The sequence below is a fragment of the Vidua chalybeata genome, chromosome 23 (genome assembly GCF_026979565.1).
Source record: "Vidua chalybeata isolate OUT-0048 chromosome 23, bVidCha1 merged haplotype, whole genome shotgun sequence".
Lineage (NCBI taxonomy): Eukaryota > Metazoa > Chordata > Aves > Passeriformes > Viduidae > Vidua > Vidua chalybeata.
Window position 1 is genome coordinate 7,082,271 of NC_071552.1, and position 284,356 is coordinate 7,366,626.

At 45.2% G+C, this 284,356-nt stretch overlaps 6 protein-coding genes and 2 long non-coding RNA genes across 32 annotated transcripts; 7 read left to right on the forward strand and 1 right to left on the reverse strand.

Annotated features, from left to right (window-relative positions):
- The first annotated feature begins 44,940 nt into the window (after positions 1-44,940).
- TMEM45B (transmembrane protein 45B) lies at positions 44,941-53,254 on the forward strand. Its single transcript, XM_053963470.1, has 6 exons — positions 44,941-44,958; positions 49,261-49,462; positions 49,965-50,177; positions 51,188-51,372; positions 52,331-52,476; positions 53,137-53,254. Exons 2-6 carry the CDS (start codon positions 49,279-49,281, stop codon positions 53,252-53,254), a joined length of 846 nt encoding a protein of 281 aa, XP_053819445.1. The 5' UTR covers positions 44,941-44,958; positions 49,261-49,278.
- Positions 53,255-58,787: 5,533 nt separating this feature from the next.
- On the forward strand, positions 58,788-65,447 carry LOC128799206 (transmembrane protein 45B-like). Of its 3 annotated transcripts, none has more exons than XM_053963427.1 (6): positions 58,788-58,847; positions 62,403-62,601; positions 62,864-63,076; positions 63,715-63,899; positions 64,521-64,666; positions 64,911-65,447. In XM_053963427.1, the coding sequence occupies exons 1-6, from the start codon at positions 58,845-58,847 to the stop codon at positions 65,038-65,040; spliced, it is 876 nt and encodes a 291-aa protein (XP_053819402.1). In that variant the 5' UTR covers positions 58,788-58,844; the 3' UTR covers positions 65,041-65,447. The 3 variants fall into 3 exon arrangements, with proteins under 3 accessions (XP_053819402.1, XP_053819403.1, XP_053819404.1); XM_053963428.1 differs by lacking the exon at positions 58,788-58,847 and adding an exon at positions 58,848-58,934; XM_053963429.1 differs by lacking the exon at positions 58,788-58,847 and adding an exon at positions 61,579-61,664.
- A 12,622-nt stretch (positions 65,448-78,069) lies between these two features.
- On the reverse strand, positions 78,070-144,943 carry APLP2 (amyloid beta precursor like protein 2). Of its 8 annotated transcripts, XM_053963490.1 has the most exons (22): positions 144,857-144,943; positions 135,181-135,235; positions 130,968-132,591; positions 130,099-130,175; positions 129,391-129,507; positions 105,404-105,577; positions 104,061-104,190; positions 99,280-99,392; positions 97,690-97,859; positions 96,612-96,829; positions 94,842-95,009; positions 92,789-92,904; positions 91,792-91,866; positions 90,472-90,630; positions 89,894-90,022; positions 86,034-86,133; positions 85,322-85,492; positions 84,713-84,748; positions 81,908-81,990; positions 81,003-81,077; positions 80,369-80,524; positions 78,070-79,617 (listed from the first exon to the last, which is right to left on the reverse strand). In XM_053963490.1, the coding sequence occupies exons 6-22, from the start codon at positions 105,521-105,523 to the stop codon at positions 79,516-79,518; spliced, it is 2,121 nt and encodes a 706-aa protein (XP_053819465.1). In that variant the 5' UTR covers positions 105,524-105,577; positions 129,391-129,507; positions 130,099-130,175; positions 130,968-132,591; positions 135,181-135,235; positions 144,857-144,943; the 3' UTR covers positions 78,070-79,515. The 8 variants fall into 8 exon arrangements, with proteins under 8 accessions (XP_053819465.1, XP_053819467.1, XP_053819462.1 ...); XM_053963492.1 differs by lacking the exons at positions 129,391-129,507; positions 130,099-130,175; positions 130,968-132,591; positions 135,181-135,235; positions 144,857-144,943 and adding exons at positions 115,594-115,756; positions 127,192-127,245; XM_053963487.1 differs by lacking the exons at positions 129,391-129,507; positions 130,099-130,175; positions 130,968-132,591; positions 135,181-135,235; positions 144,857-144,943 and adding an exon at positions 127,192-127,332 and having other exon boundaries at positions 81,923-81,990.
- PRDM10 (PR/SET domain 10) lies at positions 144,502-194,717 on the forward strand. 7 transcript variants are annotated; one of them, XM_053963480.1, is made up of 24 exons: positions 144,502-144,722; positions 150,856-150,930; positions 154,243-154,434; positions 156,168-156,335; positions 157,935-157,994; positions 160,703-160,822; positions 161,798-162,005; positions 162,386-162,627; positions 163,692-163,895; positions 165,832-165,904; positions 166,527-166,644; positions 167,582-167,711; positions 169,790-170,014; positions 175,135-175,482; positions 185,476-185,631; positions 186,323-186,502; positions 187,384-187,494; positions 188,511-188,711; positions 189,258-189,401; positions 190,489-190,659; positions 191,870-192,010; positions 192,644-192,812; positions 193,435-193,547; positions 194,300-194,717. In XM_053963480.1, the coding sequence occupies exons 3-24, from the start codon at positions 154,342-154,344 to the stop codon at positions 194,534-194,536; spliced, it is 3,612 nt and encodes a 1,203-aa protein (XP_053819455.1). In that variant the 5' UTR covers positions 144,502-144,722; positions 150,856-150,930; positions 154,243-154,341; the 3' UTR covers positions 194,537-194,717. The 7 variants fall into 7 exon arrangements, with proteins under 7 accessions (XP_053819455.1, XP_053819454.1, XP_053819453.1 ...); XM_053963479.1 differs by lacking the exon at positions 144,502-144,722 and adding an exon at positions 144,881-144,965; XM_053963478.1 differs by lacking the exon at positions 144,502-144,722 and adding an exon at positions 145,021-145,103.
- Positions 194,718-198,593: 3,876 nt separating this feature from the next.
- Positions 198,594-216,843, forward strand: NFRKB (nuclear factor related to kappaB binding protein). Of its 5 annotated transcripts, none has more exons than XM_053963382.1 (26): positions 198,594-198,655; positions 199,354-199,494; positions 199,888-200,089; positions 200,181-200,308; positions 201,414-201,588; positions 201,751-201,852; positions 202,410-202,483; positions 202,896-202,980; positions 203,217-203,397; positions 203,589-203,697; positions 204,147-204,273; positions 205,270-205,335; positions 206,281-206,360; positions 206,441-206,481; positions 206,896-206,956; positions 207,786-207,960; positions 208,291-208,397; positions 208,853-208,976; positions 209,356-209,432; positions 210,059-210,279; positions 210,786-211,065; positions 211,728-211,946; positions 212,378-213,154; positions 214,022-214,128; positions 214,850-214,985; positions 215,720-216,843. In XM_053963382.1, exons 2-26 carry the CDS (start codon positions 199,372-199,374, stop codon positions 215,843-215,845), a joined length of 3,903 nt encoding a protein of 1,300 aa, XP_053819357.1. In that variant the 5' UTR covers positions 198,594-198,655; positions 199,354-199,371; the 3' UTR covers positions 215,846-216,843. The 5 variants fall into 5 exon arrangements, with proteins under 5 accessions (XP_053819357.1, XP_053819358.1, XP_053819359.1 ...); XM_053963383.1 differs by lacking the exon at positions 198,594-198,655 and adding an exon at positions 198,936-199,010; XM_053963384.1 differs by lacking the exon at positions 198,594-198,655 and adding an exon at positions 198,936-199,010 and having other exon boundaries at positions 206,899-206,956.
- Positions 216,844-221,241: 4,398 nt separating this feature from the next.
- Positions 221,242-228,732, forward strand: LOC128799189 (uncharacterized). The gene is made up of 3 exons (XR_008434659.1): positions 221,242-221,479; positions 221,795-223,574; positions 226,064-228,732. It is a non-coding gene; the product is annotated as an uncharacterized LOC128799189 (long non-coding RNA).
- A 1,054-nt stretch (positions 228,733-229,786) lies between these two features.
- Positions 229,787-251,239, forward strand: ST14 (ST14 transmembrane serine protease matriptase). 6 transcript variants are annotated; one of them, XM_053963400.1, is made up of 20 exons: positions 229,787-229,983; positions 230,170-230,338; positions 240,965-241,124; positions 241,346-241,473; positions 242,034-242,104; positions 242,517-242,677; positions 243,061-243,096; positions 243,372-243,609; positions 243,745-243,884; positions 244,287-244,384; positions 244,851-244,960; positions 245,764-245,894; positions 246,152-246,256; positions 246,623-246,730; positions 247,095-247,208; positions 247,396-247,521; positions 247,896-248,082; positions 248,731-249,005; positions 249,315-249,451; positions 249,988-251,239. In XM_053963400.1, exons 1-20 carry the CDS (start codon positions 229,907-229,909, stop codon positions 250,147-250,149), a joined length of 2,733 nt encoding a protein of 910 aa, XP_053819375.1. In that variant the 5' UTR covers positions 229,787-229,906; the 3' UTR covers positions 250,150-251,239. The 6 variants fall into 6 exon arrangements, with proteins under 6 accessions (XP_053819375.1, XP_053819374.1, XP_053819379.1 ...); XM_053963399.1 differs by having other exon boundaries at positions 229,788-229,983; positions 247,393-247,521; XM_053963401.1 differs by lacking the exons at positions 229,787-229,983; positions 230,170-230,338 and adding an exon at positions 232,453-232,529 and having other exon boundaries at positions 247,393-247,521.
- A 19,309-nt stretch (positions 251,240-270,548) lies between these two features.
- Positions 270,549-274,508, forward strand: LOC128799325 (uncharacterized). The gene is made up of 3 exons (XR_008434698.1): positions 270,549-270,636; positions 272,955-273,058; positions 274,426-274,508. It is a non-coding gene; the product is annotated as an uncharacterized LOC128799325 (long non-coding RNA).
- Positions 274,509-284,356: the final 9,848 nt, after the last annotated feature.

The window sequence follows — 284,356 nt, forward strand, 5'->3', positions numbered from 1 at the left end:
AACAGCTCTTTAGGAAAAGGATGGGATAACTCCCAGGAGCTGATGGATGCTCTCAGCTGGGTCTGTGGCTAGGCCCAAACCCCCAGCTGCATGTGGTAGGATATCCACAATTCCTTTTTCCTGCAGAATAGCCTGGAATTGCTGCAATGAGAGAGGCTTAATCCTGTCTTGGCATTGTGTTGTTTTGGGCATGCCTCCCTGGCAATCTTGCTTTATAAATAGAGGCAGCAGGATTGCCAAAATCACAGGCAAGGAGTATTTTGGGCCTGTGACATGGTGCCACCATATGTGAATCCGCCAAGGGTGAGGAATGGATGGCACAGAGCTCCTCTCACTTTCAGCCCCCAGCTTGGCACATCTCCATCAGGTTTTTGGGATGAACAGCAGGAGGAAAAGAGGGAATGGACAGACATTTGTTGGTAGGGCAGACTGGAATGATGGAAAATGCAGAGAAGGCAGCATCTATTATTATTGAGGTTTGTATCTCACCCCATATTGATGTTTCCAGAAAAAAAAACAGATTAATTTATAATTTCATTATCTTGCAACACCCAGTTTCTAGCATTCCCAGCACCCAAGGCCTGGAGTTTACAAGTGAAATACTGACAGGTTTATGAAATTAATTTGCCTAGCTGGTCAGAGTACGGTGCTAATAATGCCAAGGCTACAGGTTCAACCCCAGTATGGGCTTTTTGCTTAAGAGTCGGGATTTGATGATCCTTGTGGGCCTCCTTCCAACTCAGAATATTCTGTGGTTCAAATTTCTTCAGGAAGCAGGAATGTTGATCCAAGTGTAGATCTGATAGGGAATGTATATCTCGGGGTGGGGTTGTTGCTTTCTGGTTTGTTTGGGGTTTTTTTTAATTAACTTGGTAATCTGCATTCCATTGGGGCAGGAGAAGGGAACAGCCTCTCATTCTTTTCACCTGTAGTAGTAACTTAAAAGTTTTGCTTAGCTAGAATTCTTGGGTTCAAGAGCAGCACAGCGCAGGACTGTACAGGAACCAAGAGATGTGGTCAAGTTATTTTCAGTTGACATAAATCAGTGGGGAGACTTTTATACCTTCTGAGCATCTGGCTGGGGATTGCATGTCACCTTCTCTCCTCCCTGCAAAAGGCTCATTCCATGAACAAGGAATAGCTTTGACCTGAAGATGTTCCCAAGAAAGGTCAGGGTCACACAGAGCAGCTCCTGAAGAGCCACTGAGGGTGGGAATTTGCAGCTCTTGATGCCACATCCATGGGAAGTTCTTTATCTTTCTGTTTTGGAGAGGGAGGGGGATAAGAGAGTGCTCCAGCAGTGGAGGCAGTGATGCCGTGGGTTTCCCAGGCTGAGGGACAGGGCTGGGAGAATATAACCTACAAGAAAGTCTGGTGCTGGGGAACAATGAGACCTGTAATTGCAGATAAACACTGGGAAAATCCCATGAATCATGAGGCTGTGAATTGAATTTTTACAAATATTTTGGAGTGAATAAAGATGAGTCTTAACTGGTGAAGCATGGCCTTAGCAGAAGAAGCTGTTCCCATCTATTATCTTTTGAGGCAGCCACAGGGTGAAAGAAAAAGGGAAGAGAAGATAGAAACCACATATAAACATTAATTAATGCTCTCTAGGCTTCTTCTTCTTGGTCACGTTAAATCTTTAATCTCTGGGATTTAATAATACTGTGGCTTTTAATTAATCTCCAGATAATAAGTGTGTAAAGGGAGTGCTGGGGAAAGCCTTTGCACCCAACTCCTCCAGCATGAATGACAGTCTTCATCCCACTGGAATGTGGGTGCCCCGGAGTCCCTCCACTTAAGCTCACCTTCCCTGTGTTTAACCCCTTTCCTTTCCCATTGGCAACAGGTTAAGGGAGTGCCCACAGTTCATAACATCACCTCCTGGAAAGGTACTAACTTTGGGGAATATATGATATCCCCTTCAACCACACACAGAGAATCAGGGAATCATTAAGTTTGGAAAAGCTCATGGAGACCAACCATCCCGACACTCTTCCAACATCAGTGATACTCCAGAGGCAGCACAGCTACCCGAGGTAGGTGGCACAGGAGCCCTGGATGTGTCTCTGCCATGTGAGTGAAGCACTCGGTGGCTGCTGGCAGGGAGAGAGGGAATGGATTTCTTCTCCAGCGATTACTGCTGCTCCTTGGCAAAGGGAAGTGCTCCCTCGCTTGAACCCTTGAGGTTAAGCCACATCATTCCTGAGTGTCATCCAGTGCTTAAAGGTGCTGTCAAGAAGATGACACAAGAATTTGTTAAGAAACTAATGTTTCTCCTCATCCCCTGCTGTCCCTCAGGGCTTGCAGGCACCCAGGCTCAGGAAGTGGTAATGAGAAGGGAGGAATTAAATCACATTCCAATTGCCCCAGAGCCAGCACTGGGGAGGGACTGGCTCCCACCTCTACCTCAGCTATGTCTTCCATGGGGCAGAGGGGGAAGGCAAAAGCTGTGGGCCCTCTTTCTGACTGTATCAAAATTTTTAACGCCAATTATTGTAATTGAAGGGACTCCAAGAATCTCGAATGTTTATTCCTTAACTCCATTTTGCAGATGAGTGGCTGAGACTTGACCGCCCAGTGTTTCCCAACCTGACTCACTGTTGCAAGTGACAGATAGTATCAAGATAATAACAGTTTTAAGAGATAGAAAGTAGCACATTTCCATGGATATTTCTAAGAGCTGAGCAAGCAAGAAGTGTTCATCCCACCAACAAGTAGGAGAGAGCCCAGGGAGAACACTCAGCCTGAAAGGCTCTCCTCTTTCAGAAGCCTTGCTCTTTTTTTCATATGCAGAGCAAACCATTCATTTTCTCCAGCAAATAATGATAGTTTGGGGTTAAGATTTATGGCATGGTTGTTAATGTCTAGATGGTAGATATGCAAGGCTATTTAGCTATTGCCAAAGGTGGAAATTCATAAAGATGATGGAAGAGTTTCTCCCCAGACAGCACAAAATGTCATTTGTTTTTTTACTGAATATCTCGTCAAGCCAGAGATGCTGTCAATTTTTCTCTCCTCCCCTTTCCCTTGGCACATGTGGTGTACATGACTGTTTCTCTGGTTTTATGGGCTAACAAGGCTGCAGGAAAAGTACTTCTCTTTTTTTTTCTCTCCCTCTGTATTTTTATTTCTCCCCTGACATCTTTCATTCAAGTTCAAAGCCTCCAGCCTAAGCACCTTTGTACAACCTTGCTCCCAGCTCCTTCCCTGGGTCCTTCCCATCCAACTGCTTCACCCCACTCTGAAATTTTTAAGTGGTTTTTGCCCCATTGCCTGCTTAGTCCACAGGTTCTCCTCAAAAATAGACATAGTACTTCTGTTGGGAAAAAAAATTCCTGAAGTGGGTATTTCAGTACAAGATAACAACAGTATTAATAGAAGGAATATTAATACTAGTAGTAATTATAATAATGAAAATAAATGAATTTTGCAGGAAATTGAGTGTTTTGGCTGAATTTTCCCACCATCGGGGGTGTCAGGTGGAGCCTCGACAGGCAGTGCCACATCCTGCTTGTCGAGAACTCCCCACTCACAGAGCCTGTCCCCAGATGCTTGGGAGCACAGATAAACATGGGAATGAGCAATAAACAGAGGTGACCCAGCCAAGTAAAATGAAGGAAGAAAAATCCCTGATAATCATTTTTGGTTAGAAAAAACTATTTGAAAACACGTGCTGAAGAGCAAGAAAGTGGGATGGAGCTGATGGTTGGCAGCTCCTGGGGGCGGACACAGCCTCAGGACTGCGGCAAGGTCCCTGCATGTCAGGTGGAATTTTTCTGCTTATATCTTTCATTGCTGAGGATGCACATTGGCTTCCTAAAAAAATTATCTCCGGAACGATAGGTGGCCTTTAGGAAAGGGGCTTAGCCCCATGCCTCAACCAGACCCTGCATCCACTTTCAGGAAAAGTAAGACTCACAGCAGCAGAATCAAAAAATCAGAAGTTCCCCTCTTTCCAACCTTCTTCCACTCCAGCAGAAGATAAGTAGAGGGATGGCACAGCCAACCCTGGATGCTGGTGATGCCCCTCTGCCAAAACCTGACCCACCAAATACCTCCAGCTGTGAAGTGCTATCTCCTCTCCTTTCACAGGGGCTCCTTGTGGCTTTCAGGCTCATTTAATCCATTAAATAATTGGAATTGCTTCATGAATAGGCAAGAGAGTGCAAATTAGGGGTTTTTTAACCTTTCCCAACAGGCATTGGGTGTATATTGGCTTATCTGGGCAGAAACCACATCAGTTTGAGAGGGCTGGAAAGTGGGGCCACGTCAAATGTGTGCTCTGGCACAGAGCAGTTGGTGTTGGGCACTTGATCATGCCATCCCAAAACCCCTGGGGAGGTGAGCTGGGAGCAGTGGATGGATTCTTCTTGCACAGTTTCTTGGAAATTGCAGCCAGAATGTGCCGTGGAAGATGGGAGAGGCGGAGAAGACATGCATCAACCCAATAACACATTGTTATGTCAGGTTCTGGTCCCAGTGCTTCAAGTCTCATTTTAGAATGATCTTTAAAGAAAAATGGAAGAATTATGCACTTAGGGAGGAGGAAAAAAAATATTCATGGGTAAAACTTTATTTTGCTTCAGATCCATAAGCAACTGATTTGACCTCCCATAGAATATATTTCACAGAATTTTCTGTGCAGTGTCTGTGACAGAAGATGCCATGATGGCACTAACTTGGTACCAGGAGTGATGGACCACTGCAGGTTTCTTGTCCTAGGGAACTCATGGTCTTAGTGGATAAAGCAGGAGGAGAGAAGGAAGCATGGAAAAATGATTCCTGCAAAGTCATGCTCCAAAAGAAGGTTCCAAGAATGACCAGTCCCAGTTTTGGTCAGATGCCTGGAGCATGGGATCAGGAGGAGAGGACACAGCTATTTGCTGGGTAGGTGATCACCACATGGACAAGGAATAAGGTGAACACAGCATCAGCATGTTCTTCTTGATCACAGCTCTCCTGCCAAGGAGAAGGGATGGGAAGAAGCTCTTGAAGGATCTTTCCTTTACCTCACCACTTCCCTCTCTGGTGTGATGGACATTCATTTTCCTAACAAACTTTTGGGACAACCATATCTTTCTGTCTCGTTCTCCAGACCTGCACACCAAACCTCTGTTCTTCAGAAGACATGTGAGAGCCAGGAAGAGCTTCCCTGAGGCATGGAAACCCTGAGTGGAGCTCTAGCCCTGCCCACTCCCAGATGCTTTCTGATAACAATGTTTTAATAAAGGATCTGTCACTCAAATATTATCATTAAAGGAAAAAGGAATGAAAAGTAATTAGAATTCTGAGCCCAAAGGGGCAATGTAAAAGAAATCCCAAACCTACAACCTAACCAACAACACAGGGATTGAGAGACCCTAAGCTTGAAGCTGAGTTTTGGAATCCCTCTGGGAATTATTTTCTAGTCCAAAATCCAGAAGGGTCCATGATTAATAGCCTGATCCTTTTCTACAACAGCAGCTGGTAGGAGATTGATTCAGGTGTTAAATCCTTTCTCTGTCCTCCACCATCGGGTTTGAGCTGGGAATGGAGCAGTGGGAGGAGAGCCAGGAATGAGGAAAGCATCCCGAGTTGGAGCTGATCATAGCGCAGAGCTCTTGTTCCCACTTGGGCAATGGTCTCACACCATGAGACCTCTGCCAGCTCTGGGATTCTTTTTGCTGTATGTTGAGAATAGGTGTTCATCCAGAAATCCCTAACTCTAAGAGTCATGGGATCTCCCAAGAGCCTTGTTTCCTGGGAGAAATGAAGAAGTAAATAAATCAGAACATTTCTATCTCTTGCAGATGGTGGGAAAATCTGGAAAAGGTGTCGTCTATGAATGAAAAACCTAGGAGAGAACCTTTATTGTATTCAAGTTCTGATTGCTTTAAAGCTGATCTCATTCTCTGTGGCAATGAGTCACAGGGGGTTGAATTTGTGTGGGTGGCAATTTAAAAATTTCCTCTGAGTAAGGTGAGCAGGGTTTGGCAAGTGGGCTCTTGGTGCTTTCTCCTCTCCTCCTACACCAGGACAGCATTGCTCTCAGAGGTGGTGGAGTGAATAATTTCTCCTTTTAATGGCACTTCTGCATCTTCATAGTCCATCCCCAGCTAATTATTGCTTAAAACCCATTGGGCAGAACCCTTCAAAAATGATTTTTTGCAAAGCATTTTCAGGCTGGGGGGGCAAGGGGAGGGTTCTTTCTTACCTTCCCTCTTGGCTAGGAGCACCTCCTCCATCCAGTGCATGCAGTTAATTCAATGACAAGAGAAAGAAAATCCTACTGGGGTAATTAATCAAAACTCAGGGCTCATGTGGGCTCTGTATCTGCCCTCACTGCACCTTGGGCAGTTCCAGTGTCAATTCATAAGGCATCTTATCCTGCAAAATACAAACTTGGGTGGAGCTTCCCTTTTCACCCCTTTGATGGCTCATCTGGAATCCCAGGGGACTGGGAGTGAAATACATTGGCTTAAAGTGATGTTCCCCAGATCAGCAACTGGATCCTGGGAGGATCCCCTGGGGCGGTTTTCCACCAGGTGGGAAGAGCGATGTGCCTCTGCTGTGCTGACCCCTGTGAAGGCAAGCACATGCCTGAGTCACTCACCTCTATTTGTGTGATTTAATGCAATAAATCACGCTTGTCTTTCCCAGGCTCCCCCATGCAATCTGGACACATTTCCATCCCATTTTAAAGCCTGGAGCTGAGCTCCCATCAGCCTGCGCTGCCTAGGGACTCATTTTACCTGTTGATAGACATCTGCATTGGCAGCACTCACCCCTGACAGGTGAAGGTTCCACCTTCTGCCTTGCTGAAAGGTGCAAAAGGGAAAGGACTTGTCCTTTGAGAAAAAAATAGAGTCTACTCAGCTTCTTGGAAAGTAATTTCCATTGACAAATAGAAACATTAAAGCAGGTCATTTATTCCTTGAAGAAATCAGTGCATTGGGTAAAATTTCCACTGTTGGTAGGAAGGTGTTTATGGTCAAAATGTTTTGGATTTATCCTTCCAGCCCGTATCTGTGAAAGAGAATTCAAATTAATCACTTCCGTCTCATCCTCATAGATGTTATTTATGTTTCTGTCTGTCCCAGTTTGGTGGAAAACCACCATTTTAGGTGCTGTCTGGCAAAACAGTCAACAACATGCCTGGGAATCCCCAAAAATCATGAAACTCCATCCTTCCAGGACACAAAAGTTATCTGGTTTTGGTTATTTATCAGATTATTTATCAAATTATTCTGGAATAATTACTTCCCATGGTAGGAACATTTGCATTCTAAAAGAAGTGTCTTTTTCTCCTTTATCTTAACACAACCTGAAAGACAATTTCTCCATACCAGCATTGGGCAACTCCTCACCAAGGTAGTTACACACCATCATGCATAGTAATATTTCCTTCTGGGGCTGGGTCTTACGCTCTAAGATTTCCAGGTCTTTGAGAGTTCACAGCACCTTCAGTGACATGATTCAGTCTTGTTTACTCTCCTTCATAGAGAGAGGGAAAAATGGTGCAGCAGCCCAGCAGTTTGCTACAAGAGGACCCAAAAACATAGAATCATGGAATTATTTATTTGGAAAAATCTCTGGGATCATCAAGCTCAACCATTCCCCAGCACTGCCAATCCCACCACTAAATGATGTCCCCCAAATGTTGCATCCACACAGCTTTAATTCACTCCAAGGATGGTGAATCCACCAGTGCCCTGGGCAGCTCTGCCAGGGCAGGACAGTCCTTCTCGGAAAGAAATGTTTCCTAATATGCTACCAGAACCACTCCTGGCACAAGCTGAGGCTGTTTCCTCTTGTCCTAAACCATCATGTTTGGTTTCTGTGACAGCCATGCCACTCCATCTGTTCCTGCAGACGTGTCCACAGCCCGTTTGGGGTCTCAGGGTGGGGGGTGAGTGAAGAGCAATGATTTGCCCACCCCTCTGAGTTCCTCTGGGCTGTGCCAGGTGGTGTCTCGCCCGGTGCCACATGTAAATACAGGCACAGAACAGATGGAGGAGATTGCCTGCTCTGACTGAGTACAGAGCTCTGTTGTGGTGCCTGTTGCTATAAACACGCTGGTGATTTGCACAAGTATGTGACATTGTAAAAGCTCCTGAAAGATTTTATCTGATTGGTTTTGGCTCAAAGCCCTTTATTCACACAGAAATACCAGGTAGAAAGACAATATGTGTGTATCCATGTGTATATTTTCAACTTCCTAAAGGCCATAACATTAGAAAGGGAGTAGGTCTGCTTTACTCAAGAGTTGAAGAGAAGGTAACCCAGGAAAAGCCTTTCTTCTTAAAAAAACAAAAATTATAAATGTTACTTCTCCCTGTACAGGTTGTCTGAGAGATCTGTAACAATCCCTTGTATCTGTGAGTTATTTTGACTTTAAAATAACAAATCTTGAGTTGTCAGAACTAAAAGATTGTACAAAAATAGCTTCAAGATTACATAAACAGAGTAGCTGGGAAACAATTAGGCAACACGTATTCATCCAGACAGCTAAGATGTTTATTTTTTAAAGAATTTTTGCACCTGAATACTGATCCTCTTTGTTTTGGGAAATGTTGATTTAATGGGTTTGAAATACCTTGTGTCATGAAGAGGAGGGTAAATGGCAGAGGAGGGAAGAGAGTAGCTGGGGCAGCAATTGCCAAAGGTGTGTTTAAGGAGGTTTTTAATGAGAAGGAACTGGGGGTGGGTGGGAGCTGGGTAGGACAAGGGATATAAATTAGGGTGTGCTTGGACTGGGGTGAAATAATTGGGAAAAATCAAGCAGAGAAGGTAAGTGAGAGCCGCTAAAGGTAAAAGTAAGGTGAGGAGCTGGAAAGATCACCTAAAAGGAAAATCCAGGACAGATATGGGTCAAAAGAATGGAACATGAGAATAAATATGAGAGGGGCTGGGAATGGGTTCTGGACTTTGTGCTGGAGGGGGGAATGGATTAGTTCAGCACAGGGGTCCTTTGGAGAAAGTAGGTGGAGGAGTGACAAGGAAGAAAAGATTTATCTGCAGTGGTGAGGGGAACCCATTCCCTCTGTCCTGGCTGGATTTAGGACACAGTGCCTGTGTAAAAGAGGTACAGGGTATCCCTGCAGCTGGGTGCAGAAAGGACAGAGTTAGGAGGCTGATTGTGTCTGACGAGCTCCTAGGGCTCCCAGGGAAGAAAAGTGGTGGGTGAAAATCAGAAGGAGCAAATTGCTATTTGCAATGTGGGATGGCGGAGGCTACACTGGAAGGAGTAGCTGGAGTTTGGGGTGAGAGAGCTCTGCACTTAAAATTGCTGTGCTGGAACGGGGGGGCTGGACTGGAGGTGGAAATAGGAGCAGGAGAGAATATGAGTGTGAGAACACAGAGCCTGTGGTGGGGAAAGGGGGGAAAGGGACAAAGAGGAGGACTGTGATGGGACAAAGCTGCTAAGAGGACACCTGGCAATATTGCCCATCCTTCAAGGCCCTCTGCAATAACCTTCTCTTCCTGGAACAGGAAATCTTACTGCACCAGGGCATATGCCAGAGCGAGCTGCCCCTCTCCCCAAATGTGAATGTTATCCTGCTAAAGTGACTGGGATCAAAAACAGGAGGTGCCTCTCACAGTGCCCCTTCTCAGCCAAGGCTCCAGCTGCTTGTTTTCTTCATTATTTTTTGGGACATTATTTTCCCTAGCTGCAAATCTACATTCATTAAATCAATGTCAGCACAGCTTCCTAGATGCTTACAGGAGTTGTGTATTCACACTGACCCTAATTTAGCAAAACACTTAAGCACATGTCTGACTTTGAGCAACTGAACAAGGCTCTGTGTAATTAAAGCTAAACATAACTTTGTGTCTCGTTTATTGAGGGCCTACTCAACTAATTAGTTAAATCTTCCATGAAAAGTCACCAAGATCCTTAATGAAGCAATGTTCCACAAACAGCTGCCGTGGGACTCTGCCCAGGTCATATTATCTTGTTTGCAGTTTAGATGCCTGAAATATCTTTTTTTTTTTTTTTTTTTTTTTTCCTTTCATGTGTCTGGAGTTTAGTGCTCATGAGTGTTCCCTTCTTTCCCAGAGAGGTACACTAAAGCCACCAAATATTAATTGATTTAAATCCACATGGTACCCACCAGGTAGATGTGGTAAATCACAGTTGTCAGGTAATTAAACACAACCCATAAATCACATTGGAGCATGTGAACCAAGCATTCAGTGTCTATGATTTTTAATTAATGTTGTAAAGCAATATTTTGGGCTTAGATTGGGTGTACAGAGTGGGTAACGTATCAAATTATGGCTAATAAAGCATGAGCAGTAGGAATGGCACTAGGAACCAGTAGCCTCTGTGATCCCAAATACCCGAGCTGCACCCCAACAAGTGTCCCTGCCTTGGAAGGCAGAATGCAATGTTATTGCAGGGGGATTAAGACTGGGCATTAGACTCTCATTGCTCTTGTAACGCTGGATTAATTAAACAGAAAGCAGAATTATCTGCCCCAGATCCATCACCTGCTAAAACATACCAGCGGGTCATGAGAGATTAGTCTTGGGAGGGAGAGAGGAACAGAGGGAAGGAGGAAAGGAGGGAAGGAAGGAGGGAAGGGGTTCTGGCTCTGTCTTTCCTTGTAGTGTTGATGTCTGTGTTGGTGGTGGGTTTCCCAGCCCTGGGAGTGGCAGGAGAGGCAGCCTGGAAGAAAAAGGGTGATTTATAACATGTAAGGAAAGGGGCAGATTTTGAAAGCAACATGAAGGAGTGGGGTGTTGGTGAGAGACTTCATGTGACCCCGGAAATCTGACCATGGCTTGATCTCATCTCACAGCATGGGCAGCACATGAAGGGGGGATTCTGCCCATCTGCCCTGGGGAGACCCCTCCTGCAAAGCTGAATTCAGCTCTGCGACCCCAAACAGCAGGGGGATGTGGAGCTGCTGCAGCAAAGATTGTCCAGCCTGGAGAAGAGAAAGCTCCAGGGAAAACGTAGAGAGCCTCTTCCAGGGCCTGAAGGGGATCCAAGAGAGATGGAGACAGACTTTGGACAAGTGCCTGGAGGGACAGGACAAGGGGGAATGGATTCACACTGACAGAGGGCAGCGTTAGATGGGATACTGGGGGGAAATTCTTCCCTGTTAGGGTGGTGAGGCACAGGGTTCCCAGAGCAGATGGGGCTGCCCCATCCCTGGGACTGTCCAAGGCCAGGTTGGACAGGGCTTGGAGCAACCTGGGACAGTGCAAGGTGTCCCTGCCCATGGTAGGGGTGGGATTGGATGAGATTTAAGATCCCTTCCAGTACAAACTATTCCAGATTTTGAGCGTGATATCGTGTTCAGAATGCAAACTCTGGTGCTTTTGAAAATCCTGTGCTTATTTTCCTGCCAGTCTCAGATGGGTCAGTGGCTCAGAGCAACTTTCCTGCAGAATGATGGGGTGACCAACCAGGTTCAGTGGCACTGGAGATACTCCAGGCCCCAGATGGGTGCCTGGGATGCCAAGGGTGAAAGTCAAATGTTGAGTGGCACATCCCAAATCCTGCAAACTCCTTTATGATGTCCTGCCCGGGTTACAGTAAATCCCCTACTGTGCATAGGGACTTTGGGGTGGATTAACGAGTGGAAAACCTTTCCTTAGTGGGTGTTTGCTGGGCAAACAGCCTGTGATCATTTATGGTCTAGACATCCCACTTGGTACAGGAATGCTGGGAATCTGGGATAATGAATTATGTTGCATTTGAGAATTATTGAGCAATCAAGATGAAAAAATTTGAAATGTCCTTTTTAAAAAAATGAATGCTCAATGTTAACAGCCCTGATTTTTCACCAAAAGCTTCATTTTTCAAGCAGAAATCCTTGTAGATAAGTCAGTGCTTTCCTGATAAAGCCATTAGCTATAACTTTCTTAAAAGCCACTGATGTAGAAAAAGCTTCAAATGTTGAAAAAGGATCAATCTGAGCCCTTCAAAATGCTTAACTTTCATATTATGATCTTCTTGTTTTCCCCACAACAGGAAAAAATTAATCTCTAAGCCAGCTATTCGTTTCCTTCTGTCCACCTCCTAACTCTCCCATGCTTGAAAAACCTGTTCTCTTCCCACAGAGCATTTTAATTCCATCAGGCCAGTATTTCCCAAAATAATGAGCATTTCTAGGAGCTATTAAGCTGGTCTCCTATTTAAATTTGCATCTAATTGATTTCCTCATCTCTTCTTTCCTCTTCTCACTCAGCCATTTAGTTATTAGAAGTATCCAGATAGTCTTTATAACCCCTTACATACAAATTATCTGTAATTAAGGATTAAGGTTTACCTAAACCCCACTACTTTAGTCACATATCCATTACATCACTCTGAATTTGTCTTAGAAGTGCTTTTTGGCTTGCTGAGCTCCCCGTGGGAGGAAGCTTAAGTTCAGACCAAATTTATCGTGTCCCAAATGCCTGGTGGGAAAGAACCAATGTCGTCACTCAAGATTTCCTGCAGATCCCTGTGATTTAACAGTGCTTAAAGTCCACCACTAAAAATTCCCAGGAATTTGTTGTGCGAGTGAAATCCTGACCCAGCGATATTTGTAGGTAAATTTTAGTTGGCGGCTCAGGAGTTGGTTTTGAGGCAATGCAGGTCCTTTGGAGTCAGGAGGGATGCAATGCTGTTCCAAAACAGAATGGACTGTTTTGGAAGGGACATGTCCAGGAATCCTGGCTCTGGAACTCTCCTCTTCCCTCCCTTGTAGAGATTTGGCCCTCCTGCCCTGATCCTTACTCCTTTTCTCCCTTTAAATAGCAGCTCTGGGTAGCATTCCTCAGAGCTGCTCAACCAGTCCTCCCACTTGGGAGGCAAGTGGGAACAAAAAGGCTTTGTGTGTCTTCCAGAGGACTGTCAAAGTCCCACAGCATAAATATTATTTGCCTGAAAGGGAAAAGGACTCTAGAAAAAAAGGCAAATAAATATTTTCTCCTTCCTCTCTTACACTTTTTTTTTTTTTTTTTTTTTTTTTTTTTTTTTTGTTCCTTGATATGTTTGTTGTGCAAGCCTGGTGCTCACTTACTGCTTGGCTTACCAAGGGGTCTTGAACCATTTTCCTCTTCCTTTGACTTTTTTGTGTGCTTATTCTTTCAGTGTCCTTGGTTGAGGAAAAGGTGAACAATCCTCTGGCTTTTGAAATGCTTCTGCAGGCCAGGTTGGACAGGTCTTGGAGTAATCTGGTCTAGTAGAAGGTGTCCCTGCCCATGGCAGGGAGTGGAACTGGATGGGCTTTAAGGCCCATTTCAACCCAAACCACTCTCAGGGTTGCTTGGGGAGGTTGGCCAAGAGCATTTATGTTTGAAAAGCTTTTCTCTTAGGTTCACTGCTCACCTTGATTATGATGCTGCAGCTGGATGTTGTAATTAGGAGGTGTCGATTGAGACACATCCTAATATTGAGGAACAGACAATACAGGGTTTAGAGGAATAAGTTTCAGGTTGTTTCCTGCATTTCCACTGTTCCTTGTGCTGTTCCAGGCACATTTTCTATTGTATTTTTCTATGGGCCTGAAAGAGTGGAAAATAATTGTGAGGAATAGCTGCTTTTCTCCTTTCATTCTCTCTCCTTCTTGCACATGTGAAGGCTGTCTGCTCCCTCTGTGCTCCTCCTCTGAAGAGGGATTTGCTTGTTTGAGTTTGTGTTGTCTCAGTGCTTGGCACAGAGGGTCTGTAAAGCTTTATGGGTTCCACAAGAAATACCATAACTCATAGTGCTACTAATGCTCATGTAGCTCCAAGAACTGGGGTATGAGGAGAGCCCCTTTCTGCCACGAGCTGAGCAATGTTGTCACAAGTTATGGCAGCACCACTGCAGAAATGCAGGTGATTCTGCAGCAGAAATGTCATGCTGGAACCTTTAGTCTCATTTGTGTTTGCCTCCATTTTCCTGCTCTTTTCCTGTCTTTTTTTCTTGTCTGCTCCACATTCCCTGCCAGCAATGCAACAAAATCAATCAGACCTGGTGGCATTTCCTCTCTCATCAAGAAGGGATGTTAAACCTCCTGGAACTTACCAGTTCGACTCAAAGGCAGCAGGACTTGGGGTGTTGCATTTAAACTGCCAGAGGTCAGGGTTAGGTGGGATATAGGGGAGAAATTCTTCCCTGTGAGGGTCTGACACAGTCTGTCCAGAGAAGCTGTGGCTGCCCCATCCCTGGAAGTGTCCAAGGCCAGGTTGGAGAGGGCTTGGAGCAACCTGGGATAGTGCAAGGTGTCCCTGCCCAGGGGAGGGGATGAAACTGGATGGGCTTTAATTTTTCTTCCAACCCAAGCCATTCTACGATTCTATGTCATCCCTTGATTTAGGAAAATGCTCAGCTACAGGTTGGCACTAACCTCCTGTGCAAATCCTCAGGGTGGGTTCAATATCATGACAGATTTTTTTTTTTGTCCCATGAGTCAAAGCAGCAATTGGGGGCTGCTGGAGGTTGGGCATGACTCGTCCCCTGTGTGTGTCACAGCTCACCTGCACTTTCCAACTTCCATCTGCCATAGGGCTGGACTAAATACCTCACAGAGCTTAATTGTTCTTCCACAGGACTAAATAATTCACACCCCAGGGCTTCATTGTTCCTGTGCACCAATTTCCCCATTGCACTCCAGGGCTTCCTGTGGATTTTGTGGGCACTGTTCATGGAAACTGAGGAGTGGGGGCAGATAGGGCAAGAGGGAGTGACCTTCCCCCTCTCCCTTCCCACTTTCCAAGTCTTTCTCTCTCCAGGCACACATGTTGGGGCAGTTCACACTGATCTAGGCGAGGAGCTGGCAGAACAAAGTTCAAATCTCAATTACCTTCCTCCTTGTCCGTTTGCACAGGATCCTTATCTCCTGCTGTGTAACTCTCTGTATTTAATTATCCATAGTGATAATACTTCACACACTAAGTGCATTATTAAGCAATTCCTAAGATAAGTAGCTTTCTGGATCCCAAATTAAGATTAGATATTGGCAATCAAGCTGTCTTCCATTCTTCCTCCTGGGGCTGGCCTGCCAAAGACAGGATTCTTTGAGTAGGTGAGATACAAGACCTGTGTGAGAAGGAGAAATTTAGATAAGAGACTGCTCATGGGTAAAAGGTTTAGTTGGTCACACCGGGTTCCATGAAGATTGTTCAGACATGGATTTGGGGGTTGCCTTGCTCTTCCAGGCTGGCCAGGTGCAGCCAAGTGTCCTCCACAAGTGTTACGCATCCTAATCCATCATTTGAGTTGTGGCAGCCATGCAGCTCTTGCAGCTCTTAGGTTTTGTGGTTTCCCATGCAACCGTTGCCATGTTGGAGGGATGGGAGAGATTTCTGGCAGCCAGGTTGTGGTGTTGGGTTTGTTGCAGCTTCATGCTCTGAAACTGAGGATCAGTGGAAATCAGTTTCTTCCATTTCTTTGCATAGTTTTTGTTCTCTGGTCCTCTGACCATGTCAGCTGAGCTCCTCTGCTCCCTCCCAGTATATAGAATCCTAGAACAGTTTGGGTTAGAAGGGACCCTAAAGACCACCTTCCAAGCCCCCTGCCATGGGCAGGGACTCCTTCCTCTAGAGCAGATTGTTCCAAGCCTCATCTTACCAGTGCTGGGAAGATGAACTGAAGGTTTTACAGCTTGGTAAAGGCTTTGGCAGCACAGAATGCTTTAGTTTTTCTGGGGGAGGTTTGCCTTGCCTTCCTACTTTATCCTTCCCAAGTATAGCAGGGGAGGGATGAGGGCCAGCAGAGTTGATCAGGCTGACAGAGGAGCTCTCTGATATCCAGCAATGGGTTTTGACTGGGCTCCATGGTCAGCGCATCTCTTGCGTCAGTCTTCCCTCTTTTGGCAACAACATTTCTTGTGCCATCTCGAGTTATCTCTGTGCAGTTCCCTCATCCAAGTGATCCCCTACCCTGCATGGGCAAGGAATCGCTGTGCTGCAGTGGCTAAGGGATTATGGAGACTGGTTCTAATTCTGTGAAGGAAAATGCTGTTTGTAAGCGTAATTGAGAGGGTGGCTTTAGAGTTGATGACTCTAAGCTCATGCTTTAGATGTATAGTGTTTCACCTCTTTCAAGGCATTTAAGAGCTTACCAGAAAAACAAGTGTCATTGCTCAATCTGTGGAGTGTCTATAATGCAACTTGCTGTGTCAGTTCCTTCCCTCCAAGACACAGTGGAAACAGATTTATTTTGCTTTCCAGGCCCTCCAGAGGTCACAGCTGTCCCCACCTTCAGTGTTAATGCATATATGTGCATTTTTCTGAATGTGTGTAAGGTGCATTTGTCCATGTACCTGCTAAGAGCACTTTCATCCATTCTCCAGATATTTCTGGTGAAACAAGTATTTAGTCTTAGCCATTTGTGGGAAATCTTAAATCTTATCTTTGCTATATATGTGCCTCTATGATTTGCACAAGGACAGACTAGCTCCGTGCAGCTGAACAGTCTGTTGAGCAAGGTTTTCCCCTGATCTTGATATTCAGTCATTATTAGCTCAGTCCTGATGCTTGCACTTGAATGTGTGGGAGCAGCTTAGATAACCCCCAATGTCTGCCATTTATTGAACCATTGTCACATCTGACTGTAATAAAAAAGGGTAAGGGATTCTGAAAGAGGGTGGGTCTAGTTAGATATTGGGAAGAAATTCTTCCCTGTGAGGCAGGGAGAAGCCCTGGCACAGAGAAACTGTGGCTTCCCCATCCCTGGAAGTGTCCAAGACCAGGCTGGACTTGGAGCAACCTGGGATAGTGGAACGTGTCTCTGCCCATGACAGGGAGTGGAACTGGATAATAAGCTTTAAGATCTCTTCCAACCCATACCACTCCAGGATTCTGTGTACTGAGGCTGTCCAAACTTTAGGGACCTATATAAATTACTCACAGTGCCTGCAGCTTCAAGTATTAAACAGGGATTCAGGGACAAAAGGGCCAAACCCCTAAAATTTGATGCTGAATTTGCTGCTTGAAGATGATTTGCAGATTTGGAAGTGAAGACATCTCTGACAAAGATCAGTTATGTCCCTGGTAAGGCATTTCTTGCTCTCTTGAGGATTAATTTTAAAGTGGGAGAACCCTGGTCTGTCCACGTTTTTATCCTATAGTCAAGACTAGGTCCTGCCACACACCTGAGCTCTGTGCACTCCATGCCCCAGCTCCACCCTCTCTGCTCCATGTCCTGGTGCAGCTCCTCATTACCTCCCTTAATGAAGGAGTAGTTTGCTGGCAAGCAAGACAGGTTTCGAACCCCACTTCCCTTTGGGAGGATAACATTTGTGAAACAGCAGGGAAGGTGAGAAGACAGAGCTAAAAGAGCTGTGCTAATTCTCCCTGGAGTGCCAACAATAATACACTTTCTGCCTTAATACCTTGCATTTTGCAAGTGCATTTTGTTGTGCCTTTCACAGCATTCTGCAAACATTAATTAATTACAGTCTCATTACATCTTTGTTAGATCCATTTATTTATATATGAAGAACTTTCCATCCCCAAGCACTCTGGAATCTCCTTGAAGGCAAACAGCAGGCCTGGAGAGATGAGCTTTGCTGTGAAAATGCTGGGAATAAACACAAAGTTGTTCTTGTGAACAAGGCTTGGGGTTAGGAATTCAGTTGGGGCTTGATTCCTGCTTCTGCAAACCATGTCACTTGAATCCTGCCATGGTGTAAATGGACATGCTTTTTTGGATAGGATGATGATGGGATGGGTACCATCCTGTCCAAAGTGCTGTGATGTGCTCTCCTAATGTGCTGTGGCACAAATTAAGAGATTCATTTAAACCACACTGAGACAGCAACTTCCTGGACCACTGGTTCATGTCTGGCATGAAAGTCTGTGTGAAAACATCATTTTCCTCTCATCTCTTGTTTTGCTCTTTGCACTGAAAGGTCTTTGGGATGAGTAAAGGCCATTCCTTAATCTGTGCTTGCACAACATATAAAATAGTTTTGTGTTTGTTTCTCCATAGCACCATTTGCTACTTTAATCTTCCAGCTTTGAGCAATGAAGGTGGGGAATACCAGTTGGAGAAATTTTGGTTGATGGTGAGCAGTGAGGTAGGCAGAGGTAACAGCAGGATTACCTGGGCTGATTTCATGTCATCTCCTTGCCACGTGAGTTTTAATTTCCACGTCAGCAGGGTTTGTTGAGTTGCACAGCAGAGCTGCATCTGCAAAGTACCCCCCAGCTGTCAGGCTGGGCATCACTACTGAAGCTGGGAGCAGGTTTAGCACCCTTGGCTTTCCCACAGTACTCAGGTTGTGCTGGAAGTTAGCTGACCTGGTATTACCCTGATCCCCTCACTGCCCAAGAGGTTGGATCATTACATGGACATATTTCTCCAGGCTCTGGAGAAGTCCCTGGAGACAAAGCAAGGTGGGAGATGTTGGGATAAAGCCAGCAGCATACCTGGGAGCAGGTTTCCAGCCAGGCAGGGTGGTACCCAGGGCTGTCCCAAGGACTGGGCAGAGCTGAGGGTCTGGCCATGCCCTCACCACTCTCACATCCAGCCTGGTTCTTCTCTAGCACCAACAGGCCTCAATGCAGACATCCTGAGAGGCACCACAGAGGAGCAATTAGCTCCTGTGAAATTTTCCACCATTAGGAACAATGGCTGGCTTAGCTCTCATCTGATTGAATTAATGATATTCTAACAAGTGACGTTTTTTTCCTTTTAAATTCTCTCATTTGGAAGGAATTGCTTGTCGTAAATTACACTTATAAAAATTAGGCTGGTGTTTTGTATTGTTTACAACAATCACTTCAGGGTTATGGATGTTACTCATTGATTTATAATTTTTAATTCTTCTCCCTTTCTTCCCCCCTCCTTTGAGCTGTTCATAAATCAAGCAGCCCTGTCAAACCTGTGTCAACATTTTACTCAGCCTGCAAGTTGCAGGCAAGTTGGGACAGTGGATCTTAGAGAAAAGGTTGGCTCTTCTCCTTCACTGTCTCTCCCATTTTGATGAAACAATAAAAAGGTGAGGCTGGCACTTGTCAGTTATTTCTGAGTCATTTTCATTAGGCCTTTTTCAAACACTCCAGAGAACAATGTTGGAGGCAAGTGATCCAAACAACTCATGTTCCCGCTTGTGCACTTGTGGGTTTGGGAAGCAGCTGCCGTGGAATTACACTGGGAGGCTTAACAGGTGTCTGATGGTCCTGGACCAGATCCGGATGATGTCAGGCAGCCTTATCCTGGAAGCCTCTCTTCTCCACCAGCCTGGGCTCATAATTTCAAAAGCCTGGAGAGATGGTTGGATTTTTTTGAATGGTTCTCCATGAACTGATGGGACTTCCAGGAGTGTCCAAAGTTGGGTAGAGTCCCAATTTTGGGTAGAGCTGGTACCTGGGTAAACCCTGAGAGAAGGAGAATTTAAGAGGTTTCAGTGACAAACACAGAATCCTAGATTGCAGTGAGCTGGAAGGGACCTCAGAGAGAATCTAATTCCAACCCCAGTACTGCGGTTCCAGCATGAGGGTTTCAACATTGAGCAAGTGGTCTGTGGTGTAAGGGACTGACATTTGAAGGAAATTGATGGGAATTAAGTGCTGAAGATCCTTTAAGAGCCTCTGGCAGCAACTTGCTTAGTCATAGGATAAATTAGCTGCCTTGGAGAGCAGCTCCAAACAGAGAAGAAAAGAAAACCTTCTTTTCCCCAAACATGCTGCTAAGGAACAGCAGAGGTCTGGCAAAGAATATCCAAAGATGTAGCTGCATTGTAAAATTCCCTTCATCAGGTCAAAACTGAGCATTTTCAGCCCTCAGGTCAAATATCAGGGAGCTGCTGCGCCCTCAACACTGAACTGTCATTGTGAGAATTCCCAGTGGCTGACCTCCAAAGGTAGTGATGCTCCACAAAATTCATCCTACAGGATGAACACAGATGTTTCTACTGGGATTGAATGTAAAATGAACAACCACATCAGCAGGGATGGTTGTCCCCCATTTATCTCTTCTGTACTCACGTCATCATCCCTGCTTTGGGAGGAGCAAGGCGTCACATCAAGCCCTAAGTGCCTGCTGGATGCTGGTGTGTGTGTGTGTGGATACCTGGGATAATTCCTGCCCACACAATGCCTACACCAGGCGATTTTACCAGCCGGCTCCTTTGCTAAGCAGTGGGACTTGCCCAGTTGTAATAACAAAAGTAAATAAATACATTTTAATGACCCAGTGGTGGTAATTAACAATGCTGAAATACAGATGTCTCCCTGAAGAGCTCACGAGGCGGCCGATTGCATAAGCTGCCCCATTATGTGGGTATGAGTTGATTATTAAAAGAAAATATTTAGCTAATGCAGAACAGGATATTCATCTGCTATTACATAATGGTAATAAGCAACTGGATCCAAGCAGAAATAGTCTTCCAGCCCTTACTGAATGCCGAGTGAAGTGCATTTATTGCTTCCACTGTGAAATAGTCCTTCTTGTTTTTCCAAGAAGAAGAGAGATCTTTCAAGAGATAATAAATAAAGTAGACTCTAGTTGCTTTAACATGAAGCAAGATGAGTCCTCGGGATTAGTTTGGATTAGTCTGTTGCCAGTGGCATGGAGGTTTGGCACTCAGCCATGTATTCACCTAGAAGACGTACAGCTAATTGGAAAAGCACCTGTGAGGAGATGTAGCTCACCACCTGCACTTTGCTGAAATAAAATAAGCCTACATAATTGACTACATTACCTATTAATGTTATGAAATCACCCCGAGGCATTTTCAATATTATTATTATTATTATTATTATTATTATTATTATTAATCTCCTCCTTCTTCTTCCTGAAGGTTTTATGAGTCAAACTTTGGTCTCCTGCTGTTTCCTTGGAAGCCCCCGGATTGTGTCACTGTATCAAGACCAGGACTGCTCTGACTTAATTGCTTCTCTCTGCAGAGGAATCCTAGGAAATTAATTCTTCTTAATAGGGAGATGATATAGCCTGACATTTAATTCCCTTTTCTCATGGGACACAGCTTCCTCCTGGTCTCTACCTTTTTCCCCAAAAAAGAGTCTGGTTGCAGTTTTTTGAGTGTCCTACTAGTTGTGGGGATAACCCAGAGCCTCATGATGATAAAACAACTCCTTGTTGGCTTTTTTGTTGACCCTGGCCAACAGCACAGGGTGGACTTTGCCCACACACTGTTGGCAAAAGCTGTTGGGAGCTTGGTGTGGTTGGCTGGTTTGGGGGCAGGCAGGTGAGCGTATTGGAAAACAGATTGGTTATATGTAGGAGAACCTGGTGCTATAAATTGCAAAATCTGTGTGTAACAGAGGGTGACAGGCACGTGGTCACAGGGACTTCCAAGCTTAGGACAGCCCTGCTTCTGGCAGTGCATTTAAAAAACAAAAACCCACAAAAAACCAAACAAAACAAAACAAAAAACAAAAACAAAAACAAAACAAACAAACAAAAAAAACCAAAAACAAACAAACAAACAAAAAACCTCAAAGCATATGAAGAGTTTCAGGGCATTTCCTTGGCTTTTGCACATCCTGATTGGAGAGGAAGGAAAACTGAAGTTCCTGTGGTCAGAGACACCATGCCAAAATGTGGGCCTGGTTTCCAAAAATTCAGAAGCCATGTTGGTTCCCAAGTTAGCCAAAGTGTTTAGCTTTTAGCTTTGCTTCAATCATGAAACCTTCATCCTCATGGGCTTCAACTTGACTGAGCAAACCCAGCTGTTCTTTGCCATTTCACATCAGAGGGAGGAAAGTGCCTAATTATTGTCCCTGGTTGTTAATTACTGCAGTTCTGTACTGATAATAACTGATGTTATTGCACAAATTATTGTGTTACATTTGGCCAAAAATAATCAGTGTCAGTGGGAGGACTGGTTTAAGCCCTTTTAGGCAGTGAAAGAGAGTAAGACAGAGAAGCCTCCTGCTCATAGCATGGAGTGTATAGGCAGGCCTGAGGATGGTGTGCTTGGCACGTGAGAGATGCCACGTGAGAGAGGATGCAGGGTGGAATTTTAGTTTGAAAACCTAGCAAACGGGTCTCTGCAGACACCTGAGCTCTTTGAAGCACTGAGCTTGTTGAAGTGGCTACAGTGAGTGCCCAGAGAAGGAAATCTGAATTTTTTTCCTCACTTGCATTAGGAAAAGAAAAATGTTTTCTGCAAATAAATTATTTATCTATGATCAAATCAGCCCTGGCTGTGGAACCCACTTGACTTTTGTCCCATGGGAAAGGATTAAAGTCCCATCTGTTGACTCACTGGGTGGACTGAGAGGTGACCTTAAGTGCAGCTCTTGGAAGCTCAGAGAAGATCACCAGTGGGGAAGAGCCTCCAAATCCCCCAGGCACCTGGATAAAAGGGTTTTGCCACATAGCCTGAGAAGTCCTAATGTGTAAGGGCTCCTCTGGGATGAATGGTGCTTGGGTGTGCTTGCTGAGGGTCTGCAGGGGATTGCTGTTCACCTCAGTCTTGTGCCCAGCCACTGGCTTGGCTGTGCTGATCGCTCTCCTCTGGACAGGGCCATTCCTGGGAAATGCTTGGAGGCGCCCTTCTCCCCAGGCATGTGTGCACATGGCAAACTCCAGTTTGGACCTGCATAAAAACATATGCTGCTTCTCATGTCCCTCCGAGTTTACATTTTGTGGATTGCACCTAGATATAGTACACAAGGACACCAACAGGATCCTTGGGGGATCTGTCTCGCACAGCCAATTCTATCCCAGATATATGGGCAGGACTCAGAACCACAGAATGGTTTGGGTTGGAAGGGACCTTAAAGCCCATCTGTTCCACCCCCTCCCTTGGGCAGGAACACCTTCCATTATCCCAGGATGCTCCAATCCCTGTCCAGTCAGGCTTTGGACACTTCCAGGGATGGGGCAGCCACAGCTTCTCTGGGCAACTTGTGAACCATAGCACAAGGTGCTCAGCATAGGTCTGTAGAAGGTACCAGTGGCATCTCAAGGTACATCCAGGCAGGAAATCAGAGGTGGTTAAGCTTTAGCAGTGCTGAAGTACCAAGGTTCAGTCTGAAGAAGACTGCAGGGAGATCTTAGAGCCCTTTCCAGTGCCTGAAGGGGATCCAAAAGACCTGGAGAGGGACTTGGGATAGGGATGGAGTGTCAGAACAAGGGGGAATGGCTTCCCAGTGCCAGAGGGGAGGGATAGATGGGCTATTGGGAAGGAATTCTTCCCTGTGAGGGTGGGGAGGCCCTGGCACAGGTTGCCCAGAAAAGCTGTGGCTGTCCCATCCTTGGAAGTGTCCAAGGCCAGGTTGGATGGGGCTTGGAGCACCCTGGGATAGTGGAAGGGGTCCCTGACCATGACAGTGAGTTGAAACAAGACAATCTTTAAGGTCCCTTCCAACCCAAACCACTCTGGGATTCTGGGTTTACCAGCAGGACTGTGGCTGCAGCAAATCCATTTAATCCAGTGTTTGCATCCCATCTCTGGGACAATGAGGCGCTCATGGCCAGTGTCCACCACCTTGCAGCTGACCTGCTAAGTTGCCATGGCTCTTCTGCATCTCTGATACTTGAATCTCACCTGCATCTTGGGGCAGATCCACAGCTACCAGGACGTGACTTACACACACACAGGAGTTCAGCACTTCATACCAGGGAGACTAGAACCAAGCACCGTGAGCTAAATATTCCATAACTCAACCCCCTGCCATTATTGTGCTAGTTTTTTTCTTCCTGAGGCTCCTAAGTATTTTTGTTCTCATTATTTTAATTGACCTGTGAAAAAGAACAGTATCAAAACAGGAGCTCAGATTACTTAAGTTATTACCTTGTTATGTGCAATGAGTGATTATTTTATATGTAGAGAGATACAGGTATGTATAAAGTCTTTTTTTTTTTTTCTGTAAAGGGAGCAGTTCGATAAATAATTAATGTTTCCCAATCCTGTAGCTGTTTTTCTTGCTGTAAAAAATTAATTGGTTATCCATCATCTGTTTCCCTCTGACCTGGAGGTATCTGGCACGGCAGCAGTGCCCCTGCTTAAACATGCTCCTTGTAATCTTTGTCATGCCCATGGTGCAGAATCTGGGGGATAAACAAACTAATCAGAGATGTTCGAGGCACCTCCAGGAAGATTTAGTCATCGTAACACTTTGCGCTTATGCAGCATCCATCCGTCTGGGAATAATTAAGCCTCTCAACCCCTGGTGAGGTAAATGCTGTGCTCACTGCTGTGGCGGCTGGTAAACAGAGTCACAGAGAGGTTACATGGTTTGCCCCAGACCACACAGAAAGGCAAAATGGTTCTGAGGTAGAAAATTCTTTTGCACCACCAGTTTACAAAAAGTAACAGAAATATGGAGGTGGATGAGGTGAAATGATTAAGAGATCCCAGACAAGCCTGCAATGAATTAAGGGCTAGCTTCTGCTCTCTTGGCTGGTCATGCACCCATGACCTGACCCGCTGCCTCCTCTCCTTCACTGGGAAACAACCAGGGAGGACAAGGGGGCTCTGTGGGAGCGCAGGTCCTGACCCCCTCCCAGGGATTATCAGGGTCAGTGTGCTCATGCCACACAACAAATCCCCCTCACAAGCCCTTGCTTGAACCTGGGGCCTATTTAGGCTTCAAACTGGGAGCCCATTGCTGCTGAATTCTCCCACTCTTAGCCCCAGTCCTGCACCACAGCAACTCGTGCCAGACCCAGCAGCAGCGAGGAGCTCTGGCAGGAAGGTGACATTTACTTATCAATAAGCACATTTAGTTTATTTTTTTCGAGAAAAAAAAGTATTTTGGGAGGAAAAAGGACTTGTTCTCACTGCCTGTCAACATTTTTTCAAATGCTTCAGGGCTGCTTTGGTCCCAGTCTGCTCCCCAAAGCATCTCTGGTCCCTGTTCTTCCTTTGATTCTTCCACTGTCATCCTTTTGATCTTCTGTGTCCTTCAACTTTCTTTCTGTCCTTCAACCTTTTTAACGAACAATTTGCAGGTTGGTGAGGGAAATGGGAAGCCTTTAAGGTCTCTCAATGCTGTCTCTGACAGCCCTCAGGTGTTTGCTGCAGGATGACTTTGAGATGTGCTTTCTCTTACTTTTCCTCTTGGCTGTGGGCAGATGCTGAGCATCTTCTTCATCAGGTGGCATTCATAAATCATCCCTGCCCCTCTCCCAGTAGCAATGCTTTGCTTGAAAGCCTTTACTTTCCCCTGGAGCATCCCCTGGATGCAAGTCCTGGGAAGGAGGAGGAGGACAGCTTGCTGTAGTAATGAGCTACTGCCCCCATTTAACAGGGAAAACCATGGAACTGCAGGGAGAAACTTAAGTGCTGGAAAGCTGGAAAATATGACATTTGCACCTAATAGTTCCTGTCCTGGCTGCTTTCCATCAGCTGTAGACAGTTAGTCTTGGGGTCCAGTGTCTCCGATGTCATAGCCATCTCCATCTCCTGAGTCTTTAAGTGGTGACTGAAGTTGCCGTCTCTACTGTTGCTTTACCAGTGTCATGGATCTTAAAGATGGGATGAAAGGTGCTGTTTCAGGCTCCTGTGGTTTTGCATTAGCTGGTGCTGTCACTCCCATTTCTAGTGGGAGACTGGAGGGCTGAGCTTGCTGTGGTGCCTGGGCTGAGGAAAGCAGCTCGCTGTGCTTTGCCAGGGGGATTCACTGGTTGTGCATGGATTGAGCCTGAAAGAGTTAATTGATGGGGAAAAAGAGCCAGTTCAGCCTAGGGGCGCTAGCAAGTACAAGCATTTTCCTAATAGGAAGCTTTGTTTAATTGCATTTGATGAAGGTTTTGGTGGGAGCCACGGCTGCCACTGCGTTTTCTGGAGCAAATTCCTTCCCTTTGATTTGTAATCTGCTCATATCCCTACCAGCCAATCTTGTACAAACAGCCCCGTGGGCTGTAAAATCAAATGGAAAATGTGGGCTCACATGGCACAGCTCAAGTCTAAGCTGAAGGAGCAAGACAGGGAGGGCAGGGAGGTTACAAGGTAAAGATTCATGCTCCAAGTTGTCTCTGCATGTGTCCAGACTGAATCCTCACTGATGTCTGGAGATCAGGTCCAAAGCCCATCACCCCTGAGACCCACAAATTCATCCAGATGGTCCCAGTGTCCCCCAGCCCCACAGGAATCAGAATGGCCCAGCACAGGCACTAGGCATTGGAGATGCTTTGTGTCACCCCACACAGCAAACTTTCATCAGTCTCATCCCTAAAGCAGAGCTTCAGCCTGAAAGATCTCTGTAAAGCTGAATCAGGAGGGGCTGAGGCTGGTTCAGAGCACAGATATGGTGGCAGAAACACAAACCATTTTGGGTTGGAAGGGATCTTAAAGCTCATCACATTCCAACACTGCCATGGGCAGGGACACCTTCCATTAGCTCAGGTTGCTCCAAGCCCCATCCAGTCTGGCCTTAGACACTCCCAGGGATCCAGGGGCAGCCACAGCTTCTCTGGGCACCCTGTGCCAGGGCCTCAGCACCCTCACAGGGAAGAATTCCTTCCCAATATCCCATGCATCCCTGCCCTCTGGCACTGGGAAGCCATTCCCCCTTGTCCTGGCACTCCAGGCCCTTGTCCCAAGTCCATCTTCAGCTCTCTTGATCCCTTTCAGACACTGGAAAGGGCTCTAAGATCTCCCTGCAGCCTTCTCTTCTCCAGGTGAACACCTCCAGCTCTCCCAGTCTGGCTCCAGAACAGAGGGGCTCCAGCCCCTTGGAGCATCTCCATGGCCTCCTCTGGACTCTCTCCAGCAGGTCAAGGTCCTTTCCTTGCTGGGACCCCAGAGCTGGAGGCAGCTCTGCAGGTTGGGTCTCATAAGGGCAGCAGAGTAGGGAGGGAGCCTCTATCTCACAGGATGAATTCAAGGACAGGAATGTCAGGGAGATGGATGCCCTTTTCTGGAGCAAAGAGGAGAAGAGCAGTAATAGCACCAGGCACCTGAGGTGGACCACTCCCCTCCTACAAACAGGGCACTCAGACAACAGAGAAGCAGGTTTGGGCCAGCAGGTTATAAACAGTGGAGTTGCTTGGACCACCAGTTTATAGGTATTTCTTGGCCAGCACAAGTCAGACAAGCTGAAAGTGTTTAATTCAAAAGTGCCCAGATTACTTTTCCCTAAGTACATCAACCCTCCCCAAATCACAGATGACTTTGCAATCCAGCAAGCAGGAAGTGGTTAATATGGTCACACTGGTTTTACAGCCAGAAGCTGTACAAAGCTGAGCAATGCAGAGTCCCCAGGCAGGTGCAAAGGAGAGCCCCTTTATTGCAAAAACCAGGCCTTTTTAAGCAGTTAGCCCATTATCAGTTACATTCCATTTAGGTATAACAAATGAAATTCAACCAACCACCATAAACCATGATGTGAGCACATAATGGTTATATAACTTGTTTTTCTACCTCCAATTCAGCAGAGTCACTTTCCCACAGTCCTTTTCTACTTAGCCGAAGTAGCAGACCTGAGCCATGATTTTACAAGGGTAACAAGGCCCTTATTTTATAAGGTTTTACCTATATGCAAAAAGAAGCAAATGTGATTGGCATCAAGATCAGCTTCTTGCTTAGCTCAGACCAGCCAGAAATAATATTAATTCCCACATTACACCAAAAGCTTTGAATTAATCTACATTTTTCTGGAAACTGGCAGAAGTACCTTGTGCTACATGAACTCTTGATTACTGAATTACTTTGTCTTTTACCACTTACATCTTACTGCTACTCCTGCTTCAGTTTTTTTTCCTCAAGAGACTCAGATCATGATCCTGTATGTCATATAGCATGAAAATAGCAGCGTTTGCTAGTAGGAGCTGAGATCACACCATCATTCCCCATGGGAAAACATATCTAGGGAACTTTACCCAGACACAGAATTCATAGGATCATCCCAGATATATTTATATGTTAAAATATAGCAGAAATGACAGATGCTCACACAAATAACTCTCATTCTCTCATTATTCATACTTTGCCTTTGGATTTTTTCACCTTTTATTGCTGTTTTACAATAGTAGCAGAGTAGTAGCAGTAAATCTACAGTGCCTCTTTCTAGTTACATCTCAATTTAATTATTGTCCTTCTTTGTGTCTCCATCCTAATGAGATCTTCAGGTTGGGACAGTTGATGATGAAGTGGCTAGAGAGGTGTTATCTGCTCTTCACCTGAACAAGAGCCATCCGAGCCAGAGACCAGAGAGGACCCTTGACAGAGCACGGCCTCGCTCTCTCTGCCTTGCACACACAAAACAATCCACATTGTGAACCGCCTGTTGGAAAGGCAGATAAAAAATTTAAACAGCCACAGGGCACTCAGGTTGGTGGATGGGTTCCAGAAACATTAGGTCACAGAGTAATTTTTTTTCCCCCCTCTCTCCCAAAATACACTCCAGCACTTTTCCAGCAATTATCAGAAGTCACTTTTAATAGCAAGGCTGTCTTCTACAGCACAGTCCTCCAGATTCTCTTCCATTTGCTTTGTTCTCATCAGATTTCAAAGCTTTTCTTTATTTATTTTTCTTTAAGGTGGAATGGCTCTAGATACAGGGTCACTTATTTCCCTCCAGACCCCCAGCCTAAGCCCAAATGAATACCCCTAAGATCAGTACATTTCTACCAGAACAAATTGTCCTTTTTGGAAGTGGGGTAGATACCTTGCTGTGCTTTCTTGGCTCATGCTTTGGCCTCTGCCACTTGGGACTTGTTTTCTGTTGACATCCCAAAAGCTAAATAGCAAGTGGGGAGGAACTTGCTCCATTTAAGTAATTATTCCCTTGGAAAAGCCCAGACTCAACTAATAGTTATTGCAACAAAACTGTGGAATTCACCCATGGTGCATTATCACACTGAGCAAAATCTGTTGCAAATGCAGAGCAATAAGATTCCTTTCAGCCCAAATGGTGTTGGTAAAGTGCTGCCTGAACCAGGACTTGTGCTGAGCTTTATAATGCACCTCCTGTCTGGAAAGTGGGAGAACTGAAGGGATTTGACAAGGACTATGGAAATCAGTGGCAGAATTCAGGGGAAATCTACCAGTAATAGAGCTGGCAATGATCTCAGAGTTCACTTTGGGTAGCACTGCAGAGTCAACAATCTTGTGCTGGTGTGTAGGAGCAACAGTCTCATTTGTGGCTGCTCATAACTTGTTCTGTCCCTAATGGTAGGGTGACATCATTCAGCTTGAGTAAGGAATCACATTCACAGACCAAATACATCACCGGGTGTTCAGTTTCAGAACAACTTCTAAAGTCCAGTGAAGATTTGGGGTCAGAGACAACATAACCGTCCTAGTTCTTATTTCTCAGCAATATTCCTTCTGTGTTTTCCTACTTTAATGACAGATAAAAGGAAAGAAGAGGGCTGCTTTTATAATATATGCTATTGACTTTAGCAGTGCAAGATCTGCAGACCAGTTAAGAACATGTCTACTTATAAATATTTACCTCAGTCCCAATATTGGCAGTGCTATGGCCAAATGATTTATTGCCAATTTATGAAGCAGAGATGGAGAGAAGCCTTGAAACCCCACCTAACCTACCTGCCCCATGTTTGACTCTTTTGTCTATCCTATCCTTAAAACCCATCAATTGTTCAAATTCCATATTTCTAAATATCTTCTGTTTCTTCATTATATTTAGAAGTTTCTCAAAGTTCAGTCTGAACCCCATTGTTCCATTTTCACTTTATTTCTTACTCAACTTATTAAAAGTCAGTAGAGGTTATTTCACTACCTCACTTAAATATTTTGCATGGCTTTAGTTAGCCCTCCCTCTCCAGCCTCCCTGTTCTCAGCTGAGCAACACCATCTTACTCATTCTTCAGATGTCAGTTTTTCTGACTGCTCATCAATACTCTGTTGCACAAAACACACAGATGATTGTCCTCAATCCACATGCTGAAATTCGTTTAAATCTAAGCAGATAATTGAGGCTTGTTGGATCAATATCAGGCAATGATCTAATATATTGACTAGAGATCTCTATCTGGGTAGTAATGGGTTAGTCATGAATACAGGTAGGAATGACAGGGCAGCTGTGGCCAGATCCAGCCTGGGCTTACACCATCTTATCCAGACCATCTGCATCCATGATTTGGGTTCTCTCTGAGCCCACAAGGACTTGCCCAGGGATGGGAGTAAAGCAAAACCTGGTAGCCACCAAAAAAAGACTGCTGATGTCAAAGATGATCAGGGCAGTTTGAATTACCTCCTGTCCATCTGCTGGCTACAAAGAGAGCCCAAGTCCTGAGGTTAAGCAGGGTTGCATGAACCTGGTGAGAATCATGAGATTTGGGAGTGCTTTCACACCTAGCAAAAATCTTCCCCAAAAGTCCCTGCTCCTTTCATCCTTAGTCTGGACTGAGCAAAGTTCATTAAGAACCTTTCCAGAAAAGTTGTGTTGCATGCTTAAAACATCAAATCCAAGCTCTCAAAAGCCACAGGGTATCTTCTGCCACCTTAAGTAGTTGGTGAGACATGGGAATCTGAACACGACCCAAATAGCCTGAGATATACATGATGTGGATTTAAGAGAAGGAAAAAGAAAGATATTAGCACATAAAATATTAAGTCATTCATACTTTCTGCAATTAATTTATCTGTCATCAATAGACTCATAAACTATTTGACTTTATGACAGCTTGGAAAGAGAAGGTGCCAACTTTTCCTGCAGGTGTGCATCTGTTTGGGAAGACACCAGCAATTGTACGTGCAGGGAGAGAGGATGATAGGAGAGAGACAGAGGGGTTGTGAAATAAGATGAGAGTGAAAGGCTTGGCAAAAATGCTTGCTTGCTGCATTTGACCTCCTTGGAGATGAGACGAAAGGGTTTGCAAAGCCCTGGCTTCAAGCTGTGATACCAAAAATAGGTTGAGACCCCTTTACTGTGCATTCTTATTGCTCTGGCTTCAGGAAATGAACACATAAAAAGAGCCCAGGGCACTACAGAAATGGTTCAGCACATTTCCTGTATTCAATGTGATGCTTCAAGTATTTGAGGGACAGATAGCAGGTGCTCACACACTGCTGTGATGGTAAATCTGACTAACTTCCTAGGATGTGAAACCTTTCTGGTTTTTGCATAATTGCTCTTCAGAGCTTCTCCCTTGGCACCTGTGGTGATATCTCCATGCTGTCCCTGTTTAATGGCCATGAACTACAAGGCTTTGTGGCTTGGGGGGTTGGGAAAATTATCCAAGTCAAGGCAGATTTGATGGGTCCTTTTAAAAGTCAAGCAGGGGTGGGTGAGAAGGGTGTTATAGAAACACTAGATAGTATTGTGACTGAACCCCCTGTCTCCTACTAGGCTGAAAATATGCAATAATCCCAGAATATCAGCTGTTTTAGCTGATTTCCAGGGTTTTCTCTGAGCCAGGGCAGCATGGTTTTGAGGGGATGGGAGATGAACATGATCAATGGCCTTGGTGTTTCCAAGTACCTCCAGGTGAAACTCCTCTCTGGCAGCAGCTACTAAAATGCAAGTCAGCTACAGGCTGCCTTTCCTGCAAGAGTTTAAAAAAAACCTGGTAGGCAGGCAGTTTTGTCCCTGTCCAGAGTGAAAATTCCCCAGACATGTGATGGAGGAGACCTGTGGGGCTGCTCCTTTCCCTGTTTGTGCTTAGCTGGAATTTGTGTTTTCCATATCTCAGTAAACTGAAAGTACATATAAAGGTAATTCAGTGGCTTTGTGGGATATCTTGGGCCAAAAGTTTCCTGACCTCCTTTTCTCTTTTTATTGAAGTTAATTAACTTTATTAATCAGAAAGGTTCTGGTCCCAACACTGAGTTCATGTACTTCCCTCATTCCCTGGAGGCAAATTGTTGGGTTTTGGCAATTTTTCCTCTCTGGCAATTTTGGTAACATAAAGTTCCAGATGAACACCTGCTGAATGTTTTTCATACTTTTTTTTTGTTTTTTAAGAAATGGTACTTGGATGAAGCTAATGCTCAAAAGATTAAAACAGCTCTGCTTTCAAATGGCGAAAAGCAGTTCTTTGCTCACTTGGTGCAAAAGGGGGAAAAAAGCTATTACAGACACAGAAAGGAATAACTGGGGTGGAAATGTGAAAAAGTCCTGATTTGAAAGCACTGTCAAGAAGAAAAGTGGATAATGATTCTCAAGGGCTGAGGAAAAAGTAGTAGTGAATAGTGCCCTGACTCTCTTTTGGCAGAAGATGAAGGGGGAAGGACAGAGGGGACACTGCTGGGGTTTGGGTACCAGAATGGGGAGACAGGAAAAATCCATAGTGAGAAACAAAGAAATTAAGATTTGGGCTTATGAACTAATGAGGATGCTTCATTTCTACTGAAGCTCAAGCAAGGTTAAGGGTGCTTAAAGTGAAACCTTCAAATTATTTCAGCCTGGTTGGTCTTTTGACAAGGGCCTGAATTGACTGGACAAGGCGAAATGGTTTCAAACCAGACAGTGTAAGTTTATGTTGAATATGAGAAAGAAATCCTTCCCTGTGAGGGTGGTGAGGCCCTGGCAGAGGTTGCCCAGAGAAGCTGTGGCCGCCCCACCCCTGGAAGTGTCCAAGGCCAGGTTGGATAGGGCTTGGAGCAACCTGGGCTAGTGGAAGGTGTCCCTGCCCATGGTCGCTTCCAACCTAAACCATTCCATGAACCTTTCCCATTTGTATCAGCCACAGAAATCTGCATGGAACCACTGCTTCCTTCAGCCCCCCCCCCAGCACTAGCAGCACATCCCACCTTCACAAAGGAATTCAATGAAAATGTTCCCCACATTTTCAAGGGGGAAAAGTGAGGAACCAACACAAGGAATTTTGCTCCACAAATAGGGAAAGATCTTGAACGTGCCACTGGCGTGTTGCTGCAGACAGCTTAAGCCGAGAGAAAATTCTTTGGCAGTGACATCAATTCAGCAGTAAGTAATGCATTTTCTAGGGCTGAGATTCAATTTAAGGTCTCTGCAGTGAATGGAATGATTGAATGGTACTTGAAAAAAAAATCAAACAAATGAGACTTATCATTAAGCTATTGTCAGCCCATAATTTAAAAGTGGAGGTTTTACCCTCTTTTTCCACTTGAACTGTGGTTTATGTACTGAAGTCTGCTAGAGCTGCCTTGAACTTCCTTGGCTTTCCCTAGAAATCACTCCCATTCACCAAACATAGAAGTTGACAAGAATGGGTTTAGTGCTGGGTGACATTCAAGGCTCTGAGGATCTTTAGCCCCTCCACACTCACCCCTTTGACTTACATGTTGAGACCCAGCAGAAACTGCAGATTCACTGAACACCAAGAAAAGGGACAATTTTGGGCTGTGCATCTTTGAGAAATATGGCACAGAATAATAACTTTTTTCCTTTTTCTGGTAAACTGTGCAGTTTTCAGCAGTGTTTTACAACCTCCCTAAACTGAAATCTGACTGCAGAGCTCTGGGTTTAATAATCCCCAGCAAATCTCTCCTCCAGAAATTGTCACATTTTTTCCCTCTACAATAAAAAAAAAAATTAGAAATTGATGTAATTTTACAGGGAGCTCTTACTGCCTATGAATTAAAAACTAGCCTGAATAATGCTCTGGTGAAAAGGCAGTAAAAAATAGTTTTGTACCAGCAAGGCACAGGCTTGAAAGTTTATTTTCTTGCTGAGTGACTGGAGTTAGGCAAAGCCAATCCCCAAAGGTTTCCTTGCTGGTGATGCAGCTCTGAGGACTGCCAAGTACATACCCAATAGAGGACTGCTTTTCTAAAAATAGTGCTTAGGTCATTAACTCTACCCCCATGTCTTGGTCCAAACTAGTCTGGAGTGGAGGGAAAGGATGAGGGGATGCCACTGAGAACTTCTCACAGTTCTGTCCTCTTGTCTCCTGCAGATAAGGGCTTGGAGGGAACCTGCTGTGACCTGTTGGCACCATCATATCCTCATCATTAAATATGGTGTGGTTTAGGCAAAGGGAGGAAATGGGGAGAACCTCAGATTTGGGTTGCTTTGGGGTGAATGCTTGTATATGATTTTGCCATTGGATTTGGAGAGTGTGCTGTGCCATGTGGGTGACCAGAGTCTGCCTCTGGCTGGGAAATGGGGTTTCATCTCATTGCTGTTTGAAAATGAGCTCTTTAATCACAATTGGTTGTCTTGAACTGCAGCAAAGGGGGAGAGACAGAGTTAAGCTAGCAGCACATCCTGGGTCTGTCTGGCCATGGTGAGCTCATCCTTGGTGATGCTCTGTGGGTTTCACTCCTCTGGGTGTCTGAGTGGATTGAGATTGCTTTGTAGTGGATTCAGATGTTTTGAGGTGGTCTGCAGATGGATTGAGAGTGGGCACAAGGTGCTGGAGGCTTTCCCTGGGCAATCCCCAACTGTACAGTAAAAACTCTGTCACTTGCCCTCTGAGCAATGTGAGACCTGGCTACTGAAGGCTTCTGACCTTGCAAACTGTGCCTGAAAAATCCATAATCTTGGTCCAAGTCAGAATCCGAAGTATTTCAGACAGGTTTAGGAGGGCCTGGTTCAGAGCCAATGAAGCCTCTGCCTTTGGAGAGGGTAATGTGAGGTACAGTTGGAATGATCTCTCCCAGACATGATCCTTCAGGTTGAGATTGGAGCACTCCGTGGGACAGGATGTAGAAGCAGTTTCCATAGCTGAGCTGCAACCCACTCCCAGTGTGCCTTATCTTCATCTCTCACTGTATCTATTCACATGCAATCAAAAGCAGAGGGGTTAGGGATTAAACCTGCTCTGACTTACCCTGGGGGAAGCAGCAGCTGGGTGTAGAGTGTTTGTTTTGGGTGTTTGTGCCATGGCAGAGAAAGAAGAGGCTTCAAGGTGAAGTGACTGCAAGGTAAAGCACAACCCAGCTTCACATTGGGGCTCAGCTTTGTTTGACAAATCATCTCTAATCCTTCCTCACTTTGCTGGTGACTGCTATGAACATTATAAGTGGAAATTCTGGGCAAAAATTATAGTGCTACTGCCAGGATTAGATCAAAACAAAATAGGAAAACTCCATTTAGGAATCAACTTATTAATTCATCTCGTCGCCATGGACCCCATTTTTCCTGCCTTGTGCTTCAACAACTTAAATGTCCTGGTTTGTGGAATAGTTTGGATAAAAAGGGGGTGGGATGAGGGAAGAAATTTGTGTAAAAAGTAAGTCAAAGGCTCCAACATGTGTTCTTGGCTGGTTAAATTCAAGATGAGGGTTTTAGGCTTCCCATGGGACCTCCCTTTCACAGCTCCCCTCTAATCCTCTGGAAATCGCCTGTTACCTACAGCTGTTGGGTCACCAGATGAACTATTTGTTCAATTATTCTTGGTCATGCTGGCCCAGGCTGCCTCAAAGCTGCCGGCTCCAGCCCTCAGCCCACTTCAATCGCATCCGGAGGAGCCCCAGCCTGTTTGAAGCCCTCCGTCCTGCTCACAGGAGCGTCTCCGCTCCCGCCCCCGCATCCCTTTTTATCTTGCCCTGCCATCCCCGAGAGCGGCCGGCGATGCTCCTGGCCTGCCGGGGCAGCCTGGAAGAGAAAATAATTACAAATGAAAGAAAGAAGATTAGCAGAGGCTGTTGTGACAAATGCTGCCGAAATGGTTTCTGGAGCGCTGGCGGTCCCTTCCAACAGGAGCAATTGGGGGCAGCTGCCATCCCTACGGTGATGCGGAGAAACGCGGGTCCCGCTGGGATCCCGGAATGAAAGCCTAAAACCTGGCAAACCACAGCTCAGGGGGATGAGATAACGGACCAGGGCAGCTTCACATCCTACAAATGGACTGGTAATTAACACAATTTTTTTTCCCACCTTTGTCTGCCCCCTCTGCCTCCATCCGCCAGTTAGAAGTGTTCAAACCCGCCTTATAAATGGATCACAGCTGTTGAAAGACGGCTCTTGCCTGGCTCTGGGAGTCCTCAGAGTTCACATTGCAGGGGATCTGAGTCTTCAGCCTGTCTGAGATGTCATGAAGTTCCCAAGTGGTTTGTCCTGGCTTCAGGAAAAGCCCCATTTCAGTTTGCCAAACTTCCGCCTATTTAACCAAATGGGTAGGACAGCACATCACAGTTATCCAGAAATTCTGGGTGTACAGGACATGCAGAAAAACCCTTGATGGTTTTTAGATGAGACCTGAAATAGTTGATCATTCATGAAAGGACAGGAGATGGCTTTGGGAAGCCATTCCTGGTGAGTGCAAGGCTGAATGCATCCCACACATCTGCCCATGCATGGAGTATTTGGAGACAAAAACAGCTGCTCTACATTAGGCTGTTCAGCTCCTGGGGTGGCTGACCTGGAGGGTAAATTCACCACGATGTCCAAGGCAGTGGTACCATATAGTAAATAGGAAGGTTACTGGGATGGATATGCTGTTGACGATCGCTGGAAAGCTAAATGTGGGAAGCATTCAGGCAATGGGCTTTAGTGGCTTGCAGAGAAGTCATGGAAAATAGGGAGCTGGGTGAGAGATCTGGAAGAGCTGCCCTAGCTGATCATTCCCTTTTCAGCAGGCTGATGCCCCATCCCTGGAAGCACCCAAGTTTGGATATGGCCTTGAGCAACCTGGTCTAGTGGAAGTTGTCTCTGTCCAGGGCAGGGGAGGGGAATTAGATGATCTTTAAGGCCTCTTCCAAACCAAACCAAGCCATTCTCTGGTTCTGTGATTGAGCTCTCAGTGACCATGCTGACCCTGGGAGTACAGTCCTGCTCACATGAAGGCAGAGCAGCAGAACAAGAAGAGGCCAAGATGACAACAGAATCCTTGTCTTCTCAGCCATCCAGCCCCTCGCTAACCAGAGAGAATGGCAGGTTGGGCCCTGATAATATTCTAATCATCAGCTCTTACATTAGAAGCAACATCAGTTTTATCTCTTCTCCTGGAGCTATGGGGAAGCTCTTCCTGGATGGCCATGGCATGGCCAAAGCTTGGTTATCCTGTGGGATTGTCAGTTGTTAGTGTTCCTCTTTTCTTCCAGACTCTGAGCTTTGCCCCAGTGAGCAAAGGTGTCACCTGTGTCACTGTCAGAAGTGGTACAGGACAAGGAGAAATGTTTTGATGAGATGTACTTCCCTTTGGGTTCTAGAATAGAATCCTAAAATAAATGGTTTGGGTTGGAAGGGACCTTAGAGATCATGTTCCAACTGCCTCCCCTGGGCAGGGACACCTTCCACTAGCAGGGACACCTGCATCCTTCCACCAGCATCCCAGGGTGCTCCAAGCCCTGTCCAACCTGGCTTTGGACACTTCCAGGGATGGAGTAGCCACAGCTCCTCTGGGCAAGCTGTGCCAGGGCCTTATCACCCTCACAGGGAAGAATTTCTTCCCAATAGCCAATCTGACCTTCTCTCTTTCAGTTTGAAGCCTGTATTTCTCTGTTTCCCCCATTTGGGACTTGCAGCACTGGAGCAGAGGTATTGCAGCACTCCCTGCTTTGCTTTCTCCCCACCCCAGTTTCTGAAGTCAAAAGAAATGTACAACCTCACCAGGTCTGCATCCCCCTACCAACCCCCCTCTTGCCTTCCCCACCTCCCACCCCTTCTCCCTCCATCACCCCCAGGTCTCTTCCAGCTGCCCCCACATCTCCCGAATCCCAGCAATTGCTCTTGAAACATGTCAAAACACCATTAGCCAGTCTCTGACCAGCCTGGCTCCTTTCCCCGGCCGGGTGGCCAGGACAGGCTGGCGCTGACACATCCCGCCTGGCACTTTGAAGTCCCCGCCCGCGCTCGGCGGGGACAGCTGGGCCGTGCCTCAATCCCCTCGGCCCTTTAGGCTAAGCCAGGCGTTTTAAAATAGTCCCCCCTCCCCTGCCCGGCGGTGACAACTGCACAATTATTTCAGACGCTGTTTATGGACCCGCGGCGTAACCGGAACCCGCGGAAGAGGAATGGAAGTGAAGGGGGAGAAGGCGGCAGCCCTAAGTGGGTTTCACCCTAATTAACAGCCCCCTTGTTTCTCACCAGGTGCTTGAAAACTCATCCATGCACGTAAAATCTGCAGCAGCAGAGAAATCCGTGATGAAAACTGGCATTTTGTCACAATCCTTATTTTTAAAGGATGGTTTGAACCCTTTACATTTGTTTCAGGGCTCCCTAAAAGGCAATTTTACCTCCTTCCTGGAAAAGAGATGCTGCCGGGTGGATTGGGAATCGCCTTGGGTAATGCCTCTCCTTTTGCCTCAGTTTTCCCAATGGCAAACCAGGGATGTGACGTTGGGTATAGCCCCAGGAAAGTGGGAGAAGGAACTGGAACAGAGCTGAAACCAGTGCAGCAGCCTAGCTGCTGACCAAGTGCCTTTGGAGAGGGAGGAATGTGAAAAAGTGACACAAGGAGCTTCTCACACCTGGAGCTGGGCTCCCAGCCAACCCCAAAACGGGGTTGCAGCGCCTGCCCCCTCCCCCCCTGCCCCGCTCAGGCCTTCACCCTCGCACCGCGGAGCATCCCTCTGCGATAGAATGGGATCCTTCCCGTGAGCCCTCAGCACCACCTAGTGTTCCCAAATATTCCCGGGGTCCCGTTCTGCACATCCAGAACATGTCTGGTCACCGTGCGGTAGCTGGACCCCAAGGCTGGGGCGGCATCCCACATCCCTACATCCACAAGGAACCCTTCCAACCCCCAGTTCCCACCTCTCTTCAGACGTTTCACAACACAGATCCCCAGTGCAAGCTCTCAGGTGTGAAGGCTGCTCCCAAAATCTTCAGCACCTGCTTCCCCAAGCATCCTCCTCTATGGGGATGAATTTACAGGGAAGGCTGGATTGCTTTGACATCCAAAGTTGCTTCTGCAGAGAATGAGGGAGATGCTGATTTGTAGCCTATCAGAGCTGTGTTTCCATTGCTTAAAGATCAATTAATGCCAGGTTTTGAACTTGCTCTTTTTCCCTGACCCTAAGTATGGTTTTTCATGGTATTTTTTAAAGGTAATTCAACTTTTAGGATTGAAAATTAAATGAAACATAGCAGAAATTATAAATGTTTACTTGGGAAATATAGTTGGAGCAGGAGTGCTGGAGAGGAGGATAAGAGGGGGGAAGATTGTAAAGATGATGACTACAAGGAGGAAAAACAATTAAATATCAGTATGGATGACACTTCCCAATTCTAATTTCAAAAGCAAAGAGCTCAGCATTAACATGTCAAGATGATGAACTGATTTTCTCTCTTTTCAGATGAAATTACCCACCACATCTGAATCTTCTGGCTCCTCACAGCTTTATGTCCCCAGTAATCTCACTGTCACTCAGAGACATTTCTTCCAGCTCCAGGTGTTGAAGATGAACAAATTCCTCCGCCCAAATTCCTCTTGCTTTAGTAGGTGATCTGGGTATGGGTAGCAAGGCCGAGCCTGGCTGGGGAGGTGATATTCTTCCCTCTGCCACCGAGATGTGCCCTTGCTCCATCATTGCTGAACTCCAGCTGGATGGAGGGGAGAATCCCCAAATCAAACCTCCCAGGATGTGAAGATTTAATTTTGCCTGGCTCCCAGGGACAATGTTGATGGCATAGCCCTGAGGACTGCCTAGCTCCCCCGCACCTCTCCTGGATGGGTCACTCTCCATCTGAGGTGTTTTAGGGGCGCATTTCCTTGTAGTCCCATTTATTTTTTTTTAACTGCTCATCAGCTGTGAGTTATTTTTTTATCCTGTTAAAATTTCCCACAGTTTGGCCACTTTGTGCTTCCTTTGAGGTGCTGTTGTTTTCATCTTTAACCTTCAGCACCTCTCCCTGAACCTACCTCTCTGTTGCCTGTCACTGTTTTCTCATGCTCTGCCTTCTCTTTCTCTTCCTCTCCTTTCATCTGGCTACACAAATTTCCTTTTCTGTCCCTTATTAATGCTTTTGCCATGTCCAAGAATGTGCTTCAGTTCTGACATCCAGCTGGGACTGATGCAGCTGGAGTCACATCAGGGCTGAGCCCTCCCTGCTTTTATTTAATTCTTGCCTGTTCTTACCTAGCTGGGGTCTCGAATCTTTTCAGAGGGCTGCAACAGAGACATTTCTGGGGATTGTCTATACTTATGTCACCTTTCCTTGCCCCATTCTGCCCCAAAGCAGTCCCTTTTCCTCCTGGCTGTGCACGGATGCTGTTTGCCCTCCACAGCTGCAGATGTGCCATATTGGATTTATTAATCTCCTCCTTTTGCCATCTAGCAAACTCCTTCCTCGACCTCTTTGTGTGGGAACGTGGCATTTGCAAGAATTAGGTCACATTTTGGGCAGAGTCTGGTGGGTCTCTTCTCATCTCCCCAGGGCACTTTGTACTCCACATCTTCCTGTATGTAGGGACTGAAGTGGCCCACGGAGAGGAATAAATTTAGGTGATGGTACTGTGGAGTAGCTGTAGGTCTCTACTCTTCCCCTGTTTCAAGGTACTTCAGAATCACTGGAAATCTGGGTTGCACACAATGGGTGAGCACTCAGGTGACAAATAACACTGAGATGGGAGGATGCTGTGAGGGATCATTCCCTGGGTACCAGGAAGGCTTAGGGAGGTACCACCAGGAGGTGACTCACTCAGAAATGGGAGCATCTCAGTACAAAACCTTTTGCCTGCATTACACAGGCAAGATTTATGGGTGCAGGAGGAGGGGAAGGAAAATGAGGTATCATCATTTTGGTTGGAAGATACATCGATATCCAGCAAGGGACCAGACAAATATCAGTGTCTGGCCAGTGTGCCAGCTTGCTTTCCTATTTTCCTGTCTCTTAAAATTGCAGGCAGCCTGTGCAGCTCCTCTCTCCGGATATGTGGCCACGTGGCAAATGACTCCTTCACCCGTCCCTTCTGCCAGCACAGGAAAATGCAGGAACTAATTTCCTGGCTCTGACACTCCATCATTTCCCTCATTTCCCTGAGCTGTTAGTTCTGAGCTCTCTCTGAGCATCAGTCCCACAGCATGCTCCAGTCTGCATCCCAAGCTGCATCCATGGAGACTGCAGGTATTGTCTAACCAGACAGCATACTGAGATGATTCCCAGAGAAGCAAACTCCTGTTTTCTTGGTCATTTTCAGCTTTGCATGTTGATGTGAAGAGACTACCAGGGTGTTCTTTGCTGCCAGATCTCCTGTGGATATGTTTAGGAGCCGCAGCTCTGTGTGAGATAAGCAGGGAGAAAATAGACATCAGGAGGTGGAAAATTAGAGATAGGCAGGATACAAAAGAGTTTTTTTGAGGTCTCAAAAAAAATCCTAGAATAGGAATTCTGATTTTTTTTCAGGACTGATTTAATGGGAAGGCAATAAGATTTAGAAAAGTTGCTGATCAGGACTGGTTTATTAGGCTGGATGTGCTGTGCTGACCAGAATTCCCACCTCCAGTGTTAGCCCAGTGCCTGTGGATGGTGAGAGACTGAACTGGACATATATCTGAAGAATTTACAGCCTTTATATGTGTTTTCAAGGATGTCTAAGGAACTGTGAAGGTTTTACGAGTGGTTGAGCTTTAGGAAGTTATGGATATAAGCTGGAAATGATGTCAGGTTTTGATGTGTCTTACCAGGAAATGACTGTTCAGGACCACTTGGAAATGAGACATTCTGCTGGATTTCTGCATAACCCCAGCTCAGGGAGGGTCTTTGCTACAATAAATACACTCAGAGAGGTTATTTGTTTCCTTAGAGTAAAATCCACCTCCCTACACACCCCGTGATTTTGTTCTGCAAATATTTGTAGGTTCAAATTTCCTGGTAGCCAAGAAACACCAACATGACTCAGCAGAGCTTTGGGTGGGAACAAGCTCCCATTTCAGTCATGTTTAACAAAAGGTTTTGATTTTAGCTAAACTCAGTCTTTCTTATGTGACAGCTACAGCAACTTCATCACTCATGACCAAGACTTTTCCATGGCATCTTTTTTGGGTCTCGTTTGCATTTTTGGACATTTCTTGACCTTTTTTTCATGAACTTGTAGCGACTCCCAGGCTAAATAATTCTTCATTTTTCCCAGGCCCTCCATCTCAACACTTGTTTTCCTTCCATTTATTCCTCAGCCTCAGTTTTGGGGGTAGTTTTCTGGGTAAAACTGGCAAATTTATAGTAAATCCTTCTATGTGCCTGAAGCCAAGTGAATGTAAACCCCTCAAATAATTCTGATTTATTCCAGGGTTTGTGGGACACAAAACGTCATCAGGCTCCTGGGACATTTGTGAAACAATTTAAGGAAGAGACAAGAAATACCTGCAGCATGGCTTTTGACTCTAGAAAATTTGAAATCTTCCACCTGACAAACATAGAGGGTTTGGGCATTCAATGCCACCACTGATAAAGGAGAGGATGACTGTGGGATGCTTCCTCCCTTCCAGCAGCACTTAGCTCTCTGGGAGGTGAGAAAGATGGCTTAATTGACAATTATTTTTATTTTTTTAATTTATTATTTATTTAAGAACTCATCTGTTTAAACAACATGGTGGGACAAGGAGAGGGAATAGATTTGATGTCAATAAATCAAAATAGTAATATAATAATAAAAGAAAAAGACAGGGTTGGCAGACAGCTCTTCTGAACTTCAAGTCATTTATAAATCAGGGTGAATATATTTAAAATATTAAAATCCAGCTTTCTTACTACAAATTCTCTGTGGCAGGTGTAGTTGCTCTCAGTGCTGTAAGTAGCTGCACTGCTCCCTAAAAGTGAGTAAAACCCAGGGCTGGAGCACAGAAGGCACTGTCAGAGCTTCCTTTACAAATAGCCATAATAACGCTTCTCTCCCTCCCAAGGGTGTCATGAGGGTTAATTATTTAACATTTGTAAAGCAGTTGCAGGACTGAAGATGAAAGTGGGAAGTATTATTAAGGATAAACTCAGCTTTATAGTAGGCCTGGTAAGAAAATTGCATTTGGAGTTGAAATATGGATTATGAGTGGGTATCCTAGGAGGGGCATCCATCAAACCTGGGAAGCATGGAAATTGGAAAACGAAGTGCTTTGAAGGAGTTAATCCAGTTAATAATTAATGCAGTGATTTGGAGATGAGGGGTGCAGGCACCTGGGAGTGGGGGGTAATGCCCCACACAGCTCCCCTGTATCCCACCCTGCATGAGGCTGGTGATGGGGAACTCTGATGGAAGGAAATTTAATCTTTGTACAAAATCTGAGAAAATTAAGATCTGGAGGAGAAAAGCTTTGAGACAGCGAGAATTCAGCAAATCATGGATTACTTTTGTGGGAGAAAACTGCAAATTAAAGCAGCTGGTGTGGCCAGGAGTGGGGGATTTCTGTGTCCAGGGTCACCTTTCCCTCCCAGCTGGGGTTTGGGAGGCAGGGAGGAGGCAGGTGAGGCGGGTGCCACAGGCAGGGGAGGAGCACAGATCACCTGGGAGCAGGTGCACCACCAGGATCACCAGGACAGGTAAGGCTCTGTTGCCAAGGGCTGGCATGGGGAGGGGGGAGGTCACCCCACACCATGGGACAGGAAGGGACCCCCTGCCTGCCCTTTATGGGCCCCTCAATTTGGCATCCAAACTCCATGGGGAGAGAAGAGAGAGGTCAGGGTGGGTGAACCATTGCTTCCCTTAGGAAAGCCAGTTTGGGAGAGATTTAAGTGTTCTCAGCCCCCCGGGGAGTTGCCCTGCTCTGAGGCCCCTGTGGAGGGGCTCACAGGGGATTGGCCGCTGTCCCTGCTGGGCTGGGAGGCGATGGGACAGCCCAGCAAACCCGCAGCTTTTTCCAAGGAGGAAGTTGAAAAATAAACATGATATGTGGGGCCCCAAAGCAGGCAGAGAGGTGAGAGCAGGGCAGCCTGGGGGCAGCAGGGCCCCAAAACCCTCTTGCCACTCTGCATGGAGCCCTTGCTGGCTCCCTGCTCCACTCCCAGCCAAATTAAATGCAAACTCTGCCTCACAGCCAAACTGAAATTGCTGCTGCATGCACTGAACCAAAAACTCTCTCCCCACTTTCCTCTACCCACAGCAATGTCTAGAAAAGTCACTTCTAGTGCCTAAAACCTCACAGTTTGGATTCATAGAGTTCCAGAATGGTTTGGGTTGGAAGAGACCTTAAAGCTCATCTCATGCCACCTTCCTTGCTGTGGGGAGGGCCACCTGTGCTGCAGGGGAAGGTTTTTTTCCTTCTTTTTTCCATTCTTCCTACCAGTTTATCATTAAAAAACGACCAACCCCTCACCTAGGCAGCACAGGGTGCAATGGCTGAGGCTCCAGGTGCTTGTGGAGGGAGATGTTGGGGACCACAGCTCTGGGGTACCTAGGGACAAACTGTGGTACTCAGCAGGCTTAGAGTTATCTGTTTTGTGGATATTTTAGGTATATATTGCAATTGAAATGGTTTTAATCCTTTGTCTTGGATAGTTTTCCTTGAGGGATGTTGAAGACACACTGTGCTTAACCTGTGTCACATTCTGGGGCAATTGGGACAATTTCAGGACAAGTATTCATCTCTTCTTTGGAAAATGCCCAGAGAAGTTGTAGAATCCAGCAAAATTCAGGCTTTCCCACGCCTGGAAGTGCTCAAGGCCAGGCTGGATGGGACTTGGAGCAACCTGATCTACTGGAAGGTGTCCCTGCCCATGGCAGGGGGTGGAACTGTATTATCTTGAAATTTCACCCAACCCAAACTATTCTGTGATTCTAGGATTCTATAAATATTGGGGTTTTTGTGGGATTTTTGATGGTGATAATCCTGGGTCTGAGTTTATTTTGGGTTGGTGCCTGGAGGGTTATTGGAGTCAGGGCTGCCCCATCGCACATCATGGAGCAAGGAAGGCAGTTCAGGGCACAGATGGCACCCACTCCTTTAGAAAGCACTTTAATCTCTTTACCATCATGTAGAGGCAAAGAAAAATGGCTTTTGAGATGGTAAAGTGCATTTCCCCCAACATGTAAATTGAAAGTCAGACCTCACTGTCTTAAAACCACAAATAAACAAATGCAGGTCACAAGAGAAGGAATTATGAAATGCCTGTTCTGAGCCCCTGTAATTAGGCTTTGGCTAATTTATTTTATTTCTCAGTTTTCTTTGATGGGATATAGCTTCTTGCTGCTTCCCTGATGACAGGGCTCAGAGCAAGGATAGGGGTGGAGAATCCAAACTAGGGGCCTATAAAACAGGAGACAAATGGAGGCAGCATGAGGAAGAGGAAGCAGAGAGCTGTATAAGCTCTCCATCACTACTTTTTGTATCTCTCTCCCTCAGTGTCTCTTTCCAGGTGGATCCATTGTGTCTATTAAATAGACCTTTAGTCCAGCATCCTGAATTCAAAGCTTTCATCCGTGTTTGAACTTTCACATTGAACTTTCCCATTTCAGGAGGATGGATTATCTCAGTTTCTGTTCTCTGTCTGCAGCCTCTGCATAAGCTCCTGCAGTACCTGATGGTCCTTCAGATGCTTCCTGGCAATTGAGCCTAATAGTGTCCAATGATGATGATAATTTTTTAACCTAAGTCCGAACCCCTTAAGGATCCTTTAGATGCAGAAATGTTGCTTTCCTGCTTTTGCAGCTGCAGATGAGCTTACCAGTGTGAGGAAGATGATTGCTCAGTGTCACTGTTAACACTCCCTGGTGCGGACAGAGACAGAGGGAAAAGAGAACCCGACGATAATGAGATGAAATGGTTCAGAGTGGGGTTTTAGCCTGACATTAATGCATTAGTGATCCAGCTCCTGTGGGAGCTAATGGAAGTGCTGCTATGATTATAAGTGCCCCTGCAGACAAATAAGAAAGTGCTGGTAATGAGTGAGGCAGCACAGGGTACAGGAGAGCTTATCATTGTCAGTGATGCCTCTCCTGATACCTTTTGGGTGTCTCCTGCCATCTCTCTGTCCTCAGAGGCAGAGATAGCTCACTCCTATGTCAGAGATAGCTCACTCACTGCCATCCCCTTTAGGTTTGGGCAGTGGGGTTATGTTGTATTTAAAGAGACACACAGAGGACATGCAGGATAGGGAAGGGGCTAACTGAGGATGGTTTTTTGAGCACAGCACCTCAGCTGCTGTCAGTCTCTAAGTCTGGATTTGATGTGCTCCTGCAGCTGCAGATTCAACACAAGAGCCACTCTGGAAGGCTGGAAATAGCTTCATTATTTCCAGATACACATCTCAGTGGCATTCCTCACCTCAGCCTGAGCTCAGCTTGGGTGTTTTTTTTCGCAAGTCAAGACATTTCTCCTCTTCCCTGAGTCAGCCTTTCCCTGGGGACCATCCCTGTCACCCACAGATGCTCTGAGAGCCAAGCACAGGTACAGTGAGCAAACCAGCTCTGGTGTGTCTGAACCACCTGATTCGCACAGGTTGAAGGACAAAGTTAATTGTAGGGGTGATGGCTGTTAGCTCTTCCCACTGGTGAACTTTAGACTGCAATTTCCTAGCTGGGGAAAATGGAAGTGATGCCTTGACTGAGACACTATCAATGGACTTGAAAAAAAAAAAATCAAACCAAACCAAAACAAAAAAAACTCCCTCAGGAAACCAAATGAAATATTTGGAATAGTGAAATGGCCCAGGTTGTGGCTAAAAAGTGAGTTTGTGGCTGCCAGAGTAGTGTGCGAAGAAGGAGGTGAAAGCCTAATCGGGCTCTCAGAATCTTTACTATCCTCCAGATGCCTCCCCTGCTGGTTTGGGTGCATTAGCTATAAACCAAGAAAAACCAGCTCCTCTGAGGTGATAAGAGCAGATGAAACAGTAAATCATTAAGCAGACACAGTGTAGGGCACCATAATAAACAGGGGGCAAAGAGCATGAATGACAAGCCAGCAGGGACACGGGGGTGTTGCCAAACATGGCTGGGTGATGAGGGAAGGGACAAAGTCACGTTCAGCAGGGATGCCCTGGGATGGTGGCTGTGGCCACCAACACCAGCACCCACTGGACCTTCAGCTTGTTCTTTTCCCTGCTGATTGTAAGCATGTCTCACTTCCTTTGGAGCTACAGGGATAAACAAGAGCTGTTTGCCTCAGGGCACAACATAACTGTGGTTGGTTTTTTCCCCTGTGCTTACCCATTGCGTGTTTTCAGAGGAGGAAGAGAAGCAGGAGAAATAGTTTTGCTGGTCACGTGTCCCAGCTAAGCTATGTGCTCCCTGCTATAAGGTAGGAATGGAGACCAGCAAACCCAAAAGAGTCCTCATGACCCCCTGAACTCAGCCCAGATCACATAAGCACTGTAAGGTGGCTGTGCATACCCCACTTAGCTGATCTTTTAGTTGTGATTGATCAGTGTATCATTCAGGTCGTCCCAGTTTGACTGCATCAATCTTAGCTGGAAAACCCTCAGGCCTCACTTTATATCAGCCTTTAATATGTAACTGCAAGAGCTATATCAGTTATATATTTGACTGTATATTGCTATGGTCATGTTATAATTGTAGCATTAATACAGCAGGATATGGCATCAATCCTTCTTGTTGTGGTATTCTGGGATGGGTTTGGTTCTGCTTCCAGTTATTATCCTGATATTTCACCATCCCTCCTTGTACCTGATCTAAATTTCCCATCTTTCAGTTTAAAGCCATCACCTCCTTTTCATGTATATGATGAGATTCTCTACTCACCCAGAAAATACAAGTTTTTTCAGCCCTCTCCATGGCTTGGGAATGCTGTTCCCTTAATCACAGGGAAACAGTTGGATGCTCCCATTCCCCAATTGCCCCTTTCAAAGGACTGCAGAAATGATTGTATTAACCCACTGGATTGTGCTAGCCCTGCTGGTAAACAGTGTCTTGCTTTGATTTTCTGTTTAATTACCCAATGCACCCTTTGTCAACAAATCTTTCCTTTTAAGTCATGAAATAAGGCAGAACCCTGCAGTGCTAATAGTGACCTGCAAAGCAGCCAGCTCATACCATGCCCTTTCCATGCACAGCTTTTCCACTCTTGGATTAAATCCCCCCTAAATTCATCTTCATGAACCCACTGGGTTAGCTCAGAAGTGCTTGGTGAAGACAGGATAGAAACCAGCCTGGTGGCACTGCAGGGGCATCGGCCCCGTGTGCTGCCCTGCGTGGCTGCATGTACTGGGTGGTGTTTGCACATGGAGCCAATGTTTGCTTGGCTCGAGCTGTTGGATTAGCTGTTTGGTTAAAGCAGCAGGTTGGTTGCAGGGATTTAGGAGATTAGTTTTAACCCTGTGGATTTTCCTGCTTGGGGACAGAGTCCTCTGGAAATGGTATCTGCACCAGCCATGGACTTCAAGGTGTCCCTGGGACAAACCAACCTGAAATCAGATCGTAATAAAGCCAAAGAAACAACTCCCTTTCTCCAAGGCTGACAGCAACAACTCATGTTTAACCCCACATGCAAATTATCCCTTGTGCAACAGCAGAATAAGAACATTTTTCGTTTGTATTTTCAGCAAGTGGTGACTGAAGACCAAAATGCTGCTGGGGAAGACAGTTTCAGGATAATCAGGATGTCTGGGATGGGGAGGTCAGATCCAGGTCCAAACCATGCAACTCCTGCTATGTGGAGGGACAGCATCCACTCCACAAGGGAGACCGTTTCTGCCCACGGTTAAGAGTGGATTGGCACAGAGAAGTTACTAAACAGAGAAAGAAGTCCTGGGCACCAACAGCATAGCCTTGTTATCAATTAAAACACTCCTAATTGCCCAGTCTGACACCACCTCACATCAAGGCAGCCCTCAAACATATGGTTGAGCCCACATGAAAGAGCTGATCAGTCCTCAACCTAATTAAGCAAACAGCAAACAGGAGCTGGCTGGGTTTAATTGCTGTAATTCTCCCAGGAAATGGGTCCCCCAGCATCCTGCAAACCATGCGTGTGTGCACTCCAGCACAGAGGCTCCAGCAGCTTGGTGCAAGTCCTGGTTTAGGGATGCTCAGGAGAGGGAAGAAGGAGTGTGAGCAGGTCAGGATGCAGGGAATGACTTGATTTGTTTGCCCAAACCCACAATGTTTTGTTTCCAGCAGCTTTTGGGGTATTTTTGAAGTTATATTTTTAACAAAATGCTTTGCTTTGTGGAATAGATGCAGGATTTTTTCACCTCTTCCATGGCCTGAAATAACTCCAGAGATTTTTAAAAATTTTGGACTTTGCACACCACTTCCATGGCTGTTCATGGAGCTAAAGAAACGCTCTTCTGTTTACTCCTAGATCTTGCTGTTTTCCCTGTGTATTATCTCTCCTACCTGGTCCTGAAAAACCCTGGTCAGCAGCACATCCTTATGTTAATACTTTCAGAAGAGCAAGAAAAGCAGGACCTACTGCTGAGAGAGATCCTTGGAATTAAAGGTTCAGGCTGAGATGTGTCAGACATTGCAGCAGATTTGCGGCTTTTTTTGAAACAACTGTGGCTTTTTTTTGCCATTTCCTAATCTTGGGGCAAGGACCTCAGAGAGGTCCCAGGAGTTCCCTGTGCTCCTTCCTATTCCCATGGGCTTGGTCAAGCCTACTCCAGTCCTCCCTGAAGGGGAAATCCTATTTTTTTTCCCCAGTGTTATGCCAAATAACTTGTGTAAATTGAATAATTACATTGTTTTTCTTTGCCTTGTAGTCAGAAGAAGTTGACAGGATGGCGAACTTTAAGGGTCACGCGCTTCCAGGCAGCTTCTTCCTGCTCTTTGGACTCTGGTGGTCAGTGAAATACCCACTGCAGTATCTCAGCCAGAAAGTAAATAAAAAATCCCACAGAGCTTACTGCTTCCAGCGTGTGGATGCCATTGAAGGGGGAATCAAAATCCTCTTTTCTCTAATAGGTAAGGGTTATATTTCACTTGCTATGGCAGTATTCACCTAGCCTGCACTGATGACTGTACAGAAGGCCTGACTCCATAGAAACTAGATGGTCTAGATGTGGAAGGATCAGAGAACCTTTAAGGCTGGAAAAGACCTCTTAGGTCATTGAGTCCAACCACTAACCACTGTCACGTCCACCATTAAACCATGAACCTGAGCACCATATCTACATAATTTTGAATCCTTCCAAGTATGGTGATTCCAGCACTCCCCTGGGCAGCCTGGATGCATCCTTGATGTCCATCTTGACTTGGTCTCTGGTATAGTTTGATGTGGAAAAGCAAGTCTCATACCCCTTCCCAAAGCTGAGCTGCCATTGAACACAGGCATGATTTTTCCATCCAGTCTTTTCTCCCTAATGCAAACTCACCAGCTCCTGCTTCAGAACCCCCAGCAGAAAGGAGTAGTCTCAACCATTGCAAATAAAACCCCAGAAACTCCATGCTCTTGGGTGTCCTGCAGGGATGCTGGCGGAGCAGTTTGTCCCTGATGGTCCCCACTTGTACCTGTACAGTGGGGAGAAGCACGACTGGGTGAAGCTGATGAACTGGCAGCACACCACCATGTACCTCTTCTACGGCCTCTCCGGGGTGGTAGATGTCCTCACCTACATGTCCCAGCTGGTGCCGCAGGGTCTGGATCGCCTTATGTTGGCTGTGGCCGTGTTCGTTGAAGGTTGGTAGAAGGTGCTGCTTAATTCGGGGAGGGATACTGGGGACCAAGTCAGAGAAGGGCTAAAATTTGCCTGACTGAGATATGGCTCCAGATGCCTCTGGAGATAGGACACAGGGCAGGCTGGGATGGAATGAGATGGGAAATACAGTGCTGGATATGTTCTGGTTTGGCATTTCTGAGGCTACTGCGGTGCAAAGCAGCAGAATGAAGTTCCTTGTTACGATAAATGGCTGGTGAACTCTGCATTCCTCTGCCATCCACAGGCTGTTCTCCTACCCCATGTTCCCCCTGAGAGCCATTAATTGCACTGCAGGCATCATTAGCCTCATCTCTTTGCATGGCACGTGGCAATTTGAAGTGATTTCTTTCGGCTTCAGCACTTCCCCAATATCATTCTGTCCTCAGGCTGCCTTGCAAGTCTCCAGCCAGGATTCCAGACCCCTTTTGGATCATAGAATCATATAAAGACTTAGCTTGGAAGGAAGCTTAAGGATCATCTGGTTCCAACATTCTCACATGGGAAAAGAAGGTCTTGTTTCTAGAGAACCCTCCTTAAAGAAGGCACAGCTCCTGTTACTTTTTCTTTCCCGTTCACAGCAGTTTTTGAGGCAGCAGCAGCAGGGGCAGCTGCACATGTACAGTTTGGCATGGAAGACCAGGAAATCTATCATTTACAGTTCCCAAAAAGTGGTGAAGTTTAGCAATAAGAAAGAAGGACACAGCAGGAGCCTGGCTAGAAGGGAAGGGTCATCTGAAGAGGTGACAGCACAGATGTGGGAAGAAAACGACCCTGTCCTTGGTCACTGTATTGCTCAGATCCTCCTGCACCAAGGTTGGGCATCTTCCAGGATGCTGGGATGCCAGGAGGGGACCTAGGGGATGGTGCTATGTGGAGTCCCCTCTTTCCATGTTGGCCTGTCTCAATTTGCCATCCAGGCAGGTGATTTACTCAACTTCGGTGGCCACGGCTGTTGTTAATGCTGCTCTAAGCAGGGCACGTGTTTTGGCAGGTTGTCTCTTCTATTACCACGTTCTTCACCGCCCCATGTTGGATCAGCACATCCACTCCCTGCTGCTCATCACCATCTTTGCTGGGGCTGGCAGCATCCTACTGGAGGTTTTCCTGCATGACAACATTGTCCTGGAGATGTTCCGAGCCCACATCACCATTGTCCAGGGAACGTGGTTCTGGCAGGTCTGTTCTGCCTTCCCAGAGCAACGATGCAAAGGGAAAAGAGGGGAACAAGTGATACATCATGTATCAATCACGCATCTCCCAAGGATTATCTTGCCAGGCTCACTTCATAAATAGCTCATAACCCAGAATGAAAATTTACTTATCACAGGTCATCTCTGATGGCTGCTCCTGCTGCAAGAGCTGTTTGTTTTGGCTTATTGCTTGTCCAGGGGGAAGAGCAAAAGCAAGTGAGCAACATTTTGCAGTACCTAACAACCAAATACTAATTGCTTAATGTGTCTAATGCTCCCTGCAGCCCTCCCTCTGGTTTAGTGGAAAGATACAAATCCCATCAGCAATAAAACAGCTGAGTTAAAATACAGCCAGCTGCTTGCTTTGGTAGGAGTTGGAAAAGCAAAGAAATTAGTTGGAGATAATTGCTCTCAAAACTAAGCTGTCAAAAAAACCCCCAAACAAACAAAAAAAGAAACAAAAGCAAACCAACCAACCAGCCAACCAAAAATAAACAAAAAAACCAACCAAAATTACCACCCCAAAACCAAACTACTTTCCCTTCTCTTTTTCAAGGCTGTACTAGGTCAAACCAGCCTTTATTCAGAGGTAAAAAACTGGGCTGAGCTTGTAAAATACTAAATCTGGAGTATTTAAAGGATGGCTAGGAGTTTAGAATGCTAAGGGACAATTGTGTCTGGATATTGAACAGAAAAAGAGATATCTTGGGCACAGATTTACTTTGTGTGGCCTTTCATTGCAAGGATGGACTTCACTCTCAGCAAAAACCTCTATCCTGGTCAGGGCTCAAGTTCCTCGGTCACCTCATGAATAAAGGTAACTCTTTGTGAGGGTGATGAGGCTCTGGCACAGGTTGTTTAAGGTCCATTCCAACCTAAACCATTCTGGGATTCTGTAATTTTTTCCCAACATAGTTGCTCCACCGACTTCTTGTTCTACCCAGATCGGTGTTGTGCTGTTCCAGCCATGGGGAGGTCCTGTGTGGGATGAGAATGACCACAGCAACATCATGTTCCTCACGATGTGCTTCTTCTGGCACTGGGCAGCTGCTGTGGCCATCCTAGCTGTGAACTACACCCTCGCTTACTGGTACGGCTGGGACAGGGGCTGGGATGGGAACTGGGGTAGGTCTGGGGTAGGCAGGCAGGGTAGGATGTCTGTAATGAGACAGATGCAACCCAGCCCTTCCTGGCAGTACAAAATCACACCTGAATAAGCAGTCCAGACTACTTCAGGTTTTAGGGCACGGTGTTTGTTGAGTGTACAGAATGAAAAACAGTGTCAGTGAGAGGCATGGGCATTAAATAGGAAGAAGTCATACAACTGAGTCCCTAGCGGTGCTCCTGGAAGTCACACTGCTTATTTTCCTCTGGAATGAGTGCTGAAGTCAAACTTTAGTTTGACAGAGACATCAAAGCATTACCAGGACCCCCTGACACTTCATCCCCTGCCTTGCAATGACTTCAAAGCAGTAGAAGGTCACTAAATTCTTAGAGGTACAAAAACTAAAACATTACCAGCCCCCAGCTTGGCTTTTCCAAGGGCATGGGAAGATTATCCCACTTTAAGGGATGCTGCGTAAGCTACAGAATGGATAGTTCAGTCCATGCCATCAAATAGACTTTATGCAGAATGAAAACCTTTCAATCCCCCATCAACAGCATTTTAGGGCCTCTGGAATGAGGGTTCTGGTGAGTGGCATTAGGTTGGGGTTTTTTCTAATAATGATTTCTTGCTCCTATGCTGCAGCTGTCTCCAGAGGCTCCGGAGAGGCATTGGAGAGCCCTACATCAGCCTGGGGGTCCGGCAGCAGAAGTGTGACAACAGCTCCCAAGCTGCCTTCTTGAATGGCTCCGATGAAGAGTGAAGAGGGGGCAAACTCCTACTCCAAATACATGAGCAGTCCCTTTTCCAGAAGAAACAAATAGAATGAAATATTTTTGTTTTGGAAGAGTGAGAGGTGCCCCTATGGTGCTGCTGGGGGGAAGGCTGAACACACAGGGGTGGCTGCCCTCCATCCATACCCAAATATCTCTGACTCAGACACAGGCGCAGCTTGAAGTGATTTTTAGCAGCAAAACAAAGCATGGAAATTCAAAGTGACAAGATTACTTCATTCTATGGGCTCTTCTGTATGTTCCCATAGGGATGGAGGGCATCCTTTGGCCAGCTGACTTTTCCAAGAGCCTGGAGGCTTTGACCTGCTGTGACTGAAGTCAGGGAAATCTCTGGGCTGAGGTCATGCACCTCTGGAGCAAGGCATCACCCCAAGGAGGACAAGTAAGAAAGTGCTGAATGTGAGATTATGGCGATTTTTGCAACACCAGGGCTTGATTGCACACAATACAAATGTTATTACTGAAGCTTTGAACTAAAGAGGGGTTTTATTAATCATTTTCATGTTCACTTAAAGGCTAAGAGAGTAAATAAATGTGAAATAAAAATCCTCACTGAGCTGATATCCTTAAATTTAAGACTGGTAAATTATAGAGCATGTAATAATAGCTTAGAAAAATCCATCCCTCAGACCTGCAGATCCTGAAGGACTGTAAGATACATGGCCATGCAGCAGGGATTCATGAAATGTCCCAGTTTTCCATTGAAAAAAAAAACAAACCTTCAGCTTGGAAAGCAAGATGAAACAAACACTGGTTTGTTTTAGGCTGCCTTTAATAGCTAATTTCTTGCAAAAAGTTACTGGAAATGTCACCTCCTAGACAGGAGGAAAATATGCTAGTACAGGGATTAAAAAAAATTATATATGTACATCTGTATATATAAATAAATAAAATAACCACAGCACAGTGTAAATTGCCATTTGTTCATGTCTCAAACTGCAGGGCCGAAAGGATGCTCTGCACTGAGAACTTCTCCCTTCTGTGTAGTGGGGGATGGATTGCAAGAGATTTTTGTGCTCATGTTCACGACTGCACAGGTCCAAGGGAAGGCAAAGCTTGTCCTTTAACCCTTTTCCCCTTGTGCAAAGAGCCTGTCACAGACTATAAAGACTGCAGCCTGAATTTTATTGCTTATTAACTCTGCTATAAAGAGTAGCTTTCCTTGAATGCCAGTTTTCCTGTATATCCACTGCTAAGCTGGTTTATTTTGCAGGGCTGGATACTGGGAGGTGCAAACAGACTGGGCATGATGAGAATGAAGCAGCAGAGCTGCATCTCCATAAATCCATCTCATAAATTCCTGACTGGGTCTCATGAGTCGTAACCACTGAACATGAGGAGCATTTTGTAGGTATCTTTTTTTCTGCCAAGGCAGACTAGTTTTTCCAAACATCACAAATTCCTTTGGCTGCTGTGGGGAGACACAAACCATTCTGCAGATGCCTCCTGCTAATGGCAGAGACCCCCTCCCCCCCATGAGGAAGAGGACAAATCAAGTTAATGGGATTGCTGCAGGACAGGGACGGGTTCATTGAAGAGCAAAAAGGCCTTGTGTAATGCTCTGAATTATTTCCAGTCTTGTGTGAATTATTTTCTTTTAGGAAACAGCCCAAGCATCACTATTCCCATTAAACAGCCAGGGGAGGGCAGCAGCTGCTGTTGGACTAGGAACAGATCCAAGCTGGATGCAGTCATCTTCCTCCTTCCCACCCTCGAAAGCCAGAGGTTTTTTCCATTCCAGGGCACAAATGAAAGCACAGGGCACAAATGAAAGCTGACTTTGGTTTTAAAAGCACTCTTTGCTTTTGGAATTGGGATGGGGTTTATTTAATTCTTCATAGCTCTTAATCGAGTTGCTGTCTCCTTTTCCCCCTCCTTTCTTTGGCTCCTGTCACTGTATGGCAACAAAACACCTTTTCCCTCCACAGCACCTAGTGTCTGGAATAGTTTCTGTTTGCCTCATTAACTCCCTGCTCCCACAAACATCCCAGGACTGTCAGCAAAGCACTCACTAATTTGTGTTCCAGCTCTGGAGCACATTCTTTTCCAAGGTATGAAGGTCAGGAAAGGAAGAGAGATCCAGCCTGTGATTAAGGAAGGAAATACAGTTTGGGTTCATTTCTGCATGACAATTAATGATTTTCATTTCAACTAAAAACAGTTTCTAAATAGTTTAGGTACCCAAACAAGGTATGAAGGTGTCTGGATCAGTGGTGCAGAGATGGCTTATTATATAGAGGTGCAACCTTAAGCCATCCTCACAATTATTTCTTGAGTAATGGATATTTTAGGACAGTCCTAGATGGAGACTTGCTTTTAATATAACATTAATATCAAATAGTTGTCCTGGATCATATTTTTCAGCATATAATATTTGGACTTGATAATCTTAGAAGTTTTCTCCAACCTAAACCATTCTGTGATTCTATACATTAAGTTAAAGTGTCTCCGTACTGGACCCATCAGCCATGCAGCTGGAGTGAGCTGGGAGTGTGCTTGTATCCATATCCACACTGATTTTAAGAACAGCAGGATCCCTAGGTGGTGTCTCAGGGATGTTTTTTTCTTGTGTAACTATAGGATGATGTTTGATTTTGTCACTCAGGTGTCCTGCTCATCCACGGCCAGAAGGAGTTGCTGATCCTGCCCTTCTTTTACAAAGGAGCCCAGACAACACCCCCAAAGCAGCTAAAGATCCTGGCAGCATTTTCTTCCTGCAGCTGGAAATACAAACCCTTCATCGGGAGCCAGCACAGCCCATCCACGAGCCACTCATTCCTGGGGCAGAGATAGGATCTCCTGCTGCCACCTGCACAACCACTTTTATGTGAGGCTGAAATTAAGGTGTAGCAGCAGAACAAGCCCTGCCTCTGCTTTTGCCACCTGTTGCCTGTTTATGAAAGCTGGTGTTATCATTCGTCATAATAATAATAATAATACTTTGCACTTCCCAAACAACCATCCATCTGCAGCACTCAAGCTGATGGCAAACCTTTAATTAGATTGTGCCTCCCACCACCCCCAGGAAGGAGACAAACATTATCACATTTTTTCATTAGCTCTGAGGCTGAAGATGAACCTTCAGGGAGAAGATGTTGCAGTTACAGCTGAGAGAAAAAGTAAAAACAAAAATATGAAATCAAATTCAGTTCAGGGTTTAGCTTGAGGAGCTGGAGGGAGTCGGACACAGGTCTGCCTCCCTCAGTCTTTTCCTAGGAGTAAGAAGGGGTTTATTCCTAAATAACTGAAATGGAATCACATCCATTTGTGGCCACAGTGATTTTAGCATGCATGGAGTTTCAGTGACCTGCTAGGGGATTTTGGGGGATTTGCTATCTTTTCTCCTAACCACCTGTCAGAGTTAAATCCTCATTTTTCTCATGGGAATGGTTTAAAAGAAACCTCCTTTTCTCAACTATTTAAGACACTGAAAACTTCCTTCACTGTCTGTAACTTAACTTGCCCTTTTCATAGAGCCTTTCTCTCTGGTCTTTACTGGCCCTTTATGGAAAAAGGCACATTGATCCTCTGTGTAGATACTTTACAGTTGGGCCTTGTTCCTCCCATCACTCTCCAGCTGCTGCACTCCCACTTCATCTTTCCCCGCTTTCTCCAAGGGCTTGACTCCTACTGCTTAGGAAGCAGCTTCTTGCCCTTTGGGGTAGTGGTTTGTAGAGGCAGGTGGTTGCATGAAGGAAAACTGGGCTGAAAGAGGTCCCCTTCAGCAGATGGTGCTGCTGCAAAAACGGTAGAGTTTCCGTCCTGCATTATTTTCAGGGGTAGGTCTGTAAGGAAGAACTCCCATGAGGGTTGTATTCCTCCCTATGCTTGGATTTAATGTTGTAACAAGTTCCTAAGCTTAAGCTTGGATGAAACTGCATTTGTGGAAACCCCTTTGCTACTGTGAGCTTCCCAGGACCCTTTTGCAGGTGTGCTCATCCCTGTTCCACTCATCCTGCTTCTCAGGCACTGTTGGAAGTGAGCAGTGATGGGTGTATGGCACAGCCTCTTGTTTTCCTTCCTTCCTTCCTTCCTTCCTTCCTTCCTTCCTTCCTTCCTTCCTTCCTTCCTTCCTTCCTTCCTTCCTTCCTTCCTTCCTTCCTTCCTTCCTTCCTTCCTTCCTTCCTTCCTTCCTTCCTTCCTTCCTTCCTTCCTTCCTTCCTTCCTTCCTTCCTTCCTTCCTTCCTTCCTTCCTTCCTTCCTTCCTTCCTTCCTTCCTTCCTTCCTTCCTTCCTTCCTTCCTTCCTTCCTTCCTTCCTTCCTTCCTTCCTTCCTTCCTTCCTTCCTTCCTTCCTTCCTTCCTTCCTTCCTTCCTTCCTTCCTTCCTTCCTTCCTTCCTTCCTTCCTCCTTCCTTCCTTCCTTCCTTCCTTCCTTCCTTCCTTCCTTCCTTCCTTCCTTCCTTCCTTCCTTCCTTCCTTCCTTCCTTCCTTCCTTCCTTCCTTCCTTCCTTCCTTCCTTCCTTCCTTCCTTCCTTCCTTCCTTCCTTCCTTCCTTCCTTCTTCCTTCCTTCCTTCCTTCCTTCCTCCTTCCTTCCTTCCTTCCTTCCTTCCTTCCTCCCTCCCTCCCTCCCTCCCACTTGATATGAAGATAATGCGAATAAAAGGCTCCTGGCTATGTCTTGGTGGCTTTTCTGGCTGTGCTGGACCACAGCCCTTCACCCTGGGGAAGCTGCTTTACTTCTGTCCTGCTCCAGCCTTGGGTTTCTGTGGGTCACTGGCTCTGGGCAGGGCTGGTCCTGCAAGCTTGCTTGGGGTGGGTTTGGCAACATGAGTGAGAGAAATATACAACTTCCTAGGAGAACTGCTGGTTTGAGAATGTGGCTGCACCAGGGTCAGGGGCTTGGGCAGGGCTCTGAGGTGATGCTGGGTGTTTCTGCACCATCACCTCAATGTTGTGGAAGGACACTCGGGTGGCCTGAGGTATTTATTTGCCTGAAGCACTTGCACTGCTCATCTCTGCAGCCATCAATGGAATGGGCAGCAGCTTCCAGGTGGCTTGTGTCTGTGGTTGCTTGGTGAAGGGCAGTGTTGTTGTATGAGAGAGGAAAAGGAGTGGAAACAGGCTGCTGTGTCCTGCCTGCCCATCTTCTGGGGGAGAGAGGGCCATGGCCCCCATTTCTCAGCTGCTGTGGGCTGGGAGGTGAAGTTCACAAAGGCTCTGCTTTTTGAACTGGTTTGTGAGCTCCTGGCCCAAAATCTCCTGTCCTCAGGCAACTTTTATAAGATTGGATCCCCTAAAAGGGTTATAATGTCCCTGGCAGCCCAGTTCACAGACTTCCAGCAGAGCCCTGTCAGGCCTTGCTGCCGCCTTCTCTCTGCTTGGCTCTTTCCCTAGTCATCCCCAGCCCCATCCTAACAACTGAATACACATGGTTGCCATGGGAACAGGAATTGGCTGCTTATTCTGATTTCTGTGGCAAACTCCAGGAGAGTTGTTGGCTGTTTTTTTAATTGCAGACAGGAGGTGGCCCAGGTTGTGAAAGGTGGTTGACTCAGGGTGCTTTGAACTGGCCCACGGGACGTTCAGCTGCAAACATCCTGTCTGAGGGGCACCTCCCCATGGTGGGTTCTCCCTTTATCTGCCTCTTCTGAGTAATAACCTCCTTGTTGACACATCTGGAGAGGGAGAAGGACAGGCAGGAGTCACAGGTAAACGGTAAACTCTTCCATCTGTACATTGGTGAGTAGCTGTGCCATGGACATGCTGGGACATGGCTGCTGGAACTTGGAAAGAAGGAGCATGGGGAGAACATCCATGAGAGACAAGGGTTCAGCGTGATGACAGCTGTGGGTGAGGCTGGTGGATGTGGTGCCAGAAATCTCTGGCTTTAGCCATTTTTTAGGGGGATTATTGTGTTTTGGAGCTGTGTGATAGCAGAGGATGGAAGTTGTTCAGCCTGAAGGGAGAAGGCTCTGGGGAGCCCTTAGAGCCCATTCCAGTGCCTAGAGGGGCCCCAAGAGAGCTGGAGAGGGACTCCTGGAGTGTCAGGACAAGGGGAATGACTTCCCACTGCCAGAGGGCAGGGATAGATGGGATATTAGGAGGAAATCCTTCCCTGTGAGGGTGGGGAGGCCCTGCATAGGGTGCCCAGAGAAGCTGTAGCTGCCCCATCCCTGGAAGTGTCCAAGGATGGAGGAGGAGCCACAAAGAAAAGACCCTCCCAAATGTCTGCAGCCAGGTGCTGAACTGTCCTCTGTACACAAGCTGGCTGTCCTGGAATGCTGATGGGTGCTTGTAGGGATTGCTGGCATATCCAGAGGGACAGCAGCAATCCTCTCCACTAGAACAGGTGGGGTCAAAAGCATGGATGTTGATTGATCTGGAGCTGCAATGGCTCCAGGGGAGAGCCTGGAAGTTGGGCAGGAATGCTGTCCTTCCCAAGCCAAGCCTGAGGAGGCTGTGAGCAGTCAGGCACGGCTCTGGAAGGACAGCAGGCAGCTCCCGAGGGCGACTGAGCAGGAGCCTCACAGCCTGGAAGCTGTGGAGGGAGAAGGGCAGCTCAGATAATAACTTCTGTCTGCAGCCATATTTCAAGTGCTCTGACAGACAGAGTAGCTCCCAGGAGGAATAAATAACCTGATGTCTCTGCTCTTCCCTGGCTGCCACTTCCTTGGAGCTAAATGAGCTTTTAAGTGAGTGTGGGCTCCAAAGCTGGAGTGGGGAAAGCCAGTGGGTCAGGGGTGTCGAGGTTGGGCATGTTGGGCTGGTCGAGGGGCTCTGTGAATGTGGGGGTTGTTTTTCTGTGCTTCAAATATGTGAGCTGTGCAAATGGACTGTTGCTTGGAAACGTCTGGTTTTGCTGAGAATAGTGGCTGTTTTATAAAAAGGAGGTGGGATTTTATTTATTTATTTATTTATGAGTAAGTGAGTTACATGAAAACTTCTGCTTGTTTGATGGTGGTTTGGGACATCTCTGCTACAAGAGGGATGCCTCAAGACATGGCTGGATTCTTAGAAGTGTTAAAAGTGTTCAAAGAACACTTTTGGAAGTTGGAAGGGGCTTGGAGCAACCTGGTCCAGTGGAACATATCCCTGCCCATGGCAAGGAGTTGTAAAGAGATGAACTCTAAGATCCTTTCCAGCCCAAACCATTCTGGCCCAAACCATTCTGAGATCTATGGTGGCTGTTGAAGGGCTGTTTCCAGTTGCTGGGAAGCAAAGGAGATTCGTGACAACTCCCCAAAGCCTTGCTGGCTTGGGCTGCAGAGGAGTTGCAAAGCAAAGGGGTCCCTGGTGCTGCAAGGAAGAGTGAGGCTGCTCTGCTGGAGAGAGGGATGGTCAGGGTAGGCGATTCCAGGGACAGCTCTGAAACAGTAGGTTGGGTCTGCTGGTAAAACAGGCCAAGGGGGACATGGCAGGTGGATGTGGGGTGACAGCTCCCCAGGTTTATCCTGGATGCTGGTGTGGCTTGAAGCAGCCTCTGGGACTGCAGGTGCAACACGTTTGTCATTTCTGGGCTCTGGGATGTCTCTGCTCTCCTTCTCTCCTCCATTTCATCCTGCCACATTAACGTTCCTGATATGTCTCTCAATCAGGGTGCGCTCCAACTTCAGGCTGTTACCCTTGCAGTCACAAGTAGGACAATGGTAAATTTTGGTTATGTATCATGCAGTTGTGCTGTGCTTAAATGTGCTTTATTGTTAGACACTTCAGATGTAGATGTCTGTGCAGGGAGGATAAGTGTCCTGGCTGGGGTGCCCAGGGTATGTATAATCAAGAAAGATATGGGCTCTCCTGGGGCATCAGCCACCTCACCCTAATGCAGGCACCCCAAATACAGCAGAGAGCCATCCCTGATCCCCAGCTCCTGGATGGGTCATTTCACACCTATCTGAAAAGCTGTTTAGTAATTTCCATCCTGAAAGGAAACCTTAGCATAGATTTGAGCCTTTCCCAGATTGCCTGTGTCCCAGAGATGCAAAGGATGACAGTGGTTTCTACATTCCAATCCTGTGTTTGCCACACAGAGCTGAGCCAGTCTGACCCAAGCCAGCTCTGCAGCCATAACCTGACCTGGAAGGTCTTGCAGAGCTCTCCCTCACCTCAGGCACTTGCCATGCCACATCCTACCCTTGTTTTGCAGTGCCTAATTACTTTCTAGTGTGGGAGGACTTGGAGAACGTGCTGGAGTTGTTCATCCAACCTTTGTGATTGGCTTTGGTATTTATAAACACAGTGAGGATGTGATCTGTGATGCAAGGGCAGGTCGGTGTGGAAGCTTTGGGATGAGTAATGCTTTCCTCTGTGCACATCCAAGCTGCAGAAAAAGACTGGAAAGCCCATGAGGAGGAGAAAAGTGACTCCTCCTTAGGTGGTAGAAGCTTGCAGAGAGAAAGGAGCTCTAGAGGTCTTTCTGGAGAGAACAAGACCATCCCCAGGTAAAACAATGCTAGAAAGACGTAGATCATTATTTATTCCTTTCTGTGCGTGCTACACTGGGATTTTTCTAAGGAATTTTGTTATGGCTGAAATACGTTGCAGGATATAAATTTGCTGTGACTTTGCTCCTCCCCATCCTTCTTGGTTGGTACTCTGGCATTGATCTGACTTAGTCAAGGCTTTTTTTATACTTCTTCCTATGGAGAGGAAATCTCTTGTGTCAAATCACCACTTGTGTGCCACACAAAAGTTGTGTGGAATATGCATAAGACTCTTTTTCCAAATGTTAATGGTTCCTGGGTTGCCTCCTCCTGCACAGCCCAGAAGAGCCTTCACTAGCTGGAGCTCCTAATCCAGCACTGGATACACACCCTGGTAATTGCCTAGTTTGGAGCAAGTTTATGGTCTATGGAAATAATTGTCATGTTGCTTTTTATTGGTAAAAACTTTGTTTTGCTTCCTCTTCTAATAGCTGTTACACTTTCTTGGGCACTACTGTGTTGTTTTCTGGCATGAAGTTCTGATGATTTTATATGCAGCCCCATAAATACATATATACACAGTGCTGCACAGTGGCAGTTTCCCTGTGCTGATATCCCACTTCTAGTATTCCCTGTTTGCACCTGAGCCATGTACACCTGCTCTGTCATGATGTGGATCCCTGGGGATGCTGAGCAGCCCAACAACTCCCTTGGGGATCCTTTAGGTTGATCCTCAGGCGCTGTTTGTCCTTGCAGGTCCAGAGAATGAGCCCAATGCCAACAACTTTTCTGGGCAGTGCCCTCCGGGGCACTTTCTTCTTTGCTTTTGGCCTGTGGTGGTCGGTGAGGTACCCCCTGAAGTACCTCAGGAGGAAAGGGGATGCTGACAGCCAGCCAGGCCGTGGGCGCACGGAGGTCTTCGAAGGCATGGTCAAAGCTTTCTTTGCTCTAGTAGGTAAGAGAGGGTGATGATGAGTCTGTGCCCTAATATCTACTAGCATGGCAGCAACTCCCCCACAACACTGGGCCTGTTTTAGTGAGAAACATCTGGTATGGGAGGGCTTAGGGACATGCTTGTGTCACACCCTGGGACGAGGAGCTTGCTGTCATTCTCCTGGGCAAACATCACTATGGCTCCACACCTGCAAAGGAACATTCCCTCAGGCTTGTCATTTCCCCATATATAAGGAAAAGTGACCTTTTCTCTCTTTGTCCAGGGATATTGGTGGAGCAATTTGTCCCCACTGGTCCCCACCTGCAGCTGTACAGCCCCAAGATGCACAGCTGGACTGACCTCACCCACTGGCACTACTCCACCATCTACCTCTTCTTCCTCCTCTCCGGCATCACAGACGTGGTCTCACACTCCCCACTCAAGCTGCCCCCTGGCTTGGACCGGCTCTCACTGTCCCTGGCTCTGCTTGTGGAAGGTGAATTGCACCTGGTGCTAGGGGAGGACACAGAATAAGGAATTGCTGCAGTGCTCATGGGTGTGACAGCTCCTGGGCTGTCTGGGGGCCACAAAGGCAAATCTGGAGGGTGTGTGGATGCACAATGATGCTGGTTTTGTGACAGTCACCCCCCTCTCTGCTCCTCCTAAATATGGATCCAACCATAGCTGGATGCCACAGGAGAGGCTTGAGGGATCTGTGCTTCTCCTGGTGGTCAGCAGCTCTCTCACTCTGAAAGTACAAAAAGGCGTCATCCCCTCAGCTTGGTTGGATCCAGAGGGGACAGATCCTGATACAAAGCTCCCCACCGTCTTTTGAGCTCAAGGTGCCCATCCCTGTGCTCCTCATGCAGCCCTGGCTGGAACATGGGGATTCCCCCGGGTAAAGGGGCTCAGAGACCTCCACAGGTACAGGGGTTCCTCAGGAGCAGAGCCGAGCCAGTGCTGGGGCTGCCTGGTTACTGCAGAGGGAAGGTGGTGACAGCAGCTGGTGGCTCTCTGGTTCTTCCCTTCAAGGCAGATCATAGCAAGGCCTGGAGCCTAAGAGTGAGTTTTCAGATGATTTTTAAGAGAAAAATCCCAGAGTGTCCTTTGCTAACACAGGGTGGATCTTGGCAGGTTTGCTCTTCTGTTTCCGTGACTACAGTGATGCTGTGCTGGACCAGCACCTCCACTCCCTGCTAGCCGTGGCTATCTTTGCCGGAGCCCTCTGTGCCCTCCTAGAGGTGTTCCTCCGAGACCATATCATCCTGGAGACCTTCAGGACCAGCTCCTTCCTTCTCCAGGGCTCTTGGCTTTGGCAGGTCAGTGTGTATCCAGCATTCTCCTCAGATCTTTGCACCCAGGAAGGCCAGGGGATGCCCCTGTAGACACATCTGTTGGGGTTAAACTTCTAGGCTGTTCAAATATCTTTGTAAATAAGAAGAGGAAATGAGGCTTAGTGCCAGAGCTGCCATCGTGAAGTGCATGTGCAATGTTGCAGCATAGACAGAGCTGGAAATGAATGGAAAATGGAAATCGGAGCCCACAAGGGAAGGAAACTGCAGTCATGAATTTTTATTAATTTTATTAGGTCCATTTCTTTCTCTGTTTGTTCCAAGTAACTGGAAACATCTGGAAATCTCTCATGTAATCTCCCAGCTTTTTGTCTAGGGGGAAATGCACAGACTGGCAATGTCACCTTTTGGATGTCACCCTTTTCCAAGATGCCAAGCTTGCACTGCAAGCCCTAAGGATTATCTGCAGAGAATCCATCTGCTCCTGACACCCTTGTGTCAGTGGTTGGGGAAGCCAAAGGCAGTGTCCCAGGTGTTATTTGGGTTACAGTGCCTCTATTCCACAGTCAGCTGCAGCAGGTGGGCTAAAATCAGGAGGAAAACAGGAGGGATATGCTAAAGCCTGACTTCTCTTTCATCTGTGACCAGATTGGGTTTGTGTTGTCTCCTCCGTGGGGAGGACCAGGCTGGGATCAGAGCGACTCCAGCAACCTCTTGTTCCTCACCATGTGCTTCTGCTGGCACTACGTGGGTGCTCTCGCCGTTGTGGCCGCCAACACTGCCGCATCCCGCTGGTATGATGGGGTCCTGGCACAGTGCATGGGCTGGGGTGGCCGAGAGCAATGCCCAGACCGAGCTGGGCTGGGAAATCCATGCACCAATGTGTCATGGGATAAGGAGTGGGGGTGTCCATGTGTACCCAAGCGCGGCTTGGCTGGAAGGGGTGGGCTCCGTGCCACCACAGAGCAGCCTTCCCAAAAAGGGTGGGGTGAGCCACTACCCACAAGTCCCTGACCATTGTCACTGTCTCTCCTGCAGCTGCAATGAGTCCTGCCAGCTGAAATTTGGGGACATCGACGTGGAGTTGGACTGTGGCTTGTGCCTCCACAGAGGGAAGAAGAGCTCCAGTGGCGCCTTGCTGCCGGAGAGCAGCTCAGATGACAAATGAGGCTGTGGTGGGCATGGAAATCTCTTCCCTGAGCTCTTGAGATGAGGTTTTTAATTAGTCTTGATAAACTACAGCAGCACTTGACAGTGGAGCATTAGAAGTAGGAGCCAGGACCCTGAGGCAGAGCGTGACAGGAGGTCCCAAGTCTTTCCTTGTGCATCCCTTTGGTAGCCACAAGTTCTTAATTCTCTGAGCTGCAGCTCAGGCTGCAGACTGCAGGACTGGTTTGCAGTTAGAGTCCAACTGGAGTGGCAAATCTGACTATTTTTTCTAACATTTTCCTTTCTGCTTCCTCAGAAGGGAGCCAAGCCAGCGTTCAAATCTCCTGGTGGCTGTCATTCACTCTGGTGTTAATGGTGAGGGTTTTGTACAAAGCTGAATGTACAGACTATCTGTGATCACTAATAAAGTGCTTTAACACATCTCCTCCATTGATCTCTTGAACACCATGCTGCAGGCTAAGGCAATTTGGCTTCAAAATGGTTTGGGCAGTGGATGAAATATCTGAGGGGTGGGACTGTGTATGATTTAATGTGGATAAATCTGCCCAGGAAAGGATGGGTGGCCAGTGGATGGAAAGGATGGAGGGTAGCTGCTCTCCTGCTTGTTTATCATTCAGAAGCTGAGTTAGGCATGTGAGCCAGGGGTTTGTGTTCCTGAGAGATGGGATGTTTGCTGGGCAGGGGGCTCGGCTGAGAAACCCTTGAAGCAAAATGCTGGTTTCAGCTGGCTGGGGGTGGGTGCATGGATGGTCTTGGGAAGTCTCTGAGAGCTCTGCAGTGATTTCAATTTTTCTCCAACACCTTTATTCCCTCCTTGGAGCTGGTCACTTCCAAACAAAACCTTCCAGTTAGGGGTGTCTGCCTTACTGCTGGAGTCTCCTTTTGTTTGCAGCAGAACAATGTGGGCAGGTCCTTCCTGCGGGGAGATGGAAAACAAAACCGAATTTAAAGGATAGCATTAGGAGGATTAGTGAAAGAACATCACTAATCACCATCCAGAAGTTCATTATCAGCAACTAAAATGTTTGTGCCATGCCCTTGGCTCAGGGCTGGGCTGGGTGAACAGGGGAGCATCAGCAGCATTGATTTTATTGTCTTCCAACACCTTTACTGTATTCCCCTAAGAAATGCAAGAGCCAGTTTAGTCTGAACACATCCCTGATGTGCTGCACAAGCTGGGAGAAAGAAAAATTCCTCCTACCTCAGACCAGTTGCAATTCCCAGCCCAATGGGAGCTCCCTGGAAGAGTGAGTACTGCCTATTTAATTTTTTATTTTTAATTTTATTTTTATTTTTGTATTTTATTTTTGCTTTTTGTTTTGGTTTTGGTGGTTTTTTGTTGGTTTTTGGGGTTTTTTTGTTTGTTTGTTTGTTTGTTTGTTGTTTTTTGGGTTTTTTTTGTTCTTATATTTTCTCCTTTTGGAGCGGGGCTGGAAGAAGACCAATGCTTTGTGTCCAGAAAAAAGCCCTGAGGAGCAGAGAAAACCAAGTAAGTGCAGTATTTTGGGCTCCCACGTTTGGCATCCACACACAGAGGATGAAGCAGGCTGCCCTCCTGAGCAATGGTTTCACCAGGACCTGGTTGCCTTTAAGTTGGGCTGATGTAGATCTCCAGTACTGGAGTGAGAGCTTGCATTGTGCTCCAAGGAGGTGATGTGCTCCCATTGTTAATAATCCTCCTGGGAACTACAAGTGGGGTCATTGTGTCAGGTTGTTATGGACTGACTGCCACTAATGGGAAGCTCAGTGCAGTGGTTACAACCTGGTGTACTGAGCTTGTATTGAAAAGAAGGGGATAAACAATCTCTTTCCCCTTTGAATAACTGATATTACTTTTTTCCTGTTTTTTTTCCTGCCCAAATGTTATCTTTGCAGTGCTGAATCTCTTACTGAGGGTTTTGCTGCATAAAATGTTGGGGTTTTTTGGTGATGTTCCTTCTTTCTTTGAATACATGTAAGTAAGAGCAAATAGTAATTATCATGCTGTGTGTTTGACAGGTTCAGTGGGATCATGCTCCAAGCCCAAGAAGGTTTCTTTGAGCAGGGCACCCAAAATTACCTGGTACCATGTTGGGTGATAGAGCTGCCCCATATTTGATACATGACTAATGTTCTTCATGTCAATAAAGTAGAAAGAAGACATGAGGTTGTTGAAGCTGTGGCTGTGTTTGTTGAACAGTTCCCAGCTAGCCTGGGTATGGGACTGATATTTCCTGTAACATCTTCTCTCCCAGTGAAGCCTGAAGGGAATAAAACTAATAATTGAGTAGAGAGTCAGCCCATGGCAGGGGTTAGAATGAGATGGTCTTTAAAATCCCTTTCAACCCAAACCATTCTGGGATTCCATGACTAGACACGATGCAAGTGATCAGTAAAGCCTCCACTGTCCACCCAAAAGCATTGCCGGTCATGTGCTGTAGACATAGGTGACCCTGAAATAGGTGGGAGGTGGGCACGTGTTTCATTGCAGTCCCTGCCTCTCTGAGTTAAATTTGGAGAATTGATTGAAGTATCCAGAACACATGTGCTGAAGTGTTTGGAAGGAACAGGGACCTTTGCACTTCCAGATTGGATTCACAAGTTTTCTCACAGCAAGGGTTAGGAGAATGTCATGGTAAGTTTTCCCATTTCCACAATTCCTCTGCTGCTGGTAAATGTCAGGAACAGGCTTTTAGCTGGAGGAACTGGCCATAGAAGCCTTTGGAGGATGGCTGAGTGTAATTTGGGTATCCTCTTGCCTCAACCAGAGGGAAGAGCGACTTCTTGAGACCATATGGAGAAGTGCTGCTGGAGGAGCTGAGGTGCTTTACAAACCCTCAGTACTCAGGTCCATATGCAAAACCTTTTATTGTCATTGCTGAGAGATTTGCTGGAAATTCATGGTTTTAAAAGGAGTTGAAATTAGCACTTTAAGCACCACCGAAATCTATTGTTTCAGCTTAATTATTAAACTTAGCTTCCAAACTTAATACAATTGCTGTTCAGAGGACAATCAGATTTTCTAGGTCACTCATCTCTTCCAGAACTTAAAATTTTCCATTACTTTTTTTTTTTTCTTTTTTTTTAGTCTTAATGTGTTTCTTGCCTATTAACTCAAGTGATTTAAGAAACAACAGTCAGCAATACATGGTTATTTTCCTCTGAGGATGCACAACCTGGATCTCATCCAAGGTTGTGGTGAGACTGCATTTCAAATAGTGTGCTCATGTTTGGGTCCCTCCCTACAAGGAGGACATTGTGGTGCTGGAGATTGTCCAGAGAAGGGAATAGAACTGGAGGAGTGGTGCCAAGGAGGGGGAAGTTTTCCAGCTCTGGCTGGAGTAGTTTTCTTGGGAGGCTGGAGGTTCCTGAATTTGCCTGGGTGGTAATCATGAAGTGTTAGGTGGAGAGGAGGCTGGTCCTGCTTCAAGGACGCTCTGGGTTCCAGCAAGAGTTACACAATGTAACAGGGGGGATAAACCCATTGTTAATTGTTAATATGTTTCCACTGTACTTCATGAAACTTCAGACCAGCAAACAGTTTGATGAATGCGTGTGTATAATGAGATGCTCAAATATAATGAATCTTAAGAGTTAGAGTGGCCTTATTGAAAAATATGCAGTTTTCCCCTTGTAGTGGAGTCTCGTAGTGCTCACATCCCTCACCTCTGTCCTGACATGCCTATGAATTCCTGGGAGGTGTTTCTTTTCCCAGCACTGCTTTGAAAATAGATACCAGTGACTGTGTTTTGTGGCGGGAAATAGAATTTAAAAATCCAGGTGTGCCAACGTGTTTCACCAAAAAAAACTGCCCTGTTTATTAACCTTAATAATTTTTATTTTCCCTGCAGGCTATGGGAAGGTTCATACATTGTTTGAGTACTGAGGCTGGTGGTAGGATGCCTTATTGTGCCCCATTTCTGCTGGTTCTGTGAGGTGTTTTGAATTCACTAGGAGCATCCTTTCCAGCACAGTGGAATCTGGTGAGGTGGTTATTACACATCCTACTGATTTCCAGAAAGCAACATGGAAACACCTTTGGTGCAACTATTTAAATCTGGTGAACCTTTTGTCCTCAGGACACCTCAGCAAACCTGAGCTCTTCTTTGGAGTCTCCAGCTGCAACAGCAGCCAGGCTTCTCTCTGCCTTCTTGCCTCAGCTTAAAGTTGTATGTAAAGATAAAGAAAGGTTTTTTTCTAATGCTTAGTATCATTATCCAGTACTTTCCTCTGGTTTGATTGTGTGTGCTGGGTAGAGATACCCACATATGGTGATATTGTGGTGGGGGCATGAGTTACCTGGATTCAAAGATGAGTTACCATGGATTTGAACCATGAGCTGCCAGCACTACTTGGAAGCCTAGCTGAAGCCATCAATAGTGCAGCAAAACCCAGAAAAGCTGCTCTCCAGAGCTGATGCTGGGATTCTGAAAGAACAACAGTTGCCTCTTTTTCACCTTCCTATACTGGTTAGTTCAACTGGCCCTTGTTTCTCAGGGTTATGCTGCTGGAAAATAAAGAATGTAGTTCTCACACTGATGTGTGAGTGTAGTAGAGAGGCTATTTGAATTGATCAAATAACATAATTTTTATTTGATTTGCAGCATATTTGTGATTCATCTGTTCTGCTGACCTGATGTGTTTCCCTACAATGTGTTACCAGTGCTCCATCAATTGCTCCATCACCTGCTGAGTGCTGCCACTGCCATGAAAAGGTGGAAAAAATGTCCTTTCTTGCTGTGTTTAGGTGGTTCTTTTTTTCCCCTCTGGGCTGCTGGCATCTGATGAACATGGTGCAGCTCTTGTTTCCTCCTTTGTTTCTTCCTCACTGGGAGACTCTAGTGGCACAATGGACAAAACCTACCTAATTCTGCAATTTATCAGAATAAAAATTCTACCTGGCCAAGCTGTGGTACAGCTCCTGTGAGGGCTGGATCTTAACTATACCTTGGGCCCCAGCAGTGTCACAGAGAAATTTTTATTCTTAAACTATATCAGTTTCACATTTATTTGTCCTGAAATTCAAAGTCTTTGCTTTAGATTGTGTAATGTTCTACACAGGGCCAGGAGTTTGAGTTTGTTTGGCTTTAAAAAGAGTTTTAGTTGGGTTTAAAAGAGGAGGTTTGGGGGTTAAAAGAGGGGGTTTGGGGTTTAAAAGAGAGAGTTTTGTAGGTTTAAATAGTTTTTGTATTGTGCTGTAGTTCTGCTTTAACCTAATGTTGTATCAAATATTTTTGTTACAGAAGCCTTTGGAAGGTGGGAACAGAAAAGAGGAGTTGGCCCAAAATCCTTGTCTTTCCTAGGGATCCAATAAAGAATGGAAGATGCTCAGCTGCTGGTTTTAATTATTGACTGAAGGAAAACTAAGTTACTGTGTACATCTGTGTAAAGTTTAAGTTTCCTGATGTTCTGTAGCAGATTCCAAGTAAAATTTGGATTTAAATGGCAAAATAAGAATGGATATGCTGGATATGCAGTTCCCAGCTTAACTCCTGGAGGCAGAGCTGTAGAGTTTAATTAACCAATTGATTAATTATCACTTGAGCACATGGATTACTTGACTGAGATTTTAGACCAGCTTTAACAGCAGAGCTGGAGTCTCTCAGACAGCACTGGATGTGTAAACATGACTGTAAAGCTGTTTTGTGGACAAAGAAATTCCTGCTCTTCTTTGGGTAGAGAACATTTGTTCTGTGTTTTGTGTTTAATTGGAAGAGGAGAAGCTTCACAATTAAAGATTATTTGGACCAAGTACATGGGATCTTTGTTCAAGCAAAATGCAACACCCTTAAAATAATTTTTTAAAATAACAGTAAAAATAAAGTAACTTTTGCTTTACTTTTAATTTTTGTTTTAAGCTTTGCATACATTTGTTTTCACTTATTGTTATTTACTTTAATTTTCACCTTTTTATTTTTGCTTTTATTTTCAGTTATTTTTATATTCACTTCTACTTTTTATTTTTATAATGAAAATATATTTAAATATTAAAGAAAAAATTCAAACACCACCAGGTTCCCCCCCCCCGACTTGTTCCACCCCAGCCAAAATCCAAACCACTGAGATAGATTTTGCCCTGATGTTTTCTATTGTAAAAATGAAAATCACAACTCCCCCACTCCTCTAGAGTTTATACATTAAAAAAAAAAAAAAGAAAGCCCCGCCCAGGAAAAGAAGTAACACACCAACTACCTGGAAGTGTGCTCCTCTGGCTTATTAGGCATCCAAAACCATGGGATATCAAAAATTCTTTCAAATGAGCCAAATTCTAAGTCCTTAATTGCAGAGACCCTGGGAGGGGTCACAAGGGAGATGCAAGAAGCTTCCCTCAAAAAGCTGTTAGACCCCACTGGCTCCTTCCCCTGTTCCTATGTCTCTGAGCCACTCCCTCCCTCTTCCCCCATGGGCCTTGTCTTTGTACTGCCCCCATGCCACTGTCCAGCCCCAGCCTCTGGGCACAGAGAAAGCTGGAGACTCCCCATGAGGGTGCCTGGGACTCTGAACATCTTACCAGGCAGCTGAATTAAACATCTGTGAATATTATGCAAAGGCCCTTTTTGCTTCCTTACCCTGGACTTTATTAGCAGCAATTCGGGCTGCAACACTTAATCAGAAAAAAATCACCATTATTTCCATGCTGAAGCTCCTTTTTTCAGCAAGATATTCCAAATATACCAGTAAAGTATTGTGGTGGATGGACACATCCCAGGCTGTAAATAGTTTATATATATACATATATGTAGTAAAGAACACTTGAACATCCTCAAATACCCAGTGTCTTGAAAAAATATAAACTGACAGCACAGGAATAAATGCACCACCTAAACCCAGAGTGTGATCCAGAGCACAGACTGGGCCATTGGAAAGTCAAGTGTTCTCTGCTTTTTTAAAAATAAACTTGAGCAAATAGGCCTGGAATTATATTACAAGGACTTTTCTCATCTGTGGCTTGTAGTTCTTGATGCATCATCCTGAAAAGCAAAGGTTGTTTCAAGTTCAACCCAAAAAGCTGGTTTTGGTATCAAAGGAGCAAGGAGAAAGCAATTAGCAAAAGGCAATATAGACAAGATTCCCAGAACTATGAGCAGAGAAAGGAACTAAACACATAATCTGTACAAAAAGGATTATTAATGAAGTAACATTAATAGCTGAAGGCTGGATCTATGACCAAGCCTTGGGATACTCCCAGTTTAGTTCTTGATTCTCAGTACCTGGAGTGAGCTCCAGTCGTTTACTTGTGTCACCAGCCAGGAGTAAACCCAAAATTCAGCTCTAAAAATATCTCAAACCACTGGGAATCCATCCCAGCAAAGAATGGCTGGATCATTACTTTACCTGCAGTTTATTTCTTTTCCAGTATCCAAATACTCACATGGCCATAAGGAGTGTTTCCTTCCTTGTGCCTGCTGAAAACTCATGTCCATAATTGCATCTTCACAGGATAACACAAAATCTAAAACAGGTGATCCTGTTGCATCCAAAAAAGTGACACCAAAAGGTGGCACAGCAAGGGCTGAGCCCTAGAAAAAGGGCTGCACACAAATAAGTTTGCTCAGAGGAGGAAAAAAGGATGATATTTCTTTGTGGCCTGCTCTCAATGTAAAGATCCCCCTTAAGACTTCCCTGACCTCAGATAATCACATAGTTTTTCCTGCCCCAAAACCCATGGATACGGGCAGGAGAGCTGCTGCTGAAAAAAGCAGCATTATATTTGAGCACCCAGAGACCTGCTCTGACCCAAGCTGGGAGTTCAGTGAGATGCCCTCCAGAAGTTCCTTCCAGCCTTCATTTCTTCATGAGCCTGCACCAGCTGCAGGACTATTCCCTGCTGGACCACCACACTGAGAAAACAATTATTCCTCACTCTGCATTTGGTGAGACAGTGCCAGCCCTGGGAGAACCAGCCCCACTCTGTTCTCCACACCAGGAAGCAGAGGCCCTGGTCAGCACACAGAACAGCCCATCCCCTCCCTTTCACACATACTCCCTGCAAACCCAGGCAGCAACACCAAAAGCCCAGTCTGTAAGACCTGTGTAAGATTGCTCTAAGAACAGGCCCTCTGCCAGATGTTCACAAACACACCCTGGAAGCACCAAGCCCAGCTCTGGGATGGCAGCTCTCTGCCAAGTCCCCATTCTAGCAGCCACCCAGGGAACAGCTGAGGGAGCCAATCCTTCTGCTCAGAAGCCTTCACACCACTTTCTCCCTGCAGGTGTTTTCTCTGAAGTGCCTGTGCTTTCAACTAAAAAAATAAATCCACCCTGGATTTATTTATTTATTCATCCAAGAGACCAGAGTTTCCCTCTTTTAGAGCTTGCCATAGACAGAGCCCTTCCTCTCAGAGACCTTGCAGGAGGATACACCAAACAGCTGCTATGATATAATCCAGAAGGGATATTAAATCCCAGTCAACCATCTGCATCTCCCTTACCCCTCACTGACACTGTCTGGAGTACCAGAACAGAAGCACCCTCAGCCTTTTCAACATCAGAGGAATATATTTTACAGGGAGAGATTCTTCACAGCCACACACACGGGATGAGCAGAAAGTTCAAAGCCAAGAGTGAACACATTCAAAGTCTTAGGTATTTCACTTCTTGCTACAGAGTCAGGCAGAGAAAAGCCCCTGGTGTGGTGCAGGCAGGGACTCAGAGGAGGGAATTGATGTTCTCCCTGCCAGGGAATGTTCACAGGGAGCAGGTGAGGAGGAGGAAGGAGATCCCTGCTCTCACATGGAACAGGTGAGATGCTCCTGAGAAGTTCCTGCCTCCAGAGTGACCTCCAGCCCAGGTCCAGAGGACGGATGTTGCTGTGGAGACTGCAAGGATGTTGAAGATGTCAGGAGGATCATTCGCAGGTAAACTGACTCCCTTTGCTCTTTCTGCTCTCACATTCAGGGATCATACCGGGATATCTAAGGTATGGAAACAGAACTTTGGCTACGGCTCCTACCTTCCTAGAGCACAGCCAGGCTGTGGGCCCCAGCGCTCCACGAAGCTCTAACATGGGAGGATGAGGAATCATTCAGAAAACTGGGATATCCCCAAGCTGTTTCAGTCAGACACAGCAATTCAGGTATTAAGTTCCACAGACTCCATCCCATCACTGTCGGAGAAGTGCCGCGGGAGACAAGACTCATGATATCATGATCATCAAGTCTCAGTTTATTGCAACAAATTACAAAGTTTATATATACGTGTTAATTAGTTCATGCATATTGCAAAAGCCAAGCTCATGATTGGTTGCTGTGTGATTTGCGCATCTGTCTTGTTTGGTTGCTCTTGCTGTTCTTGTGATTGATACTTTTTGGTTCTTCTCTATCTATTTCTACATACCAAGCAGTTTTTAGCATTCTGATTCTTGCAAACTCTGATTTCTACCTATCCTGATTTCTATACCCAGAGTCATGCTGACCGTTGCAGCAGTCACGTAGCCCCTCATATTTTGACTAATTTTACAGTTTCATGTCCCTTGCTGTTTAACCATTCTTCTGCCAAGCTCTCTACACATCACCTCATCCCCTTAAGGGTCTTTACCTCTGTCCCAGATTGAAAGGCAAGATGTATTCCATTTGCTATCTGTATGGCAGTTGTCTTCTGTTAGGTGGGCAGTTTTCCTTATGTCTTTCACAACCAATTCTCCCTCCAGGGAGACATCTGCTGATAATGAGCTATTGAATGTCATTGCATGACTGATAGAAGTTACAGCATCCCATTGTGAGATGCTCCATCCAGAGGGAGGAGCCAAGCATTCCTAACTGGATATAATCTGGGTTTTTGGGACACCAGATTCAGGCTTTTCCTCTGGATTTCCAGGAGGACTGCAGCCATTCCAATTTAGACAGCTACCAACACCCTGACCAAAAAGGGGTGTCAGGTTGTATTTTGACTCTGTCAGTGTTTTTTCTTTTGTATAATTGCATGTGTTTTTTTTTCTTTTTACTTTTCCGAATAAATTGTATTTCTGACTTGGAGTCTCTCACTGGTTTTGTTTTCAAACCAGAACAACCTCCTCCCACTGACACACATCATGGCAAGGTTTTGGGGAGATGGGACCACTTCTCTCAGGCCCAGCCCCTCCCACCACCTTCAGCCCCACACTCCAAACACCAGAGTCTGTTCAGACTCTGAACCTCCCTGATGCCATCCAGAGACTGATGGTATTAAACAACCAGCTTGTTCAGCCCACAGCCTCTTCTCAAATTGCTCTAAGGAACCTAGTGCTGCTGGAAATAAAATTTTTCATTAACCCATCCTGGCAGCACACACAGAAAGCCCAGGGTTAAGTGCTTCTGCTACAAAGCAGTCTCCACACACGTCACTGGTAAATACAGCAAAATGCTGCTGTGTTTAACCCACTTGCTCCTGCAGAACCACATATACATATATATAGGAATTACACATATATAGGAATTAAACCTTCATCTCTGTCAGGTGCAGTGCTCAGCAGAATCTTCTCCCTGCCCTTGCAGCAAAGCTACCAGTGCCTGCTGGGATCAAAATGTGAATTTATGGAGAGGCACCCAGAAGGTTAAGGATGCTCTGACTCCTGCACTGGAGAAACTTTTGAAAGCTTTTGAGCCTGCTGCTTTCCTGTTCCCTGAGATTTCCATCCCACCGTGTTGCTAAGGATCACAGCCAGGTGGTCTGCATGTGGTCCCACTGAGACCTGAAAGCAGGAGCAGCTCACTCACCCTTGCTTTCCCTACCTTACTCTACTATGTCCTATAAAAACTGTCTTTTTCTGGCTCATCACTATTGCCCCTTGCTGTGCATATCTGGCAGTTTTTTTCACCACAACAAAGGCACTGATGCCACTGACTCAGTTGCACCTGCTCTGGAGACCACCCAAATTCCTGTGTGGTGGCATCAACTTTAAGCACCACTGAGGCTGGATCAAAAGGACACCTCACCTTGAGACTTGCAGCTCTCAAACATCTACCTGAAACACCCCAGGTCAAAGGATTAGGAGAGTTTATGTGTTCCATCAGGTGAATGTCACTTTTTGATGGAGAAAGGCTCCAGGCACTGTATCACCACCTGCTTGAGCTCATCATGGACATCTTTAATCTCTTCTATGGGCCAGAGCTGAATGATCAAAACCACGCTTCATATGTGTTGCTCTGCACATCAGAGACAGGTAAGGCTGGTAAAATCAATCCACCCATGTTCCATCCACTTGTTCCTATGCACATCACAGTCGTGATGCACTGACATTCATCACTCTGCCCTTGCAGGAGGGCTACAAACAGCTTCAGAAGGGAGACAAACTGACCCAACACTTCCTCTGCTCAGCATTCCCGAAGACCCTTCTCAAACAACCTGTTTCCTCACCAGAGAGCTAGGCTACTCCTCTTGAAGCACTTTTTCTTTAAAATCAGTTTTTCTGTTGAAATACAGCTCTCTACATGCTGCAAGTCTTCCCCCAACCAACTGCTCCACTGTGCTCTGAATCATTTAATTTTAAGCATCTTATTGCCATGAAACTGCTGATATTTTCCCAAACTACCTCATTGCATCTTTGCTGGGATCAGCCCCTCTGCTTGCACAGCTGATACCAGGGACACTTGGGACATGCCTTAGCATCCATCTTCAAGCAGCTAAGTTTCAGCATGACTTTTCAGAAGCTGTGGTCAAAATCCATCCTAAAGAATCGATCCCAAGTGCTTGGCAGTCTGTGCCAAAACATGGAACTAATCGACTTTGATTCCAGCCTGATGCATTTATTTTGCAGGACTAATAGAATTTATCAAAGGAAAAATCTGATACCCAAATTCAGTTCTGGAGTTCAGTCTGCAGCCTCTATAATTTGTTTCACTTGCAGGTCACCCTACCTGAGGGTGCAGTTCAAGAATGGCATTGGGCTGCAGATATGCTTTGGCATCATTTAAATTTAGTTTAAAATCAAAACTCTTTCCCAAGTAGTTGTGACAAGCCAAAAGACGGCATTTTCTAGGACAGCATCTGCTCTTTCCTTGGAGTCTGAATAATTTAGCCAGAATATGGAGGTTCCAGTGGAACCAAGGAGCCCATGTTTAATGAGAAACAGGACACTCAAATGCTTCCTGTTCCAAATTGCTAAACCTTGTTTCCTCCTCTCCCTCTCTTCCTCCAGACCTATTGAGAACTGCACAGATCAATATAGAAGAAAATTAATTCTGTCTATTGACCTTTAAAATGACATTCAAGTGACAATGACTCTTAAGACACTTCACTGAGATGAGAGAGTAGGAATATGTGCTTGAGGTCACACCTCAAAGGAGAATAGAGAGGAATCCTGACACATGGGACCAGAAATAGCTTTGAGCTTTACAGGCTGTTTGGTTTAAGTCTCTCTTCCAGAACACCTAAAACTAACAGTTATTTCTCCTCATAAAACAGGAGCAGCAGCGATACAGTGAGCGCTAACATTAATTAGGTGATTCCTGCCCTGGGCTCTATGATTAATTATTTCAGATCTGGCCATCCACCAGAAGCAACCACAGAAACTGTGTCACTGTGAGGTCTTTTTCCATGCCCCTGCATCTAGGAATTCTAAGATTTCCTGCCGCCCCTCTGCCCAGCCCCATTCCTAAGGCCTGTGGATGTCACAGGCTTTGAGCACACAGCCAGCACAGGGTCCCTGTGGCTCTCAAGGAAGTGCAGGTGGAAGGCCAGGGACAGAACAGCTTGTCACTGCAAAGAGCCTTGGCTCTGCTTGCTCCCATAGGCTGTTCCAGCAGCCACCTGCATCCTGGGAATGAGGAGAACCATCTGCAGGATCTTCAACAAGCAGCCAGAGGCAGCCCCAGCCCCAGCTCTCCCTGACTTGCACTCCAGCAGCTGCTTTAACGCTGCTCAGGATCCAGACATTGGTTTAGCATCCTGCCTCCTCCTCTCCACAAAGGTCATCAGGATCTAGAAATACCACAAAATACTCCAGGCATGGTTATACATCAATACCTGTACAGTCTTTCTCACCATCAGGGAAAGGATTTGTGAGTTTGGCAGGACATGGTGGGAGGAGGGGGAATTAGAGTGAGCCCATGAATAAAGACAAGAAGCAGTCTGGAAGTTAAAGTGTTTATTGATGTGTTTAAACTTTGTACATTCCCCACAGACCACACTAAGGAGTTTGCAGGTAAATCTGTGCATAGTGGGAAGAAACACAGAAAGGGGAAGAAAAAATAAAGTCACAGGAAAAATAGAAAAAATACACCACAGGTTACCAGAACCCCCAGATTTAAAAAAGCCGTGAGCATTAACACCAACTATACAAGCATTACAAAGACATGATGATGGTGGAGTGGAACAATGCCCCTTTTGGTCTTCTTGGGGCCTATGCATCCTATTTCTCTTAAAGCAGGCAGCATCCCTTTCCCAAGATATCAGTCAGTCTCTTCCCTCCTCAGCTAAGAGACCTCTCTGTGTTTGTCAGCTCCCAAGGTCCCAGTTATCGCAGTGATTTGTCATTTCTGGCCCCACATCACCCAGGGAGATGCAAAGGCTCAAAAACCTGCAGCTCTTAAGTAGTTACCATGTTGGTAAGTCAGAAGAGCTGGGGAAATTAGAAAGTAGTAGCAAGAGAGGGCTGTTAATGCCAGGTGAGTACTGAAGGAAACTGGCTGAGAACAGAGGATTTCAATTCAATACCAGAACTTCCAACTCTAGAGCAGAACTGAATCTCGAAGGGGAATGTGCAGACCCAAGTATGCACAAACCATGTTCTAACATTCTACTAGAATAACTATAAACAGAGATACTAGAAGCCTTTTAACTCCTTGCCTCCAGGGAGTCTTGATTCCTAGAGCCCAAGCTGCTAAGCAGCAGAGTGCACACCACTGGCATTATGAAAATGGGATTTTTTTCCTTTTTTTTTCTCTTTTTCTTTTTTTGTCTCATTATAAGGAATTTTGTTAGATACCATTCCTAACTGCTTCCTTGCTTATGCTGTAATAGCTCCTATCCCTAAATTAATCTCTTTGCAACTCCCAGTGAAATTCACTTAAAAAAAAAAAAAAAAAAAAAAGGAAAAAAGAATAATGCTTTATATACAAAAGCCAAAATGACCAAAGAGCCACAACTGTCTCCTTTTTTGAAGATGGACTGGTACAAACGACCCTCAATATACAGGTGGTCTATCAGAAATAAAAATCAACATTTCCCATTTTATATATATAGAGCTTGTATCAGACAACAGTACAACAGAACTGGTATTTTTCAGATTATTAAAAAAAAAAGAAAACTACATCTCAGTCAAATATCTGCAATAGATCCATTTTTCCCATTTAAGGAGATTTATATATCATATTGTTATATTATAATTTCTTCACCCATTTTAAAGAATGGAAATTGCAACTCTACAGTAGTAATTATAGTCTTAATGATCCAGGAGTTCTGAATGTAAGATGAAGTCCTCTTGAACTGTTGGTCAGTAGTTGATCCAAAACACTGGACCACTTTGGCCCTCCACCCCGCACCTTTTCCCATCGGGGCTACTCCATCTTCATCTCTTTTATATCTGCATCTGCTCCAGGTATTTGTAAGTGGGATTCTCGTAGCCATGGTTTTGCATCTTGCTCAGATGCCGCTCCTCAGGGGTGAGCATCGGGTCAACCTTTGAAAAAAACACATGATACTGGTCAAGGAGACACTTCCAGGATTGATTCCACAGAACAAGAGGCAACAGACAAACACTGAATGAATACCATGGTGAGCAGTAAATGGACAAAAAGGTAAACTGCAAAAGGTAATTTTGATAGAATTGCTTGTTCAGGAGCTGATGCCTCCTGCCCACCCAATCCCCTGTGAGGATGTTCTCACAAATCTGTCACTGCTCAGCCAACACTGTAAATCAGGGACCCACTTCTCTCATTGAAGAGGCTGTTATGATCTCCTGCACAGGTGGGGCAAAGGGAAAAGTGGCTTTCTCTGGGTTCCATTAAGTTGTCATAGAAATGTGCAAGGAAGAAGGAGCTGCTCTTCAGCATTTCATCAATCACAAAGATTCTTAACTGTCAATTAGCCAGGAGGAAAAATTGCTATGGACTGACTGACTGCCCTGCTTAGGATATTGCCTGAAAAGCTCATTTACTGCTAAATCCTACCCTGAGCCAGCCAGGGAAGCCTAAGTGAATCCTAGTGATAAGCAAATGCAACTCTGGAGTGGCATGTGCCAGCACAGCACACCTGGGACTGGCACCTGCACACTGAGGAACAAGCAATGATGGTGTCAGCAGGGACAGAGTTAATTCCTACCCAGCCAGAAGCAGAAACTCTTCATGGCCTGGCAGCTCCTGCCATTCTCTACCCCCACACACATGTGATTCAACACTATTTTCATCCTCAGTTATGGAGCTGTTTCTCACCTCCACAATTCCATGGCTGATGGTCCCATACTGCCTCTTCCTCAGCATCACCAAGCTGATGACTATAACAGTAGCTATGGCAACAGCAATCACCAACAGCCCAATAAGGGCACTGCTACTGAAGCCAAAGTCATCACGGAGGGAGTTGTCATTATCCTGGAGGGAAGAAAACAGAGCAGGTTGAGGAAGAGCAATAAGGGAGATGCACTGCTGAACACAAACCTAAACCATGGCCACTAGTAAGGTCTTTGACCATCTGTGGTATCGAGATACGAGTGATTATACACTAGACAGTGTATATATATCATCCTTAAGTATTCCACCCCTAAACATTTCACCTCTAAATATTCCATCAAAAGGATAACCAATGCAAAAAATTTTCCCCACTTAGTAGCCCTGGACAGACACTGGCCCACATCCCTTCTCTATCCCACAAAACACTTTTGCAGTAGGAGTCAAGTTAATATCTAATGTGTGTTCACTGTTTACATTTTATGCAGAATGGCTCTACTGTGTTTCACTCTGCATAAGCCCCCAGGCATCCAGGCACCAAACCCTGAATTCAGTAAAAATGGTCATCAAAATCCAGCATTAGGAATTTGCCAGTCCCTGGATTCAGCAGCCAATAACGTACCGGCTCATCCACCAGCCCTCCAACACGCTCTGCGTTGAAAATCATCTCCTTCACATCAAGGGTTTCATCAATTACCTAAAAACGGCCACAAAAGTGTTTTATGGAAGGATCCACACAAAACAAGGAGGAGAAGGAAGACAGACAAGAGACCTTTAATGAACACTAGCAAAGGCTCAGGACCACTTACCATCTCCCCTCTACTCTCAACATGGAATGTTCTCCAACTCTTATACAGCCACCAGAGATAGTATTCCAGCTAGTTACCTCCAGACTATCTCAAAATAAAGCCCCCCACGCCCCCCCCCCCAAAAAAAAAAGTGCTAACTTTGGACCCAGTATTTGTGTTATGTCAGATTTAACCTGTGGCTTTAAAACAGTATTGAAAGGAAATTCAAAAGCTGTCTTTTTAATTTTTTAAACCCATGGAACTGAGGCAAAGTGGCTGTCACTAGAACCCAGAGAATTCTTAACACTGCGGATAGAGACAACTCTGCTGGGTTGCTCACCTTCAGAGGAAGGTGAGGCCTCCCTTGCCATGAAAAAAAAAAAGTGGGAACACAGGCAGAACGGAACACACCAGCATTCAGTGTGTTCAGACAAGTGAGCTACCTAGTGAAAATAAAGGGACATCAAAGGGACTCTGCTTGGGAAAAGCATTCCTAAATCAGAGAGTTCTCAGCATCAGACTGCCAAAGATCTGAAGCTCCTTTGCTTCCCCTCCCACCCTTCTGATGCTAATCAGTATTAAGAGCCTACAATAGTCATCAAACTGACTCCCCCACTCCATATGGATAATGAACACACTGACATTCTGTGAGCTGGAACGAGACATGGAAACAAGCCACTGATATTAATTAAGTGTCCACAGCAAGTTTAGCTTCACAAAATAAAGGTGGAGAGCTCACCACATTTTCATCCACCTTGTTCTTGCTGTTAATCACTTTTTCTTCAGCACCAATCAGCCCGTCCAGCTCAGTCATGCCAGAACCTGCACCAAAAGAGCAAGGAGAGCCCATCAGCCCTTAGGAACATTATGGAAGGGTCTACCTACTCTGTGTAGAGCTGCCATGGATCGTGTGTTTAACTGCACAGACCGCCGAGTATTAACTTGTCCTCATGCTGCTGTGTCAGATGGCAGCTCACAAGCTACAGTGACAAGTGATTAGGAGGGCTGTTAATGAGGGGAAATGAGGTGGCAATGAGAGAAGCAGATCATCACCAAAATCAGGTTGAGGTGTCAATTCAGACAAACTGCAGTTAAGCGCTTCTGTTAGATGGCCCCAGACAAAGCATAACACATAGTGAGTGCAGTAATGGCTGCAGGTGTCACCCCAGGTCACCAACACCCCTCTGGGATCCTAGACAGGAGTGGACACACATTTGTCTGCCAAGAGCCAGCAAACGGGGAATGCTTTCGGCATTGCCCATTCTGCTGGAATCAGGCACATCAGCAAGTTCCTCGGGAATGGGAATGAGAATTCCAAGGTCACCCAGCATGGCCCTGTATTGAGCTGCTGTTCCATGCCTGGCACAAGCCTAAAAACAATAAATCCCGGGACAAGGGAGAAGCAAAGAACCACACCAGCCTTTGTACCAGAACATCACTACCCCATTTCCAGGCTGGAACCAGCACTGGCTCAAGAGAAGAGTATCAATTTAACAGAAGGCTCTGTATAAACTGTTTTGATCCAAAGCATTTATAAATCGATCAGATCAGTAAGAGAGTCTGATGCAAACTGCCCTGACATAACATGGCATGTTAAGAGAACACCAGTGTTCCACTGGTGGTGGGAACAATGTAATGACCTGTGATGCACTTGTGCAAAAGCAGGACAGTGAAGCCTCAAACCTGCAGTGGATCTTTCCAGTAACAGAGGGAAATTCTACTATAGCACTTCAGGCTTTGTTGGTGACTGCAAACCCCCCCCACTCTGCTTAAACTGCTGAACTTGCAAGGTGCTCAAGAGACGTCAACTGCTGCTGGAATTGGCAGCATTTTCTTTGATGTTGCCAATCATCAACAACAAGGACAAGCTACTTGGCTTCAAGGCAAGTTTTTACAGTGACAAGTTTGTATTGCCTGAAAACGCCACAGAAATAACATTTCACTATGAAGCATCTCAGGTTTTAGTGCATCACGTTTTCCTTCGGAGGCAGTAAGGCCAAGACTGCCAGTCTGACTTCTCTCCACTGTCAAAGCAGGTTATGTTATTATGGAAGTCAATGATTGGGATTTTCAGGAGAAACCAGCCACAAATAGCTTGTACAGAACTACTGTATTAACTTTTGGCCTATGGTTGCTTTATTCCAGTCTCAGGAGCCAACCCAGTCTCCAGGGCTGAGAGTTCAGCTGCTGCACTGAGCTCTGCTATTTGTCTCAGTGTGCAGTACCAAGTAACAGACCCGGTCCTATGTAGCTCAAAGGCACAGTTTATATTATATACCTCACAGGGAAAAAAACCCAAAAACACACACCTGCACAAAATCCCCCCCTACCCCACCAACCCAATACTCCCTCAAAGCCCTTGAGCAATTCAATGAAAAGGGAAGGGAGAGGAGGAACACGTATAGGACAATTGCTGTCCCCAGGTCATCAGAGACTCTTGTATTTACACAGACAGGGAGAACTAGCACAAATTTATCACCTGCAAGGCAATATAACAGCTGTCCAAAAATTTAATAAATAAAATATCAAACTAAAGTCTATCCCAATTCTTGCCAGAGCAGTCAGCACACTGTACACTGTTCCACACCAGGGATGAAGGTGAATTACATTTGCAGAGAAATGTGGATAATGAGAGTAGTTTCAAGCTATTTGGCCTTCACTGTGTTACAAAACCATGTGTGATCACATTAAATGGTTATTAGAAAAATCTTTTGCTCTCCTTTGAGATCTACACAATATATTTGGAACGAAATGCAGATTAAAACACTGGGTTTACTCCACACACAGCTCATGCAGCACTACTGCAAGAGCCTCCTTTTTCTACTGATCTTTCCCCGATTCCGTATCACTAAGAGACATTATTTAAGTCTAATATTTCTATGATGCTCTTAAAGCTGCTTTTTAGCCAGGTACTGAGCTACTGCAGAATTAATCCTGAGTTAAGGGAGAAATGGAAAACCACACACACTTTGCTTGGTATGGAGAGATGCTACGTGTGGGAAGGTGATGCTGAGGAAAGCAGAAACATGGAGGAGGAATCTCCTGATTTATCTGTCCCATACTAGCTGCACTCCATAAGGACATTTAGATTGGAAACAGCCTGTGTCCTGAAGAACACTCATTTCTTGTTTAGTGGTGTCATGGGGCATCAAGGACAGGTTCCACAGGAGGCAGAAGAGCCTCTGGACTATTCCCCACCAGCACAGCAGGGTTTAATCTGAGAAGTGTCACAAATGGAGAGATGCAAAGCACCACTGCAGACAATGGCTAAGGCCACCTTCCCCAAGGGTTAAGAGCCACTCCAGGCACTCCGAGACCCTTGTGAGCCCATCAAGGAGGAACACACACATACACAATTGGATGCTCAGACTTGCTGGCTTCTTTAAACACTAGGCCTAAACAAGCAGAACTGAACATGACTGATCTAAGTGAAAGCAGGGAAATGAAAGTCAAGGTGAGTATGAAACTAAAATGAAGCTATCAGACACACTGAGTAGGTAGGAGAGCGATTAAAAGCACTGTGAGGGAGCAGCTTAGAACCAACCTTTTTTCATTGGATGGTACAAATCCGGCTGAGGATCTAGCAGGAGGGAAAACAAGAACAAAAATAGCAGAGAAAGGAGATTAAGAGAGAAAGAAAAAAAGGCTGGTGCATGATTTCTGACTCAGACCCTGAGAACAGCTTTTAGTCTACAGCTTTAGGCTCAGGACTCTGTTCAAGCGTTTTTAAAATAAATACACACACACACACCAGCTGTCAACATCCAATGATACAAAAAAATAGATATACATATTAAAAAAAAAAAAGGGAATTCCTTCAGCCCTTCAACAGGTCACAGCACAAAGATTTAACATTACATAAGAATGTTTTTGTTAAAGACTGAAAATTAATTCCAGAGTCAAGATGCACTGTAAAAACTTAACATTTGCTGCAAAATGAAAAGAGAGGACAATTTTGCAAAGAGAAGAATCAGAAAATCATTAGAACAGATCAGCAGACATTACTCACAGCACTGATTCTCCAGTGAGTGAGGGATCCTGTCAGGGTGACTGCTTTACTCTACATCACCCAAAGGGATGGAACTTTATCTGTTCCAGCTAGTCTACTGTCTAAGGAAAATCACCAGTGAACCCAGTGTTCAGCTCCACATACCTTCATTTTCAGGCAAGGCTGGGAAGGTTTTCACCTGGAACGGGTGGAAAGGTTTGCCATCCAAGGGAATTTCTTCACTCTCCTCAGAGCTCACTCTGACATCCACCTGAGACTCAGAAATGGAGGATGTGAACTGATCCATGTCTGCACGCTGCTCCTGAAGCAGCTCATCTGAAAGGAATAAAAGGAATTATTACACAGACTGCATGAAACCTGGCAGAGACAGAGAGGGGCAGATGGTTTGAACCAAGCTGAGGCAAGACTGCAGGAGAACACTGCTCTCAGGGCTGCCAGGTTATTTTATCTTGCGTATTTCATCTGGAATTCTCAGTAAAGGCGTTGGTTAGAAATGCATTCAAATAAGGGCCAAGAGGTTTGTTTGATGTGGCAAGAGGTTTTGGCAAGATGAGACTAACCTATAAGGGGAGAAAGCATCTGGGGTTTTTTTATGGATCTTTTTCATCTCCTTTAAGAGAGACAGCTTTGCTATTCTGAACATTGTTGACTTTATTTTAAACGGACAGTGAAAATTCTTGGAAGAAGCTATTCTGTCTGGCTGTTTTGTAACATCCAGACAGTATCTTCCTTGAGCCCAAGCCCAAGCACTTGTTGTCCACCCCCTCAAAGGAGAGAGCAATCTTTTGGGAGCTCATTGGATATAAAAACTTGGGAGTCTTAACACAGCAGCGTAGGGGCTGGCATACACACTCACCAATCTCATCCTGGATTTCTTCAGCCACATAGGGCACCTTGTAGAGCAGAGACAAGCTTTGATTCATCCGTTCCTCAATCACATGAAGATGTGTCATCACCTGGAGATGTAAAAGAGTGTGTTGGAGTAAGCAAAAACTGTCAGTCACTTCACAGTACCAGTTCTTTCCTTGCTCAATAAAATATCTATTACTGGTGGATCTGCCATGGCAGGCAATAGGGGACACAGATCCATCCAGTCCAATTCTCTGACAGATGCTCTCACACTTCACTGGAACTGGCCATCTTGTAGATGATGCTCTCAGGAGTTTGGAAAATGTTGGGAGTAAGAGAGGATTCAGCTGACTCTCACTATAATCAGCTCTCCACTGCAAACACTAAAATGCCATCAAAGCTGGTATTTCCCATATGCCCAACACAGTCATAATTAATCTCCGGTAGCAGCTTTATTAAATGGATTATCATTCCTGACTGCTAGAAAAGGTATAGGCAAAAGGAGCAATCAGGATATTTTATCAGCTCTGGTTTCAGAACAAAGGTGCCTTTCAAACCAACTGTGGCATTACATTTGTCCTACACCCACTCACTGGCAGCAGTGTTCTCCTTTCCTTTGAGAAATACATTCAAACTCTTAGCAAGCTCAAATCATTCCTCCTAAGCACATTAAATCCAGCAGTGAAGTCAGGCCTGACCTGAAGAGGGTGCTGCATAATCAGGGATCAAGGAGAGCAAGGAAAACATTTATATAGATGGCCAAACATTGTAAAAAGCTAAAGAGTCAGATAGACCTATTTCACAGTCTGATGCATGCCTGACGTGTAAGAGCAAGGTTGAAAACAATTTAATTTTGCATGTGGCAGCTTGTCAATCCAAGAAATCGACTGAGGAGCTTAAAAGTGCATGTGAAAAGTAAAGGGAATGGAAATTGAACTGTACCACCCACATCCCTCACATGTCGATCTGTTGACACTGCAGCCTTCAGAATGAATTAAGAACTGTTTAGGTTTAGCTTAAGAACACAATTCTCACACTCTCTCCTAGGCTGTGGCAGCAGCAGAACAAAGCGCTGGGCTGGGCTGTGCTTGACATGCCTCTGGAAATGTGACCACAAATTCCACATGGAGAGCCAAGCATCATCATAACCACCACAGTTGCCACCATTCCTTCTGGGGATGTGCAGCTTAACAAGAATCCCACAGGCAGTGGGAGACCAGGAGACACCCAAAAACAAGGTGGAACCCATGGAATCTGCCACCTCCCAGTGTGAGGTTTGCTTCTGGAGAATCACTGTGACACCACTCTGCTCCTCACCAGAAGTGACAGCAACAGGCTCCAGACCCTGTCCTACCCTTAACCCAGGATATTTCCACCTCCTGGTTATACAGTTTTTAATGCATTTTTTCCTCAGTGCCTATTTCTTCCTCTTGGCAGCACTAGATGTGTTCCACTGCACTGTCTCCCTGCAGCTCTCCATTCTTTCTTCTTCTTGCTTACCTTTTGTGCATTGCAGAAATCAAAGACACTCCAAAGCAGCACAATAGCCACAAACTGGGACTAGGAAAATATTCCTAAAGCTGCAAAAGGACAGTGAGTTCTCTCTGAACCTAAGAAAGGGCACATCCTTCCAAACAGATCTTTCAGTGTTAACAGACCATTCTTGATCGCAATTTTGAATCAGCTTTCCAACACATCTTTCACTATTTTAAAACAAGTGAAAACAAGTATCAGCATAATTCCAAAGACTTCCAGAGTATCTGCAAGTACTCATACAAATACAAAAGCCAGGTTTTAAGTAACATATTCACATACACTATCCAGCAGAAGGAAAAGGTTTTTCTGACTGTTCACAAATACAGTGTAATGGTGTAGTGGGCCTAGTGCTGGTCAAACACCAGCAAACCCACTAGACTTACTTTCAGCTTTGACAATAAGGACTAGGAGGAGAGCAAAGCAGGCTCAGAAGTTTTCTTTAAACTTTATTAACAGAATTAAAAGAAAAAATAATAAAAAATCAGAATAAACCTTCAGAACACTTCTCTGCCCCCCAACTTTTCTTTCTTTTTCCACTGACAATGTAAAGAGATAAATTTGATAATTTCAGTCAGTTTACCACTTTAAAATAATCTTTCTTTAGTCTACTTAGGGAGAGGAGTCTCTCCTGCCATGCCATGGAGACTTTTCCACAAGAAACAGTTCTCTTGTGGTTTTAATTTTCACTAATAGCACCTTCCCAGAAATCTGCAATCGTGAAGTCCCTCCCACATTTTGGTAGTTTTCCCACAACTACCACCATGGGTCATTTCAGCTTATTGGGGTGCAATTTTGAGGATGAGCTGTTCTAGAAACAAAAGTTCTCTTCTCCCTGGGAACAGAGGTTTTCTTCTTCCATCCCTGGGGCAAGGTTTTTCATCTCTCTCATTTCTCTCTGTTCAAGCTTCTCATTGGATCACAGCTACTTCAACATCTGCTTGTGTCAACACAGGTGCCTCTGCTCATAGTCGTGGTTAGAATGCTACCTAGATCCTCCAATGCATTCCATGAGTTACAGGGGGAAAAAAAAGTCTGATATATCAATTATATCTTCACCATAGCCTTACAAGAGAATTTCAGCCCAAGACTAAGGCATCTCCTCATTCTCCTCCCATCTGGGATTTGACCCTTTCTTCACTGACCTTGGTGTCTCCATGTTGCTTCCTTTACGTGTCTTCACCCTTTCCTTTTCTCTCACTCAAGAGAGGATTGATGTCTGCAAGTTTCATCTGTGCACTAAAAAGAGTTACTATCTCGTCCGGGCCTGCGGATGACCATGTGATCTCTGCCGGGCAGCGGCCACTCTGTTTTCTGGCCCCTGCCGCGGTCAGTTCCAGCCACGGGATGCTTTCTGTGCGGGGCTGCAGGGCTGCCTCTGCTCTCAACCCCATGATTTTCTGCAGTGCCAGCAGAACAGCTTGGCGGCTCACGGCTGGAGCGGGGCCCGGCTTTGCTCTGGCCAATGCCAAACGGAGCCGGCCTGGCCCATCAGCCGTGGCTGGAACTCAACATGGCAGAATCTCAGCCGAGTCACAGGCTGAGCTGGCCAGGCTGCGCTGCGGAGCGAGCCTGGCCAGTGTCCAGTTACCTGTTCAAAAGCAGAAGGAAGAGTGTTTTTTCTATGATTTGTTTTTAAGTGTGGTTTCACAGAGGCATGTTTAGTTTTCTTAAGTGGTTTAACAGGGTGTCAATATTCAAAACTAGGCAGCTGATTGGTTCTTTTGGGTCCGGAGGAAGCTGTTAGCAGTCCACACCGAGAATCGCTTCCGTAACTAATGGATTTTCTCTTATAAACTGTAGAACATAGACCTATCAAAACCAGACTTTCTGATAGAGCTAACAACACTGATCAAGTACTTGGAAAGGGTTACGATTTATGCTTTGGAAATCAGGCAATAACGCTGCAGAGGCATGAGAGAATTCCCACAAACACCAAACACAGGCACTATGAAGACCAAGCTTAAGGAAGGAAACAGGTAGACACTTGGAAGAAGTGAGAAAGCCTGTTCAAGAAAACCAAGTCCCCAGAAAATAAATATCAGGGGTTCTTGATAGAAGGAAACATAGAACTGATACTGACCTAGGTCTGAACCCCTCAATTGTCACTGTGACCAACAATGTATAAAACAGAACTTCAATTTTTAACACTGAGTCAGACACCAAGGAAAACCACACAGCGAGCATGTCTGGTGACAGGAAGTAAGCACAGGAGAGAGGGAGAGCTCCACAAGGATGAAGTTGCTGTAGTACCCAGCAACATACAGCTTCCAGAGCCTCCGACAGCCCCAGGGCTGGGCAACAATGGCTGCCTTGACAGAAACCCCTTCATACCTGGGATTTCATCTGCGCAGCCTTCTCCGGATCCACTGCCAGGACGTGCTGGTAGTGGTGGATGGTGTGCAGCCTGTCCTTGTTCTCGGCACGGACGTAGCGCTTCAGGGCCTGCAGGATGCGGTGGGGCTGCAGGACAGGAGCAGGGAAGAGGTCAAAACACTGGTGTCAACCCAAACCCACAGCTGAAAACAGCACTTCAGGTGTGAGCCTACTTTGGTGCTGGATAGATCTATCACCTGCACTCACACCCTAGATATTTTTTTTTTTTTAATTAAGTCTGTTTGATTCAGAACACTTAAATTTTAAGTCTGTATGACTCAGAACACCACATTTTATGAACTGTGCCTTATGGACACCAAACAAAGCAGAATTTTTTTTCCCCAGGCAGGAAGGAATGGGAGTCAATTACAGACCCACTGCTAAGTCTGCAGCACCAACTTCCACAATGAAGAAGCTTTCCTAGGAACCAATTCCCAGTTTCTCCAAGTCACAGGCAATCTTCTCACCAAGACATTCCCATTTGCCATCATACCCAATGCTATCCTACTGGAAAAATGTGTTGGGAAGAAACTCACACGTGGTGGGTCAGCCTGCAGGGCAGCCAGGTAGTTCTCCAGGGCGATGCGACGGCGATCGTTCAGCATGGCTTCCACACGAGCCAAGTGAGTCTCCACCAGCTGCTGCTTCTCACTCGCTGCTTCTTTCTCCAGAGATTTCACCATGGCCTGGAAGTGCTAGAACAAATAAAATAATCTGTGTGAAATGCACTGTGCGATCAACACCATCTGAAACTCCTCAGAACTAATAAAGACTGTAAAACTCCATATCCAACCCATTTACAGTTAGGAGAGAAAGGCATGGAAAAATGCTGATGCAGATTTCATTTCTGCAAATTCAGTAGTGATAAACTGCCTTCCAAACTTCCTTCACAAGCCATTTCAAAGGTCTGAAGAGTGAAAAGGACCTTGCATATAAACACCATGCCAGGGATGGGAGATCCAGGCCATGCTCAAGAACTGACACAATATTAATTCTTTCTTTCAGTCCTGCAATATGAGAACAGGATTGACCCCATCAGCCTGGATCCCTTAATTTGAATTTGCAGAAGTTTACAAAGGTATTGCATAGCAAATTTTCCATCAGCACGCTTTCAGATCAAATCTCTCTGTATTCTTTTAGAAAGGTCATAACCCTCATTTCCAAACCAACCAGAATAGTCCACTAAGTGTTATGTTTCAACAGAGATAATGACTAACTTTTACATTTGCACATAGTTCCAAACAGTAACTTATATTTAAAAATGCAGAGAGAAAACTGTGTCCAGGAAAAAATCCAAAGTGGGCTTAAAAGCTGGAGTCAATCACTTTGTTGCATATTGGTTTGAGAGAAATTCAGAGTTGTCACTGCCAGAAGAGCCTTCCCCTAACGATCCCACACTGCAATCTCTCATTAACTTCACAGTCCTACTGAACTCTCCTCATACGGCACAAGATTAGTATTTTGGCAGCAAATCAGCTTTATCTGCTGTCTAAGCTGTTTTCACTAAGTCTGGTCGAGCAGGAAATGTGTGCCAAGAGATCCAGAGCTGACTCTGAACCAGGCTCTGAGGTCAGTGTTAGTGCAAAAGAGGCCAAAGGTCTGAAATTACAATTTGGCTCCACTGCTGCTACGCTTGAGGAGCGAGATCACTTTCTACTAGTGTGTGTAGGAAAGGACCTGGCATAGTATCAGATCATCTCCAGTTTTAAGAACAAAGCAAACAATTGAATCAAATTTCCTCTAAAAGGCAGCTGCTGACAGAGCAGGAAGGCTGTTCTTGCATCTCAGTTGTCTTTTAGCTCTGAATATTGCCATCTCTCTCAGTAACTTTCCCCTTTAGGTTCTTCTACTCTTACCTGGATCAGAGTCTGCCTTTCTGCCTTGGGGAGATTAACAGCCTGGTGTTCTGCTTCCTCCCACTCTTTTTTCACCTGGACAGGAAAAGGACAGAACACATGAACAAGGTACAAATTTACATCTTATCTTTCTGAGCTGATTTGCCTTCACAGGCAGATCCTAGCATAGCCTGGTTGGGTTTTGAAGGCACAAAATAGCTGTTGTGGGGTTTAAGCCTAGCACTTAATCCCTCTGAGTAACAAGCCAAGCTTCACAGAATCCCAGAAGGTTTTAGGATGGAAGGGACATCCAAGATGAGCTGGAAGGCTCATCTTGTTCCAACCTCTGCCATGGGCAGGGATACCCTCTACTAGACCAGATGGCTCCAACCTGCCCAGCCTGGCCTTAAACACTTCCAGGTATGGGGAATCCACAACCTCTCCAGGCAACCTGTGCCAGGGCTTCAGCATCCTCTGAGTTGTTGCCCTGTACTTTTGAGAGTTTTAAAGTTCTTCTAAAAGTTTCTTATGCCTTCTGATGTTTACATATTTCTACTGAATTTTCTCACACTGTTCATGTAAATAATGATTGTTTTGCATTCTTCTTTGTGCACTGAGAGAACTGATGGACTGTTGGTTTGACCAGTGTAGTTGGAGAGGTGGCAATTTCACCCTCCAATCCACTGTCACTTTTGGTATTCTATATATAGTGGAGTCAGAAAATAAAGTTTGCTTTTTGGTTCTTTTCTTCCCTCTTTTGCATCTAACATCCATGTGTGAGTTATTTCATGTCATAGTGTGATACTGAGTAAAAAATTCTTCCCAGCGTCTAATGTAATTTCTCTCTCCCAACACTGGAGAAATAAAAATCTGACTCCCATGGTGTGGTCATACTGAAAGAAACACACAGAAGGCTGGAAACTGGAAAGCAAGTCACTTCAACAATTTTTCCAGTAAAACAGGGGCAGCAACCTGACACACAAACCACACAGCACAAAGTCTGAAGGATGATGCTCACCCGGTCCATGCGGTTGTGGTGCCTGACCTCCAGCTGCTCCTTGGCCTTCTGGAAGCGGGCATGCTCATTGTCATCAGCAGGGGTTTCAAAGTAGACATCCACATCATCAGTTGGCACTGCATGAAGAGGGAAGGGTAAGCAGAGAGTCAGAAACCCACAATCCCGGATTGCAGAGTGCAAGGGAGAGGAATCTCCATGCCTGCCTAATTAACAGTCTCGCAAGCTGAGCCTACTAAACTACCACCTTCCAGAGTCCTTTTTGGCATCTTTACGGTGCCAATTTTCTGTCCAACATCAGCTCCATCAGCCCAAATGGCAGTGACGACCACAGCTCCCAGCACTGTTTGGCCTACGCAGTGCTGAGGTGAACAGCACTCAGCTCCAGAAACACAGTGCCTAGCATGACAGGATAAAGAACTACTTTTCCCTTCCCTTCCACATTGGCTTTGGATGGTTTAAGTTTGAATGCACATTCTGTGCATTAGCTGTTTGCTGACAAGCTGGCTCAAGACATCATTAATATGATTAAGGAGTTTGACAATAAATCTACACAAAACCAGTATCTTATACTTCAAACCTACCTTCCCTACCAGATGCACCATGCAGGACTTACAGGCAATGATATTAGACGAGACAGCAACAGAAGGAGACTCAGTGTGACAAAGTGACTTGTCCAATACACTGGGTGGTTTGTAACTTCAAGACATTCAAATTGGACAAGGGGAAAAACAAAGTTTCAGAACGGATAAACTTCAAGCATCTGCAGAATCCATATCAGGGGCTCTGTAGTTCAGGAAGTGTTGAAAGTGCTCCTATGCTATGGGGTTTTAGGAACTACACATCCTAGAGCCTTACTGAAAGATCTGTGGCAAACATGATGCACTCCATTGTTACCCTTTGTCTGAGGGAAGGCACAAAGGGACAGTTAAGGCAACCTGTCATCCATATTAGTTATTTGGGTAGAAAAACCTCCAACATGTCATTAAAGACAGCATGCTTCAGAAAAAAATTACCTGGCACTTCAGCATGAACACTTGGGTAAGAGTTCAGCATGCACTGCACTCACCAACCTTCCCTCTAACTAGGGAGAAATAATGACAATATACAACACAGGCACTACTGTTGTGTGCAAGGGACAATGCCATATCCATCCCATATTCTGACCCTGCTCCTGGCATTTCTGAACCAGGCTTGGACACAGAGAACTCTTCCCAGCCACAAATCCTTCTGTAACAGGACAATCTTTTGTACAAAAAGCTCCTGACATCCGCATCTTTTCTTCCACCGCCTCAGTTAGATCAGCCCAATCTAAAGCACTTGCATGAAGCACATTTTGTAAACAGGATTATGGCTGCAAGCCCCAGATAACACAAAAAGCCTTTCAAAAGCTTTAATGGTAGCTGAAGTGGAAGTGCTGGAGTGCAACAATAAGATTAATAAGGAGGTTAAAATGTTTTTGGTAGTTTTATCATCTGACAAAAAAGCCAGTTGAAACTGGTGCCAAAAACCTTAAGCACTCAAAAACACAGGGATTGAGTTGTGATTTGTATTTGTATTTAATACCAAGCTGAACATGGGAATCTGAATTCTATGCTACTGGTCTGATATTTTCCAAAATTAAAATAGCAAGAAAATGCCTACTACCAGGAGAACAGCAGCCTGCTTTCCAGGACCTCCTGTCAAACGTATGCATGGTAACATGACTGGGGAAAGTAAGGGCTTCCTTACATATATTTTGATTAAAAAGCCAGTTAGGCAAGAGGTCAGAAACAAGCTCTGGTCCCTGTTATAGATCTGGAAGAGGACAGCTGAGCCCTCAGCAAGAGCTGCAAGTCACCAGGGAGCACAGACAGCATATGGTGAGGGGCACTTTCCCAAGGAACAATCACCCTATGGACCTAGGGAAGTGGAGACAGGAGGAGACTGCTGCAAAGGGACAGACACCAGAACCAAAGGAATAAACTACAGATGGGTCCTCTATTGCCCAAGGGAAGGAGGAGACACCAGACAGACAGTGGCCAGCTGCAAAAGGCCAGTGGGAGGCAGGACTTACTCATCTTTTTACACACAGCCATACAATACTCCTCTGACTCAAAATTGTTCCTGTTGCCTCCGCAGCCTCCATATATAAAGCGAATGCATTTTCTCTTGTTAGGATCGAAGTACCAACGAGGCATCACAGCCCGGCAGGGCCCTGTCATGGCCTCCTGGGAGCAGACAGCTGTGTGGAGATGGGTGAGAACATGAGCTGGTGAGGAGCACAGGCCTTGCCGAGCAATTTACATGATGCAGAGGTGGCTCTACTTCACTCCTTCCTCTGAGGCACCAGCCTCAGAATTGCTGCTGCACCAGCCCAAGGGCTTCTGTCAGTTTTGGGGGGTTTAATATTCCAATGCATCCATCACAAGCTGGTCAGGGAGATGCCTGCACATGGTGCTCTGGAGATAGCCACGCAGCTCACCCTATCTCTACATGGAGCTCTCATCCATGAGAGATTCCTCCAAAAGTCAGGGGCTGGGACAACAGGAATCTGTTCTGCTGAGGCCACAGCATTATGCCCCAGCTGCCCCAGTGGGAGACCCTCCACTCTATAAAACCAGCAGCATGAAAAGCCCATCAATTAGGGCTGCTTAAAGCATCAAAAGATGTCCAGTTCACTGCACTCTGCCTGGACCGACACTCCACATCTTACAGGGCAGGTGTAGGAGTAAGTGAAAAAGCAGGCTAAACAAAGGGATTGATCTCCATGCCAGCCTCAGACACTGAGGTTTTAAGGTTTGAAACATCTATGCACCAAATATTAAAACTCCATGTAGCCATGGCACGTAGAATGCTTCATAGTGAGCCAGCAATAGCAGCTGGGCTGTTCTGAGGCAAGGGAGCAGATATAGTGTATAAATTAGCAACTGTTCATGGTACTTCAGGGAAAAAAGACTGTGTACCCCCAAAACAGACACCCCGATCATATTCCTCCAAGCCTCTTACAAAACCTGCAGATCTGCAACAGCCCTCTACACATATGAGCTAAGCCTTGTTTCAGCAAGGAAAATTATCTGCAGCGTGCTGGCATTTTACCAAAAAGATGCAAGAACTGCTGGCAATGATTCAGTGATCTGTAGCTAATTGAATTTCATTCCCTCTCTGCTCCTCCCTCCTCTGCAGACACTTCTACATGCAAAGTGTAGGACATCACATAATGCTGAAGCATCACACCATGAGCCCTCTGCAGAGGCACCTACCACTCAACAAAAGCTGCCACTGGCACAGTAGATTAGACTACTGCAGAAAGTCTAGCTTAACATATAATAAAGTTGGGGCAGTTGTGCTGGCTGACTTTCTTTTGTGGAAGAGAAGTGTTTTGCAAAGGCAGCACCAAGGATGTTCCTCACCCTTAAATGACCAGATGGCACATCTGCAGAGTAAGGCCCACCACTTTCAGCTTCCTCATTTTAAGCTGGTATAAACCACCAGATTTTAAATTTACAGTGTACCCCAAATGTCCCTTTAAGATTTTCCAAAATTTGCAGATATGGCTTTTCTGACTCCTCACTGCACCTTCACGAGGTGCTTGTTTAACATGTCACACACTGGGCTTCCCGCCAGCAGAACTGCTGTTTATCTGGAAACATATGGCCCATGCTCTAGAGAGTTAATTTCAACACTTGAAACAAGCATCATCAGCTTTCCTCTGTTTGCTAACTTATCTGGCAAATAAAACTTCCAAGTGGCACTTATGGACTTGATCAAAACCCCATCACTAACTGACAACCAACAGGAATGATCTCAAGGGAGCAGGAAGCCTGTGGACTGGAATGTGTCTTACATTTCATGTCACTGCTCACTTCTTTTTCAGCCATAGCCTTGTCGCTGCTGGGCTCTGTGGGGGTCTCTTCATTGTAGTCGTCAACCTTGTAGCTGTCATAGTAGTAATCACGGTCTTCCACCACATCCTCCTCCTCTTCCCCTTCATCATCCTCATCCTCATCTTCCTCCACAGCTGTTCCTGTGAAGTCTTCTACACCTGCCTCTGTAGGGAACTCACTGGAGGGACACAGATAAATTAGAGAGTAAGGTTAAGGCTAATCACTTGTACGTACCAGAATAATGATTCTTTCCATCTGTTCTAGAAACATCAGAAATGGGAAAAGTAAGTGTACCAACTATTAATTAGCCCATCCCTCACAGCAAGGGGACATCCCTCATTACAGACACTCCTGCTGCTGCAGGCAGAGTTTCTCCATGGCTCTGGCTTCATGTGGCCTCTTTCCATTTTTCAGTAAGTGAAAGTCTAACCTTGAGTCAGGCTCCTACTGCAGAATCCCAGAATGGTTTGGGTTGGGAAGGACCTTTAAGTCCATCTTGTTCCACCCTGTCCCCTGGGCAGGGACACCTTCCACTATCCCAGGGTGCCCCAAGCCCCATCCAACCTGGCCTTGGACACTTCCAGGGATGGGGCAGCCACAGCTACTCTAGGCAGCCAGTGCAAGGGCCTCACCATTCTCACAGGGAAGAATTCCTTCCCAATATCCCATCTAACCCTCCCCTCTGGCAGGGTGAAACCATGCCCCCTTGTCCTGCCCCAGCAGGCCCTTGTCCAAAGACCCTCTCCAGCTCTCTTGGAACCTGTTTAGGCATTCGAAGGGGCTCTAAGGTCTCCCTGGAGCCTTCTCTTTTCAAGGCTGAATGACCTCAACTCTCTGCAGGTATGAAAGGAGAGGGGGTTTTTAGCTCCTCCAGTAAAAGGGGGACTGCAAAGTCATTTGTCCTCTTCAGGCTTAGGATACTTCTTTAGGAAACTCAGAAGCACAGAAATTTACTAAAAGGGAGTTGCTGTGTGAAATATTCCCAAGCAGCAGCTTCATGTGCAAAGCTGTCAACATCTACACCAGTAAGAACTGTACCTCTTGTAAAGGTCATAGTCTTCATCCTCTTCCTCTTCCTCTTTGGACAGAGCCTCATCCACAACCTTAGTCTGAGGACAGCACACATATTCTGTTCCGTGGAACTGGTCCACTCCACAGGGCAGCAGCATCCCATAGCTGTGCAGGATCATCCCTTCTGTCAGACAGGCCTGAAAGGGGAGCCCATTCATGTCAGTTCAGCATCATGCTCTTCCTTTGGATAAAGCTCAAGTTTGCCTATCAGAGACCTCAAGAATGGTTTAAGTTTTACAGCAAAAACAACAGCAACATATGACCTAAATCTGAACATCAAAGGAAAGTGGATTTGAAACTTGTAGTGTAAAAAAAACAAACAAAAAAAACAACAAAAAAAAAAACACAAAACTCCCAGATTCAGAAACACCCAGTACTTACTGGTGTTATCATTTCACATCCTGGCCCCAACAACTGCTGGTTGGTCAAGCTGGCAAAGTTCAGAAAAAAAACCCTAAACATTTTGTGCCAACTCAAAGGAGAACACTTGAAAGAACCAGAAAGGGTGTTTTTTTTCTTCTGGGCTGGCCATTTCATTAAACTTTATCTATTAAACTTTACATTGGAGCAAGTGAATAATTACTCAAATGGACTTTGTGTCAAGATTATTTTACCATTATTTTACCATGCTTTTTTTTTGATGAAAATCAATCAGATAATTCAAGAAAAAAGTCAAATGTAAACTATGCTCAGACATTATGTCTATCCACTTCTCTTAAGCAAAGGAAATACTTGGCTTAGAGTTGCCTGGGAAAGAATGAAGAAAAGTTTTATTATACTCATCAGAACCCTTTTGTGCTTTGCTTTGTTACAGTACTGATTTTAAATGAGCCAAATATTGCTGGAAAAGTTCTACAACTACAGCTAAAGTAAATGATTTTTCAATTTTCTAAACATTAACAAGTTTACCCTCAATTAAAAGACAATTCCTCTAGTACAGCTTTATTTAGATGGATTTTTTTCACATGATTTTAAGGAAAAAGGAATTCTAAGTGGAGCATCCTTAACCTCATCTGGTTAACAACTGGTCTTTGTGTTGTTGTTTCTACAATTGTTGCTTCTAGAAAATGGAAAATGTGCACATTCTGTCATCATCTTGTTTTTATTACCCCAGTTTCAAATGGGAGCGCAGAGCTTTTGCAACAATTTGGCTAGTCAGATTTAAAAAAACACAGATCCACCTCCCCTAAAACCAGGGGCTAGATTTATTCTGAGAATATAATTCATCTCTTATATAAAACCTCCACTAATCAGTCCCAACAAAACTCCGATTGCTCCCAGGCAAGCCGTATCCCAGACAGCTGACTTCAATTCCTACCTCTGTGATAGGGATAAGCTATTTAGGACAGCTTTTCATGAAGAATAACTCAATTGCTACATAGGTTTCTTAAGTCACTTGAGTACTTTTAAATTTTTATTTCCTTGCTGTCTGCCTCAGTTCGTTGACTGGAACATGGGAACAAGCAATACAGAGAAAAACACTGCTATGCTCCAACACTACAAATATCCAAGTGGACAGATCCAGAATAAACAGTCCCGTCCCAGTGGCTCCATTACCTCCTTTGCCACAGTGTGCCAGTGCTGGTGACTTTCACACACATCCATGCGCTCCTTGTGGAAGAACCGGCATTTCTCGGGCACCAGCAGGACGTCACTTACAAATTCACCCACTGAAAAACACAATGGCCACAGTTCACAATCGTCCAGCTTCATACAGCAAAAAAACCCTCCCAGAACTCCTCCAAAGGGCACTCTGGGCATGTGAACCAGGCAGAAATACCAATTTAAGTGTAGCCATTTTGGTTCACCGAGTTTCTCGGCCAACTCACCTAATATTGGGGTCTGCTGGGCCAAACCCCAGTGCACCCAACTAGAATGATTTATTCATTTTCTGCTTTGACAATAAGGACTAGGAGGAGAGCAAAGCAGGCTCAGAAGTTTTCTTTAAACTTTATTAACAGAATTAAAAGAAAAAATAATAAAAAATCAGAATAAACCTTCAGAACACTTCTCTGCCCCCCAACTTTTCTTTCTTTTTCCACTGACAATGTAAAGAGATAAATTTGATAATTTCAGTCAGTTTACCACTTTAAAATAATCTTTCTTTAGTCTACTTAGGGAGAGGAGTCTCTCCTGCCATGCCATGGAGACTTTTCCACAAGAAACAGTTCTCTTGTGGTTTTAATTTTCACTAATAGCACCTTCCCAGAAATCTGCAATCGTGAAGTCCCTCCCACATTTTGGTAGTTTTCCCACAACTACCACCATGGGTCATTTCAGCTTATTGGGGTGCAATTTTGAGGATGAGCTGTTCTAGAAACAAAAGTTCTCTTCTCCCTGGGAACAGAGGTTTTCTTCTTCCATCCCTGGGGCAAGGTTTTTCATCTCTCTCATTTCTCTCTGTTCAAGCTCCTCATTGGATCACAGCTACTTCAACATCTGCTTGTGTCAACACAGGTGCCTCTGCTCATAGTCGTGGTTAGAATGCTACCTAGATCCTCCAATGCATTCCATGAGTTACAGGGGGAAAAAAAAGTCTGATATATCAATTATATCTTCACCATAGCCTTACAAGAGAATTTCAGCCCAAGACTAAGGCATCTCCTCATTCTCCTCCCATCCTGGATTTGACCCTTTCTTCACTGACCTTGGTGTCTCCATGTTGCTTCCTTTACGTGTCTTCACCCTTTCCTTTTCTCTCACTCAAGAGAGGATTGATGTCTGCAAGTTTCACCTGTGCACTAAAAAGAGTTACTATCTCGTCCGGGCCTGCGGATGACCATGTGATCTCTGCCGGGCAGCGGCCACTCTGTTTTCTGGCCCCTGCCGCGGTCAGTTCCAGCCACGGGATGCTTTCTGTGCGGGGCTGCAGGGCCGCCTCTGCTCTCAACCCCGTGATTTTCTGCAGTGCCAGCAGAACAGCTCGGCGGCTCACGGCCGGAGCGGGGCCCGGCTTTGCTCTGGCCAACGCCAAACGGAGCCGGCCTGGCCCATCAGCCGTGGCTGGAACTCAACATGGCAGAATCTCAGCCGAGTCACAGGCTGAGCTGGGCCCAGCCTGGCCCTGTGGCAGAGTAAGTCCTGGCCCAGTGCGGGCCCAGTTGTCTCTTCAAAAGCCAGAAACAAGAGAGTTTTTCCATGGTTTGTTCCTTTTCAAATGTGATTTCACAGAGGCATGGTCAGCTCTCTTAAGTGGTTTAACAGAGTGTCAGTATTCAAAACTAGCCAGCTGATTGGTTTTGTCAGGTCCAAAGGAAGCTGCCAAGGTCCTTACAGGGAATCACTTCCGTAGCTCATGGATTTTTCCGTAACTAAAAACCAAACTACTTAAAACCACGACAGTGTGTTTTGAGGGTCTGGTATATTCCTAAAGGAGACAAGTCACACCAGTTCTAAAAATTATTTCTAAGAATCTAAATAAAAATAGGGTCTCAGAGAGTCCAAGGTAAAATGATGAGCATGGGGTGATCCTGCTGACCCCAAAAGCTGAACTGAATGAAGAGTTTACAGTGCAAGTTAATAAATAGTTGTTCTTCCATGAAAGGATTTACTGACGTGATTTCACCCAAATCTTTGAGAAGACTGCACAAAGAAGTTTCAAACTACTGTATCACCTATTTGGTATGATGCAGCTCATTTGAAAAGTTCCTTCATGTTGTCTGCTGCTGTAACAGCCTGGAAATTTTTATATGCTGAGAGTATTATCTTTGTTTTCGGTATTTGAGCAAGTCTTGTTTGGTTTTGTTTTGGTTTTTTTTTCCCAGATGGTTTAATTCAAGATCAACCACAGCAGATTCACTGCCCTAACCAAAACACAGAGAGCCGGAAAATAAAAACTATACAGCCTAAATATCAGAGTACAACCAGAGTCAGCAAATACACTATTTCACTAATTTCCAGTATCTAGATAACCACAACCTGACTAGCATGAGGAAGCTTTGGCACAATCCTTGTGCCAAACCCAGACTTTTGCTTTTGAGGAAGATGGGAGAATCTCTCTGCTCTACAGACTCTAGTTGGACTTAAAAGCTAGTTAGCCTAAATTTCCATTATCATTCAGCTTGGTACCAACACATATGAATTACAGATCAGAACTAAATGAGCATCACATCCTGTTCTTACCCAAGACGTCCCAGCAAACACTGCCACTGGAATCCAAACATGACATTTTCTCCAAGCTGATGTTTTTCTTTCTTTCTTGCAGATTCAAATGCTGCATTCAGTAATTTTAAAATAAGGAGCTAGATACTCTGAGAAGACCAGGAAAAGATCTTCAGCCCAAGTGTTTCAAAGCAGCATTCCCTGCACATATAACCAGTAGCTTTAGGAGTCATTTGTTAAAATTGGAGAAAAGCTTTTAAGTCAAAGACTTTTCCTCATAGAGTCTCCACAAAGCAGAATTATTTGTCAAACCAATCTTTCACACCATCTTTTCAAAATATATTTTAAATATTGTTTGCATGACCAATTTTTTTTGCAGCCCTTACTGCAGATCATGGATACATCTACAAAGTACAGAGAAGTTAAATAGTTTAGTGTTAGATTACCTGATAAATGAAGACAATGAAATCAAATTACCTTCATCATCCCTTTGCAATTACTTACATTTTAAACAAAAAGAGAGATTGTATTTTCCCCATTTTCTCACGTCAAAATAGGCCAGTTAAATTTTTGAGTTAATAATCTTTCATCCTATTCTATCAGGAACGGTTTAAATGCTTCTGATAAGAAAAGTAAAACTGAGCAAACTTTAAAACCAAGGGACTCTGCTTCTGGGGGATGAAGGCAGAAGATTCATGAGTTCTTCTCTTCACCTTTGAAATACAAAGGAATCTTCCTTGGTGGGGGAGGGGCAGGGAAGATTAAACAGGGTATGGTGACAGGATCCTACCTCAAGGTCTCCTGTGTATTAATGCATCAAGGAAAACACAACTCAGAAAGGGAACAAAATCCCACAGTTTGACTATAATCCCAGAGAAATGCATCATCCATTTACAACAAGCAATGTGCTGAAGACAGATTTATAGACATATGGACTCCAGACTTGCAACTCAGATCTGAAAACCAAAGCTGCCTCACAGGCTGGGGCCTGCAAGTCATGAAAACTGTGAAATACACTAACGAAAAACCTGAATAAATAGTTTAATGCTAATCAAATTTTAGGACAGTGTCAGTAAAATCAGCTTATTTTTCAGCTGGAAAACAGGGGGAATGATTATTTCTAAAAGAGATGACTCCTTACAAATCCAGGGATCTTGCTTTCATCCTTATTTCCATCAAAAGTTCTCTTTATGATCAGGAGATGATCATAAGGAGATCTTCATGATCCAGTTGGGCTTGGTTGTTTCCCAAACTTGAATTTCCACATCTATAAAGACAAGCACCTTTCTCCCAGGATGTGTCCACAATAAATTTTATGTTTAATGAAGTGCTTTATGATTGTCTCACAGAAGGCATTACATAAAGGACAAAGCACACACATGGTTCTGCTCCTTTGCTGGTATTAGCCCATGTCAAATCACATGGTAACCTGAGATAAAGACACAAATGACGAAAACTGGTTTCTACTGAATGCTTCCAGCAATCAGACTCTCCCCAAACCTCTTACAACTCTTTCCAGCAGATAACTGAAAAGAAAGTCAGCCAGCTGAGACTAAGCTCACTCCTAAGAAGATACAGTGCAGTGGGAAAGCACAGTGTCACCCACAACCCACAGGTCAAAAGTCACAAGTTAACCAGTTAAAACATGCTGCCTGATTCCAGCGAGTGGGGACATTCTGGAAAGCACCATGAAATCCATCACAGTTTATCTCATATTCTTTCACAATTCAAAATGGGGACAGGGGATACAGCTGCAAGAAAAAGAGCCTCTTTGAAACAGCAAAGTTTAAATATAGCCATTGAAATAAAATAGAGATCTCTTGCCAAGACCAAGCAGGAAGCCTGAGCACACAGAGCATTTAAGTCTCCAAGGCAACAAAATATTAAAGCTTCACAAAAATAGGATCAAAGTATTAAATCCTAGTGTCTTTGTGGTACTCAGATACAATAGCCTTCAGGTTTTTTTGGCATTTGCAGAGAGAATGGGGATTTGTTTTTCATGCCAGGCACCATTATTCTACCACAGCTGTTACCAAGCTGTTGATCTGCTCCAGAAAGACAGAGTTCCATCTTGTAAAAGAAAAACATTTCAGAAAGAGAAACAGTGGAAGTGGTGGAAATGACAACCTGATACAAGACAAGTCTAACAAACTGAGTTGCTCCCTCTGTAAGAATCCAGGAGGCAACTCCTTGCTTCTCCCACAGCAATGCACAGCACACCCAAAGCACACACTCACCCAGGCACTTGTACGGCACGACGATGTGAGTGTGGTCCTTGCACTGCTTCTTCCCACGCTTGCACCAGCTGTCAATGCTGACGGGCTGGTTGGCTTCTACCACGTTGGTGATCTGAAGGTCTGGGTACATCTGGGGAACAGCACAGACAGGTTTCTCTCCAGAAAGGACAGAAAATGTGCAGAGCAGTGAGGCTGATTCTCTACACAGGAACAAGTTGGAGTTTGCACATGGACACACACTCTGCTCTGGATCAAGCTCAGGACAGCTGGAGACATAAAAAAGCTCCAGCTGTCTGTCACACAGGGCTTCAGAAATAGATATGCCACTGCTTTGAGGCAGGAGAAAGCCAGGTCAGGGCAAGAGCCCCTACTGGCACTAAGCTGAGAGGTCTGGATTTGCACAGCAGTGGAGGAGGAGCATTTGGGTATTTGGGTTTGGAGGAGATGTAGCTGTTTAATTCTTTCTGGAGCAGCACAATACCCCCTGGAACAGCAATCATCAACAAATAGGGTTTAGTAACATCTTCAGCTTCTCTCATCACTTGTCAAGTTGTGCACCCACCTCCTCAGGTTTCCTCATGCCTGGTCCATTTATGATGTATTAATTCGATCCTTATGCCTTAGTCAAGTTCTCAAGTCCAGACACTGACTTATATATAGGCTTCTACCACATGAAAAAAATGCAGCCCCAATTATACCAGCCTTGTAAAAGAGTTTAAAAACCTTTCCCGTCCAGACATGGTACATTCTGTTGCTTTCCCATTAAAAAAAAATACATTCCTTGTGGTATTTTACGTGCCTGTCACCTCAGAGGAGCAATTAAAGACACTGGACAAGACCAGTATGTTACAGTGTATCTGGAACACACTAGAAGATGATTATATCTTTTTCAATAAAGTCTAAAGAGCTTAAAAATACTGACAAAATTTTATTAAAATATTTTTCTAACGTTCTGCCTGATCTGAACATGTCACTAAGAACAGCATAGTCACATTCTAACTAGAATAGGTGTCAGGTTTCATTTTATGCAACAGAGAGCAGACACTGGTTAACCAGCTCAGGGGCAGAACACTGGGGTAAAGCCCTGCAAACAGATAAAGATACCTCTGACTTATAGACCAAGGACCTTCTGTGGCAGTGTGAGCTGATCTGAGGTAGCTTCTAAATCCCACTGCAGTATCCTCCCTGTTCTTCCTGGACAATAACACAGCAGGACAGTGCAGAGAATTGGACTAGACAAAAGTAAGTGCATCTCCTGCAGGGTTTATTTGCTACTGAACAGCTAAATTGGAATCCGATTCCTTCACAGCAGTGAAGATTCAGGATTACACAGAAAATCTCACCTCCTGGCAGTATTGCAGAATCTCCTCCTTTCTTCCAAAGCAGCTCTTGGTCCCAGAAGTGTCAGGTTCCCATTTCCCAGTCTGGATGTTCACATGCATATTTAGCTTCCCGCAGAACATGGCAATTTGAGGTTCTGCCACTGCAAACCCAGTCCCAGCATTGGCTGCAAGGGCCTGTGAAGACAAACCAAAAAAGAAACACCTTGATTGCATTATCTGATCAAAGACTCAACAACTCAACCAGAAATCCTCTGGCATCTTCTCAGACAGCTCCTGCTTGATCCAGAATATCAGTGGAGTCTTGCAAACTATTTTGTAACAACATTCCTTGAGATGGTGAGCCCATCCCAAGTTTTGACCTGCAAGGCTTGTTTTCCCAAACCCTGTTTTTATAATTGAAACAACAGCTTACCAAAACCAAGAGTAATTCCCACTAAAAGGCTGCACCTACATGGACTAAAACAGATGTCTGAAAAACTTACCAAATAACTAATGCTAATAACTTCTGGCAGAAGGACCTCTGTGAGGTTACACACAAGCAGGTATTACTACTACTAATAAAATAACTGTGTCCCACTGCAAGAATTCTGCTTTTTTGATTTTTTGCTCAAACATACAAATAAAGATAATTTCTACTGAATCAGAAAAAAAACAGCTGCGACAACCAGCTTCTCAAAGCCTTGTGTCCCATTCAGTGCACTCTTATGGGGAGCTGTTTCAGATGTGTATTCTGTGCACTTCCCAGACTGCACCGACAGACAAGAACCTAACAGTCCAGGCCCACACTTGGGTCAAACTGCAGACTGATCAATGAAAACAAGGTCAGGGCCCCTTTCTGAAATCTTGCTGGCTGACTGAAAGAGGAAAAGAAGAGTAAATTAAATTGCAGACTTTTTTTTTTTTTTCTGAGAAGACCATGTGGATACTGGGAGCTGAACATGCTCTCCTTAATTACTAGCTGTTGCAAAACAGAAAGAGGCATAAGGCAAAAAACAAGATAAACTCCAAAGCTCTTTAAGGTGTTTAGGGGAATGGAATCCATTTCAACTTCTCCAGATAGAAACAGCAATGCACAGAGTCTGCTGGCCTTAAGCTGCTTTTCCTGGCAGGCAACACTACCCCAGGCTATCAGTCCTGCCTTCATATTTAACTTTTCGTGCACTGAAAAATGCATGAATTACTGTGGGCACTGTTCACTCCCTACCACCTGCAGACCCCCATCAACTCATATCAATAGCTGTATGCTTAAAGGAAATAAAGGAGTAAAGAGTAGAATTCAACCGGACAACTTCTTTGTGCAGCTCTTAGTTACAGGATATTAGAAAAAAGAATAACTCTTTTTATAACTATTACATTTAGCTCATTTTTCCCCCCTCCCTCTCTATCACTCCGCCTGGAGATAAGACATTTCAACACTCAGAAAGTCAAGGATTGTTTAGTGCTGAACAGAAGATTAGTGCTTGGGTGAGAAAACCAACCTGAGGCACAAAAGCATAAATTCAAGTATTAACTGCAGAAAAATGACCCCCTGAGCTTTAAGTACTATTCACCCTTGCATCATTTAAGAGAAACAGTCTTCTACAGTTTCTACTTACTCTGACCCTTCCAACCAACAGATGCTCATGACAGCATGTTTTAGCACAGACCACAAAGTAATGAAATACCAAACTACATGTAAGAAATAGCAGCACTGATGTCCCAGTATCAAAATGCTGCCAAATTCACACATATTTTTCAAGTTTACTGTGGTTATGTTTGTTGTACTCTCCGTCCCAAGGAAAAAAAGAGTCACGTAGTCCTGTACCTCCAGGTACAGGAGGAACTCTGAGGAATAGACTGAGGTTGGGAATACGCTGCAGTAACTTGGTTCTTGCAGAAATCAAGCCTTTAATAAACACCTAACAAGTGCACAGACCAGAACCTGTGACAGGTCTTGCACCACCCTCCTCCCGATGTCTTTTCAGAAGGAACAAGCAAATGTAGAATGATCCTTCAACTCCCTAAACACACACAAACTTTTTAAGAGGCCATTTTTATCTCTCTCCAAACACCACTTTGGTACCAACAATCATTTTCCAGAGAACACAGGACCTAACATGCAGGAAACAATCCCCAAAACAATTTTGTTTTGATGACAACATCGCAACCACATCCAAGTTCCACCCCTGGAAAAAAACTGGAAAGAAATGCAAGATCAAGAACCCAGGAAGCATTAACCCTTGTAAGAATACAAGGCATCAAAAGAGAATAAATGTACGTACTATGACAGCACTGCTGATGCCTGAAATCTGACTCCTTCAAACTTAACAAGTCTGCAGCACAATAAAGGGAGCAGGAGAGGTGCAGGATCTATTGAGAGGCAGAAACACCCATAAGTAATCTGTTCATCACACTTCTTGCATGAGCAAAACTCCTGTTCAAACACATACCAACCTCCAGAAATCATGACCACCCCCTATTTACATAATGATTCGAGCCAGTGTTTGTTTTTGCTGCCTCTCCAGCTAGCTCCCTGCAAAGGTATCATTCCTCCTTCTTGGATTGCTCACATAGCTTGCATCAGTCGAGTGCTGTTGCCGTAGCTACCAGAACATGCTAAGCCCCAATTCACAGCTGAACAAACGAGACTAATTACTTGCTTGATTTCATCACTTTTAATCAACCAGCAGAAATCTTCTCTTGAATTGTGCTGTTGGGTGAGTTAATGAAGTTTGAGATACATGAGTTGATTCTTTAACCCCAGGACCTGCAAGGCAAGATTTTTGAGCAATGGACTTCAATTTTTCCTCCACCAGCAATCCACTCCAGCCCTCCATCATATCAGTTATTTAATTTAGTACTTTAATCTCATTTTAGCTGTAACGAGACAACAGCACCTCAAGCTTCATGGAGGCCACACCTTTAACACTGACACTTAAACAGGGAAAAAGGTCACCTTTTGGGACCAAGTAACTGTCTGATGTTTCCTATAATTGCCTTCAGTGTATGAGAACTGGAAGCGGATCCCTCAGCTGCACTCAAGCATCACTCTGCAAAAGGAAGGCTGCAGAACATGTAAACAGGCATGAAGCTTGGGATAAAGCCATGTCCTTAGTTAAGCTCTTTAGTACTTCAGAGAATCCATCATTCCACATTGCAAAGGGATGAACAAATCGACAGCACATTTTTCTCTGGGAATTTCCCAGCCATAAATGGAAGCAGCTGCTTCTTTTAGTGCTGGGAAGCAACTATTCAATCCCTTAAATAAGGAGCCTGACAGATCAGGAGGGGCAACACACACACGATGGAAGAAAGTTCATCCAGTCGTGTACGTCCTTGCTGAGCATTATTTCAGTAGTTATTTTCCTATTAATACATACACGTAATATGAGAGCAACACAAATGTTATTTGGGAAAAGACTGTTCCATAAGCCATTACTTTTCTCACTGGAACTTGCATTTACAAGATGTTTTGGGAGAAACTGGGCTCTGCCTTTTGGCATAATTCTGTAATCCAGTTTGCTTTCCAAGACCAAAGATGTTTTTCATTCCATAAACACATAAATCTCTGGCCAGTTAATGTCAGTTAAATTCCTCACCCTGCCAGCCAGTGCCTGATTTATGGTCCCAAAACCCTGGAATTCAAGCTTCTAGATCTTCTTTTTCTCTGATGGAAGTGTCTGCCCAAGTATCCTGGCTTTTATTTACTAGTGGCCTCTTCAGCTTATGAAAAAGGATTTGATGTGTGAGCATTACCCACCTGGAGGCCTGGGCACCAAGTGTTAAAAAGGGTCATATCTGTTCTTCCTACAAAGAAGAACATCCCAAAGGGATGAGACACAAGGCTAGAGACTTTGGTAAGATAAAGAATGTTTTACATCTACCCCTGAAACACAAGCAGTACATTGCAGTTCTGGTTTATAAAAACATGAAAATGACACCCATGTCCCTTGCCTTTTATTGCCAGAATCTGTTAAACATCATCACAAAGTAACTTATTTCACATGCTGCCCATACAGCTCCCTATTGAATGCTATTCTGAAAATCTTCCAGCATGCTGATGGGGACTTGAGGATCGAAGGGTGATTGAAACTTTTCTCTTGTGAAGAGAAGCTGATAACTGTAATTCACAGAAATTAGTTCCTAAGAACTTAAGCTTCCCTTAACAGCACAAAGTTACCTGCAAAATGTCCTGTTTAACTGAATTCTGCATTTTCAGTGAGGTCAAACATGACGGAGCCTCATCCAGCTGATTAGAGCCTGGTCCATCTGATCAGATTAGCCAGAATGAGCCTTTATTCCAACAAAACCACAGAGGATGGGAACTTGAGAAGCATGGAGAGCCTGTGAAGAGAACCCACACCACCCATGCTTTCCATCAGGCTTCCTCTGCAGCAACACAAGAGTAGGTCTCTGCATAAAACCATGGAAGTCTAAGCTGTTTTAAGACTGACACTCCAGCCACTAGAATTTATGAGCTGCTGAAGAAAGCTCCAATAGAGAATCACATTGACTTGGTGGCCAGAGAATAGATTACTGGCTGCTGAGGGCATACCCTGCCTTAACTAACAAGGCAGGGCCTTCTGTAGAATTCTCTACAGGTCAGATCAGAATTACTGCTCTTGAGAGCTGCATGTATTCCACAACAATGTTGTTGCTACACCGACAAAAAAAAAACAACAAACACAAAACTTGTGCTGTTTGTTTTTAATTAAGTGAAGGCCCATGAAAGCAATACTGGTTATTAAATCACAGTCCACATGAACCACAACCTGAGGGACTTCAGAACTGCCTGTTCAGCACTGTCCTTATTCAGATAAATCATGCTGCCCACCTTAAATTGAAGGAAGAACTTTTTCTGTTGTTTTTTTTTTAATTACATTTCCTACTCTATCTGAGCAACTCTGCAAATCTCCCTCTGTCAGTGCAATACTCACAGATATGGAGGATATAAATCAAACACTTTTGAGACCACTGAGAAATTCTAACAGTTTCTTTGACACAAAAATGAGCCCTGTTACCTTACCAGCTTTCCTCTGAACATAACCCTCCATGGCTGCTGCTTTTGAATGTGTGAGGACTCTAATGTTTTGCCCTTTCTGGGCTGAAAAATTGGTGTGAATGTTTGTGCAGGGACTCAACTGCTTCAACTGCACCTCCCATATTAGTGCTGCCTCCAGCTAATGTCCATAGGCCTTTTTCCTTCCACAGGAAGGAGAGGCCAGCCCTTGGCAAAATGAAAATTAACAAGAGCCGCCGCAGTCACAAACTGAAGCTATTGGAAGGAGAACAGCTGAGCTGGCACTGTAAAGCCCAGTCTTCCTGGATCACAACGTGCCATAGAGCCCTTAAATCTAACATTCATTGCCATGAATCTCACCTGGAAATTAATGGTAAATCAGTATTGAGGAAATCTACACTTCAACTAAAAAGTGAGGGAAGTTGGCAGAAAAACTTTACACACAAGAACTTCTGGACAGAATACTTAAAATTCCCCTGTTTTGGATTCATAACTTGTAAATGCAAGCAGAGCTCTCAATTCATACTTCAAATGGTGTTTCATGCATTGTTTTCCTTAGCTCCTCTTCCTGCTTTTATTCAGCAGATAGGTGGCTTGAACCCAGGAAGGCTAATGAATGCCTGACACAGCAGGCAGTAAATCTACAGACTAGCAGCTCATCCTAGCTTTATTGCTTTATTTTTATTTAAATTGCTGATAATTACAATAATGCACATGGGCAGAGATCCAAGACAGGAAGAATTACTGTCTGCAGGCTGATCTGGTGTGAGCTGATAATACCAGCCTGGGTTTGCTTTTGAATTTAAATGGCAGAAATCTCACTAAAGCAGTCTTTGGCTTGCTTTAACTTGCTGGAAGGGGTGGAGTTCTCATCTGCTTATCCTTTATTGACCTTTGTGGTGGAGGAGTCTGCACCAGCAGAGAACTGGGAGCCAAGGCAAGAGCTGCAGTGGTAGCTGGGGTGCAGTTTATATTTAGATGCCGGTGTTTATGGCCAACATGAAGCCTTGAACACTCAGAAGTTCAGTGACAATAATCCATGTACTTCCACGTGTGCCAACCACAGCCGTAGGATTACAAAGACCTGCTGCAGCCTGAAGCATTCCTTACTGCTTTGCACATTCCACAAGGAAAAGATGAGATTTCCAAGTACCTTCGACTCACAGGCAGCCGTTTTGCCCTTGGAATTTGTGCTCAGGAGGTATCAGGTTATTTCCCCCTCCAGATGCTCGATAAGGGCCTACAGGAGTCAAAGAGCACATAATCCGCATGTGAGACATTTGCACTGTGAACTGCTGCATTCAATAGGGAATGCCACAGTGCAGACAGCGCTAGGCTGGGGGAGAGGTGATCAAATCCAGAAAAGCCATGACTCAGCACTGCCTCAGGTTCCTGAAGTTGCTTGTGTAACACGGTTGCCTTTGGCATCCTCTTTTCTATCCCTGGAGAGACAAAGTTCGTAACAACCCCACTGTAACATTCCCTGAACAAACATTACTGTACCCCGAACTGCATCCTTTGAAAAAGATCAATTTCAGGGCCTCAAGCTTTCAAAAGTACAGTTTGGGTGTAATGGCTGACTGGAACAGTTTAACACGAAGCCTCCTTAAAAATAAGGGCAAGGGAAGAGGAAAGAATAAACACTGATAATCCTCACACAACTCACAGGTAAGTCCAAATAGGTTTAATCAGCCAGGTCACCTTCCACGTGTCACAAGGATTTCAGGGACAATTTCCAAGCTGTGTCAGACAGACACACTCATGGCCACTTCCCTCCCCTTGCAGCAGAACACTGCCAGGGCACTATTTTGAAGTCCCCTTTTTACAGCGCCACCTTAAGCCCTATCCCAGCCCATTTATCACTGGGCTAAACTGAGGCACAAAGTCAAGTGACTTGCCTAAGGTCACCCAGCAGCAGGCTCGGCTCGGTTTAATGTTGTCTCCTTGCTCCAATCTGTGTCATCACTCCGTCTTGCATGGCCCGACTAATTACCACTGTCCCACATTAATTATTTGGGCATCTGAGGCACAGAGACCCAAGATGCCCTGTCAGTCAGCAAGTGAAAACTTGAGTGCAAGTTAATGTTTTCACATTCACTAATATTCTACCGAAAAAATGGCCACAGGACAGTTTTGTCTTCCTGGACTACCAGAACAGAGATCCAAACTGAAGCCTAAGGACAGCAGCTACGGCTTAATAATGTCTGAAAAGTTTAACTCTCAGGGTTTTCATTTCTGAGCTGATTGTTAATATGAACCATACTGTTGATACCACAAAGGCATCACTGAAAGCAGCACATGTGAAGAAGTACTGAGACATGCTATTTTGCAACTTCTCCATGGTTTGATAGGAGAGTTCAAGCCATCTTAAGGCACTTTAGCTACACAAGAGTTAGGGAATATAATCACTGTAGTTATCAGGATACACATTCCAAAATACACAGGAAAGTACATTCAGAAAATCTTTCATCACTTCAAAGCAATTTGTTCAAGGCAAAAGTAACTCTTGGATGAAAACTCATCACAAGTCACACACCCACATGAGTTGTCCACTAACTTCCCTAGTGGCAAAATCTGGCAGAAAGGAGACAGAATAATTTGTTAACATCAGGCACAGAAAAACAAACCCCTTACTACTGATTCAAAGTGATTTAGCATTCCAGGAGGGAACAAACTAAAATTCCTTCCTCAAAACAGCACAACCATCTGTTTCACAGATCTTGTGAAGCTCACTGGGAGTTGTGCAAAAGAGCCACTGCTGGAACCTGTGGTTCCTCACTCTGTCTATTTGTCTAACCACTCGGCTGACTACATATAAAAAGGCTGCACAGATTGCACTTCTATCTAAAACACAATGATCCAAAAGGCAAGCAGGAAACTGAATGGTGTATTTTAACAGAGAATTTGAAGTGGCAAGGAAAAATTCCTGAGACAAAAAAAAAGCAAGATAAAAGAAGGATAACAAGCAGGAATGTGGTTTGCAATGCAGTCTGAGCTTGGTTCAAGTATCCATCCCTTTTATAGCTGTTTTTCAGCATCACAGATTGATTATTTATGTGCACAGACTGCATGTGTTTTAAACATGATAAAATACTTGGAATTTTCAAGCCCTGCAATTAGGCTACAAAGCAACTTCCCGACAGCACGCAGGAATGATTCAACAGGTCGTGCTCTGACCACGCTGGAGCTCTAAGGGTCATGCCTATTGCTTTCCACCTCTAAATTCACTATCTTCTGTAAAAAAAACCCAAAAGTCAACCCAATTAATTGGTAATTCTGTCCTCCAAACAATTCAGATGAAACTTCAAATCGGCAGAGGAAACCATGAGGTTTTTAAGTCTTGGCTTTCCAAACCATGCTAATGACCACCTTTTAAAAACTGGAAACCACTAAAATACAGGGCTGCTTTTATCCTTGCTGCTGCTCCCCGAGGTCCGTCAAGCTTATGCTGATCCAGAACAAAAATTAACAAGTTACCAAAAAATTATGGAATAGCCTTGCTGTTTCCAGAATAAAAACTTAGGATACTTTTCTACTTTAAGTCCACCCAAAAGCACAGGTTACTTCTACAAATATCAAGTCTATGAAACAGTCAGCAGTAAGTATCTGTTACTGAGAACAGACAGCAATTCTGGCTCTTTGTAAGTATTTTTTAAAATAATGGAAATTGGGATTTTAAACCAAAACCATTTTCCCATACACCTCCTCCTGTTATTTAGTCAAAGTTGTTATGGAGCATCTTTCAGGCAGCAGCTTACATGACTGCTCACATATGAAACAAAATCTTTTAAGAACCTTTAATGTCTAGGTATGCAAAAATCAGTGCTTTAAAGATATTCCTATACTGGCACTGTAAGTTTGTTCAGCTCTGGTAAACAACATCTTTTTCCTTAAAGAAAACTTCAATGTGAACACTGTGCCAAGAAAGTTTAGTTTACAGTTGGCTGCTGATTAGGAAAAGTTCCTACCACTCACAGCAAAAACAAAAACTCAAATTGTCACCAAAAGAGTCTTTCATTTTCCTTACTGCAGCTATTTCTGATGCCAGCAATAAGAGTCGTGAAAAGGCTGCCAGCTGTCTTCCACTACTGCTAGCGAACTGAAGGTGAGGGAGCAAGCCCTCAAGCAAGGGCAGAATGAAGAATGCCAAGCACCACCCTGGTTAAGTACAGAAGAAGCTGGAGTGCTGGAAGAAGGCTCAGATCAACCCTTCTTACTTCCAAGAGTCTGAGGGCAAAAGCTTTATTTACTCATTTTTAAGCTTACACACACAGCCAACCAGTCCTCAAAAAAATCCTGTGACTATCAGCAGAATTCAGGCTCAGATCTCCCAATTTATCTTCTTCCAAAGCAGAGGACGAAAAGTAGACTTCTATCCATTCTCAAACACCTGGACTGAGCAGACTGACACATGAGAAGTCAAATGACAAAAAGCCTTTTGAAGTACACCCAAAATTTGTCAGCAGCAGGGTCACAGAAAGTAAAGTACCTCAGCAATGGCTTAATGTATTTCCATTTTTTCCACTCTTTAAAAGCAATCCTTAAGTAATTTAGCAGCATTTTATTTCTGAAGCATTAATTCATCAGCTGGGGTTTAACAGTCACAGCACCACCCCACAAGCTAGGCTTGCACACAAGCTCTAATGGACATATTAACCAGCTCCTTCACAGGAAGCAGCAGAGCTCTACTTAGAACAGCTGCCTAATGCTATTAGAAAATTAAGTGGTAATTTATAGAACAGACTCAAGCTGGCTGGGTTGAGATGCCCATTACTGATTTTGCTGATCCAAGAAGTAAAACTAGATTCACAGAAGCAAGCCTAGAACCTCCAATATTTGAGGGCCATCACTGCAGAATATTTGCCCGGCTTTGCATGTTGAACACCTGAATTTCTTATGCTGAATTTTATAGCTCTTCACTCTATTGAGCTGTATCAGATTGTTTATTTCCATGCAATGCTACACAAAATGGGAGAGGTGATTTTTATCTTTGGTAAAATGAGATTTTAACTTATTAATAGTCTCTCCTAGGTTTCAGTGGGAAGCATGACCCCTCTGTACACTGATAATTATTTCCGTGATGTTTCTTTATTCATTTTCTGAAAAATTTCAGGGTAGGGGAGAGAACATGATTCTTTTCTGTCGGCTTAGCTGAAATACAGTTGACCATAAGATTAGTAGAAGAACTTACATGCTGCAGCTGCACCCACTTGATGGGCAGGTTCTTGATGAGTTTTAAGTAATTTGACACTTCACTGAAGGCTTCTAAGCACAGAACAATCAGGTGCTGAAAGCTTTATTCCAAAGGTGGAAGCAAAAACTGCCTGTTCTGCAACTGCAAGGGAAATCACTCTCTGAAAAAGAGCAGGCAGAACAGTTTTAGATAATCTTGTTATGCCTTAAAGAGGCACTATCCACTGAGAATTTCCATTACTTCAACTGATATTCCTCTTCAAGGTCTCTGAATGTACTAGTATTTCTTAATTTGTTTTTTAAACCCTTTTCCCAGGCTGTCCATAATAGCAGCTTTTTTTTTTAATATAAAGACCAGCTGGAGGAACTGTAAAGAAAACTGTCAAGATACGTTATTTTGAACACAAGCATTCCAAACAATTCTTTATCTTCCTGCTTGGAAAAGACTATCAGGCAGGGAAAGAAGTCACTATTGACTTTTACTTAGAGATGCTTTTCTTTCTCGTGCTCAGATGATCTTGGGAGACATGCTTGAATGAGAAAGAAATAAATGGTCAGCCTTCCAAACGTGTTTTGCTCTCCTTGACCCCACAACCAGACAAGGACTGCAATGAAAATGCTGACTTAACATGCAAATCCGATCACTGGGACGATGGTTGGAGGGTAGATTGATCTGCCTACTGATGCAATTGGCCACTCACCATTTTCCTAGCCATGGGCTGAGTCATTTCAATTGTACCTTCTCAAAGTCAAAGGACAAAAATGTTGCATGAAGTTCTAACCCTGGCGAGTGGTGGTTTTATGTTTCACTAGTTGACTTCAGACATGGTCCACTAAGGTGTTTTTTTAATTCAGAAACCCAGCTATGCACACATCTCAGCTGCAAATACTTACTCTGCCAGAATCTGGCAAATACTTGATGTGGATTAACCCCACAGAATCTACTCAGATGTCTCAAATCATAAGAGCCATCACACAAGAAAGCTATGCTAAAATTATCACCTGCAATAGCATGAGACAGCCAGAAGCATACCTCATTCTAATATTATTACTTTGGACATCTTATGAAAGAAAATCACTGAGAGCACAAATAAGTTCCATGCTTTAATTATCCTCCCTGCACAATTCCCAGCCAGCCTGGACAGCAGTGGGACCAGTACTACATGGATTTGTGTTATGAGGCTAGGAACGTTCTGAGAATATTGCACTAAGATCTTTTGTATCTCATTGTAGTACCTATTGGAGGAGGAAAACAGGTTTGGTAACCAGCACAAAATGGATTTGTGGGTGTCAAGCCAGGACAACAAAGGCAAATGCATCAACTATTCAGTCACAGTCATACAACTGCATTAGAGGCTGTCCATATTTTCATAGTTATAACTGTCAATTAAAGGTTCTGGATGTTAACCCAGAGAGGTGGGAATAAGTAAGAACAGTCCTCTGTTTTGGGTTGTTCCCAAAGTTAATTCACTGCAGGAAGCATCCTAACAATAGTGCCAAGCACACCATTTTAAGTGGCACTCAGGAGTCAAGGTGGGGCAGACAGGACGAACTATCCACTTAAACATAGAAGAGAAAAATGAGAGCAAAAAAAATGTCTCTACAGACAGCACTAGGCCAAGCGTTTCCATACACAAACTAAACCGTGGTTTCATCTTTCTGTGATACAAGCATTTCAAGTCTGGCTCAAGCTAAAGATGTCCCCATCCTGATGCATTCCAACAGACTGCATCACTCCAGCATGTTCAGTCTCTATTTTGTACCTTACAGGACATTTGGTGTATTCAGCAGCTTAATGACTATTTTAATCCTCTTCATCAGTGAAGAGCATCATCCTGGACATGTTTTAAGCAGAGACTGTGATATGGATGCTGCTCAAAAGATCTACCTGAAGAGCCACTCCAAGGCACAGCAGTCATTCCAAGGCAAATACTAGAAAACAAAAAGAAATCTCTGCTTTGCTTGATCTGGTGTATCTAAAGCTTGCTGTTATAAACAGTAAAAATCAGCCCTCTTTTATGGCCTGAGACACAGCTTAGAGCAGGTCAGAAGCATCCTCTTAAAAAAAGACAAAAGACTCTCAGTGGCAATGCATCTCCAAGTCAACACCAAGGAAAGAGCTGCTGAAAGTTTAGCACATTAAACCTATCTTAGTTAATGTTGCTGCCAGCTGTGGCTAAATGTTTGTTATGCCCCCAGTTATAAGATAAAAATAAATGTAAGAATCACAGCCTAATAAAACAACAAAATTATGAGTAAAGCTATCAGCCACTTAGATAATCAGGAATAATGATTCAAATTTTTGCAAAAATCTTTAAAGACAGTGACATAAAGCTCAAAAAGCCAAACTGAAATCAAGGACAACAAAGCAAATGCAGTAAAATCATCTTTGCTTTTGCCTGGAGCAAAAGGCCATTCAGGGTCTTGGAAAGCAGTGCTCCTCATGTCTCTGCTACAGCACACATGAAGCTTGCAGCCCAAAATTTTCCTGGCTGTCTCCATAATATTCTTCCTTAGAGCACCCAGTTTAGCAGTTTGCACACACACCACTAAAAGTATGGCAGTGGCCATTTCAGAACAGCACTGCTCCTGAAATCCATCAGCATCTATTACAAAAGGACTACAATGCTGCATTCTGCTCAGGGCCCTGCAGTGAAAGAGGGAATTAACATGCTGTAGATGCTTGTAGATGCTCTGTGGAAAGCCTCTCATATAGTTATATTTTGAAAAGTATTCTCCTCCTCACGCTAAGTCCCGTGTGAAGTAAGTTGCAAAAGCTTGCTCAGTAGAATTGAGCGCAACAAATCCACCCAAACCCAGGAATTTCAGCCTCAACTTCAAAACGCCTTTTGTCTGTACTGTGGATTTTACATTTTCGCAAATTCAAAAGAAGATTTCCTGTCATTTAAAAGCCCAACTACGTGAGGAATCCAGCTCTTCTAGTTCCTCTTCCTGGCAGTCAGGATGCAAAGGGAAGGACCTGTTGTGCAGGGAGAGATCAGCTGGTTTATTTCTTTGACCCTTAACCTGAGAAACAAAGATACACTCTGCAGCAAGACACAAGGATTTGAAATTAAGAATTATTTAAAAACACTGCATAAAACACACCACTATGGATTCAAACACAGGTAATAGGTTTCAGCTCTTGTGATTAGTGCAAGTTCTTACTCACAAACTCAAATGTGTATACCATGAAAAAAAGACAAAAAGTGCATAAGCCCATAGGCAGGAGGAGAGGGATGGAACAGGTGACAAGCTGTGATCCAGCCCATAAAGACAGCTGTAGACAAGGCAGGCATACAGCAGTGCAAGCCCTTCCACCCCATCCAGCCTTTGCTCTGGCAGATCATTCATCTCTGCCTCAGCTATTGGGAAATTGCTTCTGAGAAAGCGGTTGTGCCCACATACTGGCTTTGTTGCAGGGCAAGTATTGATGCAATTTGAACAAGACAGCATTTATCAGGAGTGACAGGGGCAGGAACATGCTTTTTTTTCCCCCCTTCTTTCCCCAGTGTCTCCTGCAGTGACACAATGCTCTGTCCCAAGTCCAAACTTCACACATGCAAAGGAGCACCACAACTTTACTCTGTGACCCCCTCAAGAATTCCCTCAGCCACTCCTGGGATCTGGGTCTTGCCCAGGTAAGCCACAGCATCATGTCAATCCATGTCCAAAGGCTGAGCTCTAATACATCAATACACTGGAAATGCAAAATCTCCATTTTTTTGGCTGGTTACCAAGGGAAAACCTTCTCCACCGCCTGACATTTCCAGTACTGAGGCTCTACTTAAAGCCTCTGGAAATGAAGTGGTTATTGAAACCTTGCAACTCAAACTACTTGGAGGCACTTAAATCTTATCCCAAGTCCAAATGGGAGCTACAAGCATCCTGCTCCATTCAAGATTAATAATTGGTTTCCACGATAACATGCACCCTCAACAATTTCTCAGTCTCCTTTTTTCTGAGCAGGCAGCACATTTCAGTCCATGCACAAGCACTGCTGCATTTCAGAATTCATCTTCGACCAAGGCAGCTAAGGCAGGCTCTGTGCTCTGCTTGGATCCTGACACCATTTCATTCTTCTTTAGGGTTTCTAAACATGTTTGTGATCTTGCAGCATAAAACAAAACACCTATCAACTTCAATTTCTTCAGTGAGGGCTTTGATAAATTATGCAGGGAAAGACACATTCAAATGCCAATACACTCTCTGGGAACACCAACCACAGGTTTGAATCAACATTTTGCATTTAATCTTTGAGAAGAATACTTATGAGATTAAAGCAAATCTGCCCCTCTCTATTTCAGGCCACAATTACTGTAAGATGACCAGTGTAAGAAGTCAACCAATGGTATTAGTGAATTATCCTAATTTCCTAATTATCCTAATTCACACAGATTCCTCTAGGACCATTTTTGGCAAGTTACTAGGCCTGATATGAATGACAGAAGATTAAACACTGATTGAAAAACCAACTAAACTTAGACCTGGCAATGTGTCATGTCAAATCCAAAATCATATAGAGAATTTGGTGATTAAAAGCTTCATGCTGGAGGGTACTGTATGTCTAAGCAAAGACCAGCTTCTGTTGTAAATATGCAATCCAAATCCACTTGGAATCTAACAGGAGTACATAAGATTTATTGTAACAGATGGCATGGGTAAGATTTTTCTTTTTGTTGCTGTCATTTCACACTATGCAATGACATCATAACTAGTGAGATTCATCAACACAAAATCCAAAAGAAAAGGAACAAAGCTTTTGGCAGGGAGCTAGAGCTAAAAATAACATAAGAGCCTTTAAAGAAAACTCCAAAGATTAAAAATGCAAATGTCTGGCTTTTGATTTAAGCATCTCAGTACTGAAGTTAGCGTAAGACAAGTCCTGGAAAATACCAAGTAGTTTGCTAAACCTCTGTTTCATCTCTGCAACATCAGCACCAGATGAAGATCTTTGAGTTCACCTCACTGGCTCCATTTGGAGCTTTTGATGGGTTCAAGAACCCAAACACAACATCTTCATGAGAAAACACAAGCCCTGCTATAGTAGAGAATTAAAAGAAAAATAAAATTCTCACTAATGCAAGAATTGAAAGAAACCAACCCCCTGACCCTCACCTCAGAACAGCTCACACATTTGAAAATATAACATAACCAGAAAACATTTGTTGGAGGAAGAAACCTAAACGAGAACAGGAACTTTCAGTGTTAAACACTGCATTTATTTAAACATGAAGCCATCCATAAGGAGATGATAATTAGCTACTTTTAATAGAAACTTCATTGAGTATCAAACTGCTGTTAGAGTCAAGTAAAACATGGCCCCAGCCAGCTTGGTGTGCCTGTGTCTGCCTGTCCCTGTCCTTGACCTGGATCAAAATACACTTTTCACTACTATAATTTTGTTAGAGAGAAGCTTACTGTATGAAATTACCTAAATACATCCCTGTCACAGAGCCAGAGCCTGGTATCTGACTTCTGAGGCATGTTTATCATCTGCTGCACCTCAGCACGATGTCACAGGTTGCTGACACTGCCAACAGCTGTAACACATCAATGACTCAGTGCCTCACCCCAAAGCTTCTCCAGCGCAACTGGGAACCAAGGCAAAGCTCCCACCTTCTGTGGGTTTCGTTGGGGTTTTTTTTTTTCAGGCTGCGTGTAAGTTATACTGACAATTTTAATGCCCTTCATACTTGGTAGTTTGAAAAACTTGAGCTTAAAATCATCATTTGATAATGATTTTCCATTAGTCTCAAAGCACAGTGAAGCCATCCAAGCCAAACAGTTATTGACTTGTCTCTTCCATAAGCTTCTCTGAAGCTCACATACTGCATGAAATAACTTCAGACTCTGCTTCATCAACTGAAGGCCTTGTCTAGCCACAGCATTCTACCCCACAGCTCACCTGTGCAGGAAATCCTGGCACTAGAAATAACTGGTGAGACTTTTGAAGGTCCAGAGGAGGAATCCCCCAAGAAAGCACTGGCAAAGAAGATTAGACTAAGCTCTGTAAGCAGCCACTGATCTGCAGGTTGAGAACTAAGAATTCCCTCAAACCACTGCTAACAGATGTTACTGCACAGCCCAACAGAGTCATCTTGAGGAACAAACCACCAGGAAAAAAACAGCTCAAGTGAAGCCACTATCCTTGTAGTAAACACACCAACATCAGGATAGTCCAGCTGCACCAGTCTTCACAGACTACTGAGCCAGTCTTGCCAGGAGAAATCTCTAAATCAGATGAAATGTACATGAACCAGGCTTGCCTGTAGTAGAGAACAAAAGGCTTTCTGGACTATGCCTCACCCAGCAGTGAGCTTCCCTCAGGAAACAGTGCCAACATGTGATTTGACTTCCCACTGTCACCAGCAAAAATGGAAAGTGAAATAAATCACCAAATGCCACAGAGAGCAGCAGCATTTGACCGTGCGTACTAGTTAAGAGCGCCTAAGAGGCTACTGAAAATATACACTAAAATGAAAGTCTGCAATATATTCATTTGTACAAGAGCATTACCACAGCAGGCAAACACGACAACACAGAGTTAGAACTCAATTTAGTACATCTACAGATTGATCTTTCAAGAATAAGGAGTACATCCTTTTCCCCACTGGCTGTAGACAAAACATCCCTGTAATACCTCCAAATGAAAAGCTGGTAAGCAGCTTAGCCACATGTGCTCCTGATCAGGTGGACACCTGATTACATAAAGCCAAGCAGGCTGGGTTTGGCTGCTAGAGAGATTAGTTTAGCATCATTTGCAGAGCATTGGTGTTTTGATCATTCATCTCAGGTTGTAACTTAAAACTCTTGCAAATGCACATAAAGACAAAATTTTGTGTTTTAAACATCAATCCTGCAGAGCAAGCATTAGAACCTATGGACATTTAGAAGCCAGGCTAAAAGGTGGATTGCACTTCTGTATTCTTTGGTACGTAGGTTTTCCATGTTCTCACCTAAGGTAGCATAGCTTAGAGAACGCTCAATCACAAATACATATTTAACTCCAACTGAGAAGGCAGATGGAGGTGGAAGTAGTAAGTCTAGTGCTGAACAAGTAAAAAAGTGTCATTCACAAGCTAGATCTCCATGTGAAAAGTGCGTGTGTGTGCATGTGTATGTATCTCCCTGCTTACAGTTGCAGGAATTCATAAATTAAAAGAAATAAAATCTAATGTTAAGAAATTACTCTCAAAAAAAAATCCCAGCCAAATTATGTCTCCCAAAATGCACTTTTCCCTGTGCACTGCCCCTCAGGAGTAAGAGTGCTGTTCCTACAGCACCAATATAACAGCATTACGTGCCCTGTATAAATAACAGTATTAACAGGCTAAAGTTACATCTATTCTACTGTATCTGAGGAGGAGCCATCAACCTCTCCAAACCAGAAAAAACCACGTCATTTTGGTTAATCCAAATTTACTCAAATCTTCCTTCTTACTGCTTTGTAACTCACACCAGTAAGCATACAATAACTATATATCTACACATCGAAAAATTGTAAAAGTTTGCACAATGTTGTCAACCCATTTCTCCCCACAAACCTGAGACTTATTGGCACCTATAAGAAAAAGTTGAAAAGGAAAATACCCAAAAGCAAATTATAACATTAATATAGTTAATGCATAGTCAGAGCCCTAACTACCTCATTTAAGATACCCAGCAAGTAAAACCTGTGGTAGGAGATGCCATTTCACTGTGACAAATGCACTGCAAGTAGAGAACATTTGCATAATGCGTGCAGACAACAGTTTAGGAAAAAGAAAAAAAAGGGGGGGGGGGGGCAATCTTGCAATTTCAATTACAGTTCTGAATTAGGAGCCTCACCAGAAGGGTTTCTAGGCCATTGTGAGTATTCAAAGCCTTCCAATTAAGAGCAAGTAACTTAAATTAACACCACGTTTCAGAGGTGCTGACTGCCTGAACTTAATGACATCAAGTTTTACTGCACAGAAGAAGCACAAGAGTGAGAGTCTGAGGGATTGCATCAATTTCGAAAGCCTGAGGAGTTAAAGAGCAGAGAGTGAAATGCCCAAAGTGTAAAAAAAGAAAGGGAAAGGGTTTGCCTTCTAAAAAGAAATAGATGGGCATAGTGTATTTCTCTTCTATTTTCAGCTGAGGAACAAGGTTTTGGTTTAAGTACATGTGTAGAGGCAGAGGCTGCAGTCAGGTGACTTACGCTTCCAAGATAGAGCCCATACTCCTCCAAGACACACACACAGGGAAAAGCAATGGCAGAAGTTTTACAAGGCACATCTAGAGAGAAGCACAACTGGAGTAGAGCACAGGGAACTACACTAAACCTTCCCTGCACTCCCAGGTGCTGGAGGAGAAGCAGTGTGTAATTATAATACAACTAAAGCCACCTACAGAACAGCTTTTGAATAACTTGCAGGTGATGCAACGACCATATTAACAGAGAAGTAATTCAATCCCTGGTAGAGCTATTAATGCCTAAATAACATTTAATAGAGGTGATAATTATTTCACAGGTGAAACAAGGAGAGCTGAAGGCATCCTCCAAAAAGGAGCACTTACCATCACATGCCATCCTACAATGCAGCACAAAATCCAGAGCCTCCCCGCAGTATCAGATGTGCTTTATTTCCATATCTTTGCTTCAGAGGAGCTTTTATTGAAGCTTAGATGAGGTACTGCATATAATCACCTTCATAGGAAGCTGTATTTCCTAACACCAGGAAGCAAAGTTTTAGGAACTGAGAGCAAACAAAAGGCCACAGGCTCAAGACTGGAATTTTCCTGAGCTGTTTCTGCTCAGGACTCAAACACCAAAGTGGAAATTTCCCTAGGTGGAGTTCTTTGTTCAATGCCGCAGGCAATTAGAAGTCCCCAAGGTCTGCAGAAGTGGCACAAGGCTGATATTTTTGTCAGGGAGAATTTAAGCAATACAAGACAAAAATAATAGCATGAAATTCTGCTGCAAAACACACGGGTTTTTTTTCCCCCTCCCCCAAATCCTAGTGACTTGAGCAGGCAGGTAACAGATGTAAGCATCCAAGAGAGCTTTGGAAAAATACCAAACGTTATTAAAAAAAAGTCATATCAAGTCTGCATTGCCTTCGATTTGATTACACAAAAAGGTCAAGTAATAAAAAACCTTTGCACCTTCAAAGGTGTTGAAGGCATAGCAGAAGTAGTTTATCGTTGGAATACAGATCTAATTAGCATAGATTTATTTTCTTTTTCCAGTTGGCATCAGTGTCCTGTTTGAGGTTGTTCTGGACTTCACAAGCAAAACAAGCAAAATTCAGAAAGAAACACATTAATTGCTGGGATCCGTGATTTCTGTAAACTCTTGTATTCATATTCATTGGGAAGAGAGACTGTCAGAGGTTATCAGCTATCCCCACACTATGATCTGAAAGGGAGACTGGCTGTCACCAGCACCAACCCTTGGGAACGCCCTAGTCAAGAGTTCGGATGCAATAATTTACGAGAAAAAAAATAAACTGCCACTCCCCTTGCTCTGTGCAGGACAGAAAGAAAAACAGATTGCACTTGATAAGATTAACAGGTGTTCCAGAGACAGGGAATGGGAGCTAAGATAATCAAGACAGAAATTCCACCTAATGGGACCATGCCAATCCAGCTGAACTAATAACTGCAGATATTGTTACACATTTTCCATATCTTTCAAATGACATCTTGATTATTAAAAAAAAAAAAAAGCAACTGCTTGCATATTTTTCATCACATTATCTGATAAAATCCAGTAAGGACCACAGTATAAGACCCAGAACAAAACCATTTGCTTCCTAAGCTCTGCACTGAGAGCAGTTCTTGAGCAAATCTGACAGCAATAAAGACTTGAGAGCTGCAGTCCCCTCACCGACAAGACAATGGGAAAGGATGCACCAAAAATAAGGATTAAAATGCCACAGTTGACATTTTATGCCAGCAGATGAAGGTGGCTATCATGCCTTCAGAGGATGCAAATTGAATTGCAGGAACATTTTCATTTTAATCCTTCTCCAAAAGGTCAGTGACCCCCTCTCAGGGGCCGCTGGCCCCTCCTGGAGTGTCAACTTGTGACACAACTGCTCTCCCTCTACGCCAGTCCTGGGACGGGCAAAACTTGGGATCTGTTTCATCACACAGGCACCAGGCTTTGGAATAAAATGACAGCTAGATTTGTTTTCCAAGCTGATTTTTCATGGCACATGTCCTTAAGCAGCAGATTCCAGAAGGGATGTGCATAGCAGCCAAATTTGTCTCGGATGTAAGAGAGGAAGTGACTTACAGCTGGAAGAGTTGCCAAACAGGTGCAAGAGATTGGATGTAGCATCAGACAGTCCCCTGCCACCAAGATAATGCCAAGGAACCTGATTTAGGCATTAGCTCCGTGCCCTTAGAGCAGCTCCACCATCCTTCCTGAAAGATAACCTCCCCATGAGTTGTTCCATAAATAGTTATCAACCATGTTCCACTGATTTACATAAATTTAACAGAAGGATTGGTACAAGTACATGGAATACTGTTCCTCAATAGCAACCAAACAAGCAGAAATCATGAACTAGACCAACTCCATACAACACATATTAAAAATACCCAAGTTTACTACCAGTTAGGAAATACCACCAGCTTAGAGCTTTGGATTTTTGCATCACACTGAGGTAGATGTTCTGCTTAACCAAGCTTGCTAAAATTTACCGTAAACTTTCAAATCAAGCCATTCACAAACAGCCACAAGCCTTTTCTTTATCCAGCCCTAAATAACCCAGAACCGCCACAAGACCGATGCAGCTGTTTTGCATTTCCAAACAACATTCAGGTGTAGATTATTAAACTCTGTTTACCTGCCATTTCTCAAGCTCAGCACATACTTAGCTCCTTGTTTTGCTCCTTCCCTCTAATAAGACAAGTTATTGTATCATGGTTTTAAACTCACAAGATTTTCTCTTACTCATCTTGCTGTTTGAAGAGCTAGGTTACACCGAGCCTTTGGATTTAGAATAAAGCTGGAATTTCCTCTGTGCAGTTATTTTCATGTATGCAAATACAATACGTGTTTCGTACATACAAAAGTAATATATACTCGTTTATGTGCGCGTGTGTGTGTATTTATACGTACACACATATACACAGACTCCCACGGGCATCTAAGCCATTTCTATATGAAATGCATAGCCTTTACACTTGGCGGAAGCATCTTCCCCGCAAGCCGAGGTACCAGTTCCAACCAAAAGGTTTATTTTGGATCCATCAGCAACCAAATGGATTCGTTTAACCGAGGTTTTTCTCTAGGGAATGGCCCTCTAACAGTCTTCAATGCTTCTGGACCCATCGGAAGCTGGCCGCTCCTGTTCCCGTGCCAAGAATGCCGAGGTCACGTCCCCAGAAAAACAGCCCCAAGCATCCCGGTGAGACGGAGCTTCCCGTCCAGATGAGCGGCCTAAGGCATACCGCTTTCCCGGAAACACCGGTAAAACACGAACTCACCAACCGAGAAGGTCTCAAAGACGATGGACAATCTCCAAGGTGGCTCCAAACCAGCCGAGACACCCCGAATCCCGCTTACCTCCCACCTACGCACCGAGTACCCCGGGGGAGCCGCGGAGCACCCCTCACACACCTCGATGTATCCGGCGAGCGCGGCCGCGGGCCTGAGGAGCGCCAGGAGGAGGAGGAGCAGCAGCGCGGAGCCCATCGCCGCCGCCATCACCCGCCGCCGCCCGAGAGCAACTGCGGCCGCTGCGCCCCTGCGGGGACCCGCCTCGCCAGGCCACGCCCCCGCCTAGAGTGACAGCCTCGCGCGCCAACCGAGAGGCGGAAGGTAGTCGCACCCCCGCGACGATAGCAACCAATAGGAGGAGGCGCATTGCGGGCGGAGCCGCCCCCCAGCGGGAAATGGCTGCCGGGGATGACGGGAGCCGTGGGGGGACAGCCGGGGCCGGGGCGTGGTTGCTCCCGGCCGCTGCAGAAACCAGAGCCGAGGTGAAACTCCGCAGAGCGGGCACCGGAAAAGGTTGTGGCCTGTATGGCCATTTGTAGGCTAAATGCTTCACCTCGCTACTGCGGCGAGCGGGAACGTTCCGGGGTAATTAAAAGTCTAACGAGACGTTTTCCTCATGTAAAAATAAAACAATGATGTTTTGCACTCAAAAAACCATCTCGACATCTATCCCCGATTTCTCAAAGCTCTTAAGCCATGTGCAAGCATCAAGTTCCCAGCCATTTGGGTTTCATAATAAAACTCAACACATATGCCCTTCTTTATTTTTTTTTTCTTAAAATACAGCTGTTGCACGATAAGAATGATAATCGTTGATAGCTTCATCCTGCTGCCAACACTGGGTGCTCACCAGACACTACCTGGAAGACATCACATGTGCTGCCACACAAGCTGTTCTGTAAACACAGTACACCTCTCCATAAACTTTAAATAACATGCATGTATTTAATTAAAAAACAGACACATCACATCACCACCTTCAGTTTGTGTTTCTTTTCAACCAGAGCACAGCAGCAGTTCCTTCCAGTGCAGATGTTCTTCCACTGCTAGTGCTGCTATTTCAGGACACATTTCTGGCTTTAAAACCAAGTTTTTATGCCAAACTTGCATTGAGGGTATTTTAATTTCACCATGTTAGTTTAAAAGTGGAAATTTAAAATAATTATAATTTTAAAATAAGCAAACCCGTCAGGAACAAAGCAGGTCTACCAAGTGCAGTTGCTTATACCACAGACCTTCCACACCTGTGCAGAGCATTTATTTACTTTTTACTATTTTCCTTGGTTTTCCCAATGGAAATGTAAGTCAGTTTAGGGATGACAAATGCCCACCTTGAAGACTCAACTGCTAAAGATCCCACTGGTTTCAAGAACATGAGATCTTTAAAAATACCAATATATTTTAGACTTCTTGGACTTTTTTTTTCACACTGACATGCAGTGATCTTATTGGCATTAAGTTAGAAAAGCAGTATCATGGAATCACAGAATGGTTTGGGTTGGAAAAGCTCATCTTGTTCCACACCCCTGCCACGGGGCAGGGGCACCGTCCACTAGACAAGGATAGAATATCCTGTAGATTCTATATATTTGCTTTCACTTTTGTGTGAAGATATGTGAGGTGCTTAAATGGAAAAAGATCTTAGCACAAAATGTCACAGTTACAAAACCTTTCCATTCTAAACTTCCACATTCTCTACTGGCTCTTACAAGTGCTGTTTTCTAAAATAGGAACACTACTGAAATGTTGCAGATGGGGTGAATCTGTACAACAGATCAATAAGGAGCCCAGTTTTAATTAAAATTGCTGACTGGTCTACTGGCCACTTATTATAGTCTCTTTCTTACACCATTTGAAAACCCTTAAATCTCTTTTACTGCAGTCCTCTGGCATATATAATTCTCTTTTTAGCCTGGCCAAGTTCAGTTGAACAACAGAGTAACAAGTTGCTTTTGAAAACTGACACATTTTAATATAACTATTTTAATGTGCAATGTAAATACAGGAGTATAACAAGACATTCTGAGTTAAGCTTTAACCTTTACTTAAAAAGGAGGGATTTTTTTTCCTCCCCAGTCCAAAATGTACAAGTTCTTTATTAATCTTTGGGATGGGACTTTCATTCAAGGTTGAATTTATATAGTATTTAAAGTGCTATATAAATTAATTTACTTTTAATTTTTACATAGTACTTGGTGAGAATTTATGTTCACAGCACTGACTCCAACAGTGCTTGTTTTTCTGAAAAACTTTAAATCTGGTGACTCTTGGGGAAGTCTCTCCGATAAGTATGAGGTACAACCTTAGGTGCATTCTCACCTGCTCCTAGTCCTCCACTGTAGATACACCAGAGTGTAAGAGGTGAAGTCCTGCAGCAAGGCTGCAACACAGCATATTCCTCTTCAAAAGCAAGGCCATCAGTGCTCAGTTCACTACCTAAAAAGCAAGTGAGAAATCAAAGTTTGAAGAATAACACATTTCCCTTCATGCAGAGATCAGTCCTATCATGACAAAAAGTCCCCAGAAAAAAAGGTTTAATCTCCCAGACCTTGGTCATTCCTTGGTGATGATCAGGAGCTCTACATGCAACTAAATTATATGACTGCATGAAGGCAGGGAGAGAGATTGAGATAAGAGCCTCCAGCAAGATGTAAATGGAATTCCACCAGTTGGAAAATACCCAAAGGCTTTCAGCATGAAAGGCTTTGGGGGTGGCTTTTTTCAGGTGCCTCCTGTCCACACACGTCACTGCAGGCATGGTGACAAGACGGCTGTGTATAATTCAGTGCACAGGTCTATTTCAGGTGAGCACTGGTACTTGTCTGTTGCCTGTGACAACAGCACCAATTTCAATCAATGCTGCAAGGCTGCAGCACTCACTAGGACACCTCTCCTGCTGTTAAACATGTTAGGTAGGTGACAGCTTACATTTACTTCCAAGAATCCCATTTTACCCAAGTTCTGGAGCTCTTAGTGCCCTTTTCCAGGACATATGTGCTAATGAAGCACTGAGAATCTCATCCTCACCTTTGGTTGCCAATGTTTATTCTGTAAGAAATGTTTCAAGTGAACGTCTCTGCCCCTTTTCACTTGCAAGACCATGACTGTGTAAACAAAAAGCGCATATTTATGATTGCAAAAATGTGCTCTGAAAGAGTAATATTAAATTAATGATAAAAAGAGCAAACAAAAATCATCAAGGAATACATCTGCTACCATTAAAGTCTCTCATTAAAGCAGCAACTTTAGCAAACTGATACACTGAGATCCTTTCAGTACCCAGAGAATGAGTTCTGGATAAGTGAGGTAATGTTTGAAGATTCACACCATTTTCTTAAATTCCTGAAATTAAAGTGTAAAATTAGTACAATTAACCAGTGAATTGCAATCCTATACAGCTCAACTTGATTAAAGATTTAAATGGGGGATCGCATGATTCGTACTAGTTCTGTGTGACAGATATGTGCAAGGTAGAGCTTGCAGAGGTAGAATTAAGTCAATCTGGGTTTTAGGAGGTAGAATGCAAACTGAAGTTAGAAACAACTAAAGAATGTAGTGGGATTAAGTAAAGAACTCCCTATTGCTAATTATTGGAATATCATAATCATACTCCAATATTACTACTGCTGAACACAATTCAGCAATATAAAAAATAATAAGCAGTGCTTCTAGAAAAATACAGTGCACAAATGATGCCCACCTAACTGTCCCAACTCATCTGGAGCCATCCTGCCCTTCAGACAAGACCTCTACTTATCATCAAGGCTGTATAAGTGGCAGAAAGCAATGCAAAACTGTTATTAGCCAACTCAAACTTGATCCAACATCCAGCTATTTAAGTGCCTGGGGACGTATTATTTCTTCAGACTCATAAATAACATCAGAAGGTTGCCAACCTCGTCTGGAATTGGACATCTGTATTTGGCTGCAGCATTTCCGTGTGGAAGTCCAGGGTTCCTGCAGCCTTGCAGCTCAGCCTTCCATGTGTGACTCAAAATGACAACACACTGTGGACAAGATGAAGGAAGTCCAGCAGCAGTGAGATGAAGGAAACTGCTAAAGAAACTGGGCTTAAGATATACAGTGAGAAGATGCTCCATAGAAAGATGGTAACAAAAAATGCAGAAACCTTGAGAGGCAGACAGGAGTTTAAAAATAAAAAGGTGATTTCTAGGGGAATACAGTGAAGTTTAGAAGAGTGAAAGGATGGAGAATAACTAAGAACAGATGCATACCATAAAAACAGGGATAAATGGAATAACTGCAGACATGAGAAAAACAGCACAGAAATCTGTGAAAAGAAGTGACAGTAAATGGTGATGGACAGCAAGCCTTTGTTTCTGCTCAGAGACTTCTTTAAAAGGGATTTGCAGGGAAGGGAGAAAATCTACCCTTCATTATACCAATAAACCCTTAACTCTTGATGGCCATTTTCCCACAGCTCTGGTCCATGCCTGAAACAGTGCCATTCATCTGGCTTCCACTGAGATGTCTGAAGTGGGCAGATCTGCACAGCAGTTTGTGCTGTATTCACCTCAAACAGCACAATCCTTGCCTACAGCATGTAACAGACTGTTAAGGAAACAAGCCTGGCATTAACACTCCTGTAACTGAAAACTTCAAAATAACGCTTCTGTTAGGTTTGGAGATATTATGGCTTTGCTGAAGCACCAGCACAGTAAGGTTCAATTGCATTGGAAAATGAAAAATGCATCAATCCAGGATGCTTAAGGGCAGCACAAGAGAGTGGCTGCTAAAGAAAGCTGCTGCTCCTTCAACACTCTGCATATGAATCTCAGCATCCAGAAAATGTGCTAAATCTATGATCTCCTCTAATTTCTAGATGGGGGGCAAAACCAATGGTAAACTTAATCAGACAGTTTGTTTTTCTGAAGACTATCCAAGGCAAAAGCAACATCTGAGAGACACAAGGAATCCATTTTGGAACAGATTTGCGTATGTAGGACTCACTTCCCAGGAAAATAAATTACTTCTGATATATAATCCAATAGAATAATGAGCCCACACTCAGACTGAGGATCCCAAATGCAGAAATAGCAGACACTGACCACCGTTTTAGCTAATACACAAACTGGGAATTTATGCTGCTCATTTTCTCTCTCCAGATGGATCCGAGGCTTTGAGCACTGGCAGGATCTCAAGGCAGAGCAATGTCTGAAGCTTCTCCAAGGAACTGAACACAAACATTGAACCTGACACAGAGAACTCAAAAGATTGAGGGTACTAGAGGTCTACAAGTAAAGGCACAGTGAAGACATGGTGGGAAGAGAGGAAGGAGAGGCTGCTTTGCAGAAACTATTTAGTGAACTCTCATCCTCTTGCTTGGTGAGACGTCTTCCTGCAATGGCATCCTGTCTCCTTTATCTCTTCTACTCCACTGTGAAGGCTGAAGCGATGTTTAACCTCTGAAGATGGCAGAATCAGTCGTTCATGAATCAAGGCAACCAAACCATTCCAACTTAAATAAGCTGAGCCCCACAGCTGTGGTAGAGAAGCCATCTGAAAACGAAAAAGCCCACAATTAAAAAGAATCCATCAACAACTGATATTGGCTCATTATGGTGCTGAGATTTCTCCTGTTGTCCTTGGATGTTTCTTCCCTCACCCCTCCTCTGCTTGCCTGTCTCAGTCATTTCAGCAGTGTGAAAGGCTGTTCATTTTATAGAGGTCTTTAATGAAAGATGAAAATTCAAATATGTTATAATTAGCTGCAGTTCCACATAAGTCAGTATTATTGCAGCTTTTATATTAGATCCTAATTTGTCCCACAAATGATTGTGTCAAATATTACAGTAGAATGATTTATGACATCAGACATAATGGAAGGGTTAAGCATTGATACAGGAGACTTGCTTGAGAAGAATAATTTTAACTTCTTTTCACTCAGAATTTTTGTCCTCTACTGTAAAAGAAACCTGAAATTGAAAATAAAAATGGCTTGTGTTACTGGCAAGCAATGGAAGTGATCTGATTCATGATTTAATTCTTCATTCAGTATTCACTGGTAGATTAAAAGCCAAATCATCATAACAAATGGCACAGCAATGGAATGTAAAAACCTCAGGACTTGTCCTGCTGAATAAATGTGGAATCACTTGCATCTTTGAAGATAAGTCTAATTCAACAGCAAAAAATTGATTCCTCCCTGTGCAATCAGGTCTGATTCAGCATCTGTTCCATCAGGCATCATGGAATTGCCTGTGCTAACAAGCTGTCTCAAGGCACACCAAAGTCGCCTTTTATTTCACCCCCAATCACTTGTTTGAGCAGTTACTCAGTTTGCAAGAACAGGCTGTATGAGGAACTTATGACAGAGGAACAGGCAATAAGGAATTTTAAATGTCTAGGAGACACATCATGTCTGATAATACAAATTACAGGGAACTGTAGTTTTCCATCAGCTGCATGGTACCTTTAAGTGCTTTTTTTTTTTCCTGTTGCACTTAAAAGCAGAATAACTCCAAAAATGCCCTCCTTACTTTAATTTGGTATCAGCACAGAAAGCTGCAGTTTGCATCATTCTATTTAAACAAATATTAAGACATTTCCTGTTACAATCATCATTGGGGCCTCACAGTTCTCAAACACCGAGTCATCCTTCTTATTTCAACACAGGAATATTGACTTTAGGTGCTAGAAATGCACACCTGGAGACACAGGACCTGCAGCTTTGCCTGTGGCACTATCACCAGACCCGACATTGGGAAAGAGCTGTAGGATCTTTTCTGAGCAACAGCCTGGTCTTAGCAACTGAGAGTCGGAGGAAAATCACTGGGATACAGGAATCCCAGGCACAGGAATTCATATTTGCAGACCTTGCTCTACAAGTTTTTTATTTCAGTGCCCCAAATACACGCAGGGATCTACAGCGCTATTGACTTACAAACTCATTCAAGAGAGAGGCTTCGTATTGTGCTCCAGGGTTTTTATAACCTTTGAAGCAGGGTTCTTTGGAGGGCCACAAGAAGTGAGATGTAGCAGTGCCTTGGCAGGTTTTAAACTCCTAAGGCAGCAAGAAGTTTGAATATAGATTCTCTTGGTGATAAGAAATAAAGGAATACATGTATTTGAAATCAGTGTCAGTTGAATAAAGGCAAAGAGCAGGACACAGCTGAAAGGAACTAGGATATGTAAGTAGAAGCTGAATCCCAGTGTCTCTAAGGGAAGGAGGGAACCGCCTACAACTTCCACCCTAAACCCATGGCCTGAGGGGGAGAACAGCCTCTTTCTGAATCACATTTTCTCAGAAGATGAGTCAGCTCCTGGGAGATCTTTAACAAAATCCCTGTCCTGCAACTTTCCAATAGTTTTTTTTTCCCATATCTTGCAAAAGGCTTAATTTGAAGTAGCTCCTTTTATTTTACCATGATTCTCCCTCATAGGAAAAGAGAACAGTCTGTGTCTTTTGCCATCACAGCTTGCCAAGGCTTGAAGATCCCTTTTTTCCCCTCAACATTAAAAACATTTTGCCCCATAATAATGAAAACCACCATTTTGAAGGAGAGCTTCACACTGATATCAGTGTATTCAGCATTTTTGGAAGCAAATTACAAGGCTTCCTCCAACTCTAGGCTTTCCTGCTTTGTCCCAGTCACTTGGTTGACTCCCCAAGGTCTCCACCAAAATGTAGCTCATTGGCTAAGTTATAGAAAATGAGTCTTAAGTATAGCACTCTGTTGAGGTTTGAGTTTTCACTTTAAAATGCAAATGGCTGGTAGTTAATTCCCCTTTGGGATTTAAGAGCTGAATTTAAAATGGGAAATGATGGTACAAAAATATATATCAGAAAGCACTGCAGTGTGAGAATTAATCATTTGGCACATGAATGCAGATTCTTAGGGTCAGCAGACATCTTCATTTATCTGTATTTTAATAGTCTCCCTCAAAACTGATTTTGGCTAAATTCTTCCTCAGCGTACTACTTGGTACACTCTCAGTGGACAATAATAAGGGCAAAATTTGACCAGGTTTTCTATTTTCTAAAATCTCATAGATCAGCATATTTAAACACATCAATATTTTACTGGGTATGATAAGTAACACCCTCATTTCTGTTCAGATGTCTAACAAGACCTTTTCCATACTTACTGAAAATACAGCTGGATTACAGACCCATTTGCCAATTCTTTGTCAACTGGGAAGGCTAAAAAGCAACCAAAAAAAAAGCTGCTTAGCAAAGATGTTAAATCAATATTCACTAACCAATTGCAAAAGTCTCCCTTTCTTTTTCACAACTACCATTTTACTTCTAATGGGGGACGGGAATAAGCATATATAATTATGTCCTTAGATCAATTTATGCTTAAACACATATACACACAGAGATACACTTCTGCAACCTTACAGGGACCTGGGGATGCATGTGCTCTAATCTGTAGTTAAAATTCAGAGTTCTCCACTCCTTGCATGATCAGGCCCTAAGTAGCTCAACCAGATTCCTTCTATTTGTTCTGTCTTCTGGAACATATATCTTTACATAACCCTTCAAAAGAATCACTTCTATGCACACAGACACTGGCAAAAACACATCCATCAGTTTTCATAAACCTTATCTCAGCAAAGAATGGAACTGCATCAGCATGAGATAAAAACTACAGATCACAGCAAGCAACTGCGAAGTTCCTGGTCTGTGTTTAGAAGGGTGTAAACCTAGGATCAGGTTGATAAACTAGAAATTAATTGTATTTGGATACACTTCCTTTGGCACATGGGTGCAGAGCTGTGGCCAGGAAGCACATGTTGGGGGTAAAAGGGGAGCAGCCCTCAAGCCAGGCGTTCCCCCGGCCAACACCATGTGCTGATCCAGCTGATGCTGGATCATCTAGAAAAAGCACACAGGTAGATCTCTTGGCAGGGTCAGTAATTAAATATCTGTACCACCTCAAAAAACAATGACTTACACAAGCCTTATTTCAAGCTTTCCCTCTGTCTGTACAAGAATGTATCAAATAGTCACACTTTTCATTTTTGCCCTTCTTTTTGTTTCCATGTTTTTCTTGCACATTGCAAACTTTTGGTCCGAGTTCTCCAGGCCCTGTTCTCGTTTCTTTTTTTTTTTTTTTTTTAATTAGACTAACTTCAGTCAAACCCTAGATCTGAAAGTCCCCAAACAATCAACAAAGAATGTATTTCAGTGTGGTAAATTTGAGAAGTCACAATAAGGGCTGTGGTATGGTACTATGATATCACTCACAGAGGACTGGTACTTCATTGTGAATGGAAACAGCATCTGGCACAGGGCAGGAAATAATTTACCAAAGGAGCATCCAAGAAGTACAGCCATGAAAAATAAGATTCAAATGAGTTTATGGCTATGTAACTTGTTGTCTTCGTTGGGAAGATGTTTCTTTAAAGTCAGGTAAGTTAAAATATTGCACATTATGTCTTTTTTCCACCTTCAACTCCGGTGTTTGCCAATAGCTTTTTAACAATTGCATGATTCACTATTGCGTATTCCACACTGAGAGAAGCCAGCATTCTGTACAGCACAGGGCTCTTTCATTCCTTTTTATTTCATATTTCTCTTATCAACCAACATGTCAGCTGTGAAATAAAACCTGGAGAAAAACTTTGAAAGGAGATAAATTCCCAGCAGGTGTCACAGAAATACTGAATTGACATTTAGTCTTAATTAACACCTTCTGTGTGATTTTGCTGTGTTGCAGTTGCTCTATATTAAATGAAATATTATTTTAAAATACTTTTTTTCTACACTAAAGAGAAAGTGTACAGGTAAAACTAGGTAAGTGATGGGAAAAAAAGAGAAACCGGCGTCACCAGCACAGTTCCTAAAAGCTCTGCAGGGAATTAATGAAAAGATAGCAGAAAAGGGGAGCCAGGATGTGGAATTCAATGCTAAGATGAATACAGTAAATCACAGAATCCCAGAATGGTTTGGATTGGAAAGGACCTCAAAGCCCATCTCATTCCACCCCTTCCATAGGCAGGGACACCTTCCAGTAGACCAGGTTGCTCCAAGCCCCATCCAACATGGCTGTGAACACTTCCAGGGATGGGGCAGCCACAGATTCTCTCCTCTGCACATTTACAACCTTTTGAGGTTGAGGAGAACCACTAGGATGTGAAGCAGCTCATTCAACTTTTAGGGTGTCCTCGGGTGAAACAGAACTCTCCAGGGAAATGAATTCAGCCCATATCAAGCTGATTCAAGTAGTGAAAAATGACCTTGTCATATTAGGCCTATTCCTGTTCTTGGCCTTCCTGAATACCTCAGCAACTATAAGAATAACTTTCAAGATAATCTTATCACAGTGGCAAAGACATTTCAGTGTAAAAATCAGCTTCTGAGGGGCTGGGCCTGCAGCTGGCAAGTCTCTTGATTAAAAATACTCAGCATTTGCTTTGAGAAATGCCATTGCTATTACCATGCTCTATTATTCAGGCAAATTCACTAAGCAGCAGACTTTGGAAATCAGGGATCAAAATCTCAGCTCTTTTGATAAACGTGAAGATTCCCAATCCCACCTGAGCTCCCAGTGGGGTGTACTGGCTTTAGAGACAGTCTTCCCAAGCAAACAGATTTAAGAGCCCTGGGAAATACCAGTTGTACTCTAACAGCAAAACTCTGGAAACAAGTCTCCAGGGGGGTCCCTGCAAAATGAAGGCAGAGCAAACCCGACATGGTGCAGGACACACTAGCACTATCAGCTGGAACTGCAGCAAATCTTTTATTGTGAACTGCAGCCTCATGCTCAAGCAAGCAAATCTGGAATTTTTCCACTATGTGCAGGCTGGGGTTACAGAAGTTCAAAGCAACAGTTTAACAATTCCAAATAACAGAGAAATGCAAAATCCTGTCATAACTTAACCATGTAAATCTGCTGCTTTGAAAAAAAACACCTTTGTTTTGGGTCAGGCTTGCCAGGTGCCTGGGCACACCTGGAGTACATAACATTTGGGTGCACCTGGATAACATCACCTGAACTGTGACAATGAGAATTATTTCCTGAAAAAAAGACTGGCTCTGGCTCAAAAGGTTATGTTCTGTTCACTAAAAGATTCTGGGGAAGCAAATTTGTTATTTCTTCCCAGGCTACAGTATCTGCATCCTGCCTCCAGTGTTGTTTCACTGAAGAACAGCAGAAGCCCTGCCAGCATTCCCTGCTCTGGGCAGCTCTGTGCTTTTCCCCTGAACAGCACATTCTTATGTTTTTCCTGTCTGTGTGACTACAGAAGTTTCTTATTTGTAGCCATCTGCACCCAGGCAGAGGCTGCAGCTTCAATCTTAATGGCTGTCTGGAATGATATATTTGGTTTTTATCAGCTTCAGAGATAAGGCAGCATCCCTGCAAGATAAGGCAACTCCCTGAAAAATCCTGGCACTTGCTCCATTTGATTCCTCCTGTTCTCCTAAACCAGTTGTTTTCAAAGGCATTCATATATCTGTCTACAGTGTGGGTGGAGTATACTTAACTTCCAATTCAGTTAAGTTGGAAAACATTCCCTCCTTTTAAACTAATCACTCAGTAAACAAACATTTCTACCCAGACAACTACCCTCTTGAAGAACACATCCGACTGCAAAGAACCACACTGCAAAAATACTTTGAATGCAGTCCAAAGTGACACCAGTCCCAGGGTCTGCTCAGGCAGCACCTGCTGCAGCGTCAGGCCTCACACAGGAAACCCTATCCCCAAAGTGCTGACAAGCAACACAACCCCACCCACATGCCATAAGGCATGAAGAACTCCACTTAAAATCTCAGAATGCTGTAAGAAAATGTCAGCAGTGTTTTTCTTTCCAAAGACCTAATTTTTAAAATGTTATGATAAAAAATTAAAAACAACTTAAGACCATGGTAAGTAAAGGCTTGAAATTAAGGGAAAAAAATTCCAACCACAACTCTTTTTTGTGCACCAGTCTTACAAGCTCTTAACAAATAGGGTAATAATACAAATATTATATTTAAGACAGACTCGATTTATACCTTTATGAAAAAAAATCCAAACCAAAACCAACTTCTCCAAGAACCATGACTAAATGAGGACTAAGATCTACCTTTAGCACCTGAGCAGCAGTACACTACTAAGTGAGACTTCAGAGGCCACTAATAAATCCTCCTCCTGATCCTAAGCAGCTTCACTTGGGACTACCCCTGCCCCCCAACAAGCCCAGGAGTCCTATTTAAGCCGAGCTTAGGGCTATTGCTTCTTGTCTGAGTAATTCTAGAGGAGTATTGGGTTTTAGCTTAGTATGAACTGTAACTGCCTATGGATCTTAAATCTGCGCTATTGCTGTAGATTAGGTAAATTACTGATGGATTTTGTCTTACTTTCATTACCAGCCTACATCATGAAATGCAAATTTGATTCTAATTTTGGCCTCTGCTCTGCCTTGTCCTCTTGAACTTGCCTGCTGACCTGTACTTTTGAGTGCTCTCTGGATGTCATCTCTATATGAATCTTAGTTATCTTCTATAGGTGGTGAAGGATGGAATGGGAACTGGTGAGTATTTCCACAAGCTTGGACATCCAGACATTTAGATAAGAGCTGGAGCTATCCCAGGGGTTGTTTTTTGCCCTTAAAAATCAATCAATTTCTAAAACGGCATCATCTGTAATGAAATCTTCTCTGTAAAAGCCCTGTTGCCCCACTAGAGCAGAGGGGGGCTGGGTAGACAGCTGGGAATGAGGGATGTGCTAGAACAGGAGGAAACAAAAGAAACACAGTTTGTGTAGTCTGACATAACAAACCTCAGTGAGGATATGACTGCTGTCTATAAACACATCAGGAGAGTAAACACTGGGGGTAAGGATAAAGACACTACTTAAAAGGCATAAGTAGAAATAGACTTTAGAAATAAGTAGAAATAGACTTTAGAAAAAAGAACCAAGTTGTCTTCAATGATGTTTTTATTTTCTTGTTCAAAACTGCAGGAATAAAAGTCTCCATTTCTCATCAGGGAAAGCTGCTCAGGTTATATACTGAGGTGTCTGTGACGGAGAGAATTTGGTAGCTTGGAAACCCTCTGCCAGCTCCTACATCCATCAGAAGGTCAGACTTCTAATTTCTAACTTCTGCAGAAGGAGAAAGACTGACCATCTGACAGAAAAATATTTTTATCCTTATACATACTGAAAAAGGATACAGAGTTTTCCCAGCTAGGAGATTTACTTTTAGCTGCTCTATAAAAAGCCAAGATATACAGAGTATAGAGTTAGTACATGTACTAAATTAAATCTTCAAATAGAATTTTTTTTTAAAGAAAATGTGGCTGCTGTCTAAACATCTACCATAAGTTATCACTGAATGTGGTTTTATGTTGCCTCTTTTATTCATCTACCAAATGTATGCAGAAGCAGGAGGAAGATTCCTGAAGATCCCTTCTTTCCTGGCAGGTGGAGGAAAGCTGACTGTCACTTCATCACCACATTTTGAAAAAGGTTGTCAAAAGCTGTATCAAATCTTTTCCCAGTGCTGGAGACAAATCTTCTGGAAAAATTAGAAATCTTGTATAATGCCCTATAATTTTAAGAATTATTTCATAATTTTAAATAGAGTAATAATTTTAATAGAGAATATTAAACATTTATTTAACTTTCTAGTGAACTCAGAAATATCACAAAGCATGGAGAGTTTCCTGAGTCATTCTGGCCTGATTAATGGAAAGGAAACCAAACACCCTCTGTATTTACTTTGCAGTTGATGCACAAATTATTTCCTACTAATAGCAGTGCTTCTACACAACCAGGGCTGGGTTGTGGAGACATCTGAACTCCAGTGGGAAATCAGCTGGTAGCGTTGGGTGCTGGCAGTTTAGTGCTGTCAGGATCATGGTAGCTGAGATCCTTCCCAGAGAAAAAATGAGAGAACTAAATTAACAGTTATCCCAGCTAAAGAAGTAGCTGACCTGGATTTGAAGTTGAACTACATCTGTCCAGCATAGATTTCTGGGAAATGCTCCAAGAGTGAACAAGTCTGGCAATGCAGAGAAGAACTGGGTTGCACTGGAGTTACTGTACTTGCCTAATCTGGGCTGACTGGAACAACATGCTGCCTGCAGAAAGGCTGGGGCTCCACAGGAGCAGCTGAGCACAAGGAAAAATCCATTTCTAACCCTGCAGAATCTTGCAAAGAGACAATTTGCAGCAAAAGCTGCGAAATGCCAAACTCCCAGTTGATTTCTGTCTCCTTAAAACCATGGTTGTCTCCTTAAAACCATGGGATCATCAGGAGCAGCAGCTGCCTTTATAAATATTATTCTAACGGAGTCAGGGAGATATTGGTGTGTGAGTGGCAAAGTATTTTCCCTAAAGGCATTTTGGCATCAGGACTTACTTCTTCTATCCCAACACCCCAGCAGAGCTTTGCTAAATAGATTTTCAGTGAACTGAAAAGCTGCCTTTTCTTAAAACTTTTTTCTTTTACTGAATGACCAGAGAAATTTAGAGGGCTGGGGGGGGGGGGGGGAGGGGGTGATGATGCAAGTTGTTTATTGGCTTATTTTTGTGCCTCTAGTATTAACAATTGGAGGATAAATGGCACTTGGTTGGGGACAAATCAGACAAAAAGAGAGCCAATAGTGAATGCATGAGATGAAATGCTTCAGGTAATAGTATGTTTTTCATTTAAATTTTTGAGTTGATGTAGATACTATTACAACACCCTCAAACTTGTTTTAGTCAATTTTTTTCTTGCAGTTAAAGGGATTCATTCAGCATGTTTGAAAAAAACAGACTAATTTTTTGGGGGAGGAGTGATCCCGAGAATCAAAAGAAAAGAACTTTATTGTACTTGTATGTGCTTTACATGAGGCCACTTTAATTAAATTTATTGTGGCTTACACTAAACTAGTGAATTCATGTTTTGCATCCTCTGTGCAGGATGAAAAGTAATTACATTTCAGTTGCATTATAATATAGCAGGTTGTAACAGACACGGGGACAGAGCTGAAGTTTTTCCATCTTCTTGATTGGAGTTTTAAATCACAGCCAGCTGCTGACTTGCATGGGGGTGGGAAGTGGGTACCACAAAGCATAGCCCAATTCCATGTGCAGTTTAATTTGGAAATCTAGACCTAAGTACCTACTTGTCATGCACAGAATGAGACTGGGAGGTCACCAAGGCCAGGGAGGCAGTGGCTGCTTCTATAACTCAAATGAGTTTAGAGCACTTGAGCATTTTTCTTTGTCATATTTAATCTATATGTTCCTCAAAATGGGATTATGTCATGGAGAAAAATCCAATAACCCAAACAAAACCTGAAACATTCATATAGATGGGGAAAAAACAGGAAAAAAAAATCTTTCTAGGGGTCTGAGAGAGGGTTGGGGAGCAGCTTTAGGGATTAGGGTCCAGGTGTGGGAGGCTTGTTTTTATGGCAGAGACTTAGGAGTGGTTTTTCTAGGGGAAAGGAAGGGGTGAGGAGGCCCAAGAGAAAGAGGACAGAAAGATATTCATGAATAAATTAAATGGGGTGGAGTTCCAGTGTGTTCCAGGAGGATTTTCCACCTGGAATCTGAAAAGGGGGGAGAAACCAAATCTGAAAAGGGGGGAGAAACCAGTCAGAACACTTGCTTCCATCTGGGAACTAGTGGAAAAATTAATGTTGGAGTGACCAGAGGGAAGAGACAGAACAGGCAAAATGAGACAAATTGCTGCAGCAGCAGCATCCAAATGAGATGATACAGGGATGGAGACATGGATCTGACGGCCTGGGAGCTGAGCAGGGAAAGGAAGATTTTCAGGAGGGTTACAGCGCCTTCCAGGCTGGAGGTGAAGAGGGGTGTTTCATGTAGTTCATGTGAACTGTGCAGATTAGAAATAAATAAATTAACCTCGTGTGAAGGCCTCTCTCTCTGCCAGCACAAGGCTGTGGGGGAAACAAAGCCTGTGCTGGAGCATCAGAAACAACACATCAAATGTGGGAATTACAATAGGCATTACATCAGATGCCAGATACTGCAGGGGATGAATCAGACCAGCATTGGGCAGTTTTGGTGCATCCATGGCAAATTTGCACTGATTTGACTACAAAGGGAAAAAAAAATAACCTGTGGAACAACTTTCAATGTGAGCCCTGTTTCAGGAAAGGGTACTGTCCTATAGTCCACTGTGGGACTACATCTCTTGTGGTGGAGTCACCAAGCCTTCAAAAATGTTAGGGAGACTCTTGGAAAACGCAAATAAAAATGCACTTTGATTTTTTATTTTTTTAAGTAACACATGCAGGTTTAAAAAAATTATAAGAAATAAAGCAGTTTTGTTTGCTTTTATGTATTTCCTTGTAGTACTTGTTCTCCTGAAGTTTCAGCATGGTATAATGAAATTGAAGCTGGTTCTATGGGACAGAGAAATAAATTGGCTCCATGACTCCCATAATTTGAATTAAGAGAACTGCCCAGAGATGTAAAGAAGTATAGTTAAGGGGAAAAAAAAAACGAACAAACTTCTAAATTAAACTAATTGTGCTGACTTGAGGCTTAGAACTCATATCTAACAATTTTAATATCAAGTTCATAAACACAATCTATGGGCTGTTTTTGAAATTTTGATTGCTCATGGAAGGTGGTCGGTACAACAGGGGATGATTTCAATTTACAACAGCAGCTCTTAATTTAAAAGATTAATCCAGGATTTAAAAGGACAGACCTAATGGAGTTACACTTAATGGCACCAAGATCTGACTCTCTCGCTGTTCTCCCAGCACAGGGACTGAGCAAAACCAGTTCTGTAAAAGTAGTGATTAATATTTAACCCAAATTTCCCCCATCTGTCCTCCCGGGCTTTGGTCAGTTGCCCACAATGGCCCATTGCGGGATCTGCAGCTGCCCACACTGCAGTGAACAGCGGTTTACACACAGTCAATGAAGCCATTTAGAACAAAACTAAAAGGTCCTAAACACAGGGATTGTCTGGCTTAAATATCTACTGGCCTACTTGATTAAAGAGCTACCCGAGTGTGTGCTAATGGCAAACGAGTGATAAGAAAGGGATGTTTTTCCTTGCCACCATAATACAAATAGATAAATACTAAACACAAATATGGCACTAACCCCACTGGAATGTTACACTTTTGAATAGTAATTATTATCCTTCTTTGAGCAGACATTTAGGACTCAGACACTTGTACCATGAAAAAAAAAGTAAGTTATAGCACCATTTAGGGACGTTTTAGGCACAAGGAGCCCTTTAGTGGGCATTTTCTCATGGGTTGACCTTCAAGAGATATTAATAGCTCACATTTCAGCTTTTAGTTTATCAGCTTCAAGTAAAATTCCAGTGGAATCCACTGTTTTTGACACAATTTTAGGTAATTACGCTCCAGATAGCGCTGAAGGGGCTGCAGAGAATTGCGGACGGGATCTCACGAGAAGTTTGGGAGTCACCACCTTGCCCAGGAGGGAGTGGGGGATGGGCCCGGCCCTACCTGTCCTTGAAAATTCGGAGTGAGGGGTGTCGGAGGTGTCGCCGCCCTGCCCCTTCCCGCCACCAGGGGGCGCCCGGCGCCCCCCCACCCCACCCCCACAGCAGGGGGCACTGCCCGCGGCGCCCACACCGCCTCTCCCAGTGCGGGGGCGGAGCGCCGCGATGCAAAGCGCGCCCTGATTGGCGGAGATACCCAGGGCTGGGATGAGAGAGGGGCTCTGATTGGTCGCCAGCAGCTGAAGGTGAGAGTAAAAATGTGGCCGAGGACCACCCCCGCCCCCCCCCCCCCCCCCCCCGCGGATCGGGGTGTGTGTGTCGTCCGTTCCCCCCCCCCCCCCCCCCCCCCCCCCCCCACGCCGCGCCCCAGCCCCCTGACCTGGGCGCTCCCAGCCTTTCCTTGAGGAATTCTGTGCCCCATGGTGGCTGGCGGAGGCGTTTCAGCCAATCAGCGCGCGACGCCGCGGCTTGTTGCCAGGCAGATTATGGTAATGAGGCCCGGGCGGCCACCCCCCCCTCCCGCTCTGCAGCTACCATTGTGAGGTGAGGACAGGTGGGGGGGTTCGAGGCCGCCGCACGGCTGGCGGCAGCGGCCGGGGCGCGGCGCCCGCACGGGACCCCCTCAGGTAACGCGATGGGACGGTCCGGGAGGGTAGCGCGACCCGGGGATGCCGCGGGGACCCGCAGGGGGTTTTAGACTTGTTGTTTTAGTCGCACCCAAGATGGCGCCCGGAGCTGGCGGTGCGGGGCCGGGATAAACCGTTCGCTCCCGCCAGTGGGGGGGGAGGGGAGGAGGAGGAAGGGAAGGGGAAGTAGGGCGTACTCATTCCCTTCCCCCCACACCCCGCGGGAGAGGTACAGTCCGCTTCCCCCCCGCCCCAGCCGGGATCCCCCACCCGCCCCGGACACGGGGAGAAGGGGGTGCCCCCACCCTTGTTCCCCCCTCCCTCCGTGGTACGGTCCGGACCCCGGCACCTGAGCGGCGCGGGGGGGTGCCAGAGCCATGTTTTGCCTCCCCAGCTCTGTGGGGGGGGTCTCATCTCTCCACCATAATTCTAGGCCGCGCTCAGCCCAGCTACCCGGCCCTCGGCGACCGGCCCGTCCCGTCCGCTCAGCCGCTGCCCTGGTTGCCCGCCCGTGTCCCTCCTCGGCCCTCAGTGGTTGGGGCTGGCTGGCCGCCGGGCGCTCTCACGAGGGGCTGATGGCGCCGCTGCCCTCAGGCGGGGGCGGATGGGGGGGCGCGGCGGCGGGAAGCGGGCAGTGTGAGGGGGCGGGGGGGCACTCACGCCTGCTGATTGGCCGCGTGCCTCGCGCCCCTGCCGCCTATTGGCCTAGTTAGGGGAGGGGGCGTCTCACCCCGTCTTCGGATTGGCTGTTGGTGGCCGTGGAGACTATATCAGGGGTGTGGGTGGAGGTCCCCTAGTCTGCCCTGTGAGGGGCAGCGCTGCGGTATGTTCTGGGTGTTCTACCCTCATGAGATTCTCTTCCCCCAGGAGACCTGTTGGGCATCTATGTGGCCGCAACAGAGCAAGGCTCCTGCTGGGTGGCCCTGAGGCTTGGTGTTGAGGGAAGTTAGGCCCTTCCCCACTGCCCTGAGGGCGTTCCATTCATAAACGTCCTGATATTAGTTGCTGCAGGTGGTAGCTGTGGGGTTCACCGGTCTCCTGACAGTGGTCTTGGTGCCAAAGACCCTGTTCCTGTGGTCTTGGGTATGTTTGTAGCAAGTGGGTGCTTGATCTTGTGGCTCTCTTGATCTGTGGGTATTGGTGTTGAGTTGTCCTGTTTCCCCTCCTGTGAGTTGGAATGGAAGAACGCGGTCCTGATGCTGTGCCTTTCAGAGTTATTCATCCTAAAGGGATAATTCACCTTTTTTGGGTTATTTCTCTGTACAAGAGCTATGTATGCTCACCTTTTACCTTTGAGCTGTACATTACAGAGCTTCAGGAGGGCTCTTACAGGGTCCCTAAATTACAATTTAAACTTGGTTTAGGCTACTGACAGTAGTCATAGTCCTGACAGTTAAATGAAGGGTCAGTATTTGTGATGCACTTTTTGGTACCTCGGCATCAACTTGTCTAGTGTATCACTATATAGTTATATAGTTACGGTTCTTACAGGCCTTTAAAGAATGATCAAGTGCAAAGCTGGGTGTGTGAAATGCCAGTCAGTGTTTCCCTGGGAGTTTCAATGGGAATAGAGACTATACTGAACTGTTGCTTTCTTCTGTCAGATTTTTAATGATTTAGGTTTTTTTTTCTTGTAGTTCAGTTAGAAGATGAGATGCTAATGAATCACCAACTGATTTTACAAGAGGATTCTTTGCATCTTTTGTGGACACAATAAAATAATTGGCAGTCTTGAGCCTTCTAATGCCTTCATTTCTAGGAAAAGTAATACAGGAGTGTGTATTGCTCTAGTCTGCCCTTAAATGGAAGACTTTTCTCTGAAATTGTGATGGCTTTTGGCATTTTACTTCATGGATGCTTCTCTTGTACGAAAAGAGACTGCTTTATTATCTTGCTTATAGGATGAGATATCGGAGTAATTGTTATTAATTGATATTGGAGTAATTGTTATTATATAGAATAATTGACAATTTGATTTTAGAGAGAAGTTGGTCTGTAGTATTGTCTGCTCTCCTCTGGCACCCTTAGTACTATCCTTTGCAGAAAATTCTTGGATGAGCTCTCCTGGGGTAAATTGCTCTGCAGTGAGCAGCCACTTCCAGTGTGTTCCTGACCACCTGCAGCTGCTGGCAGCTGTGTACACTGAATTCTAATGGACTTCTAAGTGTATCTAATTAAGTGGGCTGTTTTTTTATGGTGAATTTTGTTTGGACTTGAACATTAGATTGGGTCTATTTACAACTTTTATCTCCTGCTAGTAAAACATGCAGTTGTTGTATCGTAGCCCTGAAATGCTCTATATGTCAGTCCCCACCTGTTTGAAGGTGCAGATAGTCCATTGGTTCTCTGGGGTAGTGCAGAGCAGCAGCTATTCTGAAGGAGCTATCTCAGGCATGTGTTTTTATGTGCAGAAACAAGGTAGTTTTATTTTTTTGAATTTTGACAGGTGATTTAAATTCAGAGGAGAGGTGCAGGAGGGTGGAAGAAGGAGAGAGGAAGCAGCACCACTCCCTTGTAGGAAGGGGAAGAATCCCCTCCAACTGACAGTTCTTTTGGAAAGAGTTTACTGAAGAAGGAGAAGGGATGGGAGACAAAAAATTGGCAGGAAGAAGCTGGAGGGGAATGGTTTGTTTTCTTTCAGTAATCCCTAATAGAGCCATCTTGAAGGTTGTGTGGGCAGAACCGTAGAAGACATTGATAGAGACATTTATTTTCCTTTTGTGTCATCCTATGGTTTAAATGCATGTATTCCCTGCTTCCTTGTTTTATCAGAGTTCTCTCTCTGAGATTTATCAACCAAATCCTTCAGGAAGGCATGGTCACTGCCTCGAGCAGTTGGAGCCCAAAAACTGCAGTATGTGTTTCAACAGCCATGATATCACAGGGACCTCAGAGGATGAAACATTGGAAAGATAAGAACATGAGGAACGTGTCCATAGATTCAGGAAGCTGAGGGTGGGAGGAAGAAATTGGTTGTTGGAGTGGATATGTAGATGTTGAGCAAATGGGAAGAGAGGTGACTAAAGAAGAGGTTTGCATATGTAGAAAGTAATGAAGTTGAGTCTTTGCCCACTGAGAGAGGGGACAGTGTGAGAAATACTTTATTATACAAGAATTAGGACTCAAGAGAGATGTCCTTGGAGCATCTCTTAGTAGGTGTCTATACACAGCCTAGGTAGTCCCCTGGAGGATGTTAACCTGTGCTCAGGCTGGATTCTCTCCTGTGTTCTGTGGTAGAAATGGATTTTCAGCTACTGACCTGATAAGTTGTGAGAGAATAGTTACATCAGACTGTTGTGCTGTCACCTTCAGTGCCTGGGCACCGTCCCTTTAGGAAAAGGACTGTAATGTGTGATGTCTAGCAGAGGACTGGCCTTGGTCTAAGAGATCTTTTCCAGTTCATTGTTGCTTTGATGGTGGATGTGCTGTAAGGAGATCGATTCATTATGTATGATGGCAGCAAAGAGTGAGTTGGTGTTTGGTTGAGTTCTTCTATTTATTATATGACAAAATAAATTGAAGCTAGTTTTCCCTTTGTGGAGATAAATAATTCTTGCTGTCCCAGCCCTAGTATGATTTCCATTTTTAACTCACCAGCAAAACATTAATAATGTAGTTTTACATTACCTGCTTGATAACATTCACGCAAAGTGCACCAGGGCCAGAGTTCCTTGAAACAGTATGTTCCTGTGATGGATGGGAATGCAGAAGAGGTGACAACAGTCCTGACTCAGTCAATGAGATTACAAACCTTCTTGCTGCAATGAAAGCATGTTCCTGCTAAAGGATCTCAGGAAATGCACTGACTCTGCCTTCTAGGCAAACTAGGATAATTAACTTTAAGTGTGGATGAAGCTTTTTGCAGGCAAATATGATGTTCCTTTTGAGCATAATAAATCATTTTCATATTAAAAGCTGGAGGAAGACTCAGAGTCGTAAAACCCCTTCTGTACCAATCTTGTTGCCCCTTCACATGGCTGGGGTGACACACAGTTGTCACTAAGCTCAGCTGTGGGAGGATTAAGCCAACAGTCCCTGCTGTTATTGCTGCAGGGAACCTCAGGCTATGGCAAGGCTCTTTTACACTGAGGAGTAAATCACATTAGCTGGTTTATGTACCATTATTTTAAAGTGGATTCTCATTTGAGATACTGAGTGGCTTTATTCCTCCCTGAGCAGGAAGGTGGTCTTTTCCCCTTGCTCTGTTTTAATATTCACCCTTTCTCATCCCAGAGAAGGGGTAAAAATGAGTGTTTGGCAGCCAGTGGCTTGGATTTTTCAGCAGAATGCCCTTAGTGAGCCTCACAGAGGTTGCTGCAGATGAAGTCCCCAGAGATTTTGTCTCTGTATATTCTTGTGTAGTCACAGCATTGAAAGAAATTGTCATTCTTTAATAGCAAGTTTGCCAGGAAAATATGGTTATTGTTGATTCTAATTTTTTTTGGTGGTGTTTTTTTCTGACTTTCAGAGCTTACCTTTGAAGCCCTGGGTGAGTTCACTGGGTTTAACTTGTGTTTAAAACACACTTCAAACACAAACAGCAGTGACTTTGCTGTTAGTGGTTTTCTCTTACAGCACTGTTCACTCTTGAGTGTTTTGCAGGGATCGTGGACGCACCTGTGAGGGGACACGTGGAGTTGTGGTGGCTCAGGGTGTCTAATGCTGCTGCAGCAAAGCTAAGAAGGAGATTGCTGTTGTATAGGCAATGAAGCACTTTGCCCCTTTGAGCAGTGCTTTCCCATCCTCTGGAGCTGAATGCAATTCACAGGGAAGCTGGTTTAATAATCACAGCTCCAGAGAAAACACCATCCCACAGGAACAGGAGGGAGGAGTTGGAAAAAAAATTAAGAACTGTCAGGCAATGACACTAAGATGCTTTTGAGGCATCAGGTGCAGCAGAGAAGTTTTGTCATTAATGACATTTTCTGGTTTGGATGTAAAATGCAAAAACTAAAGAGAGATGGTTGTAGGTCTGTGATAGCAGCAGGTCCCTGAAGGTGTTGAGAAAAGGAAGGTAAATGTGAATGGTGTTCTGAGACAAACCTGTGTTGTCCTGAAGGGATGGTTAATTTACTTGCACAGCTCAGAATGAGCTAATATTCCACTAGAGGAGATATTTCAAAGTCACAGGAGCCGTGCTGGTTCTTGGATCGTGTTGTGTTGCGATTCGCACAATATACAGTGACACAGGACTGTGAGTGCCTCACCACTGCCATACTGGAGTGGTACTGGACTATAGTTGTACTCTTTAGTTATGTCTGTTACTGTTCAGCTTGTGTCATCACCCAGCAGACAGGGTGAGGCATGCCTGTTATTTGGGGAGGAAAATGCTGTGTCTGCAGTTACTGTAAATGCTTTAACATCTCCCAGTGGCATTGCTTCTTGCTCATGTTTGTGATGCTCATTGGACTGTATGAAAGCATTGGGGTGCTGGTGGAATTTTGGGTGACTGTTGGGTGATGTGTCATAATTGACTCATCTTTCAACTTCCAGAAAAGTAAGAACTTAAAAAAAAAAATTAATTATATTTGAGCCGGGCCTCTTATATTTTATAGTGGAGAGAATATAGTTGTGACATACATAACATGTAAATTTAACAGGAGTTTAAGCAAGCTGTTTGGATTACTGTTTTACTAAACCTCTACATGGATTTCTATTATAAAATGTAGCCTACTTTATGGATACTGATAAAAAACCTGAGTTTATCCTATCACAATGCCTTTTATCTTTAATTATCTTTTTTTTCTTTTAGGATTTCTGCAATTGAGTTTCAATTTCTGCCACACGGATTCTTATTCCTTTGGACACAGCAGAGCTTCCTGTTGAGGTGCATGTCTTGGTGTTTATTTAGCTTGTCTGAAAATGTCTGATGTGTTCAAGACAGTGAGAAAAATCAACAATTGCAAAGGATAATCCAGGGGCAAACAGTGTGGAGAGCAAGCAGAGAGCACTCCCTGCATGCCAGTGATTTGGCAGTACTTATGTCCAAAGTTTCACATTTATTTCTCCTAAAAAGCTACCAAAGCTGAGAGAAGATCACAGGGAAATGGTTAAAATTTCAAAACACTGTGGCTGTCAATGTCAGGGCTGTAATGGGTATTGAGCAGGAGCTAGGGAAGGAAATAAGATTGTGCAGGATTAACGAGGACGAGCATCCTATGAAAGATCAATGAGCAAAGTTTGTTTGATCTTCTTGTCATCAGTATCAGAAAACTTGCTCAGGTGTCAGTGTTTTCTGGCAGTTCTATTGTCAGTGCCTTTGAGTAAGATTTTTCCAGCTCCTGGCCTTGACTGCAGGGCTTATTTCACAGCTGAATTTAACACTTGCTCCTGCCTCCTGCCCTCTGTATTGGCTGTCCCTGGGACCTCTCTGGGACATGGCCTGTCTCCTCCTGCATTGTCTTCTTTCTTTGCACATCCATGTTTCCAGGGAAATGTGCTTTTCAGTGTGTTTTCATGATTACAGACGTACTGAGGGAATGCATACCAGAGGTCAATCCTGGGATGAATTTGGAAGTACAGAAGTTGAAAGCATCAGCAAATCCTGCAGTTCCTACTATTGTCCCTTATTGCTGCACAACTGGCTGGGCTGAGAGGTTTATTATTTTCATTTCTGTCAAGAACAGCAACAACCAGACTGTTTATAGAATCTGCAGCACTGGGGCTCTGAATTTGGTTCAGCCTTGTTTTATTTTCCCCCAAGATTTTAAGTTAGTGCTAACTTTCAGAACCATGAAATGACTGTCTTCTGCTTTCCTTTCCAACTTTTTGGTACTTCTTTTTTTCAGAGATGAATCTTAGTTCCCAGTTTTGTCTTTTAAAGACCCTGCCTGAACCCTTCAGTCTCCTTTGTACTCAAGTTGTAAGTTATCTGTGCCAAAATGACTCTGCAGGAGTGAGTCAGCATCTTTCTTCAGACTTTCAGTGTCTGCTGGTAGGGAAGGTCAGCCAAAAATTCTGCTACTTGTTGCACCATGTGGAATTAGCCAGAACTGTGCCTTTCCCTTAATTCAATTAGTAGGTAATGTAATTGCTTTCCTTTTAACAGGATATTTTTTTTTTTAATCAAACCACTCCAAATTGAAACCTCTAATGTTTGTTTTTTAGTTTTCTAAGTAGTTAGGTAATTTATTAAATTATTGGCTACTGTTAGTGCAATTACCTGAATTGGCTCTTGATTAATACTGGCAGTCTAGGAAAAGAGCTGTTGTGGATAAACCAGCTGAAGAATATCAACAGGATAAGTGTTAAATTTTGCAAAGAAATTGTTCACAGTGTGTTACTGACATAAATGCTGTCACGTTTTGCATGGGTAGAGGTGATCATATACCTGATGTATGTATATATTCTGAATAAAGAACATACACCTGATAAAGTGAGTGAAGGAGGTCAGTGAATGAGGTAGGATTAGATATGAGAAAATCCCTAATTTAATCCTTAGTAACATAACAAGTAGCTAGGAGAAAGGTTCCGTGTAGAGATGGATGGTATTTATTTATAGATCAGAGCATGTGTGCACTTGGATATATAAATAAATAATATTTATCTGTAAATTGCCCTGACCTTCCACACTTTGAGAACAAGGCTGGTGTTTATCACTCATAGGTGTTTGCTGCAGTTAATTTGTTCATACTAAGCTCATTAATTGAGTGCTGGTACATGGATTTATTTTCATTTTTCTCCTTAGTGCTTTTTGGGGATGTTTTGTATCAAGCAATATTAATGGAGATGAGATTTCTGTCCCTGTATTCCCATAACTGGAGACATTTGGATATAAGAGAAAGTCAGAACAGTTCCTCAATGTCTGCTTTTGTGGGGCTCATGTGTGCTGGGTTGCTCAGTGTGAGACAGCAAGTGTTCACTCCATTCACCAGTAACAGCAAGACTTAGTGTCTAGCGATGCCCAGAAATATCTTTCCCACTGTTTTTCTTTGTCTATATGTAAGTAGTAGGATTTTTTTGCTCCACCGCACAGTTCAGTGACATTAGCCTGAGACTTCCCTGCCCTGATGATTTATCCATGATGGCCAGGCCCAGTGGAACAATCAGTGCTCAGGTCTGCACAGCTTAGTCCTTCCTGGCAAAATCAGGAAGATTCAGAAAGTGCCTGCTGCTTTCTTTATCTCTCCTTATCTATTTTTCAGTTTGTCAATGACAAGCCAAATGCTAGCATTTATAGGGATAAATTATGACTAAAATAATTTGCATTTAAAATGCAAATTAATGAAAACATCAGCAAAGAGCCTTTTGCTTCCTTCCTGGTGCACAGATGGGTACTGGTATTGGATCAGCCCAGCAAGGCACTGGATATAAAATAAAGTTAATTGGAGTAGTTGAGAAATGAAATGGGCTCAGCCTCATGCTAATTCCTAGCCTGTGATTTAATACAACATTAGAGATGAAGGATTGGGACGGTGTTGAACCACCAACTCAAACAATCACCAGAGCTGTAAATTACCCTTCTGGGATCGCAACGGCAGATTGAGAGGCCCCAGTAAAATTGCAAGAGGTGAATAAAACCAAGCTTGGAAGCAGTTTGTCAGGATCTTTGAGCGTTTAAGTTTCATTGTTCCTTTTTAGTAATTGGCTGTTGTAACACTGTACTAACCTGGGACTGGGGTTTTGTCCAAGGTCAAATCTGTCTGTACATGGAAAACCAGTTGGTGCTCAAACAGAACCTCATTCAGGCAAACTGAGGAACTGGTGATGCATCTCTGAACATAGTGTTTTCTTGTAGGAAGCCTCAGGTCCATTTTTTGCATTATTTATTTCTAGGCCTGTAGGTGCCAGAAGGACAGTGAGGAGAAGGTGGCGTGGATGGCCTGTGACCAAGGAAAGACATGCAGGAAGAATTCAGTGTAATCTGTCAGTGCAATTGGTGCAATAGTTGATTCGTTTCCTCCTTAATGGGATATGGAAAGTGGTGAACAGTAGGACTTGACCATGCTCAGTGAGATAAGAGTTCTGTTCCCTTGTTCCCTTAACTTAAGGTGTTTGGGTCTTGTAGGATGTGTTTGTAAAGCCAAACCTGCTTTACTCTATGTTACTGAAGTGTGGTAGTGGATAACAACAAATCCCTCATAGCTCCATGCCATGTGTCATGCTGGTTTTAATGTCTCTGTTCCCTGTTTTTTTACAGCCATGCTGCTGAAGATCACCTTGTCTTCTGGAAGGAGAAACACAATGAACAAATGAATCCCTTCACCCAGATATTACTCCAGTAGATCTCCTTCTCCTCATGGAGCACACAGGCAGGGAGGAGATGGACTTGAAAGAGGAAAGTCCTCAAGTGTGGACCGAGTCTGCAGGACAGGACCAGAACACTGCTCAGGTGATTAGCCAGAGCTCTGCCTCTGCTTGGGCTGGATTGGGATTGGTGGGGAGGGTTAGTTCCCATATGGCCCTGATTTAGAGTCTAGATTTCATTTGAGCAGAAATACAAACATTTCTGTGGTGATTTGAGGTTAAAGGTTCAGAAACTGAACTGTGCAAACCGCAGCAGTGGAGACACAGAGCTCTCAAATGAGCTGAACAAAACTAAGCAGTGGCTATGGAAGTTTCAGTGTCCAACTACATTTATTACCATGTGGGAGAGTAAAGGGTGTTCAGAGTAATGAACAAAATCTGTGCTCTGTGGCAGCCGCTTTTGATGGCATCATTTGAATCGGATGGAACTGTGGGTGGACCTTGGGGAAAGTAATACAAGTAATTTTTTCCAGCCAGACATCTGGGTAACAAGGAAGGGAGAAATATTAATTGTAAGTGACTAATGCAGTCAGGTTCTGCTGTATACAACTTGTCCCTCTGCCTCTGAGACAATACAGCTGGGAATTTCTAGAATTCTGTAAATTGATTTACTCTTTTAAGTATGGTAGGAGAAGGGTGCTGCATGGTATTTGACCCACAAGCTGAGAAATCCTGCCTCTCTTAGTAATTTCCAGCTTTGAAATTTGCAAAGAAAGGCATTTCTCAATGGCCTGTGTTCCCTTCTCTCTACAATGGGATAACCATGCTGCTGTTTGCACATGGCAGTTTTGAGGCTTAATGAGAATTTACAGATTGCTTTCCAAATTGAAATGGTAGTGTTTGTGAGAAGATTTACTGTACGCAATCAGCACTGAGCATCCACAGGGGGAGTACCGGGTGTCTTCTGAAGCATAAGCTAAAAAGTGAAACAAAATGTGTAGCTGTGGTATCATTTTATGTCAAAGAATTTTATGTGACTATGAATACTTGTATTCAAACTAGGTTTCCCGCTCACTGTCCAGTTTTTCCTATGCACTGAAAATGCTTTTCAGCATGTAAAGGATGGCAAAAGTTAAAGATATTATTGTTTTCACTGGAATCCAGTATTCTGGCTCATTTAATATAGGCCACTGATCATCAGTTATGATCATAATGTTCTGGTAAAATAGACTTGTTTAAAGTGCAGCCCTAGACATAACATGTTCCAGTAGTCCTTGGAATCTGTGCTTAATGTTTTTAGGTATAGGTTTGTTTGTTTAAATAGTTGAATTTTCTACTGATGCTGCACATACATACTATAGGGAAGCAGTCTAATATGCTCTACTGCTGCCTCTGAGAACTGCAATGCTATAACTTGAGAAGTATCAGAGTTAATAAATTCCGTTAACCTCTCATCAGACAGCAAAAAATACCTCCAACTACAGAACTAGTTGAATGAAGTAATTATCATAAATACTGAAAGGGATATAAGCATAAAGGGAAACCATATCCCAATACATTTAATAGATACATCAGTTCAAATATAAACTTGGTCCCTTACAAATTTTCAAAGCGTCATGCAAGAGCTAACTATGAGTGGGTGCCCTTTGTAGCAGTTACGTCTTGAGTGGCAATGCAGAGTAAAACCAGACACTGATGGGAGCTGTGTCCAGATTTCTATTGGTAGAATAATTGAGTGAGATTTGAAATATGTGTTTTTCACTGCATTCAGATTAGTTGGGACACAAGTTCTCTCTGCTTTCCAAGGCACCCTGTGACTCTGGTGTTGTGTCCCACTGGCCTGTGTTGGTGCGAGTCCAGGATCTGTTTGTTCCCCAGGTGCACTTTGTCCCCGAGGGGGGGGCAGTGGCCCAGATCATGTACAGTGACGAGCAGGAGCGCGGCCCTGCACAGCAGGTGGTTTACACGGCTGACGGCACCTCCTACACCTCTGTGGACACCTCGGAGCACACCCTCGTTTACATCCACCCCGTGGAAGCTACACAGGCACGTGTGGTTCTGAGCCCACCCTGGTTTTGGCACCTAGAAAACACAACAATCTTGTTTGGGATGAAGGCCAGTTACCAGCCAAGTGGTATGACTGGAAAATAGCAGGCAGTCGCTGCCAGCAGTTTTCTCTGCCCACTGCAGGGACTTCATGCTGTTCATTTGTCTGATGTGCAAATCTGCTTATCAAAGGATGGTGAGGCTATGAATTATGAAATGCTGGTTACTTCACTGAAGGTGGATGAGATTATAATTTACTAAAGGTATTTTCCAGAACAAGGATACTCTCACCAAAAGTTCTGCCTCTTGTATCCAGTAAAAAGCTAATGTTCCTTCTGGAACATTCTCTTCCTAAAAGAGCTGTGTTCCTTCTGGAAGCGTCTTTGCTTTCTGTAGTACAGTTGTCATAATTGATAGTTACAATAACAGTCGTGTCTTTTTGCAGAGCATCTCTGTTAATTCAATGTAATTTTGTGGTCTCTGCAGGGTTGCTGATTTTATAGACCTTATATATTCATTTTCTTCTGCATAATCACATGAAATAGCCTTTATGCCCTTGCAGCACGTGTTTATATGGGGTCAATATGCTATGCATCTCTGCCTCTGTGTGGACGGATTAAAAAGGAACAGGCTTGCTTTGTCCAGAGTGTTTTATAATATCTTTGCTGGCAGGGCAGATTAGCTGTGCTGCAAAGTGCATGTACCTGACACCCCCGTCATGCTGGCAGGGCCTCATGTGGCACAGTGTGTCTTGTGCAGCTCTCAGCTGTCCCAGAAAACCAGCTTCTATGTGAAGGGATGTCCTGAGGGGATATCTCCCAGGAAGTTGCTGGCCAACTAACTCCAAAACTATGAATGCTGTCATTGTGTCAAAAGATGGGTAGTATTCAGACACTCTTCTGCATCTAAGATGAAATTATCACAGTGCTAAAGGAATTTTTATTATACCATGCTTTATTTTATTGTAGCCAGGCTGCTGCAAGCTCAGATATTTCAAGTTTTGGCTAAGTAAAGCTGGCCTCAGTCAATCCTTAGCCTTGCTTTTCCTGGGATTCTGTCAGGGCTGTTCTTGCAGAATATTGAATTTGTCATGGCTTCTATGAAATTAAACAGCATCTTGGCCATATCAAAGTCCCATATAGGATGTGCATGATAGTTCCTCAAAAGTAAGCATGCAGCAGTCTAGTGAATTTTCAGGAAGAAAAAGCTCACAGTTACCTTCTATCCTGCTTTTAAGTGTTAAACATTAAGGGCATAGATGGTGCTATTGAATTTCATCCTGTAGATTTTATCAAATCAACAACTGACAAAGTGATTTAGGTAAATAAAAAAATAAAACCTGTGAAACACTTCAGCTGTACAGATGCAAAGTACTGCATAAATATATTATTAACTCTTAATGGAGCATTGTCTAAATTTTAATTTCTATGTATGTAGGTCTACTTGGGTAAGTTGAAGTAGTTTGCTGTGGTAACAGGAAGGTTAGAAGCTGACAAAGGCTCAAATGTGGGTTGTTTCATAGTGGCAGGGTAACTTTTGGGTGAGTTGGGAGTAAAAGCCCCCATGGCTGGTTTGATAAGCCTTTTTCACTTTGTCTAGACTCTGTTTACAGATCCGTCCCAAGTGGCTTATGTCCAACAGGATGCTACCACCCAGCAGGTAAGGAAGAGATATTATTCATTTTGGGCCTAAAATTATGAGGGAACAGTTAGGGAAGGTAAAGGGACATTCATGTGGTGCAGAAGGGTAATGAGCTGTGTCTGAAGTTATCCAGTGACAATCTTATTCTTGTGCTATCACCCTGATCGAGACCAATGACCACCTTGAGCATGAATGACAGTAACACTTAAGAATTATTTTGAGTTTGTTCTCTTTAATTAATATTCAACAAGAATTCTAATTTACTGCCCCAGACAGCAGGAAAAAATCTTTAAACAGTGTCCCTGCAGCAGATGTGGCTGATGTCATCTGAATGTGCCATTTTGGAAAGGCGGGGTTTTCAGTTGTCCTCATACACATTCTGATCCAAATGCCTTGGAGTCCACAGAAGGCTGTTGAGGGATAGAAAAATTGGAATAAATTCTAGGTTTACTAGAAATGTCACAGGAAATTAAATGTGAAACCTGAAGTTCAGTGACTGGCTCCCTTATCAGGTGTGCTGGGCTTGCCAGTGTGAGGTAGGCTGGGAAGAGAATAAAACTGCAGCCTGTGTTTATAAGGTTATAATGGTTTTTCCTTATTCTTTTTACATCCATCATGTATGGGGAAGTTTTGTTATTAACTCTTACTGGTATCTTTGGGGACTGTGCTGTGGTAATCAGCTGTAGACAGGTGCTTTCAGATCTGTGGTTGGAATTCTCTGCTTGTCGTAGACTTAAAATCATTACTGCTTGGTGGGTCTTTAATGATGTGTGTGAATGGATGTACTAGATCTGAATCATCACCAAAGCCATCATTAAAATGTGTGTTTATTGACAGTCTTGGGGCAGAGTGAGGGATTGAATCTGTGCTGAAAGCAAATTTTCTTGCTAAAAAACCTTCTAAATGGTTGAGGCACAGATGGGAAGCAATGACTGACACAATAAAGGTGTTACCTGTCTTCTCATTCTTTTCATTCTCTGGAGTTTTGTTCTGGAATTTTTTATTCCATCAATTTCCCTGCATTAAGAAGCCAGAAATTCCTATTTAATCGTCTTAAAGCTCATTTGACAAATATATGATTAATTAAAAATAGAGATTATTTATGCACAGTGCAGATGGCAGTTACAACAGAGGTGGTCTGCCGTTATTATTCCAGAAGCACTTGCCTGTGTGTCCTCAGCCTGTCTTCCATTCCAACACAGTCTGACAGCAGTCCTAACATATATATTAATTTTTTGGTGAATGGTTAATCCCTCACTATATCAACTCCTGCCTTTGCAGCTGATTTTACATTAGCATTTCATGTGGGACATCCCTGAACTAACAACTAATGATAAAATAATAATTAAAGCTCCTCTTGTCTTTCAGAAGAAACTGTATTGTAGAAAGAAAGTGAGAGGTTTACAAAAATAATGCCCATAATCCATGCAGGGCCTGAAATGGAAGTGCAAGTAAGGGTATGTTTGGTGTGATTAGTAGTAGGCAATGCTAATAGGGGGTACAAATAGATCCAAGTCTATGTGACCCTCTCCTTGCTGGCACACTGGAGGAATAATGATGCCTCTTTGTTGCCACTTGGCTTCAGATGTGTCAATACCAGACTGTCATGTGGTTTCCTCCTCACTGTGGCACCATTCCCTGAAGTCTTTTTGCTGTTGTTTTTCAGGAGTGTCATAAATTGCTCTTAGTAACTCTTTAAACAAAGCTGCTAGTTTGGAGTACTAAGACCGAGTGCTTACGTTACGGATTTTGTTGTCTGCTCCCTCGCTACTGGCCCAATTCACTGTTCTCAGTTTTATCTGCTATTTATTAAGCACTCTGCAAAGAGGCAAGAGCTTGGATTTTAGTATAAAAGCTGCTTAACAGTCAGAGACACAAACCAGAAGCCACACGATATCAGCTGTAGAGAAGGATGAAAAGTCACGCAAAATAATGATGCAAATTCCTGTATAGATAAGCAGGAAACAAAAGGCAGGAAAGGTGATTCCTAGGAGTCTTAGTTGTGCTTTGTTTTATTGCTGAATGGAAGAGAACAGTGTAATATGCATTAATTTGGTTGTTACAGCACAAAAAAAGGAGTATGTAAACAAAAATGAATAGTGACCAGGTGTAAAGAAAAATAATTGTTGGGATCCTCTTGTTTGAGAGCTTGATCTTCTCATGAGGTCAATTACACCGTCTTGGTTCTTTATGGATCCTGGATCATAGAATCTGTGATCATAGAATCACAGAATGATTTGGATTGGAAGAGACCTTAAAGTTTATCTAGTTCTAAACCCCTCAGTCATCAGCAGGGTTTGCTTGAGGAAAGAAAAAGTCAAAAAAAGAGGAAATGTTTTTTAGTCCTTCTTTATGCTTTCCCTTGAAAACGAAAGTAAATTTGGGCGTAGAGGAAAAGAGACCCCAAATCGCTGGTTTTACCAAGACCTAAAGAGCTCCTAACATCTGTTTTTAGTGCAATTGAACCCAGGACCTTAATTTAAAAATGTGCAATAGGTAATTCAGAATTTGTGAAGTCTATAGATTTGAAGTCTTTCCTTTTGTCCCAGGAGCTGCAGGTTCTGTCTAAGCCCATCAGCCCTATTTGAACCCCAAAAATCATGGGAATGCAGCAGTTTTTGAGTAGAGTGCAGGGCTCAAGGGAGCTGTGCATGCTGGGCCCTGCCCATGTGTTTAAGTGACTGATGGAAATGCTGCAGTGCTAAAATGAGTGCCTGTGATTTTAGGTAACTGTGCTCTTGCCTGCTGCTGCTCAGAGCATGAATCCCACCAACCTGTCCGTGCTCGGCAGCGTTGCTGACCCCCCCCAGCCAGTGGCTCTGGAGCAGGGGCCACAAGCAGATAGAGTAAGTTGCCAGGCACCCTTTCCTTTTTCATGTACAAGCGCACTGACTCCATCGCTCCGTCATCTCTGGGGATGAAATGTGGCTAAGTGATATGGGAGGAGATGTGAGAAAGCTGTAGTGCAGATTTGTACTGTCTTCCCTCGTCTCACAGTGGAATGTGGGATATCTCACCGTGGGGTTTAGTATATCATATATTTAATATACAGAGAAACCTGTTTCACAGATGGTTCTGTGAGCAGCCACCTTAAAATTTTGTCAGCGCTGAAAAGTGAAGTTAACAGAAGGTGTAGTGCTGACTGTCACAGCAACATCCACTGGGTTTCTTTGCCAATATTTTCAGGCAGCTCTGCTGCGTGTAATATTTCGTGTTCTCTACCTGAGAATCCTGCGTGGGTGATAGAATATGTGCCAAACTTCAAATGTTGCAGTTCTTTTAAGGAAGGAAAGGGCTAAACTTGAAAATTAGTGGAAGAATGCAACGCCCTCAACTATTCTTCATGTTCTGTAGTTTATATCTAGTCTCCACATTACCTCACCCTATATTGACCTCTACCTTTTTACTCTGGAGATTGGTTTTGTTGGATTGTAAAGAGAAGATTGTGTGCCAAAGTGCAGGATTCTCTCACTTGTACAAAAGAAATTAAAATACAGCTTTAGGCTCTAGGTAATATCCACAGAGCCTGGACTTGGTTTTAAACTTTCTGCAAGGGTTGAGAACTTCCTCTGAGTTCAGTTTCTTCTGAGAACTGAGTCCTTGGCAGGGTATAGCCAGGGAGTAATACAGGTGTTTTGAGTGAGGCCAGCAGCAGCAGCCAGCCATGCAAAACATCCCCTGGCAGTCTTTTAGCACCTTCCCTTGTCCTCCTCTCTATAACTAGAGGCAGCAGGAAGGGTAGACTAGCAAGGACCTTCATTGCTTGTCCATGTGGTTTTCATCATGAATCAGCTTGAATTGTTTGTGAATTCTCTCCTCAGGCATCATTACCGGTGCATAACCAGGTGTTACCTCCTATGGAGGCTGTGGATGGTTCTGATCCTTTAGCACCTCTACAGAATCAAATGGAAAGGATAGAAACAAAGGAGGAAGATGATGAGGATGAAGATGAGGATGAAGATGGGGAAGACACTGACATGGATGAGTGGGATCCAGATCCACCTCGACCCTTTGATCCCAATGATTTGTGTAAGCATGTGCAGTCATATGTAGTGTACTACCTGCTCCCCCTTTTTTTCTTCCCTCTCCATTAGACCTTTAGTAAAGAGAGGCAAAAACCATTCAGATTTTAGCAGTAATGAGTAAGTGTGAGTCTTGATTCCCAGAAACGTGAATTCAAATTGGGCTGCTTGACAAAAAAGACAAAATTTTGTCTTTAGTGAAGTCTCTGAGCTGATTTGTTCTTATTTTGCTGGACACTGGCCTTCTAATATTTTAAAATGTAGAATGACTATTGGCATAAGTGTTTTTCCACAGCTGAGCCAAAGGTGTTTAGAGAGAGATAAGGCTATCTCTGAGCTGGTGTGTGTCTGCCTAAAAGTCATGTCCTCTCTGCCTTTGTGTTGCAGGGTGTGAAGAGTGTAATAATGCACATCCCTCAGTGTGTCCGAAACACGGACCTTTGCATCCCATCCCAAACCGGCCTGTACTGACCAGGGCAAGGGCCAGCCTTCCCCTGGTGCTCTATATAGACAGGTTTTTGGGAGGTGTGTTCTCCAAAAGGCGCATCCCAAAGCGTACACAGTTTGGGCCTGTGGAAGGACCCCTGGTCAGACAGACTGAGCTCAAAGACTGCTATATCCATTTGAAGGTAAGAGTGAAAAAAGGGGAAATCAATTTTTGCCTAAGCTCCGATTTTCATTAATTTGTCACTCTACCTTCATTAATTCACTAGAGATATTTTGTTACTTCCATCTCTGACTGTAACTAAGAGATACCCAGATTGTTTTGGCTTCAAATCTGCTCTGTTATTCAGGGTGACACACTGATCCTGGTGAATGTTCTGGCATTATGGTGATAGGATATATATACACACATGTATGTGTGTGTATATATATATATACGTATATATAGAGTGCATAACATGGAAGGCTGTGAATCACTCTCACATGAGCTGAAGCAACATCTGGACATAAAAATAGCAGCCCCTTCTAAGGATGTTCTGCAGCCATTCTTTTATGCCATGTTGTAACCTCAGTTCAAAATATTTTTCTTACCTTCCTATTCATAAGATGTAGGGGAGAGGAGATATTTTTATGCCTTTCCTCTTGTGAAGTAATTGGTATGGGGTTAAATGGATTTGAGTGACTTTTATCCATTTATTTACTGGTTTCACTAGAAAAAATAGGTCCTTTATGTGTTGGAGTTTAGATCCACAGTCTTAGAAGGGCTCTGGACAGTGTCTGACAAGCAAGTTGTGACCCATAGTCAGATTCAGCAACCAAGAGAAGTTCAGCTAAAGAAATGCTGCTTCCTGCTTGAGGGAATGTCATGACTCAAGAAACGAAAGGAAAAGTGGGTCTGCCAATTAGAAACTTTCAACTGATGTTTCTGTACCCTACTAAAGCTACAGCTACTTGTATGTCATTTGTTATAGTCACTTGTTCATACTATGCCTGACTCCTTTAATGAATGATTCTTGGCCCTGAAAGCCTTGGAAGGATCCATTGTGCCTCCCTAGTTAATCTTTACCTGTTGCTAAATATTTTTCTGCCTGTTTCTGGATCCATGTTAGTAAAGAGAGAAAATTAGCTATGCCTTCATTGCTTCCCTAATGTAACAGTTGCATGGGCACAGTAGTTTTCTTAGTAACTCAAATTCTTTTGAATGTGCTGCCAGGCAGTTACAGTCACATGTAATTGGATTTTGCTACAGGTTTCTCTTGATAAGGGTGACAGAAAAGACAGAGACTTGCAAGAGGACTTGTGGTTTGAACTTTCCAGTGAGGCTCTGTGTAACTGGATGATGTTTGTGCGTCCAGCTCAAAACCACCTGGAGCAGAATCTGGTGGCCTATCAGTACGGCCACCACATTTATTACACCACCATTAAAAATGTGGAGCCCAAGCAGGAACTCAAGGTATGGCATTGCTTGTGTGTCAGGATTCTCTTTTTCTACTGATTAAATAGTACCTTAAAAGTTGATCCCTAATAAGTGCCAAAAACTACTGATGTGAAAAGTTTTAGAGATTTTTTCCTCTGAAAAACGCCTGGCCCGAATTGAATGTCACTGAAGTTAGTAAGTAGTTAGTCACCAACATATGCATTTTAATAAGCTTTGGCTCATGAGGAAGTTTAAAATAAAAATAGGTAAATTATTTGTCTTTCCCTGTCATGCTTTACACAGCATATATTTTGCTGATACAATCTAATTTTTATTGCAGCAATCATATTTTTTAAATTCTGGATGCCCTTTCCAGTTAGTCCTGTGTGTTCCTTGCTTGTTTTTTGATGCTTTAAGTGAATGTGGTCTCTCCTTTTACCTGGCTTTCCTGGAGCTTTTGAGACTTTGTATGTGAAAATTGATAGTGTGATTTCCCTGTGGTTTGCCTTTTGTTCCCTCGAAAAATTTACTGATTACGTTGAGCTCAAAGCAGCATGGCTGGCTGAGATGGCTTTAATTTTCAACATTTTTTGGGGTGCTGTGGGGGGACCAAAAAAATTTGATACCAGGAAATTTTGTTGTTTTTCAAATCTCTTATTGCATGTAGATTTCAACAATTTGTCTGGAAAAACAATTGTTTAGGAAGTGCACTTAGTAAATCAGGGCAAAAGCCTACTTATACCCTTTAAGAGCGGGACTATCTGAAATCAGTCCTTGATTTTTTTTAAGCTGAATTACTAGAAATCTTACAAATCCATTTAAAGTGTATCCAATCACCATTTTGTCAACAGTTTTTAAAACAGTTTGAAATCAGACTTTAAATCTGTACAGACCTCCTGGTGGGAGCATAATTTTTCTTGCTTTCTGTGTTAGTAGTGTCTTTTGGGGTAAAATGGCTTGCTAACTGAAAGGCTTGGTAACTTCATTTCTTCCCCAAGTGGATGTAGGGCATTCATGCACATTTTGTCCGGAGATGAAAGTAGCTGAAGCTGGGAAGTTTTGATTTGCCTGCCAGGTGTGTAGTCCAGGAGCTCCAGGCTTTCGTCTTTGTCCAGCTGGTGAGATTCCTTCAGAGTGACACACCTACTGAAGGGTCCTTGAAATCCTACTCACCTTTGCCTGTGGCCCACTGCAAGCTCAAATTTGTTTGAGTTTCTCGTGATAAAAATGTTAATGCCTTCTTTGAGAAATATTTTCTAAAATCCACTCTTTTTCATCAAACAAATGAAATGATGGAAGAATTCTCATCTAAATGTGAGCATCTGCTTTTAGGCTTTAATAAACTTTGTCTTCCTGCCTCTTGTGGTTGCCTTTGCTGAAGGCTTGAATTCCTTGTATGACAAAAGTGGGTCTGTCATGCTGGTGCCTGGCAGATCTTTGTTTTGGGAAGAAGAACCATATTGCTCCAATCCTTCAGAAGTTCAGAAGCATTTTAAATGAGTCTATGTGGATGGTGCTGCCTATTGTCTATGTAAGGAGAGCAGGAAAGAAATGGGAAATCCCCCAAATTAATAACATTTCCATTGCTCTTGGTACAACTATCAGTACTCCGATGACATCCTTCCTTTACAGTCATGTAGCTGGGTTTGAAGAGATTAATCTTATTTCCTTTAGAGCTACTGGAAGCCATGTGTGAGATAAACATTTGTGTTAGGAAGCTAGACCTTAAAATTAAATGGATGTACTTCCTGAACAAAGCTCTTTCATTCCTTAATGGGGCCACACTGATCTTACCAGACTTTGTTACTGAGGGATGGAAGGAGCAATAAGAGTTAGTGGTTGAGGCAAATGAATTAAATGTATTGCTTAGAGGCAAATGAATTAAATGTATTGCTTAAAACCCATTTTCAAATAAATTTCCGTTAGTTTTGGCTCCTCCTCAGTGTCCTGTTACCTTGTGCTCCTGTTGCAGGTGTGGTATGCTGCTTCCTATGCCGAGTTTGTGAACCAGAAGATCCATGACGTAACTGAGGAGGAGAGGAAGGGTAACTTGGGATCTTCTGCTTTCAGTGTGGTAGTGGTTGCAAGTTGCACTCCTTACTTTCAAGTATATGGCCTGTGTAGTGCTCCCAAATTTCTGCTAGGTTGGGAAAAGTTAAACCAGATCTAGACTGTGTTCTTGGGGCTTATTTCCAATAACTATTGTCATGAGACTATTACCTTAATTTAAGCCTTTGCTTCAGTTTCTGGGAAGCATTAGGTTCCTTCCTCCCAGGAAGAGGTCTGTTTCTGTACTCACTGTCTACTGTGTGACTGCTTTAGATTTAGAAATTTGCCTTGATCTCCCTTAACTTATGCCAGAAGCACAATCCTGTAGATGCTCTTCCATACAAGGGTGAATTTCAGAATCCATCTGAATTTCTAACAGAGTTGATACTCCATGGGAATTGTCCCCAGTGATCTTTCTGTGTCTCTGTGATGAGCTATGGTTATGGCACAGTGCAGAGGACATAAAAGCAAAGACCAGTGGAGCAGGGCTGGGTATTCTGCAGCCTGTCTAACCTTCAGGGGAGAAATCTGGACCAGAGAGGATAGAGAGGCTGGGGGCAAAAAAATCAGGTGTTTAATTGGTGATGAGTGAAATGGTGTTACTGACATTTCCGACAGTGCTCAGGGAGCAGGAAAAGAACTGGCCGTGTTATGAGTGCAATCGGCGTTTCATGAGCTCAGAGCAGCTCCAGCAGCACCTCAACTCCCATGACGAGAAGCTGGACTTCTTCAGCAGGTACTGACAGCCTTAGCTTTGCTCGTGGATCACTGTGGTGCTTCACCAAACATGCAGAAAGGAGGGGCTTTGTCCTGCAAATCTTAGTGACCAACTCACAGATCAGCTCAGCACCAAAAGGAAAAATCATGGCAGCAGGAGGCTGACTTGTATAAGAGACTCTATGAAACAAGTAGCTTGAGAGAAATAAATAGTCTGTTGAAATTAGTGAGTTGTTTTGTTTTGTTTTTCTTTTGACAATGACTTTAAATACTTGTAATGTTTGAGTATCACAGTATTGAAACACTATGTTTCTCAGAGATATGGAAGTACAGAGCTTGGAAAACAAGGCTTCTAAATTGCCTCATTGTGCCATTGGCAAGATAGTTTATCCTGACTTATTAAAAACTGAATCTACAAACACCTGTCACAGAGCAGAAGATATTAGTGCCTTCTTTCTCCTGAAATGTAGCAAGTGACTCTGTTTTGTTTTGCTTTTTTGACACAAAATTGTTCCCTTCTGTTTAGTGTCTGACATCAAGGGCTGAGTGCTTTTTGGGGACGAATGTTATGGCTTCAGATTTTAAATGGGTTTCCTTGTGCACTTGTTCTATCATGCTGAAAATGCTTCCAGTACAACATAAACTAGGGTGTTAGAAGAAGTCTGCCATGGCAGAGGGCTGGACAGAAGCAAGTAGTCTTCTTGGTCCCATGATTACTGATAGAAATTTTAGTGTGTTCTGAACCTTGGCTTCTCATAAAGCACAAAATAAATAGGTACCAGCCAGAAACCCATTGTTTTTGCTGCCAGAATTTATTCAGATTTTATTATTTACTGCATCATTGTTGCCGAGTTGAATGGGTAAGTAGGAATGCTGAGAAAGAAAGCATAAAATCAGTGGAGAATCCAAATTAGTATTTTTTTGTATCTAACCTGGAGCACTCCTGTATTCTGCAGAACCAGAGGCCGAGGTCGTGGGCGAGGAAAGAGGAGATTTGGACCAGGTAGACGCCCTGGCCGCCCTCCCAAATTCATGCGCATGGAAGTAACCAGTGAAAATGGTGAAAAGTGTGAAGAAGGAACACAGGTATATTTTTGGAGACTGGGGGGAAAAAATAGCACATGGAATGTAAACTCTTGACTAAAAGAATTTGGGGCATCAGTGCAAACTGAGGGTGTGCTTTGGACTTACATATGAGTAATTCTTGGTTTCTAGCTGGAATTCTCTGCCAGGAGAGCACACTACTTCCCTACTATAAAACCTGTAAAATCACTTGGATTTCTGCAGCAAGTTTCACTCCAAAGCACTTAGCAGTGAGGTAGGTTATTGCGACAGTTTAGCGGCCTCACAGAAGTAATTTAAACAGTAAAACTGTAATAGGAGTTTAGGTTCCTATTTGTCCTTTCTGGAATGCGAGATCAGCCTGCTCTTAGAACTGCTGCTGGTAGAATTAAATCAGTTTGAGATATCATTCTCTATGATGTTTTAATAATAACAGAAGGGCCTCCTGTAGGCAGGCTTATTGCAAAACGTTCTTTGCTTGTAGCTGTTGGTTATATTCTGCAGGGATGTAATACGATGCATTTAAGTAAAAAACTAAATTCTCTGATGCTGACCATGCTTAGGTTACCACTAAGTCCTTTTATGAGCAGTGACAGAAGGGATCAGTGCTCTGGTTTATGACTTAGCTGAAAGCTGATATCTGGAGTGGTAATTTTCCTCTGGCTCCTCACTGGGTCATGGCTCTGTGTTGACTCAGAGGGAGGAATGTACACTCTGCCTGTGAATTCCTGCTGCAATGCCCTAAATGCTGCATTAGGTGCAGACAGTTGCGAGCTCACCCTCTCTACAGGCTGACATAGCACATGCCAGCCTCATTTAGACAAATAAACCTAATGCTGGTCCCAAACCCTTCAGTCAGGGGAGATGGTGCTTGCTGGGCTCAGTCTCTGGAGTGGAGTCTCTGTGAGTGGTCTCTGGACTGGAGGTGGCTTGTGTCCTGCCAGCTTGGAGCATGGCCCAGAGCTGGCTCACGTGTGTCTGTGCAGTGGGATAGGATGATGCCCCAAGCCCTTGGAGGTCTGCTCACCTTGCTAAAGCAGGAATTCACGAGTTGGGCACGAGTTCTGCCTGGGAACTGGAGAGTCAGGATGCTGAGAGCACAGCTGAGTGTCAGAAAGGTGGAAACTTGTCACCCAGACCTGAGCTGGACACTGAGATAGTGTATTGTTTACTAAGGGTCTCTTTCTGGTAAGCACTCACAGTTTGTAATAAGGGCCTCATTCCTTGCTTTTCTTCTCCCACACCCGCTTTTCTGTTTTGACAGCACCAGACTTCAGCTGACATAATTCAAAATTAATTCTGGTGCTCTGTTTCCTAGCTTGTGCTTTTAAGTTTCTTCAGTTGCATTATGTGGTGTAAAATAAGGATCTGTGTGTGGGGTTTTTTTTGTAATAGAAGGTGATTCCATTCCAGAAGAGTTACTGGAACTCACAGGGAAAGAATGTAGACTTTTGGCATGTGCTTCGTGCTTACAACACCTCCCTTTTATGCTAATGTGAAAGGGGAGGAAAAACAGCTTTGTGTGATTTATGGAAGTGATGTGTGCAGAGCTGGAAACTGGATAAAAAAAAACACATAGTGCCCAGCATGATCACCTTGTTTGTCACTCTCCAGTTTGGCACTCTAGATAGTTTGTTAGAAAGGAGAAGACACTGCAAAATGACACACAGTGTTTCAAAGTGACAACAGTTTCCACGAGACAGAAACTCTCTCCTTTCCTGGGTTTGCACTAGTCGCTTTGTTTAAAGTGGAAATAGTCCTGAGTGCAGAAGAGCCTTGTTGGCTCTTATCTGGCTAATCAGCTGGATAATGCTGATTGTCTGTGGCTGATCAGAGAAAGGGATGGCCCATGGAGAGTCACCTACCTGCAGCACTGCCTCCCTGGTGCTCTGGGTGATGCTCCTGTAAGTGTAAGTGATGTGCCAAAAACAGCAGTGGACACAGTAGGAGAACTGTAGGAGTTAGTGTAGACACTACACTATGCTGTTTTGTTTATAGTTTGTGATTAAATATCTACAAATCTTGTTGTCTGCTGAGTGTTATCAAAGTGTTTTTCAGTGGGTGGGGGGAATAATCACTGGTTGTATGATTTGCGATTTCAGGACTTGCTGCATTTTTCCAGCAAGGGGCAGTTTGATGAGGCCGGACAAGCCCCACTGAATGGGCTGGAGCAGCAGGAACAGACTCCGGTGCCAACAGAGCCACAGGCAGCACTGGAGCAGCAGGAAAACCACGTGCTCCATGTACAGCCACAGCACGAGGGGAGCACGGTGCCCATGCAGAGCACCATGACAGCAGATGACATGAGGCGAGCAAAGCGCATCAGGGTAAGCCCAGAGGATGGGGGATCACATCCACTGTAACCCAGGGAATGCCAGGCCTGCCTGCCAGGGCCAGCTGGTCCTCCTTTCACTGTCATATCCATTTCCAAATCCCAAATAAAGCATCTCATTCCTAGCAGTTTTCTTTGCACTGAGAGGAAGACAAATCTCACATAAAGGACCAGTATCTCATAGGTGTTAGTGAGAACTGGTCAGGAGCTAGAGCTGACTGAATCCCATCACAGTAATTCTTGAATGGAAACACAGTCCATCCAAACTGGCAAGCAGGGGTGCTTCAAACAACTGGCAGAATCCTGGTGCTGTGGCACAGACTAATGACTTGCTCACAGCACCATCTGTGTCTCTCAGAACTCTCTTGCAAATAACTGCCAAAGAGGAACTGCAACTTCAGTTTGGACCCATTTAGATGATGATGATACTTAGTGATAAAGTCCTTTTTTGGGGTAGAAAACCCTGCCTTTGAGAGCAAAACCTGTGTTAAGAGCAAACACTTTGAGCCTGAGCTCCATGTCAGCTGGCTGAGCTGGTTTTTCTCTACTATGTGTGGGAGGGAAATGATTCAAGCAAATAATCCTTGAAGCTTTGTAACTGGGAGATCAGTTTATTTAGCTTAAAATCTTTTTCTTCCATGTGTTAACTTTGGATTAAGGAAAGAAGCAGTGGGGTAAGAGTTCAGTTTTAGGGGATGAGGAAGGATGAGAAAAGAGTTGAGTAACTATTCTGTATAGGAAGAAGTTGAGCCAAATTTTGCTTGAGGTTTACAGTAATATATATGCAAGACCAATGGTGGTGTTACCCCAAAAATGCTGTGGCATGTCTTGAAGAAAGAGTTCAGCTTGGGCACATTAAGACTGCACAGTTTTTAACCATACAAAATGCTTGCAGTCTCTGAATGATAAGTTTCTACCAGTGATTTCCTTTCCATATGTTTAAAGCTTGGGGGATTTTTTTATTGAATGTATTTTGAAGGGTGTATAATACAGTACAGAGAGAGATGCTGAAGTCTTGACAGAGCATGGGGACGGAAAGCATACAGTGTGTTTACAGCATCCTCAGTAAGAAAGAAAGCATTGGCCAATTCCCTGAACTTTTGAACCCAAGATGTGAATTTAGGATCCTCTGAAATAATTAATGTAAGAAGAAAAAGAAATTCTGAAGTTACTTCTTTGTCTTGTGACTTAGCTTTTGTTCTCTGAAAATTCATCACAAATGGATGACAGCTCAGAGGAGTGCAGTGGTGGTTCAGTGATATGTTTGTATCTCAAGTCTTCAGAACTTTTCATTTATCTGGCAGCTTGTGTTCAGGAGAGTCCTGGAGATGTTTCAAGCCAGAAGCACTGGCAGAATGGCAGATGGATGGTTGCACAGACCTTTCCATATTGCATCAGACTGTGAGCAATGAGCATTTGAGATAAGAGTAAACCAGCAAGCATCATTTTTTAAGCACTGAAAAATCACCCTCTGAACACTCACACAGCACCTGTCTACAATAACATGCACTTCATAATAAAAGCTAGCAAACATTTGGTTTTTAGATATGTGGTACATTATTCACTTCCAAAGAACAGGTAGAATTTCCTGACTCCTAGTTATGATTCTGAAACCTGTGTAGTTCTTATTCTTCCTTATTACTTAGATAGGATTTAGTTTTCAAAACCAGTCATTCTTTGTGAATTGCTTCAGCTTTTCTAAGGCTTAAGACAGTGGTGCTCTGAGACTGTTTTCATGCTAGCTGGAAGCACTGATTTGTCCTGCCCCAGGGTTCAAGTCCTGATACGATCAGTTCATTTTTCAGCCTCTGCTTTACAGTCTGTGGGGTTTCCTTGGAGATCAGACCTTAACTATGGCAGGTGGGGGGGTCCCTAGTATTGAAAAGATACACACACCCTTCAAGAACTCTTGTAGAAAATTAGAGGAACATTGTGGTCCACAGCCAAAATGAATATTTGTTTTTAGTTCAGTTCTGGGCAGTATGTAGGGTGTCTGTGTGCTAATGCCAGAAACAGGAGGCATAGGAATATGATTTGGAAAGCACAGTCATTTCCTTCATGGTGAAGGAAATGCAAGTGGTTGTGTAACAAGGAGCATAGCCAGTAAAATGAGGTTAGAAAAAGTCCCTTCTCCTTAACTTTTTTACTCTCCTTATCCCTACCCTGTTGTCATCCTGCCCTAATTATTCCCTTCTGCTGGAAGCATTCCGTTCTCACTATGGTTCTGCAGTGCACATTGCATCCCTGTTAATCAGCCCTAGGAAAACAGGAAAGGTCACAAAACACCTTCAAGATTATCTGTGGTTTTTATCTTTGCCCTTTTAACTCCCCTTGACCAGTTACTAACTACAGAGTAAACCTGGAAGATATGTTTAGTGTTTCCTGAGGCAAAAACCTCAAAGAAGTAAATTCTAGTTGGAAGAGTCCTTGTAGTGACCTGTAGAAGTCAAGGCTTCTGTTTTCTCAAGTCCATTGCATAACATAAGTATTTTTTTCTCTCTCAATGCTGCCTGCTCAGCTGGAGCTGCAGGTAGGTTTGAGTTTTTGTTTCATTGGGTTTTTACTGTATCTAATCCAAGGGTACGTATCAACACTGCCTTCCATGTTGTTTGGTCCAACTCCTGTTTAGTGTTTCCCTGATTGACCCTGCACCATAAATTGTCACATTCGTTCTTCTTTAGGTAACCAATGTCCAGAACTGTTACCTGAATAACAATTTGCATTTTAACAGTTCTTTTCATACCAGTTCTTTGTAGATTTAAGCTGGATTTTATAGGAGTAAATTGCTTGGATGAAGAGCTGTAATATCAGTCTTAAAGTTTTGGAGGATTTGTTTGCGCAATTGTTTGTGCCAGATCAATACTACAAATTAATGAGACAACACTTAGTTCTTTTGTTCTGTTTTTATAGTTGATAAATTACCTAGGCAAAGAGCAGTAAAACATTTCACCTTCTGTAGCCCTTGAGGGCTATGTTGAGTCTGGCCTGCTGTATTAGCAGTCAGCTCTCTGCTAAAGTACCAGTGATCAAAACTCAAATGAATAGTGCAGTTCAGGACTTGAAATACATCTTTTCACCTATGTTTTATTAGCATCTCCTTGTGGTTAAGGGGACAATTATGTCCTTTGAACTCCAAGCAGCACATGAGACTTTGCACAGCACATGGCTGTCTTTCCAGTTCCCAGTGTGACTTAGAGGAGATCCCTGTGTTTCCCATTGTCTCCACTTGTAAAATGGAGAATAATGATGATGACAGCTCCTGGGAAGCCCTATTTGGAGCTCCTGTATTAAAGTGTTCTTTTTTTTTTTTTTTTTTTTTTGGTAGCAAAACATTTGCTTTCTTGTTCTTTCCTGGAATGAGAGTCTAGGTTTCCCTCTGCAGTTCAGATGGTGAAAAAGGATCTTTGAGGTTCACAAATTTAATTCTTAAAACAGCATTTCACAGTATTCCCAAGCTGTTCCCTCATTCCAGTAGAAGAGCTCAACTTTACTTAATCAGTGTCAGCTGTTGGTGTGCACTTAAGAGACACAGCAAATGTCAGTTGTGTCAGGTGCCACATTCCCACAAGCAAAGGAGATAGGAAACCAGGGAAACTTGTTTGCAGAAGTCATGAATGGGTCTCATGAGGAAGTGGGACATATGGAACCCATGTGAGCAGAAGTGTCAGCAATATTCTAGTGGAATCTGAGTGGTTTGGGCTGGGGGGGACCTTAAAACTCATCCAGTTCCACCTCCCTGCTATGGGCAGGGACACCTTCCACTATTACAGGTTGATCCAAGCCCCATTCAATCTGGCCTTGAGTGCTTCCAGGGATGGGGCAGTCACAGCTTGTCTGGGCAGCCTGTGACAGGGCCTTGCCAGACTCACTGCTGAGAATTTCTTCCTAATTTGCAACTTAAACTTATGCTTTTCCACATTATTTCTCTAACTATCATGATGTAGATTCTGTTTGTAATGTGACAAAAGGCATCAATAAATAATGGTTTATAGAAGTATTTGAGAGAAGAGTGGATATTGCTTAGACTTCTTGCAGAGGAATGGAGCATTGCAGTGTACTTTGAGTGCAGGATGGGTGACATTGTGCTGGGGGATTTCATAGGATTCAATTCCAGCTTTGCAACTATCCAACATGAAAGTTCTCATCCAATATTGAAATGCAGGTGCAGGACCCCCTTCCCTCTTTCTATAGGCAGTGCATCCAGCAGCATCTGTTCCTCCAGCAGAGAGTGGGATGGCTCTACAACATTTATCTGAAGCATAAGGAGAGAAAACAAAGAGAACGATCATGAAATGTTACAGAAAAGGCAGAGTGAAGGCAAACACACACAAAAAAAAAAAGAAATAGGGGCTGAGAAGAGACATTGTGCACAGTACGAGTGGAGAATTGCTCACAAGTTCTTAGGTGCTGCTGATAAGGCTGCCATTCTGCCCTTGTCATCATGTTTTGAAATTCTGTTCTTCTTTGTGGCAATAGTAAAAAAGTTCAGACCAGCATTTCTTGAATATATGTTCCACTAGAAGTTCTTCAGGCAATGCTAAACCACTGCTGCACATCTCTGTGGTGATATTTGATGCAGAAGGTGATCTTGTAAAGGGCTGTTGAATTTCATAAGCCCTGTTCTTGAGGGAAACACACGGTGCTGGCTCACCATTCCTTTGTGTGGTGGCTGAACTTATGACATGATGCCCAATAATCAGCTGGAATTGCAGCTTTTCTCAGGCCCAGGTCTGTGCTTCAGAGAGGACTTAATTTATTTTACAGAAAAATGGCATGCTTAAAGAAAGTCAGCTAAATCAGAAGAAATCAGGGATGGAGAGGAAACTTCCATGTTGTTTGGTCCAACTCCTGTTTAATGTTTCCCTGATTGACCCTGCACCATAAATTGTCACATTAAACTTGTGTTCCGCTAACTCAGGTTGTAGCTGCAGGTGTTGCCCTGACTTCTGCCTGTTACAGCCTCCCCTACTGTAAATTGAAAGCCACATATGATGGAAAATAATTTCTTGAAGTTTAAGTTCACTAATCATCTGGTATATTTGATCCTGAATATATATGGATATGGAATCTATACGTGGTAATGAAAGCTAATGGTCTCTTGGATGCTTCTTTCAGAATGCAGCTCTGCAGCACCTGTTCATCCGGAAATCCTTCCGCCCATTCAAATGCCTGCAGTGTGGGAAGGCCTTCCGGGAGAAGGACAAGCTGGACCAGCACCTGCGGTTCCATGGGCGGGAAGGGAACTGCCCTTTGACCTGTGACATCTGCAACAAGGGCTTCATCAACAGTGGTGCCCTCGAGAGCCACATGAAGTTCCACATGGACCAGAAAACATACTCCTGCATTTTCTGCCCTGAGTCCTTTGACCGCTTGGATCTGCTTAAGGATCATGTGGCCATCCATGTCAATGATGGCTATTTCACCTGCCCCACCTGCAAGAAACGCTTCCCAGATTTTATCCAGGTGAGATGCTGTAATGATCTGTAGTTCTGCTTTGGGGGTCTCTCACAAGGCTGTGCTCTCCCTGTGTAACTGCACAGTAGTTCATTCTCACAAGGTGCAGGGGTCCACCTCAGTCAGAAATTGCAGAGGAAGAGTGGCCAATCTCTGCTAGATATTGTCTTATGACACTGAAGTGCTCTGTCCACTAAATCATCAGATGTGATGCTTCAATCTGTCATTAGAAGGTGTGGGAGGATGGATTGTAAGAGAACAGAGAAACTGCTGAAGGCAATCTTGCCCCTGAGGAGTTGCAGTTGTGCTAATTACTAAAGAGTAGGAACAGCCTTGCCCTTAATAGATCACAGCTGTGTCCAATAAGGATGAGTGTTATAAAAGAGTGGATTAGCAAGTCAAGAGGAGCATTAGAGTCAGTTGGCTGTGCTGTGAGGAGTAAGGGCCAGGTAGTCATGCAAGGGACAGGAAGAAGTCAGCTGGCTGTGTGGAAGAAAGAGAAAAGGAGTCAGTGTTGTGAGGAGCTGCCTGTGAGAACTCACTGAGAGAAGGTATGGAAGTTTTACAGTAGGATGATAAACTGATAGTGACAGTCAGTTCCCATCCACCGTTGACTAGTGCCAAGCACTGACACTGACAAGAAGGCACTGTAGTGCAGAAAGGTGAGTACCTTATTCCCAAAAAATTCCTGAAGCAGAGGTCCTGACCACTACGTTTCCGTGGCACAAAAACACACCTTGTTCTTCTTCATTAAAACTCTGGACAAAAAAATGAGGAGTTTTACATCTTTAATCCCTTGCTTTCTGTCAGGATAATTCATTTGAACAGCTCAAAGAAATGCCAGAACAGATCAGGATACTCTGCTTCCTGACTTCCTCCCTGAGCTTCAGCTGGGCACTTTATTCTCCTTCCCTGTACACTGCACTGGAGCAGTGAGTAATGTAGCTGCTCTGCACTATGCTGAGCACTTGGACAAGGTCATTAGTAGAACTTAAAGATTCTGTTTCCATGTCCAGTAAGAAAAAACTGAGATGGACTATGCACATATTCATTAGCCTTCCTAGGGATAAATCAATTGCTGTGTCTTACTGAGCTGCCTGACTGAAATGTAGAAATCTGGTTTAGATCAGTGATAGGAACAGATAGACTATCCACTAGACTAAAGAAGAAAGGATGGGGGAAAGTGATTTTGCTAATATAATTCCATCCCGGCAGAAGTCCTTTATCTTCTGTAAATGTCCAACAAGGAAGAACGTTGATGATTCAGAAATGCTGTACTGCAACTTAATTCCCTGTAAACTTTCCCATGCAAATGACTGAAAGTCCCATGGCTTTTTTTCCAACTATTCAGTTGTATTTTTGACATTTAACAATGAGTTTTTTTTTTCTCTTCTTGCTGTGTGGATAATTAAGACTAGTCACTGCTGCCTACTGAAATACTTCTATGTGGAACAGGTAGAGATGCCAAGTTGTTCCATGTATGATCATGTATTAGAAGATGGTAAGGATTTAATTAGAGATCCATTTCTTGAATAGTGCTTTCATTGCAGATGTCAAACTTCATTAGTCCTTTTATTAAGGGGAGGAAAAAAATACCCCTCTAGATGTCTGAAGAGGTGAAGGATAGTCCCAGAGTATGGAGAAGTAATTGCCATTCAGGAATGGTGTGCAAATGCTGTTCCGAATATTTTTTTTTTTTTCTTTGCCAATTATAATTGCAAGTTCATTGTGTCTGATTGAAAGGAATTAGTCCCCATGTTTTGCTTTCTTATAAATGAAAGGAAGATAATGAACCTCAGATGAATGTGTTAACTCAAGGAGGATTCTGTGCAAATGGTACATTGTGGACTTTTGCTGCCTGTCCTAGATTAGAGCAAACTTGGGAGAAGACCTCCGGAAGGAGCATCCAGAAAGCAAACCTCCCACGGCCCCTCCTCCACCTGGTTCGGGAAGAATTTCCTCAGAGAGAAGTGGGAAAAAAAAACTGTTTATTTAACAAGCAAAACACTCCCCAATACAAAAAAACAGTACCAAATGACAAAACTCTTTCACCGTTCTGAAGAGATGACAAATTCAGAAAGTCTCTCCTGGGAGTGGTTGCCCAGCTATCAGTCTCCGGCGCTGGGGATGGCTGCTGCAGGTCACAAAAATGCAGACTCTTGGTGTTTCTTGATGTTTCCCAGGTCCAGGTCCAGAGCAGGTTCAGATGATATTCAGGAAAGGGAAGGGAAAAAGAAATAGTCCAGGGTAAAAATTGGACTGCCTAGCTAAACTAGCTGTGATGATGTTGATGACATCCATAGGAATCTGACGCCGTCCATCTTGCCACTTCACTCCCAGGAACTGGATCTCTCGAGCAGGTCCCTTAACTTTACTCTTCTTGATGGCGAAACCAGCTTCCAGGAGGATTCGGATGATTGTCTCTCCTTTCTCAAACACTTCTGCTGCTGTCTTCCCCCACACAATGATATCATCAATATACTGTAAATGTTCTGGAGCCTCACCCTTTTCTAGTGCAGCCTGGATCAGTCCATGGCAGATGTTAGGACTGTGTTTCCACCCCTGGGGCAGTCAGTTCCAGGTATACTGCATTCCTCTCCACGTAAAGGCAAACTGAGGCCTGCATTCTGCTGCCAGAGGAATGGAGAAAAACGCGTTAGCAATGTCAATAGTGGCGTACCACTGTGCTGCCTTGGACTCCAGCTCGTACTGGAGTTCCAGCATGTCTGGCACAGCAGCGCTCAGTGGTGGAGTCATGCACAGTAGTCCTCAGTCAATCTCCATTCTCTGTCAGATTTGCACACAGGCCAGATCGGGCTGTTGAAGGTAGAGCGGGTTTTGCTGACCACCCCTTGGCTCTCCTGTTCTCCAGTCATAATATGGATGGGAACCACAGCATCTCGAGTTGTTCTTACTGTCGGCAATGCACTGTTGAAGTGGCAATTGGTACCTTTTGCTCTTCTCCCTCCAGAAGTCCTACTGTAGTTGGATTCTCGGACAGTCCAGGCAAGGTGTTCAATTGCTGGATGCCCTCTGTCACTGCAGCTGCTATCCCAAATGCCCACCTGAGTCCTTTTGGGTCTTTAAAATACCCCCTTGGAGGTAATCTATGCCCAGAATGCATGGGGCCTCTGGGCCAGTCACAATAGGGTGTTTTTTTCTACTCATTTCCAGTCAGGCTCACCACAGCTTCCACCAAGGTCAAGTCCTGTGATCCCCCTGTCACGCCAGCGATGGAGACAGGTTCTGCCCCCACATGTCTTGATGGTACCAATGCGCATGGTGCACCAGTATCAACCAAAGCCTTATATTTTTGTAGTTCTGATGTGCCAGGCCAATGGATCCACACAGTCCAGAAGACTCGGTTTTCCCTCACCTCTACCTGGCTAGAGGCAGGGCCCCTCTAAGCCTGGTTATCCTTCTTTCCTTGGGCATATGTCTTAGAGGTTCCTTCCAGGGGATCGGACATGTCATCATCATCATCATACCTGGAGCCTTGGCTACAGGCAATTGGGGCTGCTTTCCTTTTGGTGGAACTTCTTCTCTGAGTCTTGCCTTCCTTCAATTCACGCACCTGTTGTGCCAGAGCAGCAGTAGATTTTCTGTCCCATCTCCTCATGTTTTCTCCGCAATCACGCAAGAAGAACCAGAGCTCAGCTCGTGGGGTGTACCTTCTCTCCCCATCTGGGGAACATCTGTGTTGGATACCAGGGCCTGACGAGATTTGGAGAAGGTCCTCTTTAATCTCCTCCCTGAGTTTCTGGTGATTCTCCTCTAGCTTGTCTTCTAATTTCTGTAGACGTGTTTCCACTGCTGCAATTCTGGCATGTGTCGGGCCATGCACAGCATCTGCATATGCTTGGAGCTTCTTTGCCATATCGAGCACGGTCTCATCCCTGTCATCCCGCTTCATTATTGCTAAAGCAGAAGCGTATTCATGTGGCCCAAGCCGTACAAGTTTTCTCCACATCACAGATGTACATGGTACCATGTCTGGATTCCTAGTTGTTACTTCATCTGAGAAGATAATTTCTGCCACTGCCATTTCTCTCAGGCATTGGATCCCTTGTTCTATACTCTTCCACTGGGTCTGCTGCATATGAAGATCATCTGCACACAGGTATCTTTGTGCTACACTTTCCAGGACCCGTGCCCAGAAGCTGTGAGGGTTAGCTCCCCTCATCATTCCTTGGTCGATGACAGGATCATGTGACAGGGATCCCAAATGCCTCGCTTCAGTGCCATCCAGGATTGTGGATTCACCTGCAGCATCCCAAAGATGGACCAACCAACTAATTATAGACTCATCAGATCGTTGAGTGTAATCCTTTCTTAGGCCACAGAGGTCCTTTAGGGAAAAGGACTCAATATTGCCCTCTGATCTTGTACCAGTTGCTTTGACTCCTGATTTTATGTCAGGAGGCGTTGAGGGTCCTTCTCCTGCATCATAATCATCATCGCCATCCACTGGTCGATCGGTCTTGTCTGTGCACTTTCCACTTCTCGTGCTAGTAGCAACAGCCATTGGTTGAGGCTCACAGTCTGGTTTAGCTGCTGGCTTCAAGCCTGGGCTGTTGGCTGCAGCCTGAGTGACTGGGATAGCTGCTGGTTTATCTCCCTGCCCCCCTTCCTCTGTCTGCTGCCCTACAGTATCTAGCAGAGTGTGATAAGCATATGCCAGGGCCCAGCTCACTGCAATGATCTTTTTCTCTTTAGAGGTATCATGGCACTTCTCTTTCAGGTACTTTGCCACCTCAGCTGGGTTCTGAATTTGTTCACATGGAAAGTCCCAGACTATAGGGTCAGAAAACTCCTTTAAGATTTGGCCCATATCCTCCCATTTCCCCCACCACTCAGGATTTCTCACACCTGGGTCTACTTCTGGGTCAGGGGTCTCATCAGCCCTTCTAGAAATCTCAGCCCTCATTCTAGAGAAGCTGCAGACTCTATAGAGAAAGCTTACCAAATTGAATACCAGAAAGATGGTCTCTTTAACATTCAGGGAAAACTGAACATTCTCCAATAGGGATGTAACAGATTCAGAGGAGAAGAAGGAAAGCAAAGGCTGAAAAGCCTCATCTCCTGCTTCTCCTCTAACAAACTGGGTGCACAACCATAACCATGAACCATACATTCCTGGAACAGACTCCAGCACCTTTATAAACCTCCTGCAAGCCATTACAACCAAGCCCAGCCCGATGGATATTCTGGTCAGTGCCACTCTACTGCAAAAACTACGTCTTAGGGACAATACTGAAGCTATTTCTGGATAAGAAAATAAACCTAAGGACCATAGAGGTATTAAGACCTCAAAAAACCCTAGGGACCAGAAACACATGCAGGCCTGCACCCCAAGAGACATTATGAATTCAAACAACATAGCCAGTAACTGCTCTATACCAGCCCAGAGTAATTGCAACCAAAATATGATTAGAACAGGGTTTTTTCCACTCTCTCATGCCACGAGTTGGGCACCAAAATATTTGTCCTAGTTAAGGGCAAATTTGGGAGAAGACCTCCAGAAGGAGCCCCCAGAAAGCAAACCTCCCACGGCCCCTCCTCCACCTGGTTCGGGAAGGATTTCCTCAGAGAGAAGTGGGAAAAAAAACCTGTTTATTTAACAAGCAAAACACTCCCCAATACAAAAAAAACAACACCAGATGACAAAACTCTTTCACCGTTCTGAAGAGATGACAAATTCAGAAAGTCTCTCCTGGGAGTGGTTGCCCAGCTATCAGTCTCCGGCGCTGGGGATGGCTGCTGCAGGTCACAAAAATGCAGACTCTTGGTGTTTCTTGATGTTTCCCAGGTCCAGGTCCAGAGCAGGTTCAGATGATATTCAGGAAAGGGAAGGGAAAAAGAAATAGTCCAGGGTAAAAATTGGACTGCCTAGCTAAACTAGCTGTGATGATGTTGATGACATCCATAGGAATCTGACGCCGTCCATCTTGCCACTTCACTCCCAGGAACTGGATCTCTCGAGCAGGTCCCTTAACTTTACTCTTCTTGATGGCGAAACCAGCTTCCAGGAGGATTCGGATGATTGTCTCTCCTTTCTCAAACACTTCTGCTGCTGTCTTCCCCCACACAATGATATCATCAATATACTGTAAATGTTCTGGAGCCTCACCCTTTTCTAGTGCAGCCTGGATCAGTCCATGGCAGATGTTAGGACTGTGTTTCCACCCCTGGGGCAGTCAGTTCCAGGTATACTGCATTCCTCTCCACGTAAAGGCAAACTGAGGCCTGCATTCTGCTGCCAGAGGAATGGAGAAAAACGCGTTAGCAATGTCAATAGTGGCGTACCACTGTGCTGCCTTGGACTCCAGCTCGTACTGGAGTTCCAGCATGTCTGGCACAGCAGCGCTCAGTGGTGGAGTCATGCACAGTAGTCCTCAGTCAATCTCCATTCTCTGTCAGATTTGCACACAGGCCAGATCGGGCTGTTGAAGGTAGAGCGGGTTTTGCTGACCACCCCTTGGCTCTCCTGTTCTCCAGTCATAATATGGATGGGAACCACAGCATCTCGAGTTGTTCTTACTGTCGGCAATGCACTGTTGAAGTGGCAATTGGTACCTTTTGCTCTTCTCCCTCCAGAAGTCCTACTGTAGTTGGATTCTCGGACAGTCCAGGCAAGGTGTTCAATTGCTGGATGCCCTCTGTCACTGCAGCTGCTATCCCAAATGCCCACCTGAGTCCTTTTGGGTCTTTAAAATACCCCCTTGGAGGTAATCTATGCCCAGAATGCATGGGGCCTCTGGGCCAGTCACAATAGGGTGTTTTTTTCTACTCATTTCCAGTCAGGCTCACCACAGCTTCCACCAAGGTCAAGTCCTGTGATCCCCCTGTCACGCCAGCGATGGAGACAGGTTCTGCCCCCACATGTCTTGATGGTACCAATGCGCATGGTGCACCAGTATCAACCAAAGCCTTATATTTTTGTAGTTCTGATGTGCCAGGCCAATGGATCCACACAGTCCAGAAGACTCGGTTTTCCCTCACCTCTACCTGGCTAGAGGCAGGGCCCCTCTAAGCCTGGTTATCCTTCTTTCCTTGGGCATATGTCTTAGAGGTTCCTTCCAGGGGATCGGACATGTCATCATCATCATCATACCTGGAGCCTTGGCTACAGGCAATTGGGGCTGCTTTCCTTTTGGTGGAACTTCTTCTCTGAGTCTTGCCTTCCTTCAATTCACGCACCTGTTGTGCCAGAGCAGCAGTAGATTTTCTGTCCCATCTCCTCATGTTTTCTCCGCAATCACGCAAGAAGAACCAGAGCTCAGCTCGTGGGGTGTACCTTCTCTCCCCATCTGGGGAACATCTGTGTTGGATACCAGGGCCTGACGAGATTTGGAGAAGGTCCTCTTTAATCTCCTCCCTGAGTTTCTGGTGATTCTCCTCTAGCTTGTCTTCTAATTTCTGTAGACGTGTTTCCACTGCTGCAATTCTGGCATGTGTCGGGCCATGCACAGCATCTGCATATGCTTGGAGCTTCTTTGCCATATCGAGCACGGTCTCATCCCTGTCATCCCGCTTCATTATTGCTAAAGCAGAAGCGTATTCATGTGGCCCAAGCCGTACAAGTTTTCTCCACATCACAGATGTACATGGTACCATGTCTGGATTCCTAGTTGTTACTTCATCTGAGAAGATAATTTCTGCCACTGCCATTTCTCTCAGGCATTGGATCCCTTGTTCTATACTCTTCCACTGGGTCTGCTGCATATGAAGATCATCTGCACACAGGTATCTTTGTGCTACACTTTCCAGGACCCGTGCCCAGAAGCTGTGAGGGTTAGCTCCCCTCATCATTCCTTGGTCGATGACAGGATCATGTGACAGGGATCCCAAATGCCTCGCTTCAGTGCCATCCAGGATTGTGGATTCACCTGCAGCATCCCAAAGATGGACCAACCAACTAATTATAGACTCATCAGATCGTTGAGTGTAATCCTTTCTTAGGCCACAGAGGTCCTTTAGGGAAAAGGACTCAATATTGCCCTCTGATCTTGTACCAGTTGCTTTGACTCCTGATTTTATGTCAGGAGGCGTTGAGGGTCCTTCTCCTGCATCATAATCATCATCGCCATCCACTGGTCGATCGGTCTTGTCTGTGCACTTTCCACTTCTCGTGCTAGTAGCAACAGCCATTGGTTGAGGCTCACAGTCTGGTTTAGCTGCTGGCTTCAAGCCTGGGCTGTTGGCTGCAGCCTGAGTGACTGGGATAGCTGCTGGTTTATCTCCCTGCCCCCCTTCCTCTGTCTGCTGCCCTACAGTATCTAGCAGAGTGTGATAAGCATATGCCAGGGCCCAGCTCACTGCAATGATCTTTTTCTCTTTAGAGGTATCATGGCACTTCTCTTTCAGGTACTTTGCCACCTCAGCTGGGTTCTGAATTTGTTCACATGGAAAGTCCCAGACTATAGGGTCAGAAAACTCCTTTAAGATTTGGCCCATATCCTCCCATTTCCCCCACCACTCAGGATTTCTCACACCTGGGTCTACTTCTGGGTCAGGGGTCTCATCAGCCCTTCTAGAAATCTCAGCCCTCATTCTAGAGAAGCTGCAGACTCTATAGAGAAAGCTTACCAAATTGAATACCAGAAAGATGGTCTCTTTAACATTCAGGGAAAACTGAACATTCTCCAATAGGGATGTAACAGATTCAGAGGAGAAGAAGGAAAGCAAAGGCTGAAAAGCCTCATCTCCTGCTTCTCCTCTAACAAACTGGGTGCACAACCATAACCATGAACCATACATTCCTGGAACAGACTCCAGCACCTTTATAAACCTCCTGCAAGCCATTACAACCAAGCCCAGCCCGATGGATATTCTGGTCAGTGCCACTCTACTGCAAAAACTACGTCTTAGGGACAATACTGAAGCTATTTCTGGATAAGAAAATAAACCTAAGGACCATAGAGGTATTAAGACCTCAAAAAACCCTAGGGACCAGAAACACATGCAGGCCTGCACCCCAAGAGACATTATGAATTCAAACAACATAGCCAGTAACTGCTCTATACCAGCCCAGAGTAATTGCAACCAAAATATGATTAGAACAGGGTTTTTTCCACTCTCTCATGCCACGAGTTGGGCACCAAAATATTTGTCCTAGTTAAGGGCAAATTTGGGAGAAGACCTCCAGAAGGAGCCCCCAGAAAGCAAACCTCCCACGGCCCCTCCTCCACCTGGTTCGGGAAGGATTTCCTCAGAGAGAAGTGGGAAAAAAAACCTGTTTATTTAACAAGCAAAACACTCCCCAATACAAAAAAACAACACCAGATGACAAAACTCTTTCACCGTTCTGAAGAGATGACAAATTCAGAAAGTCTCTCCTGGGAGTGGTTGCCCAGCTATCAGTCTCCGGCGCTGGGGATGGCTGCTGCAGGTCACAAAAATGCAGACTCTTGGTGTTTCTTGATGTTTCCCAGGTCCAGGTCCAGAGCAGGTTCAGATGATATTCAGGAAAGGGAAGGGAAAAAGAAATAGTCCAGGGTAAAAATTGGACTGCCTAGCTAAACTAACTAATAAGCAAAAGCAAGCAAGTCAAGCCAGCCAAGCCTCTCCTAGACACAGACCATGGGGGGGGAGGTGAGCCAGCTGATAACAAGACAAAACAATCCTTCGCTTTCAGAGTCAGTCCTGAAGGCACAGAACATAATCTCAGGCATGAACAGAACACACGATTTGGGATACAAGCACCATACCGTCACCCTAGGACACTGCCCATTAAGTGCAGCTGTGCAATAGCTGATGCCTTCAAGAATCAGTCTTGAGGAAATCAAATCACCCGTCCAGATGAGTAATAAAGATGTAATGGCTTTATAGAAACTATTGCTGATATATCAACTGTTCTGATCAAATAGTTTTAAAACCAAAGTATATTAGACACCTCCAAACGTTTTCCTTTTCTTTCATATTGCAAAGAATTTCCTAGACTGTGTTACCACTCACTTCTCTTTTGAATAAACTTCATTTTTCTGTGATCTGCCATTTTAGGTCAAGAAACATGTGCGCAGTTTCCATTCTGAGAAGATTTACCAGTGTACAGAGTGTGACAAGGCTTTCTGCCGCCCCGACAAGCTGCGACTCCACATGCTGAGGCACTCAGACCGCAAAGACTTCCTGTGCTCCACCTGTGGCAAGCAGTTCAAGGTGAGGTGGCTCTTGGCTGGATCTTTACTAGTACAAAAAACACTGTTCCTTACCCTCCTTCAAGGAGATAAGTTCATGTTCTCAAAGGTGAAAGAAAATAACACATGTAAACACACTAGACTTGCCTGCGAGTTGCATGCATTGCTTGGTGTCCTGTGTGAGCTATGGCATCCATTTCTGAAGGACAAGGGGCAAGGTCACCTCAGCATCTTATTTCAAACAGATCTTATTCCTAATAATTTAGTAGCAAAGAAACTTTCTATCTGCCCATTAAGAACTGGGATATCGTACACCTCCATTGCCAGGTGTTTGGGTTACATTGCTTATAACAGTTCACTTGCTGGTGCTAATGCATTAATAATGTTCCTGGCCAAGATGCCTGTGTCCATGGCATCTGTCTTGTCAGCCCATGTCATCCAGATGCCTTTCCAAATGCCATTGGAACAGATGGAGCAGACTGTGAGCCAGGTAAACTCTGGTGGCAGCAGCCTGCTCCCTGTCACTGAGTTTGTGATGGGACACTGATGGACTGGATACTTCTGGGTGAAGGAACACATTTTTCTGAGAGGAAAATTTCCCTCTCTGGAGAGAGATCCCTGAACAACTCAAACTGTGGCTCTTATGCATAAAAGGCAGTATGGCAGTTTCTTTGACGTTGCTGACATTTTTCTCCCCAATTTCTCCTTCCCAGAGAAAGGACAAGCTGCGAGAGCACATGCAGAGGATGCACAACCCAGAGAGGGAGGCCAAGAAGGCTGATCGGATCAGCCGCTCCAAAACCTTCAAACCCCGGATCGCGTCCACTGACTATGAGAGCTTCATGTTCAAGTGCCGCCTCTGCATGATGGGCTTCCGCCGCAGGGGCATGTTGGTGAGTGCCTGGGTGCTGATACAGCCTCTGTACTCTATTCTGATGAATAGGTAAGGAATAAAGATAGAACTCCAGCATTGGAACACAAGGATCATAAAAGGGTTTGGGTTGGAAGGGACCTTAAAGCTCATCTCATTCCACCTACTGTCCATGAGCAGGGATACTTTCCACTAGACCAGGGTGCTCCAAGCTCCATCCAATCTGATCTTATCCAGCCAGGATGCTGTGAAACAAATTTTGGCAAATTTTGTAGCTGAGTTGAGGTGATACATATTTTTTTAAACCTGTGTGTTTTACCTCTTCAGCTAATTTGTGCGTTTACCACTTGCACTGTACATCTGGTTGTCAGTACCATATTTCAACACTAAGTAATGCTGTCTGAGGTGTACTGTATTTAAGAGGACATGAGATGAAAATACTGCCTGTTCAGCCTTACTGCCTCCATTTTCCTGGCGGTCTTTCCTGTTTTTTTGTTTTTCCCCCTTCTTGAGGGCCTCTTCTGGTCATGTCTTGTCATTGCCTCTGGGTAAAGGCTGTTCTGCAGCAAGAGATTGTTTGCTAAGGTTTCATTGGGATTCTGATCTAGGTAGAGGCCCTTCACACTACCTCACTCTCAGATATCAGCTACAAGACAGTTCTGGCAAACTATTTCACCCCTTCTGATCTCATTTTGGTTAAAGAAACTGTAAATGAGACCTAGCAAGACCACATTTACCTTCAGCAGTTAAGTGTGAGTGAACAATAACTCTTGCAGCAGCAAATGCTTCCAGTGCTGCTGGCTTGCATTGTTCAGTTTTGGTTTGGCTGTTACCATGACTGGAAGAAGCACCAATTGTTTGGCTTCCAGCAGTAATATGTTCTTGTCCTCTGTTTCTCCTAAGGTGAATCATTTATCAAAGAGACATCCAGACATGAAAATAGAAGAGGTGCCAGAGCTCACGTTGCCCATCATAAAACCCAACAGAGATTACTTCTGTCAATACTGTGATAAGGTGTGTGGGAAGTCACCCCTCGGAGGATAGTTCAGTGCTAGTCCTGGATGCAACCAATTTGTCTCTGCATAGAAATCTCTGGTGGGGTTTGTAGCTTTTCTGAGGTACTTGCCAGCAACATTCCTGCAGTAGTGTCAAAAAAAAAAAAGACGACAAAATGCACTTAGGCCAAGGCAGTGGAATTGAAAGCTGCAGTTTTCCCCTTTCTGCTGTGTTTGGCATTGGAAAATTTGAATACTGTTACCCAGCAGACAGTCACTGACCTTTAGTCTTGTGTTAGCACAGGACTAAGTATGCTGTCTGTGTATAATTCTTGGCCAGTAAGTACTTTTGGTTTCTGTCTCACTTCTAAAAGTTAGTCTTTATACCACCTTTTATTGTAAGCTGCTTACTAGGTCATGTCCCAGGCTCAGTGGACCCTGAAGCTGCTTCTGCAGTGCCTTTGGGTTCTTGCTCTTATTCTCCTTTGCCTTTTATTCTTGGGGGCCTTTATTTACCAAGGAGTGTATTTTGACTGTTCTTATCCTCAGTACATCTTTCTGTGATGCCTCTTTCCTTTTGTTTGAGGAGAGAAAAAATAGTTTTAATTATTAGATAGTATTTGTTTGTTGATGTGCCTAAAAAGAACTAAAAGGTGTGTTGATCACTAAACTAAAACAGCTTGATGCTTTGTGTCAAGTAGAGATATCAACCATCATAACAAATTACCATTGGGCATTTTATCTTCAAATATGGCAAGAAGAATTTTCCTCTTACCTCCTTGTCCTGCTTTGGTGTTTGGTTGTGGCATACAATATGTTCTCAAAAGGCTTCTCTGCTACACAGCGAGTCAGTTGCTTTTACAGGTTGATGAAACACTGGAAGGTGTATGTTCATGCCTTTTGTTGTAATTGGGGGTTTAACTAAACGTATTCTCTAAAGCAACATGCAAACCTTCCAGATCAAGATAACCAGTAGCTGTTTCCTGTGCAGACACCAGGGTTGCATTATTTTAATTCCAAATCTTTACCCTGCAGGTGTACAAGAGTGCCAGCAAACGCAAAGCACATATCCTGAAAAACCATCCTGGTGCTGAGCTACCTCCAAGCATCCGGAAACTTCGTCCTGCAGGCCCGGGAGAGCCAGATCCTATGCTAAGCACCCACACACAGCTGACAGGCACCATCGCCACTCCTCCAGTGTGCTGTCCTCACTGTTCCAAGCAATACAGCAGTAAGGTATGGGGGGTTCCAGCCTCAGACAGCCTCTCCCTGGGGATGCTTTTTCACCATGGTCTCTGTCATCTGTCTGTCCATAAGCAGAGCTCTTTTCTTCTCAGTTAGAGTGCTGGTTTTGTGGTGTGTGTTGACAGTGCAGGCACAGTCTGGTTGTTTTAGGGCCAAACGATTCCATGAATAGAGGGCTTGTGCTGAAGAGTTACCAGAGCATGACCATGAATGGAAGGGCTTGAAAACTGCTCTCTGATAGTTACAGGGGAGATGAACAGGGAAATAAAACACAGAAAATATAAGCTTTGGAAAAAGTCATAAAACACTTGGTGATACTGGGGTAAAAAGCTGTTGAGGACAATACTTCAGTGAATCAGCAGCAGTTTGTGATCCTTGTTTTCAACTTTGTTGAATAGAGGATCTCATAGCGTGAATCTTGATGCTGTTTTACTGAGGGAAACCTGAAAGCTGTGTTTGACCAGGCTGTTGGATTTCACGTGGCCCTGAGCAGAGTTACTGACTGTCCTTCCAACGCTCCTTTGCTTCTCTCTGCAGACGAAGATGGTGCAGCACATCCGCAAGAAGCACCCAGAGTTTGCTCAGCTCCCGAACACGATCCATGCACCACTGGCGACAGCCGTCATCAGTTCCACGCCAGCTGTTCTCACCACTGACAGCACGACCGGAGAAACTGTTGTGGTAAGGACTGGAGGCACACAAGGGCAGTGCAGGGAAACACAGAGAACAGGAGCCTTCTAGTATTAGTAGTAACCCTGGTTTATTTGGCAGACATCACTTGAAAACTGGTATTAGGACATTATTTGAGATCACTTCTGGTTTTAAGCCTGTGTGGTCCATTTTTGCGCTGTCAGGAGCTGTTAATTTCTTTCTGTAGCTTTAAGGATTTGTCTTTTATCCCCAAATCCATTTTCTTCTTTCATTCAGACCTACTGACTCCACATAATGAACTCAGGGATACATACACATTTCATGGATTTTCACTGGGAGCTTTCTCCTGAAGTGAGAGATGCAGTTCCTGGCATCAAGAGGACAAGTTTAACAGTGACTAGGGACTGGATCAAACTGTGTTCAGGGAGTCAGATCTTCCTGTAATCCTTTGGACAGCACAGCACTGAGCAAGATGAATCTCCAGTTGCTGATCTCTCTACTGTTAATACATCAGCTGCCGCTGAAGTGAAAGCTGAGTCTAGAAAATGTGTCCTTCAATGTTGTGAGATACAATGTATTTTTAAAAGTCCTATTGATCACAGTTTAAAACTTCCTATCTAAAGATTAACTAGATAAAAGACTGTTTTGTTTGAAAATTGAGAGATTTAATCAGGATGCTGTTGGCTTCATAAACCTGATTAAGTTATGTACTAAATGTCTTTACACATTAGAAATACATTTGTGCCTCTGACAGGAGAGAAAGGTGGAATATATCCACAAACCACTTTTTGACTTGGAAACCAAAGTCACCTCTTCACAAATACAGGGCTTCCATTGTTTAACAGAATACTGGTATGTCACAAGATGAAAATAATTATTTTTATTATGATATGTTAAGTTAGCCATTACTGGTCCTGACTAGGATTTAGACAGAAGACAATAATTCTAGTTGATGATCCCTGGTGACTACTTATGACCCCGACCTCTGGACACATTAAGCTCTTGTGAAAAAATGACCAGATCCACTGTAAGTGCCGATAAAAGAACTACAGCCCTGAAGAAATACATCAGTATGATGATGATCTGGATCTGTAGCTCTTTCTCTCTCCCTGCTCAGACAACAGATTTACTGACCCAAGCAATGACAGAGATATCCCAGACCCTCACTACAGATTACCGGACTCCCCAGGGAGATTACCAGCGCATCCAGTACATCCCTGTGTCTCAATCCACAACTGGCTTGCAGCAGCCTCAGCATATACAGCTGCAGGTTGTTCAAGTGGCTCAGGTGAGTAACCTGGTGGGAATCTTGCTGTGCTTTTGATCTCTTCCCTCCCAAGCCTGTGTGTTCTTGGGGCTCTAGCACAGAGAAGTGTGGTAAGAAGTAGTTACAAAATGTGCTGCAGCTACTTTTTATGGATAAATCAACTGATAAGGCATAGGGTTCCCTTCATAAGCTCTTGTACCGGGTATAAATAGTCCTGCCAGCCTTGGTCAGCTTGCTGGAGACGCATTGACACAGTCCAGACTTAGTTCAACCCATCTGGGCTGTTTTGTTCAAGTCTGCTCTAGAAATGTTTTCCAGCTACTGGAAAGGTGGGTCAGTGGGTGACCCATTTTCTGCAGTTCAAGACTGATTTGTATTTCCTTGTCCTCAGTAAGTCCGAGCCAAAATTTGGGAGTACAGAGAGTGGTTGCTTGTTCCCTTCATAGCATGTATTAGCATCTTCATTCTCTTGATGCTCAACAGCCTCATAAAAATGAAACCAGAGTGTAACTAGAGTAGCTCCTAGGAAAATATCTTAGGCTGCTGTAAGAAATCTGTTACCCACTGGAGGAAGCTGAAACTACCTTGTGTTTATATTTTAATCTGAAATTCCATGTTATTAAATCAGATTATGAATTTGGTTAATAAAGGCCTAAACAATGCCTTCAGTTGATAGTGACTGTGGCTGTTTTAACAATACAAGAGTATGAACACTGATTCCTGCAGAAAGTATTAGCAAGATCTTAATGTTATAAATATCCAAGACTTTTAATTCAATTACCGCAATTGGTATCATTAGCAAGTGTTGTTCAGAAAAACTTTTAAAAACCTCTGAGCACTTGTCTTGATGCAGAGCTGTGTCAAACTACAGAATTGGATATGTAGATCTCAAGTATGTATGTGTTGTACAGAGAGATGCTTACAGAGAAGGAGTTAACACTAATCCTGGCTTTTGAATCCTTTGGTTTAGTCCAGCCACTGCCACAAACAGCTTGAATGATGTTTGTCAAGTCCTTTCCATTGGTATCACTGAGATAGAACCATCTCTGTGCCATTCCATCTATTAAATGTACCTTATCTCCTGGGTGCAAAGAAACTCAACAAGGCTCAACAGGTGTGCCCCACTAAGGCTCCTACTTCATTATTCCAGACCTTGTGTCCCAGAAGAGGTTTACATGGCTGTTTTTGTAAAGAGTTTGATGTAAAGACCTCTGCTTAATTTTTTCCCCAGGCTACCTCACCTCACCAGTCCCAGCACTCCACAGTAGATGTTGGGCAGCTCCATGACTCCCAGACATACACCCAACATGCCATCCAGGTGCAGCACATCCAGGTCACAGAGCCATCACCAGCAACTCAGTCATCATCACAGGTATTTTCCTCTTCTCTTCAGAAAATGCTTTCCCTACCAGCCTGCTCAGCTGGCATATTGCATGTGCTGATGCAGGGGATGGTGTTTTCTTTGTCATTTAAAGGACCACACATGAAATTAGTCTCACATTGAGATCATCAAGCAGTGCCCAGATGTCTCAAGGTGTATGGGGGTGTTTTGTTGTGGGTTTGTTTGGATATTTGTTGTGTGGATTTTTTGGTGTGAGGTGGTTTTTCCCCTCAACAGTATGTACAAAGGAGAGATAAATGATTAGAAACAGACATATTTGCAGCTAAATGAAGTTTGTCAGTTGGAAGATGTAAATGGAAACTGGCATTCTTCAAATGTTTGAAGTGCAACTCTCATGCTCTTGGGTAGAATTTAGCCTCTAATCTCGGGTCTCTGCCATAGACTCACTTTGGCAAGCAACAATATCACTATTTCAGTTTCCTGGTCTGAGCTTATTTACCATAGAGTGAAGCAAGTTGGAGGAGAGAAAGTTCAGTTCTTGTGCTCAATATGCTCTGGAACCCATCATGTGTTTTCCCTTCATGAGAAGGCTGTATTTTTGACAGCATAGAGCTGTGCAATCCTTACTACAGCAAGAACATTTGCACTTTTTTTTTCCTGTAGGCTGGGGGTCAGCCTTTGAGTCCCTCCTCGCAACAACCTCAGCAGGAGCTCAGCCCCTCACAGATGCAGACAACTACATCGACACAAGACCAAGCCCTCCAGCAGCAGCAAGGCTCCTCAGTGCAGCACACATATCTCCCCAGCAACTGGAACTCATTTCGGAGCTACTGTGAGTGTCAGCAGTAGCTCTAACTACTTGTCTGGCAAGTGTGTCTGACTAACAAGTGCCCCATGTCTCCAGCTACCAAATGGGACACTGTTTTCAGAGTTCATTCAGCTTTGTGGTTAATATTCATAGATATAAACACAATAAAGCTTCAGACAAATGTAAATGTTTGTACCAGCTCTTCCACTATCATCCATACTGATCCAGTACATAGTTTGGGCAGGCACACTGGGCTCCTTTATTCCACGGAACTTGCATACAGCAAGAATCCACGTGTTGGATAGCTACTTGTGCAAATTTGTATGCATGCGTGAAAGAATTGTGTGGAAAAGGAGCATGACATGAAGATGATTTCTCATGCCCTTGCAGTTCTGGATGGTAATTCTGTGATGATTTGAGTGAGAACAGGATGTGTTTTCCCTGCATGAATTGCCAAATCTCTATCTGGTGTTAATTGGCATAATTCTGCTGAGGCCTGTAGGGTTCTACAAGGCCTTATATCACCTGAATTCTATTCAATACCCACTGTTTCAGACTTTAAATCTTTCTGACATAAGACATGATCTTTGAAGGTTGTCTTTGAGTTTGACTGAAGGTCTTGATTATCCAATTTGCAACTTTTTAGCATCAGAGATTCAGATGATGACCATCCCCCAAGGGCAGTACGTGATCACAGAGACTGCTGTGGGTACCCCGGTCACCACTGTCAACACAGGGCAAGTGAAAGCAGTTACTCAGGTAAGGAAAACCATCATGGTTTTTTTTTCATCCAGAATATTATCAGGCATAAAGCTCTTCAGCTTGAAGGTTTAAAGAATGCCAAAATCATGACTGGGGCACAGAGTTGGAGGTACCTAAAGAGGTGCAGACTGCACAGTATAGTCTGCATTGTAGCTATTTACAAGGCTTATGCTGTCTGGCTCTTGTAAGTATGACTCCTTTCAGTTTAAAATCTTCACTTAATCACATTTGCAGAACAAAATTGTTTAGTGGTACTGCTTAGTCTTAAAAATATTTATGATTAAGCTGTATCCATTAAACCAAATTTCAGAACAGTTTCTGGAAACATTTTAGTAGCTTTCTGTTATCTGTAAGATAAGAAAATAAGAAGAGTTCCTGCTATTCCTTGTAAGCAATCCAGCGTAAGGAGACAGGTCATTGGCTAGTGTTCATCTTGGTCATTGGGAGTGCAATTTCTGATAGAACATGTGGAATACAGGGAAAAAACCTTTCAGAATAGTGCAATTGAAAATTGCTATTTTATTCTGTAGTGATGGTTTAACCATTTATAAATTAACCAAAAGCCAAGTAAGTCCAATGTCCTTCAAATCAAAAGACAGGTGTTACGTTGCTCTCAAATACATTTAAATGAAATACAGCTTATTTAAAAGTTCCTTGTTCACACTAAAATGTCTCACAGCAGACTGTTAGAACAGAGAAGTTACAGAAGAAACAGTGTTTATTAATTATTTTCTATATTCCCCATGCAGACTCACTACGTGATATCTGAAGGTCAGCCTGATCTGGATGGCAAACCAAACTCTTCACTCTCCAGTGAGGTTCAGGTGGGTGTTTCCCAGCCCACAGTCCACACGGATCCCTTGGAATCCCAGACGAGCAACCAGCAGCAAACCACCCAGTACATCATCACCACCACCACCAACGGGAGTGGCGGGAGCGAAGTGCACATCTCCAAACACAGGACTTTCTCAGCAGAGCATGAGTGAAAGAGCTTCATGGTGCCATTTGCTTGTCCTTGTCACCTCCCTGACAGCCGAGATGTGGGGGTACCCTGGGGCTCTATATGTTTAATGTATATGCTCACTTATCTTCCACTAAAATCTTGGAGCTCTTGTTAATGCTTTAAGAGGGTTTAATTCACAGTGACCATTAAATACCCTCAAAATCCTTCTGGGATGCTTTTTATGCAGCTTTTAAGAAAAAGGACAAGAGAAGTGAAACTTCTGCTGGCCCTCTACTTTATTTTTGGCATGACTGCTAACCCTTATTTTTCCTTTTTGGAAGTGTGTCCAGCAAACAATATTATTTTAGCTGTATGAGAAAAAGCCTGCCTAACTGAAGGCTTCTGGCAGATGTATGTATATTTTTAATAGGAGCCATTGAACAGGAGAACACCATGTAAGTTGTTAGAATATGGTAGAACTGATTCCTGTGGCTTCTAGCAGCTGAGGTGAAAGGGAGTGTCCCTGCGCCATATAAGCAGACTGCCTGCAGAAAGGAGTGGCAGCAGCCAAGCGGTGGTTCGTGGTGTCCCTTTATGGGGATGGATTGAACAATGAAGCTGTGAAGATGTGCCGAAGCAGTCCATTAAATTATTATTTTTCCAGCCCTCCAGAACTGTTTACATGCTGTCTGCCCTGCCCTGTTTTACCCAGCAGTTTCAGAAAGCAGGAAAAGCACAGTCTTAAACTCATGTTGTTTGTAACAAACTGATTGAAGTCCTAGGAGCACCTGAGGGTAGTACGGAGCCACTGTTACTACTACTTTTCCCTCCAGTGTTTGCAGGGAAAATTGCTTTTTTGCCTGTTAAAAAAACAAAAAAAAAAGTCTCAGCTAAACCTGTATAGCAGCTTCTGCTATGATCTAAGATGGTTGTGCCAGTAAAAATGAGGATACAGAGCACTCCTCTGAAGGGACAGGGTCATTATCTCTGTGGCCAGCTCAAAGTAAACCTATTTCTCCTCTTCAAGGCTGGATGGAGAGTTGGTTTCTTTGAGTTTTCTTTTTTTTTTTTTTTTTTTCCCAAATAACCTTGTTAACAATGCACTGTAATTCCTTTGGACAGTTCCAGAAAACAACCAGCCCTGGACTCAGGAAACACACAAGAAACATGGTAGTGGACCACTATTTATGAAACATGGAAAGCCATCCATGAGGGTTGCCAGATGTGATGAACCTGGTCTACATACAGAATTCATGTTGCATTTAGGGACCAGGAGAAAGGGAAAGAGAAGGTTTATCCTTTAAGGCCATGTAATATATTTTTCCTTACATAGTTCTCCTTCACAGGTTGTCTTGGTTGTTTAAGGCATTCTGGTGGTTGCAAAAACATGACTAGAACTCCATTGACTCCTGATGGGATATACTGTGTATGTCTGAATTTCCATTAATTACTGAAAAACTCATCCCAGAACATCTTTGCATATCAGGCTACATTTATTTATAAAACAAATGCAAAGAAGGGTGCTGTGTCTTAGCAGTCCTTGAGACAGAAGAACTTGAGAGGTTTTTTTGATTTGTTTTCCCTGTACTGCACTGAGTGTGAATGTGGGACTCTTCCATAGATATTCCCATGGATTCAGGTGTGGATTACCCATGTCAGTAAGCACTACATGTTGTGGTATCAGGTTTTATGGAGTTAAAGCTCTTTGATGTGAGGGAACTCCACACTCAGGCTGCACAAGAGCAAATCTGATTCCTTGTGGGCAAAGCCTTGTAGCAGGTATGGCTTTGATAATTAACTTACCTGTTAATGTGGCATGGAACTAGTGTTGAGATAAATCAATTGGCCAATACTGGTCAGCTGAGAAGTGTTCTGAGGTAACTCTGAAGTGACTTGCCAAAATGTGGATTACTTTGTTCCTGGGATTTCTCTTCTCTTGCTGTACCACCATACTGGAGCACTAATGAGCTGGGTAGAATTAATGTGGACCAGAGCTCCCATTTGGTCAAGTGCAGTGATGAGTGACCTTAAATTCTGTGGATTTGGCAGCCCAGCCACTGTGGCAGTGTGGAGAAGTAACCACAATGCCCAGTAACTTGAATTCACATTGCTGCGGACTTTGGAATTACAATGTTGGGCCTTGCAATGTTGTTTGTGTGGGAAGCGAGTAGGGAGAATTTTGTCTTGGCTTTTTTCAGGCTGCTGCTAATTTAGTAACAAGGCAGAAATGCTACAAGTAGTAGGAAAATAGCAGACTTGGAAATGGGAGACTGGGAATACTGGGATACTGGAGGATTGCAGGAGCAATTTTAAGAGTCTTAAAAGTTTGACAATAGATGAACGTCAAATATGTTCCCATTATTGATGTTGCAGATGTGGGGTTTAAAAACCACTTTGCTCTATTCACCTTTGTTGGAACGGTCCATGAATGAGGACAGTTGTACCAGTTATTTAAAACTGAAAACTGTTTAAAACAGAAAACCATTTTAAAACAGCGTTTTTGAACTCAAATCTTCCTCATCAAAGTTTCTCTGCCCCACAGCAGCAGCACCCTCGGGTTATTAAGTTAAATGAATTGTCTGTGAAAGAAGCATGCCTGGAAATGGAAGTAACACGGATTTTCCTTCCAAAATAAGGAACTACAGTGATTGCACAGATGGCAAAGGTTGCATGGATTTTTTTTTTCTCCATTTCTGCAGTGCAGAAGGTATAGGATGTATTATTATTGGTTTTAAACCAGAGCAACCCAAAGATCTCTCTAAGTTGTATCCCACAGAAGTGTAAATCCAGAGTCCTCTCAGTTGCCTGGAAAATCCATGTTTTGTTTGGAGATGCTGTCCCTTGGAGGCGTTCTGGGTCAGATTCTGTATTTTCCCGGCGGAAAAAGAGAACAGCCCCAGCCTGCGCACCCAGATCTTGGACCTCTTGGACTGCTCAGGCCCCATCTATTATTTAACTGTGTATGTTTATTGTACATTTGGTGATTGTTGTTGTGTTCAGAGTCTTGTGCAACCTGACAGGTGTTAAAAAAAAACAAAAAAAAACCCAAAAAATAATAAATCTGTTTCTCTTTTTTTTTTTTTTTTAAATCCCTTGTGATTACTAATCTGTTCATTGGGCTACGGTGTTTGGGTGGGGTGTTGATAGATGGGATGATAACAGTATGGAAGTTACAGGGAAAGATACATTTGCTACTCTCTGGATGGATCACAGAATTTCTGACCTCCCACAACACAGTCCAAGGGAGGGGGAGTGGAGTGGAGTGGAGCCCCTCTGTCTCTGTTGAAACCCTTGCAAAGTAAGGAATTTTAAAAACTATTTTTAAATTTAAAAGGTAGTTCTTTCTAGCTGATCAGTTGCACAGCATCTGGAAAACAGGGAGTTAAGGATGATGTCTGTTAAATCAGCAAACCATGACAAAATCCCTCTAGGAGGGACTCATGTCCCCATCCCAGGGTTATTTCAGGTACTATCCTGACATCCATTCCCAACGTATCACCATCACTCACTAAGATGCGTGACTCAAGTCACTCAAGCTCCACCTAAATGTAAAGAAAGTATAAGAACAAGTTAAAAACAGGGAGAAGTCAGGGAAGAGTCCGTTGTAACTTCTGCACTGAATCTATCTGTCGCTTGTTGGGTGTGACCTGCACTCTGATTTATCAGGTTGTGTCACGGATTAGAGCTCCTCTGTACATTGCTTTACTGTCACCTGCAGTCCTGAACTTTAACCTGTCACGATTTTATTAAATGAGTGTTATTCTAGAAACTATTAATGTGCATCCTTGGAGGGGGCTGGCAGTGGGTCAAGGTGTGGAGAAACAGTAAGAACCTCCGTGTGCTACATGAAAATTTGCTGCATTAAAATTCAAAATATTCAGCCTTTCAACACTTCATTGTTATATTAGCACAGCATCTCAATGACTAACCCACTGCACAGGACTGCAGTCAAGCCGTATAAATCTGCGACTGACAGGTGGCTTCAGCATTCCCCAGCTGCCGCATTTTCAGTGGAACTCACAAACTTCCCCTCCCGCAGCCGCTGCGCTCTCGCGGCCGGTCGCGACTCGGGGCCGCGCGCAGGCGCAGTTCGACGGGGCGGGGCGTTCGCGCAGGCGCGGCAGCGCCGCCGCCTTCCGCCTTCGGCCGGGCCGTGTGAGGGGTATGAAATAAACCTGTTTTTCTGTTTTCTTCGCTGTCCCACCCTGTTTATTGGGAGTTTTTATTGCCCTTTTCTTTATTTCGCGTGTTTTACGTGTTTCTTCGCAGCTCAGAGCGGTCTGGCTGTGTCGCGCCGGGGGGCACGGGGCTCCTGGCCCTGTCACACCTTCAACCTAAGGCAAACCCCACCTTAGACCTGACCTTCGGTTCTGCACCTTAAAACCGCCTTCAGGATTTAAATGTAGTCTGTTTTGCTGTTTAGCAGTATTGAAAACAGTTCCTGCAGGTGAAAAGGAAAGTGTCATGGGTCAGCTGTACTTCCCAATCTACCTGTCTGGAAAAGCACTTTTCCGTTGGTATGACCTGTGTTGTAATTGAAGAGTAAATGCTTCTATATGAGTGTTTTATATATATATATATATATATATATATATATATATATATATATGTGGGTGTGTGTGTGTATGGGTTTGATATATATACATAAGTGTGTATGTATACATACATACATACACACACACACACACACACATATATATATATATACACACAGGTGTTGCAGGCCAACTCCATAGCTTCCATTTAAACAACCACCCATCAAAGGTGGGTCTCCCGTCACTCCTCACATCAGGATGGACGTATCTGATGTATCTGGGTTTGGGATTTTTGTTTGTTGAGGGTTTTGCTGTCATTGTCCAGGAGCAGGAGGGCTGGAGGATGGATTCCCTGGATCACATGCTGACAGACCCCCTGGAGCTGGAGGGCAATTGCACACGGATCATGGAGGACTGCATGCTGGGCACCACACGGGTCAGTCTACCCGAGGACCTCCTGGAGGATGTGAGTAGTGCTGAGACACTTCACCTTGTGTAACCTCTATATAAACAACATGGTTAACTCCCTTTTTGGGGCTCATGGAGCACACTGGAAAGGGGAGGTGTTTTTGACTGCCTTGGGAAAAGTGTCGTGTTTGATTAATCTCAGGACAATCTCCTTTAAATCAATTCTGTTATGTTCTTATTATTTTGAAATTGCCTTTAAGAAGATTGTTACAAGCTTTGAATTTGTTTTCTTGTTAGTAGTATCAATTTCTTGACTTTTCCTTTTTATACTCTACTCTTTCCTGTGTTTTATAAAACACTGTCTCATGACTAGTGTTACTTAAAAAGCGTCAAGGGCTAGAAAATGGTCAAGGACATGGCTTTCTTTACTGTTGTTTCTTGCTTTCTTTAGCCTGAGATCTTCTTTGAGGTTGTCAGCTTGTCAACGTGGCAGGAGGTCCTGACAGATGAGCAGCAAGAGCACCTAAAAAAATTCCTGCCTCACTTCCCTGAGAACAACCGAGAGCATCAGAACAAGCTCATCTCAGCGCTGTTCGGTGGGGAGAACTTTCGGTTTGGGAACCCACTGCACATCGCCCAGAAACTCTTCCGGGGTCAGTCAGCCTTGTGAGCTTCCCTGTGGGTTTGGGGCAAGTTCTCAGCTAGCAGTTGAAAACCCAGGTGTGTGTTTTGTCTTTGTTACAGATGGACACTTCAATCCCGAGGTGGTGAAGTACCGGCAGCTCTGTTACAAGTCACAGTACAAGCGCTACCTGAGTGCCCAGCAGCAGTACTTCTACAGGCTGCTCAAGCAGATTCTCGCTTCCCGCAATGTGAGTGTGCTCTGGGATGAATAACTTGTCTTTATTAAAAGTGTCTTTATTAAAAGTGCAGTCACAGTTCTCTGAGGCCTTTTCTTTAATGAACTGAATGAGTAATGCTTCTGGATTTTCCAGTGGGCCAGAGAGAACTCCAGACCCTTTGCTATATTTGCAAATTTCAGGTTGTATAACTCTCATAGCTCTCATTTGTGTGACCTATCTTCTTTTCATGTTCACCTTGTTCCCACTTCCTGCATTTGCACCTTTACACCTTATTATTTTCTTAACAAGTCATTCTGCCTTTGTTTGTTTACTGTTTCTGAAGCAGCTACATTTGCTAAATACAGTTAGAAAATATGTGGATCCAAACCTCTGATTCTCATTCCTGCAAATCCCTGGTAAAATCTTCCTCTGTGGATACTTCTGTGAGCAAATTTTTGCCAATTGAAATGTGTTTGTTGCTCATTTATCTTTCATTACACTTAGACATTGAAACATTTGGTATGTAGGGATGAAGAAGAAGATGTCTTTATAAAATGCCCTACAATGTTGGGGGAAATAGAGAATCCCAGAATGATTTGGGTTGGAAGAAACCTTAAAGCTCATCTCATTCCAATCCCCTGCAATGGGCAAGGACACCTTTCACTGGACCAGGTTGCTCCTGGCCTTGAGCACTTCCAGGAATGGGGCATCCACAACTTAATTAGGCAACAATATGGAATACATAGGAAGTTATTTCCTCTGTAGCCATGAGAGGTAAAATGGTTTTTTTCAAAGGACACATTGTTACATATTTGTGTGGGAATTATACCTCACACCAGTGATTTAAGTTCTTCTCAACAGATCACATAAATGACAGATAGTGTTATGTGTGCAGAAGAAGGTGCAGAAATTTCACCTGTTTTTTCCTCCCCTTTAAATGATAGTCTAAAATGCTAGGTTTAAAATCCTGTGTGTGGCAGATACTGATCCTTCCTAATGTTCCCCCTGTACAGATCTGAGGTGCTGATGGCACCACATGGTAACCTTGCTGGAAGTTATCTGAGCTGGGCTTACCTGTCCTGGCTTACAGCACTGTAGCTGACATAGCTGATGTCACATGAATCTCTCCTTTCAGCACTTGCTGGAATTAGCCAGGAAAGGAGGCCCTGACATGACCCTAAGGAGAAAGCACTTCCCACCAACATACGACTCGGAAGAACGAGACAGACGGACACATCGGCGCTACTTGAAGATCCTGAGGGAAGTGAAAGAGGAATGTGGAGACACTACCTTGTCTTCTGATGAAGAAGGTAATGCCCTTGGCTGAACTGAAGACTCCAGGTGTGAATGGAAAAAGACACATTTTTGATTCTAGGCTCTACTTCCATTGGCTGGGATCTAATGAACACATGTTAATAGTTAAACAGATTTGTGATAGGTCTTGCAGAAGTAAATTTATACCTCTGTTTTAGATCTAATCTCTTGGCCTCCAAGTTCTCCAGCACATTGTTCAAGTCCACCAGTTCCCCTGAGAGTGATCCCCACGTTGTCAACCTTGGACATGAAAACTGCAGGTGAGAACCAGACAAAGGGTCAGTATGGATAGAGGGGGGAGAATTACCTTGAGACCTTGCAAGAAATCGCCTTTAAAATCTGTTATTTGATGGGAAATCATGTGATGCTTAATTTTTGCAGTTTCCAGAATAGTTGGCTCTTTTCCCAGTTTAATATTTTTCTTCTTGCAAGGCCAGTATTTGAACACAAGAGTCATGGTTTCTGTAATATTACTGATTCCTCTGTCATATTTTGCCTTTAGTGGTTGAAGCGTTAGCGTAGTCCAGTTCAAAATACTTGAGAATCCCTCCTATAGTGACTGTAATCAATTCTGCAAACTCTTCAAGCTGGTTCTGGCTTCTTTTTCATGCTTGCATCAACAGTGAAGTCTGATGACTGAATGAATGAATGAATGAATGAATGAATGAATGAATGAATGAATGAAGTTCATATATGGAGAAATTAGTTACTGAAATTTGGAGGTTGCTGGAAGTGTAAATGGATAGAAAATGGCATTCTAAGAAGTGTGGAAGGTAACAATAGTGGAAAACTCTGCAAATAATTATTTTCATTGCAGACAAGATAGAACTTGGGGAAAGTGATTTAAAGATGATGTTGAAGAAACACCATGAGAAACGAAAACGTCAGCCTGTAAGATGTCAAAAAGTCTTCGGGGGTGGGACCACATTTTAACTTTGATGTTTTTATCTCTTTGCCATAAAGATCAGGGCACTTCTGGGTGACAAAATGATTGCTATTTTTTGTGTGCACCCACCCATTAGCTCTTTATTGTAACCTGGGTTCAATTGTCAGTGTATAAATGCAGCTCCTGGCCATGTTTATCTCGGTAGAAGGATTTTGTAATTTTAGTTGCATGTTTTGGAGGGACAAAATTTTGGAATTCAGTTAGAAGACCTCCCCAGCTTTTTTTGCAGTAAATAATTTAATAAGCTGATCCTGGTTGAGTTTGGTGCATTTTAGTACTTGGGTACTTCTTCACCTTGTTGCTGTCTTAAGACTTTGTCCTCTCTCAGTTTAATTTCTCTACCATTTTCCTGTGTAGGATCACCCTGATCTAGTCACAACAGACCTGACCCTTGAGGACATCATGACTCGAGTGAATGCTGGCAGAAAAGGTTCCTTAGCAAGTCGGTGGATCCTTTGCTTTTTTTTATTTCACATATGTTGGTTTAAAAACTAGAGGTTTTCTGTTGAGGGGAAAAGTGAAGATTTATTACAGCAGCTGGAAAGGTGGAATGGTTGAGGTGTGAATGAATGCACACAACATACATTTCTAGATACATACTTAAATAGTTTATGACTCTCATTAAGGTGTAGTAAGAAGCTGTCTAAGTATTCTTTTTAACTTTTATCCTATCTGAAGCTTTATTTGACATCGCAACCCTCAAGAAAAAGGTGAAGGACAAGGAAGATAAGAAAAAAAAGAAGCCAAAGATTATTAAATCTGAGGTGGAAGATTTGGCTGACTCTCTTGGCAATGCAGATGGACTCCCATCAGTGTCTCAGGATTTTTCCCCCCTCCCGCTAACATCTGTCAAAGAGGAGTAAGTGTTCCAGAGGGCCGTGAACACTTAGCATGGATAGAAAAAGCAACATGTTTCAGCTCACGTGGGACTGTTGCAGGCTGTGTTTTCATGCAGTTTGGGATGTGTAAAATATGTGGTGTTCACCTTGTATATGGAGGTGAATTTTAAAAATTCAAGATGATTTACTCTGCATTCTCTTTCTTTTGAAGACCTCTTGAAGATATGAAACCATGCCTTGAAATAAATGAAATATCATCCAGCTTCTTTTTCCTTCTTTTGGAGATACTGCTTTTGGAAGGACCTGCTATTCTCTCTGTGGTAAGGAACCACCCACTTACTAGGAATCTTTGCAGGAAGCAAAATCAAAGAATAGAGGAGCTTACAGCTTTGTAATAGTGACTTTTCTCCAGACTTACTTTGCTGTAAATTATAATAAGATTTTGATTACATATTAAAGAAATTAAACCCTGTGGGAGTGCTACCACATTCTGGTTTTAACATGTTTCATGAGTTTAGTCAGTGGAATCTGTGAGTCCATACCCATTCTATAGATCATGGTTAGATATATTTTCTGTATTAAGGGCAGAGATGGGGAAGTGTTTTCCCCTTCTTTGGTGCTGTGGTTACTTGAAAAAGTCAGGTGATTATTTCACATACATAAAAACCTTTTTGTCCCCGGCATATGTTCAGCTGGTTTGTTTACTGTGAAGACAGTCATAGTTTAAACTTATGAGATCATTAATAAAATAATTATCTTTCCTCTTCAGCTTGAAGATAAAGTTCTCGATTGGCAATCTTCTCATGCCAGTGCACTAAATAACTGGTTCTCCTTTGCCCCTAATTGGTCTGAATTGGTTTTACCTGCCTTGCAGTATTTGGCAGGTGACAGCAGAGGTAAGAAGAGATGTTAAAAATACTAATTGTACTTGTTCCTCTGTTCTAGTCAGTGCTGGTTTGCATTATAGCTTGAATCAACTTTTCATTCATCACCACAAAAAATCCTTGTATTGCTGGCAGTGTTTCTGTGAGAGGCTGTTTGGCTGACATGTCTTGGTTGTGGTCGACTTGTTTTGCATGTGGATAGTAGATAAGACCCAGCATGATTCCCAAGTATGAAATTGCCTCTAGACAGACAATTTCTCATGTTCTGATCATGGCTTGGTAGGGTGTTTGAAGCAGGAAGGAATTAGTCTCTTCCCCCACAGTGTGAAGTTGTAGTTGTCTTTGGAGATAATAAAAATCAAACTAGATGATGCCCTGAGCAATCCACTGAAAGGTGAGATTGGCCCACCTTGGGCTTGGGCCAGCTGAGTTTCAGCCATTCCTTTCAAACTGAATTATTCCGTGCTTATAATTTGCTTAGTGGGAAGTTTTAAAGGCAGAGACAGCAGATTGTGTTGGCCTTGCAGCATATTGTCTATGATGCTGGTGAATACTCAATAAATCTCAAGTTCTCTTCCCATGAGCCCATGAATTTTCACTGTACAGTAACAGTCCCTGGGACCTCATATTTCTTTTTCCTCTTCAGCTTGAAGATAAAGTTATCAACTGGCAATTTTCCCATCCCAGTGCACTAAATAACTGGGCTGAACATGGTGAACAGCAGGAACAGGCTCTCAGCTGGAGCCTGTTGTTGGAAGGCTCATTATCCTGTTCTGTTCTTTCCTTGTGCTTGCCCTTATACTCTGAGATGCTCACCTTCCCAAGGTGATAAAGGGATCCTATCACCTTCCCAAGGGCAAGGATAAATTTAGAGATGCACTTACATAATAATTTAAAATGCTCTGTCTGTCACTGTGAGTCTTTCACTTGACAGTTTGCATAACCACAGTGGGATTTTGAAGTTGGACAATGGTATAATGTCCCTGACATGTACATTTGTCACTGCAGATGCTCCTTCCAGCTTCTCACCTTTTGTTGAATTCAAGGAGAAAACTCAGCAGTGGAAATTGCTTGGTGAGTACCTTGTGTTTTTCTATGATGTGTACTATAGTAAAGGTTTGTTGTTTTCTCCAGGACTTTACTTTTCATCTTTCTGCAGCCTGGAGAGAAACAGAGGTGTTAATTCCACGGTTAGGCATTTTCTTTTCTTTCAGCTGAGCTAATACAAGTTTTGGATTTGAGGTGTTCACAAGACATCAGTATCAGCAGCAGACAGAGCATAAATGAACAAAGGCACTGGGCTGTATTTCTTTCTGTTGCTGACTTAACCATGTTTGTCAGCCTTCAAATTTGTCTGAACACCTTCATAGTTTCCCTTCTGTAGAGCATACCTTCTGATGATTCAGAGTAATTAGTAATTATCACAATTGCAAAGGAATTAAGCTTCTCTGCAGAGCAAACTGATACTATTCTCATTTTTAAAAGTGGGAACCAAAGAGCAACTTAATGATCAATGGGCTCAGACTCATACTGATTGAACTACAGATGATCTGTGTTTATGTTCATTCCTCTAGTTACTACACAGAAATTTTTCATTTTTAACTATGGTGATTCTAGTCATCATATTTGCAGGCTTAAACTGGCAGAGATTTGCAGTCAGGAAGCTTTTCCTCTGATCCCCTCTCACAGTTTTTGGTGGAGGTTATGTAGGCAAGTGTTTCTGCTCATGGATTCAGTAACTGGGATTACTTTGGAGAGTGGGAACAGGTGACTGTGTCCCAAACAGCATCTTGCCTTCTGTGCTAGGAGTTGAAGCACCATCTTTTGTACCAGCACACGGGAATCACTGGGATTTAGCATTTCCTAAGCCTGGAGGTGTTCAAATATTGCAGTTTGAACATCTGTGACTGGTGATGCATTGAGGAGAGAAGGGAATAGGAGAGGACTGGGAATTACAAGCATCTGGCTTCTTAACAATTAAAATAGTTCTGTTTTTACATTTTTGTGGTTTCTTACTAGGTAGTTACCAAGATCATGAGAAGGAACTGGCAGCACTGTTTCATCTCTGGCTGGAGACCAAAGACCAGACTTTTTTCAAAGTGAGTGAGACAAAAATCACCTTCTTGGAGCACAAAACCTGACTGTGTTCTACCCAACATTGACATTTCTTTCTCAATAGGAAAATGAAGACAGCTTGGATGCCATGCCACTGCCCAGAGTGTAAGTGTGTAACACTGCTTGAAAGCCTTTGTAGTGCTGCTGAAGCTGTGAGATTTGGGCTTTGTGCCTCTGGATCTTAAAACAAAACAATTTTATATCATGGGACAGGAGAAAATTTGATAGTTTGATTTTAAAAATGCAGTAACTTGACTTCATGAAATTGACTAATTTTATCCAAGTTCACATATATTATCAGAGCAAAGCTGCAATCTAGCTTAGGTTCTGCTAATAAGATTATTTATAGTCTTTGCTTGCCTTCAGGTATTGCATACAGCATACAAGCAGGGCTTGCTTTTGTTACCATAAATGCTTTCAGGATTTATTCAGAAGAATTTGCAGAAGGATGAGGGAATTCATCATTTGGGACTGTTGTGGGCTTCTTGTGCTCAGAACTGATAGTGCCCTTTCTTTCAGAAGGACTGACTATGTAGTCCGGCCTAGCACTGGAGAGGAGAAACGGGTTTTTCAAGAGCAAGTAAGAAAAGAATCTTCATTTTAAAGGCACTTGTTAAAACAGTTGGCCACTAAATCAGGAGAATTTGTGTAGGATGGCAGTTTTATACTCTACACAAATGTAGTTAATGTGAAGAATTGATATGTTGCTTCTGCCCTGAAAGTCAGTATCTTGGCCTTGCATAAAACTTGCTAATGACATAGCCTTGTTTCAAAACCATCAGTATTTCCAGTGGGTAAAATTAATTTGGTAAATACTAATTTGATAAAATTAATGAAATTGATAGTGTCAGTTGGTTGTGCCAGCCCCTCTGTCTCCTTTGCCATCCCCCACCATCCCCCACTTACCTCTTTATTTTTTGGGCATGTATGTGTGCAAGCAAAAAATAAGTGTCAATAAGTGCACCCATCCAATTAGTTATCTTATCTGTAGTAGATGCAAGTGGGAATTAGAGGGAAAACACATGATGGGGATTCTTCTCCCTTCTCTCCATGTGCTGTCTGCAGGACAGAATTTATAAGTTAAATTTTGGAGATCTCTCTTTAGCCAGATAAAGGGAGGAAGGGGAAGGGGACAGAAGATGTATCTCTTGTATTTCTGGCACCTCTAGTCTGTGCAGCTGCTTGACAGTGAATGTGTTGCACCTGCACACCTTGCTTAGGTGGAGCATTGTACTTTGCATGAAGTAATTTGTGATTTTCCTGATCCAAAATAAGTTTATATAGCAGTATTTGAGCCTTCACTTTAATAATGCTTTCTCTAGAGAATGATAACAACTTACTTGGTAATATGACATAAGGCTTTGCTGTATGTTTCCTGGTAAAGTCAGTGCTCTTTTGTTCACCTCCAGGAGCGTTACCGTTACAGCCAGCCCCACAAAGCCTTCACCTTCCGGATGCATGGCTTCGAGTCAGTTGTTGGTCCTGTGAAGGGGGTGTTTGACAAGGAAACCTCCTTAAACAAAGCGCGGGAACATTCTCTCCTGCGCTCAGACAGACCAGCATATGTCACCATTTTATCCCTTGGTAAGGTCATGGCCAGAAAAACTTTTCTAAAGAAGAAAAACATTCCTCTGACCCTCTAAAACAGCTACTTCAGGAATCTGCATTGGGGTTGAAAGCTTTTACCCAAATTCATCACTGTTAGCACAAAGTTGGCACAGTCGATATATTTTAAAATGATCCTTTATAATCTCTTCTCATATTTTTCAGGGACTTTTGGAGCTAGATTTTAGTGAGCAAGTAGGCACTGTGAGAGCAAGGGTAATAGAGCAGTCCCATAATTTATCTGATGGAGTACCTGAGTACCGCTGTCCAGTTACAGCTGGAAGTTTAAGCTCTAGTTTTGTGTTTCAGTTCGTGATGCTGCTGCTCGCCTTCCTAATGGAGAGGGAACTCGAGCTGAAATCTGTGAGCTGCTCAAAGATTCCCAGTTCCTAGCTCCAGATGTCACAAGTGCTCAGGTAAGTTGGATGTCATGTCCGGCCTCAGATTCTCGTAAAAATACACTGCATGAACCCAGGCAGTATTCAGTGGCAAAGGCCCAATACTTTTTATGCTGCTGTGATGAGCAAAAGGGAGCTATGTACTACTATGACGAACTGCTGCAAATCTGCACCAACTTTGGATGATGAAAAGCCAGCTAGAAAAGCCACAGACTTAACACTGTCATAGAGCCGCTCACATTTTAGATTGAGGAACAGTCAATTTTCAGAGCTTTGGTGGAAGCTCCATTTAACCCAAGGTGGCAAACACCATCCTGTGCTGCAATATCTGCCCTCAGTCAGTTCTCACTCAGATGGAGATTGCTCGCAGCTTACTCCGGTTTTATACCAAATAGGATCATGTTTCTATTCATCAGTTTTGGCTAGTCCAGCTAGTCCAGATTATTTTGTAATCTGTGAATTCTGAACTTCAGGTTAACACTGTTGTTAGTGGTGCTCTGGACCGATTGCATTATGAGAAAGATCCCTGTGTGAAATACGATATTGGGCGGAAGTTGTGGATCTACCTGCACCGGGACAGGAGCGAGGAAGAGTTTGGTAAGTCTGGGTTGGTGATATCTTAAGAATTAAAAATGTTTATAAAGATGGATAATGAACATTAATTTGTCAATCCAGCTTCTTTTCCTAGTCAGTTTGCTTATGTTACTCCTTCAGCACTTAAATCCCATCTGAGAGAGCAGTGTGTCACTTTGAAATATTTGTTTGAAAAATACCATCCCAAGAACTGCAGATGTATGTTTTTATGCGTCTTATTGTCAGCCTTTTCGGCTAATTTACTAGATGTTTTTCTTTGCACTGTTACATGACTATGTGTTTAATTCCTTATCTGAAGAAGAATCTGCACCTCTTACTTAGCCTCTTCCTTAAATCAGTCTGCTTGTGTTCAGGAGCTCTAACCATTAATTTGTCCTTGCAGAACGGATCCATCATGCTCAAGCTGCTGCAGCAAAGGCCAAGAAAGCTCTTCAGAAGCCAAAACCTGCAGCTAAAATGGTAGATTTCTTTGCTCAGGGTTGCACAGGTGCTTTTGGGATTGAGAAGGAGATAGTCTTAATTTAATCCATAAATTCTGCATCCATAACAAGTGATGAAAATTACCATGTTTGAGTTAGCAATTCATGATGTGTATGAATGTCAGTGCACAAAATGAACAGGGAGAGAGGGAACTTTTCCTCCACACAGCTTCCACTGCTATCCTCTCATTTGTGCTCCCTATCAAAGGGATGGTCTTTTAGATCTAGTTTTGAGGTTAATTTGTAACAGAGTGTGTGGAACACGTCTGTTCTCCCCCTTGCTCTGCTGAAGCCGTCAGGGTTTGGATGTCTGATACTAAATATTTCTGAAGTACTTGTCTATTGGCACATTTACCAAGGTGAAAATTTGCATGTTCTGAATGTTTGTCACAACTCAGGTGCACTTTTCCCTGAGAGCAGGAGCAGCCAAACAAACCAGTTCATCCATGGCTGTAGCTGGGGAAAGGCAGTCAGTCATGTTTGATATCAGGATTTAACAGCAGAGCCATTCACCACCATACAGAACTCAGGTTGAAGTGCTCAGCCTACTGTAAGGTGCAGCAATTAACCCCAGATTTTGTGATGCTGGATGTGGTCTCTTTGTAGAAGTCGAGTAGCAAGGAGGGTACTGTGAAAGCCCTCCCCACCAGCACAGCAGAGCCTAGTCAGCTGAGCCTCAGTGACTCCAGCATGCCACCAACTCCTGTGACTCCTGTGACGCCAACTGCCCCTGCATTGCCAGCAACACCCATCTCACCCCCACCGGTGTCTGTGGTCGGCAAGAGTGTATCAGGTGCTGGGTCAGAGCCAGCAAAACCCAGCCAGAGGTACTGCTTCTGTCCCCTATGTCCCTTGGGAATGCTGCTGGCTGTTTTTCAGTAATTTGTATAATTCAGTAATGAGGGAGTTGGGATTATTTAGCCTGGAGAAGAGGAGGATCATGGGTGACCTTACCACTCTCTGCAACTCCCTGAAAGGAGGTTGGAGGCTGGTGAGAGTTGGACTCTTCACCCAGGAAACAGCAGTGTGACAAGAGGGCATAGTCTCAAGCTGTGCCAGGGGGAGGTTCAGGTTGGACATCAGGAGGAATTTCTTCACAAAGCATGATTAGACATTGGAAGAGGTTGCCCAGGGAGGTGGTAGAGTCTCCATCCCTAAAGATGACCAAGGAACAAGTGGACATGGCACTCAGTGTTCTGGGATGGGTGACAAGGTGGGGATCAATCACAGGTTGGACTCAGTGATCTCAGAGGTCTTTTCCAACCTCAGTGATTCTGTGATTGTGTGAATTTCCTACATCTTTGCTGACCTACTGACTCTTGTCTTTCCGTAGTGTTCTCCTGGTGTCTTCTCCCACCATGCCCCAGCTGGGGACGTTGCTGTCCCCAGCTCAGAGCTCACAGGCGCAGCCGGGGCCAGTGCCCACTCCACGTGTGGTCAGTCACAGCAACTCTTCAGGCCTGCCACAGGTCCGTGTGGTCACTGCCCAGTCCAGCCTCCCAACTATGTCCCAGCAAGCCCCAGTGGTCACCCAGCAGCAGCAGCAGCAGCCCACATCAGTGCCTCAAATCCGTGTTCCAACTACAGCCACGCAAACCAAAGTGCTCCCTCAGGTGAGTTGGAAGGGGTAGAGTATCTGACATCTGATCTGACTTGTGGTGTTCTGGTGTGATGCACAGGCATTCTGTGCTTATTTGGAGCATGCACTAACTGCAGGCATGAGCACAGAAACGGTTTTACATATGCAATAAAGTTACATATGCAATACTGTTCAGTGCTCTGTTTTTCATGTATTTACCTGGCATCATTAAATTGTGCATTACATTAAAAGTCCATAGGACTTAGAATCACAGAATCATTAAGCTTGGAAAAGACTGTCAAGATCATCAAGTCCAGCCATGAACACAGCAACACTACCATATTCACTGCTAAACCTTATCCTTAAGTGCATCGTCCACACATGTTTTTTAATGCTTCCAGGGATGGTGACTCCACTACTGCCCTGGGCAGTCTGTTCCAATGCTATACAACCCTTTCTGTGAAAAGAAATTTCCTAACATCCAAGTTAAACTCCCTGGTGCAACTCAAGGGCAATTGTCTCTTGTCCTGGAAAAAGACTGACACCAACCTCACTACAATTCCAAGCAGTTGGAATCCTTGCAAGAGAATTCTTGTGAGCTCCCCTGAACTCACAATCTAACACAATACAAAGAAGACTCACTAGACCGTTCCTATTTTGGTAGTCTACTCATAGTCTTCCTCCTCTCTTCTGTAGGCTGTGATGACTTTGCCCGTAAAAGCTCAAAGTAGCCCTGTGCAGGTGCCGAGAGCAGGAAGCTCCATGGCCAGCCAGGCAGGTATCACTGTGACGGGACTGCCTGCGATGCCCAGCCCTGCTGTGAAGCCAGTGACCAGCTCTCCAGGCAGTTCGGCTGCCAGCACCTCCTCCACCACTATCATTCAGAACGTGGCTGGCCAGAACATCATCAAGCAGGTGAGAGGGAGGGAGAGACTTGGAATTGGGCTCCACAACCTGATCGTTTCCTGTTGTGCAGGTGTGAACATTTGGGAGCTGTAATGCTGTGTGTGTTGATGGACGGTGCAGGCTGACACAGTTACTTCTTTTGTGTGTTTGAGCCCTGTTTTCACGTGCAGGTGAAAGTTGTGTTTGTGCAGGTTCTTTAGTGATCTCTTCTTCATTTTGTTTGGAAAAGAAACCAGACCCACCGATATTTCCTGTTTTAGATGGGATTGAGAATGCCATCTGATAAACAATCAGAACCATTTTCAGTAGTGTACTGAGTGCTACTCTTACTCCACTTGCATTCTAGTGGGAGCAAACATCGTCCTGTTGGGAAGTTCTGCTTTGAGTGTGCCTTGGACCTTGTCCCAGTTTGACGGAACCATTTCTCTGATCTCTTACAGGTGGCTATTACAGGACAACTTGGTGTGAAGACCCAGGCTGGAAGTGGCATCCCACTCACAGCAACCAATTTTCGGATCCATGGGAAGGATGTGTTGCGCCTGCCCCCATCCTCCATCACCACGGATGCGAAGGGACAAACGGTGCTGCGCATCACTCCAGATATGATGGCCACCCTGGCCAAGTCTCAAGTCACTACTGTCAAACTGACTCAGGACCTCTTCACAGCAGCTGCAGGAGGCAGTGCTGGTGGGAAAGGCATCTCTGCGACTTTGCACGTGACATCCAACCCTGTCCAGACTGCTGAGTCTCCAGCCAAGACAAGCACGGTGTCTCCTGCCTCTTCCAGCCCAGCCGGAGGCACCGTGGTTAAAGTGACTCCTGACTTAAAGACTGCAGAGCCAACAAGTTCTGCTTTCCGCCTGATGCCTGCCCTGGGCGTGACTGTGGCAGACCAGAAGAGCAAAGCCATAACCACGGTGGCATCCACAGAGGCCAAGCCAGCTGCCACAATAAGAATTGTGCAGGGGCTGGGGGTGATACCCCCCAAAGCCGGGCAGACCATAACTGTAGCCACTCATGCTAAGCAGGTGCAGTCATCTTCAGTGGTGAGCGTTGCTGGCACAGGCCACACTTCCTTACCCACCGTGAGTGCCACAGTGTCCAAAGCAGTTGCTGTGGCCTCAGGAGCTGCGGGGACCCCCATAACCATTAGCACGGGAGCCACAGCTGTGCGGCAGGTGCCCGTCAGCACCACAGTGGTATCTACGTCCCAGGCAGTGAGTAATGCTGAGCTCTCACTGGGGGTGGGGAGAGAAGGGGGGTGCCAAAATACACTGATGTTTTATGGCTGAAAACTGCTCTTTGCATCCACAGAGACTCAAATTAATATGGCAGTCATACAATGGTTGTATTTAGGTTGTAAATTTTAGGTTGTAAAGGACATTAAAGCTCATTCAGTGCCATCCCTTGCCATAGGCAGGGACACCTTCCACTAGATCAGGTTGCCCCAAGCCTCATCCAACCTGGCCTTGAACACTTCCAGGGATGGGGCAGCCACAACAACTTGTATTCTGGGTATGAGTCTGCAACTCATTTCATGGTGTTCAAATTGCAGCTAAATGCCCCAAAAAAGTCAGGTACTTCCCTTATTTCCTTTTGCAAGTGAATGAAATAAACTGCATTATCTGAAGTCCTGCCTCGTGCAGCTCTGCTTCTCATGCAGCCCACACCTTAGCAATAATTTCCCTTGGAATGGTGTCACAGAACATTCAGAACTAGAAGTGCTTGTTACTTGTATTAAATTTTTTACTGATTTCGCCCTTTAATGCTATTTTAATGCCCAAATCTGAAGGCACCATAAACTGTATTGTGGTTACATAAGCTAAGTGACACTATGGTTGTTTCCTAAGGATAAAAATCATAGATTCTGTGGTGCAAAGATTATGTGGATTTTCAGGGTCCAGGCAGCTGTATAGTGAACGAGAGGGAGGTGAATTTTAAGGAGCCTGAACTGGAGCACAGATTTCATCAGCAAAGCTGCTGCTGGTTTCTGCTCACAGGACTCCCACAAAGCAGCAGATGTTGTCAAGCAGTTTCTCTGCTGAGCTCCCCATGGCTCCTCATGTGTTCTTCCCATTCCCTAGGGCAAACTTCCAGCACGGATCACAGTACCCCTGTCAGTGATCAGCCAGCCAGTGAAGGGCAAGAGCGTGGTCACTGCCCCCATCATCAAGGGCAACCTCGGCGCCAAGTGAGTGCTCTGCATCTCGTAGTTCTGCTTTAGAAATAGGCTGTGTTCGGTGGGTTCCTGGGGAGCAAGCAGACAGAGGCTGGAATAGGATTGTAGTCTGTGAACAGGCCCATCAGCTGCAAGAAACTGAGTGGATATGGTGTCTGCAATGAGATTGTAATTTTCAGTTATTTATTTTGAGATGCAGGTTCTAGCAAATACACCGAAGAAGAAACATTCTGTGCCTTGAAACCAGCTGTTTGATTAGTTCTGTGTGTTTGAGCAAGAATTAACACACTGAAAAATATCTGTAATCTGAGGCCATCTCTCCATTCAAGAGAAGTTAACTGCCTTAGTGAGAATTCCTCTGGCATTCAGATACTGAAGGCTTTTTGTTTATTCTTCCATAAATTCTGATACTGTCTCCCTTAGTTAATATTTCAAGTACTCAGCTGTTTCCTGCATTGGGAAGTGTTCAGGTCTGATCAGGCTAACCCAGTGTATGTATGGTCCAGAGTTAATGGGTGTGACTTGTGTGCTAAATTAATTCTCTGTCAGTTATAAATACTGACATAAACTTGTCGTTAGTGCATTTGCCAGTTTTATGGAGGGAAAAAAACCCACTATTTAAAATGGTTATTACATGTGGTAGAACTATAATCTACTAGCAATTGAAGAATGGTTTGGAGTTGGAAAGATTGAGCCTCTGTTTACTAACTTTTCAACAATTATTTTTCCTTAGCATCAGTGGATTAGGCAGAAATATCATCCTGACTACAATGCCAGCAGGGACTAAACTGATTGCTGGGAACAAGCCTGTGAGTTTTCTGACTGCACAGCAACTACAGCAGCTGCAGCAGCAAGGCCAAGCCACACAGGTAAGGGCACCTAGAATGATCATTCTATTTGCTTTTTAATGACTTAACATCTTCATGAGGACTTTACACTGGATACATGGGGTTGCGGAAAAAACCCAGGCACAGAGCTTGGTTGTAGTGTCTGCATTAAGCACATGGAATCCGTCATCACCTGTACATTCTCTCCATCCAAATAAAGTTTTAAAATGTTTTTGAAGCACTGCCAGTATAATGAATGTAAAACCAAAGGTCCTGTCAGGATTTTTCTGTACACGCAGCAGTCTTTGTAGTGCTTTGTACTTTGGCTTTTGTGGGTCACTTTTTCTTGAAGAAATCACATAACTGCTTTGCATATCCATCTTTCTGTCTGGAAACTTAGTGATCCATAATTCCAAATAATTAATCTGCATTGACAGCTGATATTAACAAGTCTGTAGAAGTGAGGTATCCCATGGATCCAAGCCCTTCTTCTGAAAATGTGGAAAAGCAGCTTACATACAGGTTTTTATTCAAACTAGTTTTCAGGCCTTCCTCTCTAATCTGGAAATCTCCTGTCACCATCTCATGTGGGCAGTGGATGGAATTATATTCTTATGACATGCTCTGTTCTGGCAGTGGTTTTGGTGCTTGGTGTTGTTCCAATAACTGTTTCTGTTGGCAGCAGAAGCAGGTACTTCACCAGAGCACAATGTAGGTGCAGTCATTGTGTCACCAGGTTGTTCTTGAGACGAGTTATTTCTTTCCATTTCACACAGGTGCGAATTCAAACAGTTCCAGCCTCCCATCTCCAGCAGGGAACAGTCTCTGGCTCAACTAAAGCAGTGTCCACTGTGGTTGTGACAACAGCTCCATCTCCAAAGCAGACTCAGGATCAGTTGTGAACACTGGTTTGAACATGGATCACTTTCTAAGAACTTCCCTGAGCCTGTTGTCATCCTCCATCCAACCAACCACCTGAGGCTGCCTAACCCCAGCCATGACTTGGAATTGGACTGGGTTCTGCCCTTGCTTCTCCAGGGTCAGCACTGCCATATCTGGTTAGAAATTCCACAGAAAAAAACATGCTGTACCTGCAAAACAAAATGTTTCAATCCAGATGTGTAAATCCAGGTTCTGTGGAATTGATGATTTAAGAAATGTCTTGCTGTTCTTTGTACTTTTTCCATCCAAAGGACTTTTGGCAAATACAGTTCCTGTGCATTTTCGGTTGTAGATAAAGCAGTTATCCTGGATCTTCATTAAGCAGGGAAGGTTGCTTGGAAGGGGTTATTCAGTAGCTTTTCAAAGTCATGGAGAATATGTCTGCTTTTACTTGAGTCTGGCTGTCACTACTGTTACCTAGTGACTCAGGATGGTGTCTTTGACACCAGTTATTGAAACTCACATCCATTCACATCCATGTCAGGTTACTGTCAAAGACAGGGTGAGAGTCAAAGTGGTTTTTTGCTGTAACAGAGTGAGTGACCATGGAGGAGAGGGAGATGAGATACAGGAAGTCACTGTGTGAACAAGTCTGTCAGCAAATGGGACTGTATTGGAAAGGAAAAAGTTGATGTTCACAAGAAAGATCCTCTTTTAGTTTTCTTCAACATAGAAACCTTTTTATCAGTGGAAACAAACTGTACCTTGGTTTAAAAGGTCGGAATATGTTTTCAAATACACCCAAACTGTTGTCTCTTGGGTTCTGAAGAAATACTTTAAGCCAAGACCCTGCTGTTAGTTTTGGTTTTACTTTTGCAGTTTTATCTGTCTATGTAAATATTTTTAAATTTTGCACATACTGGAGATGAATTTGTGACTGTTCTGACATGACCTTGAAACTGAATGAGATCAAAATATGTGCTGTACCAGGAGAAGAATAAAAGTGTAGAAAGCCTTAGAGATCTCTACCATATCCTTTTGGTTCTCTACAGCGTGTTTTGTGTACAGTCATTGTCCAGCTTGCCAAGGGCTAATAGCCTGTCCATCTTCTTGGTAAGATTGTTCTTTTTAACCTGGTCTTTTTTGTAGGCTTTTTTTTTTAAGATACAGTTTGCTCCAAGTTATATATTATAGACTATAATATATTTAAAGAACCAAATTGTACAGTTCAGGACTGTTGTGGTTGGAGCTCTGTATGTGTTACTCTTGTTGGGCTTCAGGCTGGGGTTGTGGATCTTTCTGTACTGTATCTAACCCACTTCCCAATTAGAAGGAAAACAGGTATTTCAGTAAGAAAAGAGGTGACAGGATATAAATACTGAATTAGCAGGACATATCAGTTCAGCATTTGAAAGCAAGTGCTTGAATTATGGTTTATATGCTTCACAGTTTGGAGTGATAAAGGTTTTCTGTCCTGCTTTGTCATGTTTTGTACATTTATCAATCAGGAGCCAGCAGAAAGATTGTGGTTTGAGAGGGAGGTGAGGAAATTCTGAAGTCCTTTTAGTTGTAAAGTTAAAAGACTAAATTAAGCAGGCAACAAGCAATTTCCTGCTATTGCTTATGTAAAAGAGCCTTTAAATTCAAAACATAATCAAGATAATCCTGCTATGTTCTGTTCATAATTAATAAATTATTAATTAACCTACAATCAATTGCTGAAAGATGGTTACATTGTGAAGACCCTTTAATTTCTTTCAACCCTTATGACTTTCTTGCTGGACACAGGAGGTGTTATAAATAGAGGCGAATAATTTGTTCAGCCTTTCAAGAGTCAATCAGAAATTTATTGATTACAGCAAGCGATGGCAAGCAAACAGTGCTGGGTGCAGCCGGGGAGTCCCCGCTCCGCAAACGGCTCACCCTGTTTCCCCCTTCCCGCAGTCTTTTTATACTCTCTTCCTTCCGTGTCTGCAGTATCTCTGGGTGTACTCTGCGCTTGTGCCCTCTGTTGCTAGAGGGTCTTCTTCTACTCTTTGGTGGTCGCTTGGGGGAGGCTCCTCTCTTCTTCCTTGGTGAAAGTCCACGGCCCTGTAATGGTCTTTTCCATATGCACCTAAGTTCTAATTACACAACCAGCTTAAGTAATCAACATACTAACTAGTTTCTGTCTGGCCGTTTTCTGTTATCTACGAAAGGCTTCTCCTTTGGCTCTCTGTTATCTTCCACAAGGCTTCTCCTTTGATATTCTGTTATCTACACAAGGCTTCTCCTTTTTGTCTTGATGAACAAAGAGTCTTCTCTAACTTATCACAATCCCCCCTTTTCTTTTTCTTTATTTTGTTCATCAAACTTTTTTTTTGGTTATTTTAACAGTGTTATAAAATGGGGGTTTAACATCAAAACAAAGCTAACAATGTTCTGTAATCTGGGGGTTAGGTACGCTCCTTCTACTAGCTTTTAAAGGTTGTTAAATCGAGAATCCTCGCTAGTGGGTATTATTGTCTGGTTATCAATAGTTGAATTTTCTATTCCTGAGTTACTTTGATTACTGATTATTTCACCATAACCTGGCTCTCTATTTTTGGCTATTACTGGGTTAGGGCCTACTGGCCGGGTATCTGGTGGGATAGGCTCCTTCTTACTGGGTTTTATGTACCGAAAACCCCATGTTCGTCTTACTGTCCATCTTGGATCTGATGGTTTAGTTACATTTAGATACACAAATTGACAATTCCCCTGATTGACTATGCCGCCCGACCAGTCCTTCTGCGGAGCTTTACAGCCATGGGGTCCCCAAGAAACAGTAAGCTATTGATCTCCTTCTACTGACCAATCTGATGCTTTTGTTTCACAGCCCCAATACCCACAGAAGTATTTCCTGGGGTAATTGCAATATCCCTTTCCTGGATTTGATGCTGGACACATCGATGGGGGCCAATGTACATAATGACAATGTAAAACTAGGAGATCTGGACAATATCTGAGTTTGAATTTCCTTCCTATCTACTCGGGTTAATATCTATTTAAAGGGTTGATGTGAAAATTGAGAATATCTTCCTGGTAATAACATAATCAGAATTACAATAACGATAACTTGCCAAGGAGGATGGAGTCCTGGTTTTGTACTTAACTCATAATTTCCTACTATTTCCCTTTTAGCTTGTTGCCCTTTTTGTTTACCTGGGGTGGTTGAGTCGGTACCTTTTGGGAGATTATCAATACCCAGTCGGTAATATTTGGAGTATCTCTGCATTATTCCACTTGGGATTGGGAAGAGCCTGGTTCTTTCCCCTCTGCCTCGCCCGCCGACTCGGGTGCTTCGAGCCGTGGGGATTACCATCTTCTTGGCAGCAGCGGTACTCTCCAGCGCATCCATTCCCTTTTCCCCTTCTAGCCTTATACTGCTCCCAGTTCTTATCCTTGACTGGGGATGAGTCACACAGGATTTCTTTCAGCTCTTTCTGACAACACCAGTTTACAATATGGGCAACAAAGGGGGCAGGTTCATTTAGGTGGAAACAAAAATTCTCAGGGTTAACCCCTTTTCTGTAAACCTCCCACTACCCTTCTGATTTGAACCTTACCCACTCATTCTCCAATTCCCCTAACTCTAATATGATTCTTGTTAATCCTCGCTCTAGCTTGTAGCAGCTGGAGCAAATCCCAGTAGGTGGCTTTCCTTTGTAGCAATGGACCCACCACCATTCTTGGCAAGTTTTACAAACAAAGCACACAAAAGGATAACAATCACAATGTATTTCTTTACACACTACTCCATAATTATCAGCCAAGGGGTAAGTGTATCCTTTCTGTTCCCCTTCTTGGTCTATCTGGGTTACCCACACTAAGTCCGTCAGTTTTTCTTCAAGGTGACCTTCAGGTTTCTGGGCTGGCTTGTTACTCTCCAATGGTCAGCTGTAGTCCTTTTGTCTATCGGATCATAACCTGTGTCTGTGGGTCACACTAGGGGAGTACAGTGAGGCTGCCTAACAGGGCAGGATGCATACATATACTTTTATTCGTCCACATTCACTTAACTTTATTTTTCACTTACTCTCACGCACAACAAAACAATCACAACAACAAGGTACCTTTTATTTTTCAACACACTTATTACACTTTTAGGTTTCCCTGGCCAGTCTCAGTGTTCTTGGATACCCCTCAATCCAGCTGTGTTGTTCCTAACTCCAGATCCTCTCAGATTTATCTTCAAACCGGCAAAATTTTTATTTAATTCTGGGCGCTCTCGAATATTAATATTTCAACTCAGCAAAACTTAATTCTGGGTGCTCTCGAATATTAATATCTCAACCCAGCAAACTTAATTCTGGGTGCTCTCGGAATGTTAATCCCTCAACCCAGCAGGTTTGAATTAACCCTGGATGGTCTTGGAATATTAATCCCTCAATCCAGCAGGTTTGAATCAACCCTGGATGGTCTTGGAATATTAATCCCTCAATCCAGCAGGTTTGAATCAACCCTGGATGCTCTTGGAACATTAATCCCTCAATCGAGCAGGTTTGAATCAACCCTGGATGCTCTTGGAACATTAATCCCTCAATCCAGCAGGTTTAATCTTGGATGTTCTTGGGTATTCTTATCCCTCAATCCAGCAGAATTTTTAGGGGCCCCTCCTACACATTTTACCTTTTATTTTTCCCCAATAGATTATGCCAAGAAAACCCTCTTTTTACCTTTTAATTAATTTTTTTTTCTAATTAATTACCTTTTATTCCTTTCCCCCCCCCTCCCCCCCACTAAGGGGTCCCACTCTTTTTCTGAGACCCAGACCCGGGGGGGGGTTCTCTCACTCTTTTTATCACTCGCTTCGTCTCTTTACTGGCCGCTTTTCTTGCGAAAAAGACAGAAACGCAGCATGGGAGACTACCGCTCTCGTTTAGCAGGTCTGGGGTAACCAGTCCGCCTCTCATTCACACACATTCATCCCCCCTTTATTTGCTCTGTATCTCCTAGTGACAGCTTTTAACACTAAAGGGCAGTGCTATTGTATAACAGTTAACTCTTAGCCCAGCTGGGTTCGCTGGCTACTTTTGCAAGCCCTTTACTAACCAGCGATGCTTGTAAGCGGTGCTTGTAACTCCTAGCTTGTACCCCACTAGCTGCGCTATCAGCTAGCGGCGTTCAAAGCAGCTCCTCAAACCGCGGCTTGTGCCCGCGCGCCCGCTGCGCTATCAGCTGGGCTGCGCCTAAAGCACCTTTGCAAGCCCCGACTTAAGCCCCGCGCCGCGCTCCCCTCGCTCGCCAGGGACAGCCCGTGCCACGCATGCGCCCCACCCGCTCTATCAGGTAGTGTGGCTGAGCTGCCCCGCGCATGCGCTCTCCGGCACCGCCGCGTCTCTGTATCTTAGTAACGCCGCACCGCGCTACACACACACACACACACACACACACGCACAAGCACGCACGTCCGGATGTAACAGACACACCACACCGAAACTGGGACACACCACACACTGAAATCGCGATTTCTCCCTCCCCGAGCCGCGCTATCAGCTGGGGAGGTCCTCCCGCCTTTTCCTAGTCTGGCTTCTAGTTACCCGCTGGTTATTCCACTGGAGCTCAACATTCACCTCATTCTCACCTCATCCCCCTCCGAACCGGGGCAGAGGAATGTTGTGGTGAATGTGGAGGTAGGGGTGGAGGGGGAGGAGGTATGTAGGGTGGAGGGGTGGAATCGGGTAGGTCTGTATCCTACCTCGTCCTTTCCTGGAGGGGAAGGCATCCTAATTTTTAATCATTAGTCCTTATGGACTATCTGGAGGAATTTGGGGAAGCTTTACAGGGTTTCCCCTACCCATGGGACCAGTGGGCTTGCTTTTCCTCTGTCCCATCTTCCGGAGTGCCTTCACACACACACCTCTACACTTCCCTCAATTCGTGGCCCAGCCCATCACTGGGTGTGGGAAACGCACTACTACGAGGTCCACACTCACGTTGTCTCACAGAGACGTCTCACTCATCACACTCCGGGATCCCAGCCCCGACCGAGCGGGCCCCGTTCCCTTTAAACGGAGCAACCTCAGTAGCCCCGAAGGACCACTGAAAGGTACTTACACAGTCCTGTGTCTTCGCCCGGGACTTCGTGCACAAAGATTAAGGGGTTGCCGGCTATTCTTTGCTTGCCACCGAATTTGGGTTCGTCAGTAAGGGTCCCAGAGGGGAGACTCCTGAGCGGGGCTCGCTGCCAAGGCAGCGAGGGTGCCTCCCCAGGAGGAGCTTCCAGCGGATAGCCCTTATCCGAGTCACGGCACCAGATTGTTATAAATAGAGGCGAATAATTTGTTCAGCCTTTCAAGAGTCAATCAGAAATTTATTGGTTACAGCAAGCGATGGCAAGCAGACAGCGCTGGGTGCAGCCGGGGAGTCCCCGCTCTGCCTACGGCTCACCCCGTTTCCCCCTTCCCGCAGTCTTTTTATACTCTCTTTCTTCCATGTCTGTGGTATCTCTGGGTGTACTCTGCGCTTGCGCCCTCTGTTGCTAGAGGGTCTTCTTCTACTCTCTGGTGGTCGCTTGGGGGAGGCTCCTCTCTTCTTCCTTGGTGAAAGTCCACGGCCCTGTAATGGTCTTTTCCATATGTACCTAAGTTCTAATTACACAACCAGCTTAAGTAATCAACATACTAACTAGTTTCTGTCTGGCCGTTTTCTGTTATCTACGAAAGGCTTCTCCTTTGGCTCTCTGTTATCTTCCACAAGGCTTCTCCTTTGATATTCTGTTATCTACACAAGGCTTCTCCTTTCTGTCTTGATGAACAAAGAGTCTTCTCTAACTTATCACAGGAGGCTTTGAAAGTATTAAGCTTAAGAAAACAAGAAACCTGCATCTAATCCCAGAAGCTTAGTGTGTCTCAGGTGGCTGCTGCTGATTTTAAGTGTCTTGCTGTTGATCACCGTCCTACTTTTGAGCAACCTTTGCATCCTAGCTGCTTCTCTTAGGTTCCTGCTCTTTTATTTTGAAGTCTGGTTTTTGGGGAAAACAGCATCAGACACTGGATGAGCTTCTGATTTTGAATGGCCATGTGCTGGCTTGGGTACGAAGCGTTTATCCTAGCTTTCAAGAACAAAGTACAGCCTGTTATGATTCAGCTGCCACCTGTCTGATGAGCTGCTCCACTCTGGTTGAAAAATAACCCCTAAGCTACTGCGAGTCAAGAGCCCTTGTTTTTAATAAGTAACTTTAAACTTCTACACTGGAGGCTGTCGTGGTTTAGAAGAAGAGGAAAATTTAGGGAAGTGATGCAGAAGCTTTTTGTGTAACTGACAGTCTGTTGAACCACTGAGAAGCTGGACACGCCTCTGTGAAACACATGTTAAAGAGGAAAAAAGGCGGGAACTCTCTCTTTCCCTTCCGGTCACAAATAAAGGTGACGCGGCTGGGCGGGCCCCGGCCCGAGCCCGGCTCCCTTTCCCCGGGCCGCCTGCCGGCTCCCCCGGCCTTCCCCCACCTGCTCCCGGGCAGGGACGGGGGTGCCGCGGGCCGAATGCAGCCGGCCTTGCCAACATCTGGCTGCTTGCTACAACTCCCCAGCCCGGGCCCCGGCCGCACCCGCTCCGCCCCGGGTCGGTGCCGGGATTTTACCCCCGTGGAAGTTGCCCGCACCCATCGGGCAGGGGGAAAGAGAAGGTCACACATCCCCCAGTCCCAATCCTGGCGTGCTGCCGCTGAGTTCTGGCCTGGCTCGTCAGATCCGAGCGCCTCGCCCAGCTGCTCAGCTGAGGGGTCAGGTGAGCATTTGAAGAGCCCAGGCGTGATGTTAACCCTTTCAGTGCTTCAGTCCTCCCTCGAGTGAGAGAAAACAAGATGCAAGCATGTAAAGGAACAGCATAAAGACATCAAAGTCAGTGAGGAAGAAGTTAGGTCCCGGATAGGAGGGAGGAAGAGATGCTTTGTTTTTGGAGCTGAAATCCTCTTGTAAGCTATGGAGAAAGGACTTTTTTTCCTTATAATGCATGGAATTATGGGGAGATGAACGTGTTCAAATTGATATCGAGCAAAGGCCTCCATGCTGAGATAAGCAGATGTTGAAATAGTTGTTATCCCATGAGAATTTTGAACAGAGAAAGAGAGTAGTCCTGTGCTTCCCAGAGAAGATCTCTGTACCCACGGATGGAGATGATTTTAGAAATAGACAGTGAGAACTTTTGCCTTTGAACGGGTCATGTATAAAACAATACCCCATAAGTCGACATGGCCCATTGACAAGCTGTGGGAAGGCTTGTGGAAATGGGAAGGATTTCACGATAGCAGGGTTCCCTGGGCATCTGCTATTCACGAGGAAATGGAGAGCCATGAGCGAACTGTTTTTTCCTCTTGTGAGAAGTCTCCATAACCTTTAGAAGAGGGACTTCTCTCCCTAAGTGAACTGAAGAAAGAATATTTTAGAGGTGGTAAACTGACTGGAGATCTTAGGTTTGGTTTCTTTACATTATCAGCGGGAAAGATAAGGTTGTGGGTGAATGACAAGTGTTCTGAAGAGCTTGATTCTTACTACTTTTTTTCCTTCTAGTTACTTTTAATAAAATTTTCTTTATACCATTTTAAAGTTTTGAGCCTGCTTTGCCTTTCTCCTAATCCTATCTCACAGCAGAAAGTGAGTGTATTGGTGATTGGCCAACATGGAACCCGCCACATTCTTTGGTGCGTTGGCTGGGGAAATCTCAAAATGGGGGAAATCTTAAATTGGTGAACCAAAACCACTACAAGACAGAAGGGCAGAAAAGAGCTCTAGTAGTTTTGTGGGGTGTGCTGAGACTGGGGGAGGGTATCTATAAACTACACTGTGTTCCAGGTGGTGTATGCTCCCACATCCTGTTGCCCTGCAGCCTGAAAGCTGTTCTGGATGAGTCCTGCAGTAAGAGCTGCAAGGGCAGCATGCAGGGGAAGAGGGCCTAGAGAAAGTATTTATACTGATGTTACCCATTTTCCACCTGTCCTGCATGGAATTAAAGGGGCATTCAGCCTGATGAATCTTTGTCATTACCTTTTCTAGTTAAAAAAATAAGTACAGCCTGGTTTTGTCACAGTGGGATGCTCACTGGTTATCAAAGAGCCTTTTTTATCTCCTAAAATCTGTGGATTAGGAATTTATTTCCACCAAGAGAATATTGTGCAAAACCTGGTTAAAAAACTGAGCATGCTGCACAAACAGCCACAGACCATTTAAAACCTTTCTAACCTTTATTTTAATAACTGCTTTGTTTTATTTAAATCGTGGGGAAAATCTGTACTTATATGCCTGAGTAGGATGCCCTCATAACCCTGTGAACTCACCTTGAGGTTACCTCAGGTGTTCCTTTCAAAAGAATCATTAATTGGACATGTTTCAACAGTGGATCTTCATTTTCCTAATACCTTTGAAAATCCTGACATTGTTTTTAGTAAATGCAAAAACCTTCTTACTTGTTTGTCACGTGGCAAACCTGAACCACCTCACAATAGACCCAATTCTTGTGCCTGCCACAAGTTTGGTATGTGGTACCCAAGCTCAGGACCCTTCTGGCTGGGTTCTGTTCATCCTGTTGGATGGCAATCTGGAATTCAGACTTTGCCCCATAGCCTAAACATTAAACACAGCAGTTTGTTGCAGAGCTGTGGGGAAGGGAGAATGTGCTGCCTGGTCTGTGCTGGAAACCAGCTTTGATAGAAAAATGGTTTAATCCTGTACTTAGCCCCTTTGCAGCTGACTCATCTCAAGCTGAGATTTATTGGACCCTAGTTCTGTGGATAGACCAGATGTGTGTAGATCCAGAGGTAGTAGGCTGGAATCATCTTTCTTGTGCTTTGAATTTCTAAAAAGATAAATCTGAATTTCTCACCCCAAGATTGCATTTGCAGCTGCTGATCCCTCCAGAGGGACAATTAATTTGACCTCCCTCCTGTTCCTGTATGGCGAATCACCCTCTGGATAGAGCCATGTGGTCTTGTGGACTGTTAAAGAAATTCTGCACGAGTAGTGCAAATTTGAGCTATTGATGATTTAATTTAAAGATGTCACAGGTTATGTCAAGTGACCCATTCAATGTGGATTAGTTCATTTGGGCCTGGATTAATCTTGTACATGGCATCCTGCATTGAGGCCTGAAAACTGAAACGCAATCAGAGGTCAGTATTTTAAGAAGCAATTTGTTTCTTTATGTCTGGAAGTGCCACCAAACCAATTTGGTGAGCCTTGCACCTTAGTCTCCTAAAGTTACTTTTTCTCACTGTCCTTCAGTTTGCACCTGGAGCAGAATATGTAACCTGCCAAACCCAAGATCCTTGAAGCAGAAGCTTGCTGGTCCTTCAGAGCTCCAGGACCACGTGGTTTTGCAATGACACTTAGAGAAGGTGCCAACCAAATCCCAGAGGAGCATCAGTAGGTGGCTGTGCTGACCCACATCAAGGCTATCAGGGCCTGGAAAACAGAAGAGCAAACCTGCTGGAGGTCACAGTGCTCTCCCTGCATGCTGACACTGCTTGAAGAGTTAACAGGGACCTGCAAGGTGCTGGCATTGTTTGGAACTTGCTGTGGCTTTAACGTTTCTTTTTGTCATTCTGAAGCAATTTATGGACACAACAGAAAATTTTTCGGTTTTTGCTTGGAGAAGCGATGGCTGCTTGGTATTGTTAGGAAAATTAATCCACAAACATCAGAGGTTTATGTCCAAAAAGGAGACAGAGGAGTCCTTTTACTTTATTCCAAAAAAGGGAGAGGCCATGGGGCATTCCCCTGGGGTCTCTTAAATTATTGGAGGACGCAGCCTCCTTTTTATCCTAATTTCCCGTCCGGATTTTCCTTCTCTCTTTCCCCATTGGCTGAGGTACTTGAGAGGTACAGACTTCCCATAACACCTGATACCAGAGATTTCCATCTAATGTATAACCCTCCTGTTTGATTTTTATTTCTTATAGAATTTAGGGTTTTTCCCCATTGTTTCTTTCATCTTTCAATGTCTAATTTCATTTATCAGCAAACCTAAAGTTTATTTGTAAAAGCAAGTATCTTTTTTCCATTCATCAATCAGTGGACTCCTTCCCATTGTTTCTTTTATCTCTCAGTGCTAGTTTTATCTACCAGCAGACCCACAGCTTGTTTGTAAAGACAAATCTGTCATTCCTCTCAGTATTTACAAGACGTGCATACAAAAATATTTATATATATATATATATATATATATATATATATATGCTTGATTACTCAAAAAAATAAAAAGGAATTTGCAGAGGGCTTGACTTTTAAACTGCTTAAGCAAAGTGCTTGTAAATCAGCCTGTGGTGAGAATTATTCTTGAGGACTCAGTTATACAGTGAAATTATGGGTATGAGATTGTCACAAGCCCTTGAGTCACTGCAGCTTTATGAATGACTGACCTCCCTTTGCACTCCCTTTGTTTGTGTGAGGAAGTAAGTTCTGTTTCACGGCTAGGAGTGTCCTGAGTACCTTAATGACAATCAGTAATTTGGTAAGATGAGCTTTTGCGTCTGTCAGTGCTCCTGTACTGAGAGTGGCTTCCAGCTTAGGATGGCCCCTGAAATGGCTGTGAAGGTGCTGGTGCAAAGGCTGTTATCTGTCCTGTCACTTTTACAATTGCAATGTCATATGGCAGCCTCTGTACTTTACCAAAATCCTAAACTTAGGTGGGCAGTTGTTCCAACCTCTGCTAGGACAGCTGGGAGGAGAGAACGTGTTAATGTGCAGAGCTGAGTCTTTCCCAAAAAGCCCTAAGTACAGTACTTCCTTGGCAGAAGATTAGCACCCTGTTCCTTTGAAGGGCAACAGGAAAGTTTAGTCTACTTTCAAGCAGCTGTGACCAGGAGAGCCCCCAGTCAGAGGGATGAGTCCTTTGTAATTATAATTGCAAAGCTGAATTAGGCTGGTTGATAGGATTTATTTTATTCTAATTTTTCAACTTGTGTTGAGGTGAATCAAAAAATGTGGGGAGGGTGAAAGGGCAGAGTTTTCTGCTCACTTAGCAAACCCAGGCAGTCCTTCCAGTGGGAAGGAAACTTCAACTGACTGTGTCTAGGCACCTGAATTTTTTTGTCAGTTTTGTCAAGAATGCACAGTTTGCATTAGGACTGGATTTAATCCCTGCTTATCTTTTTCCTGCTTTTTTATGCTCTAAGTCAAGTATCATAGAGAACAACAAGCGGGTGGGAACAGTGGTCCCAGTTCATAGATTCTCCAAGGGAAGTGCTCTCTTCTCTTAGGAGTTGAGATGGATTGCAAGATGAGGCAGGTTTCCCAACATTTCTCTGCCATCTGGTGGAAGGAATCCGGGGGCTGTCCTACAGCCCTTGGGAGTCAGCAACAAATATTTGAACTTCAGAGAATTGCTCAGTTCACCAACTTTTCATGCAGTGAGAGAGATGTAGTTTGGATATTACAAAAACTCAAAAGACACCTTAATGCTAGAATAGATTTTTGTGAGAGGAGGGGAGTTTCCAGACAAAATATTATACCCAGATATGATGCTTTTGGGGTGGAAGATGGACTAGAGTAGATCTGCAAGCATGATCCAGCCAGCAGGGAGTTCTAGTACCATCCAGGAGAGCACGGACTGATTCTCACCTCTGCCAGACTAAGATCTGGGGAAGAACTCACAACCTGTTTTCCTGCTTTAGGTGGGCACATCAACTGCATGTGCAGTTTGTTGTCTAAAAGACAGAGTTGGACCATGAAACATTATAAACCCTCCCTATGTACCCACATCCCTGGTCCTGTGCACCAACAAAGTGAGGGAGACAAGGGGAGTTGGTGAAAACTTCAAGCTGCATGCATTTGTCTTTAGTTGTTAAAACCAACACAAAGTCTGAACTTGTGGAAAATAAGAAGGCAAGGCAGGTAAGCTGAGGCAGCTCTGCCTGTTTGTAATAAACCAAAAATAAATGGACAATTCCAGCGCATTGTCTGCATCTCTCTGCTTTAAGCTAAGTCGGGGCCTTAGTTTACACATTCGCAGCTCGTTAGAAGACAAACTTTACCTGACTTGGAGCCTTGGGCGTGCCCAGTGGTTTCAAAACGCACTATGCCAGAAACCAGGCGGTCAGGCCTGTCCACTCTTGCATTTACAGTTTGGCTGGCAAACACTGCCGCTGCTGATTCAGAGCTCACAAAAGAGGTTCTCTGCTTTCACGAGCTTTTGAAGAGTTCAAGAAGGAGACCTAGCTGTCTTTATAGTCCTGGCAGCAAGGTTCTAGTGTTTCCTAGTGCTTTGTATTCCTTTGGGAACCCCATGACTGACATGCTTCTGGCTGGCACCAGAAGCAGAGGCATGGGAAATAATACTCCTGGATTTTGGAAGCGAGTCTAGGAGCTGTCTGGGGTATGTTGGAGGCTGCCCTCATGCCCATGTCATCCCTGGGATGGAGCAGGGCACTAGACCCCTTAGTTCTGGCTAGCTTTCATGATCTCAGGAGGGCAAAGCTACTTCTGATCTCTGTCAAAATCATGCTTTTGGAGCAGGGCTCTCATTCCCGAGCTCGTGAGAGAAGCATTTGAGATCAAAGAAGTTCCCATCCAAATGACACAATAATCCTTGAACAGCTTTGGGAAGAGGAGTGCCACCTCCCTGTTCGGCTCCAAAGTAGCATGTGGCCAATTGAGGGCAACTCACTACACTTTTCCAGCTCCCATTCTCCACAATCAGTAATTATTCCCTTGCATTGCAGATGGAGAGGCTGGATCAGCCCAATGTGACTGTGCCCATCCCCAGCGGTACACAGCCTTTGCTCTGGGGGCTGCCTGTTCAGCTGGAAAGCACAGCGCTGCTGGATGACGTTTTCCTCTCCTCCCACTGAATCAGCCTTTTATTTACTCTTTGGAATGCAAAGTAACAGGACACCCTGTGAGTTTTATCTCTCTCCCAGTCTTTTGTAATGCTTTGGAAGTTGCCAGACCGGACGGAGCTTTGAGACGGGGTGGTTTCGGGGTTGCCTGGCAGGAAGCTAGGTGGGAGGGCACTGTCGCTGAAATTTGAATTTGGGAGTCGCGCTAAGAGTACAATCCTTGAGCCAAACTACGGGAAGGAAAAGCCTTTGTCCCTGACTGAATCCGGCCTGTCGCTGGTGTGGATGGATGGTGCTCCTTTGCTCCTGGCAACTGCCTCCACCAGAAGACTCTTCCCCCGCAGGCAGCCGGCCTTCTTTCCTTATGTAAGCAGTTTTTCCCTTCTTTCACGTGCATGGCATTCCCAGGGCTGGAAGCTGATGCGGAAGGATCCTGCCTGCCCCGACAGTGTTTGCTGCTCCTGCAGCTGATCCTTGTCTGGGGCTCGAGCTCAGGGCGATTTAGCTCTTGCAACTTGTACAGATTCTGACCAAGCCGGACTTGGTTCTCAGATTTCAGGGCTCGCCTTCCTCCCAAACCTCGGCTCTGCTCTCAAGATGCTGTTGTGGCTACACTGAGACAACGAAAGGAAGAGGAGGAGGTGACAGCTTTTATTGGATAAATTGGTTCCAGCGGGAGCAAACAAGAGGCTTTGCGGTTGACTGCTGCCATTGCGTGAGGGTGAGTGCCTTGAACTTCATGCTTTATTGGGTTTTCACCGTGCCTCGGCTGGGCTCAGCATCTTTCAGTTAGACATGGAGGTCTCTCACCAAAAAAAGCACGTGGCAGACAGGTTGGGAATTGTTATTGTATGTTTTGGGGCTGTACACTCCCCAGGAGGGGACTTGCTCCCACCACGGTGACTTGGTAATGGCTGCAGCACAGCCACGAAGAAAATCCCTGTGCTCCAGCAACAGGGAAACCAGAATCCTGGTATTGAGGCCTCGAACCAACCGCCTCCCAGCTATATAATATTTATATTTTGTACATGTATTGCTTGCTGGTTTTCCCCACGGTGATTGTGTCACCTTATTCAAAGAGGGCTCATGAATTAGTTTGTAAAATGTCAGTGGCTTGAATGGCAAGAAACAGTGAGCATTCACAGCTTTGTGTCGAACCAGGGATTGTGGGTCTTCACATTTTACCCTCATCATCCACATCCGTGAGCATCAGCCTGGAGGAGATCAGTGGATGCGCCGAACAGGAAGAATGTGTAGAATGTAGGAGGAGCAGTGGTTCGTCTGAGAGCAGCTGCTTTGTACCCAAAATACGCTGTTTCACGGGGGTGTTAAGACAGGCTGCAGCCAGGCAGGTAAGGGAGTGGCTGTAAAAACAGCGCTGGGCAGGGCTGGGCATCAGCGGGAGCGCTGAGAGCTCCTGACATCAGCAGCTTGACTAACTCGGCACCTTTTCGAGAGGAGTACCTTAAATCCAGGGATGCTGCCTCCTGTGCCGTGTTCCGCGGTGGGTGGAATTGTGGCAGCTGCTGAGGGGACAGGGGAGGCGGTGGTTTGTGTGTTTCTACACCACAGCAGGATCAGAGACCTCACTCCGTCTCTATTTTTTCTCCCCAAAAAACACCTGCAAAAAGCCTGCAAAACTTCTGCTCCGCAGGAGACAACATAGAGCAAGGGAAAACAAAGGAGACTCAGCAAGGGATTTTCTGCGTGTGATCAGCCAGAAGCTGATTGTTCTACCAGAGCAAGAGTTGTGCGAAATTTTAAGTGTTCAAATATTTAAAAAATTCAGTTTCAGGGCTGGATGTAATTGGTGTAAAAAGGTTTGGATGAGCAGTGGGGTGGCCAGTTCAACTTTTGGTGGGCATATCACATATTCATATGGACTGTCACATGTAAGATGGAGAAAGGAAGAACTTTTACGTGAAAAAGTGAGTTTGAGCCAGCTATTTTAATCCTGACTTGCTCTTGAATGTGAGAAACCTAAATATTGGAGTGTGTGTATGAATAATCTTTTCAAGAAGGGGTAAATGGAGAAGTAAGACTAAATGCAGGTTTCAGTGTTACAAATTCTTTCAAACCTGCATTAGAGTGTTCTCAGAACCCCAGTTCCTCCTTTTCCTCTCTGTTTAATATTAAACCACACAGCTGTTTAATTTAATATTAAACAGCCCCCCAGGGGCTGTTGCTATGTGAGCATCCTCTGAGTGCCACATTTGGGTGCACATCCAGTTTCTGCAGCACTGCTGTGTTGTTCACTTTGCATCTGGTCTCTGTTAGCCAAGAGAAAGCTCATTCCTACAGTGCTGTAGCCTTGCTGAGGGCAGGTTTCAGGCTGGGAAAAGGGAATATTTTGCTTCTGAGTGTACCAAATGTTTTTGGGAGCATGAGGCTTGTTCCTGGGGTAAACTGTCTGTTCATGCTGAGAGTGCCCTCTTTGCAGCAGGGTTTCATAGTACAATAATGTTGTCACCCGAGGAAGGATGAGACCCTGGATACACAAAGCTTTTCTTTAGGAACTGTGCATCTCTGCATGCCAGCCAGCCCTCCTACCGATTGCAGGATGGCTTCTCTTGGTATGAGACAAGATTTTTCTGGTTTCATTTGCTAAAGCAAAGCTTGTGGCTGAAAGATCCCTTGGGTGGTGCAGAGCTGATGTGGGGCTTTTGGGTGCAGCTTTTTGGGCACAGTGTTTTCCCTTATTTCTGTGGAGAGGAGAGGCAGGAGCGGCACAGCATCTGCGGGGTGTTTCCGGCTGCCCGCACCTGCCAGGAGCACAGGGAGGAGGAGCTGGGCACCGTGCCCAGGCCAGAGCCACCGCGCCATGGCGGCCTGAGCCGCGCGGCACTGCCCTGGCCATGGAGCGAAGCCCCCCGGCCAACGGTGCTGGCGTGCGGTACAGCACCCAGCTGCAGGTGAGAGCACACCTGGGCGCGGGGAGCTCCCAGAACACCTGCCAGCCTTTTGCCGAGCTGCCTCATCCTCTGCTTGCTCTGGTTCCTTTGAGCCTGGTGGGTTCAGGGCTGCTCTGGATCCCTCAGGAAGGAGGGATTCCAGCTCACCCTTGGGTAAGGTCAGGAGAACCTGTTTGGGGGACGTTGCTGAGCTCAGCAGAGCAGGAAAAAAAAAAAAAAACAAAAAAAAACAAAAAACCCAGCTTTGGGGAAGTGGAGATCACCTGTCTGTGCTGACTTTGGATCTCCTCGGCGTAGGTGCTGCCGTTGCTCCAGGGGTTTTGGTTTCAGGTTAAGCTGAGGGCAGTGGGGTTGTGAGTAAAGGTAAACTCCGTGCTAGTGAGTTGTGTGCAGAGCCTGGCTCTGGGTGGTTTAGCAACAGATCCAACTAACCCTGTTGAAGCATCGTAAAGGCCAATTTTAACCGAGGGCTGTGGGGGCTTTATTTATTAACCTCTGCATTATCAGTGTGTTCTGAGACCTGAGTGAGCTTCTTGTGTAGATCTTCCTGGCTGAGGGTTGGGCAGGGACGGCTGAGTTTGGGTTGCACCTCCAGAGCCTGTTCTGTGCCACAGAGCTGTTCCAAACACAGGGTTTTGGGTTAAAGCAGGACAGCAGCATTTCCCACCCTACCTGCAGGCTGTGTGGTGTCTGTCTCCGAGGCCTGGCTTTAGTAGTTATCTCGCAGCAACATAGGAGCTGCTGGTTCTGGCACTGATCAAAAAGCTGGCCTGCAGCAAGAAATTTTCTCTTGCCTCCAGTTCCACTGTCCGGTGTGTACCATGACTGGGATTGGGAAGGAGATGCTCTTGCTGAAGCAGTTCAGCTCAAGCTTCTTGTCCCTGGCCAGGCTGGGGTAACACTTGTGGGACACGATCTTCCCTTCCTGGCTTGTTCTCCTGGCAGAAGGTAGCTTTGTGCTCTATCTTTATGCAGGACTGAGGGCTCAAGTGGGTCCCTTCCCTGGTTCTGGATCAGTTTTCCCCCTGTGTCACTTCAAGAGAGACTGATCTGATCCAGAGAAGCTTCCCTGAAGACAGTACCTGCCCTCCTGGCAGGAAACAACCCAAGGATTTTGTCACCCATGGACTGTTGTTGGTCTTGGCCCCTTATTCCTCCACTTATGAGAGTGGTGGAAATTAGTGGTTTTGCAATGTCTTGTGTCTCCTCCCTGTGCTGGTAAAGGAGCTGCTGTAGTTCTTGGGCTGAGGAGAAGCTGCCCCTCTTCCTTGGAAAGGTGCGGAGTGTTTCCTTGGGGTAGTGGCTGGCAGGTGAGCTGCTGCTTGGGCCAGTTTGGCTGCTGTTGGTGCCAAAAGCAAACAGGGATAAGGAAGACACAATGAGAAAAGGGCTGAGGCCAGACCTTTGCTCAGCAAATGAAAGATCACTCTGTAAAACCCTTGAGGGAGCAGCGAGAGTGTTTTGAGGGCCTGGCTGTGGGGAAGGTATCAGGGCAAAGGTTCTCCCCTTGCCCGGGGTAGAATGTATCATTTCCATCCAAAGGCCGCCAGGGACAGACTGGGAAATAATTGCCCTCCAATATCCGGGCCATGGGCTGGGATGGGGAGGGAGCAGCCAACAGGGTTGGGGTTGGTAGACAGAGACTTTCCTGGTTGGAGATGCTTGTGTTTTCCTTGCTGTTGGCTTCAAACATCAAAGACTAATGATCCTGATCCATCTCAGAACTGCAGGAATGAGTAAAGTGTCAAAAGGATTGTGGAGGGTTCCGCTGCTTTGGTTAAGCTGCTGGAGGCAGTTCTGTTTTCCAGACAGTTCTGTCTGTACCAGGAAAGACATACGAGTGATTTAAATCAGCTGTTTGTATCTGTGGCATGTTTCTCTGCTGCTCTTGGGACATCAGTGTGTTGTAAGGAGGAATTTCATGGCCCATAGGTCCACAGATCAGGGCTGTAGGGTACCTTTATTCCCAGCTTCTCCCCAAGAGTTGCTAAGATTTAAGTGTAAAATTCTCTGCTACCACAGACACACAGAAGCGTGTTAGCTTTTTCTGAGCTGCTGTGATGCAGGACAGAGCTGCACTGATCAGCCTGGATGGGGCAGCAAGCCAAACCTGTGCTATCTCTGCAAACATTAACATTAGTTTCTTCTGTAATAAACCTAAAGGAATTTGTTTTCTCATATGACTCAGAGTGGTCACAAGACAATCTCCTGTAGAGGGTTAAGCTCAAACTTGGTATGTGAAATAGGTGTGTGTGACCTGTATCTTTGACTATTGCACCTGCCCTCTGTGCCTGGAAGATGCACAGTCTGGAGGACTCTGTCCTTGATCTCTTGCCCCCTATTCCCTTTTTAGTTTTGATGTCATCATTTTATACCTTCATTGCCCTTAATACAGAACTGAAGATGAAAAATAATGCACTGGCAAAGTTTCTTCAGTGCTTTGCTGCCTGTGGTGAGGCAGCACAGCACAAATACATGTTTACATGTAAACTTCACTTTCCATATGTGCTGTTTCCATGTATTTCTTATCAAGAGTAAGAAGAGAAGTGAGAAGATGATTCTTATCAGATCTTTTTCCAGAGGAGTTGTTTGGGGTTGCAGCAAGAATTGGTGCAGGAGTTGATTTAAGGATGGTGTAGCTGTACTTGAGCTACTTGGGTGAAATAAGTTGCACATGCTGTTTACATTTGATTTACTTTTTCCGATGGGTAACAGGCTGTTTTCCCTCATACCAGTACCACAAAGCTGATGTTGGCTTTCAGTGTGATTCAGGAATTCTCAGCTTTTGAAAATACAATTTTCTGGCTCTTTTTGCCACACAAGCCCACACTGTTGGTCTCCTGAGCTCTGAACTGGCTTGCTGGCTGTCTTGAGACTGGGGCTCAGTCAACGGGTCATTTCTCATGTTGTATTTGTTTTAGTTTTTATTGAACACCACCCGAGGCAGGTGTGACTAAAAAAGGGGAGGTGGGAATTGCCTCTTAGATACACAGGCTGGGATCTGCAAGTTGTAATTACCCTCAAGAGTCTAACCATGCAGTCCAATGACGGCCTCATCTCTGACCTCCATATGCCTCCTCCAGCCTGGCATTTCATGGGTTCCTTTTCTTGGTTGTGTACATTGGTGTCAGATGGTCACATTTTTTTGCCGTGAGATTTTATTTGGTTGCACACCTGCTCTTACCTTGTATGATCTGAGCGGCTTTGGCCCTGAGCAGTCCTGTGGCAGACTGGCAGATTCTGAAGTTGGAAAAGTCAAAGGAAGTAGGTAAATCTCATGTCTGGTGCTGGATGAACAAATGAACTGGTGGTCATAAAGGACAGGTGAAACTAATGGCCAAGAGCCCAGTCCTTCTGTGGGTCAGAGTCCTGTGAACGGATGCAGACACTGAGGGAGAGATGAAGCGCCTGTTTTGGAGGAGAGGGGAACAGTAAGGGGTTTGGTGCCTAGGACACATCACCATCTGGGAGTGCCAAACAAGGCAGAAACCAGCCTCTATGCGGCATGCTGATTCCAGTGGGACCCCTGCTTTGCACACGTCATGATGGAGAGCCGAATTCTATGGCATATCCCAGCTTTTCCATGATCCCCTACTGAGGAGAATCTCTCTGCTTTCCCGTAAGATCTCCAGTGCAGAGCTGGTTCCCACTGCCCCCTTGTGCCAGCTGCATTTCCTGCTGACAGAATTAGTCACTTCTGCATCTGGTTTGTCCAGTTGGACGGAGCACAGTCACAGTCTAAAAATACATCGTGTGGCTTACAGAAGGAGGAGTGGGAGGTCTGCTCTTCCCAGAACTGAGCTCAGACTCTGTGCAGAGGAGCAGGAGCCCTCCAAGCACTCTATAAATCCATCTATGTGAACTTCTTTTCCAAGTTTCTTCATGGAGTTGGTACTCCAGGGGAAACTGAGGCATGAGAGATCTGGGGCAGTGCCTGTCTGAACCTTTCCCTAGATTGGCTTTGCTGCCACAGCTGATGCTGTGGCCAGTGTGGGTCACACTCCCTGTGTGGGGAAGCCTGGCCATACTGGCAAGGACTGTGTGGGGAGGAGCAGGAGGAAGTAACTGTTAGAGTGACTAAGGCAGAGAGAATATCCAGGGAGGTTTTCTGTTAATAATGTTTATTGGAGCAGTTTCCTTGAGAAGGATGAGACAGTCAGACCTTGAGTCACTTGGGGCTAGAGACGGTTTCTGGAGGAACCATGGACAAGGTGAGACTAGTACATGTTCAGCTCCTCTAGTTTACAACTGCTACTGTTCAGAGCATGCGAAGGAAATGTGCAGCCATCCACTAAAGGAGATTAACATTGCAGTTGTCTCTTTCTTGATTTAACTGTGATCTTTGAGCCTATCTTGCCTGTGATTTCATCTGTTTTCCATCTAGCTTAGAGGATGGTGACAGGATATTTTTCCTCTCAAGTGTTGGACGTGAAGGGGATGTGGAGCACAGGGAGTGAGAGGGGCAGAGGCTGAGCTGCACTTGTGGGGCACAGGCTAGTCTGGTCCTCAGGTCAAACCGGTGGTTTTTGTGCAGTGTTGCAGTGCGTTGCAACTGGGTTCCTCGTGTCCAGGGAGGGTGCAGCTGCTGGGTGTGGGAACGAACGAGACTGATCCTTGTTTCAGAAAGCTCAAGAATCCATTTATTACCTCTGGGGAGGAGGGGCGGGATGGAGAGGAAAGACTGGGCAAAGGCAGGGTCGTGGGGTTTTTGTAGGGTATCACAGGGGTAGAGTCAGGGTTCTGGTCAAGGGAGGAGTTATTAGCAACACAAGAGGGGTAAGATCAAATTCCTGTCTCTTAGGAGCAGGGACATTCCACAGTGCAGAGTGTGGGCAGGGAGGTTTCAGCCTCTTAGAGTTCAGGACACGTCGCCTCATCTGAAACCTTCTACAGAGCCTGATTCATCATTCCAGCAGTGCTTGGGGGAGGCTTCATATTTTTCACTGGATATTGGGAAGAGTTTGCAGGAATGGCTGTTTCTTACCCAGGCTGTGATGGGTGAGGGCTCTTCACACAAGTGTCTGTGCTGGCTGAGGAACATAATGGCGTCCATGAGGTATGGGAATGGGAGAGGACGAGAGCTGGAATACAACACAGAGGGTGAGGAGGGAGGGAAACCTCTTTGGATCATGCCTCCTATCTACTTGTAGTCACAGGGTAACTTCTGGCAAGTAACAGTGTCAGTTGCTGCTTGTGCAGCTTGTATTGGAGGAAAATCAAAAAGTAACCTTCCCAGAAGTCCCTGCACTCCTGTCACTTCTCCTGTGTTGCTGCTGGCTCAGCTTTGGAGCAAGAACAAACTGACGAAGGCATGCTGCAAACTCTCACAGGTTTAACGTTTTTCATACTTTTTTTTTTTTTTCCCAAGGAAGGCAGAGAAATTGCCTAAAGAAAGAGCAGATGGTGAGTTTTCCTGCCTAATTTCCTTGCTCCTAGGAGCAGTGCGTGTGCCTGTGTGTGCTGGAGGCAGAAGGGAGCTCTGTTTGCCTTCTGATTTAATCACAGCGATGATTTTCTCCCTGGGAGAGTTTTCTCTCTGCAAGGACACAATCTTTAGCTTAAAGGGGATGTTACAATGCATCAGCCACACTGTTGTGCAGTGTTGTACAACAGGAGCTCCTGCTTGCTGCTGACCCTTATTTTTTTTGGGCAGTTTGGTGAAACTGAAGTGTATGAATTCTGCAGAGGGCTGAAGATCCCTGCTGCTGAAGAGTTTTCTTATGGAAAATTGGTTTTCTTTGCAGTTCTTCCTCACTGGCTCCAGGAAGTCTGGGGAAACTGATAGATCATTTAAGCACCTGAGAATGTCTTCTTGCCATAGGCTCCTTCAGATGGCAATAAAGAATGAAATACTTTGCTTCCTGCCAACAATATATTGGAAGCAGCAATGTCTTGGAAGTCCTGAGAAGGCTCAGCATTGTGAGCAGCCCTGTGGAGGGAGAGAGGATGTGTTTGCAAGTTTTGTGGCCAGTTTCTTCTCTTTACCAAGTTTTGGGGGGTTTATTTCATGATTGGAAAACTGGTAGGGGCCAGTTTGATAGACAGTGTGTCAAACTCCAGGTAGTCTTGACTTTGACTGAAGAATTTCTTGATTTAGGGTATCTCTGTGTATTTAAGCTTTATTTTGTGTGCCATCTGTTTTGAAGTTTCTTTGGGTTATATCTTCAAGCTTTTCCTGTATGATCAGAAGACAAACAGGATTCAGAGCATTGCCCATGGAATTGTCCTCTGCAGCCCTGCTAGGTCTGTTTATTTTGGAGGTGGGTGGATTTTGGGGATGCAAACAGTTCTTTCTGTCTAGCCTTAGGCACTAAAACACAGAAATGAATGAATGCTCCTTCCCTGAACCACCAAATGATAAACTGTGGGGATTCTGAGAGCAGGTGGTATGGAAACTGGTGGGTTGGTCTGGTCTTGGTGATCTTCTGGTGTTTGCAGAGTATTAAACTTACAGAGTCATTGACAAAAACTCAGAGTAAGGTGCCTACCACTTCCCTTTCTGTTGTGAAGGGCCCTGGGCAAATACTGCAAGAAGGAGAGGCCGCAGTGGGATGGTGGAGGGTGGGAGGAGAGCACAGGCATTGGGTGAAGAAAAGGGCAAAAGAAGTAGGGGAATGGTTCAAGTGGGAGCTGGGCTTTCCTGTCAGGCAAGGCTGAGGAAAAATAAGGTGAAGTACCTACTGGAAATTCAGTGAGGAAATGCAGTGAAGATGGCTTTTTCCTTATGTCTGTACAGCAGGCTCAGAGATCCCTCTGTTAGCAGGATCCCCTTTGCTAGTTGTTTTTCATAGAATCCCAGAGTGGTTTGGCTTGGAAGGGACCTTAAAACCCATCCTCCAGTCCTACCCCCCTGCCATGGGCAGGGACACCTTCCACTAGACCAGGCTGCTCCAAGCCCTGTCCAGCGTGGCCTTGGACATTGCCAGGGATGAGGCAGCCACAGCTTCTCTGGGCAACCTGTGCCAAGGCCTCACCACCCCTCAGAGGGAAGAATTTCTTTCCAGTATCCCATCTAACCCTGCTATCTTTTCATTTCAAAGCCTGTGTTCTATGAAGCTATATCCCTCTTGTCCATATTTTTCCTGAATTTAGGGGCTTGTGGCATTTGCATCAAATCAACCCAAGCTGTTGGAGTAGGTTTGTCTGAGCCTTGGGCTGAGAGAGGACAGGCAAAGTCTGACCCTGTGTTTGTGGAGACAGCATTACCCTTCTGGAGCACGGGGCATGTGGAAATGCTGCAGATTTGTGCAAGTTGGCACTTTGTGCTGTGGTGTCCATGCTGAGGTTCCAGAGCCCAGGAAGCCACTGAATGCCTGCTAAGGAGAAAATGGGAAGGTGGTGAGCAGAAAGGTGAGGGATCCTCCTGTTTTGGGCCTTTGCAGCACGTGCAGAGCCCTTCCTGCCCAAGGCAGGCACAGATCGGAAGCAGGTGTGGTGAGCTCTGCCCACACCACTGCCAGTGCTGGGAGGAGAGGATCCTCCAGGGTAGGTGCGGATCCGGGCCCCCATGATGTCCAACAGTACCAAGGATGCTGTGTGGGATCCTCAGAAAACATCTGGGTCTGCAGCTGTCCAACCTTCCCCCCCTGCCCCCGGGTGAGAAATACAGATACACAAGCAGGGCAAGGATGGAGGAACAGAACAGAAGGTGTGAGAAAGAGAAACCTTGGGGCACCAGTGCTTTTACAGCGCATATAGAGCTCAGGTTTTACAGCTGATACAGAGCTTGATGCTTCAACACATCTTCCACTTCCTCACCTAGCCCATTATGGGGTGGTGATGACAGTGAGAGCTGTGTCATTCCTCATTCCTCTTTTCCACGTCTTGTCCCAGGAGCATGGCTGCTCGTGGGTTGTGGGGATGTTTAGTGTGTTCATCTTAGTTTTTTGGTTTATTTCTTTTAACAAGTATTTGTGCTGGATGAGAGATTCCAAGCAGAAACACAGGAGTGCTGGTGGCTCAGGAGGCATGACAGAGAGCTGTGAAAATGTAAAGGAATGAAGCAGCTTGATTTCTTCTTTTAGGGAAATGCTATTTATAGCACGCTGTGCCCCATGAGCTCTGGGTGACACACCTGCATACAATGAGCACTTTGTGGGGGTGAATTTTTCTCTGCAGTTTCATCTGCTGAGGCAGATCTTGGAGCCTGTGGGCTTGTGACCTGCCATGGTCACAGGAGGGTGTGTGGACTTGCCCCTGAGTTTGCTTGAGCTCGTTATATTAGGCCCAAAAAGGAATTAGGTGTGTGCAGAAGAGAAAAGAAGAAACCTTCAGGATTTGTCCTGCCATGGCTGTGGAGCTGCCAACACTGAGGTTTGCCCTCAGTGCTGCTGCATTCCTTGTCCCCTGACCTGCTTCAGGCTGCTCTGTGGCTGGACCTCCCCAAGCTAGGTTTTGAGAACAGCTTTCCCACTGTCCTGCCTTCCCTCTCCCAGGACATGAACAACCTGGACGAAGGGGTGGAGTTCCTCCCTGCCATGAACTCCAAGAAGATGGAGAAGCGCGGACCAAAGCGGCAGGTGGTCGTCACTGTCCTGATCATTGTTTTTCTGCTTGTCTCCCTCACCACTGGCCTCCTGTTTTGGCACTTCAAATGTGAGTGTGACATCTGGTGGGTGGTGACATGTAGGGTAACACCCTGGGAACGTATCCATCCACATGGAAAAGCTTTGTTACCCGGTGTTGCTCACATGTGCCCTCTCAAGCTCTGGAGATACCATTTCCACCTCCCTGCCCCAACTACTGTCACTGGGAATATGCTGTGACACCAGTCCCAGCTCTGACTGCCCTTCCGACCCTAAGCTGTTCTCTTTCAGATAGGAACACACCTGTCCAGAAGGTTTTCAATGGCCACTTGCGGGTTCTGAACTGGGAATTCCTGGATGCCTATGAGAACTCCAGCTCTCCAGAGTTTAGTATGCTGGCCAAGAAGGTGAAGAGCACGGTAAGAGGTTTCGTGCCTCCCTCCTTCTGCAAGCAAGGAATTTTCCTCTTGCCCCATGGCCATGGAGATATGCCATGTAAGATTCCTTGGAGCTTTCCCTGCTTGCTGTGTCACACTGGCTGGGAGCAGGGACCTTCTTTGGAGCTGGATCTTGACATCCCAGCTCCAGCCCAGTGCCATGGCATCTCCCAGTGCCATAGGAGCTGCCAGGGCATGTCCCAGAATCACTGGATGAGTCAGGGCCATGAACTGAGGCAGAAGGGTGTCTAAAAGAGGCTGAAGCTGTGTCTGGTCTTGCCTCTTCCCTCAGACTTGGGGATTCACTTCCCCCAGGGAAGAGTGGGTGAGCTGAGTCAGAACAGGCTGTGATGGGCAGCTTTGTGCTCTTCTGGGGCTCTCAACTCTCCTTCTTTCTTTCTTTGGCTCTGCAGATTCCTATACACAGGGATGCCAGATATGTGCCGTGGTTTTCCTTTGCAGGCTTGAAGCTCTGTCTGTCTTTAGCCTTTCTCTTTCCCTCACTTCTAGACATGCTGAACACTCCTTTTTAACCCTTTCAGGTGGAGGAGATCTACAGGAATCATGCTGATATTGGTCCTTACCACAAAGAGACAGTAATCACTGCCTTCAGGTGAGTGTTAGGCACTGCCTGAATGCCATCTAGGATGCCAGGATATCATACCAGCCATTTATCCTCCTTCCCAGGATGCTGGGATAGAAGCACCCCAGTAGTCACCCTGAGTGGCACAAGAAAGGGTGAACAGTAAAAAGTGACCTGAAAATGCTTTTTTTTTTCTGCCAGATGTCTTGGGAAAATCAAGGTGTGGTGCAGTGAACTGCAGTGGGTGGTGCCTGGCAGCATTGAGAGACTCCTCAGGCTGGCAGGGACCTTTGCTGTTTGCTTAACTTGTCATTGAAACTCTGCCTTCCCTATGGCCAGTCTCCAAAACTGGCTAATCAAATAGTCTGGCCCCTTCTTCTAGTGGTATTTGAGTCCTCCCATGTCTGTCCTTGCCCTCATCCCACAACTACCCTTTCCACAGTGAAGGCAGTGTCATTGCCTACTACTGGTCAGAATTCCTTGTGCCCAAATACCGGGAAGAGAGTCTGGACAGAGCAATGGCTGACAAGCAGAGCCTGGTGCAGAGGTGGAACCCCCGCCTGAGAAACCCCATGCTGAAGGTGGAGTCAGTCATTGCTTTCCGTGAGTATTGGTTCCACTGTCCCTGGGCCTCTGCGTGGGACCAGGTGGGATATTGCTCTAGAAGGAGAAGGTGCTGGTCACAGCCCTCTCATGGAAAGCCAGCCTTGAGGGTGGTGTAAGGACATGGATGTCACAGCACAGCTTAATGGGATTTACAGCCTAAAGGGGGCTACACAGACCTGCTCCCCTTTGCTGAAATGCTCTGTGTTCCCCTCTGAGCCCAGGGAAGAGGGACAAGGATGAGTTCTCCCTCTGCAGAGGGAAAGTTTGCTCCCTCAGCTCTGTGAGGCCAGATCAATGACAGTCTGAGGAACAACCTCAGCTTTGTGCCCAGGGATTTCCCATAGCCCAAAGGGTGATGCCAGCTCTGTTTTCTCCTGCAGCTGTGGACCCCAGCATAGCTCACTCTGCCCGGGACAGTAAGTACAGTTCTTCCATCTCAGGGGTCTCTTTAGGGTGGTGTTTCTCTTGCAGGATGGGGAAGGGTCTGGAGAGAGGTACTCTGCATGCAAGGCAGACCCCTGTGTGCTTCTTGGAGCTGGTTTGGGGTTGGACAGACTGTGGCACAGGCCTTGCTGTTATCCAGGAAGAGACATCTGCCCTGGGATAGCCTGCAGGAGTTATTCTCTTAATCCCAGGGAAAGGCAGAGCAAGGCTTCTTTGCCTTGTTAACTGTTCCCTACTCTCTGGGCAGACAGCTGCATGTTCTCCCTTCACGCCAAGGAAGGGGAGGTCACCAGTTTCACCACGCCGGGCTTCCCCAACAGCCCATACCCCAACAATGCCCTCTGCTACTGGGCATTGAGGGCAGATGCCAGTTCCAGCATCAGTCTCACCTTCAAGACCCTGGAGCTGGAGCCATGCAGAGATGACAGTGACTACATCAAGGTGTATGACTCTCTGAGCCCTGTGGAGCCCCACGCCTTGGTTAGGTGGGTATTCCTGCATGGCACCAAGTCCAGGGTGATCCTGCAATGTCCTGCTCCTGCCCCTGCTCAGAGCTGAGCTGTGCTGCTTGAGGCTCCCTGTGCAGCAGTGCCTTACGGATTCTGTCCTTTGCTTCCTAGGCTCTGTGGGAATTATGCTCCGTCCTACAACCTGACTTTCCTGTCCTCCCAGAACGTCATGCTAGTCACGTTGGTTACCAACAAGGAGGGGCGATTCCCTGGCTTTAAGGCTGAGTTCTTCCAGCTCCCAAAGATGAAAGGTAAGCAGAGGCCTTGGCCTGTTTCCCCATGTCTCCCTGCCATGGGCAGCTAAACAGGGAGGTGGCTGTGGCTGTAGTCAGTTTGTCAGGGATGTTTCCAGGGCTGGAGCACCTGGAAGCAGGTCACCCCTTGGTGCTTGCCTTGCCTACAGTGTTCTTGGCTGCGGTAAAGATGTCCCCCCAAGGAGGCAAAAATGAGATATTGGATTAGAGATGCAGATTGATGGAAGCACCTAATTGATCTCCTGGGTTCTTTCAAGCCTTAGAGCAGAGCTGCTCTCTCCAGAGAGTGAATTAACCTTGTTAAAGACTGTTGCCTCTGCCTCCAATGACAGCCAGCTGAGGCTTGGAAAAACCACATCTAAATCTCTAATTTGTTATTACCTTCCTGCTTGTTTTTAGCCTGCGGTGGGATCCTGAAGGGAGACAGTGGCACCTTCACAACTCCCTATTACCCAGCACACTACCCCCCAGACATGGACTGTGTCTGGAACATTGAGGTGAGATGGGCCCTCTCTTTCCCTTAACAAGTCCTGATCATACAGGACATGGTGCTCACAGCAGCTGGGGCTCAGAGGCTCCAAGTCTGGCATGACTGAGGGAGCCTTTAGGAGCTGGAGGCAAAGGCAGAAGAGGTTGCAAGAGGCCTGAACCCCATAGGAGCCCATGAAAAATCCTGTAACTTCACACAAGAAGGATGAGAGTGTGGGCTTTGGGACTGGCCAGTTACTGGCTGTTGACCAAAGGTCTGGCTTCCACCCCTCTGTATGCCTGTTCCACTGGGGATTCTGGAGCTAGGGTGACTCTGTGACTTTTATGAAGCTGTTTCTTTTCCTGCTGGAAAACTGACTTCCCCCTTTTAGTTATCTTCTGTCCTCCCCCCAAGCACAACCCTCTTCCTGTGAAACTATTCCTTTTTCCTTGCTCCAGAAAGCAACATCCCACTGACTGTGCTTCCTTTTGCAGGTTCCCTCTGTAAAGAATGTGAAGGTGCATTTCAACATGTTCTTTGTGCTGGAGCCTGGGATCCCAGTCAGCTCCTGCACCAAAGACTATGTGCAGATCAATGGCACAAGGTGGGTGTTGGATGGCTGAACCCATGGAGTGACTTTATTTGGTTAGGAAAGCACAGAGCCTTGTGCTTTCCTTAATCTGCTGTGGGAACAAGTGTGCTGGTGCTGTCAGGGCTGGGAGGAGGCAGGAGGGTGCCCAGAACTGCCTCAGGATGAGTGGGGAGCTCCACACTTGGTTCTGTGGTGTGTTGCAGCTGAACCACCCCCAGATACTGTGGAGCATCACAGCACACAGCTCATGTTTCGGAAGGCAGGAACATCTGGGGTGGGTTTGCTTGAACGAGCAGCTCTCCATTCTCAGGGCATTCATATCCTGGGATGCATTTCCAGATGCATTCCCCAGCCTGGTATAAGCTGGGCCAGACAGAAAACTTAGTACCTCACAGGGAGGTGATTAATCTTGTTTCACAATGTTTTGGACGAGGGAGCTGACCCTGCCTCAGAGAGAGGGTTTCAAAGTCAGCACCTGCGTCTGCAGTGCTGTTCATGTACATGATCCCACTTGCCCATGGTGAGATGGGATCCTGCATGAGTCTAGTGTATCTGAGATCAGACACATGGGGCAGGCAGGGATGTGGAAGAACTTGTTCCCAGTCATTCCTAAAGTCACAAGTTTGTGTTTACAACTGGCCCAAACCTTCTGCCAGCAGCAGCAGAATTTGGACCCTGAGGCCCAGCAGTCTGTGCTGGGATCAGACCTGCTCCCTGCCCCCTCAGCTCCCTGAGTGTGGAGTGAGATCAGGGATAGGAGGTTTTCTTGGTGCTGACCTCCAGCCCTTTGACTGCTCTTTGCTCTCTCCCTGCAGGTACTGTGGGGAGCGCTCCCAGTTTGTGGTGGCCAGTACCACCAACAAAATTGAGCTCCGGTTCCACTCAGACCAGTCCTACACAGACACAGGCTTCTCTGCAGAGTTCCTGTCCTACGACTCCAGTGATCGTGAGTTGAAACCCTGGGGCTGGGGTGGGGAAAGTGATTTCCCTGAGATATGAGCTGTCCCTCCTCTATGTTTACACTGCCCTGTAAACTGGGAAGCAGCCTTTTCCAAGGGGATAGCAGCATGCCTTGCTTTCCTGCAAACCTCCTGGTCTTCCTGTTGTGTTCTGCTGTAAGCAGGCATAGGGGATGCTGCAGAAGGGATGTAGAGGGAACACCAAGACGGCTTATGTGTGGTTTTATCCCTTCCTCCCTCTCAGCCTGCCCTGGCAAGTTCACTTGCAATACTGGCCGCTGCATCGACAGGAGCATGCGCTGTGACGGGTGGCTGGACTGTGTGGACGGCAGTGATGAGAGGTCCTGCAGTAAGTCCAGCCTTGGTTTCTCTTTGGCACAGCATGGGAAAGGCCATGTTGCCCTGGGGTGGTTAGGCTTGTTCTGGGTAATGTGACTCAGTGCTGGCTGGAACCAGTGCTGCTGCCTTCCTCCAGGCTGGAGTGAGACTCAGTGTGCAATTTGGGATCTCTTCTCAGCATAAGAGGTGTGGGCTCCTGCTAATCCTGCCCTCTCCCAGTGGCATTGCTCTCTCTTTCCAGTTCCTCCCAGCTGGGAATGTGATTTTCTGTGTAATCCTGCTGGTTGTGGGTTTGGCTGAGCTGAGTGGTATGGAGGGACACATTTCATTACCCAACTGGGCAGGCTTTTCAGTGATTCTTACTCTGCTCTTCCAGCCTGTACCGAGCAGCAGTTCAGGTGCCAGAACGGCTGGTGCAAGCCCAAGTTCTGGGTCTGTGACAACGTGAACGACTGTGGTGACAACAGCGATGAGCTACAGTGCAGTGAGTGAACTCACCCTGCAGGCACAAAGGGCTGAGGGCTCAAGAGGCACATAGGGGCGATGGAGGCTCATGGGATGGAGGGAAGTGCTGTGCTGGAAATGAGCAGGCAAAAAAACCCAGGCATGATGAGTGCTCACCTGATACAGGTGAATGAGAGCTCAGAGGAAAGAAGGATGAGCAGAGGTGTAGGAATAGAAAGGGCTGAGTAACTTTGGTGGTGTGCAGTTTGGAGAAGAGATTGGAGACACAGTATTTTGGAGCTGCAGAGGCTTTACTTGTCTCAGGGAGGGGAGCTGGGCACAGCCGTGTGCTGAGGTGCAGCAGGATTCATGCCCAGCCCTCAGGAGCTGCTCTCTGTCCCCAGGCTGTTCAGCTGACAGCTTCAAGTGCGACAACGGGAAGTGTGTCCCCAGCACACAGAAATGTGATGGCAAGGACGACTGTGGGGATGGGAGCGATGAGGGCAGCTGCAGCACAGGTGAGGGTTGGCTGCAGGGTGACTGCCAGCAAACACAGCCTCTGATGGAATTCCTTGGGCTGGGCACCCTCGTGTGTGTGTGTTTGCATGGGGTGTAAATGCCATGGGGTTGGGCAGAAGAGGTGGACATGATGTGAACTCCCCAGAATGGGGGTTAACCCCTGTGCCTCCATCCTGCCTGCAGCAGGCCAGACCACAGTCCCCTGCAAGGAGTACACGTACAAGTGCCGCAGTGGACGCTGCATCAGCAAACAGAACCCTGAGTGTGACGGGGAGCAGGACTGTGAGGACCACTCTGATGAGGACAACTGCAGTGAGTGCCTGAGGAATCGGGGAGACATGGGATTCTGGGCTGGGTCTCCCAGAGAAATACTCTAGTGCAGCAGAGAGAGCCCCTGGGTGTTTCTGTGCAGGAGCTTGATCTGGAAATATCCAAGCCATGTTCTTTAGCAGCCTGTGGGGTATCTGTGTTATTCAGGAAGGCTTAAATGGGTAATACAGGGGCTTATCTCCCCTTTACAGAGTTGGCCAGTAAATGTTGTAGCTAATTTAGCATCTGTGCAGAGAACATCAGCCCTTCCTGACATGGGTAACAGGGTATTTGTGCTATCAGATGTCCTGGAGGAACAGAGGGGATGCGTGGGGTGGGAACAGGAGAAACCAAGCGCCCCTTCTCCTCTGCCCTAGACTGTGGGCTCCGCTCATACGTCAGGAAGTCACGGATCGTTGGTGGGCAGAACTCGGACGTGGGAGAGTGGCCGTGGCAGGTCAGCCTGCACGTCAAGGGCCAGGGCCACATCTGTGGGGCCTCGCTGGTGTCAGCAAGCTGGCTGGTGTCGGCAGCACACTGCTTCCTGCCACTGCAAGGCATCAGGTACCGGCCTCACATCCCTGTGCTTCTAGGTATTTCACAGAATCACAGAATAAGCTGAGTTGGAAGAAACCCTCAAGGATCACTGAATCCACCTCCTGGCTCTGCACAGCACCATCCCCAAGAGTCATACCATGTGCCCAAGAGTATCATCCAAATGCTTCTTGAGCTCGGTCAGGCTTGATGCTGTGGCCACTGCCCTGGGGAGTACCTGACCACTCTCTGGGGCAAAGAGCCTTTTCCTGATACCCAACTTAAACCTCCCCTGACACAATTTCAGGCTATTCCCTCTGGTCCTGTCACTGGGCACCACAGAACAGATATCTGAACAGAGTCTGCCCCTCTTCTCTCCCTCATAAGGAAGTTGTAACTGCAATGATGTCTCCCCTCAGTCTCCTCTTCTCCAGGCTGAACAGACCAAGTGCTCTCAGCTGCTCCTTGTACGGCTTCCCCTCAAGGCCCTTCACTATCTTCATTGCCCTTCTTTGGAAGTTCTCTAATAGTTTAATATTATTCTTATATCCTGGTGACCAAAACCACAATATTCCAACAGTGACTCTGAGAGGCATACCTCAAGGAAACTGTTTAAGGTAGTGAGCAGTGCTGTCTCCAAGATGAGGTCTCACTTTGTGTTTCATGGCCCCCATGCAGGTACTCAGACCCCAACCTATGGACAGCCTACCTGGGGCTGACTGACCAAGGTGACCGCAGCGGCCCCAATGTGCAAACCCGCAAAATCAAGCGCATCATCTCCCACCCCTTCTTCAATGACTACACTTACGACTACGATATCGCTGTGCTGGAGCTGCAGAGCCCTGTCACCTTCACGGCTGTTGTCCAGCCCATTTGCCTGCCCGATGCCACCCACAACTTCCCTGTGGGCAAGGACCTGTGGGTGACTGGATGGGGAGCAACTGCAGAAGGAGGTGAGCACTGGCATGTGATTTGGGGCTGCATTGATGTATTTTAAACAGGTTGCCAGAAAAAGCTGTGGCTACCCCATCCCTGGAAGCATTCCAGGCCATGTTGTGTTGGACAGGGCTTGGAGCAACCTGGCCTAGTGGAAAGTGTCTCTACCCATGGCAGGGGGTGGAACAAGACAGACTTTAGTTCTCTTCAAATTCAAACCATTCTGGGATTCTACAAGTCTATGATTTCTGTGTTTCTTGAGGGAAAATACGGGGAGCTGCTTAAAAATGTGTATTTTTACTTAAGGCGCTCCTTCATCTTGGCAGGCACGGGAGCCTCCATCCTGCAGAAGGCAGAGATTCGGCTCATCAACCAGACTGTGTGTAACCAGCTCCTGACAGACCAACTGACGCCACGCATGATGTGCGTGGGGATCCTGACCGGTGGTGTGGATGCCTGCCAGGTAAGGCAGCACCTGGATTTAGTGCTGGTTATTGGTTATTAGGCAAGGAGACAGGCCTTTGCTCAGCCCTGCTCATTCTGGTACTTCCACTTACATTTACATTTGGAACATAAAACAAATCTGTGGGAATTTTCCTGGATTCAGACAATGAACAGATTACAATGGGCACCAGCAGCAAGTTGTGTCGATGCATGACTTATGACTCCAAAACTACAGCCCAAAACCACAGGATTTAGACTCCATCTCATCAGATAGGACATACAGCCATACTCCAACTTCTGGCTGTTATTCAGAGTCTTAGTTAGCAAGCCAGGCTCCTTGACTGGTGTTTTATAGCTCTTTGTTCTAGCACTGTGGCTCTTATTGCCATGCTTAAATATTTGTTTCAGGGAATGGCCAAAAATTTGTAATGACAGCTGACTTCTTAGATGGGGATTTACTGATTATTTGTTGCTCAGTTTTTGTGATGACTTTAACACTGTGCACGAGAGTGATCTATGGAGTTGGTGCTTATGCTCCTGTGTGGTTCTGTGCAGGGAGACTCTGGGGGGCCCCTGGTCAGTGTGGAGCCCAGTAGTCGGATGTTCCTGGCCGGTGTGGTGAGCTGGGGCGATGGCTGTGCCCAGAGGAACAAACCTGGGGTGTACAGCCGGCTCACAAGCCTGCGAGACTGGATCCAGGAGCACACAGGCCTCTAGGGATGGATCCCTGCCTGGACACCTCTTGGACAGCAATGGCTGGAGACACTTGGCAGTGCCAGCCATGCACAGCCTCTACTGTGAACTTCAACCCTCCCTCTACCTCGCTGCAAGCGCCTGGGACTCCATGTGCAACCAGAGCTGATGGTTTGGTTTAGCCCTTAGTCTGAGAAATCCATGTTGGGAAAAGTTTCCCTTGTGGGGGGGGTAAGCTAGTGCAGCTCCCATGAACAATTTGAATGAGCCATCGATTCAAGATTACATATAGTAATAAACTTTAAAAAAATCTAATTAAAAAAAAGACAAACAGTTTGTGTTTAGAGGCAAACTTTATTGGACAAGTTCAAAAACAAGGTTTCAGCATATTATTCTAAGTCATGCATTTGTTTTCAAACAGCCGTCCATACCCTTTCTCTAGTGTTCAGCCATAGCGAGGTTAAAGGGAGGTCTTACCATAGTTTTGGGGAGATTCCCTTTGAGATCCCACCCTTGTCCCACACCATGGTCTCCTCCTTCTGTCCTCTGTCCAGCTCTGCTTCTGGCATGGCCAAGTCCAGGATTGGGGGCCGGAAAGAGAGATGTTGGGCGGAAACACCACCACTCACCCCGAGGGAAGCCACAGGCAGAGCTCAAATGCCATCACTCACCCCAAAGAAAGCCATGGGCAGGGCTCAAACACTGTGAGGGAAGCCACAGGCAGAGCTGCTGGCACACGTGGAGGCCCAGAGCTCTTGGCATCACTGGATTGTGCCTTATGGTCACACTGAGCTGAGCTGATGCAGCTTCTGCTGAGCCCCAGGTGCCTGGAATCACTGTGAAGAACACAAGGGCTGCACTGAATTCTTCCTAGAGTGCTTCCCACAAGGACAACACCAGTCAGCTGTGCACACCAGGCTTACACCTATCTTACTTTTGTAAAGAAAAATGTGACTTGTGAATGTGCTGATTTTCTTCCTTTTTCCTCTGTAGTCTGTTCCTGCCCCGGCAAAGCACACTCCAGCTGAGTTAGTCCCTTCCTCACCTGTAAATACATTGTTTTGTAAAACTCTCAGAACTGAGATGCTGCAATAAACTGGGATATTTTCTAATACTGTGGCTGTGTGGTTCTTTCTGAGCTTTTGTGCAAGTGTTCCTGAAACAGAAACCTACAACACAGATCCCCAGTGCTAAGGGAGAAGCTGAGCCTCTCCCAGTAAAGCACTTCATTACTGTTATGCACAGCAGCGCCACTGTGGTGGAGAGACATGCAGAAATCTTCACAAGAAACAACTGTAAGGGCTCATAGGAGAATAGTTTGTGCCTCAGCCCTCCCTGCAGAGTTAAGGAACATTCTGAGATCTGTGCTTACACGATGCTACAGCAACACAAAAGGAAGCATTTACTGTGGTCGTTCCCTTGCCCAGGGAGCATCAGCAGCACTTTTACAGCACTGAGCAAATAGAAGTACAAATGTTTTCATTCCAGTGTCCCACAGTTTGCAATTGAGCTCCCCAGACACTAAAAGCTTCCCTAAACATGAGTTGTTATGGATGATGGTCCCCAGAAGATGCCTGCAATAACAGGATGCAAAAGGATGAAACAGTTAATGAGAAAAACCCAGCAGTTGGGCCCCAGCACCTGCACCCAGGGGAACTGCAGTGGGCTGTTCCATCACCTGAACACCAGATCCAGTGTCTACTCTCTCTCCCTTGTGCCCACAGGCAGTTTGGGGATCCTGCCACGACCAGCAGGATCATGGCCAAGCAAGAAGAGGGCAGCTGATGATTTTCAAAGTCGTAGTTTGAACCTTGTGCAACCAAATCCACAGACAAGTGTGACAGGTTTTGTTTTACTGAGCACAGTGTCACCTACCACAGCACCTTTCTTCCCATAAAAGCCCCATTCCACAGTCACTTCCCTATGTCCGTGTACAAAGAGAGAAACAGCCCATGAACTGGCTGCCAAAGGTCCGCCTTGCCACCAGGTCACCAGGACCATATAAAACCTCAGTCCCTGCTCCTTCATAAAGATTACAAATGAATAAATAAAAATGCAAGAAACAAAGACAAACCCCAGGTCCCTGAGCTCCAACTCCACTAGATGTCCCTCTCAGCCAAGGCACAAGGACTCCTGAAACAGCACTGCCCGGAAGGAGGTTTGGAAGTGGAAAGGGACAGGCTGCAAATCCCAGATCCCTCTGGTGAAGTCCAGAGGAAAGGGAGTCAATGGGAGAAAGCAAGAATGAGTGGGCTGGGAAGGGAAACAAGTGTAGGCAAGATGGAGAACTGAGCCAGGAAGCTCAGAGCAACTGGCCTTGCCTGCAGAGTGCCCACGTGGGGTTCTGTGGTGGAAGAGCAGTTCTGAATCACCCTGAAAAGTTCCATCCCTTAGGAAAAGGTTCAAGAGTTTGCTGAGAGCCACCAGTCCACTTGAGTTTTATTCCCTCATCAGTCTATCAGCAACTCCCTGGATTTCCCCTCTGTGCCTCAGAACTCAGGCATCAGAGAAAACTCCTTTACTTGTTTCATGTGAAAAGAAACAACTTGTCAGACCCCAAAAACTGCATTTCATGTTGATGCAGCACATTTTGGACAACTCACGATTCTGGTAACACAAACCAGCCCCATTTTGTGCTCACTTCTGGTCAGGGCAAAATACCACTGAACTGGGAATGGGAAACTCATGAGTCCCGTCAAATGATGGCAATGCCAGGGGTTTGTGTAATCCAGCAACAGCTCAGGCTTGTCCCCCTGCAGAGAATACAAGGGGCTGACATTTTTGTCTCATTGCACCCATTTCCTTAGAAATTGTGGGAAAAGTAAAGAGATCAGGGAGCCAAATAAATTCGTCAGGGAAAACTTCAGCCTGGGAACACAAAGAACACAAAAAACAGGGTCAGGGAAGAGGCATCCCAGAGTGTTATGTGTACTGGAATACTTTGGTGGAAGGAAACGCTGCATTCCCTGAAAGTGAACACAGGCAAGGCTGCCCAGAGGTCAGCCCCTGAGTGGGAACAGCTGACTTCAGGAGGCAAGCCATGAGAAAAGCATGTCTCCAGGAGGCATTACAGCTGATGAATCAAAGGAAAACATCCCACATGATTGCTTGGAGAGCCTTTCACACCCCCTAGCTGGGGTAGTCCAGATGGTCCCATGGGTGTGGGCAGTGACAAGTCCAGGCTGGGGGGCTGCCCCTGCACCCTGAGCTGCACAGACAGTCCTGCTTCACCCTTCTCTTTGGATGCCACAGGCTACTCCAGGCAGTTCCACACCCACAGCAGTCTTGGGTGCTTAAAAGGTCCTCTTGGCATGAAAGAGGATTGGGTCTCTTCCTGCTTGACTAATCCCCACTTCCCTGCCTCCTGGCATTCTTGGCTGACCCCAAGCATCAATTCTCACTGTGAGTCCGTATTTCCTCAACTCTCTTGTGGCTCTTACACCAGCAGATCTCCTTAGTGCTCCCAAGACCAGCGCTCACTACCATCCTGGATTGCGTTCTCACATCTATCAACAGGTCTTGCTCACTCCTGCAGGTGAGCGCAGCAATGTTTAGGGGAGCCTTCACTTTCTTATCCAGCACAAGCCTTCAGCCAGTCCAGTGGGGATTGGGAGCCTCCATGTTGCCTGAGAAATGCTAAAGATGGGGGAAAAACCCTCTACAGGCATTTTGGGACCTGTGTTATCTGGGAGACCAGAGCCTTTTACACAGACACCTGTGCCTGCTCACCAGTACAGCAGCAGCTCACACCAGTAACAGTGGCCTGTCCCCTCTACTTATGAGCTCTGAAGAAATTAAGTACATAAAACCCAAAGCAGCTGTACATTATCCCTCACAAACCAGCTGGCTCAGGTTCTCACCTCCTTCCTCCAACCATTTTAGGGCTTGCAAGCAAGAAAGCAACACATTATCTTCGGACTTCAAACCACCACGGGCATTATTGTCCACAGTCCCACCCATGCCAGCAGAAGAATCACTTCACATCCTACTGTCTGCTGTTGATTTGTTTTCCACCCATATTCCCCAGCTTGCTGATGGGGAAATGAGCAGGGGAAAAAAAAGAAGTTAAACCCAGAGCAGCAGCCAGAACTGTAAGCTGACTCTCTCCATAACTTCCTTCAACAGCTATCACTAGATCTGCCTCTCAGTTACTCAGACTCTTACCAGGGCTGAAGGCTCACTAATTGCTAAATGACTCAGCCCCGCTTCATTTTTGTGCCCAATGACTCCAGTCTAGATTCTGCTTCTAAACTGGGGCTGCACAGGCTGCGAGGGCAGGTCGCCCAAGGCCCAGATCCTGGAGTCACAGGTCAAACCTGATCCCACCTCCTGAGTGCTGCAGCATCACCCAGTGGGACCCACTCAGTGGGAATCACCTTTTCTCCCCTCCAGCCCTCGGGAGACACCAAATAGCCACTATTTACAGCCATGGCAGCTGCCAGAGCTCATGTAAAGCACCTAATCCAATACATGCCAGCAATTATCTGGGGCAGATGACAGATAGCTCGGCAGAAACCCAAGCCTGAGGGAGCAGAGGGGAGGTTCTACACAGATTCGGGAGCATAGACAAAATTGCAGCAAGAGAATTCCAGGGGAGCAAGTTTGCAGCAGCTTCTACTCAATTTGGAGCAGACAAAAAAACCACATGCATGATGAAGTGGAGTTTGCACCAAATCCAGCACTTTCCCTCACAGGGCTCACAACAAAGGACAGTTATGACTGTAGCAACTCCTATAAATTAGCAGCACACTGTCATCCACAGGGAACATTAAATGCTTGGGCTCAGAGAGCGCCTATCATCACTCCAGCTGTCAGATAGCTCAGCTGTGCCAAGAGAGCAGTTCTGGATTTCGCCTAGGAGATGGAAGGCCCTCACTGTATATCAGTGACCCCACAATCAGGAATGTTCAGTAAATTCCTGTTTTCAAGCACACAAACCTGGTCTCAGGTCTGCGCCTCTTGCAAGCTACCGTGATCTCTGACTTCTGGAGCCGAAGAAGCGGCTACTTCGCGCCCAGATGACTGGAGCGGCAGCGGTGCGCTCCGGAGCGCCGCTTTTGCCGAAAGACGCCGGGAAGCGGCTCTTACTTTCGGCCAGCTCCGGAGCTCCGTATTCTGCCTCTCTAGTTGTCTACATCTTAGCGAAAAGCTTTTATACTCAATCTCTGAAGCAGAAAGTCTACCAGCACTACTTACGTCCTGCGAACTTGCCAAGAAATTGGATTTGCTGCACATGCCAAGGACACTGCACTTTCCTGGGCAAGCTGCAAACTGCTGGCAGATGAGCATGCTCTCTGCCCACTCCTGCCCAGCTCTTGGTAGTAGCGGGCACTTTGCAGCCTGGCGAAGGCAAGACACCTCGAGAGCTGTCTAAGAGCAAAAGAGCAGCTGAGATGCTGAAAAGCAGTAAAGCTGAACAGCCTGGCTCAGCTTCAGTAGTGTGCAATTGACTGAATGTGAAAAACGAAGCAGCAGAGCAGCGGGCTTCTGTGTGCACTGAAATCAATTTGAAAAAGCAGCAGCTGCTCCTTGCCAAGCACAGTCAGCTGCCTAGGTACTTGTTTCTTGACAAACTCACCGCTGCCTTTCTTTTCAGCAGCTGCCATCGTGTTCTCTGCATCTCGGAGATCTGGGGAGCAGCAAGAATTTCCAAGGAGGGATGCATCAGGACTAGGTAAAAACCCAGGAAAGTTGTCCGGGAACACCTTCCACTCGCATGTCAGCAGTGAATTCAACAGGCAGGAGAGCGACAGCCACCGTCCTGCAGCAGTCTGCAAGCTTCGCACACAAGCTCTCTGCTTCACAACTTCGTTGTTCGCCTCCTGAAAGTTACCGCGATCTCCGGCTGCTGGAGGCGAAGAAGCGGCTACAAGTCCTCTTCTTTGCGGCTTTGTCCTTCGCCTCTTGCAAGCTACTGCGATCTCTGGCTCCTAGAGGCGAAGAAGCGGCTACTTGGCGCACAGATGACTGGAGCGGCAGTGGTGCGCTCCGGACCGCCGCTTCTGCCGGAAGGCGCCGGGAAGCGGCACTTCCCTTCGGCCACCTCCGGAGCCGCGTATTCTGCCTCTCTAGTTGCCTACATCTTAGCGAAGAGCTTTTCCGCTCCATTTCTCATGGAGAAAGTCTACCAGCACTGCTCACTTACCACAAACTTGCCAAGAAATTGGATTTGCTGCACATTCCAAGGACACTACACATTCCTGGGCAACCTGCAAATTGCTGGCAGATAAGCGTGCTCTCTGCCCACTCCTGCCCAGCTCTTGGTAGTAGCGGGCATGTTGCAGCCTGGCAAAGGCAAGAAACCTCGAGAGCTGTCACAGAGCAAAAGGGCAGCTGAGATGCTGAAAAGCAGTAAAGCTGAACAGCCTGTCTCAGCTTCAGTAGTGTGCAATTGACTGAATGTGAAAAACGAAGCAGCAGAGCAGCGGGCTTCTGTGTGCACTGAAATCAATTTGAAAAAGCAGCAGCTGCTCCTTGCCAAGCACAGTCAGCTGCCTACGTCCTTCTTTCTTGACAAATTCACTGCTGCCCATCTTTTCAGCAGCTGCCATCTTGTTCCCTGCATCTGGGAGCCCCAGGGGATGAGCAAGAGTTTCCACGGTAGGATATATCAGGACTAAGTAAGAACCCAGAAAAATTGTCCTGAGTAATGTAGTGGAAAAACTTTTCAATAATATATAGACGATGTGACAGGCAAAACACGGAGCTCCGGAGCTGGCTGAAAGGAAGTTCTGGTCCCTGTCATCTTTTGGTAGAAGCGGCGCTCCGGAGCGCACCGCTGCCGCTCCAGTCATCTGTGCGCGAAGTAGCCGCTTCTTCATCTCCGGCAGCCGGAGATCACGGTAGCTTGCAAGAGGAGATGAACGAAGCCAAAATGTAGTGGGCTTGTGTGCACAGCTTGCAGACTGCTGGAAGTCAGTGGCTGCCACTCTCCTGTTTGTTCAATTCGCTGTTAGCATGTGAATGGAAGGTGTTCCAGGACAATTTTTCTGGGTGTTTATTTAGTCCTGATGCATCCGTCCTGGAAATTCTTCCTCCTCCCCTTATGCTCTGAGGTGCAGAGAACCTGATGGCAGCTGCTGAATAGAAGGGGAGCAGGGAGTTTGTCAAGGGACAAGAAGATAGACAGGTGACTGTTCTTGTGAATGAACAACTGCTGGATCTCTGCAATTGCATTCACTGCGCACAGGAGTCCGCTACTCTGTTGCTTCGTTTTTCTCCTTCTGTGAATTGCAAACTACTGAAGCTGAGCCAGGGTGTTCAGCTTTGCTGCTTTTCATCATCTGTGCTCCATTTATGCACTGTGACAGCTCTCGAGGTTTTTTGCCTTCGTCAGGCTGGAATATGCCTGCCTCTACGAAGAGCTGGGCAGGAGCAGGCAGAAGTATGGGGTTCGCGCCACCCCTGTGTCACGTCACTGCATCGACACGACTTCCCGCCCATCCTGACATCTTTGCATCTTTGTCCCAACCCCTCCCCTCGCACCCCGCGTCAGAAAAGACCCCAAGCTTTAGTTATTTCACCAGCTGCCTGATCAAAATTTCCCCACCATCCTGCGCATCAAAAACACCACCCCGCGGCCTCCACCAGTGTGGTACACCAGAAGAGCACTGTTCGACACACGGGGAGTGTAACGGGCACACCAAAAACGCCAGAAATGGACACCATTGACCCCGACGCGAAAGCCGTCACCTTTGTCCCTCGTCATGTGACAGGGAGGGCCCCACCATTTTGGTCCTCCGTCACATGACTATGTGGGTGCCACCATCTGTGTCCTTCATCACGTGATGATTGGGCGCCGCCATCTTTGTGCTTCATCACATGATGACCTGGGCGCCGCCATTATGGTGCTTCATCACATGATGACCGGGGCGCTGCCATTTTAGTCGTTCGTCACGTGACGACCTGGGCACTGCCATTTATATCCATTTCTCATGACGACGTGGGCGCCACCTTTTTGTACAGTTAGGGATATTTTTCAGTAGGTTTTTATTTTTAGGGCTCTTTTAGGGGTATTTCAGGGCTCAGGTTTAGGGGTAGAGGGATAGGGTTTAGGGATTTAGAGGTTGGGCGAGGGTTAGGGTTAGGGGTTAGGGTTAGGGTTAGGGGTTAGGGGTTAGGGGTTAGGGGTTAGGGGTGAGGGTTAGGGTTAGGGTTAGGGTTAGGGGTTAGGGGTTAGGGTTAGGGTTAGGGTTAGGGGTGAGGGTTAGGGTTAGGGTTAGGCCTAATTGTTTTTAGGCCTGCAGTAAGCAGTTCTGAGGCCAGAACTTGGTGCCAGAGTAAGTGCCTTTCTGTGCTTGTGTTCTTCTCCTCTTCTTGTACTTTTATGTTCCCCTGAACACAGTGGGGCGTGTTGTCATTTCCTGGGACTTCTGTTGAGGGCAACTGGTTTTCAAGGTGATTCTTATGTTTCCCCTCATGACTTCCCCAACTGACCAACCTCCGATCCAAGGTGTCCTACTCTGCAATCGTCACTCTGAGAGAGCCCTTTGTGACCTTGAAGAAGGACATGGACTCTGAGGTGGATGAGGTTGTTCAGGTCCTTCTCCAGATGGTGTGGAACTCCCCAGAATTTGTTCAGAAAGCAGCCAGTCAGACCCTGGGGATCATGGTGGAGAATGTGACTCCTGCACGAGCAATGACTGCTCTCATGGACATGGGAGTCAAGTAGGTTCTTCTTCTTTCAGTGATATTCTTCACCTGCTAGTGTGTGGGAGGGGGAAGGGATGAGAGAGAGAATGCGAATGGTGGGAGGGAAGGGCCCTGTATCCTGCATCTTCTGTGAACTCAGTGACTTGATTCGCTGATCAACCTCATTTCTTTCCTCTTGTCGTCTGTTTCTGCCCTCCTGCGCCTCTTAGTTCTCAGAATGAGAGAACTGTAGAATATGGGCAGTTGGAAGGGGCCCATCAGGACCATCGAGACCAGCTCCTGGCCTTGCACAGAACAGCCCAAGGGTCACACCAAGTGTATTAAAAAGTTCGGCTCCGGGGGTCCCTTGGGTTCCCAGCCAGTCCGGGGAATGATCCTTGACTGACCAGTCCGCAGGGAGGGGTAGGTGAAACCCGGATAGCTCCACCAAATAAAGACGAGACGTCTCCCAAGCAGTAGGATCCGAGAGGTTTATTGTCAGGAGAAAGAAGGAGCGGGAGGAGAAGGCAAGGAACAGCAACACTTTCAGAGGGTAACTGGCTCCGGGAGCCCAGAACAAAGGCGGGACCGAGAATATAAGGGCAGGGGAGTAGGAGTGGCTAGGGTACATAACAACCAATGGTTAAGGGGCAAAAGGGAGGAGACAGGATGGGGTGATGTACAATGAACCAATCGGGATACAGGAGAGGAGTGGCACTCTAACAAGGTCCAATGGGGTTAACAGAACAGGGGAACTTTCTAGAACTGGGGAGTGTGTTAACCTTTGACGGGCAGCTTCAACTGGGGAGGGGAGCAACATGTGATTGACAACTTTTATCTATATTGAAGCTGCCTCCCAAGGGAGGGCGGGGACCTCTCCCACAACTCCCCCTTTTTGGTTTATTAAAAAAACATTTCCCATTGTTCTAGATAACAATTTCTTAAAGATGGTTAAAGCAATAGAAATTAAGAAAATTATAATCAAAACCCAAACTAAACCTTTAACAATCGGAATGGCCCACCCAGGAACACCCCATTGGGAGAAGATCTTGTTTACAGCGTCCACAGCCCCAGTTTCAGCCTTTAAGTCCTTTACCAACGCCTGGATCCACTGGATGCTGGCTTGGATGGATGTGCTCCTCGATGACAAATTGAAGCAGCACATCCCTTCAAAGTCCTCGCAACTGTGGCCATGGGCGAGCAGCAGAAAGTCGATGGCCGCTCTGTTTTGTAAGGTGGCATGCCTGGTGGTCTCTTCCTCTGCTAAAAGATCTGATAAGGTGGCGGAGGTAGCATTGGCCTGCTTACTCACCCAACACCCTAAGTGAGAAATCTCACCGAGGGCCTTTGCTGCCGCATACCACGGTAGAAAGATGGATGCAGCGACCCTCTTTCCTTTGCCCCAATCATAAATTTCCGAATCGCAATTTGAGTCGAATTCACTATAGGATCTCTTTTGGCATGCCAATTGGTTTTCCTTTTTCCAATCAAGAATTTGTGTCTTGTTGGGGGTTAGGGTAGTAAGCTTGCCAAGGCTACAGGGACCCCCTTTGATCTTAGAGGGGATCCCAGCCCACACCCTGTCCCCACAGATCAAAAACACACCCCGGGGGAGCTCCTTAGGGTATGGGTAGGACTTGGACAGTACTGGGCTCGTATAGTTGCACCACTCATTAATATATTTTTTATCAGTTGGTGTGACCTCTTTGATGTTATACTCTATTTTTCCTTGAGGGGCCTTAATATAAAACCTAATGCAAAAATGAGCCCTTGTGGACCCCAGTAGATCTAATTCCTGGGGTTCCTGTGGTGCCTGCGTTAGTGTCCTTATCCAACTCCCCCAGGAGTCCGCCGAGTTGGGTTTCATACCTGTGAGTGGAAAATCGTTTTCAGACAGGGGGACTCCCACCAGGCATGTAGACAACGGGTTGTCTACACCTCCCATGGCCATGCAAAGTTGTTCCTGCCCAATGGACTTTGCAAGCGTGACCCAGACGTTCTCTTTGGGCTGTGGTACGATCCAGCTTCCTGCCAGGTGGAGCCACACGATGGTGAAGAGTGCTGCTGCAGGAAGCCGGTCACTGTGGGGTGCTCTGGCTGCTGTGATTGCCATTCTGGGTGGCCCAAAGTCTAATAAATAGATACATAAAGGAAATGAGGATAGTGACCCCTTTGAATCCCCATCCTCCCCCGTTTAAATCAAAATAATAACAAAACAGGAAAACAAAATCGGGTCAGGTATGAGGGAAGAAGGGGTGAGAAAAGCGGTACGACGGGAAAGGGTGAGGGATGGTAGGGGATGGGGTCAGTCAGAGAGGGTAAACAGTCCAAGCTGGCGGGAAGTGTCTGTTAGTTATTAGGGTCCTGACGGCGGTGCTGACTGGTCTGGTCTTCTTCCTCTTCCTTCGACTCCACGCGACGGTGGTTTCTGATGGAGCTGGCGTCTCAGGGGAGTGTTCCAGGGGTTGGCTTTCTGTAGGGATGTCCTCCCGGTACGGTTTGATGAATTTCCCGGGGATCCACCTGGGGCCCTGTTCTGTTGAAACACATCCATACCCTCTCCCCCACGTTATTAGAGGGTATGGACCTTTGATAACTTTGGACTCAGGGTCTTTCACAAGCACAGGAGGTCTCTCCTTCAACTGCGCCCTGGTGTTGTTATGGAAATGGCGCAGGATCGGGGGGTTTGGCTCGCGGTCCGAACAGTTCATGAAATTGAGAATGTACAGGGCCTTGCACAACCTCTCTACAGGGCTCGTGGTGATGGCCGAATCGTTTTGTTGTTCTAATAATTCTTAATCTCCTGGTGTTTTCGTTCCACAATTGACTGCCCTGTAGGGTTGTGTGGAATTCCGGTAACATGGTCAATGCCCCATAGTTGTACAAATTCCATGAACTGTTTGGACGCAAACCCTGGTCCATTATCAGTTTTGATGGTTTTTGGGACACCCAGAGTGGAGAAAGCCATATACAGATGTTTAATGATATCTTTGGTTTTTTCCCCTGTATGTGTGTAGGCGAACACTGCCCCCGAGAACGTGTCCACCGACACGTGGATATATTTGAGCCGCCCGAAAGAAGGAAAGTGAGTGATATCTGTCTGCCAGATGTCCAATGCCCCCAGTCCCCGGGGGTTAACCTCCGTCGCTACTGATGGTAATGCGTGGGACTGGAAGTTGGGGCAGGTGGCTAAGATGGCTCGCGCCTGCTCCTTAGAGATCTTAAATTGGTGGCATAGCGCTGGAGCATTCTGATGGTAAAAGGCGTAGCTCATCTTAGCCTGCATATGGACATCTGGCAGGGCAGGTGTCAAAGCTGCTGGGTTTGCGGTGTTGGTGTTAGCTAGCATGGCCAGAGTGTCCGCTCTCCGGTTGCCCTCGGTGATATCTCCCGGCAGGTCTGTGTGTGACCTAACATCCAAAATATGATAAGGTTGCTCTCGGTGGGAGATCAGCCAAATTAGTTCTGAGAGCAAGCTATAGAGCATTTTGTTCTGAATTTCTTTGAGCAGGGCATGTTCGGCCCGCTCGGCTATCCCGGCTACATACGCTGAATCAGTTACCAGATTGAAAGGTTGTTGGAATTTTTTGAAGACTCTCACGACCGCTGCAAGTTCAGCGATCTGGGGGGAACCCTGAACTATTTGGACGTCAGACTCCCACTTCTGACTGTCCGGGTCCTTCCAAGTGATCACCGATTTGTGGGATCTACCTGACCCATCAGTGAACACCGTGAGAGCGCCTTTCAGTGGCTTTTGAAAAGTTTTGGAGCCAGATATAAGGTGTCTCTAAATAATTTGTGTTTAGGATAGTGTATAAGAATCTGGCCAGGATAGCTATCAAGTGAAATTTGCAGGTATTCATTTGTTTGTAGAAGGAAGTCCAATTGGTCCAAATTTAAAGGTAAATAAATGCATGTTGGGTCACACCCTGCAAGGGTCCGGAGGCGCTGGCGAGCCTTAATAATCAGTTTTGACATTAACTCTGGAAAGGTGGTGACTGTCTTTGCGGGTTGGTGGGGGAGGAACAACCACTCGATAATGAGGAGTGGGTCCCTCTCGCTGTCGTCCCACTGGAATAACAGGGCGTGTAAGTTCGGGGATTTACCGAGGATGGCACACTTGATTGGGAGGGACCGCGCGACCCGGTGCACCTGGCGGGACTTGATAGCAGCGGCCACTCTCTCCAAGGCCTCATGGGCATCCGGGGTGAGATGTCGTGGGGATGCCAGGTCGCCATCGCCTTTCAGCAGGTGGAAGAGTGGCGACGGCTCCTCTGTGGTGAGTCCCAGGAGAGGTCGGATCCAGGTGATGGTACCGCAAAGCTGCTGCAAATCCCGCAGGTCCGTGGGTCGTCCTTGATGATAAGAGACTGGGGCGCGACGGTCCTTCCCGTGATCAAGAAGCCCAGGTATTTCCAGGGGGACGACAGCTGGATCTTGTCCTCCGTGATCTGAAAGCCCGCATCCTTAACAGCTTTGATTGTCTTGTCCAAGGCTGCTTGTAAGTAGGTGGTACTGGCAGCGCAAATTAAAATGTCATCCATATAATGTAAAATAATGGCTTCGGGAAAGAGGCGCCGAACTGGGGAAAGGACCTGTGCCACAAAGTTTTGGCAGAGCACCGGGGAATTCTTCATTCCCTGGGGCAGAGTGGTCCATTGGTATAGTTTATACGGCTCGCCTCGGTTGATAGAGGGAACGGGAACGCGAACCTGGGAGCATCTCCGGGGTATAACGGGATGTTGAAAAAACAATCCTTGATATCAAGGATTGCGAGCTGCCAATCCCGGGGCAGCATAGAGGGAGAGGGAAGGCCTGGTTGCAAGGGTCCCATATCCTCAATAACATCGTTAACTCTGCGTAGGTCCTGGAGCAGGCGCCACCTGTCTTTGCCGGGTTTTTTAGTAACAAAGACAGGCGTATTTCAGGGGCTGGTGGAAGGTATTAAATGCCCCAGGCGCACCTGCTCCTCTCCTAGTTCGTTGAGCGCATTAAGTTTTTCGATTGGCAAGGGCCACTGGTCCACCCACACCGGTGTATCAGTTTTCCAATTAAGCGGTGGGGAGGTGCGCTCTGCAGTGGCCCAGACTAAAAATCCCACGCAGGGCTAGGGATGTCGAGACGGGCACCCCATTGGGACAAAACGTCCCTGCCTAATAATTTAATGTTAGATGTTACAACAAAAGGCCGAATCGTGGCAATCTGACCTTCCGGCCCCTCCACACACACGAGGTGCTTACTGCGTCGGGAATTGATGGCTCCTCCCACGCCGGAGATTGTGCCACAAGGGGACACTAACTCCCAGTCGCGCGGCCACTCTGCCTGAGGGACAATGGTTACGTCCGCACCGGTGTCTGCCATCAGGTCCAACGAGATGTTTTTCCCCTGAAAAATAAAAGTAGTTTTAATAATTGGTCTTTGTCTATTAACGTTCTGTACAAGAAAAGCAGAAGGGTCTTGTTTAAGTGGAAAGTCCGATGAGGCGTCACGGTCGTCTTCTTCTCCGTGGCAGTGAAGAATGTAGCACAGGGCTAAAGGAGACCCTTTTGGCAGAGAGAATGGAGGGTGATGGCAAACCACGGAGACGTTGAGCTCTGCCCCCGGCTCGAAGTAGACGACCTCCGGGATGACGGTGAGGTTGTCCGGCGTGCTGATGGAATCTCCCACGAAGAGAACGGTGACTGGGTGTTCGCAGTAAGGTGGCGGCAGGAATCCCACCGGAACACGGACCAAGTCCTCATCCGGAAACATGATGTGGATGGAACTCTGGAGGACTTGGCGGCGGGCGCTGTTCAATTGTTTAGTCCGTCTGAGGAGCCGGAGCCCGTCCTCCTGGCTGCGGACGTCCGGAGAAACGTGCTGTTGAGGCAGTGGTTTTCTGGGAGCGATGGCAGCGCAGGGCGCTGGGACGGGCCATTTGTTTTCGTAGCGCGGCCCCTCAGCGCGCTCCGCCTCCCGTTTCCTGGCCGATGATAGCAGGGATTGGGATTCCGGTAAGGTGGTCTCGGGGAGGGGTTGTAATGATGGTAGGACCTTTCTGGCGGCCAGTGTGGGCAATTGGCTTGTATGTGGCCCAGCTGGCCGCAGCCGAAGCAACGCGTATTCATGAGGTCCACCATCGCCTCCCCCACACCTCTGCTCACCGCAAATGCCACAGTCTGTTCCATCGACGCGGCTTTCGTGCACGCCTCGACCATCTTGGCGATGGTCGGCTCCAGATCCTGGGGGAGAGCTCGCAGGATCTTCTTTGTCTCTGGGTTGGCGTTGGTCAAGGCCATCTTGCGCAGCAGTTCTTCTCGGGCCTCAACGTTCTCGATCTGCCAGTCTATAGCCTCCTTTAGCCTGTCTATAAACTTAATAAAAGTCTCATCAAGGCCCTGGAGGATGGATGTAAAGTTCTGGAGGGGGGTGGTTCCATCAGGGATTTTTAGTAGGGCCTCCTTCCCGGCTTCCCGGATGTCAGCTAGTAAGTTGTCGGGAAGGAGGATCTGATCTTCCGGTTTACTAAATTCCCCTTCCCCTGCCAGTGCCTCCAGGCCCTCGGCGCCATCTCCTAGCACCTCTTTGAGGTCATATTTTGTCAAAATAGGTTTAATTAACTTTTTCCAATGGATCTCCCACAGAAGAAATTCTGTGGGAGACAGAAGAGCCTTGCTATATAGCGAAGGTCATGCTGTACTAGGGTATGTCCAGTGAAAGTAAGGTCCAGTACATTTTTGAAAAAAGGGGAATTTCTCCCATAGTCTTTAGCTGCCTTCCTCAACTCCTTCACCTCCGTGTATGGCAGTTGTTCCCACCGCGGTTCCTTCCCCCTCTTAAGCCTAACCGGTGCCACGATTGGGCCTAGATCCCTGGCGAGATCTAGGTCCCCATCCCTGATAGCCTTGGCCCTTATCCGGGCCCAGCCCTCCCCCGGCTTGGTTGTTGGCCGGGGGTTGTCACTGTCCTCATCCTCTTCCGAGGATGAGGCAGGACGGGCTAGGGCGCGAAGCCTCTCCCTTGCCGGTGGGTCCTGGTTACGGGAGACCCTGCAGGCCAAGATGGCCTGCTTCCGGCAAGGCCTACTTCCGGTTCCGGTAGCGTGGGAACCGGAAGTGGCAGGAGAGGGGGCGTGGCCTGACCCACCCACTGGGGCGTGGCCTTCTGGTAGGCCTGTCCCACCCACCAGGGGCCCGCCCAGGGGTGTGGCTAGGGGGGCAGGATGGGAGGGTCCCGATGTCACCGAAATCGACGCAGTTAGGGAGGCGGGACCCGACGCAGGGGCGGCAACCGACGAAGGGGGCGGAGATGATAAAGTGGCGGGAACTGGAGGGGTCGAGGAGGAGGAGGCGCCATTTTGTGTTCCAGGGCGATCGGCCACGAGGCCGCTGCCATTTTGAGGTGGTGTTAAAACAGAACTGGAACTGGGAGTAAAACTGGGGTTGGGGACATGAGGATCGAGGGAATGGATAGGGCTCGTGCTGGGGTGGCCAGTCCCAGCACAAGAGAAGGACAGAGTGGAACGGGAGGCAGCAGGGAGACGGTAGCAGCCCTGTGCCTTATTTTGGCAGGATCTATCTCCCGTTCCACCCTTAGGGGAAATGGGATTAGGAGCGAGGGGGGCGGAATAAGGGGTAGGAAAACTGGGGCCCGAACTTTCCCCTTTTTGTTTAACTAAATTAAAAATAACATCATAAATAGGAAAAAATCTCCCGACCCGAAAATTCCCAGAAACTTGTAGATCATAAATATAACGCCCAACTTTTCCCCAGAATGAAATGGAAAGGACGTCCTCAGTAGAGGCGTCTGGAAAATGATCAAAAATAAAATTAACAAAAGATTTAAGGACCCGCTTATTAAAAGAAACATTCCCCAACCGAAGGGTAGCTTTAACTTGGGAATAAAAGTCTCGTCTTGCAGGGGAGAGGCAGTTACCCATCTCCTCGCTGCAGAAGAGAATCCCCACCCGAGCAAAGGAAAAAGGAAAAGAGAAGGGCCTGCGTCGGCTGCTCTCCTCGAGCAGCTGCACTCACCAAACCACGATGTGGCGAAAGGAAAAGCTGAGGTGGGGTGGTGGAGCTCTGCTGGTGTCGTGGAATCCGGGGCTTCCCTTGAAGCTGCAGGGTCGGATGTCCACGACTTGTCAGCAGGTCCAGGAGATAGGAGGCTTCTTAGAACAGAAGAACAGCTACTCCTGGGATTGGCAGCGAACGGCGCTTGTAGTCCCGCAGCGCAGGGTCACAGATCCTCACGTGGCAGGAGACGCTCGTCGGAGACCGGGGCAGTGATCACCGTGTTCGAGGCGCCAATTGTATTAAAAAGTTCGGCTCCGGGGGCCTCCTGGGTTCCCAGCCAGTCCGGGGAATGATCCTCGGCTGACCGGTCCGCAGGGAGGGGTAGGTGAAACCCGGATAGCTCCACCAAATAAAGACGAGACGTCTCCCGAGCAGTAGGAGCCGAGAGGTTTATTGTCAGGAGAAAGAAGGAGCGGGAGGAGAAGGCAAGGAACAGCAACACTTTCAGAGGGTAACTGGCTCCGGGAGCCCAGAACAAAGGCGGGACCGAGAATATAAGGGCAGGGGAGTAGGAGTGGCTAGGGTACATAGCAACCAATGGTTAAGGGGCAAAAGGGAGGAGACAGGATGGGGTGATGTACAATGAACCAATCGGGATACAGGAGAGGAGTGGCACTCTAACAAGGTCCAATGGGGTTAACAGAACAGGGGAACTTTCTAGAACTGGGGAGTGTGTTAACCTTTGACGGGCAGCTTCAACTGGGGAGGGGAGCAACATGTGATTGACAACTTTTATCTATATTGAAGCTGCCTCCCAAGGGAGGGCGGGGACCCCTCCCACAACCAAGTGCCTGAGATTGTTGTCCAAATGCTTCTTCAACTCTGTCAGGCTTGGTGCTGTGACCACTGCCCTGGGGAGCCTGTTCCAGTGCCCAACCACCCTCTGGGTGAAAAACCTTTCTCCTGATAGCCAAACTAAAGCTCCTCTGACTCAGCTTCCTGCTGCTTCCAGGAGTTCTCCCAGTCTGTCAGGTTTTCCTAGACCTGGTGGCCACTGTGGAAGTGAAAGTGCCTGCAAAGGCTAAGGATAGAGCCTTGTGCTTTTGTGGGAAGAGGGACAATTGCAATTGCAGCTCTGAGCGGTGTTTGATATTTCACAGCGCTAAGCACAGAGGCCCTGGGAAAACCATGTCTCCTCATGATGCCATTACCTTGAGAAATAAGGAGGGCACTTGCTGGGGCGTGGAGCACATGGGGGAGAGTCTGCTGGGTGTGGCACAGCCTACACAGCAGGTCCAGCTCCTGCCAAAAGGAGTCTTGTATGACTGTCCTGGCCACAGAACTCTACCTTCTATTCCAAGTGATGTTTCATGTTAACCTTGACATGATGAATCACTTTAAAGGCACCTCCACAGGCCGACTGCTGTGGGACAGTTGAAGCAAAGCTGCCTTAAATGTTGGTGCTGGGCCAGATAGTTCCCAAGAGACACTCTCTAGAACAGGACAACCTGGCTAAACTGCCTGCCACCCTTTCCTCAGCTTTGGAATAGGGTAAAACATTCAGATGTTTCCCTTGCCAAGCCTCACAGAAGAAACAGGCTGCATTGCTGGATATTCTGCAACTTCACAGCTCACAACGTGTTTTCCCTGCATTTGTCTTTTTCCAAAGGTCTGCGGATTTGGGGATAAATGGGTGGAAAGAGCCTCAATCCTGCTGCAGCTCTGTGTAGTGGGTGCCCTCTGATGGGTCAGCATGAATTGTCCTTCATTTCTAAATAATTCATATGTAATCTATTTCTTTAATCTTTCTCAGAGTAAATACTGTGAAAGAAGTGAAGTATCAGGTAGTGCAGGGAGACTGAATTCCTCCCTCTTCCTTGCAGGCAGTCCTTCTGTACAATGCTAACTTTGTGTTTACTTGAGGACAGAAGCTTCTACAGGTGTCTAAAGTTGCAGGGAGAACCCAGGCCTCCTTCCCCCAACGAGGACAGGGAGCAGGCTCTGGCCAAGGCCTGTGCTGCTGTTGCTCCTTCTCCCTGTGCCCCAGGGTTTCCTCTCTCCTTCCCAGGAGCCGCCACGTCCAGGTGCGGAAGTGTGCGGCCGAGCTCCTCCTGTCCTTGATGGAGAGAATTGGAGTCACAAGGCTGGCAGGCACACCCAGGGCTGAGAGGCTGGCACACGTGGCAGGGAAGTTTGCGCAGGACTGTCACAAGGACACAAGGTAATGATCTTCATTCCACCTCCTAAAAGAGGAAAACCGTTTTGTGTCTGGCTATAAAGGTAAAACGACAAAAGAGTGGGAATTAAACGATATATGAAGTAACCTCACTGTGTGAGTAAGGGTCATAGAATGATGGAATATGCTGAGTTGGAAGGGACCCATCAGGGTCATCGAGTCCATCTCCGGGCCATGTGCAGAACACCCCAAGAGTCACTCCATGTGCTTGAGAGCACTGTCCAAACGCTTCCTGAGCTCTGTCAGCCTTGGTGCTGTGCCCATTGCTCTGGGTTGCCTGGGCAAATGACTGTACTGGGTAAGCTGAGGTTGGCCAGCAAAAAGAAGCATTGCCAACTTCCTGTGGCTTGAAGGATTCTTTACTGAGATCAAAAGACCTCAGATTAGCCAGTCCAACAGTTTTGTTTGGCCTTAGGTGCACAACACAAAGCCAAAGTGTTGACTAACGTTCATCACTGAAGGATCCCAAACATCCCTTTCTCATTAACTTAAGACTTTCCTAGAAATATTTCAGGGGTCTTTAGCCAGCATATTCAGTCGTTCTAAATCTGTTCTGCAGATTCCTAGAATGCTGTTATCTGTGGCTCAGTGACCTCCAAATTTCTTCTTGAAGAAAACTGTGGTTTCCTAGTGGCAAAACCAACCCAAACCACCAAACTCCTCTTACTTTGATGATGAAATTCCCATTAATAGCTTCCAAGAACACCAGAGCAACTAGCTGCCCCGCTGCATACATATAGTATAGAATAATCAATAGGATGCATGAGGTGTTTTGTCCTGGCTTCCCTGCCAGTTGAAGAAAGGCAAATTACTGTGCAATGGCAGCAGGACACTGCTAATAGGCTCTGACAACAAAGCAGATGTGTTTTGCTTGTTCCCTGGGTTCCTTTGATCCACAGAAGCACACTCACACTTTCAGAGTGAAATGATATTTTTCTGTTGCCCCACATTCTCCTCTTGCCTCTTGTGTTCAGTTGACAGCACTGTGCAGTGTCAAGAGGAGGTAAATCTCCCTCTTTGCTGAGTAGGTAATGCCTTCTCATGCAAGGATTGCACCTGATGAGTTTAAGGTATCTGCCTCTTCTGTTAACACTCTTCCTTTGTTTATTCACTTTTCCTTCCTTCCTTCCTTCCTGCCTTCCTGCCTTCCTGCCTTCCTGCCTGCCATCCTTCCTTCCTGCCTTTCTTCCTTCCTGCCTTCCTTCCTGCCTGCCTTCCTGCCTTCCTTCCTGCCTGCCTTCCTGCCTGCCTTCCTTCCTGCCTGCCTTCCTGCCTTCCTGCCTTCCTGCCTGCCTTCCTGCCTTCCTGCCTCCCTGCCTGCCTGCCTTCCTTCCTTCCTGCCTGTCTGCCTGCCTGCCTTCCTGCCTGCCTTCCTGCCTTCCTTCTTGCCTTCCTTTCTTTCTCCATCCTTTCTTTCTCCATCCTTTCTTTCTCCTTCCCTCCTTCCCTCTCTCCCTCTCTCCCTCTCTCCCTCCCTCCCTCCCTCCCTCCCTCTCTCCTTTTTGTCCTTCCTTCCTTCCATCCTTCCTTGGGCATTATGGACAGGAGATGGTGATGATGTTGCTCAATCATCAAAAATTTAAAATGCTTTTGGAACAATCTCTTTCCACCTGTGGCCTGGAAGACATTCTGACAAGAATGAAGAAGAAAGTAAGTGCTTAGCAGGAGAAATGTCTCCTTTGTGCAAGTATTGCCACTGCTAATATGAGCTCAAACATACCCAATCTGTCTTCATCTCATTCCTCTTCTGTTGAATCATTTTGCCCCTGGCAATGAGCTGTTAATCCTCAGCCTGTTCATCTGCAGTCCACAAAGAAAGTGATATTATTAGGGAAAAAGTGGGCTTTTGAATATTTTGAATATCAGTCACAAAGAGGAAAGGGAAAGGGGAGAAAATGGGTTTACATTTAAGTGTGAGCCCCCCCGCGATCTCCCTACTCTGCCCCCAGTGAAGCAATTGAGTGAGAATAGTGCTTCTGAAGGTTACAGAGTCTTTGCAAAAGACACTGGAATTAGTAGTACCAAGAAAATTTCCAAATCTACAAAAGATGTCCAAGTCAATCCTAGTTACTACAATTACTGTCTGTCTTTTGGGAATACTGCCCTGGTCAAGCCCTGTGGAGCTGGAAGAAGCTTGGTGAATTCAGCAGCATCCAGTGGTGTCATGGTTTGACACTGGCGCAATGCCAGCGCCCCCATGAAAATGCACCTTCCCCAAATAAATGCTGTGAGATGTTATCAGGAACAGAGCAGAGCAGGCCCAAGCTTAATAACAAAGGGAAAAAAAACTTTATTAAACTACTACTACTACAGAAAACACATAAACTAAATCCAGGATGAAGACCTTTTAAAACACCCCTCCTCCTCCCAATTCCTAAAACACCCACCATGAAACATCACCCGGGATTCCTGATCAAATTACCACCCTTCGGATAATCAATACTCAAGCTATCAAGAGAGAGAGAAGTCTCTCTTGCACCACAGACCCCCCAGGAAACACAGTTGCCACCTCCTGTGTTTCCCTGTCACACATGGCAACCTCCCGGAGAAAATCTGCCAGTGTGACACTCTCCTTTCCATGTCACAGTGCTCTCACCACCGTGCATGGACAGACTGCCTATAGGGCTCCTTTAAGGATGTTTTGCCACGGACCCAAAGAGACAACAGTTCAGCTTTTCATCTTGGGACCACAGTCCCCCCCATTTTCCCCTGGGGTCAAGGGTCCAAGAACAGAGATCATGTTCTTTCCCGAAGACAGAGGGCATCACCATTCCCTCCTCAGCTTTCTTCTGTTCTTGCCATTCCTGTGCTGTTAGAAGCTGAAGCAGGTCTCCTTGGGTCACCACTGCATCCCCCTAAAATGCAGTCTCTATTGCAGGAGATTTTGGTTCAGTCCATGGCTAACAAGAAAAGTCCAGCCAAAAGGTACTTCATCATCTCCTCCCACCTAAATATTTCTTCTTCTAACATGTCAGGTCCCGGACTGTCTCTCTTCCACTACAAATCAAGGAGGAGTAATATTTGACAAAGCCCTCATTTCCTGGAAAGGGTTAAAAGTTCAGACTCCCTGGACGGCTGATATCTCGGTCCAGCATCCCGTCTCCCACGCTGGGCATCATCCCCCCCCCCTTTCTCCTTCTCCTCTGCTGGCAAATTTCCAGGTGCCGCCAGGCTCTCTGTCACTTTCCCTCTGTGGGGGGGGGAACAAAGGCATCTCCACTTCTCTCCACCCTTCCGTCCACAGGAGCTGGCTCGGTTCCAGACCTTCAGCCCCGCGGCCTACCTGGACAAGGCCGCGTGGCTTCCCCTCCCCCACCCAGACCATGGCTGGGCAGGGGAGAGTCTGCACTCTCTGACAACCGGAACCAAAGAGACAGTTCCCCTGGGAGTTCTTGCTTTCAACCCCCTGTGTTCTCAGAGGCGTGTCCATACTTTCAGTGGTCACTCCAGGTGCCAATATCCAAACCTGACCACTGATTGGTTTGACCCAACTTCCTGGAAAAAAATTCACTTCCATGTCAAACCATGACAAGTGGGAAATCCTTTGCTTGTTTGGGGGAGGATTTTATTTCTTTTATTGACATTTGTGCAGGGCTCAGGGAGAGTGAGTGTTGAACCAAATCGACTTCCAACACAATAGGCCAACCCCCACAGGGTCCAGTTTTTTCTGTTACTTCTTTTACGAACACTTGTGTTGCCTACCAGTTTGCATTATTCCCATTTATGCTCAAGACTAATGAATTTGGGATTTTAGACTGCTGCTCAGTATGGTAGCACCCATAACTTGCCTTGGGTTATTGAAAACAAAGAGTTGACATCGCTGAATCTCTGGTCTGTTTCCATCTGTCAGTTAGGAATGGTTTCCCTAAGCCTTGGTAGTAGTGATGCTGGTTCTAACTTGTGTTTTAAACAGGGAATTTCCTATTTTATAGTCTAAAGATGGATGGGGTTTCTCTATGCCTTTGTAGGGAATGGAAAACCAGAAGGGTGAATGCCCACCTGTCAAGGAGCTGGTGAAGAAGAGGAACGATGGCTCGAAGAAACCCCAGGCCACATTGTCTTCTAGCAAACGGTACTGAGCAATTTTGTTAGATGTGACAAAGCACATGACAAGCTTTACATGTCTCTTCTTCAGGAAAATCTTTCTGGCAGAGATGACCAGTGCCACAGATTGTTTCCTTTCCCTATAAATGCTCTATGATAAAAAATGCCTACCTCTGCATTATGCTGAACACAGCTTCTCTGGAGGGGTTCCCACAGAAATTGAGAGACAAAAAGGTACCCATTGGTTGCAGCTCAGACGATCCAGTGCAGTGGCAAGGGCGGTGTTGTGGAGGCTATGACAGGGACAAGTTTCTGCTGCCTGACTTGGGACAAGTAAATTCAACCAGGGTTTTTTTTTTTCATCTGAGTGGAGCCTTTTTCAGTGGGTGTTTTGATGAGAAGTCCCAGTCTAGCAGCAAGATGCCATTCCACAAAGATTCTCACCCATGTGGGTTGGCCTGGCTGAATCATGGTTTTCTTACCCTCAAACAGTATCAAGTTTGAGTAGTAAATAGCAAGGCAATTCCTGAGCAACTTTGGTCAACAGGTGCCTCAATGTGGACTTTTTGTCTTCATAGTCCCATCCTTCATATAATTTGCTTGACGAACAGCATGTTTGGTTTATTTCGTCCTGTGCTGCAATTAGCATTTAAGTCAGGAATTTGCTCCTTGCTGTCTCTTCATGGCAGTTGCAGAGCTACTTGTACCTGTTCTCCTCTGATAGTAGAGGGGATTTATTTAGCTCTGTCATGCTCAGCGGTGGCAGGAAAGTGACCACATGCCTCAATAGCATAGCTAGCATCTTCCTGTGCACATGGAAGAGACAGGTTGATCCAGGAGAATTGTTCCCCGTGGGGTTGTTAAGCTGTGGATCTAGTCTCTAGGGAAGCAAATGAAATGTGAGCGTTGTTCTGGGATGTCTGGCTTCTGTTTTCATCTCTGTTACTGATTTTCTGAATCATTCAAATATGGCCCTGTTCATCTGTTCAGATGCATTTGAGCTACTTTTCCAGACTGTCGTGCCTGGTTGTAGAGACACTTCTCCAGAAGGATGAGTTTCCTTATTAATAAACACACGTCCCATATGAGGAGGCATTTAAACCTGGAAGTAGCATCTCTCTTTCTCCACAAAGCAATGTGACCTGTGTGCCTTGGAAGCCATCTGAAGATAGATCAGATGCATCTCATCCTTGGTCTTCCTGAGTGGGCGCTGGTGACAATGTTACTTGCAGATTGTCTCCCGTAGTGATTGGCATGAGGCCCACGTTGTTGTTCAGAGCCTCATGATTTTCAAGCTTGAAATCCCAGAATTAGGAAAGCTCCTCAAGATGTTTTGCTCACAATTAACTGAAGGTGTTATCACCAACAGGTTCCTAATTTGCTTTTATTTTCCAGGGTGAAATCTACCTCTGATGGACGCCTCCTACACCGTGCAAAAGCCCAGGTCACGTTACCTCCAGCTGTGGAAGAAACGGAGCTGCTCCAGAAGCTTTACAGTCTCCTGGAAGCCAAAGGCTTTCAGACACGGATGGAAGGAGTGGCACTCCTCCAAGACCTGTGCAAAACCAGCCCCCAGCTCAACTCCACTAACATTGTCCAAGTATGTAGGATATCTTCATTGTCCCTTTCCTTTAGCTCCTTTCCTAAGCCTGTAGCAGGAAAGTTTATTCAGTGTGTCTTGGCACTCCATCCTGGCTGCTTGGGACACGCTGGTCCCTCTTAGCCAGACAAATTCAATTCAGGTTTAGGCTTCAGGACAAGTTATTTCAGTCCAGCTGCATTTGTCTGGCAGGTGCCTATTGGTGCTGTTCATCAGATGATGACAGAATTTTCTGCTGGTCTAACTGCTGCTCTCTCCTACTCCCAGTTGGGTTAAGTGAAGGGAATGCAGCCCCTGAAAGCATGGCAATTATTCTCTAGACCAAAAATGGGTTTGCATCAGGAAGAGAAGTATCAGGCTGGGTTGGTTTAAACCCATTGTTTTTTTTAAAGAATACTTCTATATACTCCATCTTGTCTTGCACAGGCACAACTCTGGCTACTCATTTCCATCCTTGTTCCTATTCCTCTTGGTAAAGACAGTGCTCACCCTTCCTGGGCGGGTCTTTTTTTCTCTTTGGAAAAGGAGGAAAACAGCTAAGGACACATCTCTGCCTTCTCCTCCCAGTCGCTGCTTTGTCCCTTTTTCCAGGAAAAGGTGCCTGATAATGTGGCTGTCAAGGGACTGAACCTGCTCTACTGAGAGCTGTAGAGCACATTACATTTCAGAAGTCTACCTGTTACTTAGATAAATGGTCTAGATCCTGGAAGAGTTGATCGGAGCCCTGCACTTCTCCAGACACTGGTTCTGAGATAAACAAAAGAAAACTTAGATCTCCTCCAGCCATAGTTTTGGCAAAATCATAACTGCCTTCAGTACATGAGGCAAGTGTGCAGAAAACCAGGCATTGTAAACATCTGCTTCCATACTTCTAAAGCAAAGGTAGTCTTTTGCATTAGTAAATGGAATTGATTTAATGATTTATAGATGGAGAGAAATACCATAGGAACGATTCTGTCCCCAACCAAACCTCTTAAAAAGAGAAGAGAATCTTTCAACCAACATGAGGTTGTGCCACCATTCCAGTGAGTGGCCCACAGGTAAACAGTGAAATTGTGCAAGCAAATGCTAACCTGACAGAAAGGATCACTTTCATCTTTTATGTTGCTGAGTGCTCCATCCACTCTTCAAACAAGGACATTTTAATCCAGCTTACACGTTGTTTGTTCTCTTCACAGATTTTTGATTATTTTGTCCTGAGAATATCTGATAGCCACAAGAAAGTGAAGCAGAAGGCGCTGGACGTGCTGGCCAAAATCACGGGCGTCCTGGAGGAAGCCTTGAACCCAGTGATCATTGGTTTGGTGGAAGGAATAACAAAGAGCCTGAACTCAAAGGATCCCAGGGTTCGTGCCGCAGCCATGAAAGCACTGGAAGAATCCATTGCTCATTTAGGTAAGGCTGACCCCTGGCATGGACTCTCCTCAACTGCCTCTCTGTCTCTCCTACACAAGAGAACACTGAGTACCTTGATAGCTGCTGTTGTCTGTGAAATGCTCCAGCTGACATCCACCAGAAGCTGGGCAGGTGCAGTCCTTATGCACCAGTCCCCCAACAGGCTTGAATGTGGTCAGCATTTCCCAAAAGTCCCAGGAGCCCTTGGCTCTGTGCTGCTTGTCTGAAGAGCAAGTCCCGGAGCAGAGCTTTGTTACAGTTCAGAGGCACAGGGGGTTTTGGAGTTTGCTTGGGCCCCGTTTGACTTCCCAAATGAATAGCTTTGCTGTTGGCATGAAGGGACACTGACCCACCAGAGCTTCTGCAGAGCAGCCACCTGGAAAGCTCTACATTATAGGCATTAGCTGCCTATTTTCCACTTCTTTTCTTTATCTTCTGTTTTCAGAGGGCAACTTAGGATTCACCAAGTTCATTTCTTTATAACAGGTCTAATCCCAGCTGTCAATGAGGCCTTGTTCCACACGTTGTTTTGCATGGGGCAAGATGGCTAGAGCAAGTAACTTCATAGGCAAGGGCTGCTCTAAATTCCTTTGCCATGCAGATTTATGTCACCTCTGAAAATGCCGCACTGGGGAAATATGCCTGAAAAAAGGAGTGTTGAAGAGGCAGCTCTTCAGAGGGACTTTCCACGTTCCCCTCCTCACTTGCTCTCTGAACTCACAAACTGCCTGACTCAGTGCCTTTCTGTGCCCCAAGGATGGCGTTCTTCCTTTTTGCTCTGGGATGCAAAACCTTTTCACTGCTTGCATGTGACTGAACTCTTGAGGTGCCTGATGTGAAATGTTTTAACATAGCTCCTGGTACAGCAGACAAGTTTGGATTTACAAATGGGAAAGGAGAGCTTTTCTTTTGGAATTTAAAAGCCTGTCAAGTAGGCTGGAAGAAGAAAAGGATCCAAATGTCAGCAGAAATGCACTTTATTTTATAAAATGGGGTTACCCCTGCCCTTTCCCTCCCCGCTATCCTTTCTGCTATGACCTCAGAAAAGTGAGCAGAAACATGTGTTTCACTTGCAGATAAAGTATCACTGCTGAAAGAGTTCAGCTACCAATGGAATCAACTGTGTGGCCAAGCTCTGCTGGATGTCGCGGAGCGTATCACAGGTATGGCCTCCCCTTCGAAGCCAAGAGGTCTTCCCAGGGACTACTTACAGGGAATGCCTGTGAATAGACAGTAGAGTAGCTCCTCCAAATCAGGAGGTGCTGAGCTGGTCCCTCCTGCCCAATACCCATGGCAGGTGTATTTGGCAGGTTTTCCCTGGCTGCTGCAGAGCTGTGCAGCATCTGAGATGGGGGCGGCGCTCAGCCTCGGGGCTGAGCTCTCACTGGGGCATCTCAGAACCCACCTGCAGGAAAGGAAGGGGCTAAAAATACCCCAGCTGGCTCCTCTCTTGGAGGCTCAGGGACATCTGTGATCCTTTAGGGAGAACGGTGGCAAATGCTGTTTCAGGGGATCAGTTTCTTTTGTCCTCACAGAATTCTCATTTTCCTCTTGGAAAGTTTTGAGGCTGAACTGTGCAGAGCCTGGGGGGTCACAGCTGAGGTCAAAACTCAACAGACATATTGGAGGCATGGATTTAGTGCAAGGCAGCCTTTGGGGGCAGAGGGGCAGAGGCAGAGTGCTGAGGCTCCCTGGCTGTGCTGTCAAAGTGGCATTGGGCTGAGCATTTCAGGGTGTGCAAACAGTGTCTTCCTGTGACAGTGCTGTCCAAAATGCCACAAATGCAGCTGATAATTGATTCCTCAGAGGAGCTTGCTATGTCAGCAATAGGCAAAGAATGGAAAAATTATAATCTCAATATATAGTAGAGAAGATGATTGATAGCCTTGCTTTAACTGGGATAATGGTGCTGCTAATTATGGCACCATCTTTTAAATGCAAAGTTTAATCCACTTTGTGTCTTCATTAGGAATCTCAAAAGGGCATGTTCAGCGATTGGGAATGTCAAAGGCCCTTTATTGAGCATTTGAATAAAGTAGATGTCCAGCAATAGAGATTTTAGTTTGGCAGTATTATCCTTTTCAAATAAAGGAATTAACCATAAATTAGGACTACTTTAGAAAAAGCAGATGTTCTCTCTGAGATTTAGTAGGAACAGAGAGCTGTTCCTCTCATTCAATAGTCACCAATGTCTTTAATTACATATAAACTCAAATGAATTCCAATTTTGAAGTGGGTACCATAACTCTTTTCCTGCTTAGCAGAATTGGTTTTGGGTACTGTTTCAATGTTGATGACTGCTGGTGGATTAACAGCATAGGGAAAATGAAGGCTCTTCCACCACAGAATGAGAAATGGCTACTAGATAACATTTTGTCTGACCATAAAATAAGAATGGTCTCTAGAGCGTTTCAGGCTTTGATCTCTCAGCCCAGTCTGCCATGCAAGCAACCTGTTGGTAGTAAATTTTTGTCTCTGTTTGATATGAACTAGTTCAGAAAATGAGCAGAGAGCAGATTTCAGAGACAATAGGAGACAACACTCGTGTTTTGGTTACATTTTGGTCCCCTGTGTAGCATTTTTCTCTTTCTATGCCCCTATTGCAGTGGGCATTATGGGAAAAAATGGCATTAACAATGGGAGGGGAAATAGCATTAAAATGTGGAGATGCTCAAATGCCTCAGCAATGGGGTCTGGATAATTATCTAAGACTCCTTGAGGTTTGAAACAGCTCTTTGTTGGAAGTCACAAAAGCATTCTGCCAAAGACACCAGCTAGTCACTGATGTTTCTAATCCAGCTGTCAAGCAGCAGCCATCTCTGGTGGACTGGAGCTTTGAAGTGTGTTCTAACACTGCCCTTTGCTGTGTGCCACTGAGCAAAGGGAAGAGCCAGATGAGACATTTGGCACTTGACATCAAAATTACAACAATGGAATCATCCCTTTTATTAGAAATCTCTCCATTTCCTCTCTAGGGCGCATTTCCAAATCTTCAGTGTGGGTTTAGACAACTTCTTAATGGAAAGAAAAGGCAATTTGACATTTCATTCATTGTTCATGCAGAAAGAGCTTGTGAAATAATGTAGTAAAGTTATGAAGTCTGCCACAGGGGCAAGGCTCTGGTTGGAGAAATTAGTCCTGAGGGGTTGGTGGTTCTGTTTCAAGGATGATCAGCTGCTTTGCCCATTTCTGGATGATGGGGCCCTGTGTGCTATTTTGCTGATCTTAGCCAGAGGCTTCCAAGAAGCAAAAGCAGAGGTAGATCCTTGTTTGCATTAAGGCTGGTGGTTAAGAAGGTGTGTCTCTCTCCCAGCAGTGCTCGTGGAGTGGGTTTATGCCAGGAGCCCTGAAGTTGTCCAGCATGACGCCCTGCCCGTGCTCTGGTCCTTCCTGGAGAACAAGGCGCTGCCTGTCCGAAGTGCCAATGTCCGCACTGTGGCCACCAAGCTTGCCTCTGCCCTCTACAAGGTGATGGGCAGCAAGCTGAAGAAGTGTGCTGCCAGCAAGCCTCCACATGTGCGGGACAACCTGTCCAAAATTTTGGGCGGATGAAGGCGTGATGTTCTCCAGGAAGCTGAGGAAGTGTTGAGTTGGACACCTCCGGATCTGCCTGTATAGCTGTGCCAAAAATGCTGCAATATTAAGGAAGGGTGTGCACCTGCCCCAGCTCTCTCCATCGCCCTTCCTAGTCATGGCATGGGGGGCCTGAAGCAACTCCAGATTGAGGACAAGGTGAAGGCCGATCATGGCTCAGCCTCACCCAGAGGTGAGGGGGGAGCTGGGCCCATCTGTGGTGGGAGGAAGGGTCTTGTGGCAGCCCAGAGAGCCTGTGCACATTGCCAGGGAACAGCTGTGCCCTGCATGTGCCCCCTGCAATGAGCTGTGCTCTCCCAGTGCCCCGTGGAGCTGTAGGGCTGCTCAGCTGTGGGGCAGGGAGAGGAGCAGGAGGGTGCATGTGCAGCTGAGCCATTCCTGGAAAGCACAGGGCTCTGGGCTCCCTGCTGTCCCAGGAGAGCCCAGAGGCCAGGCTGTTCCTGTGGTAGCTCTGTGGAAGTGGGTCAGGGTTTTCCCCTGGCCTGCCTCAAGTGTCTGCCGGCAGGAGCATGTTTCCCTGGGCAGCTCTTTAGAAGTTGGCAGGAAATGTGTCCCATGAAATACGGAGCTTCAGATGCTTTAGGTTTGCATTGTGTTAGGCTTCATAGTTATAGATGTACATATGTTCTGATCCTTAGATGTAGTTTTGAATAAATGTTTTTCGACTGTATCTTTAAATTTTGTTGACATATTTTAATTGTATGTATTTTATTTTGATGACTAAAAAAAAAAAGTAAATAAATAAATCAAATTTAAATAAACCAAGAGGAGAATGTGAGACCAGGACCTGCTAGCCTAGAGATTATGGCAGTGCAGCTCACTCGATGTGCCAGTGTTTCACCACATCCTTTCCTCATTGGGCTTCTCCTCTTGCTCTTTTGCCATGTTTTCTTTGTGTCATTTGTGCTGCTCTTTGTTACTTGGCATTACAGGGGGGGCACCTGTTGACCTCTTCGGGGGACAATGGATCCAAAAGATCCTGTATAATCAAAACTTTTCTACCTTGATGTGTTCTGTGCTCACAAAAGGCCTGAGCAAGGAAACCAAGAGAAGTGTGCCCAAATCCCAAAGCTTTGCTGCTTTGCAATCTCACACGGATCTGGCTCAGTCTTCAGTCGCAATTTCATAGGCAAGAAGAGGTTGTGTATTTCACTGGGAAAAGATGCACTGCTTTGCAGAAGTCATCTGTATGTACATTTCCCTGGGACAGCAGTCCAGCTGTGTCATTTGCACCTGATTTGCAGAAGGATGAGTGCACTGGGAGGGCAATAACAAGTGACAAGGGTTCCTCAAATCTATACCGCAGCCTGGGTGCCATTCAGCCCAGAGCTAGGGGATCTTTTGTTCCCATGGACCAGTGCTTGCCAGTGTCATGAATTCCTGCAGAGCTGGAAGAAGCAATTCTGGATTCAGCTCCAGCTCTTGGTGGGCTGCATGATCATAGACATGATCTGCCTTTCCAGAAATTATCCCGCAGTTCCTTTCATAGTCACTTGAAGCTTTTAAACTTCACATTTCAATTTGTTTTGCCTTAGGGAAAACCACTTCTGGGCCCAGTGCAAACTGTAACCTTTTGCCAGCAAAGTCCTCGTGGTTGCCAGCTTCTGATGTCACTGAAGAAATGGCATGTGAATGTGTTAATTAGGTTTTCTGAAAGAAAAACTTTATGTCACCCGCTGCATGTGTTTGCTTAGCTCTGGGTCTAGTCCTGGCCTAGTAAAGCCCAGGCAGAGTGGCATGTTGCAGGGAAAGCTAGTCCGTGAGCTTATGGGGATGCCATCACCAGAGGAGTGAATGTGACCTTTGGGGATTTCTCTAGAGACAAAATTGGGGACCTACTCCATGCCACAGTACTTGTAACATTCACATTCTCTAAACTGAGACATTATTCTGTCTCTAGATAGAAGAGAGAAGAAGAGAAAGCAATCTTTATCTCTACTCTTTTGTTTTCCCCATGTAGAATGTAGTATAGAGATTATTTACCTGAAGTAATTTGCTTGATTAGATTCTAGTAAAAGTTGTTTGAGATCAATAACCAATCAGATCTAACTGTGTCTTGGATTCTCAGCAGAGAGTCACAAGTTTTGTTAGTTAGTTAAATAAATAAGTAAGAAGTTAGTATGTAAAATAATTTAGTATCTCTTTAAATTTTATATTAATATAATATAGTATAGTTTTAATAAAACAAATATTCAACATTCCAAAAATATTCTCTTAGATCTTTCTAAAATATTCTCGAAAAGGCTGTGAAATTTCACATCTCCTTGCACACTGAAATGGTTTTAGATTTGCTAGACTCTACAACATTTGTCTTGTGTACTTGACCTTGTCAGGGTCATTATCATGCTGTTTATCCCTCCCGAAGAGTACCTCCAATACTGCCACTTCTCTCAATTGTTGGATCCCTTCTTCAAGGGTCTTCCAGCGCATTCTAAGGTGATGCTCCTGCATTCTCTCCTTGTGGACAAACTTCTCTCTGACACTTATTAAAAGCGGCTCACAGAGGGAAAGGGACCCTGACTCCTTTACAAAAATCTGATTCATACCTGAGTCCTGGGTCTTAGATTCCATGCCTCACCACCATCCAGCTGGACGCCTGTACCCATAAGGTCCCAGATCCAAAGTTGCCAGGTTGGATAAGCCTCACGTCCCCATTGTAGAATGTCCTTGTGCAGATTACGGCGACTTTTGTACGTCAGGGACTCAGTGATGATTGCAGCCTCTGGCTCCCCTGTGGGTTGTGAGGGCCTTCCCCTATCTGGGTGCTCTGGTTTCATCTTAGATCTCCTTGTTTCTACAGGGGCAAATGTTGCTTTTCGTTCTTTTCTTCTCTCTCTGACTTCCTTGTTTTTGCCCGGTGACTATTTCCCGGGGTGCTGGCCAGGCGCTTTCAGGAGCAGCCGGAGAGAGAGAGGCAACAAACACCTTTGTGGGTTCGTCTGATACAGACAGAGCTGTTTAGAGAGCGTGATCAAGACCGGGATAAAGAGACTCAAGAGACTGGACACTTGTTGTGCAGTCCAAAGTAGGTTGTATTTGCCTGATCGCCGCACGTACAAGTGACCACGATCAGGGGTCTGGACAAAGGTTTTATAGGGGAAAATAAGAGATAAGGTGAGACCAATAGAACAATGCCCAGTGTGAATACATTATAGGTAAAATCCAATGGGAATAACTCCAGGTGGAAGGATGAATACACGTAAAAATACAGAATAGAAACTCCAGCTTTAGGTTTAGGAAACAGAAACTCCCATCTCAAATTCCCAAAGCCCTTTTGCTCCATTTGCGTAGCTGCACACTGCAACAGGCAACTGCTGCTGGCTGTGACTGCACTTCAGCTGGAACCTGGACAGTTGTAACATCTGTGGGTTCTACTGTTGCACTATTAGACTCTCCCTCTTAGAGGCAGGGGGAGGGCTTCTCACCAGCTGGGGAAATGCACTCCTTCAGCATCTCGCACATCTTCACCAGACCCCCCCACCCAATCTGGGTAGTTCATATCTGGGGTGGGCTGTGGGGCAGGGTCAGGTTCTGGGACAGCAGCATTCCGAGTCCCTGGTGCTGTGTCAGGTTCCAGGGTAGGTGTCAAGGTGGTTATCCAGGTTAATCTTCCCTTATCTCTAAATGCTAAATAGAACAGGCCTAACAGCAACACCAGCCACTGTATGATATAATTAGTATTTAGAGTGGATCTGAACCCTTCAAAAACTGGTGGGGCAGACCCAAAGAGATGGTTAAATGTTGGGAGAAAATTTCTTCTGGTATCATTTCCTTACAGTAGGTGCCATTATTAAAGTAACCCCAAAAACATACAGTTAGTGTTTGGTAGCTGTGAATCCATGTGCCTGCTTTCCAGAGGAAGTAAGAACTCCATGAATTCCTCACCTTATTTACCCATAAAACAAACCAGATAACAGCCACAGTAGCCTTGGTTATAGAAGCCATGTTTAGAAAAGGGCCTGCAAATGGGAGAAATACAGCCACAATTCCCTGCCACCCAAACCAGGGTAAGCTGGACCACATGGTGCCATTTAACAAGGTTTCTATAGCAGCACACAAAAATTAGATTACTCAAGAACTGTGATTCCCTTTTTTGCTTCTATACCCTTGAGCCGCATGTTGGATGCCAAAATCTGTCTTGGTGTGGAAAGACAGGTGTCTGCTAAGGAAGGCAGGAGCCTCCCCAGAAATGGAAAAAATGTAAACCCCTTCCCTCCGAATTGTTATAAATTTGAAATTGTTGAAATTGTTATAAATTTGAAGTTAAGGGGGGCTCTCAGGCAAAAATATGGGAGCAGGAATTATTTATTAGGGCAGAAAATAAAAAAATAAAATAAACAATGCAGTGAACTAAAACAACACTGACAGAATCAGAATACAACCTGACACCCTCTTGGACAGAGTGTTGGTGGCAGTCCAATTGGAATTGTGGCTGCAGTCCTCTTGGAGTGGCAGGTGTGGTTCTGTTGGAGAAGTGGTCCTGTAGAAAAAAGAGTGCAGTCTTCCTCTGAAGAGCCAGTGGAAGAGGCAGCTGTTCCTCTGGGACAATCCAGCACAGAAAAAGCTGTGCTGGTGGGCCAAAATCTCAAGACTATCTATGCAGGTAGGAATGCTTGGCTCCTCCCTCTGGGCAGAGCGTCTTACAATGGGATGTTATAGTTCTTATCAGTCATGCAGTGACACTCAATGGCCCATTATCAGCAGATGTCTCCCCGGAGGGAGGATTGATTGTGGAAG

Excerpts from the sequence above, each read along its gene's own strand:
- ST14 (XM_053963399.1), top strand. The coding sequence starts at position 229,907 with ATGGTGCTCCTTTGCTCCTGGCAACTGCCTCCACCAGAAGACTCTTCC. Across the intron at positions 229,984-230,169 it reads AGCCGGCCTTCTTTCCTTAT|ATTTCAGGGCTCGCCTTCCT; the intron begins GTAAGCAGTTTT and ends CTTGGTTCTCAG. Across the intron at positions 249,452-249,987 it reads GTGGTGTGGATGCCTGCCAG|GGAGACTCTGGGGGGCCCCT; the intron begins GTAAGGCAGCAC and ends GGTTCTGTGCAG.
- APLP2 (XM_053963485.1), bottom strand. The coding sequence starts at position 127,278 with ATGGCGGCGGCGATGGGCTCCGCGCTGCTGCTCCTCCTCCTCCTGGCG. Across the intron at positions 97,860-99,279 it reads GGCACACTGTGGCAAAGGAG|GCCTGTCTGACAGAAGGGAT; the intron begins GTAATGGAGCCA and ends CTCCCCTTTCAG. Across the intron at positions 91,867-92,788 it reads ACCACAACCGCATGGACCGG|GTGAAAAAAGAGTGGGAGGA; the intron begins GTGAGCATCATC and ends TTTCCTGTCCAG.
- PRDM10 (XM_053963480.1), top strand. The coding sequence starts at position 154,342 with ATGGAGCACACAGGCAGGGAGGAGATGGACTTGAAAGAGGAAAGTCCT. Across the intron at positions 156,336-157,934 it reads ACCCCGTGGAAGCTACACAG|ACTCTGTTTACAGATCCGTC; the intron begins GCACGTGTGGTT and ends CACTTTGTCTAG. Across the intron at positions 162,628-163,691 it reads ACTGCTATATCCATTTGAAG|GTTTCTCTTGATAAGGGTGA; the intron begins GTAAGAGTGAAA and ends ATTTTGCTACAG.
- LOC128799206 (XM_053963427.1), top strand. Across the intron at positions 62,602-62,863 it reads AGCTTTCTTTGCTCTAGTAG|GGATATTGGTGGAGCAATTT; the intron begins GTAAGAGAGGGT and ends CTCTTTGTCCAG. Across the intron at positions 63,077-63,714 it reads CCTGGCTCTGCTTGTGGAAG|GTTTGCTCTTCTGTTTCCGT; the intron begins GTGAATTGCACC and ends GGATCTTGGCAG.
- TMEM45B (XM_053963470.1), top strand. The coding sequence starts at position 49,279 with ATGGCGAACTTTAAGGGTCACGCGCTTCCAGGCAGCTTCTTCCTGCTC. Across the intron at positions 50,178-51,187 it reads TGTGGCCGTGTTCGTTGAAG|GTTGTCTCTTCTATTACCAC; the intron begins GTTGGTAGAAGG and ends GTGTTTTGGCAG. Across the intron at positions 51,373-52,330 it reads AGGGAACGTGGTTCTGGCAG|ATCGGTGTTGTGCTGTTCCA; the intron begins GTCTGTTCTGCC and ends TGTTCTACCCAG.
- NFRKB (XM_053963382.1), top strand. The coding sequence starts at position 199,372 with ATGGATTCCCTGGATCACATGCTGACAGACCCCCTGGAGCTGGAGGGC. Across the intron at positions 213,155-214,021 it reads TGGTATCTACGTCCCAGGCA|GGCAAACTTCCAGCACGGAT; the intron begins GTGAGTAATGCT and ends CCCATTCCCTAG. Across the intron at positions 214,986-215,719 it reads AGCAAGGCCAAGCCACACAG|GTGCGAATTCAAACAGTTCC; the intron begins GTAAGGGCACCT and ends CATTTCACACAG.